The 288,358-nt window shown below is 41.2% G+C and overlaps 1 protein-coding gene and 1 long non-coding RNA gene across 2 annotated transcripts; both read left to right on the plus strand.

Annotated features, from left to right (window-relative positions):
- Positions 1-20,291: 20,291 nt before the first annotated feature.
- LOC142651718 (cadherin-9-like) lies at positions 20,292-186,603 on the plus strand. The gene is made up of 12 exons (XM_075826746.1): positions 20,292-20,574; positions 40,482-40,770; positions 56,440-56,734; positions 89,707-89,826; positions 100,342-100,509; positions 139,769-139,956; positions 142,842-143,095; positions 147,871-148,007; positions 148,929-149,050; positions 174,583-174,700; positions 174,794-175,045; positions 185,761-186,603. Exons 2-12 carry the CDS (start codon positions 40,546-40,548, stop codon positions 186,240-186,242), a joined length of 2,361 nt encoding a protein of 786 aa, XP_075682861.1. The 5' UTR covers positions 20,292-20,574; positions 40,482-40,545; the 3' UTR covers positions 186,243-186,603.
- Positions 183,894-185,395, plus strand: LOC142651719 (uncharacterized). The gene is made up of 2 exons (XR_012847701.1): positions 183,894-184,035; positions 184,067-185,395. It is a non-coding gene; the product is annotated as an uncharacterized LOC142651719 (long non-coding RNA).
- Positions 186,604-288,358: the final 101,755 nt, after the last annotated feature.

Here is a 288,358-nt window from a genome sequence, read left to right on the forward strand (position 1 = left end):
TTAACACTGCAGAAGTGGATGAGCTAAAATAAATCTCATCCACACGCTGCGTAAATACTGAGCGGAAGAAGTGCTCAGAAATTGACCTGTGGTGCAGAATTTTATTCCCCAGCATGTGAATCGTATTAGTGTAAATGCTGCTTATTTGTTGAACTCAATGGGGAGGTAAAACCCGAAACAAAGATCAGTTTGTTGGGGTGTGGATGTTCTTGCCGTCACAAACAGTGACTCAGTGACACAAACTCAGGATTTGGCAAACAATGCTCATATTTATTTTTAGCAAATACAAAACAAAGCAGGCACATTTGGGGTTGAATTGCAGCTGCCTTCATATCAAGCAGCAGCCCAATCCTCAGCTCATATGCTCTGAACTGAAACTGTCAGACCCGCCTCTGGGTGCACTTAAATACACAATATTCTATTTCCCAGAATTCTACAGGCTTAAAGGGACACACACATTTGTGTTTCAATTGCAAACACATACATATTATACATAAACCATATATTATACATATTCCATACTTCATGTCTCCTTTTAAAAAGAAAAGGAGCTTACAATCTCTATACACATAACCAAATCATACAAAAGAAAAATACATATACTTTGTGTGGCTGCAGCTCTGCCTCACCTGGCATCAATCAAGTGCCTCCTATATAAACCCACCACACTGTATATTCAGGTTTGATCACATGCAGGTAAGATGGAGGTAATGCTGTGTGTTATTGGGGGATGCTGAATCAGTTTGTCTGTAGAAATAATAGTGGACAGAGACAAAGGTTTGCTGGCCAGCAGGTGAGAGATACACAGACAAGCTAATTCACTATTCTCCCCTCAACACAGTTGAGGTTTTTTTGTGGCGGGGTTGCAGCAAGTCCGCCACAAAAAAAATGCAAATTAAAAAAAAAAAATCTTATACTTCCCCAGGATCCTGTGTTTCTTCCTCCAGACCGGCCTTGTAGGGTGACGTTTCATCCCATGTGGCCTCTGCAGTCAATCACAGGCTGTAGCTGTGTTCAAATGGGATAAAACATCACAGCAAGAGGCCGGCCTGCGGCGTACAGGGCGGATATGCTGCTCGCTTTTAAGCAGCATATCCACCCTGTGTGAACTCAGCCGTAGGGTGTGTTCACATCAGTGTCACCCTTCCATTCATGGGTTCCATTAGACCTTTCCGATCGGAAGAACCCATGAACGGAAAGCCAAACAAACTATAGCTTTCGTTGGTATTACCATTGATTTCAATGGTAATGCTTCGGTTGCAATTGGTTTCCGTTTGTTTCAGTTCCGTAAGGGTTTTTTTTAGCGGAAGCAGTAGCGTAGTCTACTACGCTATTGCTTCCGCTAAAAAACTGAAATCTTCCGAAACGGAAACAAATGGAAACCAAATGATAGGGTCATGTATAAAATACTGTTACTTAGTTTGGCCTAATATATAACAATAGATGTGCACAGAAGCTGATTGTTGTGTGTACCAGATGAGCTAATAGGATTTTTTGCAGCAGTTTTTCATAGTTTTTTTAACCAAGTACAGAAGTGGATAGAAAAGAGACATATGTACCATGTTGAGCTGCTGTTTTTCTGCCTTCAATTTATTTCAATGAGAGGTTCAAAAATAGAACCTGCGCCGAAGATATAGCCAGATACTTATTTATTCAGTGAACAGAAAATAAATCTGTCCTCAAAAAAAATCTCTGAATCCTCCTGACATCAGTGGGAGTGAAAATGCATCAAAATCAGCATAAATAGCTCAGTGTGAATTTATCCTAAGGGTATGTTCACACTGAGTTTTTTGCAGGCAGATTTAGACCTGCCTGTACTTTCTTTGCCGCGTTTTTAGTGGCATTTTATTGCGGCCTTTTTTCACCCACGGCCATTGAGCGCCGCGGGCAAGGAACGCTGCGAACAACACTTTCTCCACCTACCATTGACTTCAATGGGAGATCCGAGACGGAACCGCGGGAAGAAAGAGCATGTTCCTTTTTTCCCCGGGAGCAGTTTTCTCCACTCGCAGGGAAAAAAAGCCTCACGCTTCCTATTGAAATCAATGGGAGGCAATTTCAGATGTTTTTTGAGGCGATTTACGATGCGGTTTCCATGTCAAAAACAGTGCCAAAAAGCACTGTGTGAACTGGGCCAAAGGCTGGATTTGAACAAAACATTTTTGTGTTTTTCATGGAGTTTTTAATGGCATTTTAATGTCTCTTTTTGATGCATTTTTTAGTGCGGACAGATGTCACATTAACTGGTTCAGGACAGGGCTATTTTGAGCCTTCAGGACCAGACACCGTTAGCACGCGTTAGTTAAACAGCTCTAACTTTTTTATTTTTTGGTCTAGCGACGTGATTTTTGTGTTTTTTCCTTAGACAATGCAGGTTTCTTTTTTTTTTTTTTTCTTTATCATTTTTATACACATCCTTTTTGCCATTTTAGAATTTAAGCTTTTTTACATTTTAGCTATTTTTTTCTGGTAATATAGTTTAACCCTAAAATAGACCATTTATTTGTGATCGTCATTGTCTACTGTAAATCTTAATATATTACATGTCTATATTAGTGCAATTGGGTCAGGGCTAGCGTTACGATTTATGATTGGCGGGGGGAACGTTTTTTGGGGTGGGTATTTTCTGTGTATTATAAAAAAAATTAGCACTTTACTTTTATTTTTTTATTACTATGGTCTGTCCCTCAAAGGTCAGAAAAGACCTTTGGAGGACTTTTTTTTTTTTTTACTACTTTTACACCATGTTTTTAAATCAGCCCTCTAAGGGCACGGCCAGACGTGGCAGAATTGCTGTAGAATTCCGCTGCGGACAGTCCGCAGTGGAATTCTCCAGCGCCCGTTTTTTACAGTTGTTTTAATACAATTTTAGGCAAGTTAGTTCAAACGTTGTGGAAAACTCCGCTGCGGACCATAGGCTGTGGTGCAGAATTTTCCCTCCACAGCATGCACTGTCTGTTGCGGAGAAGAAGCGGAATTTCACTGCGGATTTCCGCCTTTGCAATGCAAAAACTAAAATCTGTGGCAAGTCCGCTGTCTTTTCGGCAACGTCTGAATTACCTGTCAAATATGCAAATGTTGGTGCAGATTCATTGCGTAATTGCCCCAAATCTGCACCAACAATTGCAGCGGAAAAACTCTGCCACGTCTGGCCATGCCCTAAGGGTATGTGCACACGCAAAATCAAAAACGTCTGAAAATACGGAGCTGTTTTCAGACGTTTTTAAGCAAACGCGTTTTTTGCGGTGTTTTTTTATGGCCGTTTTTGGTGCTGTTTTTCTATAGACTCAATAAAAAACGGCTCAAGTAGTGGCATTCACTTCTTTTTTTTCACGGGTGTTTTTTTACGTGGCTGTTTTTAAAAAGAACGGGCTGTCAGGACAGAACGCCGTTTTTCCCATTGAATTGGGCAGATGTTTTGAGGCTTTCTACTTCCGATTTTTCCGCCATTTTTTGTCTGTTTACGGCCCGAAAAACGGCCGAAAATAAGCCGTGTGAACATACCCTTATAGTGACTATTGTCACTAATAGGGCTGTGCTGGGTCTAGTAAGACCCAGAAGCAGCCTGCCACTAACGACATCCCGGTGATCATGTGACCAGTCACACGATCACCGGGACCAATAGGCTGTGCCACTGCCTCTATTCATATACAGAGGGCTCATTGAGCGCTGTGTGCAAGAGAACAGAGAAGGTAGAAGCAGTGAAAGCTGCTTCTATCCACTTCTATCCATTCCTCAATGACTGCCGAAGACTCGACATTTAGCTGCCCGATAGCTCGGGCATCAAGCTAAAACTCGCGTCGTAAATAGTTTATGGCGTGGGTTTTAAGGACCCCGACCGCCGGACGTAAATACACAGCCAGCAGTCGGGAACCAGTAAGGCTGGATTCACACGAGCATGTTCTGTCCGTGAAGGACGGACCATATTTTGGCCACAAGTCCCGGACAGAACACATTGCAGGGAGCCGGGCTCCTAGCATCATAGTTATGTACAACGCTAGGAATCCCTGCCTCTCCGTGGAACTACTGTCCCGTACTGAAAACATGATTACAGTACGGGACAGTTGTCCTGCAGCAAGGCAGGGACTCCTAGCGTGGTACATAACTATGATGCTAGGAGCCCGGCTCCCTGCAGTGTGTCTGGTCCAGGACTTGCGGCCGAAATACATTCCGTCCTTTACGGACCAAACATGCCTGTATGAATCCAGCCTTAATGTCTATAGTACAATATAAAGTTACATTTTAATAACACTAGCGTTATTAGAAGCATTTTAGGGTACGGCCACACGGAGCGGCCCTGATACGATCGCAACGTGGCCAACAACTGCGCTTGCACTATGTAGGAGCGGCTGTCAAATACCTCGTTAAGGGGAATTCTGGTTACATGCGCATGTGCACTGCCGCTCCATTCATTCTCTATGGTAGCACCGGAGAAAGCCGAGTGCCGTGTTCGGCTTTTTCCGGCACTGCCATAGAGAATGAATAGGAGGTAAGTTGTTGTAATTTGCAAAATTGTGCTGCCATAAAGGGTGTGTTAATTCATGGCTGTACAATTTTGCAGAAAAAAGGGACGATTTACCCGCGTTAACATACAGCCAGTAACAGGCTGTTTGACAGCAGCACCGAACATGGTGCCGGCGCGGTTTTTAGCCACGTTGTGACCGTGTCAGGGCCGATCCGTGTGGCCCTACCCTTAGGCCTTATTCACACGAACGTGTTAAACATCCGTGGGATGGCCGTTGAAACAGTGGACATCCAACGGACCTATGTAATTCAATGTGGCCGTTCACACAGCCGTTGTTTCAACGGACTGTGTGAAGGGTCCGTGGGAAAATAGGACATGTCCTATCTTTTCACGTATCACGCATCCCTCCATTGACTCATCTATGGGGGATTTTTTTACATCATCGCGTTCCACAGCGCTGAGCACGGATGCACCTCGGATGTGAAAAACTACAGTTTTTCACGTTCGAGATGCGCAGCGCTCGTGTGAATCAGGCCTTAAATGTGGTTTGAATTACCAGAAAAATTCTGAGTCAAGGAGGCCTTGATTAAAATGCCAAAAATGCCTGAAAAAAAGACCACACCCAGAGCATGCTGCGTTTAAAAAAAAAAAGGCCAAAAACCAAAACACAGTTGTGTGTAGTGCATTAGATATTTTACTATGGACTTCCAATGTAATATGTGGAAGCACTTAAAAGTGCATAAAAAACGCTGCAAAAAAATTATTTTAAAAACACCACAAAAACAAAACATGCAGCAAAACGCGCTGTGTGAAACCACCCTAAAAAACGTATGTTACATTGTAATAACACTGGCATTTTTAGGGCACATTCACACGTGGCGGAATTGCTGTTGGACAGTACGCCATGGAATCCTGCAGCAGCCGTTTTTTTACATTTGTTTCTATACATTTTCAGGAAACTTAGTTCAGACGTTGCAGAAAATAACACTGCGGAAATCCGGCTGCGGTGCAGAATTTTCACTCCGCAGCATGCTCATGACGTTATGGAGAAGCGGAATTTCACTGTGGGCTTATTTTTTGCAGGACGAGCTGTAGTTTTTAAAGCACCATTTTTTGGTACATACGATTATCACCTTTTATTTAATTGTTTTTAGCACTATGGTGACCAAAAAACAACGATTCTGGGGTTTTAAAAAAATATTATTTATGGCGTTCCCCGTATGAGTCAAATAATGCTTTTATACTTTTATGGACGCAGCGATACCAATTTATATATTAATTTTTTTACATTGTGATTGGGGAAAGATGGGAAAAGGTTATTTAAAGGTTTAATATTTTTTCACCCTTATGAAAATGTATCTAACTTTTTTACACATTTTATTAGTTCCCCTAGGGGACTTGAACCAGCGATCATTAGATTGCTGGTACAATATACTGCAATGCGTGGATGAGTTATGGAAACAGCATAACTCGCTGAGCTACGCTGTTTCCATAACTCCCATACTAGTGAATGGCAGTTACAGAAGCGGCGTAGCATGCTACGCTGTTTCCGTAACTACTATTCAGTTCAGACAAAAACTGCTACAAATGTGATTTTATGCATTTTTTGCTGTCATTTTTGGATTCCTATAAAAAAAACTATTGGGAACAACATCAGAAAAACACCATACACAGAGCATGATGCATTTTGAAAAAAAAATGCCACAGAACCCAGTAATGTTACAAAACCATAACAAATCCAAACTATTTGTTTGTAGATTTTTCAATATTTCACTATAGACTTTAAGGGCACGTTCAGACATGGCGGAATTGCTGTTGAATTCCGCTGCAGACATTTTTCCAATTATTCTCTATACCTTTTTAGGTAACTTAGTTGAGACGCTGCGGAAAATAAAGATTGCGGAATTTAGGCTGCAGTGCAGAATTTTCATTCCGCAGCAAGGCGGAGAAGCAGCAGATTTTCACTGCGGATTTCAGCCTTTGCAATGCAAAAGTTGAAATCTGCGGCAAGTCCACTGTGATATCCGCAACGTCTGAATCACCTGTCAGATATGCAAATGTTGCTGAATATTCGTTGCGTAATTGCCTCTAATCTGCAGCAACATTTGCAGCGGAAAAATTCCACCACGTCTGAACATGCCATAAAGCAACAAAGGCTCACGATGGTTTTAACCTAAAAATGCAGTGAAAAAAACAACATAAATGCCATGAAATTGCAGCAAAATAGCTCAATGTCAATCCTGGTTTATAACAGTTTACCTGCAATTCCTTTATAGAGAAAAACTAAAATAACCTAATTTGTGCTGAGAGGCCAACAGCTGATATTAAAAAAACGAATAAACATTTTTTTATACCCAGCCCCCATTGTTCAGAGATGATTAGCTATTCTGTAGCTAATCTTCTGACAAGCAATTGTAGGCCTCCACAAATCAGAAATGAGCCAGTTACCATTGCAATCCTTGCAACCGTATCTGACAGAACAACAATTGGAGCTGGACAGAGTTCATAGAGCGCTGACTGCTCAGAGGCCAGATAACAATCTCAAGGACCTCTTCATGAAACCCCATTATTTTCAGATGAAAGCTTAGTAATGAAAGCAGCTTTTTCATTTAAATTGTATATTGTCTTTAAAAATAGGAATCATACATTCTTGAGGTTTGCTGTGGAAGAAGAACATTTAACAAACGTCCAGACTGTCTTGAAGACTAAACAGACTACTTTGGAGACCCCAGAGTGTGAGGCACCCTTATCTCTTATTTAGAGTAGATGGAAGACCCTGCAATACTCTTGAGCTGCAACACAATGAAGTGACAGCTGAGAATAAATGTATACGTCAATCTTGGATTTACTACTTGAGATTTGTTCATATCTGTTAGAAGCAATTTACCTCTTGTTCTAGTGACTAAGTACTAAACCTGTTTTCTTCATCCTCCTTTCCTTCTCTTAAATTCCCATCCGGTTTTTCTTCTTTTATTGTGCCTATTCTATCCTATCTTCCAAGACATTTATTTTTTTTGGTGCAAGAACCTTAAACTGAACCTAGCAAAATTGTTCCAACAGGATAGTCATATTATAATATTTTTATTTGTGGCTATTTATATGCTAATCTAGGCTCCGAGACAAGGGTTACTTGCATGTATTTACATGTGGCAGTAGTCTATCTGGCAGTAGTAGACCTTAGTCCTTACATAATTTACAAAGCAACAAATCTATCAACCAAACTGTAAGGCCCCATGCACACGACCGTGTTTTTGCGTCCGCAATTCCCCCGCAAATCCACGGGAGAATTGCGGACCCATTCATTTCTATGGGCCCATACACATTATCCGTGTTTTCACGGGTCTCCGCATGTCCGCAAATCCGTGCCGCAGAAACTCAGGACATGTCTTATTACGGGCCGCAAATTCGATGCGGACATGCCAATAGAAGTCAATGGGCCCGTGGAAATTGCGGATACACCTCCGTGTGTCATCCGCAGTTTGCGGATTTGCGGAAATGTTGCTAGGCGACGACCGGGAATGAGTTCTGTCGTCATCCTGTTTTACCTAGGCTTTTTTTTTTCATCCGCATTTTGCGGATTACATACGGATGAACTGCGGATTACATACGGATGAACTGCGGATGACATTTCACGGAACACGGTCCTGGAATTTGCGGACCAGAAAAACACTACGGTCGTGTGCATGAGGCCTAAGTTTTAGTATATGTAACTGAAGACTGTTCTGTAGTAATGAACTATGAATAGCTAAATCATATATTTTACATGCATGTTTCTAAAAAATGTTCCTCAGCGCTGATAGAAGGAAAGAATGCTACATTTTTGAAGATTATACATTCGGTATGCTGGGGTCAAGAGGGTTAAACAGGCTCTTGTGAGTTATGGACACCTTTCCACTGCCTTTTTATTTGCACTGAAAACTTTCTAAATATTCTATATAAAAAAAATGTCCTACCATTTTGTAACTATTGTTCATAGCTGGTTGTCCAGCTGATTCTGCCATAAATCCGAGTACATGTAAAGGGGGTTGCAGGAAGCAGAAAGGACCAGGTGCCCTTTATCTAATCCTCCATTGTTCTTGTTTTTGTTCTCCCCTCTGTCCTTCTCTGTGTTACATGTTTCTATGTTGTCCGTTCCCATTCACTTGTTGTTCCTGTCTTTTTTTTCCTTCTGTCTGTTTTGTGTACTGCCTGATTCTCCACTTCATGGCCATGCTCGGTGACCTGTAACTAGTATGCAGGAAAAGGTTATTGAAACCATATGGGTGGGCAATGCATAATATGTAAGTTTCATAAGTTAAATTCATCCTTTGACTAGATGCAACTTGTCACGTAGGGTTCGTGGACCCACTGGGCGGGACCGTCTTGGCGGTAAGGTAGCTGGCCAACAGGACGCAGGTCAAAGTCTATAGTTCGTATAGGGTACCTGTGGCTGCTCGGACAGTAGCAAGGCAGGCATGGCAAGAACTTGGCAGCAGGTGGATGTCAGACGTGGAGAAGCAGGACAGGCGTGGAATACAGCACAGCACAGCACTAGATCAAGATACAACTATAGGATACAGGAACACTGGGAGCAGGAAACACTAGGGGGCCATATGCAAGACAGACTAGGAATACACAACAAAGCTCAGGCATAGAACTAGGGGGCTGGACCCCTCTTATAGTCCAGAGTACTCACGGGTCAATGTTCATGAACGAGGTCCGGTGCGCGCACTGCCCCTTTAAGAGCGGGCACAAGCGTGCGTGCGCACCCTACGGGATCCGACTGTGGTGAGTAGACGCGAGCAGGAGGCTGTGGCCAGCGCTTGCCGATTCGTGGCTGCGGCTGTCAGGGGAGAACGGAGCGGACAGCCCGCAGCCACGGATATTAAAGTATCCCCCCTCTTACGCCCCCTCTTCTTGGGACCAGAGCGAGAGAGAAACTTTTTCAGAAGAGCAGGAGCATTGAGGTTCTCCTCTGGCTCCCAAGACCTCTCTTCAGGACTAAATACCCTCCAATCCACCAAATAAAAGGTCTTTCCTTTCACTCTTTTGGAGTCTAGGATCTCTTGAACCTCAAAGGTGTCTGAAGGGCCGCTGGGGGCAACCACAGGGCTAGGAGTCTTGGTGTAGTGGTTCAGGACCACTGGCTTCAGGAGGGATACATGGAAGAAGTTGGGGATCTTGAGGGTAGGAGGCAGCCTGGCAATAATGGAGCTCAAACTGGAACCTGGCAAAGAACAGTGACAACCTGGCCTGACGAGGATTCAGCCGTTGGGCTGTCTGGAGGTAGGTGAGGTTCTTGTGGTCTGTAAAATTCAGGATGGGGTGAGCTGCGCCCTCTAGTAGATGTCTCCACTCCTCCATGGCCAATTTGATGGCCAGTAACTCCCGATCCCCAATTGAGTAGTTGCGCTGTGCGGAAGAGAAAAGCTTAGAGAAATATCCACATACCCTAGCCCTTGGAACCTCTTTGGAACAGGAGTGCACCAGCACCGACAGAGGAGGCGTCCACCTCCAACGAGAACTGTAGGGAAACGTCTGGATGATGGAGGATAGAGGCTGACGTGAAGGCACTCTTCAGGGTATTGAATGCGGACTCTGCCTCAGGGGTCCACACCTTGGCGTTCATGTTCTTCTTGGTGAGGTTAGAGATAGGAGATGTCAGTGAAGAGAAGTTTGGGATGAACTGTCTGTAAAAATTGGCGAATCCCAAAAAGCGCTGTATGGCCCTCAAGCCTTGAGGACGTGGCCATTCCAGGACGGACTTTACCTTTTCAGGATCCATCTTGAGACCTCTATTCGAGATGATGTAGCCCAGGAAGGGTAGCGTATCTCTCTCAAACACGCACTTCTCTAATTTGGCGTACAGATGATTCTCCCTTAACCGCAGCAAGGCTTGACGGACAAGTTTCTGATGAGTCATAGGATCTGGAGAAAAAAATCAAGATGTCATCAAGATAGACTACTACATAAACATAGAGGAGGTCACGGAAAATGTCATTAATAAACTCCTGGAAGACCGTGGGGGCATTACACAGGCCGATGGGCATTACTAGATATTCATAGTGTCCGTCTCGGGTGTTAAATGCCATCTTCCATTCATCACCCTGGTGAATCCGGATTAGGTTGTAAGCCCCCCGCAGGTCTAACTTGGAAAAAATTTTGGCCAGAGATAATATTATATAGTATTAGACTCAAATACTTTTGAATACCGGCCACAAAAAGAATGACATTTAAAAAAAAAACGTAGGTAGTAGCGATTTGAACTCCTTAAATGGGTTATTATTGCAGATTAGACCGTTATTATTAAAACAATGTGCCTTCAAGTTAACATTAGAGATGAGCAAATCGATACTACACAAATCGAATTCGGTCCCTGCAAAACTGCGGTTATCACTCCCTCTAGCACAGAAATTCATGAGTGGTATAGGTGGCTGATATTACTAATCTTGGCTTGATATTAAAGTGTTTGAAAGGAATTGGATACAGTCCTAGAAGACTTCAGAGAGTTAGACACAAGGTTTCAGGGCATCATGAGAACTTATGATTCGCAGGGAATTAATTTGGACCATATCGAATTGGATGACTGGTTTGATAGAATTGGAACCAAAACGAATTTTGACATTTCGTTAATCTCTAGCTACAATATTATTTATTTTGAGATTACTATTGTATTTAGAAAATATTGTAACTTGAGACCATAACTCTATGGAAAACTGGTAATTGTTTCCTATGCATTAAAAAGGCCACCCAAAATAAGAAGAACAATATCAGAAAGAGCTGCTGAAAGTTTCTGAATCACTTTCTATGAAGAGGACAGGAGCTTCTTCAGGGTCTGTGTACAGTAAAAATAAAATGGAACCACCCTCGTCTGGTGTTCAAATGAGCAGTTTATCATGGGACATGTAGAGAACAGTACATATCGCACTGTACTCTACTGCAGAGAGGTGATACTAGACAGCCAATCAGAAAAGATAATTTTATGTTGAAAATATTGTAACCTGATGCCATTGTAACTTGCGGGATCACTGTATTACATGCAGCTATTCAAATGAATGGCCATCCATTTAATACATTATCAGACTGGGTCAGAAAAGTGAGAGACGCTGCATGTACCGAATGGCGGGAATTTTTTAATTAAAATAGCAGGAGGGCCACACTGCAGTACAGTATAGTACAGTACAGTATACTTCTCAGTCCCCATCATGGCTCCACTCTCCTTCTCAGTTTCCAGCTAGGCTTTTTTTTGTCAGTCCCAAGCAACATTCTACTCTCCTTTTCAGTCGCCAGGATAAACCCCCTTCTTCTTGTCAGTCTCCAGAATGACTCCACCAGCTTGGTAGTCACCAGCATAGCTTCCCTGTCCTTTCTTTTTAAGACTCATCACATGACTGCCATGGCAAATAGTGGCCCATCATGAAGATGTCATCATACCCGCAGAGCCAATTGAAGTTATAAAGGTTTAGTTAAATAAGTTTTGAAAGAATTCTCACCGATTATACCCATAATTTTCTAAACAGTATTCTTTAAAACTGTAAACAACTTATTAGAAATATAATAAGAACAGTATTACATTTAATACAAAAATATCAAGTTAACATGTATTGTCAGTTTAAAATTTGAGATTTAGAATAGAAATAAAAGTCACCTGGTTAGTTATGATTTACTGTAAACCACATTTTGAAAACTAAATGAAGTGGATATATTTACTTGTTGCTATGTTTATGTTTTATGATGCACATTTGTATATGTACTGTGTGAATCCAAGCAGTACAATCCTTTTTTTCGCTAGTCTCATAAAAATGTGTAAAGAGTCAAATATTAAGACTTATCTTCAGCCGTATGTTAGTGCCCTTGAGCTATAATATTTTGATTCAGACACCTTACACAGTGAACATAGGATTCAAATTCCATTCACATAATCCAAAGAATTCATCTGCAGCAAAAAAGTCATACAGTTAAACCAAGCTAAATCCTGTTTGTCAAATGGAAAACAGGTGATATTGTGATAAGAGGTGAAAGAGTGTGATAAAATGTGGATACCTCGAAAGTACAAAGATAAAATATGTTCAACACTAAAATATTTATTTTCTTATATTTACCTCGAAAGTTTTGACAGTATGCAATATACATATTAAAAAGTTTCTGATTTTTAGTTTCCTTGCAACCTTAACCCCTTAATGACCAGCCTACTTTAAACCTTAATGACCAAGAGCTATAACTTTTTTATTTTTGTGTCGACATAGCTGTATAAGGTCTTGTTTTTTGCAGGACAAGTTGTATTTTATAATAGCACCATTTTGAGGTACATATTTTTTATTGATTAACTTTTATTAACTTTATTTGGGGGGTAATAGAAAAAAAACAGAAATTTTGCCACACTTTTTCGCATCTTAAATCTACGCCGTTTACCGTGTGGTAATAACCCTAACTTTATTCAGCGGGTTGTTACGATTGCAACGATACCAAATTTGTATAGTTTTTGTATGTTTTACTACTTTTACACAGTAAAACACTTTTTTTTCACATTTTTTTTTCAAAATTATTAGTTTTTGCGTCCCCATAAGAGCCATAACTTTTTTATTGTTCCGGTGATGCAGTTGTATGAGGGCTTTTTTTTTGCGGGATGACTTGCAGTTTTCATTGGTACAATTTTGGAGTAGATGCGACTTTTTGATCACTTTTTATCACATTTTTTTAAAGTCAGGATTCACTGAAAACAGCAGTTTTTTTTTATTTCATTTTTTACGGCCTTCACTGTGCGGGTTAAATAATGTAATAGATTTATAGTCGGGGTTGTTACGGACGCGGCGATATCAAATATGCGTAACTTTTTTACTTTATTTTGTTTTTTTAGTAGTAAAGCATTTTGTAAGGGGGAAAAAGTGGGTTTTTAATTTTTTTCTTTATTAAACTTTTTTTTAACTTTTTTACTAGTCCCACTAGGGGACTTTAATATGCGATTCCCCAATCTCTATTATAATACACTGCAATACTTTTGTATTGCAGTGTATTACTGCCTGTCCGTTTAAAACGGACAGGCATCTGCTAGGTCATGCCTCCGGCATGACCTAGCAGGCATTCTCTACAGGCAGACCTGAGGGCCTTTATTAGGCCCCCGGCTGCCATCAGAGACACAGACACTCGGCGATTTTATCGCCGGGTGTCGGTGGGAGAGAGAGGGAGCTCCCTCCCTCCAAAACCACTCAGATGCGGTGCACGCTAATGAGCACCACATCTGAAGGGTTAAACGGATAAGTTCGATACTTATATCGACCTCACCCGGTGGAGCAGGGACGCCCCCAGCCCTCAGCTACTTCTGGCAGCTGAGAGCAGGGAGATTTGACAGCTCCCTGCTCTGTTTATTTATCCTGATGCAGTGCTGTAAAAGTCCTATGCATCAGAATAAAGCCCGTTAGTGACTGATGTTCCCTGTTCCTGTTTCCCGTGCTGTGCCTTTAGTATCTAGTCGCGCCACGTCCTGTGTCATTTGCCACGTCCGAAGGAATCCGCCAGGTCCTGTGTCATCTGCCACATCCAGAGGAATCTGCCACGTCCTGTGTCATCTGCCATGTCCGGAGGAATCCGCCACGTTCTGTGTCATCTGCCACGTCCAGAGGAATCTGCCACGTCCTGTGTCATCTGCCATGTCCGGAGGAATCCGCCACGTTCTGTGTCATCTGCCACGTCCTGTGTCATCTGCCACGTCCAGAGGAATCTGCCACGTCTGGTGCAACCTGCGACACCTTTGTCATCTGCGACGTTTGGCGTTATCTGCTGCACCAATCTCCATCTGTGCCAGAGCTGCGGCCACCGTCTGGACTATCCAGGTACCCTTGTGCGAGATATTGTATTTCTGGGGTTTCCTGTTGTTTGGCCAGCTGCCTTCCGCTACGGCGGTACGGCCTAGTGGGTCCACTAACCCGCATCGTGACAGTACGCTCAGGCGATGGACCCCGCTGGTCAACCTGAGACTTTGATGACACAAGCCATGCTGGCCGAGATGGAGGATCTCCAGTCACGACAAGACCAACTCCTCCTGTCGGTGAACGCCATAGCTCATCGGCTGCTTGCTCCCACCATGGTTGTACCGCACTCGTTCCTGCGGTTCCTTCTGCTACACTTCCTGTCTGTACCGGTACCGATCCCCTGTGCTTCCTGCCGCTACCTCCACGCTATGACGGAGATCCGAGGTCCTGCAGGGGATTTTTGAATCAGTGCCTGATCCATTTCAGACTACATGCCAGATCCTTCTCTTCGGATGACGTCAGGATCGCCTTCTCCTTACTGGTAAAGACCTGGCATAGGCTAATCCTCTGTGGGAACATCAAGGACCAGAGACTCGGGACTTGCATTGCTTCTTACAGACCTTCCGCTCGATCTTTGAGGAACCTGGGAGAGTTTCTGCGGCTGCTGGATCCTTGCTGACCCTACACCAGGGAGACCTCTCCGTGGGCAAGTATGCCATTCAGTTCTGTATCCTGGCTGCTGAATTGACCTGGAACAGCGAGGCTTTGGTGGCCACATTCTGGCAGGGACTGTCTTCAGGGATCAAGGACGAGCTGGCTGCTCGCGATCTGCCACCTACCCTGGACGATCTTATCCTACTCGCCTCCTGGGTTGACATGAGGATCCGGGAACGTTCCCAAGAGGTTCTCTGGGAGAGAGAACTTCCTAGGCTGGATTCTACTTTTCAGCAATCTTCCTCAGTCGTCCCACCAGAGGATCCCATGCATAGTAACTTTGTGAAATTGTCTACCCAGGAGAAACAACGCAGACGCACTTCTGGACTTTGTTTGCATAGCGGCCTCGGAGGCCATATTGTACGTTTGTGTCCCCAGAGGCCAGAGAGCCAGAGGTTGGAGAGACAACCCTAAATGGAACGGTACCTAATAAAGCCTTCTGTTCCAAGCTGACTATTCCTGTGACACTAGTATCCGGCAAGAGGATGCATCAAGTTTCTGCCTACCTTGACTCTGGTTCTGCTGCTAAACTTTATCCAGAAAGAGCTTGTGGATCATCTTCAGTTGTCCACAGTTCCCCTAGAGACGTCTTTGGCTGTTGCCTCAGTTAATGGACTGCCTCTGCCGGACCCCATCGTTTCTAAAACCAAGCCGTTGAAGCTCCAGGTTGAGTCCTTCATTTTGAACTGATTTCTTTCCTTGTTTTGCCCAAGGCCATCAATCCTGTTCTGCTGGGCCGGCCTTGACTTCAACTACATGCCACAGTCCTGGACTGGAATTCTGGAGAGCTTCTCCAATAGGGCTCGAAGTGCCATGGTCATTGTCTGTTGCAGATCAATCCTGTCAAGCCTCCTCTGCCTCAGTCATTGGCAGGTCTGCCTCCCCAGTTTGCTCAGTATGCAGATGTTTTCAGCAAAAGGGAGGCTGAGACGCTGCCTCCACATCGGACTTATGACTGCCCCATTGAACTGGTTCCTAATGCCTCTTTCCCCCGTGGACGGATATATCCTCTCTCCTTGCCAGGATCTCTATCCATATCAGCCTATATCAAGGAGAATCTGGAGAGGGGTTTCATACGAAAGTCTTCTTCTTTGTTAAAAAGAAGGATGGATCCCTTCGACCCTGCATTGACTACCGTGGTCTCAACCAGATCACAGTCAAGAACAAGTACCCGTTGCCACTTATTTCTGAGCTGTTTGATCGCATACGAGGAGCAAAAAAAATTTCTAAGCTAGACCTGCGGGGGGGCTTACAATCTAGTCCGGATTCTCCGGGGTGATGAATGGAAGACGGCATTTAACACCCGGGACGGGCACCACGAATAACTAGTGATGCCCTTCGGACTGTGTAATGCTCTCGCAGTGTTTCAGGAGTTTGTTAACAATATCTTCCGAGATCTACTCTATGTCTGTGTTGTTGTTTATCTCGATGATATTTTGATTTTCTCCCCAGATCCGACAACTCATCGGAGGCATGTCCGTCAGGTTCTACTACGATTAAGGGAGAATCATTTATACGCCAAGCTGGAGAAGCGCGTCTTTGAGAGAAGTTCTCTGCCCTTCCTGGGCTACATCATCTCGGATCAAGGCCTCAAGATGGATCCTGAGAAAGTGAAAGCTGTCCTGGAGCGGCCACGTCCTCAAGGCTTAAGGGCCATACAGCGGTTCCTGGGATTCGCCAATTTCTACCGGCAGTTTATTCCTAACTTCTCTTCTCTGACAGCCCCCATCTCGACCCTTACCAAGAAGGGTGTGTACGCCAAAGTGTGGACTCCAGAGGCAAAGTCCGCATTTATTAGCCTCAAGATAGCATTCACTTCAGCCTCGATCCTCCATCATCCTGACGTATCTCGGCAGTTCTCTCTGGAAGTGGACGCTTCCTCTGTTGGTGCAGGTGCACTTCTGTCCCAGAGGAGCTCCAAAGGAAAGGCAGTAGTATGTGGCTACTACGCAAGACTTTTTTCTTCTGCTGAGCGCAATTACTCCATTGGAGATCGAGAGCTACTGGCCATCAAATTGGCCCTGGAGGAGACATTTTGTAGAGGGCACTGCTCACCCCATCCTGGTCTTCACCAACCACAAAAACCTTACCTACCTTCAGTCTGCACGACGACTGAATCCCCGTCAACCCAGGTGGTCGCTGTTGTTCACCCGTTTCCAGTTTGTGCTCCACTATCGTCCCGCGGACAAGAATGTGAGGGCCGATGCCCTGTCCAGATCGTTTGAGACGGAAGACACGGTGGAGTCCCTTCAGACTATCATAGACCCGTCCTGCATTGTCACTGCTAATCCTCTGCAGGTTAGAGGCATCCCTGATGGGAGGACTTTTGTTCGGTTGGCCGACAGGAGAAGAATTCTCCGCTGGGGACACAGTTCTAAACTGGCTGGATACGCTGGTGTCCATAAAACCCGAGACCTGATTGCTCGTCACTTCTGGTGGCCCACACTACCTAAAAATGTTCTGGACTTTGTCTCTTCTTGCACGGTGTGTGCCTCTAACAAAGTGACTCACTCCAAGCCTGCTGGCCTGCTTCAACCTCTGCCTGTACCCAATGCCCCTTGGCAGCACATTGCTATGGACTCTGTCACAGACCTTCCCCCCTCAGCAGGATGCAACACTGTCTGAGTGGTGGTGGACCGGTTCTCTAAGATGGCACATTTCATCCCGCTGACCGGCCTACCTTCTGCTCCTCATCTGGCGAGTCTCTTCATTCTACACATCTTTCGCTTGCATGGCTTGTCTTTTTACATTGTGTCAGATCGGGGTGTTCAGTTTACCTCAAGGTTCTGGAGAGCCCTCTGTAAACTCCTGGAGGTGAGTTTGGACTTTTCCTCAGCTTATCACCCCCAGTCCAATGGGCAAGTTGAAAGGATCAAGCAGATCATGGAGAATTATCTCCGCCACTTCATCTCTTCACAGCACGATAACTGGGTACAGCTTCTTCCATGCGCCGAGTTTTCATACAACAACCACACAAGTGAGTCCACCACTTCCACTCCATTTCAAATTGTGTACAGTCAACATTCTAGAGTCCCTCTTCCTGTGTCAACTTCATCTCTGGTACCCGCTGCTGACTCATATGGGGACTTCCTGCAAATCTGGCAACAGACCCGGTCCTCTATTTTGCTGGCAGTAGATCGCATGAAGCGAAAGGCAGATACTAGGAGTATCTTCCGGGGACTAAAGTCTGGCTGACCTCTCGGAACATTCGCTTGAGGGTGCCTTCATACAAGTTTGCTCCCAGGTTCCTTGGTCCTTTCGAGATCCTGCAACAAATCAACCCTGTCTCCTATAAGCTGTGGCTGCCTCCTACCCTCAGAATCCCCAACTCCTTTCATGTGTCCCTCCTGAAACCAGTGGTCCCGAACCGCTTCAGCAAGACTTCTAGTTCCACAGTTGCTCCCAGCGGTCCTTTTGATGTATTCGAGGTAAAGGAGATCCTGGACTGCAAAAGGGTAGGAGGAAGGACTTTCTATTTGGTGGACTGGAGAGGGTTTGGTCCTGAGGAGAGGTCCTGGGAGCCAGAAGAGAACCTCCGTGCTCCTGCTCTTATTAAAAAGTTCCTCTCTCGCTCTGGCCCCAAGAAGAGGGGGCATAAGAGGGGGGATACTGTAGCATCTATGGCCACGGGCCGTCGGCTTTACTCACCTCCCGACGCACGCAGCCATGGATCCGTGAGCGTTGGTCCCCATCTCCTTCCTAGGAGACGCCAGTGCTCACTTCTGCTCCGTTCTGCTGTGTCCCATAGGGTGCGCAAATAGGAAGTCGTCATCATCATCAACTGCCACGATTTCCTGGTCTATAAGAATGCCCCAGGCCTTCTAATCCTTGCCTGAGCGTTGTTACTTTTCCAAGTCTGTCTTGCAAATGGTCCCTTAGTGTTTCCCGTTCCAGTTGTTACCGGTGCCTTGTTCCCTGTTCCTGTTTCCAGGGCCTTGTTCCCTGTTCCTGTTTCCCGTGCTGTGCCTTTAGTATCTAGTTGTGCCACGTCCTCAGTCATCTGCCACGTCCGGAGGAATCTGCCACGTCCTGTGTCATCTGCCACGTCTGAAGGAATCCGCCACGTCCTGTGTCATCTGCCACGTCCAGAGGAATCTGCCATGTCCTGTGTCATCTGCCACGTCCGGAGGAATCCGCCACGTCCTGTGTCATCTGCCACGTCCGGAGGAATCCGCCACGTCCTGTGTCATCTGCCACGTCCGGAGGAATCCACCACGTATGTGCAACCTGTGACACCTGTGTCATCCGCCACGTTTGGCGTTATCTGCTGCACCCATCTCCTACTGTGCCAGAGCTGCGGCCACAGTCTCGACTATCCAGGAACCATTGTGCGGGACATTGTATTTCTGGGGTTTCCTGTATGGCGGCACGGCCTAGTGGGTCCACTAGCCCGCATCGTGACAGCCTTGACCTCAACCCCATGGAACACTTTTGGGATGAACTATAACGGAGTTTGCAAGCCAGGCCCTCTCATCTAACATCAGTGTCTAAAATCATAGGTGTTCTTCTGGGCAAAAAATCACGCAGACACACTCCAATTTATTGTAGAAAGCCTTTCCCTTAGCTGCAAAGGGGGGATTTACTCCATATTAATGCCTATGGATTTAGAATGGAATGTCATAAATGCACCTGTACGTGTAATGTGTAGGTATCCCAATACTTTTCCCATATCGTGTATATTATACTGTATATCACATATGCTTACGTATACAATTTTTAAATTGAGGTGCCATTGCCATAACTACATAATATATGCCTCAACTACGTAATATACTACATAAAGTAACAACACATAATAAACTAACATCTATCTTTTTTAAATATGATTTATCTTTTGGTAAATTTTAGACTCACTTTTGCCCACATTGACTTTAGTTTGGAGATGAGACAGTTAACTGCGGTTCAGCACATCTTAAATACTTATCAAAATTATAATTTTCTGATTGCAGTTAAATTAGCATATTTAATACTGGGTTTGTATCTCTTCTCCTTTTAAACAGATGGAATGTTTAATCTCTGCCAACAAATCTAAAAACAGCTTTGGCAATGCAGTCAGATAAGGTCTGAAAGATTTTAAATTGATCAAACTGGTCCCAAGTGATAATACATGCAGCATGCTAAGGTCTTTTTATGTAAATGTCTGTCAGCACTTCTTTCAGCATGAAGCTGGAATGTCATTTTTCTGGTGATAAAGAAGTTACAGAGATGTTTTTAACCTGCTATATTACCGCTGAAAGCAGATTAGATGGGGCTGATTTACGGTGGCTAGATCCAGTCTGTACAAAGTAGTCTTTAAGAAACCCCTCCTCTGTGCTCCAACCCACCCTATTCATTTGCAAATCATTCTGTGTGCAGTCAAGATTTCACTCATGCTATTTCTCCTCCTTCCCTAGCTCTCACCCTCCATGCAGAATTCTGCTTTTTTATCAGCAGCAGAATCTCCTCATATCTGAGCCTTGTTTATTAAGCACAAGCTTTGATAGGAAACCAATCAGACAGTCCATTTGACTGCAATCCCTCTCTTGTCAGAGTTAAAATAATACTGGAAGAAGCATTGTAGATAAGAGCAGATTTAGAAGAGAAGTTACTGTACAGCACAGTGGGGAATGTAATGACAGCGACCTGCCGGACATAGATTGATGTGCTTGATGTTTACTTTGAAGTAAGGTAAGTGCCTGACACACTGGTAGTTGTGCTCCAGTATTTGTATATGTCTGAATACAATATCTATATTCTCTTATGACTATTAACGTGCTATAAAATAATTTTAGAATTAATTTGCTATGTCAATTTTAAAAAAAAGAAAGAAAGAAAAAATACATTTGTTTTATTTTTTTATGTGCTATAATGCATACAATGAAGACGATAGACTGCAGAATATTTACGATTCGTACCTTAGACCCTGTTTAGAAGATACTTTATAGCAAATACTGTATTAAGGGGCAGTTTCCTTTAACTTGTACATAATCTTGGCATTATAAGGTATTGAACAGTGAATAACTGAGGAATGGTAGAAGACAGCAGTGCCTGACTAGGCAAAGTAGGGCTGCCCTTGTATGTAACTTATTTATTAGATGTTTTACTATGGTACCTTGACCTTCCCTTTGGTATTAATCAACACTAAACCTGCCACAAAGCAAAAACAAGTGAAATTGACGTTAAGAAATGAAATGATTCAGCAATTACATGATAAATTGTATTGTCTTGCCAGCTATATATAAGAGAATTGGAGTAATTGCATATTTCTTGTTACCTTCAAGGTCCTGAACATGAAATGATGAATACCAGCTGTAAAGAAATCAATATTTACTGAGATTGGAAGGAAATGTTGCACTTTATTTATTTATTTACTTAAAACAGAAAAAAAAATACCAGTGCATCAACTCACTTTTAAGTTGTTCCACTAGGGATAACCTAAGAAACCATATTTATTTCCATGCATTTATTTGTAGTTTGATTTTGAGGCTAAAGGTTAGAATGTATATAAAGCTCGTGTTTTTCACATTTATTTGTATGTATTTGTAAACAAAAGATGTATGAATTGATGCTTTGGTAGACTCCCTCTGTTCCTCATGAATGCGAACTGATCCACCAGTTTATATAAGTATTAGGATCCAAAAAGGCAAGATGCTATGTAATTAGGTAAGGTTAGTAGAACCAGGACCAAAATAGTGATTGACTAACTAATATAGATCACTTCTCCGATCACTATGAATCAGTTGCGCAAAAAAAATAATATAATTAACAGGTGGATATTTTACAGTTTTACATAGGACTGCAGGTAAACCTACTGCATTATTAAGTTATCACACTGCCTCAAAGATTTAAATTGTAAATTCAGCCCTGCTACATCTGCAATATTCTAAAACCTTAAATAAACTAAACACTGCATTCTATTGGGACATATCATTATATGGGGAAAAGTATGACTACATAAATATATTCATATAAAATCCAAGGCATCATAAGAATCTGTTTTCCCTTGCCTTGGATATGAATTAAATAATTTGATTGTGAGTAATAATTCTCACAATATCTACTGTTCTTGAACTCGGATAACACTTTTCCAAGTACAATAGTTAAATCAAGGCCAGTGAGAGATTTAAGCAGTTATATAAAGGTCTGATCTTGACTGAAATGACAGCTCATTATTAGGAAAAATGTATCCTACTCAAGGTTACATTTAAATCGCTATAGAAATCACGTCTTTTCCACTTATTTGTCATTCTATTGGCTACTAGTGAGAAAAGCTTGTATGTCTTTGCATTTTATTAATTGTTCGGAGAGAATTTTCAAGATAAACAATATTAGAAGTGTTACTTAGGACGTAAAGAGATTGTCTCTCCTCTCCCTTGACCTAACTTTAATCTCTATACAAGCTGTAGATAACCATCCGGAAAATCTCCTTTACAATGTATTCTAATAGTTGTCATGCAAGTTTATCTGCATAAGCTATGATTAGCCAGCGGATACTGATATTATCCACATTGTCAATATTCCTAGGAGTGTGTGGATCTTTACCTGGGAAAATATGGTATATTTCTGCTACCTTTTCTGTCATCGAATATCTTTCTTTTATAAATATATACTCAAGTATTTATTTTACATGCACAACAGGCTTTTAAATTCCTTATCCTAATTCAGTGAGATGTTTATTGCAAATGCTATATTTACCATTGTATTACCACTACTTCTATTACTATGACACTTGATAAATGAACGCCAGTGTCCACATGCTACAAATTTCAAGTATAAACAGTCTGTTACTGACCTTCAGAGGTCACCTGCCAATAGTCATAACTGCTAAGCCCCTTTGGATGTCACTCTCTGGGCCCATAAATGAAACCTTAGAAATTGAAAAGAGGTACATATACCTGAAGAGGTAGCCTATAGTATAGCTAATATTGTGAACAAGAAAGTATACATTTTACCAGATGCTGCCAGCAGGAGGCGACATCAGTGTCACTGCACCGTGCAAGAAAGTTCACAGTCCGTGCAGAAACATGGACCATGGTATCTGGGTGTGGTGTGGGATCACAGTTCACTGTAGAAGCTATGTGGGCACTGTATATACTAAATGGACATAGTTTTCATGATTTATGTGGATAACATATCAATAAATATGTGCTATGTATCAGGCCAATCCGTTGCACCAATTAAAAACTATTTATCTCAGCAAATTATGTCACTGTCCATGCAAAGTATTTATCATTTATTTGGGAAATGTAGGCTTTATATAGGCATTGTATGGTACCATGTGACCTCTGTATGTATTATTTAACCTGCCACTGTGGATTTCTGGGCAAAGTTTGTCACTCAGGGAAATATAGGATGCACTTATATATCAGGGAAACGTATGACACTGTTTGAACGCTCTATACACTATTTGTCTCGTAACATATGGCACGCCCAGGGCAATGTGTGTACTATTTATCTGGGCACTACATGCAGTATTTATCAGGGCACAATTAGACTGAATGTTCAGCAATATTAGGTCTTGTAATATTTTGCAGAATCTATATTTTTAACATTATTCCCCATCGATTGTGGTATTTATTTATTTACCTAGCTTTGTATATATTTTAACCCCTTCCTGACCAGACACATTTTCAAGTTTTAGCTTTGTGTCAATTTAATAGCAAATTGGTTAACAGACAATATATGGCATATATTCTATTGGTCTATTAGATATGGGAATAAAATATTTGTGTATTCACTTATTTTTATTATTCTGATTTAATTTATGAAATTATATTAACATTCTAAAAGGTAAAATTTAAATGAAACTTTGCAGTAAAAAAAACAGTTTTAATTTTCAAAAGAATAGGTACTAAACTGAACTACAGCATGGTCATGTTTTGGTCATCTTTGTTAACATTCTATTGCAAAAATCGCTCATGTTCCAGGTAGCGGCTCTGCTTGTTCAGCTATCTGGGATGCTGGACAGCTCCTTTTTAGTGTCCGCATCCAGTTTCACCCAATTCTGCTAATTAGCAATCCTGTTCCAGGTCATCTAGCCTTACCCTCTGACCTCTTATGTAAAGCTGGCACTGAAATTGACTTCTTGATTGCCAGATTATTGTGCTTACTGCCTTTAGTCTAGCTTATTGCTGTTTACTGCCTTATGCTACAAACTGTTACTGCTTAAATGTGTACTGAACTTGAAATTTCTTCTGACCATGTCTCTGCCTTACGCTACATACTGTTACCACTTATCTGTGTACCGAGCTTGGATAGCTTTTGACCACATCTCTGCCTTATGCTACAAATGGTTGCCTCTTATCTGTGTTCAAAACCTAGACTTGACAACTTTTACTTTCAGCCATTGGATTCAAAACTGCTTCTAGACCGTGACAATCTAAGGGTATGTGCACACGATGAGAGGCTTTTACGTCTCAAAAGACAGACTGTTTTCAGGAGAAAACAGCTGCCTCGTTTCAGACGTAAAAGCTCCTCCTCGTAATATGCGAGGCGTCTTTGACGTTTGTAATCTTGAGCTGCTCTTCATTGACTTCAATGAAGAACGGCTCAAATTACGTTGCAAAGAAGTGTCCTGCACTTCTTTGCTGAGGCAGTCATTTTACGCGTCGTCGTTTGACAGCTGTCAAACGACGACGCGTAAATGACAGGTCGTCTGCACAGTACGTCGGCAAACCCATTCAAATGAATGGGCAGATGTTTGCCGACGTATTGTAGCCCTATTTTCAGACGTAAAACGAGGCATAATACGCCTCAATTACGTCTGAAAATAGGTCGTGTGAACCCAGCCTCACTGTTAAATAGAAAGCCTTCATAAAGTTTATCAATCCTTCAAAATCCTGAAAATATATATTGAATTATACTAACATTGGAAAGTAAAATGTGTTTTTATTGGTCAAATAAAATGAAACAATGAAATGTCAATATGTTGAATAGGGTCTCAATTTACTTGGAAACATTACAATTTCCGCTATTCAGGGATGCAATGAATAAACACAATAACAAAACTGTAGGGGGGAAAGAAGGGATTCCACATTTATCAAGAACAACTAATCATTTTGCCCTGCTCATTAGGGTACTAGAAATTTGTGTATACATTTAAAAAAAATAATAATTCATAATTCCTCAAAAAACTGATATTCTTTGCAGATAAATTATTTCAATGGAACACTTAGGGTATGTGCACACGTAGTGACCAAAAACGTGTGAAAATCCAGAGCTGTTTTCAAGGGAAAACAGACCCTGCTTTTCAGAAGTTTTTTGACCAACTCGCATTTTTCACGGCGTTTTTCGCGCCGTTTTCGCAGCGTTTTTTACGTCCGTTTTTGGAGCTGTTTTCATTGGAGTCTATGAGAAAACAGCTCCAAAAACGTCCAAAGAAGTGTCCTGCACTTCTTTTGACGAGGCTGTATTTTTACGCGTCGTCGTTTGACAGCTGTCAAACGACGACGCGTAAATAACAGGTCGTCTGCACAGTACGTCGGCAAACCCATTCAAATGAATGGGCAGATGTTTGCCGACGTATTGTAGCCCTATTTTCAGACGTAAAACGAGGCATAATACGCCTCGTTTACGTCTGAAAATAGGTCGTGTGAACCCAGCCTTAGGGGAAGATTTAATAAGACTTGCTTTTCATATGCCAGTATTAATAGAAAGTGGGCTGGAGTAAAATGCATCTACTTTATTAAGAGGCACGCACATGCCTTTAATAAATTGGGTGAATCTCTGGCTGTTTGTGCAGTAAGAAAGAGAAATCTATGCCAGCTATGATCTAAAGTAGATTTCTGCTATAAGTTCCGCCAGTGTATGTCATAATTGTAGTGAATTTGACAGGGCGCCAGTGGCACAGCCCCTACTGCTAAGCCCCACAAAATTTTTGAAAAGCGTCAGAGGTGGAGTAAAAATGATACATTTTTGCGCAAAATCTGAGTTTTCAATGGCAGAAAACTGGCATAGAGTGCTTCATAAATTCCTTCTTAATTTTTAGTTCTTGTATTATTGGTGTCTGAAAATAACATATGTTTAGAAAAAAGCAACACATTCAATACATTTAGCTACCGAAAATAGAAATGATAAAATCAGAGATGAATATAATCTGAGAAAATATATTTTTAGATACAGTACTTGTCATACAATGTTGACAGTGATGATGGTTAAATCAAACTTCACTAAATTATTCAAATGTTATGCATGTATGATGGATGTACAAAACATTAGAGGCATCTGTTTTTATCCTGACGTTGATTAAGCAGATGTCTTAAGGCAGATGCTATCATCCACAATTATTTTTTCATCAGTTGTCCAATCCTAAATCCATTGACCTTAATGTAAGAAACAAAATGCTGTGCAATTCTGTCTGACTCTTTCTGAATTCTTGCATGTTAGCATAGTGGACTATAGATTTAACAGCTGATACAAAGAAATCCATTAGAGAAAGACATGTACTGTACAAATCTGATTTGTCTTAAATTACAGTAATGCAAAGTTTGGGGTTTTTTTCAGCATAGAATTTAATAGAATCTGTTGAATGATCGTCATGGTCAATTGTTTTTACAATACCATGCTACAAAAAAAGGCTAGTGTGGTGGTGCCGTGAAGTGTATACTTAGTGAGAGAGATTATCAGGGAGCTCAATAGTTTGAGCATAAGGTTCCTATACATAACTGTATTTTTTCCTGTATTTCTCTTTTTATTTTTCTTATTCCAAAAATATCCCTTAAATAAGGTTCGTACATACAATTAATGGGGTGTTTTTAATTTGCATATTTTTTTAAGTTTAAAAAAGTTGCAGCTTGATGTTGCATGTTACAAGAAAAATACATATTTTACACAATGCATAGTGAGTATAATTTTTGGAATTGCTACAACTACATATAGCATATCACAGTTTCAAAAGAGTGCACAATGCTCTGAGAGAAAAGAGAATTAACCAAAATCTCTAATATTTAACATGAAAAATGAACAAAAATATGTCAAACATCACAGGCAAAAAATGTCATGTGCAAAATTGGCCTACAGTTTTTGTTTTTTTTACTAGAGCGTTCCATGGACATTTCCAAGAAACATTTAGTCAAATAAAAAATATTTCCAAAATTGCAACAAAATTATTACCATTATTTTTAACTACTTTTTTTTCTTTTAAAAAAAATTATAGCCATATTATCAATACTAAATGTTCATTAGCATCTTTCTAATTGATAAGGAAAGGGCAGTGGTAGCGGTAGAAATAATTGATAGCTGTTCATTCAGACTGGACTACTCAATATTAGAGGTCCAAAACTGTGCAACTTTCTAATATTGAGGCCGGATTCACACTTAACAGCTCCGTGTGTCATCACCATATGGTGCGCGGCAGCCTGCTTTTCGCGCAGCCGCCATCATTATGACACCGTTTGTATGTTTGTAAACAGAAAAGCACGTGGTGCTTTTCTGTTTTCATTCATACTTTTTACTGCTGTTGCGCGAATCACGCGCGTCCCATGGAAGTGCTTCCGTGTGCTGCGCGTGATTTTCACGCACCCATTGACTTCAATGGGTGCGTGATGTGCAAAATACGCACAAAGAACGGACATGTCGTGTGTTTTACGCAACGGACTCACGCTGCGTAAAAATCACAAACTGTCTGCACGGCCCCATAGACTAATATAGGTCCGTGTGAGGCGCGTGAAAATCACGCGCATTGCACGGACGTATATCACGTTAGTCTGAATAAGCCCTAAGGGTATTTTCAGACAAAGCAGAATAATTTTTACCACAAATCCACAGTGTATTCCCAGTCTGCATGTGTAACAGCGGATTTCACCATTTGCATTGCAAACTGTAAATGCACGGTAAATTATGGCAATAAATCCATAACATATAGAGCTTGTTGCAGATTTGAAAATATGCAGCATGCCCTATGAACAGTTTTTTTTTCACCACATCTTAATGGGAATTTGTAAAACCTCATGCACCAGGATTGTACTTGTACTTTTCACTTTGTTGGATATTTTGTGAAAATCTGCAGCAAATCCACCTTGCCTGAATATACCCTTATGTGACATCACAAAACAGCACTGACACAATATTTGCAGTATGAATGCATTGTTTTTGAACCCAAAATCTTTCATTATTTTTATAAATGTATCAAATACCCTGTTACTTTATAATAAAGTCTTTAAGATTTTTCGTGAAAATAATCAATATTGCATTTTCTTTTCTCCTATTAACTTGCTGAACTCCTTCGTGAATTTATGAGCTTATTTTAGTATAGCATATAAGCAAAATCAACAGTCAATGTGAATTATGAAGCGCAGTAAATGACCATGCAGTTTTGTCAGCAAAATGATGCTACTTTATCGGATTTAATGGAGCAATATATTAATCTTACACTGTAATGGGATGCATAAGCTTCTGAGGCTGCAAATGTATTTTTATGAAATGCAAGTATTATTACAACTATTACTGCTGGCATTTTTTTTTTCAATCACAATATACAAAATGGCAGAAGAACATGAATTCATATTGAGATTTGTTCATTAAAATCCTATTTGCTTTTTGTATTCTATTTGCAGTTGCTATTTAAATGACCCATGTACAGACTGGTATCATACTGTATAATGCAATATTATGTTAAAGAGAAACTTTAACAAACACATAAAAACATTCAGCCCATATTTGGAAAAAATAATCTCTGCCATGTTTATTGTAGAAATTACTGTTTGCAGGCAGCAGGTCTGGGGAGTTAATGTCCCATGAGGCCTGGCCCTGGCATCACATATGGGAGATAACAGCTATCTGATACTACTGTTTTTTTGTTTTTTTTTTAAATTCTAAATTCAGGGTACAATAATACAGAGCCACCAGTGGGAGGTCAGGAAAGACTGCATTGTGTGCCCTATGCAGCAGTATTCATGTCCCAGACAGTGTGCAAACTACAGCAACTTCAGCGAGGGGCGGAGATTATTGGTTGGTAGTAGGAGGGGTGTAACTATTAGGCCTCATTTACACGAGCGTATTATACGCGCGTGCGACGCGCGTGCTTTTCACGCGTGTCGTACGCACCTATAATAGTCTATGGGGCTGTTTAGACGATGCGTGAATTTTGCGCTGCGTGAGTGCGTTGCGTAAAACTCACGACATGTTCTATATTCTTGCGTTTTTCACGCAACACGCACCCATTGACTTCAATGGGTGCGTGAAAACAATGCATGCCACACGGACGGTCCTGCGTTGCATGCGCGAAAATCACTCAAGAGCTGTCAAAAGGATGAATGTAAACAGAAAAGCACCACGTGCTTTTCTGGTTACAAACATCCAAACGGAGTGTCAAATTAGAGATGAGCGCACCGAACTTCACCGGGTTCGGCCGAACTCGTTTTGACCGAACCCGGCAAAAAATGTTCGGGTACGCGACGTCAGGAGACAGTCACTGCCCACGGTGCTCAAAGACTTAAACTGTTTCAGCACCATGGACAGTGACTTTCGATCACAATATACATATACGTGTAAAAAAAACCAGAAGTTCGGACTTACCGATAAGTCCCGGCTCCTTCCTCCAGTCCGACCTCCCGGGATGACAATTCAGGCCAAGTGACAGCTGCAGCCAATCACAGGCCAAGCACAGGCTGCAGCCAATCACAGGCTGCAGCGGTCTCATGGCCTGCCGCGTCATCCTGGGAGGTGGGGCCGGATGACAAGAGAGGGACGCGTCACCAAGGCAACGGCCGGGAGACCGGACTGGAGGAAGCAGGCAGTTCATGGTAAGTTTGAACGTCTTTTTTTATTCACAGGTTGGTGTATATTGTGATCGGCATTCACTGTCGAGGGTGCTGAAAGAGTTACTGCCGATCAGTTAGCTCTTTCAGCACCTTGGACAGTGACGGGCGTCGACTACCTCATCTCTATGATGGCGGCTGCGCGAAAATCACGCAGCCGCGCATCATACACGGATGACACACGGAGCTGTCAATTGCCTTTTGCGCACGCAAAACGCAGCGTTTTTTTGCGCGCGCAAAACGCACACGCTCGTGTAAATCCGGCCTTAGAGGTACAGAGGTTGCAGCTACATTTGGGCCCTGGAGTCTAAGGGTGCCTAAGATGTCCCTCTGCTCCATATGAGGATACTAGCACTATAGATGATGCATCATAGTTGGTGGGCCTTTGCTGATTCTCCATTGGGGCTTAGGCAATGTCAGACTGGGGTACATAGGGACAACCATAGAAATTGATTCTGAGAGTCCACTTTCCATCTATACCATAAAATACATGTTCAATCTTAGTTTTGAATTTTCATAGATATAACTCGAGTAGTTCTCGATGTATCTTGTAATGCTGCTTTTCTTTTATGTTGCCTAAATATTTAATAAATCAGTCAATCCCACAATATTACTTATTATGTGAGCAGAATATGATGGGTAGAATGTATACATTGGTCAAGGCTCTTATATAAGAACTTTCTGTTTACCTGTTAAATTATATGAATGAGATATAAGGGCAGCACAGACTGAAGGCAGCATGAAGAGGATAGGGACTTCCTGGACAGATGACAGTGATGCATATACAAAAGAAGGGGAAAATTCCTTTACCAAACATGTAGTGCCAAATATACTGTACAGAGGTATGCCAAAAATCCACATGACCTTTGCCAAAGGAGTGTATTTTTTGCATAAACCAGGCCGATCTGCATTGGCATACCTTTTCTTTCACTGTATGGAATAGTGTAGTATATCATGCTGAGGCATACTGTACAATAAAAAAAATATATATATATATATTTTTATTATGGTCTCATGGGCGATGTATGCCATGGTATGCTTATAGAGTGTCATAGATCGGAGACTTCCGTCCAGGTTTTACATTGGGAAATCCTGCCGATGTAAACCTCAGACAAAAAGCAGTGAAGTGTGAACTGAACCCTATAGCACTATATACTGTACACATAAATAGGGACATTTAACCAGGATTTTGTCAGAGTTGGAGTTTATCCGGCATGGATGCCATATGTACGTGCATGTGTAAGCAAAGATATACTTGAACACTCACGCACCAATAGTTACAGTCAGTGCCCTCATAATCATAAACAAAAATTATGCTGACATACAAATAAACAATGTTCCTATGTCAGGCACATAAATAGTGCCGCTATACTGTACATATAAATAGTATGGCTAACTGTACACGTAAATAGCACTGCTAAACTGTACACATAAATAATAATGCTTTACATTACAAAAATACCTTTTTTTCTATATTGGTGTGCCGGATACTCTTTTATATTTATGTTTGGGTTGGGCCCCTATCCGTGCAAAACCGCACCCTTCCACGTATCTGGTGCTATCTGAACCTTTACACACACACGTATCTACAAATTAAACACACATATACACACATTCCAGCAACATATTTACACAAATTACACACACATTTGCACGCATTATACACAGATTTGCACTCATTTCACACACATACAGTGAAGGAAATAAGTATTTGATCCCTTGCTGATTTTGTAAGTTTGCCCACTGTCAAAGACATGAACAGTCTAGAATTTTTAGGCTAGGTTAATTTTACCAGTGAGAGATAGATTATATATATAAAAAAAAAAAAAAAAATCACATTGTCAAAATTATATATATTTATTTGCATTGTGCACAGAGAAATAAGTATTTGATCCCTTTGGCAAACAAGACTTAATACTTGGTGGCAAAACCCTTGTTGGCACGCACAGCAGTCAGACATTTTTAGTAGTTGATGATGAGGTTTGCACACATGTTAGATGGAATTTTGGCCCACTCCCCTTTGCAGATCATCTGTAAATCATTAAGATTTTGAGGCTGTCGCTTGGCAACTCGGATCTTCAGCTCCCTCCATAAGTTTTCGATGGGATTAAGGTCTGGAGACTGGCTAGGCCACTCCATGACCTTAATGTGCTTCTTTTTGAGCCACTCCTCTGTTGTCTTGGCTGTATGTTTCGGGTAATTGTCGTGCTGGAAGACCCAGCCACGAGCCATTTTTAATGTCCTGGTGGAGGGAAGGAGGTTGTCACTCAGGATTTGACAGTACATAGCTCCATCCATTCTCCCATTGATGCGGTGAAGTAGTCCTGTGCCCTTAGCAGAGAAACACCCCCAAAACATAATGTTTCCATCTCCATGCTTGACAGTGGGGACGGTGTTCTTTGGGTCATAGGCAGCATTTCTCTTCCTCCAAAAACGGCGAGTTGAGTTAATGACAAAGAGCTCAATTTTAGTCTCATCTGACCACAGCACCTTCTCCCAATCGCTCTCAGAATCATCCAGATGTTCATTTGCAAACTTCAGACGGGCCTGTACATGTGCCTTCTTGAGCAGGGGGACCTTGCGGGCACTGCAGGATTTTAATCCATTACGGCGTAATGTGTTACCAATGGTTTTCTTAGTGACTGTGGTCCCAGCTGCCTTGAGATCATTAACAAGTTCCTCCCGTGTAGTTTTCGGCTGAGCTCTCACCTTCCTCAGGATCAAGGATACCCCACGAGGTGAGATTTTGCATGGAGCCCCAGATCGATGTCGATTGACAGTCATTTTGTATGTCTTCCATTTTCTTACTATTGCACCAACAGTTGTCTCCTTCTCACCCAGCGTCTTACTTATGGTTTTGTAGCCCATTCCAGCCTTGTGCAGGTCTATGATCTTGTCCCTGACATCCTTAGAAAGCTCTTTGGTCTTGCCCATGTTGTAGAGGTTAGAGTCAGACTGATTAATTGAGTCTGTGGACAGGAGTCTTTTATACAGGTGACCATTTAAGACAGCTGTCTTTAATGCAGGCACCAAGTTGATTTGGAGCGTGTAACTGGTCTGGAGGAGGCTGAACTCTTAATGGTTGGTAGGGGATCAAATACTTATTTCTCTGTGCACAATGCAAATAAATATATAGAATTTTGACAATGTGATTTTCTTATTTTTTTTTAATATAATCTATCTCTCACTGGTAAAATTAACCTAGCCTAAAAATTCTAGACTGTTCATGTCTTTGACAGTGGGCAAACTTACAAAATCAGCAAGGGATCAAATACTTATTTCCTCCACTGTATCTACACATTACACACAATAACATTACATACATATACATACACTTCACTTACCTCTGGACATCATGCAGATAGCACAGGAAAGCAGTAAAGGAGTCATAAGGACAATTAGAGGGGCTGAGCAGTGGACAGGACTGCTGCTAAACATGATATGTTGTGAAGTCATTCATTTACCAGTTATAGTGATTTTAAGGTCATCAAAACGGATGACAGGTTTCCTTTAACCCATTAGTGACTGTCCATTAGTGATTTTACGGTGGCCACTGTCACGTTGGGTTTGTGGACCCACTAGGTCGTAACGCGTTGGTGGTATGGCAGCTGGCCAACAGGGAGCAGGTCTAAGTCTACAGTTCGTATAGGGTACCCATGTAGGCTCAGACAGTAGCAAGGCAGGCTCGGCTGGAACGAGGCAGCAGGCAGACATCAGGCGTGGTGAAGCAGGTCAGGCGTGGTATACAGGATTGCACGACTTTGGCTCAGCACAGTACTCAACAAGGATAGTACGGAATGCAGGGAACAGGAACAGGAAAAGGAACACACTAGGAGGCCATCACATAGACAAACTTAGGAAACAACAATGCTCAGGCAATGAAGCAAGGGTCTGTACCCTTCTTATAGTTCAGGGACTCACGGGTTCAAAGTTCATAAAAGTCCAGTGCGCGCGCTGCCCCTTTAAGAGCGGGCACGAGCGTGCGCGTGCACCCTACGGGATCCAGCTGAGGTGAGTGGAAGCGAGCGCTGGCATCTCCTCAGGAGGAGGCTGGGGCCAGCACTTGCTGAATAGTGGCTGCAGCTGTCAGGGAGAGATTGAAGCTGACGGTCCACAGCCACGGATATGACAGTATCCGCCCTCTTATGCCCCCTCTTATTGGGACCAGAGCGAGAGAGAAACTTCTTCAAAGGAGTGGAAGCATTGAGGTTCTCCTCTGGCTCCCAGAACCTCTCTTCAGGACCAAACCTCCTCCAATTCACCAAATAAAAAGTCTTTCCTCTCACACTCTTGGTGTCCAAGATCTCCTTAACCTCAAAGGTGTCTGAAGGACTGCTGGAGGCGACCGCAGGGCTAGGAGTCTTGGTATAGCGGTTCAGAACCACCGGCTTCAGGAGAGAAACATGGAAGGAGTTGGGGATCTTGAGGGTAGGAGGCAGCCAAAGCTTGTAGGCAACAGGGTTGATATGCTGTAGGATCTCGAAGGGTCCGAGGAACCTGGGAGCAAATTTGTATGATGGTACCCTTAGTCGGATATTCCTAGAAGACAGCCAGACCTTCGTGCCAGGGAGGAATTGAGGAGACTCTCTTCTCCTTGTGTCAGCCTTCCGATTCATGCGGAAGGTTGATCCGTTTCATGGAAGATCGAGCCTGTTGCCAGATCTGCAGGAAGTCTCTAAAAGCGGAGTCAGCCGCTGGTACCTCGGAAGTATCGGGCACCAGGAGAGGAATTAGTGGGTGTTGGCCGTAGACAATGAAGAACGGTGTATTCCTTGTGGACTCGCTTGTGTGATTATTATATGAGAACTCAGCCCACGGAAGCAACTGCACCCAGTCATCATGCTACTTGGAGATGAAGTGGCGTAGGTAGTTCTCCAAGATCTGATTGATTCTCTCGACCTGGCCATTGGACTGAGGATGGTAGGCTGAGGAAAAGTCCAACTTCACATGAAGGGCCCTCTAGAACTTCAAGGTGAACTGAACCCCCCGATCAGACACAATATGCTGCGGCAAGCCATGCAGGTAGAAGATGTGTTGGAGGAACAGCTGAAAAGCAGAAGGAAGACCGGTCAGAGGAACGAAGTGGGCCATCTTAGAAAATCGATCCACCACCACCCAGACAGTACTGCATCCGGCAGAGAGAGGCAGGTTCGTAATAAAGTCCATAGCTATATGCAGCCAGGGAGCATTGGGCACGGGCAATGGCTGGAGCAGACCAGCAGGTCTGGAGTGAGCGACCTTGTTGGTTGCACATACAGAACAGGAAGAAAGAAAGTCCATAATGTCCTTGGGAAGCGTGGGCCACCAGAAATGATGAGCAATCAGATCCCGGGTCTTACGGACCCCCGCGTGACCTGCCAGTCTAGAGGAGTGTCCCCAGCGGAGGATTCTTCCACGATCAGCCAGGCGCACAAAAGTCCTCACTGGTGGAATGTCCCCAACTTGCAGGGGATTGACAGAGACAATGCAAGACGGATCGATAATGTTCTGTGGAATCTCCATGGTGTCTTCTGTCTCGAAAGACCTGTACAAGGCATCCGCACATTCTTGTCGTCCGGGCGATAATAGAGCTCAAACTGGAACCTGGTAAAGAACAGTGACCACCTGGCCTGACGAGGGTTCAGCCTTTGGGCCGTCTGGGGGTAGGTCAGATTCTTGTGGTCCGTAAAAATTAGGATCGGATGAGCTACGCCCTCTAGTAGATGTCTCCACTCCTCCAGAGCCAATTTGATGGCCAGTAACTCCCGATCCCCAATCGAGTAGTTGCGTTCTGCGGAAGAGGAGAGCTTAGAGAAATATACACATGCCATTGACTTGCCCTTGGAACCTCTCTGGAACAGGAGTGCACCAGCATCGACAGAGGATGCGTCCACCTCCAACGAGAACTTCAGAGAGACATCCGGATGATGGAGGATAGACGTGAAGGCACTCTTCAGGCTATTGAATGCGAACTCTGCCTCGGGAGTGCACACCTTGGCTTTCATGCCCTTCTTAGTGAGCTTAGAGATAGGAGAAGTCAGTGAGGAGAAATTTGGAATAAACTGTCTGTAAAAATTCAGCATAATGACCCGGTAATCCTGCCAATGACTGAGGTAGAGAAGCGAACGAATCTGCACCAGGCATCGGCTTTGACACTCAAGGTCCCACTGGAGAACCTCTCCAGAATTCCAGTCCAGAACTGGGGCATGTAGTCGGAGCCAAGGCAGGCCCAGCAACACAGGGTTAACGGCTTTGGATAGGACATAGAACAACAGAAGTTCGGACTGCAGAGCCCCTACTTGGAGCCTCAGCGGCATGGTTACAGCAATAACTGGGTCTGGCAGAGGTAGTCCATTTACTGAAGCAACTGTCAATGGGCTTTCCAGAGGGGTGGTGGGTAATTGAAGAAGGTCCACCAGGTCTCTACAGATTAAATTAGCAGCAGATCCAGAGTCCAGATACGCGGAGACCTATGGTCACAGGTATGGACAATTTAGATGGAAGTCCTTTCTTACTCAAGGTTTTCACTCCTAGCAACCCTAGGCTTTGGGGTCTTTGGGGACACAGGTGCACAAGATGGCCACCGAGGCCGCAATATAGACAGAGTCCTGCAGTGCGTCTGCGTTGTCTCTCCTGGGTGGATAACTTACATTGGTTCATCCTCACAGACTACTTAGGAGGATCGACATCTGAGTACCGTAGGGGTTGTTGCAAAGTAGGAACCAGACTAGAAAGGCCTCCCTCCCGACGAACCTCTCGGAGGCGTTCTCGGATCCGTATATCAATCCGGGCGACAGAAAGATGAGGTCATCCAGAGTAGACGGAAGATCTCGAGCGTCAAGTTCGTCCTTAATTTTAGGAGCCAATCCATGCCAGAATGCAGCCACCAGGGGCGCATTGTTTCATAACAGTTCTCCCGCCATGGTGCTGAAGTGGATGGCGTACTTACTCACGGAGGTGTCTCCTTGGCGTAAGTTAATCAAAGATGCCGCTGCAGATGAGACCCGGCCAGGCTCCTCAAACATCATGCGAAAAGTCCAGAGGAAGCCCTGGAAGTTACGGGTCTCTGGTCCTTGTCTCTCCCAGATAGGGTTCGCCCATGCAAGAGCCTTGCCAGTGAGGAGAGAGATAATGAACGTGACCCATCAGACGAAAATGACCTAGAATACAGGCTGAAGTGGATCTGGCACTGATTAAAAAATCCACGACAGGTACTTATGTCTCCATCATAGCAGTCAGTAAGTGGCAAAGTAAAACGCGGGTCAACACTGCCAGGAGGTGTAGTAGGAGGGACAGCAGCTTGTGCCTCCTGACGATGTGCAAGAATGTTCAACGCCAGGAGGAGTTGGTCCTGTCGAGACCGGAGGTCTAGCATATCCGCCCGCATGTATTGAGACGTCGTCATGGTCTTGAATCGACCAGCGGGGTCCATGGCCTGAGCATACTGACACGTGGGGTTTGTGGAGTCCCTAGGGCTTTGGTGGTATGGCAGCTGGCCAACAGGGAGCAGGACTAAGTCTATAGTTCGTATAGGGTACCTGTGGCAGCTCGGACAGTAGCAAGGCAGGCTCTGCTGGAACTAGGCATCAGGCAGACATCAGGCGTGGTGAAGCAGGATAGGCATGGTATACAGCACGGCACAACTTTGGCTCAGCACAGTACTCGACCAGGATAGTACGGAATGCAGGGAACAGGAACACACTAGAAGTAGAAGGCCGTCACATAGACAAACTTAGGAAACAACAACAACAACGTTCAGCCATAGAAGAAGGGCCTGAACCCTTCTTATAGTTCAGGGACTCACAGGTTCAAAGTTCATCTAAGTCTGGTGCACGCGATGCCCCTTTAAGAGCGTGTACGAGTATGCGCGCGCACCCTACGGGATACGGCTGAGGTGAGTGGAAGCGAGCGCTGGCTTCTCCTGAGGAGGAGGCTGGGGCTAGCACTTGCCGACTCGTGGCTGCGGTTGTCAGGGGGAGGTTGGAGCTGACGGCCCGCAGCCAAGGATATGACAACCACTAACGGGCTTTATTCAGATGCAATAGCCATTTTACAGCGCTGCATCGGAATAAACAAATAGAGAAAGGAGCCGTTAAATCTCCCTGTTCTCAGCTACCAGAGGTAGTTGAGAGCAGGGAGCAGCCATGCTCTAATGGGCGAGATCGATATCAGTAGATCTCGCCCGTTTAACCCCTCAGATGTGGCGCTTAATAGCGAGCACCGCATTTGAGTAGTTTTGGAGAGAAAGAGGGAGCTCCCTCTCTCACCCCACTAGTACCCTGCATAAGGACGCAGGGTATCAGTGTGTTCTAAGGCAGCTGGGGGCCTAATAAAGGCCCCCAGGTCTGCCACTGGTTATGCCTGCTAGGCCATGCCACTGGCATGGCCTAGCAGATGCCTGTCCATTTTACACAGACAGGCACTAATACACTGCAATACAAAAGTATTGCAGTGTGTTATAATAGCGATCGTATAATCACATAGTAAAGTCCCCTAGTGGAATTAGTAAAAAAGTAAAAAAAAAAAGTATCATTAAGTTAATAAAAACAATAAGTGAAAAAAAAATGAAAAACCCACTTTTTCCCCTTAAAAAATGCTTTATTAAAAATAAAATGTTATAGGTCTAGAAATATGAAGACACAAAAACAAATAATTTTGAAAAAAAAGTGTTTTTACTGTGTAAAAGTAGTAAAACATACAAAATCTATATGAATTTGGTATCGTTGCAATCATAACAACCCGCTGAATAAAGTTATTGTGTTATGTATACCAAAAAAAGTTAATAAAAGTTAATCAATAAGTTATTAACCCTAAAATAGTGCTATTAAAATATACAACTTCTCCCGTAAAAAAACAAGACCTTACACAGCTATGTCGACACAAAAATAAAAATTGTATTGCTCTTTGAATGAGATGATGGAAAAACTTAAAAAATAGTTTGGTCATTAAGGCCTAAAAAAGGCTGGTCACAAAGGGGTTAAAGGGAACCTGTCACGTTGAAAATGTAGTGAAATCATGATGTAGAGTAGGAGAAGCTGAGCAGATTGATATATTGTTTTGTAGCAAAGGATTCAGTATAACTTGTTATTTATTCATTCAAACCTCTCATCATTATGGGCTTAGGAGTCCAGTGGGTGGTCCTAAGCAGTGAATGACAGCCTTTCCTGTATGAGTGTGAATACAAAGATAGTGTTACGTTGGGTACGTGGACCCACTGGGCCGTACCGTCTTGACGGTATGGCAGCTGGCCAACAGGATGCATGTTACAGTCTATAGTTCATATAGTGTACCTGTGGCATCTCGGACAGTAGCGAGACATGCTCGGCTTGGACTAGACAGCAGGCAGACGTCAGGCGTGGTGTAGCAGGACAGGCATGGTATATAGCACAGCATGACTTCAGCTCAGCATGGCACTTATCCAGTATAGCACAGGATACAGGTACAGGAACAGGGAACACTGGGAACTGGGAAACACTAGGTGACCATTTGCTTAGACAAACTTTGCGTAAGACAATAGCGCTCAGGCATGGGAGGAAGGGGCTGAGCCCTTCTTATAGTCCAGGGTACTCATGGGCTAATTTTGACATTAACTTCAGGTGTGCGCGCGCTGGCCCTTTAAGAGCGGGCACGAGCACCCTACAGGACCCGGCCGAGGTAAGCAGAAGTGAGCGCTGGGGTATCCTGAGGAGGAGACAGGGGCCAGCGCTCGCAGACCCATGGCTGCGGCCGTTAGGAGGTGAGTGAGCCTGACGGCCCGCGGCCATGGACATGACAGATAGCTGTCAATCCCTGATTGTGACTGCCCCCCACTACACTCCTAAGCACAGAATTAAAATTATTTAAAATTAATAAATTATAAGTTATTCTGACATTTTTGCTACAAAACTATAGATCAGTCTCCACAGCTCCCCCTGCTCATGCTGTCCGTAGATTGGTCTGAATTTTCAATGAGACAGGTTTTCTTTAACACTGTGCATAAAATAATTAAATTGGTACTACTTCATTACTTTGTACAGATTAGGCCCTTCCTTTACAAATGATGACTAAGCCATTAGAAAATACAATGATGCTATAAGGAACTCATTGACATCTTTAAATAAGCTGAATTAATTTATGGGAGGTACAAGCCATATTTCACATGAAGTAATAAGGCGATATATCCCTCTGGAATCCACTTAAATGACACACAATACAAGACCATATAAATGTAGCACTAAGATAAATTCAGTGTTTCAACACCATATTTTCTATCAGTGGGCACAGGGAGGGGTAGACAGAATAAGGTCAAAATAAAATATTTTATCAGCTTCGATAATTTGTGGCAGAAAACAGACGTGTAAACCTACATCTTAAGAAGAATTCCAAACACACAGCCAAGTAATACTTGGAATTATTTAGAAATGAAATATAAATATTATAGGATAGGATAATTCACACAGAGCCACAATTCTATAGAAAACATGCTAACTAAACAACTGGGCTGTGTTCTCTACACACCCTGGACAATTCTAGGGTGTGTAGAGAAATGACCAATTGACAATGTATACTTGTATTTCCCAGAGTAATTACAGAGGAATAGCACAATGCAGAGTTTTTAGAAAAGTTGCTCCAGCGTAGTTGTTTTAAAGGGAATACAACTATTTACGAAACAGTTGATGCATACTGTACACACACAAAAAAAAATAAACACCTATACCACAAATCTTTTAGTTATGGATGGCATGCAAAATTTTTGGTGTGTGGGATTAATGGAATTGTAAGAATTAATTTCATTATTTATGAGTTGTTCCGTATAATGCAGAATACCATTACAATGATAATTTTTTTGCATATTCTTACTTTTACTTTTTATTTTTACAGGAGCCAATTCTTGAAAAAAGGGATATTTTTAAGAAAGGATTTAAAAGTGTTTTGCCTGCAAATCATGAAGACATGTTACAATTTATCTTTGATCATGTGTACAAATTTGATATTTATGGCACATACAACACCTTTGGATAAAACAGCTATGGAATATACTCAACGAAACAGTCGTAGCGTATCTCAAGATGGCATAAAAGTACTACAACGCAAAAAGAGAGGGTGGATGTGGAACCAATTTTTTTTACTTGAAGAATATACAGGTTCAGACACCCAGTATGTTGGTAAGGTAAGTGTTACAGGAGAATGCCTATTACAATATGTCTGCAGAATAATATTATTATTACTGAAACTATTACTGAAGATTATTGGAAAAAACATTCTCATATAACTGTATTAAGAAAATGTAACAAACAATCTGAAAATGGCTACTGAACAACATTTTTACAAATACCCAAAAACTGTTACTTTATACGCTTCCCTGGGGACCTTCATAGATATGAAAGAAATACAAATCGAGCAGCTGCCAAATTGACTGGCGTGTGCTAACTTACAGCATAATGCACAACAGCACTTTATGCTATTTGAATAGTGTGTCCGTTCTCATTTAAAGTCAATAAGCGGCACTCTAGGCAAAAGGGCGCGCTACAATACCACCGTAGCACCACGGTCAGGTTTGTCACTGCTATATCTTTACCAAAGACTTATATTACCAAAAAAAAAAAGAGAAAGCTGGAGATACATGGTTCACGGTTAACTCCACAGGGGCCCCACCACAGGCCTGTGTTCTATTAGGCTGGGTTCACACACCCTATTTACGGACGTAATTCGGGCGTTTTAACCTTGAATTACGTCCGAAAATACGGCTCCAATGCGCCGGCAAACATCTTCCCATTCATTTGAATGGGCTTTACGATGTACTGTGCCGACGGTCATTTTTTTTACGCGCCGCTGTCAAAAGACGGCGCGTAAAAAAGACGCCCACGTCAAAGAAGTGCTTGTCACTTCTTGGGACGTAATTGGAGCCGTTTTCCATTGGAACCATAGAAAAACAGCTCCAATTACGTCCGTAATGGACGCAGCGAAAAACGTCGGCAACATGCCATTACGCCTGAAATTCAGGAGCTGTTTTCTCCTGAAAACAGCTCCGTGATTTCAGGAGTAATGGACGCTGCCGTGTGAAGATACCCTTACACAGGTCTTCTTTTAGGATTATTTTCCCTCTTGGGATTCACACCCGTCTCCGCTTGGATTCTATCCTCAGCTTGGATTATGGGGTTTTAGTCTCTACTCTCTAGGCCCTGACTTCAAGAGCTCTATTCCTGTTTTGCCAGACCCTGCTTTCAAGAGTTCTGTACTAATGTGTCCATTAGGCAATCTTCCTATGGACTATAAGAAAACAATTCAGGTCTACTTCTCATGCACTCTGTCAACATGAGAGCAAGGCAGTTTTCTCTCTAGGGCCCTGAACTCTGAAGGGCTCCTACTACGCCACCCTTCGCACTGACAATTCGACCAGTTCAGTTCAGGAATGTACTATCAGGCCACACCTCAGGACTTCACGGCAATCAGCCCTCGCTGTAGTTAGTCAAGCGGCCCACTAAGTCACGAATACTTATAGATCTCTAAAAGAACCTAAAACAGCATTTCCCGGGTTTGAGCACAGTACCACTCATCTGTCCACTGGCTCCCAACACATGACAGCAGACTCCCCAGTGCTAACCAAGCTAGACTGACCGTAATCTTCAGATTTTTAAAGTATGTAATTTACATCTACTTAAATCTAATAGCTCTATCAAAAATTTGTGATAATATTGCAAAAACTAAACAATGTAAAAAACTTTTTCAATTTTTTTTAAAAACCTTGTGAAGAAAAATAAATGATTTTTTTTTAATTTCAGTAATAAAAAAAATATTCAAAATCAATGTTCCATGTTGAAGTAAAGTGTACATATCAAAAATCCAAATACCACACGTTTATTTAATTTGTTTCAGAAAAAGTTTCCTCTCTAAAGAGCCCTAACAGTTTATATTCTCCTCAGTTGGATGCCCTGTGGATTTCATTTGTTACATTCTCTGCATTTTGGTGTTATTTTTTTTTTTATTGGAAAAATAATTTCTTATAAATATTTCATAACTATGACTTAGGTAAGATTGCAATTCTTTTCAATGCAACTATATTCTTTTAGTTTTGCATTTTAAGTAGTTAGTTTTCCAAGTTATGCTTACTTTATTATCACTCACAGTTTTTATGCAGTCTATGGTGCAGTTTTTGGTTTAGTTTTTTGAGCCAAAGCCTGAAGTGGATCAAAAAGGAAGAAAAGGTATAAAGAATAGATTGACACATCTCTTTTTTGGGGCCACTCTTGTGATTAGCTTTACAAACAGAGCCAAAAACTGCACCAAAAACGGCATCAAACATTTGTGTATTGGGGTCATCTGAAGGCAATTGTCTATGCTGTGAAGATACGAGATGTGCAGCAACTGAAACTACGGATACTGGAAGCCTGTGCTAGCATTTCTTCTGTGGTGTTGCTATCAGTGTGTGAAGAGTGGGAGAAGAGGGTTGCATTGACAATCCAACACAATTGGCAGCCCTTTGAACACATTTTATAAGTGCTCAGAAACTTGTAAATAACTCATGAAAGAATAAAGTAACGTTAAAACCAAGAACACCATTGTTTTTCCTGTGAAATTCTCGATAAGTTTGATGTGTCACATGACCCTCTTCCCATTGAAAAAACTAAAGTTGGATACAAAATGGCCGACTTCAAAATGGCCACCATGGTCAACACCCAGCTTGAAAAGTTTCCCCCCTCCCATATACTAATGTGCCACAAACAGGAAGTTAATATCACCAACCATTCCCATTTTATTTAGGTGTATCCATATAAATGGCCCACCCTGTAGATATTCCACAATCAACTGTGAGTGGTATTATTGTAAAGTGGAAGCATTAAGTAGGCAAAGCAACTTAAAGTAACAGAGCAGGGTCGCTGAGTGATGAGGTGCAAAGTGTATAAATGATGCACGCATGCTACTGACTCAATAACTACAGACATCCAAACCTCCTCTGGAATTAACTTCAGCACAAAAACTGTGCAGCGGGCGTTTCATGAAGCCTTACATCACTAAGCACAATGCCAAGTGTCGGATGAAATTGTTTATAGCACGCCACCACAGGAGTGTGGAGCAGTGGATATGTGTTCTGTTGATTGACAAGTCAAGCTTCTCTATCTGGGAGTCTGATTGACCAGTCTGGTTTTGGCGAATGCCAGTAGAAAGATAACTGCCTGACTGCATTGTGCCAAATGTAAATTTTGGTGGAGGAGGCATAATACGATGGGGATGTTTTTAGGTGTTGGTCTAGGTCCGTTAGTTCTAGTGAAGGGAAATCTTAATGCTTGAACATACCAAGATATTTGGGACATTTGTATGCTTCCAAATTTGTGGAAACAGTTTGGAGAAGGCCCTTTTCTATTTTAGCATGACTGTGTCACAGTGCAAGCAAAGGTCCATAAAGGCATGGATGGGTGAGTTTGGTGTGGAAGAACTTGACTGGCCTGCACAGAGTCCTGACCTTAACCTCATTGAACACAGACAACTGTGTCACATAATGCGGGGCTTGAGGTGTGAATCCTTGTGGCTGGCGCTGGCTAGACTGGGGCATGGATTCTAAGGGACTTCTGGTATTCACCCTTAAAGGGGTTATCCGACTTGTGAATATTTTTGTGAAGCATGAATCTTTGTGAAACATGTGATCACTGCAGTGAATGAGAGGGCTTGGCTCAGCGGTCATGTGCTAAAATTCTGGCATCACAGATCAGTGATCGGAGTCAAAATGCCAGGAATAAGGCATGAATATATTCAGGGCCTGCTCCAGGTCTGTGTATGCCCTTGGGCAATAGGGTCTTGTGAGCCCCCTTTTATCCAAGAGAGGAATACTCGCACTTTAAATAAAGCTGTGCTTCCCCTCCCTCGTTGTCTGTGCCTGTGACTGTGCCTGTGTACTCCTTGTATGTTTCCCACATGTACCTGTGGTCCTGTACTGTCCCTGTTAGTCTACTTCATCCACTGCCACCGAAGTGAGAGAGCGCAGTGAATGGCGGAGAGTAGGGTGCCCATGTTGCCATGGCAACAGTGCTCTACGAGTGCCGTGTGCCATGGTATCGATGTCCTGACATGAAGGTACAGAGGAGAACTCCCCCTGATGTGCAGGGGAGGGGAAATCAGCAAACCATCGCTCACGGAAATCTTGGGACGCAGCAGTAAATGTGGTAAGGAGGGGGCCATTCAGTGTGTATGGACAGGGCTGCCATTAAAAATTCAACCAAATTGCCAGGGCTCTGTAGGACCTGCAAACATTAGTAGGCTGTATATTTCATCCCATTAGCAGACTTAAGACAAACAAAAACTTGACTTGCACTTAGGATAACCACAAAAAATCTGATATTCAAATTTCACCTTACAGGAGCTATGCTATAGTTCCTTGCACAGCCTGTTGCTGGAAGTACCACTTTTCAGAAAAAAACTGTGATCTCAGTATCCAACAATTAGGGTACATCCTACCATTATGAATTAATTTTGTGTGATGGAAAATTCCTTTAACTGTACCCGAAGAGTTTTTTTTTAAAATACTAATTTAATGGGCAATGCATAGTATTCAATTAGTAGTGGTAGTGAGTGGTAAAAATATTGCCACAATATAATATTCTTCCTGATTTTATCTCAGTTACCTTAAAATGCAAGGACAGTAAGTATTAATTTACACCTGTCCATATAGCAACATTAATGTGCACTGAAGCCTATGAATGCAGCTCGTTCATAGACTGCTGTAATGACAGGTGTAAATGAATACCCATTGTTCCTACAGATGTGATATCTGGGATATAAATCAGGGAGTAATTTTAACATGAAGGTTATTAAAAAGTGGTAGTGATTTTACTGTTTGGAAAACGAAAGCGTAATAGTTGTTTACATACTCCCAATGAAAGCTCCTCCTTTTTGTGGCTTCTCCTGCAGTTTCTTTCTCCCTCATTTTATACTCTCTCGGCACTTGAGGAGTGGCTATGTAACAGGCCCTGCGGAGTGCAGTGGGTCTCAGAATCTTCCCGGCTTTTACTGGTGTTGGCGCCGGCCCTACATACACAGTCGAGTCACATTATTATGACCACCAGCTAATATCCAGAGTAACAAACGTGTGCCGCACGGACAGCAGCTAGACGGGCTGGGAGTGACTCAATAAGGTGCTGGTAGGTTGTCTCAAGTATCTGGAGCCATACTGACTGCAATGAATCCCACATTTGCTGGAGAGTGCATGGGGGAGCATCCATAGAGCGAATCAAAACTATCAAGGGGTCCCACAGATGCTCAATTGGGTTCAAGTCTGGCAAGTTAGGGGGCCAGGAAAGTACTTGGAAGTCTTGGTAGTGCTCTCTGCCAACCACTGCCGCATAGTCTTCCTGGAAGATGCCATCTGCCCCAGGGGAAACAAACCCCTGATGCCCTGAACCCCTGATTGGTCAGCATCATACACTTCTTTACAACACCCACTTGGTCAAAAAGTCAAAACACGACCAGTTGTCTATTAAGAAAGTCATTAGCATAAATCTAAAACAGGTTATAACTCCGTCAAAATTGATTGTTTTTCTAAATAAAAACTGCTGTAATTTACACTTATAATGTGGTGACAGAGCCTCTTTAAATACGCTTTATCAAAACTCGCATTGGAACATGCATACAATTGGTGCTATTTTTTGCGACTTTTCTCTTCACTCCTTAACCCCTTCAGGACTGAGCCTGTTTTGGCCTTGTGGACGCAGCCAATTTTTTCAAATCTGACGTGTCACTTTATCTGGTAATAACTTGTGAATGCTTTTACCTATCCAAGCGATTCTGAGATTCTTTTCTCGTGACATATTGTACTGTATGTTAGTCGAAAAACTTGATCAATAAATTCAGTATTTGTTTGTGAAAATCACCAAACTTTAGAGAAAATTTGCAAAAATTTGCATTTTTCTAAATTTAAATGTATCTACTTGTAAGACAGATAGTAATACCACACACAATAGTTACTAATTAACATTTCCCATATGTCTACTTTATGTTTGCATCGTTTTTTGAACATTATTTTATTTTTCTAGGACGTTACAAGGCTTAGAACTTTAGCAGCAATTTCTCACATTTTCAAGAAAATTTCTAAAAACTATTTTCATAGGTACCAGTTCAGTTTTGAGGTGGCATTGAGGGCCATATATATTAGAAACCCCCATAAGTCACCCCATTTAAAAAACTGCACCCCTCAAAGTATTCAATACAGCATTTAGAAAGTTTCTTAACCCTTTAGGTGTTTCACAGGAATTAAAGCAATGTAGAGGGGAAATTTACTAATTTATTTTTTTTGTCGGAAAAAAAACATTGTAACACAAATGGCTTTACCAGAGAAACGCAACTCAATATTTAGTGCCCAGAACCTGCAGTTTTTAGAAATATCCCACTTGTGGCCCTAGTGTGGTAATAGACGGAAGCACAGACCTCAGGAGCAAAGGCGCGCCTAGAGAATTTTGGGGCCTCCTTTAAATTAGAATATATTTTAGGCCCCATGTCAGGTTTGAAGAAGTCTTGTAGTGCCAAAACAGTGGAAACACCCCCAAAAAGACACCATTTGGCAAACTACACCCCTCAAGGAATTTATCAAGGGGTATAGAGAACATTTTAACCCCACAGGTTTTTTGATGAAGTTAGTGGAATTAGTCCGCAAAAATGAAAATCTAGATTTTTTCCAATAAACTTACAAGGAATAAAGAAGAAAAAGCTAGAGATTTGTAAAGCAATTTCTCCTGATTACGGCAATACCCCATATGCGGTAATAAATGGCTGTTTGGACATATGGCAGGGCTCAGAATGGAAGGAGCGCTATTTAGCTTTTGGAGCTCAATTGACTCAATTGGTTTTAGGTTGTCAGGTCGCATTTGCAAAGCCCCAGAGGGACCAAAACAGTGGACACCGCCAAGAAGTGACCCCATTTGGGAAACTACAGCACTAAAAAGAATTTGTCTAGGGGTATAGTGAGCATTTTGATCCCATAGTTTTTTTGCTGAATTTAGTGTAATTAGGTCGTCAAAACTTCGAATGTTTTTTATTCTTTTTTTTACGCCGTTCACCGTGCGATATAAATGACATATTTAATTTATTCTGTGGGTCGATGCGATTACGGCGATACCATATGTATATAGGTTTTTTATGTTTTACGGTGTTTGCACGATAAAATCACGGTTTTAAAAAAAAATATTTTGTTTTGTGTCGCCATATATTCTAAGAGCCACAACTTTTTTATGTGTCTATCAGGAAAGCTGTGATGGCTTGTTTTTTGCGGAACAAACTGTAGGTTTTATTGGTACAATTTTTGGGTACATGCGACTTTTTGATCCCTAGTTATGCAATTACTTGGGAGCTGAAATGACTAAAAATTGTGACTGTGCAGGATAAATTACATTATATTTTTATAGTTCGGGCCGTTATGGACGCGGTGATACCAATTATGCATAGTTTATTTATTTTTGTCATTTTTTTCTAATAATAAAGGACTTTATAAGGGAAAAAGGGCGATTTTGGCAGGACCTAATCGCCTTCCATAGACAGCAAACCAGAAGCCTTTGTTAGGCTTCCGGTTGCCATAGCAATCGCCCCATGCAACAATCGGCCCCCGCAATCGCATAGCGGGGTGCCGATGTTGCTATAACAACTTAAATGCGGCAGTCGCTATTGAATGCCGCATTTAACGGATTAATCGATTCGGATCACCGCTGTGATCCGACCCAATGTTTTCCCCCAGTACTAAGGCTGCTAGTAGCAGCCTGTACTGGGAGATACCGGGCTGCGTGGATCGCCTGTGTGCTCTGCTAGGAGCACTTGTAGATTAACGGGCTGCAGGCACAAGGACCAGTGCTGCAGCCCGTTAATTTACGTGGGGTCGTCGGGAAGGGGTTAAATTTTAGATGTAGTTTAGGCCAAATTTATAAAGTGAAGAGAAATGGTCCGAAATTATGGTTATGCCTGCTCATAGCAGTTGTAGAAATATTTGATTTGTGTCGCCATATTCTAAGACGCATAACTTTTTATTTTTCGTCAATTGAGCGATGTGGGGTGGCTTGTTTTTTGTACCATTTTTAGGTACATGCAACTTTTTGATCACGTTTTATTCCATTTTTTGTGAGAGATGAGGTGACAAAAAAGTAACAATTCAGACGTAACATAAAGCTGAAACCCGCTGAATATGAAGTGGGCTCAGCCCATGAGCCCGCTCCATACTCCACCTTCCCGACTATGACGTAACACTACTAATGTTCGGAGGAGGTTAAAGTACGCAATTACTAGTAAATGTGGGCCAATGTATTTTTGCTGGTGGCTTATTTTTTGGCCCCGATGGTTTTCGTTCTAAAATCCAGAAGTGTGATCTTGGAGGTCATTTTCCACTCATAGTCCTCTTTTCTTTTTTTTTCTTTTTTTAAAGAAACTACACCAAAAACTGCAGCTGTCTGTGTTACCTCTGTTGCAGGTTTTTTTTAGCAGTGTTTTATGAAATTTTTATTGCACTACAAATACATGTGTGAAGAAGGCCTAAATGCTTTACAATTGCACCCAATAGGATATGCTGTACTTTTTTTTAAAAAAATGCAGCATTAAATAAAAACTGAAGATCCTGTTGACTTTATAGTACTATCAGGTCACTGGGATATATTACTGCAGCATAAAAACGCCACATGTGAATATTGAATATTTATTACAAAAACAAAATACTTGTGATGACAAGTTCCTCATTGTTATCTACAGCATAAAGTTTCTAAGCTAATATAACTGTACATAGAAATGGCACTTAAATATATATGCAAAAGGAATGTTCGTTTTTTATCGCAGTGCTTTAAATGTCAAACCAAATAATTAGGCCTTATTCACACGGACTTGTCCGTTTTTCGCGCGCAAAAACGCTGCGTTTTGCGCGCGAAAAACGGACAAGTCCGTGTGAATAAGGCCTAATTATTTGGTTATTCTGAAAAAGGTCCGTGTGGCATCAGCATATGGTGCGTGGCTGCGTGATTTTCGCGCAGCCGGCATCATTATAACACTCTGTATGTATGTTTACAAACAGAAAAGCACGTGGTGCTTTTCTGTTTTCATTCATTCTTTTTACTACTGTTGCGTGATTCACGCGCGGCATCCGGAAGTGCTTCCGTGTGCCGTGCGCGATTTGCACGCACCCATTGACTTCAATGGGTGCGTGCTGCTCGAAACACAGGCAAGTATAGGACATGTCGTGAGTTTTACGCAGCGCACATACGCTGCGTGAAATTCACTGACAGTCTGAATGGCCCCATTCACTAACATAGGTTCGTGCGACGCACGTGAAAATCACACGTATAGCATGGATGTATAACACGTTCGTGTGAATAAGGTCTTATAGTGAGATGTAACCAGTGTCATTTAGTAACAAAATGTCTGTGTGAAATATTGTGTGCTCCTAGCCGTCACGAGGACGCAAAACAGCAGGTTTTCAATAGATGATGTACTTAAGATAAGTGCCTTTTATTATTTTAGAAGTTATGAATAATACTTATGATTTCTAAGTCGTTTTTATTTTTTTGTATTTTGTATAAAACGGTGGCGGTTAAGCAATGTAGAATTGACTGGAGCAAAAATAAATGGCCATCGTATAACACTAAGTGAATAATTTATTTTACCACTGCCTATAAATATACAGTAGTCACCTATAACATGTTTAGGAGCATTTAAAACAGCGGGTGCAGAAGTTTGGAGTTTAGGGCGTGTTCAGAAATGCTTTTTTTTTTTGCAGTTCCTGTAAATAGGAAATGGGCAGTGCTTGAGGAGAATAAGTCAGGGAGCAGCTCTCCTTCCTACCAGTGCCAAACAACCTACAGCAAAAATGATACACATTTTAGATACACATAGAAGAGATGGATTATAGAGAGAAAAAGTTAAACTTAAAATTTTTTGTTAAATTGCTGTGCCTACCTGCATTTGTACATATACAAATTTTTATATAAGTATATTGTATTTGTACATTTATTTATTCATTTCTATTTTATATCCCATTGTACTGTGCCTTTAAAAGAAAAAAATACAGTATATCTAAACTTAGAATATAAAATATGCTTCACTTTATTTGTTTCTGACAGAAAAATATCTCTTGATACAAAAGATTTAATGTATTTTCTAAGGCAGGGCCTAATAGGTTGTCTGTCAGTGATAGGCTGGGTTCACACGAGCATGTTACGTCCGTAATGGATGGAACGTATTTCGGCCGCAAGTCCTGGACCGAACACACTGCAGGGAGCCGGGCTCCTAGCATCATAGTTATGTACGACGCTAGGAGTCCCTGCCTCGCTGCAGGACAACTGTCCCGTACTGTAATCATGTTTTCAGTACGGGACAGTAGTTCCACGGAGAGGCAGGGACTCCTAGCATCGTACATAACTATGATCCTAGGAGCCCAGCCCCCTGCAGTGTGTTCGGTCCGGGATTAGCGGCCGAAATACGTTCCGTCCATTACAGACATAATGTGCTCGTGTGAATCCAGCCTAACAGTGACATAGTTCATTCATTGCAATACAGAAGTATTTCAATGTATTATATTAGGGAATAAAAAAAATTATATTAATGTCCCCTACTTGGACTTAAAAAAATAAAAAAAATTGCTATACCAAAAAACACAAAAAGGGGTGCTCCATATGTATTAACTCATATCAGTAGTAATACTAGCAATAATTATTAGAAGAATAGATGATGATGATGATAATAATTCAACAAGAAAACCTCATGTATTTTAGGCTAGTAATCATTTCTAATGAAACATGCTAAAATGAATGTCTGATATTACTGTTGTACAGAATAATTTAGTATCTAAGCCCAACTGCCAAATATTGAACAGTCTAATGCCAAAAAGTCTTATTACATCATAAAGATCAATTACTAGAAACAGATTGCATTTGTAATGTAATATTTTAGCTCATATAACTCTCACCAAAAGTATTATTTATGAATAGGATTTCTGTTTACTTGAAGCTTGTATAAGACTAATACTGCAAAATAATAAATGCTTAATTTTACATAACTGCACAATAATGTTATGTTTTTAGATCGTCCATGATTATAGAGGGAGGAATTTAATTTTTGTGAAGTTACAACTACAAATTAGGAAAAAAAAATATTGGCTTTGGAATCATTTAGAATTTGTGAGTTTCCATGGATAACCTTGCTAAAAAAAACAACCTGTTTTTGGAAGAAAATTATTTTATAAAATGTTTAGTCTCGATAACGTTATAGTCACTTTCAGTTTGTTTAAGACTCAGACATTTTTGCCCTTAACCCCTAAGGCCTCGTTCACATCTGCGTTCGTGGCTATGTTAGGGGCCTCCATCGCAGATCTGGGCGAGATTACCGGAGACAATAGCGCGCTATTGTCTTTGGTAAAATCATGGACACCCCAATGGAAAGCCGATGGTACCCATTAAAGTCAATGTGTTCCATCGGTCGCCGACGGTGTCCGTTGTACAATGGAACCGTTGCTTCTGCTACTCCAATGTTCTGCTCCCCTGACAGAACACACTGACGCAGGTATGAACGAAGCCTAAAAGTCACATTTAAATTTGAAAAAAGATCCTGAAAATGTCACTTTTTTTTTAGTGTAGACATTTAATGTATGTCTAATGCAAATATAGTTTGCACCTAATGCATATTAATCTCTTAATGTTACTGATTTTAGCCTTAAATGATTGGGCGTAACCTTTTGTTTTTTCATCAATGTAGCTGAGGCCTTGTTTTTTTGCTGGAGATGTTGTAAACTTTTTAGGAAGCATTTTCAGGGAAAATGTATGTAGCAAAAAAAAAGGTTTCTGCCATAGTTTTGTTCCAGTCTTTTACTAATCACATTCATGCATATTGTTTTATGCGTTTCTAACTGGGTTATTATGGACATAGGAAAATTAAATGTATGTATACCATATGCTATACATAGAACATGAAAATATATAGGGTGAGTGTGTGTATATATATATATATATATATATATACAAAACTTTTTTTTACACATTTCATTAGTCCCCCTGTGGGACTTGAACCAGCGATCGTTAGATCGCTGATACAATACAATGCAATACTAATGTTTTGTAGTGTATAGTAATTTTTACAGGCTTCTGTTAAGATCTACAACAGGCCACATGCAGGGCTTAAGAGAGGCAGAGTGAAGGCAGTCCTGGGGGACTTCATTAAGCCCCTGGGCTGCCATGACAACCAATGGCGACCCTCGATCGCGTTATGGGGCCACCGATGAGCTGTCGGAAGGGGGCGCCCCCTCTCTATAATGCCTCAGATGCTGTGGTCACGATTGACCACAGCTTTTGAGGGGTTAAACGGACAGGAACATCACGATTGCTGTTCTTGGCCGTTAGTCCCGGGTGTCAGCTGTAAAACACAGCCGACAAACACAGCATTTGGGGCACGCTAAACCTGTGAGCATGCTCCATACTTCTCCCCCTGCACCATGAAGTGCCGGTACGTCATGGTGCATCAAAGGGTTAAAAAAAACACATTTTTTTTTAAACATAATCCACAAAAACGTACAATTTATTTCTTTATGTAAAAAATTATTTCAAGCATTAAACTGGTTGACGATTTATGACGAGTATGCTTGTCATGAGCGGCTGAACGCTGCCGCATTATGACAAGCATACTTGTCATTCTGATTGCACTGGCATAGCCCGTATGCTTGTGCGATCAGGAGCGGGACAATGGCTGTAATACACAGCCGCAGCCCCACTCTAATGGCGGAGATCAGAGAAACCTCTAATCTCTGTCGTTAACCTTTAAATGCTGTAATATGAAAGATTGAAGGAGTACCCCACTGTGACGCGATCAAGGAACATACCTTCTATGGGCTGTCTGACCTTATATCCTTTACTTAGTTATGTCCTAACTGCCTGTGTACTATCATATAGATATATATCAATACATGAAAGTAAAAAAATCTAAATTAAAAATCCCACTATGAGATTATAAAAAAAAAAGTGAAATTAGAAAAAGAAAAGTAATGTTAAATAAAAGAGTAAAAATAAATACACAAATGGACATTTTTTTCAATAAATAAACTATATTAAATATAAGTCCCAAAACATTTTTCTTGTTTGGCATTTTAACAATAATTTATAGGTTTACTGTTCCTTTAATGCATAACATGCTGTTCGTTGTTGCCTACTACTGTAGCTATCAAGATTGAACAGCAAGTAACTGTTTTTTCTACGATTCTGTGTGAAATGTTTCAGTTGATTCTATTTTTTTTAATAGTATCTTACAATTATCTCAGTGTGTGAATGTCTCCCCATTGAATTAACTGACGTTAATCTCTCATATCCTAATTTAAATTATTCTGTCATTTATAAAAATGTACTTTTCAAAAAGGATATTTGCTTTATGTCTTTGCCTGTCTTTGAGCAATACACTTTACTTTGACGAATGTACAATGAGAAAAATTGCCCCCCACTCTAGAAAACAAATGCTGTTAAGGAAAACCTGTTGTGTCCCCAAAAACATTAAAGAGCAGCTTAGGTTCATGCCCCAATGTTGCTGGGGGGGTGGAGATGGTCGAAACTAACAGGGATAATTGTGGGGGAACGGAGACCGGTAGAGAGATAAAAGAAAACTTTTCAGCACATGACAGGTCCTCTTTGTGTATAAACATTTTAGCTATTTTCCTTGTATGTAACTCAGTAATGCACAACATTTATGTACCATATATATATAAATATGTATATATATATATACATACATATATATATATATATATATATACAGTTGCAGTCAAAAGTTTGGACACATCTACTAAAAGAAGGGGTTTTATTTACATTTACATTATGTACACATTTTAGAATTATAGTAAAGTCACTGGAATGTAAAAGTAATACAAATGGAACTGTGCAGTGACTAAAAAAAGGTAATACAATTAGTGCTATCTTATATTTTTGATTAAAAGTAGCCACCCTTTGCCTTGAAAACAACTCGGCACACTTGAAGCATTCTCTAAACCAGCATCATTAGGGAGCCTCCAGGGATGCTTTTCCAACAGTCTTTAAGGAAGTCCAATGTATGCTGAACACTTGCTGCTTTTCCTTGACTCTCCGGTCTAACTCATCCCAAACCATTTATATTGGGTTTCGGTCTGGGGACTGTGAAGGCAAAATTATCTGGCACAGACCATAACTCTCCTTTTTTGTCATGGAGCTCCTACACTTCCTGGAGGTGTGTTTTAGGTCATAAATAGATACAAGTGCACATTAATTACAATAAATAAACTATATTAAATATAAGTTCCAAAACATAAAATAATATATACACATATTTGGTATCGTCATGATCGTAACAACCTACAACATAATCATGGTATGCTGTAAAATAAAATAAAAACTGCAGTGATGTGTATTTATGAAGCTGTAGAATAAGTACTGCATGGGTGTTTTGAGATGCCCTGATGTCAGCCTAGCTCCCGGGCCATTTAACCTTTTGATGGCCAAGTTCATAATTGACTACAGCATGATTAAGGGTGCCTCCCCCTATTGATCGGGACACTAGGATTCCTAGTCATGATATTACGGACTGGGGCACCCCTGTACAGTCAACCCTGAGGACCTAGAAAGGACCCCAGGGCAGTCTGTAGACTCAGCCTTTTCTTAGGGCACACTAATAAGTGTTCTCTTAACAACAGCATGTGCCATAACAGATGTATGCTAATGGTTAATAAGTTTAAAGTAAAGAAGTAAAATAATAGAGTATAAACAATAAAAATAATAAAAAAACATCAACCTAAAAATTACAATAAACATGATTATTTAATATTAAAAAAAAAATAAGCTTATGTTGCACAAAAACAAAAAATGCACACATATTAGATATCCTAACAACCTAGGTCATAACGTTAAGAATTGATGTAACAGATTATTTAGTGTGGCCCATGAATAGATGAACAGTATAAATTAAAAACAAAAAAACATAGAATAAAATAGCTTTTTCTGTATCTGCCTGCAAAAAAATTATATCAATTACAGACTGAGGCACATCCGTAGCCGTCCGTATTTACGGAAGCGCACATAGGTTTCTATGGTAGAGTCTGTGCCATAATTACGGACAAGAATAGGACAGGTTCTATAATTTTTTCAGCACGGAGACCCATCAGTAATAATACTGAAAGCTGTCCTCGGCCAATAGAAATGAATGGATCCGTAATTACGGATGAAATATACTGTCATGTGCATCGGGCCGAATGTATATGTACCCTCAAATTTCACCTAAAGAAAATATGATTCTTCCCACATAAAACAGGTCCTTACACATCCAGGTCAATGAAATAAACAGTTAAAACTGCCAGAAAGGCAAAAACGAAAAAATATACTGCGTTATTATAGGGGTATTCCAATCTCAGACATCTATGGTATGTCTTCATAATATGCTATAAATGTCTGATTGATGTGGGTCCCACCTCAGGGACCTGAACCTATCTTTAGAGCTCTAGAAATGGGCTCCCTGACCCACATCCTACATTCCGCCGGTGTGGCGGGGCTCTGACTACTGAGTGGCCAACTTTACTGGAAACAGCTGAGCGCTTTTGATACGCTGTTTTTGAAACTCCAATAGAAGTAACAGAGAAAGCATAGCACAGCAAGCTACACTGTTTCTGGAGCTCACATGTTCTGGAATCAGCGTAGATTGCTGTTCTAAGCTGTTTCCGTAACTTCCACTCACTTCTATGGGAGATCCGGAAACAGCATAGCAAAATAAACTCCTGTAGACATGACATAAATGTCCGATATGGAAATACTCCTTTAAGGCCCAAACAGGCTTGGTCATTAAGGGGTTAAACATTTATAATTATCCTTATTTTTTCTTTTTTCTTTAGTTGTATACAGATCAAGATAAAGGAGAAGGAAATTTAAAGTTTGTTTTATCGGGAGATGGAGCCGGCAGTGTTTTTATTATAGATGAAAATACAGGAGACATCAAAGCTGCAAAAAGATTGGACAGGGAAGAAAAGTCAACTTACGTTCTTCGAGCCAAAGCAATAGACAAAAGAACAGGAAGACAAGTCGAACCAGAATCTGAGTTTATAATTAAGATTCATGACATCAATGATAATGAACCAAAATTTAACCAAGATGTTTACACTGCAACTGTCCCTGAAATGTCAGAAGTTGGTAAGTAAAGTGATCATCTTATTTATTACACATTGCACTTGACATGTAGACTAATGAATAAAAATTCACAGGCTGATATATTAGCAACATCCCAATAGCAATAATTTATTGTTGGCTATAAGCCAAAAGTAATAGCGACATAGACAACATATACAGATGTAGCCATCTTTATCTTGACTTTGATAACTTGCTGTATCGTGACATCACACAACAAAAGCCATTGAAAAGCCATTGAAAAAGTCAAGTTAAAGTTGCTTGTCACTGTGTATTTAATGCCATAAGAGTCAAGATAAAGATGGCTTCATCTGTAAGTCAAAATGTTGCACATAGTAACATAGTCAGGGCGGTTTTGCGTGCGCAAAAGGCACTTAACAGCTCCGTGTGTAATGTTCATATGGTGCGCGGCTGCGTGCTTTTCACGCAGCCACCATCCTAATGACACTCCGTTTGGATGTTTGTAAACAGAAAAGCACGTGGTGCTTTTTTGTTTACATTAATTTTTTTACTGCTGTTGCGCGAATAACGCGCGTCCCACGGAAGTGCTTCCGTGTGGTGCGCGTGATTTTCACGCACCCATTGACTTTAATGGGTGCGTGATGCGCGAAAAACACAGAAATATAGAACCTGTTGTGAGTTTTACGCAGCGGACTCACGCTGCGCAAAAATCACGGACAGTCTGCACTGCCCCATAGACTTGCATAGGTTCGTGCGAACCGCGGGTTGCACAGACGCAAATCACGTTCGTGTAAATCCGCCCTCAGTTGGTTGGAATAGGGCTATATTCACACACCGTCAGTTTTTCATTGCTGTTTTGCATCAGTTTGTCTCCAAATTTTCATACATTTCCCGGCCTTATGACCATTTTTTGAAGGCCGTTTTCCACCCATTTTCATGGCCGTTAAAAAAAAAAAGGATGAAGTGCCACATTGCCCCTGCAGATAGTGCCACAGTGCCCACTGTAGACAGTGCCAGTGCTAACATAGATAGTGCCACAGTGACCACTGTAGATAGTGCCCACATATAAAGTGCCAGTGCCCACATAGAAAGTGCACCCCCTGTAAGTAGCGCAACACAAACCCTTTGTAGATCGCGCCACACAGTCCATTGTAATGTGAAATATTTTTCCCATGGGCATACATTTTAAAGTGTTCTGTAGTGTATGTTTATGCTACGGAAATACAATGTCAATCCACCACGTGTGAGTGCACCTTTAGTGAACAGAATTAATCTCATACTCCCCAGCAGCAATTTGCGAATGAAAGTAGCCGAAACAGCAGATTAGGCAAGACAGTGCTGGGACCCACATTGGTCTTACAGCCATGCATTTCATCCTCCTACACCTCCACAAGTACATCAGGTCTCTGGGATTGCACTTCATCTTCCACATCAATGTGTGCTGTTTTTGCCAGAAGAGCTTTGACTGCTGCTGGATTAGGTAAAAGTTCTAGGTAGGAATTACTGTCCCACAAAATGCCGTAGTCCTTTAGCCTTTCAAATTAAGTTAACTTAACAGTCATCTAGCTACGTTTTTGGCTACATCTAGCTACACATTCATCCTTTCCAGCAGTGCCTTATTTTGAGGCGGCATAATGAGAAAGAAATCCCATTCGCAGTGTCATTCCACGCCACCTTGTTAGAGATGGTAATTATCAGTTTGTCATTCATGATAAAAAAAGGGGAAAGTGAGGGTATGTGAAGGAGAGAGCATCACCAACAGACATGCTGAATGGGAAGGGAGTAGGGAGACTTAGGGCATGACCACACATGGCGGAATTCCTCCGCAACTGTCCGCATCAATGCCGCACCTAATCCGGGTTGCGGATTACGGCTGCGGATCTGCACAAAATGTGCAGAAAATTGATGCGGACTAGCTGCTGCGGACTGCGGGAAAAGTGCTTCCCTTCTCCCTATCAGTGCAGGATAGAGAGAAGGGACAGACTTTCCCTAGTGAAAGTAAAAGAAATTCATACTTACCGCCCGTTGTCTTGATGACGCGTCCCTCCTTCGGCATCCAGCCAGACCTCCCTGGATGACGCGCCAGTCCATGTGACCGCTGCAGCCTGTGCTTGGCCTGTGATTGGCTGCAGCCGTCACTTACACTGAAACGTCATCCTGGGAGGCCGGACTGGAGACAGAAACAGGGAGTTCTCGGTAAGTACGAACTTCATTTTTTTTTACAGATACATGTATATTGGGATCGGTAGTCACTGTCCCGGGTGCAGAAACAGTTACTGCCGATCGCTTAACTCTTTCAGCACCCTGGACAGTGACTATTTACTGACGTCTCCTAGCAACGCTCCCGTCATTACGGGAGCCCCATTGACTTCCTCAGTCTGGCTGTAGACCTAGAAATACATAGGTCCAGCCAGAATGAAGAAATGTCAAGTTAAAAAAGCAAGACGTATCCGCAGCACACATGACATGTGCATGACAGCTGCGGACTTCATTGCGGAACTTTGAATCTCCATTGAAGTCAATGGAGAAATTCCGCCATGAGTCCGCCACTGCTCCGCAACAGACAGAGCATGCTGCGGACACCAAATTCCGCTCCGCAGCCTATGCTCCGCAGCGGAATTGTACGCATCGTGTAAACGAACACTGCTAAATTAAAGTGAAAGTCAATGGAGAAACGGCTCCGCTGCGGATTAACGCTGCGGAGTGTCCGCAGCGGAATTTAAGTGAAATTCCGCCATGTGTGAACCCGCCCTTAGATTGCTGGGATTACATGATTGCGCTACTGTCATCCAGAAATCTGTCGTTCAGGGCCAATTATGCTTGCCTGCTTGTGAGGTGATAAGGACATCCAAGCCATTAAAGACTATATTGACTACAGGACAGTCATTTTTTTTTTACCCTCGCTCCAAAGGCAAAATAGTGGATATTTTTCCAGGTTCCAAGCTTATTTACTTTCAGACATCTCTCTACTCCAAATAGTGGATACTTACTGTGAACAGAGTCCAGGTAGACCACCAAGAGGATTTCTCGGATGATGAGGTCTCTGCTCTGGGCCCCCAACTGCATCATTGATCGTCTCTCATGCTCACTACTACAAAAAAGAGCAGCATCGATGTAGCAGCAGCACCAACTTCTAGCAAGAACTTTGAAATGATGGAGGCCTACTTCCATTAGCATCAGATACTGAGCCGGCAGGAGCAGGCCTTGAGTGCCCTGAAAATATTTGATGCTCAATTCATATTTTATTAGACGTTATGTGAAATCCAGGTTTAAACATTCAGAAGCTTGATATATTAGTACATACACTTTGTTACCACCTGATATATCAGTCCAATTGGATCTTTCTCAGTAGTATTTCTATAACATAATATATACAAGAATACAAAATATTAATATGATAAATAAGAAAAAAATATTATTAAGTAGTACATTAGATATCCCTAATTATTGGTTAATTACAATGATGCTAAAATGAACATCTGAGATGCAAATAATATAATCAATATAGTATCACTTGTCATGTTCCCCGCTTCCCGCCGGTTACTCACCACTGCCTAGCGTCCTCCTGTCCGACGAGGCTCCTCTCTGTCTGCCTCTGTGTCTGCCAACACACTCCGCTCTCTTTTGAAATTATCACCTGACTCTGCTATAAAGCTCTTCCTGCTAGTGTGTTACTAGTTCCTCACATTCTTTTCTTCTGAAATTCCTGTGTACCGACCTTTGCCAGTTTCTGATGATCCATGCCTGCTTCCTGCCCCTGCTCAGACCTATTGCAACATCTATCACGCTAAACCTCTGCCCCCTGCCCAGACCTATTGCTACGTTTACCACTCTGCCTCTTCCACCATCATTCGTCACCAAATGAGAATACTCCGGGGGTAGGAACCTGGGGTTCCCCCGCAGCAAAGTCCACATTCCTGTACAGCAGTTAAAGAGTGAATACTGGGGGTTCCCTTAGACTCCGCTCCATGGAGTAGCCCCAAGTCAAATCCTAACAATAATGGTTCACACCGCCCCCTGCTGACACTACTACACCCCAATACTAGGACTGTTGTTACTTCACTGTGAACCTCGTGGGGAATATTTAAAAAATAACCAGCATAAGAAATGAAGTTATTAAACCAGAATAGACTACATAAAGGTCATAATACAATGTGGATCAGAATGTGGCCGCAAGCTTGTGATGGATCTAAAGTTCGGGGTTGACTCGCTTATCCAAGCAGTGTTGTGTACCTCCTGTCCAGCGGGGGATCCTGATGTTGAAGTTATTACTGAGCGGAGCAAGCAGCAGAGCAGTGGTGGAGTGATATAGAGTGGAGCTGAAGCGGGTCAAGCAGCACACTGAGTAAATAAAGGCAAAGTATGGACCAAGGGAGAACTGGTCATGGCAGTGAGTGAAAGAAGGAGGAAAGTCAGCAAACCCCCAGAAAATAAAACGACTCATAAAGGCTATGCAAACTTTTGAATTTTTATTTTTTCATAAAAAGGTCAGTCAGTATGGTAGGTGCAACTTTATAAATAGTTTTAATTTAAAAATTATTTTTACTTTTTGAGATACAGCTGCTCTGTATTCTAAATCTGTCAGTCCCACAGACCTGACAGGTTCAGTATCAGAGGGACAGACATGCAGGAACAAACTGCAATTTATCACATCTAAATTATGAATTTAGATGTGATAGATTACAGGTGGATACTGCGTGTCAGAGACACGCAGGACCTGCTTTCACTGAACCCATCAGTCCCATGGACCTGAAGGGAGAAGGATTTAGCGAATGATAAAGCTGCTCTGTATAGAGAATACAGAGCAGTTTTATCTCAAAAAGTAAAAATAATTTTTAATAAAAACATATATATATATATATATATATATATATATATATACACAGTCCACTTGTAGATGAACACAGCACTCCATACAGCTATATATTAGACCATGTGCACGTTATCAGAGGATGAATCAGTTCCCCAATTGAAATACATAAAAACCATAGAACAGAATAATGGCACCAGGACTTCCAGATAGATGAAAAAAAGGTGGATTTATTCACCTCAAGTGAGCAGCGACGTTTCGATTAGTCACAGAACCTTTCTCAAGCATTACTTCGAATGAGTGGTGAGCACACTAATTTTTCTTGTATAGTTTTTAGAAATATCCCACATGTGGTTCTAGTGTCCTAATGGACCAAAACACTCAGAAGCAGAGGACTACCTAGAGGATTTTGGGGCCTGCTTTTTTTTAGATTATATTTTAGGTACCATGTCAGGTTTGAAGAGGTTTTGGGGTGCTAAAACAGTGGAAGCCGCCAAAAAGGGACCCCATTTTCGAAACTACACCCCTCAAGGAATTTATCTAAGGGTATAGTTAGCATTTTGACTCCACAGGTATTTTGCTATATCTATTGGCGTTAGTCTATGAAAATGAAAATCCTACTTTTTTTCTGAAAAAACAGAGAAATTTGTAATATTTACAAGAAATAGAGAAGAAAATGCACCCCAACATTTGTAAAGCATCTACTCCCGATTACGGAAATACCCCATATGTGGTAATAAACTGCTGTTTGGACCCACAGCAGAGCTCAGAAGGGATGGAGCCCCATTTGGAATTTGGAGTGCAGATTTTGCTGGATTGGTTTTCAGTGCCATGTCGTGTTTGCAATGCACTGGAGGTAACAAAACAGTGAAAACACCCCAAAAGTGACCCCATTTGGGAGCCTACACTCAAGGAATTTTCCTAGGCGTATAGTTAGCATTTTGACCCCACAGGTTTTTTTTTGCAGAATTTAGTGGAATTAGGCCGTGAAAATGAATATCAACATTTTTGTCCACTAAAATGTAGAATTTTTTCATTTTCACAAGGGATAAAGGTGAAAAAGCTGCTCAACATTTGTAATGCAATCTCTCCCAAGTATGACAATACCCCACATGTGGTCATAATTGTTTTTTTTATTAGAAATAAATTTTTCAGGACTGATCCTTTTTTTCTTTTCCATTTTAGTTATTCACTACCCGCCTTCCAAACGCCATATCTTTTTTAAAGTACCATATAATGTACTGGTAAACTGAAAATAAAATAATTTGCGGGGTGAATTTGGAAAAAGCTGTGATTCCTCCATTGTTTATTGGGTTTTGTTTTTACCGCTTTCACCGTGCGGTAAAAAAACCAACTTAACTTTATTCTGCAGGTCAGTACAATTACGGTGTTACCAAATTTATATTGTTTTTTTTATATTTTACTACTTTTACAAAGAAAAACTATTTGTTAAAAAAACAAAACATTTTTGTATCAACACATTCTGAGTGCCATAACCTTTTTATTTTTTTGTCAATTGAGCAGTGTCAAGGCTTATTTTTGGTGGGACGAGCTGTAGATTTTATTGGTATCATTTTTGGTACATACAACTTTTTGATCACTTCTTATTACATTTTATTTAGAGCTGAAGTGACCAAAAAAACTGTGATTTTGGCTTTTTAAATTCTTCATTTCTTACGGCGTTCATTATGCGCTATAAATTACAGTTTTACTTTACTCTGCGAGTCGGTACGATTACGGCGATATCATATGTATATCGTTTTTTTTTTTGTTTTGCAGCGTTTGCACAATAAAATCACTTGTTTATAAAATAATTTATTTTCTGTGTCACCATATTCTGAGAGCCATAACTTTTTTATTTTTCAGTCACAAAAGCTGTGTAAAGGCTTGCTTTGTGTGGTATGGGTTGTAGTTTTTATTGATACTATTTTGGGGTACAATGCAACTTTTTGATCACTTTTTATTCTATATTTTGGGAGGGGTTGTGACCAAAATATAGTGATTCTGGCATTGTTTTTAGTTTATTTTTTTCGGTATTCTTCGTGCGGGAAAATTAACATTATAGTTTTATAGTTTGGGTCGTTATGAACGCGGTGATACCAAATATGTTTACAGGTTTTTAATGTTTTCATTTTTTTCCTATAATAAAAGGCTTATTATAGGAAAAAAACAACTTTTATGTTTACACTTTTTTAAAACATTTTTATTAACTTCTTTCTTTACTTTTTACACGTTCTTTTTTTACCTGCAGCACTGATCTCTGCTAGAATACATTACACTACCTAGGTAGTGTAATGGATTCCAACTGTCAGTGTGACGTCACAGTCACACATAGGCTTCCATACATGGCAGACGCGGAGGCCGCTTCCTGGCCTCCAGATGCCATCAAAACCATCGGCAACCCCCACAATTGCATGGGGGTTGCCGATGTGCTTACAAGCCCCCTAAATGCAGCGATCGCAATTGATCATTTAAGGGGTAAATTGCCAAAATCAGCGGCGATGATACGGCAACAGTGAAATGTCAGCTGTCGTGGACAGCTAACCTCCTGGTTCCCGACAGTGTCACCAACAGTGTGCATCGGGAATGATGCAGTGACTTCCTGTCACTCTGACAGAAAGCCTATCTGTAGGTTGGTCCTGATAGGCTTCTGTACATGGCAGATACGGAGGCCATTGTTTGGCCTCAAGGTCGCCATGCTAACCATCGGCAAACCTCACGGTTTCATTGTGAGGTCTGCCGATGTGCTAGAAACGCCTAAAATGTGGCGATTGCCGCATTTAGGTGGTAAACTGCTGAAATCAGCAGCAATGAGCCACTGATCGGCAACAACAGTGGAGTGTCAGCTGTCGGGGACAGTGCGCTAAGACACTGGCCACCAGGGCGTACAGTTGCATCGTGGTGTGCCTAGGCGTTAAGGCCACGTTCAGACATGGCAGAATTGCTGTTAGATTCCGCTGCGGACAGTCCGCAGTGGAATTCTGCAACAGCCATTTTTTACATTTGTTCCTATACATTTTCAGGAAACTTAGTTCAGATGTTGCGGAAATTAACTGTGCAGAAATTAGGCTGCAGTGCAGAATTTCCCCTCCACAGAATTATGTTGAGGAGAAGCAGTGGAATTTCACTGCGGATTTCAGCCTTTGCAATGCAAAAACTCAAATCTGTGGCAAGTCCGCTGTGATATCTGCCACGTCTGAATTACCTGTCAAATATGCAAATGTTGGTGCAGATTCATTGCGTAATTGCGTAAATGCCCAGAATCTGCACTAACATTTGCAGCGTAAAAATTCTGCCACGTGGCCTTAAAAGTGATCATTGGATCACTTGCACAAAATACTGCAATACTTATGCAATGCAGTGTATAGTATTTTTTACCTGCTCCTATTAAACGACTGTCCAAGGCGTAAGAATAAGCAGCCGGAAAACTTCCGCGCCTAAGTGACCATCGGGGAGGTCGCTAGGGCGCTGTAAAGGATCTGCCAGGTACTACGTCTGTGTATACTCCCGGGATTAATCAGTCGACACCTGAGGCCAGACCTCTTAGACAGACACCGGCTCCCACCAACCAGGGTGGCAGGCTCAGGAGTGGGAGAGCCTATCGCGGCCTGGTCAGTCGGAGTTAGCTCCGCCCCCTGTCCATTTATACCTGCCGTGTTTTCTTCCTCAGTGCTTGTTATTCTTCTTGGATTCCTGGCCCCACTGCTGCCTTGCTCCAGCCTGCTTCTGCCGTGCTTCTGCCTTGCTTCAGTTCCGCTTATCCTGCTTCGCTTTGCCCCTGGCTTGCTTCCTGCTCCGTGCTCTCGTTGGTATACTCCACTACATCCTGATCCTGACTGACTCATTCACCGCTCCGTTTCCTCGCTGCGTTCCGTGGGCTACTGCCCCTTCCCTTGCGTGTTCCCTGTTTGTACTCCCTTGCACTTAGACAGCGTAGGGACCGCCGCCAAGTTGTACCCCGTCGCCTAGGGCGGGTCGTTGCAAGTAGGCAGGGACAGGGCGGTGGGTAGATTAGGGCTCACTTGTTCCCTTCACCTCCTTCCTGCCATTACAGGCGCACAGGTATTTTCTATATATATATGAAGCCTAATAAAATCTTGCTTCCCTTTCAGGTCTCTTTTGGTGGTAGGTCTGCCACCAGCAGTGCCTTCGTGGTCTTCTGCTAAAATTATGTCTGTGGAATTTGCTATGTTTCTAGCTATGCCATTGATTGATTGATTTGCCTAAACCTGTCCCGGTAGTGGGTATCGAATCCACTCCACTTGCTAATGGTTATTTTACACAGCATACCCCTGTATTTTAACTCATGGTTGGCTCCATGCATTTGGAGCAGTGTTCAGTGTTGGTGATGCAGGGATTATCGTCCGATTTGGTTTTAGGCCTTCCTTGGTTGCAGATGCATAATCCCACGTTTAACTGGAATACTGGGGATCTTACTAAATGGGGTAATGAATGCATGACTTCCTGTTTTTCTATTCATTTGGTTTCTCTCGCTGAGGAGGTGAACACTCTACCTGAGTTTATTCAGGACTTCGCTGATGTTTTTTCTAAAAAAGCCTCAGAAGAGTTATATCCAGGAAAGCCTGGCCAAGGGTTACATCCGCCCCTCTATTTCTCCGGTAGGTGCTGGCTTGTTCTTCGTAGGGAAGAAGGATGGTGGTCTTAGGCCATGCATCGATTACCGGAACTTGAATAAGGTCACTGTAAGGAACCAATATCCCCTTCCTTTGATTCCTGATCTCTTCAATCAGGTTCAGGGGGCCGAATGGTTCTCTAAGTTTGATCTTCGGGGGGCATATAACCTTATCCGAATCAGGGAAGGGGATGAGTGGAAGATTGCGTTTAACACACCCGAAGGTAATTTCGAATACCTCGTCATGCCCTTTGGGTTGTGTAATGCTCCCGCGGTCTTCCATAATTTCATAAATGAGGTTTTAAGAGACTACCTGGGGGTATTTATTGTAGTGTTCCTTGATGATATACTTGTGTTTTCCAAGGACTGGTCCTCCCACATTGAGCATGTCAGGAAGGTGCTCCAGGCCCTTAGGGAAAACAAACTCTTTGCTAAAACTGAAAAATGTGTATTTGGGGTGCAGGAGATACCATTTTTGGGTCAAATCCTCACTCCTATCGAATTCCGCATGGACCCTGCCAAGGTTCAGTCTGTGGCGGAATGGGTCCAACCTGCCTCCCTGAAGGCTTTAAAGTCCTTCTTGGGGTTCGCTAATTATTACAGGAGATTTATTGCTAACTTCTCAGTCATCGCTAAGCCTCTTACGGACCTTACTCGCAAGGGTGCTGATCTCCTCCACTGGCCTCCGGAGGCGGTTCAGGCTTTTGAGGTCCTTAAAGTGGTGTTTTGTCTCTGCTCCAGTGCTGATTCAGCCTAACCAAATGGAGCCATTCATCGTGGAGGTTGACGCCTCCGAGGTGGGAGTGGGTGCTGTCTTGTCCCAGGGTACTAGGTCTCTCACCCATCTCCGTCCCTGTGCCTACTTCTCCAGGAAGGTCTCGCCCACTGAGAGTAACTATGACGTTGGCAACCGCGAACTCTTAGCCATTAAATGGGCATTTGAAGAGTGGCGCCACGTCCTGGAGGGGGCTATGCACCAGGTAACGGTCGTAACCGACCACAAGAATCTGGTTTTCCTAGAATCTGCCCGGAGGCTAAACCCGAGACAAGCTCGATTGGCGTTGTTTTTTACTAGATTCAACTTTGTGGTCACCTATAGGGCCGGGTCTAAAAATATCAAAGCTGATGCACTGTCACGTAGCTTCATGGCCAGCCCTCTTCCTGAGGAGGATCCTGCTTGTGTTTTGCCCCAGGTATAATCATATCCTCTGTTTATTCTGACTTAGTCTGCGAAATTGCGGCTGATCAAGGTTCCCTCCAGTACCTGGTCCATTGGAGAGGATACAGGCCTGAGGAGAGGACTTGGGTACCCGCCCGGGATGTTCACGCCGGGTTATTGCTCAGGAAGTTCCATCTTCGGTTCCCCAACAAGCCAGGTCCACCTAGGAAGGGTCCAGTGGCCCCTCATAAAGTGGGGGGGGGGTACTGTAAAGGATTTGCCGGACACAGCTTATGTGTCGACGCCCATGGTTAATGAGCCTGCATCTGTGCCTAGCTCTGCTAGAATGACTCGTTCTCCTACCACTCAGGCTGAGAACCTATCACAGCCTGGCCAGACGGTTCTAGATCCTGCCCTTGGTCTATGTATACCTGCATTTGCTGCTTGTCCTGTGCCTGTGATTCTCTCTGGTTCCTGGCTCTGCTTTACCTGCTACCTACAATTGACCTGCTTCATATCCTGGCTTGATTGACACTATTCTTCTGCTTTTGTTACTACGTACTCTCCTGATTTGACTCGGCTCGTTCACTACTCCTGTTGCTCACGGTTTGCCGTGGACAACTGTCCCACTTCCCTCTCTTCTGTGTACCCTGTCTTGTGTTGTCTGGCATGCACATATTGAGTGTAGGGACCTAGGACGGGCCGTGCAAGTAGGCAGGGGCATGTGTTGCGGGTAGATTAGGGCTCACTTGTCCATCTCCCTATCCCGTCATTACAGGGACGGTTTACCTAGGATTAAAGATTAAATAATGCTACAGCTAAATAGAGATATTAGTGAGAAGGAGGTCCTACATGTTATTAAGAGGTTGAAAGTGGGAAAAGGCATCTGGGCTCTCAGCAGGATATTTTAAGAAACTTGGATCTCTTTTGTGCCGTTATATTAATAAAGTTTTTAACTATATCTTAAGGAGAACACGTAAAATAAAGAGTTTTTCGATTCTACTATTACAGTAATTCCAAAGGAATGGATCAGACAGCTGTCATAAATTAGAGACCTATATCTTTACTACATTTGAATCTAAAAATCTTCAGTGCAATTTTGGCAAAAAGGTTAAATATGATTCTAGGGAGTTCTGTAGGATAAAAACCAAGTGGAATTTGAACTTGAAAGCAGCTATTAAAAATGTAAAAATGTTGGCAGTTTTATTGTCTTTAAATATGGAGAAAGCTTTTGACATTGTTTGTAGACACTGTGGGGGAAATTTATTAAGACTGGCGTTTCATACGCCAATCTTAACCTAACACAACGCTGCAGTAAGATGCCCCTAATATATTAGGAGGCGCGTGCCAGAAATTCTAATCTAAACCATCTATGAGCAGGTGTAGATATACACTATAATTTATGCCAGTTTTTGGGCATAAATTACAGTAAATTTGTCAGGCTGCAGGTGGCCTCACCCCTTATGCTAAACTCTGCCCACTACTTTGAAGGTGCAGTAAGCGACGCAAACAGCATGAAAGTCAATATTTTTTGTGTGCAAGTTGAGACTTTTGTAAAGGCTTAGAACTAGTAATAAATTCCCCCTAATATGTTTTCCTTTTTAAAATAAATGGGGTTTAGAGGAGAATTTTATAAAGGCTCTAAAAATATTGTATTGAAAACCAGAAGTAGGGTTTATTAGTGGAAGCTAAGAATCTCAACAATAAATGTATTAACCTGTTAACGCTGAAGGACGGATATATCCGTCCTCTGCAGCTGCTAGTTCGCACAGGAGGACGGATATATCCGTCCTCTGATCACGTGGGTACTGCCAGTGTACCCACGCGATCAGCGGCAGGAGCACGGCTATTATACACAGCCTGGCTCCTGCTGCAACTGCCGGAATCGGAGCGACAGCGACATCTAATGCGTTTGACAGAGTGAGGGAGCTCCCTCTGTCACCACATCGGGCGCCCCTGCAAAGAAATCGCGGGGCGCCGTCGGGTTTCCACGGCAGCCGGGGGCCTAACAAAGGCCCCCAGGTCTGCCTTCAGCAAGTGCCACATATATGGTATCCCCACGATCGTCAGGACATGAACAGATTAATTAAACCTCCGGATGAACGGCGTCCAAAAAAAACGCAAAAGACAACAGCAAAATTCACTCTTTTCTCCCATTCCCCCATAAAAAATTAAATAAAATGTAATCTATAAGTCCAATGTACCCCAAAATAGTACTAATGAAAAGTGCACCATGGCCCGCAAAAATCAAGCACACATACGGCCATATTGACGGAAATATAAAAAGTTATGGCTCTTGGAATACGGCGATGCAAAAACAAGTAATTTTTTTTCTAAAAGGGTTTTTATTGTGCAAACGTAGGAAAACATATAAAACCTATACATATTTAATATCCCCGTAATCGTGCTGACCCATAGAATAAAGTTAACATGTTATTTACGCTGCATAGTAAACGGCGTAAATTTATAACGTGAAAATCAATGCTGGAATAGCTGCTTACTTTCAATTCTCTCCTAAAATAAAGTTAATAAAAGTTAATCTATATATTAAATGTATCTAAAAATGGTACAATTACAAAATACAACTCGTCCCGCAAATACGGCTATGTCGACGGAATAAAAAAAAGTTACGACTCTTGGAATGCGACCGTGAAAAAACAAAAAATAATCCTTGGTCATTAACACGCAAAATGGCCTGGTCATTAGGGGTTAAAAGAGGTACAAACAGGGTTGCCGTTCCACGGCAGTATTTGCCTTAGTAATGCAACCTTTAGCAATCAGGGTAGGTTATAAAGACTATAAAGCTAGTTATTTTTCAAATTATATATTTTTTTTTTAACCATGACAAGGCCTCTCATATTTTTGCAGCATTTGATACAAATGTTAGAACATTTTGGGTTAGTTTCATGCTGACACATTATTTTGTAAAATAGAAAAGATTAAAGGATATGTATACTTTTGAAGGCAATTTAAAAAAAAAAAATCAATGCTTTATTTGATTTTGAACAACTATTGAATTGTTTTTTTTTTAATTACTTTTTGAGATACTGTTTTTTATGTATCCTGTATACATAGAAGTTATGGCCTGCCATCAAAGACAAATCTGTCCGGTCAGCAGGACTAACAGCTTCGGTGAACGCAGGATCCAGCTGTAATCAATACTATCTGAGTTCATGAACGATGTGATCAGGAACAATATGAACGATAACAGCGTGATCCTGCATTTCAGAGACACAGGATCAGCGCCTACCTGAAGCCGTTAGTCCAGCTGACCTGACAGATTTTGCTTTGACAGCAAGATATAGCTACTATGTATACAGGATATATAGAAGCTCTCAAAAAACAATTCAAAAGTTGTTCAAAATCATATTAAACATTGATTTATTTAAAAAAAAAATAGCAATAAATTGCCTTCAAATGTGTACATAGTCTTTAAGCAACATTTGCTGGAGTTACATTTTTATTTTATAAAATGTGATCATATACCATACTTGCAAATTAATATTTGTAAAAAACTGGGAGAAACATATAAGTGGAACTATATTGAGAAAATAAGAAATTATTTAAATACTTGGAATAGCAATCGCTTAACAATGATGGGAGGAATTAACTATAAAACTGGCATTATATGATTTTTGGTGCCTGGTGAAGGTGAAGATGGTAGACATTAACAGTATGGGTGTAACTATAGCTGCAGCATCCACAGCTGCTGCTATGGGGCCCAGAGGTTAAGGAGGCCTAATCAGGTGCAAGAACGCTGTTCCTTTTTGTGGTGGAATAACAAGTTAGTGGCTTTCTGCTATCTTTCTGCTATCTAGCACTATTATGTATTCTCTGATATACTATGCTAATATCCATACCTTTAATTACTGCTGTTTATGTTGCTATTTCAGTTCCCTGTCACTAGGTGGAGGGGGCCAACCTAATTTAGGACAGGATTTCTAGAAAGGTGATGATTATTAACAACAAATATGTGGATATGTCTCTTCTAAATTGTGTAAATCATTATAGTGTGGCACAAATAGCTGAGTTAATAAGAATTGGGGCAGAATTGTATAGGCCATTATGGGTACAAATAAAGGAATACTTAAAGGGTTATTCCCAAGTTCCCTGTTTTTATATATATATATATATATATATATATATATATATTTTTTTTTTATTTTTTTTATTTTTTTTTTATTTTTTTAATGTTTTAGATATTAATAAATATAAATGTTTCCCTTATTCAATTTATTCTACTGCAAATATAATTCCTAGCAGCTTATATTTTCTATATCACTAGTTAATCTAGATTTGCTGAAATATGGGAGCGTCTCTATTGTAATTTTATCTTCTCCAGCAAGTGGCGCTGTAATAAACACAGCGCTGCTTGCTCTATATGCGCACTCCCGATGTTGCTATAATCAACCAGTCATAACAGCATCGGTCTCTCCCCAAAGGCCTCCATCGTGCGCTCATTCAGTATAAACAGCATAAACTAACTGAATAGACTTACTAAACATGCCTGAAGAAGTCAATGATAAATATCATGAGGAGCAGGGGGAAGATGAAGTAATGGTGAGAGAGGGCACAGGAGTAGGATGGGCGTGCTCACGAGTATGAAGCAAAGAGTCAAAAGGGTGAAGTGCACAGGTGCATAGGAATGACCATCACAACAAAATACATGAGATGGGGTTGCGAGGAGCGCATAACTTCTAATTGCTACACTACAGAAAACAGAAGTACTTTAGAAATATGATTATTTTTAGAATCAAAGTCCTTTGAGCATTAATGTATATCTTGGGAATAACCCTTTAAAGGGTAACTAAAGTTTCAAAAAAGTCACGTCAGAAGTTTTGATCGGTAAAAGGAAGCGGCAGAAGCACTTAGGTAAGTACTGAGTCGCTTTGGTTTCTGATCAGCTTTTCTCGTAAAATCCGAGCAATTGGTGTATGGGCTCAATAGAAACTCTATAAGACCTCGCTGGTCTCAGTGCTCCACGCCACCGATCAAAACTTCTGACATGTCACTATGACAAGTTTAGTTTACCCTTTAATAACACTGTATAAATGAGATGCACTCTTATGGAGTGATACTGTATAAGCCCAACAAATAGAATATTGAATGTAGCTCCTATAGTGAAACATTCTTTAAACACTTTCCGCTGCAGCCATTTTTTTTTGTAGCCGTAACTTTTTATTCCATGACCTAGCTGAATGAGGGCTTTTTTTATTTTTTGCTGGACAAGTTGTAATTTTGAATGGCACCATTTAATACACCATATAATGTACTGAGAAACGTTAAAAATTATTTTGTGTTGTGGAATGGAAACAAAAATTGCAATTCCTCCAATATTTTAGGTTTCGTTTTTACTGTATTCATCATGCGCTAAATATGACATTAACTTTATTGTGCGGGTCAATACGATTATTGCAATACCAAATTTATATAGTTTTTTTATGATTTACTACATTTACAAAATAAAAACTATTTAGTAAAAACAAAAATCTATTTTGTAAAGCCAGATTCTAAGACCCACAGCTGTTTAATTTTTCTGTGGATGTAGCTGTATGTGGACTTGATTTTTGTGGGTCAATCTGTAGATTTTATTAATAACATTCTGGGTTCCATGCAACTTTAAATCACCTTTTATTCAATTTTTTTGGAAGGTAAGGTGACAAAACACATAAATTCTGACTGGGTTTTCTTTTACAGCATTCACCGTGAGGCTGGGTTCACACGACCTATTTTCAGACGTAAACGAGGCGTATTATGCCTCGTTTTACGTCTGAAAATAGGGCTACAATACGTCGGCAAACATCTGCCCATTCATTTGAATGGGTTTGCCGACGTACTGTGCAGACGACCTGTCATTTACGCGTCGTCGTTTGACAGCTGTCAAATGACGACGCGTAAAATGACTGCCTCCGCAAAGAAGTGCAGTACACTTCTTTGCAACGTAATTTGAGCCGTTCTTCATTGAAGTCAATGAAGAGCAGCTCAAGATTACAGGCGTCAAAGACGCCTCGCAAAATGCGAGGAGGAGCTTTTACGTCTGAAACGACGCAGCTATTTTCTCCTGAAAACAGTCTGTCTTTTCAGACGTAAAAGCCACTTCTCGTGTGCACATACCCTGAGGGATATATAATGTTATATTGTTATCGTTTAGACTTTTACAGATGCTGCAATAAAAACATTTTTGTTTACATTATAACAGGAGAAAAATAGGAAAATAAATTCTTTACTATTAAAATTATTTATCAATATTCCTAAAAACGTTATTAATCTTATTTTTACGTTTATTTTTTTTGTCTCACTACGGGACTTTAACATGCAATCATTAGATAAAATTTTTTATCAATATTCCTAAAAATTTGATTAATCTTATTTTTAAATAAAAAATTATTTCTCACTATGGGACTTGAACATGCAATCATTAGATTGCTTGCACAATACACGGCTATACTTATGTATAGCCGTGTATTGTGTGTTTTGTAATCTCCTATTACGTCTCAAGACTTAATAGGAGTACTAAGATAGCAGACCCCATTTGGGCTCTTAGGTTGCGATGACAACCCATCGGCACCTCGCTATTGCGTTGCAGGTAGGCTGATAGGGTGACAGAGGGGGGCCCCCTTTGTAAAACGGCTTAGATGCTGCTGTCATTCACATGGAAGCTAAGCAGTCAAAACTCTGGGATGAGAGTTATCACTAATCCCTGCCATTAGAGTAAGGTGTCAGCTGTAATATATAGTTGATACACGCTCTGACATTAGTAAGGCATCTTCCTGTTTTTGTACATTTTGGTTGTGTATGGAACGTGAGCCCGATCCATACTCCCACCCTCCCGACTATGATATACACTTATGTCAAATGTCAGGAGGGGATTAAAGAATTGGGTGGAAGTTAGGAAAAAACATAAATTTCAAGAGTTAGGTATAGACATGGATAGTTTGTGGAGTGGAAATGAAACGTTTGCCTGAGAGTAAAATTGTTTCAAATTATGGTAAACTGGTTTAGGCCTTTAGTTATATAGACAAATGTATTTTAAATTATTGCAGGTATACCATTTTTTAAAGAGCTATATTAGAAAGAAGATATGCAAAGTATCAGGGTTAGAAATGATAAACTTAAATAATTTGTTATGGAGGGATATGGTATCAGTCATTGACTTTGATTTGAATAGGATAAAGAGGAGAGAGATCTATAAGTGGATTTGACAACAGAGAAATGGTAAAGTATGAGTGAAGAATTAAACAGGAGAAGCAGAGAGATGTCGCTAGAAGAGGCTACTGTAAAGGTTATATATATCAGGCCTATTTAACACTTAATAAGTATGTTTTAGCAGTTGTGGGGAAGGAGGTACTATGAGACATATTAGTCCTTCTCAATGAATTAGAATATCATCAAAAAGTTAATTTATTTCAGTAATTCAATTAAAAAAGTGAAACTCATATATTATATAGATTCATTACACACAGAATGATCTATTTCCAGCATTTTTTTCTTTTAATGTTGATGATTATGGCTAACAGTTAATGAAAACCCAAAATTTTGTGTCTCAGAAAATTTGAATATTATATAAGCCCAATTTCAAAAATGATATGAAATGTTGGCCTACTGAAAAGTATGTACAGTATATGCACTCAATACTTGGTCGGAGCTCCTTTTGCATGAATTACTGCATCAATGCGGCGTGGCATGAAGGCGATCAGCCTGTGGCACTGCTGAGGTGTTATGGATGCACAGGTTGCTTTGATAGCGGCCTTCAGCTCATCTGCATTGTTGGGTCTGGTGTCTCTCATCTTCCTCTTGATAATATAGGGTCTAGAGAATCTATGGGGTTTAGGTCAGGCGAGTTTGCTGGCCAATCAAGCACAGTGATACTGTGGTTATTAAACCAGGTATTGGTACTTTTGGCAGTGTGGGCAGGTGCCAAGTTTGTTTACATGAGGGAAGCATGAAGTGGTTTCATTAACAGTTAGCTATACTCATCAATATTAAAAGAAAAAAAAATCATGGAAATAGATCACTCTGTGTGTAATTAATCTATATAATATGTGAGTTTCACTTTTTGAATTGAATTACTGAAATAAATTAACTTTTTGATGACATTCTAATTCATGGAGAAGGACTAGTATGTGGTGGGAGTGTAAGATTGTAAAGACATTTACAGACGAATGTGCAACAAAAGGCTGCAGATGTGTTACTATTTGTTTATTTATGTAAAACATATATGTGGTTATAGATTTGACCAGTAGAATAGTTGCATTGCATCTTTGTATGGAAAACAAAACATTTGACATTTGTATCAATGGTGACCAAAACGTCATAGTCCGCAACTTCATAGCTGTAAATGCACAAACAGAATTGGCTCAGTTGTGGATGAAGTTAACAAATGTAAAGAAAAACTTACTGAAACAAAAGCCTAAATGCAAGTGTGATTCTCAGTCTCACCATATGTACATAGATGACACAATACATATGACTTTATCCCATATTCTGTAAAAAAAAAATAACATAAAGACACATAATGTATTTCATAGATTTATAAAAATGATGTCACATTTTCTATTCATACATTTTGGGGATAAAGACTCTAAGCGATATATCTAAAATTATTTTCTTTATTTTAGAAGAACTGACCTATTACCACCTTGACACAGTTGGGGTATATGTTCTATCACCTGACACCAAAGCTGTGCTACATTATGACCCATCTGAATAAAATGTTCCGGGACCAGTAATAAGCCATTACAACAAAGTATGGTGGACTTATGTTTAGCCACGCGGTCCTGTATATACTGGGTGGTCTCACCAACATACAAAAGGCGGCATGGACACTTCAACAATTAAAAAACAAATGCTAAGTTACACTTGAAAAAGTCCCTCGTCAGAAAGAATTTTCATGTATGTCAATGTGTTATAAAATTGCCTTTGATCATACTTGAGCATTATTCTCAATGTAGACAAGGGAATGAGCCATATCTGCGCGTTTTTAGGAACTGCTATCTTGAATTGAGCTAAAACTGCCTTCATCTGCCTTGACTAGTTAATCAAGAATTATATATGGCATTTTCTAGCATGTCAATGGGGGGATTTATATTCCCCTATATTTGGATAAGATTGGCCCAATGTTTGCATATAGCTTGTTGCATCTTAGGTAAAAAAGGATGTTATGTTGTAACACAGGCAAATGTTTAGGTTTAAAATCGCAGGGACTACTGGATTGCTGCATTAATATACATTCACTGTTTAAAAGATGCTATTGATATCCTCTCTGTGACTTTTGAGACATTTCTTTGCCAATCTAAATCCGAAATGATCTAGATCCAAAATGATCCTTTTCACTTGTTTAAACTCTGAACGTGGAGGAACGCATTTTAAGGGAGCTATCAGTTTTCTTCTTTACAACCTGTCCAGAAAACTAATTTCTGTGTAAGTCATATAGTGAAACACAACTTTAGATGTATGCTATTGAGAAATGTGAAAAATTCTAAGACCGAGGACTCAGCCCACCTCATATGCAAAAGATACTATTAATAAGTCAAATCAAAGATCATTTTTTTTCTTCTGAGGTAGCGCAATCCAGACTGCTGGTGCAGCATGAGAAAAGTCTTGGATACGGGAGTGGGAGGTTTGGATAATGGAGGATGATAATCTTAGAGCGATGGCAAAACATGGAGCATTGATAGGGTGGTAGACATAGTTAAGGGAGGGTATGTAAGGAGGTGCAGCACTGTGGAGGAGAGCTTTGTTGGTGAGAGAAGTAAGTTTACATTGTTTTCTAAAGTGAATGAGCAACCAGTGCAGTGACTGGCACAGGGTAGAGGCATTGGTGTAGTGGTTGATCAGAAAAATGATGCTGGATGCTGCATTCAGGATAGATTGGAGAGGGGAAGTTTAGAGAAAGAAGGACCGATTAGTAACAAGTTATAGTAGTCAAGGCATAAATGAAGCAGAACAACAATATGAGTTTTGGCTGTTTCCACAGTAAGAAAAGGGCGGATTCTGGAGTTGTCTTCAGTGTGAGCAGTAAACAGCGGTGCGGTCCCTTCAAATAGCCAATTGGCGTGAGTTCCTGGTGTCGGACCCGACCAATCAGATATTGATGGCCTATCCTTAGGACAGTTCATCAATTTTATGGGACTGGACAGCCCCTTTAAGTTGTTCAAGAGGTACAAATGTTTCAGCCTTGTCAAAAAACAATTCTTAGGTGTCAATAGAATATGGCACTTCTCTAGCATTCTGAGTTGTCCCAACAGTGTAATACACTTATCAAGATCCTATGAAACTACTCCCACTTTAATTGTTGGAGGTTTTAGGTGTGACGATTCATGGGGACTGACAGTATGATTTTGTAAATATCTCCCACAGTATCTCCTCCATTTTCACTGACACACTAGTGATATATATATATATATATATATATATATATATATATATATATATACATATACACAAAAAATGTCAACCGCACAGTCCAGGTCTCATAAAAATGAGGGTGCAAGCCCGCCAGGGATATGGCCACAGTCTCCCAAGGTATATATTTTTCAAAAAACAGGCAGCGCTCAAAAAGTTGTAGCAAAATTAGAAAAGGTGCTTTATTCCATCAATCCAATACAGCGCAACATTTCAGCTCTTCAATAGGGCCTTTTCTAATTTTGCTACAACTTTTAGAGTGCTGCCTGTTTTTTGAAATATATATATATATATTACTAACATGACAAAACATAGGCAGGCAAAGGCAGGGGGCTGAGTCCAGCGATGAAGAGGATAAAATGGAAACTAGTTCCAAGTTTACTAAATTTTCAATTAAAAAGGTCCAATAGGTTGGAGTCCTAGTGTGCAGACAGGAGTAAATAAAAAAACCGCCATGATTAAGGACGTGCTCAACGTCTGAAACGCGTAGGCCCCAAGACTGGACCATTATTTACTCCTGTCTGCACACTAGGACTCCAACCTATTGGACCTTTTTAATTGAAAATTTAGTAAACTTGGAACTAGTTTCCATTTTATCCTCTTCATCGCTGGACTCAGCCCCTTGCCTTTGCCTGCCTACACCCATCGTGTGCCGACACGAGAGCCCGTGCGATGACCACGACACATACATCAAGTGTCAGGTGAGCTGGAGGACTTCTTCCATATACTTTCTGTATGACAAAACATACCTTGTATTATCAAAATTGCTAAAGCTATATCCATTCAATGCATTGTAACATGTAACTAAAAAGAACAAAGTAAATGAAACACTTCAATGTTGGCTGGTGTTTAAACATTTACAATCATTTCCCACTATCTGCATGAATTCTTCTCACTATGACAACGGTTGAAAGATTAATTCCACAAATGCCCCAAAACAAAATGAATTATTACACAATGCGGGCATCCATTGTCACATTGATCTATGTTGCATATCTTATTATGTCAATGCAGTAAGTTGTGCTAAAAAAAAAAATGCCTAATGTAATTGCTTGAAGAAAATATGGATCATAAATTAATACAGCAGAAATAAATTAAACAATTCAATTTAACTAGAGATAGATTCTAAGCTGCTAAACATTATATTTTGTTATATGTCACATGAACATTTTACTGTTTTCTTTTACAATTAACTTTTCCTTGAGCAATCTTTGGTAAAGTTACAGTGCCTATAAACAACTTTTGAAATAATTTTCTATATTTGCTGTTATATTTGAAAATTTTGGAATTGGCTGCAAGGGCTGTAAAAGCATTTGTGAAATATGTGATAATATTATGCTTTAATTTATTAGATATATTACCTAGTAGTAAAAATAAAATAGTTTCATGCAAATATATTTCATGTTATATGTTTTTTCCTCATAGTCAATATTCCCCTTACCTTGAGTCTTTGTACTAAAGTCAGTCAAAACACATCCACACACAGATCAATGAGCTACAATTTGAAAATAGCTACAACCTGCAACAAAAAGGTGACAAAACTGCATTGTCTGAAATTTCTTATTTTATCCCTTGTTACATTGATGAACTGTCCTTGCTGAGCCAGCACCTCCCTTGACACATGCCGAATCAGTGTGTATTCTACCTGGGCAGTGAATTGCCAAATCGACCGGAGTACTACTGTTTGCAGCAGTGCCGACCCATATCTCTTTGTCATTGCTATTTTGTAGAGGTGTGCTCTTAACAAATGTCAGGAGATAATCTCCAACATTTGTTGACCCATGGGGCATCATACAGTTGCAATCTAGACCTGAGCTGCAGGGACTCCATGGTCTGCCATATGTAGCCACTTTCACAGTGCAGTGGTTTTTGCTGTTTTTTTATAAAACAAATGCATTAAAAATTGTGGTTCAAATGTTTTTTTTTATAGAAATAGTACAAAGCATTACAACAATATACAGATCCATGTCCAGTAATGAAGTAAAATATCATAATGGCCACAGCAATGATAAATGCTAAAAAACCAACATTTTAACAAACTAAAAACATAACGACCTAGTGGTGGGTAAAAAGCAGCACAATAGAAAGACATAGCACATTTGACAAAATACAGCAGTGCAAAGATATTTATAACATACATGAATTTCAGGTAACATGACATTATGACAAGTCCATATGATGTTTGCAGAGGAGAAGGCGAACAACTAGCCTATTTAAGCAAGTAATCCGGTCTGTTTCCATTAGTGGTAGCATAATGGAGTTCATATTGAAATTGTAAGAATACTCTATTGATAACATCCGAGAGGTTCAATTCTAATGCAGTTTTCCAAGCCTTGGTTATATAAAATTTGGCAGCAATATGTCCTACAGGCCACTTAAATTCACATGGGATCGCCTTCAAATGCAAATCTAATAAGGCCAATGATTTGGTAGGTTCTAAAACAGTACCCATTAGATCAGAAATATATTGAGAAGTTCTCTTCCAAAAAGGATAGACAGCTTTACATGTCCACCATAAGTGAAACACTGTACCCCCATATCCGGATTTCCTCAAACACAAAGGACGGAGGACATATGTTGCAATCTGACTGGAGTTAAGTTCTAGCAAAAATGTAATCTTCCTTATAGCCTCCAAATTATTCGCACATTTAGAAATTTTGGTCGAAATCGCGAAAGCATCCATACATTCTTCTAAAGTAACTGATCTACCCAAATCACTTTCCCATTGGGACATGTGCCATATCTCAATTTCACTGGAGATTCAGATAGTACCAAAGACAGGCCCTTCAGATTGCACAATGAAATGTCTATAAACCATTGAAAAGGGGATGGAATATCGGGCGCTTGCTCTGGTGGGTGCAATTGTATAAAATTGGCATAAATAATTAGCAAATACTTGTAGAAATCATGCAGTTCAGTGAATGAGCAGAGTTGCTCTCCCTCAAACATGTCAGCTACCTGTAAAATGCCCAGGGTGCTCGACCAATGAACAGTTTGGGAAGGAGATCAAAAAGTAGGTTATTGGGAGATTCACATATAAACGACCATAAATTGTGTACCTATTAACAGCCTTTACCCAAGAGGTGCACATTCGTTGTAGGCAGAGTGCAGCGGCGAAGAGATCCGCCTAGTTGCTACTATTAGAGGCAATTTTAACTGGTTGGCTACTTGTCCTGAGCAGTGGGTGCTTGCCGCATTAGGGGGAGCTTTCTCGTCCTGTGTGACACACAGTGTGCCGGGGTGATCAGGAGTGGGGCAATGGCTGTAACGGCTATAATACACAGCCGCAAGCCCGATCTAACGGCGGAGATAAGAGAAACCTCTTCTCTCCATCGTTAATCCCTTGAATGCCATGATCAAAGTTGACCGCGGCATTCAAAGTAAAAATGGGAACCCCTGTGACACGATCGAGGCTTATACCTTGTATGGCCAGACAGCCCAGGGCCCATTGACGGTTCCCAGGGCTGTCTGACCATATGTCCTGTTGTTAGGGCATACTGAGGTGTGCCCCAACAACTGCCTGTGTACAATCAGTACACATGCTAATGTACTGGCATATAGATATATGCCAGTACATTAAAATTAAAAATCAAAATGAAAAATCCCTCTATGGGATTAAAAAAAAAAGAAAAATTTATTTAAAAAAAAGTAATTCTAAATAATAAAAAAAAGAATATGTAAAACACAGAAATGCACAATTTTTAAAATGAATAAACTTTACAAAACATGAGATAATATACACATATTTGTTATCGCCACGCAACCTGCACAACAAATGTATACGGTAACACTTAGGCCGGATTTACATGAGCGTGTGCATTTTGTGCGCACAAAAAATGCGGCATTTTGCACGTGCAAAAGGTACTTAACAGCTGCGTGTGTCAGCCGCGTATGATGCGTGGCTGCGTGATTTTCGCGGAGCCGCCATCATTATGACACTCTGTTTGTATGTTTGTAAACAGAAAAGCACGTGCTGCTTTTCTGTTTTCATTCATAGTTTTTACTGCTGTTGCGTGGATCACGCGCGTCACACGGAAGTGCTTCCGTGTGCTGCGCGTGATTTTCACGCACTTATTGACTTCAATGGGTGCGTGATGGCGAACAACGCACAAATATAGGACATGTCGTGAGTTTTACGCATCGGACACACGCTGCGTGAAACTCACAGACAGTCTGCATGGCCCCATAGACTAACATAAGTCCATGCGAGGCGCGTGAAAATCACACGCGTTGCACGGACCTATTAAACGTTCGTCTGAACATGATGATCGGTGTATGGTGTAAAAGAAAAATTGTGACATCTGCAGCAGAACTACTGTTTTTCTGCCTTTTTGCCAAATAAAACTTTATGTAAATGAAACGATAATGTAAATGTACCAAAAAATAGCACCTACATAAAGTACAACTTGTCTTATAAAAAAGCAAAGTCTCACATAGCGACATCGAAAAAAAAAAAAAAGAAAGGAAATATAAGGGAAATATAAAAAAATTGTACTGTCCTCAAGGCAAAAATTGTCTGTGTCCTTAAGGGGTTGACTCATTAACCTCTTCACGCGCTGTGCCGCAACTGTACGTCCTGCAGAGGGCTTGCTTCCCCCATAAGGACGTACAGTTCCGGAGTAGTAACCGTTCGCCGCATTTAAGGGGTTTGAATCACATTGGCAGCCCCCACGAAGTGATTGTGGGGGCTGCCGAAGCTTGTCGAGGCAATCGGAGGCCAGACAATGACCTCCGGGTTGCCAGAGGAAAAGCCTCCGGATGGTCCTCCGAGGCTTCCTGTCAGTGTGACTGTCACGTCACAATGAGTTAGAATACATTACACTACGTAGGTAGTGTAATGTACTCTAGCAGCGATCAAAGCTGCAAGTCCAAATGTCCCCTAGTGGGACAAGTAAGAAAAGTAAAAAGAAGTAATCAAAATGTTTTTTAAAAAATTGTAAAAATAAAAGATATAAGTTCTATAAACAAAAAATGCTTTTTTTCCTATAAGACTTTCATTGTAGGAAAAAAATTAACACATATTTGGTATCACCACGTTCATAACAACCCCAGCTCTAAAACTATAATATACCATTATGTAACTCGCACGGTGTATGTAACTCGTAACTCACTTTAGCTCTAAAAAAAAAATGAAATACAACTTTTTGATCACTTTTTATGTATGAAAAAATGGTACCAATAAAAAATGACAGCTCATCCAGCAAAAAATAAGACCTCCCACCGATCAATCAACTGAAAAATAAAAAAGTTACGGCTCTCAGAATGTGGTGACACAAAACAATTTTTATGTTACCAATTAGATTTTTCATTGTAAAAGTATTATAATATAAAAAAAACTATATAACTTTGGTATCACCGTAATTGTATTGAGCCACAGAATAAAGTAAAGTTTTCGTTTTTACCGCACGGCGAAAGCTGTAAAAACGAAAACCACAAAAAGTGGAATCAGATTTTTTTCCTATATCAGCCCGCATATACAGTAATTTTCTTTCAGTTTCCCAGTACATTTTATGGCACTTTAAATGGTGTCAATATAAACTACAGCTCCTTCCTCATAAAATAAGCCCTCACACCACTCTATTGATAGAAAAATAAAAAAGTTATGGCTCCAAGAACGTGGGGAGTGAAACACGAAAATAAGAAAGCAAAAAATGGATCAGTCCTGAAAGGGTTAATTAATTTCCAATGAAAAAACTGTATGACCCCATGTGGGGTATTTCCGTACTCGGGAGAAATTGCTTTCCAAAAATTGGTTGTTTTTTTTCTCCTTTATCCCTTGTGAAAATGAGAAAATTCAACATTTTAGTGGAAACAAATTTTGATATTCATTTTTGCGGCCTAATTCTAATAAATTCTGCAAAAGACCCGTGGGGTCTAAATGCTCACTATACCCCTATAAAAATTCCTTGATGGGTGTTTCCAAAATGGGGTAACTTTGGGGGTTTCCACTGTTTTGGTCCCTCCAGGGCGTTGCAAACGCGACATGGCACCGAAAACCATTCTAGCATAATCTGTGCTCCAAAATCCAAATGGCGCTCCTTCCCTTCTGAGCCCTGCTGTGGGTCCAATCAGCAGTTTATTACCACATATATGGTATTGCCGTAATCGGGAGACATTATTCCTTGTAAATATTAAAAATTTCTGTGTTTTTCAGAAAAACAGTAGATTTTCATTTTTACAGACTAATTCCAATATATTTAGCGAAAAACCTGTGTGGTCAAAATCCGAACTATAACCCTAGCTAAATTCCTTGAGAGGTGTCGTTTCCAAAATGGGGTCACTTTTGGGGGATTTCCCCTGTTTTTGTCCCTCCAGGGCATTGCAAACACGAAATGGCAGGAGGTGTCGTTTCCAAAATGGGGTCACTTTTGGGGTGTTTCCACTGTTTTGGCACCACAAGACCTCTTCAAACCTGACAAGTTGCCTACAATATATTCTAAAAAAAGGAGGCCCAAAATCCACTGGGTGCTCCTTTGCTTCTGAGGCCTGTGTTTCAGTCCATTAGCGCACTAGGGCCACATGTGGGGTATTTCTAAAAACTGCAGAATCTGGGCAATAAAATATTGAGTTGCATTTCTCGGGTATAACCATCTGTGTTACTAAAAAAAATGTATTAGAAATTAATTTCTGCAAAAAAAATTTTCGGGTATATTTCACCTCTACTTTGCTTTAATTCGTGTGAAACGCCTAAAGGGTTAAAACACTTTGTGAATGCTGATTCGAATACCTTGAGGGGTGCAGTTTTCAAAATAGCGTGACTTCTGCTGATTTTCTAATATATAAGGCCCTCAAAGCCAATTCAGAACTGAACTGGTCCCTGAAAAAATGGCCTTTTGAAAAGTTCTTTAAAATATGAGAAATTGCTGCTAAAGTTCTAAGCCTTGTAACGTCCTAGAAAATTAAAAGAACGTTCAAAAAATGATGCAAAACATAAAGTAGACATATGGGAAATGTTAACTAGTAACTATTTTGCATGGTATTACTATCTTTTTTACAAGCAGATATGTTTCAATTTAAAAAAATGCACATTTTTGCAAATTTTTTCACAATTTTGGTGTTTTTCAGAAAAAAATACCAACATTATCAACCACATTTTTTCAATAACATAAAGTACAACATGTCACGAGAAAACAATCTCAGAATCGCTTGGATAGGTAAAAGTATTCCGATGTTATTACCACATGAACTAACCGTTTTGAAAAAACGGCTGTGTCCGAAGACCAAAACAGGCTGGGTCCTGAAGCGGGTTAAGGGGGGCAAAAGTGGCCTCAATTTGCTTCAATAATGCCTCTGAACAGGAGTACCAGCAAGTTTTGACACTGGGCAGAGTGGCCGCTACATAATAGTTAGATATATTTGGCACTCCCACCTCCCCAAGGGTATGAGTGGTTATTAAACCTTTAGATATACATGCTTTTGTTTCGCAGCCCATACAAATTTGAGCAGTAGGGATTGTATCTCAGAGAGACAAGTCTGGGTGTACTGCAATGGAATAGTTCTAAATATATATAGAATTTTCAGCATAAGCCACATCCTAACCAAATTGATATGCCCAATCCAGGAGAGTAAGGTGTCTAAAGCGTTCTGGATTTGCTGTTGTAACTGTTTGATAAGATCTGACATATTTGAGGACATTATTTGGTCAAGTGGTCAATTTTATGCCAAGACATGTAATACCATTGTCAGCCCAAGTAAACTGAACTAGCCTAGATATACTCTGTCTCAGGGTGGTATGGATGTTTATAGGAAGCATAGATGACTTAGTGGCGTTCACCTTATAATAAGAAACCCTGCTAAAATTCTCTGAAAGTAAGGACACCCAAAGTAAGGCCGTAACAAGGAAGACAAAACGAAAATCACATCATCCATGTACAGACCAATTCTATAGTCCACAGATCCTACTTGAAGGCCAGTTACAGCGTCATCCTGTCTAATTAGACAGGCCATTGGTTTAAATGTATTAAAAATTGAAACACAACCGCAACATAACCAGTATGTGTGAATACAGCCTAATCCTTTAGATTAAGGAAGCAGAAAATTCTGCACACTTATAAAGTACATATAATAAACTTTATTAAAAGAACATTAATCAAATAGAACCATAATAAAATAAATCAAATGAACAGGGTGCTAAATATGCCCTGTATACATAAATATAGCCCAAAGTAAAAGAAAAAGTAATACAGGATGCAATTACTACATTAGCATACCTATATGAGAAAACGAACACCAGCGTTTTACTATCCTTTTAGGACTGTTCTGTCTAACTCCCATTTGGTCTTATCACATCTTTAACCCCTTAGTGCCCAGCCTATTTTAGGCCCTAATGACCAAGCTAATTGTTTTAGTTTGTCTATAGACGCATTCAAACAGCTGTAACATTTTTATTTTTCGTCAATATAGCTGTATGATAACTTGTTTTTTGCAGGATTAGTTGTACTTTTTAATGGCATCATTTTGGGATACATATAATTTTTTTATTAACTTTTATTAATTTTTTGGGGGGGAATAGAAAAAAAGCCATTGTTCTATGTGTTTTAAATTCACACCGTGCACTGCGCAGCGTAAACAACACGTTACCTTTACATGTTAACTTTATTGTTTGGGTCATTACAGTCGCGCCTATACCATATATGTGTACTTTTTTTTACATTTTTACACTTACTAAATAAAACTACTTTTTATGAAAAAAAAATAGATTTGTTTGTTTTACTGTAATTTTTATTAATAATTTTTATTTCACATATATTACTTCTTCTTTTTTTGTCCCACTAGGGGACCTCACTGTACAATCTATTGATCGGTTATATGATGCTTTGGTATGCTTAGTATACCAGAGCATTATTGCCTGTCAGTGTAAAACTGACAGGCAATCTATTAGCACGTGCCTCCGGCATGTCTCTAATAGGCATATACCCAGGGCAGACCTGGGGGCCTTTATTAGGCTCCCTTTGCCATGGCACCCCATCGGAGGCCCGCGATTCCATTTGCGGCCCGCCGATGGGTGAGAGAGGGAGCTCAATCCCTCTGCAAATGATTTAAATGCAGCGGTCGCTATTGACCGCAGCATTTAATGGATTAAATGGCCGCAATCTATGTAAACTTTGATCGTTACCGTTGGCGCAGGAGCCTGGCTATCATCAGACAGCCGAGCCCCCACCCCAGCCTGCACGGGACACCCGTACAGGACTTAGACTGGGCCGCCATGAAAAGGCGACGGACTAGCGGACCAAAAAGGCGTATTGGTGGTCACTAGGGGTTAAAGGGCAGTGGGAGTTCTACTTGATACTGTCCTTATATACTCTGAAGGTATTTGGCTGTGCTGAGTTGAACTTCCTATTGACAGTAATGGAAAAAATTTGGACTCCCAAAAAATATTGTAAGGTGGATACAAGTTACAGTATATATATTAATCCCATAGCTAAAATACCTTATGAGGAAGCAATGTTATATCCCTTAACTATGGTACAAGACAAGGGCACCTTTTCTCTTCGTTATTTTTATTAGTTATTGACGTTTTGGCCATTAAAATTACACAAAATATTAAGATTAAAGGCAGCAAAGAAGAAAAAAAAATCTCATTATACAGTATGCGGACATTGTCTTATACATCATGTAATCAGATGAAACAAAATTCAGTTTTTTTTTAATGAATTGGACAGTTCTTATTCCTCTGTGGGTATATGTTTCAAAGATAATATGTTGTCTTCAAATTTTGGGGGAGCATTAAAGTTTTAAATCTATTTGGCTTTGTCTAACAAGAAGCATTATGAATTTTTATAAACAAAACTTATTAACTCTATTAAAGAAACTGCGAGATAAGATTACAACCGGGAAAAAACCTGCCATTAAGCTTGGTTGATAGAATAGTTTGAATAAAAATGATCTTGCTAATCTAGATGTTGAATGGCCTGTCCATTTATCTAATCTGGCTTAGTAAAAAACATTTAGAACCTTTGATAATATTCTCAACTATTGTATTTAGCTCGGAAAAAGGGTTTTCCTCAAACAGTGCTATTTGCAATTTGAAATTACTGACATGGGGCTTATCAATGCCTAAAAGAACACTATATTTTCTAACGGCACAACTGGATTATCTACAGTTTAGGGATGAAATAATTGTGAATACCTTTATTAAATCAACGTTAGGATGTGAAATATATGTCCAGGTTTTTGAACCGCTAGAGGAGTGCCTTTTTTTTAAAGACATGGTTTTGTAAAGTTAATCTTGGTGGATTTATTTAGTATAGTTTGGTGTGAACTAAAAAGGTTGTTTGCGATACAAGGTCGTTTTTCATTCTCTCAATTACGAAATAATTTGAACTTTGAACAACCTCTCCTCCTGGATGATGTTGAATTCTGGAAGAAGGAAAGTATTACTGGGGCATGCACTTATATGAAAATTATATTTTAAAAATGTTTGAAAAAGTACAGTACATTAAGAATAACACTTGTCAAATAAGCAATTTTATAGATATTTCAAAGTAACCAGGCAAAAATAATTTCTATGTTATTTAAAAGTGGTTGATATTTTAGTGGCTAATAAAATAAGAAAGAGGTTAATGTTGATGTTATATAAGTTATTATAATGGAAGTATTTCGAGATCGTTCACATTTCAGTTTGTCACGATGGGAGAAGGATATCGGTAAAAGTTCACAGGATGTGTGGAACGGGGTACATAAACTCTCACATAACATATGTAATCAAGAAGAAGCAAATTGGATTCCCCTTATTTGGAATTTGCAGAAATTAAGGAGATATTAGAATGTGGTTAATAGATTTAAGCTGCTGCTCTCCTGTTAGCAGAGATGAGCAAATCTTCTAAAATTTGCTCTTATGATTTGCCAAATCAGACTTTCAGGAAATATGTGTAAAATAATTTATATGCAGAGCAGGATTTCTTCCATCTTTGCAGAATGGTCCCCTCAACTTGCTGCAAAGCGATGTGTATGGCCTTGCTATTAAGAGATGGAAAATATTCCCCTATTTTGCTTATACAGTCAAAGTAGAAATGAATGACTATCCAGTGCTGAAAAACAGAGTAGTACCAAAAAGGTTGTGCCACCAACAACCTAGCCTGTTAAGCACTAAACTGAGACTGCAGGAGATGAATGTTTATGGGTAACAAAAAAAAGTCACCTTTTAGGGGGTATAGGGGAAAGACAGGGAATTGTATATGGCAGTCTGGAAAACTGGGATTTCTGGTACCTGTGCTTCTCTGAAGAATTTCCCCTCCACAGCATGCACATTATGTTGCGGAGAAGAAGCGGAATTTCACTGCGGATTTCAGCCTTTGCAATGCAAAAACTGAAATCTGTGGCAGGTCCGCTGTGATATCCGCAACGTCTGAATTACCTGTCAAATATGCAAATGTTGGTGCAGATTCGTTGCATAATTGCCCCAACATTTGCAGCGGAAAAATTACGCCACGTGTGAACATGGTCTTAATGCTGAAAAGAGTATCAGAATGGCATGGCGCTATATAGGAAGAGTATGTGACACTCCTAATTGACTATTCGGCTTTGCTACTCACCACAGACAAATCTAACATTGTTCTCCTTTTTTTTTTTTTTAAATGGAAATATTGCAGTTTTCACAATACACTGACACTTCCTGTTCTGTAGACGTATAATAAAACTGGAGGGAGACAACACACCATGCACCATTGACAGTAGTTGATTGGGACAATTCACCTGCTTCCCCTTCCTACAAAGAGACCTCTGCGCAGGTAACAGAGCACGGCCACAACTCTAAACTGCTGTTTACAGATCAGAGCAGCAGCCGTTTGTAAAAAGTACCTATCCAAAATTTTTGAGTGTAAAACTCAACCTTCAGATTAAGTTATTTGTTCTGTTCTGTGCCAACTATCTTATTTGATAAATGTAGTTAAATAATTTTTTGTCTTAACATGGACACTATTCATATCATGTCATAGCTTTCATTTGGTGCCTTTTTATTGCTGACTTTATAAATCCTTGTTATATTACAATTACACTATTCCATTTTTCAGGCACCTCAGTCATTCAGGTAACTGCCATAGATGCTGACGATCCATTATATGGAAATAGTGCTAGGATTGTATACAGTATTCTTCAAGGACAGCCATATTTCTCAATTGATCCAGATACAGGTCAGTACTTAAATATTTAAACATAATTATATTTTCTGTGTCTCAACTTAAGGACAACTTGTATCCCACACAGTGGAGGACATATATCAAAACTAGTGCAAAGGAAAAGTGGTGCAGTTGTCCATGGCAACCAATCAGATTCCACCTCTCATTTTTCAGAGGCCCTTTGGAACATGAATGCAGCAACCTGATTGGTTGCCATGGCCAACTTTTCCGTTTTGCTTTATATGTTTTTGTCTGTTACAAAGAAGACACTGCCCATACTTTTCATTTTATTTTCCATTAAATATAACTTATACTTATCTTGCTCTTCTTGCCTTTTCTCTTTCTTACAATGACCTTCTTATTTTTATCATCTCTAGTAGAGATGAGCGAACCGGGACAACCGAACCCGGTTTTGGTCCGAACATCAGGAAAAGTTCGGTTCGCAGCGAATCCGAACTTCACCGGGTTCGGCCGAACCCGTTTTGACCGAACCCGGTCAAAAATATTATACAAATCGGCAGCCACTTGTCTCTATCAATCACTGATAGTGAAAAGAGGCTGCTGATTAAAATAAAATAAAAAGCATTTCATACATACCCGGTCGTTGTCTTGGTGACGAGTCCCTCTTCTTCCTCCAGTCTGACCTTCTTTTCTGACACGGCAGCATGTGATTGGCTGCAGAGGCCTCTGCAGCCTGTGATTGGCTGCAGAGGCCTCAGCAGCCTGTGATTGGCTGCAGCGGTCACATGGGCTGTAACGTCATCCAGGAATGTCGGGCCGGATGTCGAGAGGGACGCGTCACCAAGGCAACGGCCAGGAGACCGGACTGGAGGAAGCAGAAAGTTCAATGAACGTCTTTTTTTTTTGACAGGTTACTCTATATTCTGATCGGAATTCACTGTCCAGGGTGCTGAAACAGTTACTGCCGATCAGTTAACTCTTTCAGCACCCTGGACAGTGACTATTTACTGACGTCGCCTAGCAACGCTGCCGTAATGACGGGTGCACACACGTAGTCACCCGTCATTACGGGGCCTCATGCACACGACCGTAAAAACACCCGTTATTACGGGTCGTAATTACGACCCGAAATAGCGGGCCCATAGACTTCTGTTAGCCACGGGTACCTTCCCGTTTTCTCACGGGAAGGTGCCCGTGCCGTTAAAAAGATAGAACATGTTCTATTTTTTTATTTTACGGGCCGTGCTCCTATACTTTATAATGAGAGCACGGCTCGGAAAAACGACCGGCTGCCCGTGGCCGGCCGTGCTCATCTCCTGAAATACTCTGTGCTGCCTTAAACTCTGTGGACAGGTCAGGATCCTGTTTCTTTTAAATGCTGCTGGGGAACCCGCTCGATCCACTATATAAGGCTGCACTACAGTGCAGCATTTAAAAGAAACAGGATCCTGACCTGTCAACAGAGTTTAAGGCAGCACAGGGTATTTCAGGAGATGAGCGTGCAGATTCAGTGCTGCTGTGAACTCTGCTCTTACCATTACGTAGCTCTCAGTCTGTTACCTCTCCTCCACTCCTGTCCTCAATAACACCTTCACATGATTGGTAAGTCACCACGTAATGGTAAGAGCAGAGTTCACAGCAGCACAGAGTATTTCAGGAGATGAACGTGCGGATCTTGTGCGGGGTGGTGACTTGCCAATCATGTGAAGGTGTTATTGAGGACAGGAGTGGAGGAGAGGTAACAGACTGAGCTATGTAATGGTAGAGCAGAGTTCACAGCAGCACAGAATCTGCACGCTCCTCTCCTGAAATACTCTGTGCTGCCTTAAACTCTGTGGACAGGTCAGGATCCTGTTTCTTTTAAACACAGCAGCATTTAAAAGAACAGGATCCTGACCTGTCCACAGAGTTTAAGGCAGCGCAGCACATAGTATTTCAGGAGAGGAGCGTGTGATTGGCTGCAGAGGCCGGTGCAGCCTGTGATTGGCTGCAGAGGCCAAGGCAGCCTGTGATTGGCTGCAGAGGCGGTCACGTGGGATGAAGCGTCATCCCTGGAGGCCGGTCTTCTGACGTCATCCTGACGTGCGTGACCGCCACTACAGCCTGTGATTGGCTGCAGCGGCGACATGGATGAAACATCATCGCTGGAGGCCGGACAGGAGGAATGTAAGTATGAACGTATTTTTTTATTTTTTTATTACATTAAAATTTTATTTTCCGTGCGCCGAGCATGGTACTGTCAAGGTTGCTGAAAGAGTTAGTGCAGCCCATTAACTCTTTCAGCACCCTGGACAGTACCATGCTCGGCGCACGGAAATTACAGGTTCGGTCCGAATCGAACTTTTTCGTGAAATTCGGCGAACTAGCCGAACCGAACTTTTCATAAATTCGCTCATCTCTAATCTCTAGCTTCATCAGCACCTCCTAATCCCACGTATCTGTATTGGAGTTTGTATGTCCTCCCCGTGTTTGTGTGGGTTTCCTCCAAGTTCTCTGGTTTCCTCCCACACTCCATAAAATCTTCTCATATGTTAATTGGTTTCCTATGAAATTGTCCCTAGTATGTCTGAGATAAAGAAACTAGGTTGCGAGCCCAGCGAGAGTTGGGGCTGATGTGAATGATGACACTCCCTAAGCAGCACTGCAGAATATGTTGGTGCTATACATATATATATATATATATATATATACATACATATATACACAGCATAAATAAAGATCTTCTTGAATATACATACATCTTCTTTCTCTTCCCTCACCTCCACCTTCTTTAGGCTATGTTCACATGGCATATGTTCAGGCTAAAAATTACGAGGCTGATTTCAAGAGAAAACGGCTTCTGAAATCCTGTCATTTTACAAGCATTTTTTAAGCGTATTTTGAGGCATCTTTTCTGAGTGGTTTTAGAAGTGTCAGTGGGAAATGGTAAAAATCAGCTTTTAAAATGCTTTAAGAAGTGACATGTAACTTCCTTTTTACGAAGCATATTCTTTTGAGGCATTTTGTAACTCAGCAGCATTAAAATTTGCCTCATATGAACTACACAGTGTGAACATGGTCTTAATCTTATCTGCCTTGACATAGCTGCCTTGTGGTAGAAAAACACATTTTCTACTCTCAATAAGATTCCTCCTACAGTATCATGACAATTTTATTTTACTTAATATGAGTACTTTCTCAATCAGCCACCATGTCCATTTACTATCTTTTACCTTACTACTACCAACAAACTTACTACCTTACTAAAGGTAATTTTATGCCGGCCAATATGGGCTATGAAGACAAACACTGATCAATGAGGCAGCTCGTTGATCTGTGCATGTTTGCTCCTTTCACAAGATGGAATGATTGGCTATGTATGGGGATGAGCGATCGTTACTACTGAATTTGCATAATTTCGGCAGTACGTTTTCCTGTTTACCCAGGGAGATGTGCTTCCGACAACGATAACATTTATTGTTCCATAATCCACTAATCAAAGCCCTGCTTACACAAGGCAATGCTCGGGAACGAGCGTTCATATGAAATGCTCGTTTGCCTGATCATTGGCCTGTATAAAAGGGCCTTTCCTCTATTCTAAGCTCCAGTCCAATAACTGTAAAGGTCTCCTTTCTTCTGTCTTTATCATCCCTATAGACTGTTTGCTTGATCTGCCTTAAGGCCCTTTTACACCAGCCAATTATCGGGCAAACGAGCATTCACATAAAACAGGGCAACGATAAACGAGCAGACGCTTGTTCTTCGGCTGATTGTGTCATTTTAAATGCTGAAGGTGGCAGTATTTCTCAAACAGCACAGTTTGTGAACTGTTCCCGTGCTGCTGTGGTGAAAGTGTATCGTGAATGGACAATATGCGCCATTGGGAATAACCGTCATGGAAACTGCAGAACACCACGTGCCATTGATCTGAGAGGTGAACATCGGCTACGAAGGTCCGCGAGGGCCAAATGACACGCTACAGTGGGGCAGCTCACCGTGTAAATCAACCAAGGTGCTAAAAAAGATACATTAAAAAAAAGGGTTCAATTTGCACTGCATTATCGGAATTGGACCACTGATGATTGGCAAAGGGTTGCCTTCTCCGATGGGTCCCATTTTCTGCTTCATCAGATGGATGTACGTTGGTGTATCAGGCGAGAAACATCTGAGAGCAAACACCCTGCAACCATTGCTGGAAAGAACACAGGCTGGTGGCGGCAGCTTTATGATCTGGGGATTTTTTTCATGGCATTTTCTGGGCCCAGTCATCCATGTGGAAGACACTCTGAATCGATTTGGGTATAAATACATCATTGCAGATCATGTCCACTCATACATGCTGTTTGTCTTCCCTGGGGCAGATGGAATTTTCCAGCAAGACAATGCGACATGTCACACGGCTAGAATTGTCCGACAGTGGTTTGAAGAGCACAACCAAGACTTCTAAGTACTTGCCTGGCTCCCTAATTCGCTAGACTTGAACCTAATTGAGCATCTGTGGGACCACCTTGATTGTCTTGTTCGCTCCATGGATGCTCCCCCACGCACCCTCCAGCAAATGTGGGATGCACTGCAGTTAGCATGGCTCCAGATACATGGAACATCCTACCAGCTCCTTATTGAGTCACTCCCAGCCCGTCTAGCTGCTGTCCGTGCTGCACACGGCGGTTACTCTGCATATTAGCTGGTGGTCACAATAATGTGACTCGACTGTGTATATTTTAATGTTGTTGCTTTTTTTGTTGACCATTCTTTCTGAGAATTGTTGACATTACTACTGGAGAAGGAAAGGGGGAAGCCAGTGGGTGACTTACTTCTGGATGTACAACAGCAATTGTTCCTTTTGTTCTACCTCTGGCACATGGGGTGGAACATGACATGACAGCAACTCCCAGTACACAGTGTATAATAGGGTGGTGTCTAGGATAGTGGTAAGGCAGCCATTTTACTCTTGAGGACTGAAAATAAAATAGGTGTCAGAACTAGTCATTTTTCATTTTTTATAACATTGTTTACAAAAGCTCTCTAGTCATATTGGATGCATTTATTTTTTATTTTTTTTGTGTTAACAATCTCCTTTGGTGGCCGCACGCTAGCAGTGCATGCATCGTCATTTGCATTCAAGGTTGTCTCTCTCATCAGTACATGAGGAGGGAGCCCTCAATAGCATCTGGGCCGATTGTCACTGGTCTGTCAATAACCACAGGATTTTTTTTCTCTGACATATCCAGTGGTTGATGAAGTAAACCATAGGCCCTGGGCTGTTTCCCAAACTTGGGCTCCCCTTCCCCACCGCCGCTCTGCCGTGTCTATAGTGAACAACACCTTTCTGTGTGAGCATTGACAAATGGGTGTTACGATTCCCATTGTCAATTTGCTGTGTCCCTACATACTGACAGTCTCCAACCATCACTGACAGTATCACCATGTGCAGCGACACATGCTCTTGCCCATGGGAATGGTAACACACATTTGTCTATTAGTCCCGGGTACACAAAGACTTTATGTGGAACGCAAGGATTTCCTACAACAGACATGTCAGGAGAGGTGAGAGATCCTCTTTAGACCCAGTGACTCACAAGTGACGTCTTCTCTAATGGGAGTCGTTCCCTTTTCTTCTCCATCTGACACAGACCATTATGGTGACTTCTCCTGATTACTGCAGAGTTTCGTCATGAAACATCTTTGCCCCTCGCTTCTGCAGCCATTTCCATTCTCTATAGAAAGACAAAAATTCAGACACTAAGACCCAGGCCCATACAGAGGTTGTCCGGGCACACATCGGTTTTTTATCCTGATGACCTATCCACGTGCCCGGACAACCCCTTATAAATTCGGACCCCAGACCAGATCCTAAAATACATACAGAACCAACACCTTCTACACTATTGCAGTCCCCCAGACCCCCCTAAACAAATACAGACTGCAGAACAAGCACCCTAAATAAATATAGACCCTAGACCAGACCCTCTATATACAGAGCTCAGACCAGACCCCTAAATACAGACCCCAGACCTGATTCCCTAAACTAATACAGACTCCAGACTAGACCACTAAATACAGACCTCAGACCACTTAAACTAATACAGACACCAGAGCAGACCCCCTAAATACAGACCCCAGAGCAGACTCCCTAAATACAGACCCCTTAAACACAGACGCCAGACCCCCTTAAACTTAAGCTGGCCATTTTTTTTTTAAACTGTATAACTCCTTTAAAACACATATCAACAAATATCATATGTCAGACTTATGCCTGTAAAATGTTCAACTTGTTCTGTGATCAAAAAATAAAAGTAATTGCTGATGCAATTTAGTAAGGTAAACATTTTTTTACATCTTTGGGTTTTCAAGACTAAAAATAGCTGGTTCCCAAGGGATTAATGGTAAAACACAGTTTTATTAATTATAATAATTAATTTAGTTGTCATTAGAAATTTATATATATATAGACATATCAATAAGTACCTAACATTTCCTAAAATTGTAAATGAATCATATTTAAATCAGGTTGTTCTTATTTAACCCCTTAGCGCACCTTGACGCAACTGTGACGTCATGGTTTGCACTGCATTAAGGCACCATGAAGTACAGTTACGTCATGGTGCTTTTCTGTCACCATGTCAAAACACTTGGTGACAGAACAGTGACATCGGCTGTCACAGACAGCCGATAGTCACTATGCATCATCAGGGGGAACAATCGTGGTGCGGCGCCGCCAGCGATCGCTGTGATTGGTCAGTCAGTAGTGACTGACCAATCACAGTATTGCATCATGGTTACCCAGCTAAAAGAGCCGGGTAGCCACGCTAGCCGATCGGCTGTTGGCAACAAGAGGCCTAACAATGGCCCGCTGTCTGCCAAGTAGGGCTGCCTATTAGGCCCCGCCCAGGGGTGGGGCTTAAAAGGCTTCCAACCGCAGATGAAAGATGGCGGCGGGCTCAGAAGCTGACAGAAGAAGCGGACAGAAGCTAGCTCCGCTCCCTGCCATTAACACCTTAGATGCCGCAATCAAAAGCGATCGCGGCATCTTAGTTGTTTCCAGTTGACCGGCATCGCTGTGATGTGGTCGCACGGATGCAGATCGATACTATGGGAACCGGAGGCCAACAATGGCTTCCTGGTCTCCCACGTACGGAAGACTATTAGGCCCCGCCTGGAGGCGAAGCCTAATAGGCTTGCTGTCAGTGAAAAGCTGACAGCTGTAATGCATTGCATTACGTGGGTAGTGCAATGTATTTGAATAAAGATGAGAGGTGCAGGTCTTTAAGTCCCCTAGTGGGACAAAAATCAAAGTTAAAAATTTAAAACTGCCTTTTTTCCTATAATAAGTCTTTTATTATAGGAAAAAAAATGAAAACTTTAAAAAAGTGCACATATTTGGGATCACCGCGTTCGTAACAACCCAAACTATAAAACCATAATGTTATTTTTCCCGCACGGTAAACACAGCAAAAAAATAAAAATAAAAAACAATGCCAGAATCGCTATTTTTTTTTGGTCAACATCCCTTCTAAAGTGCAGAATAAAAATTTAGCAAAAAGTCGCACGTATCTTAAAATAGTACCAATAAAAACGACATCCCATCCCGCAAAAAGCAAGTCCTTGCAACAGTCTTGTCAACGCAAAAATAAAAAAAAATTATGCCTCAGAATATGGGGACACAAAAAATAAATTATTTTCAAAAAAGGGATTTTGTTGTGCAAACCCTGTAAAACCTGAAAAAAACTATATACATATAATATCGCCGTAATAGTACCGACCCGCAAATAAAGTAAAATGTCATTTATAGCGCACGGTGAACACTGTAAAAAAAAAAAAAAAAAAACATTGTCAGAATTGCTGGTTTTGGTCACTTTGCTTGCCAAAAAAATGGAATAAAAACTGATCAAAAAATTGCGTGTACCCCAAAATGATACCAATGAAAACTACAGATTGTCCCGCAACAAAAGAGCCCTCACACAGCTCCGGTAGAGAAAAAATAAAAAAGTTCTGGCTCTCAGAATATGGGGACGAAAAATATGCAGAGTTTTCCAAAAGCGGATAAGATTGGGCACCATTTATCAGTGCATATTATTTATTTACCCTATTATTATACCCTCTTATTATGCCCTGATATACTCCGCACAGATTACATATGCCCCACATTATAAACTGAAATAGCAGCAAAACGGCAAACAGAACTACTACCAAGCAAAATCTGCGCTCCAAAAGCCAAATGTCCCTTCTGAACCCTGCAGCGTGCCCAAACAGCAGTTTACGTCCACTTATATGGATGGCATCGCCATACCCAGGAGAACTGGCTTAACAGTTTATGAGAAACTGGGCATAACATATTGTGCACTAAATTGGCATATCAGTGGTTGTAGTTTCCAATATGGGGGTCACTACTTGGGGGTTTGTTTTACTATTTGACTTCTGAGCCCTGCAATTGTGGGCCAATGCTGTGAAAATCACCAAAATAGACCTCAAATGTGCATGGTCCGCATGCTCATTTGTCCAGGCAAATGATAAATGCTTTGAGGGGTAAAGTTTCCAAAATTGGGTCACTTTATGGGCTTCCACTGTACTCTGGTACCTCAGGGGTTTTGCATATGCGACATGGTGGCCAAAAACCAATACAGCAAAATCTGCATGCCAAATAGCGCTCCTGCCATTCTGAGTCCTGTCGTGTGTCCAAACTGCAGTTTATGACCACATATGGGGTATTGCCGTAATCGGGAGAAATTGCTTTTCAAATGTTGGGGTGTTTTTTTTTCCAGTATCCCTTGTGAAAATGAAGACATTCTACAATATAGTGGAACAAAATGTCGATTTTCATTTTCACGGCTTAATTTCAATAAATTATGCAAAAGACCTGTGGGGCCTAAATGCTCACTATACCCCTAGATAGATTCCTTGAGGGGTGTAGTTTCCCAAATGGGGCCACTTTTGGGGGTTTCCACTGTTTTGGCCTCTCATGGGCTTTGCAAATTAAACATGGCACCTGAAAAACAATCAAACTAAATTTGAGCTACAAAAGCCAAATGGTGCTTCATCCCTTCTGAGCCCTGCCATGGGTCCAAACATCAGTTTATTACCACATATGGGGTATTGCCGTACTCAGAACAGTTTGCTTTACAAATGTTGTTGTTTTTTTCTCCTTTATCTATTGTGAAAATGGAAAAATCTGAGCTAAAACACGACATTTTATTAGAAAAAAATTTAGATTTTCATTTTTAGAGCCTAATTACACTAAATTCAGCAAAATACCTGTGGGGTCACAATGCCCACTATACCCCTTGATAAATTCCTTGAGGGGTGTAGTTTGTGAAATTGTGTATTTTTTGTGGTGTTTTCTTTGTTTTTGCCCCACAAGACCTCTTCAAACCTGACATGGTGCCTAAAATATATTCTAATAAAAATAAGGCCCCAAAATCCACTAGGTGCTGTGTTGCTTCGGAGGCCGGTGTTTCCATCCAGTAGCACGCTAGGGCCACATGTTGGATATTTCTAAAAACAACAGTATATTGGCAATAAATATTGAGTAGCGTTTCTCTGGTAAAAACCTTCTGTGTTACAGAAAAAATTGGATCAAAACTGATTTTCTTCAAAAAAAAAATGACATTTGTAAATTACACCTTTTATTTGATTTAATTCCTGTGAAATGCCTAAAGGGTTAAGAAACTTTCTAAATGCTGTTTTGAATGCTTTGAGGGGTTCATTTTTTAAAATGGGGTGATTTATAGGGGGTTTATAGTATATAAGGCCCTCAAAACCAGTTCAGAACGGAACCGGTCCCTAAAATAAGGTTTTTGAAATTGTCTTGGAAATATGACAAATTGCTGCTAAAGTTCTAAGCCTTGTAATGTCCTAGAAAAATAAAAGGACGTTCAAAAAACAATGCGAACATGAAGTAGATATATGGGAAATGTAAACTAGTAACTATTTTGTGTGGTATTGCTATCTGTCTTACAAGCAAATCCAAAAAATAAGCAGCAAATCCAAAAAATAAGCAGCAACTCCAAGATTCTAGTGAAAATCTTGAGAAAGGCTACAGTGGACGGAGCTGAAACGTCACACGGGCAATAAAGTACCCATTTTTTCACTTGAATCTTGGAGTTGCTGCTTATTTTTTGGATTTGTATGTACTTGGTCTGTTTCTTAGAGCTTGCACCCACACGCTGCCAGTGCTGCCTGACTCTGTATATACCTGTCTTACAAGCAGATACATTTAAATTTAAAAAAATTCAAGTTTTTGTAATTTTTCCACAAATGTTTGTGTTTTTCATAAATAAACACTGAATGAAAACGATCTCAGAATCGCTTGAAAAAAATAAAAGCATTTCAAAGTTATTACCACTTCAAGTGATACATGTCAGATTTGAAAAAAATGGTCTGGTCCTTAAGGCCAAAACAGGCTTAGACACTAAGGGGTTAAAAATAATCCCTGTTTAGCTTTTTTCTTTAATTTTTTTTTACTGTTTTTAATCTAACCTGAATACGATGTAATTGAATATGAATTTGCTGACAGTGCCTTCACATCTGCAATACATTCCATGTGAATTTGTTTTTAAATGATTTTTTCGCTTTCCTTTTTTTGTTTTGTAGGCATAATCAAAACTGCTCTACCAGATATGAGCAGAGAGAACAGGGAACATTACCAAGTGGTTATTCAGGCCAAAGATATGGGTGGCCAGATGGGAGGATTATCTGGGACCACCACGGTGAACATCACACTGACTGATGTCAATGACAATCCGCCTAGATTCCCACAGAGTAAGATGCATTTAATACTTGTGCTGTGTTTAAAACCCTGTTTAAATTTGGTAATTTAACAGATACCATCTGTGATGCTCTTTCATAAATACTGTGCCACTGCAGTGACTGCTTATAGCTTTATGCTAGATAAAGGAAAGCAGTAGCCTGTTTTAATAGGCATTTTTTGTTTCCCTTTATTACAAAATAGTAAAACAAAATTAAATCCATTCATTTTGTAATGAAAACCTCTACAATATTTTACTTAATGTTTGCAGGCTGAAAAAGGGGGTTATTAATATAATATTTTATTCATGAAGTTTCAAATCACGATTCAGTTCTTTTTAATGAAGAATACTCTATTATGTATGATTGACAGCCGTCTTTTTTAAAAGAAAAAATGTGGGGAGATATTGGAATTTCAATTCGTTTATATCATATTTAATTATAGTGAAAAAAAACATAAGTGCTTATTTTGTTTTTGTTTTTCATATTATTTTATAAGCTTGTTACGTACAGTACATGCGACTACTTTTCTAGATATAGGGTTGTATAATGCATTAAACTCACCTTTAATATAATTACAGATTCTATGGTGCGCTCCAAGGGCTTGTCCTCACGTAACGCATTTGTTGTGGAAAATGTATGCAATATTTACACATCAGCTAGCAGGCAATCCGCTATGGAAAATCCTCACCATTTTATAGATTTTTTTACTGAGGGAAAAATTGCGTATTTTTGCTACGTTTTTTTTTTTGGTGTGTTTTTTCCAAGGGCTGTGATGGTGATATTTATTCTTCCTGTGATGTAATTTCCATCCCCTGTAAGAAATTATGTAGCATTTCTGCAGCAAATTATTGTTCCTCATTTATTTCTATTGGGAAAAACACAGGATTTCAGTCCACTTTCCTCAGAAATAATTGACATGCTGCGGAATAAAAATGACGCACCACAGGTGAATATCTGGACGGAATTTTTCTGCATCGTGTGGTTGACATTTGTTGAATTAGGGCATGCCCACACGTGGCGGATTTCCTCCGCAACTGTTCGCATCAATGCCGCACAGAATCTGCGTTGCAGATTCTGCGGCGGATCTGCCCAAAATGTGCAGTAAATTGATGCGGACTAGCTGCTGCGGACTGCGGTAAAAGTGCTTCCCTTCTCTCTGTCAGTGCAGGATAGAGAGAAGGGACAGCACTTTCCCTAGTGAAAGTAAACGAATTTCATACTTACCGGCCGTTGTCTTGGTGACGCGTCCCTCTTTCGGCATCCAGCCCGACCTCCCTGGATGATGCGGCAGTCCATGTGACCGCTGCAGCCTGTGATTGGCTGCAGCCGTCACTTAGACTGAAACGTCATCCTGGGAAGCCGGACTGGAGACAGAAGCAGGGAGTTCTCGGTAAGTATAAACTTCTATTTTTTTTACAGGTTGCTGTATATTGGGATATTGGGATCGGTAGTCACTGTCCAGGGTGCAGAAACAGTTACTGCCAATCGCTTAACTCTTTCAGCACCCTGGACAGTGACTATTTACTGACGTCACCTAGCAACGCTCCCGTAATTACGGGAGCCCCATTGACTTCCTCAGTCTGGCTGTAGACCTAGAAATACATAGGTCCAGCCAGAATGAAGAAATGTCATGTCAAAAAAGCAAGACGCATCCGCAGCACACATAAGGGCGGGTTTACACATGGCGGAATTTCACTTAAATTCCGCTGCGGACACTCCGCAGCGTTAATCCGCAGCGGAGCCGTTTCTCCATTGACTTTCACTTTAATTTAGCAGTGTTCGTTTACACGATGCGTACAATTCCGCTGCGGAGCATAGGCTGCAGAGCGGAATTTGGTGTCCGCAGCATGCTCTGTCTGTTGCGGAGCAGTGGCGGACTCATGGCGGAATTTCTCCATTGACTTCAATGGAGATTCAAAGTTCCGCAATGAAGTCCGCAGCTGTCATGCACATGTCATGTGTGCTGCGGATGCGTCTTGCTTTTTTAACGTGACATTTCTTCATTCTGGCTGGACCTATGTATTTCTAGGTCTACAGCCAGACTGAGGAAGTCAATGGGGCTCCCGTAATGACGGGAGCGTTGCTAGGAGACGTCAGTAAATAGTCACTGTCCAGGGTGCTGAAAGAGTTAAGCGATCGGCAGTAACTGTTTCTGCACCCGGGACAGTGACTACCGATCCCAATATACATGTATCTGTAAAAAAAAATGAAGTTCGTACTTACCGAGAACTCCCTGTTTCTGTCTCCAGTCCGGCCTCCCAGGATGACGTTTCAGTGTAAGTGACGGCTGCAGCCAATCACAGGCCAAGCACAGGCTGCAGCGGTCACATGGACTGGCGCGTCATCCAGGGAGGTCGGGCTGGATGCCGAAGGAGGGACGCGTCATAAAGACAACGGGCGGTAAGTATGAATTTCTTTTACTTTCACTAGGGAAAGTGCTGTCCCTTCTCTCTATCCTGCACTGATAGGGAGAAGGGAAGCACTTTTCCCGCAGTCCGCAGCAGCTAGTCCGCATCAATTTTCTGCACATTTTGTGCAGATCCGCAGCCGTAATCCGCAACCCGGATTAGGTGCGGCATTGATGCGGACAGTTGCGGAGGAATTCCGCCATGTGTGGTCATGCCCTAACATGTGCATGACAGCTGCGGACTTCATTGCGGAATTTAGAATCTCCATTGAAGTCAATTGAGAACTTCCGCAATGAGTCCGCAACCAGTCCGCAACCAGTCCGCCACTGGTACGCAACATCCATTGTATTCTGCGGACACCAAATTCCGCTCCGCAGCCTATGCTCCGCAGCTGAATTTTCAGCCTCGTCTAAACGAAGCCTACTAAAAAGAAGTGGAAGGCAATGGAGAAACGGCTCCGCTGCGGATTAACGCTGCGGAGTGTCCGCAGCGGAATTCAAGAGCAATTCCGCCACGTGTGGCTTTGCCCTAACACCCACATTGCTGGTACTGTATTCCACTGTGCATTTTCCATCCGCAATTCCGGACGGAAAATACGCAGCAATTCTGTTACGTGTGGAGAACCCCTAAGTGAAGCAGACAAATATATCCGTTGCTTTCCGACTCAATAAAAAACACATAGGCCTTTTATCAAAAACATTTCAGAGGTGAATGTTTTTTGCAGTCCCCAGTCTGTGCAGCACCAGAGGGCCAATCTTCATTTTTTCATTTTCGTTTTTTCCTCCCCGCCTTCCAAAGCCAGAACTTTTACATTTTTCATCAACATAGCCGTATGAGGGCTTGTTTTTTGCGAGACAAGTTGTAGTTTTTCAGGACACCATTTATTGTACTGCATAATGTACTGGGAAGCTGAAAAAAAAAACATATTTGTGGGGTAAAATGAGCAAAAAACAGTGATTACACTAATGTTTTTGGTTTTATTTTTGCCGCCTTAATCAGGCAGTAAAAATGACATGTTCACTTTATTCTATGGGTTGATACAATTAAGGTGACACCAAATTGATGTTTTTTTTATGTTTTATCACTTTTAGAAAAAAATTATTTTGTGTCGCCATATTCTGAAAAACATAACTTTTTCATTTTTCCGTCAACTGAGTGATGTGAGAGCTTTTTTTTGCGAGGCAAGCTGTAGTTTTTACCGATACCATTTTGGGGTACATGCAAGTTTTTGATCACTCTTTATTCCTTTTTCTTGGAGAGCTATATATATATATATATATATATATATATATATATATATATATATATATATATATATATAGTAGTTCTTCTCAATGAATTAGAATATCATCAAAAAGTTAATTTATTTCAGTAATTCAATTCAAAAAGTGAAACTCTTATATTATATAGATTCATTACACACAGAGTAATCTATTTCCAGCATGTTTTTTCTTTTAATGTTGATGATTATGGCTAACAATTAATGATAACCCCAAATTTAGTCTCTCAGAAAATTAGAATATTATATAAGCCCAATTTCAAAAATTATTTTTAAAACCGAAATGTGGGCCTACTGAAAAGTATGTACAGTATGTGCACTCAATACTTGGTCGGAGCTCCTTTTGCATGAATTACTGCATCAATGCAGCGTGGCATGGAGGTGATCAGCCTGTGGCACTGCTGAGGTGTTATGGAAGCCCAGGTGGCTTTGATAGCGGCCTTCAACTCGTCTGCATTGTTGGGTCTGGTGTCTCTCATCTTCCTCCTGACAATATCCCATAGATTCTCTATGGGGTTAGGTCAGATGAGTTTGCTGGCCAATCAAGCACAGTGATGATGTGGTTATTAACCCCTTAATGACCGCCGATACGTCTTTTTACGGCGGTCATTAGTGGGCTTTATTCTAGAGCGCCGCCAAACTACGTCGCTGCTGTAGAATAAAGTAAACAGAGCAGGGAGCCGTGAAATCTCCCTGCTCTCAGCTGCCAGAAGCAGCTGAGGGCTGGGGGCGTCCCTGCTCTGCCGGGTGAGATCGATATTAGTATCGATCTCACCTGTTTAACCCTTCAGATGCGGTGCACAATAGCGAGCACCGCATCTGAATGGTTTTGCAGAGAGGGAGGGAGCTCCCTCTCATCTCACTGACACCCGGCGATAAAATCGCTGAGTGTCTGTGTCTTCTATGGCAGCCGGGGGTCTAATAAAGACCCCCAGGTCTGCCTGCAGCGAATGCCTGCTAGATCATGCCGCAGGCATGACCTAGCAGATGCCTGTCCGTTTTAAACGGACAGGCAGTAATACACTGCAATACAAAAGTATTGCAGTGTATTATAATAGCGATCGGAGGATAGTGAAGTCCCCTAGTGGGACTAGTAAAAAAGTAAAAAAAGTTTAATAAAGTTAATAAAAAAAAAAAGTGAAAAAAAAAAATGAAAAACCCAGCTTTTCCCCTTACAAAATGCTTTACTATTAAAAAAAACTACAATAAAGCAAAAAAGTTACACATATTTGGTATCGCCGCGTCCGTAACGACCCGACTATAAATCTATTACATTATTTAACCCGCACTGTGAACGCCGTAAAAAATAAAATAAAAAACAATTGAAAAATTGCTGTTTTCTGTTAATCCTGACTTTAAAAAAATGTGATAGAAAGTGATCAAAAAGTCGCATCTACTCTCAAATGGTACCAATAAAAACTGAAAGTCGTCCCGCAAAAAACAAGACCTTATACAGCTATGCCGACGCAAAAATAAAAAAGTTACAGCTCTTCGAATGTGACAATGGAAAAATCTAAAAAATGGCTTGGACATTAGGGCCCAGAATGCCAGCAGGAGGAAGGGGTTAAACCAGGTATTGATCATTTTGGCAGCATGTGCAGGTGCCAAGTCCTGCTGGAAAATGAAATCAGCATCTCCATAAATCTTGTCAGCAGAGGGAATCATGAAGTGCTCTAAAATTTCCTGGTAAACGGCTGCGCTGACTCTGGACTTGATATAACACAGTGGACCAACGCCAGCAGATGACGTGGCTCCCCAAACCACCACTGACTGTGGAAACTTCACACTGGACCGCAAGCAACTTGGATTGATGCCTCTCCACTCTTCCTCCAGACTCTGGGACTAGAGATGAGCGAACCGGGACAACCGAACCCGGTTTCGGTCCGAACTTCTGGAAAAGTTTGGTTCGCAGCGAATCCGAACTTCACCGGGTTCGGCCGAACACGTTTTGACCGAACCCGGCTACATTTTGGCGCCTGCCACATGTTACATCTAAAATGGAGGATTTCACAAGATCACCTGACATCAGGCTACCCCATAATGCCTTGCAAACAGCTCTCCCAGCCAATCAGGAGGCAGCATAGGGGCGGGCTCAAGCCTGCAATAAAAGTCTATGCACGGAGCTCAGCGGCCATTTTACAGACAGGAGCTGTAGGGATAGCATCTCTGTGCAGTAAGGGAAAGCTTTAGGAATCTAAAAGGCAGGAATCCAGAAATCGAAGGGGCTCATCCACTACTCACTACTCAGCCAGTGTGTGAATACGCTTTTATAAGGGGCTCATCCCCGTTGCATCCAACTTGCAATACAGGCAGCCTTTGTAGTAGTGGTAGTAGTAGTACTACAAGGCCCAGCATTCCCTGAGTGCACTGCAGCGAGGCTGATTGAAATTCTCATTCATTGCCATTTGCCAAGCCAGTGTCAGTGTGTGAATACGCTTTTAGAAGGGGCTCATCCCCGGCCGTTAACATAACAAACAATTCAACTTGCAATACAGGCAGCCTTTGTAGTAGTGGTAGTAGTAGTACTACAAGGCCCAGCATTCCCTGAGTGCACTGCAGCGAGGCTGATTGAAATTCTCATTCATTGCCATTTGCCAAGCCAGTGTCAGTGTGTGAATATGCTTTTAGAAGAGGCTCATCCCTGGCCGTTAACATAAATAACAATCCAACTTGCGATACAGGCAGCCTAGTAGTACTACAAGGCCCAGCATTCCCTGAGTGCACCGCGGCGAGGCTGATAGAAATTCTCATTCATTGCCATTTGCCAAGCCAGTGTCAGTGTGTGAATACGCTTTTAGAAGGGGCTCATCCCCGGCCGTTAACATAACAAACAATCCAACTAGCGATACAGGCAGCCTAGTAGTACTACAAGGCCCAGCATTCCCTGAGTGCACTGCAGCGAGGCTGATTGAAATTCTCATTCATTGCCATCTGCCAAGCCAGTGTCAGTGTGTGAATACGCTTTTAGAAGGGGCTCATCCCCGGCCGTTAACATAACAAACAATCCAACTTGCAATACAGGCAGCCTTTGTAGTAGTGGTAGTAGTAGTACTACAAGGCCCAGCATTCCCTGAGTGCACTGCAGCGAGGCTGATTGAAATTCTCATTCATTGCCATTTGCCAAGCCAGTGTCAGTGTGTGAATACGCTTTTAGAAGGGGCTCATTCCTGGCCGTTAACATAAATAACAATCCAACTTGCGATAAAGGCAGCCTAGTAGTACTACAACGCCCAGCATTCCCTGAGTGCACCGCGGCGAGGCTGATAGAAATTCTTATTCATTGCCATTTGCCAAGCCAGTGTCAGTGTGTGAATACGCTTTTAGAAGGGGCTCATCCCCGGCCGTTAACATAAATAACAATCCAACTTGCAATACAGGCAGCCTTTGTAGTAGTGGTAGTAGTAGTACTACAAGGCCCAGCATTCCCTGAGTGCACTGCAGCGAGGCTGATTGAAATTCTCATTCATTGCCATTTGCCAAGCCAGTGTCAGTGTGTGAATACGCTTTTAGAAGGGGCTCATCCCCGGCCGTTAACATAACAAAAAATCCAACTTGCAATACAGGCAGCCTTTGTAGTAGTGGTAGTAGTAGTACTACAAGGTCCAGCATTCCCTGACTGCACTGCAGCGAGGCTGATTTAAAAATTCTCATTCATTGCCATTTGCCAAGCCAGTGTCAGTGTGTGAATACGCTTTTAGAAGGGGCTCATCCCCAGCCGTTAACATAACAAACAATCCAACTTGCAATACAGTCAGCCTTTGTAGTAGTGGTAGTAGGAGTACTACAAGGCCCAGCATTCCCTGAGTGTACTTCAGCGAGGCTGATTGAAATTCTCATTCATTGCCATTTGCCAAGCCAGTGTCAGTGTGTGAATACGCTTTTAGAAGGGGCTCATCCCCGGCCGTTAACATAACAAACAATCCAACTTGCGATACAGGCAGCCTAGTAGTACTACAAAGCCCAGCATTCCCTGAGTGCACTGCAGCGAGGCTGATTGAAATTTTCATTCATTGCCATTTGCCAAGCCAGTGTCAGTGTGTGAATACGCTTTTAGAAGGGGCTCTGAAATGTCTGGGAAAAAAAAGGTTGTGAAAGGACGGGGTAGAGGAAAAAACACCCATGCCGTCTCCTCTTCCAGTCCAAATGTTGGATCTGTTGGTGCCAGACCCAGTACCAGCATTTGTGGCACAAGACAAGTGCCCAGTTCCACTAGCAGCTGCCATGTGCCTGCTGGTAGTAGTATCAGCAAGCCAGACTTGTCCATCTCCTCCGGTGTGCGGGTTAATTCAGACAATACGGCCATTGTGGACTGGTTTTCTGGCTTGCGGTCATCTCAGCAGGAAGACTCTGACGATCTGGCTTCAAGCCAGGTTTCGTTGGATTCCAGATCCTCTACAGTTCCTTGGCACGGTGACAGTAGTAATATAGGTATTTCTAGCGTTTCCATTCCATCATCTATGTCTTCGCTCCCCCTTCCTAGCGGGAAGCCATCTTTCCTGAGAGTCCTAAGAGACATCTCCTCGGGTGCGAAGGAAGATACTGAACAACATAGTGATGATGATGATGATGATGATTTGTTTTCCGCGAGTCAGCTAACGGAGTGTGTTGCGGCGGTGGTGGAGGTGGAAGCGGTGACCGAGACGCATAGCTGCGGTAGTGGGGGTGTTGGTGGTGGTAGCCGTGGTGGCAGACGCAGTAATGAGGGGGGGCATGGAGCCCGCCATGATGTCACATCACATTCACAACACAGTGACAGAAGTGGCGGGGATGATGAGGAAGGCTATGATGATGATTTTGTTTTAGACAGGACGTGGGAACCAGGTGACGAGGTGATGACGGCGTCAGAGGAGGAGGGTAGTAGTGGCGGCACTGGACGTGGTAAACAGCCAAGCCGAGGTAGGGGCAGAAGTCAATCTGCAAAACGGTGCAGCGGTAGGGTCAGCTCAGGAGCCGGTGACGGCGACACAGATGCTGGTGTATGCTCCCGAAAAAAGCCTGCCAGACAAGGGGCAAGCTTGGGTGGCTGTGGTGGTGGTGGTGGACGTGGTACTACCTCTTTACGGTACTCTGCCGTGTGGCAATTTTTCTGTACCTTCCCGGAGGACGAAAACATGGCACAGTGCCGTATTTGCAAGCAGAAAATAAGGAGTGGGCAGGGCAGCAATGTAGGAACTACCGCTCTACGTAAACACATGGAGCGGCATCACAAGGCCATGTGGGACAATCGACATGCCCCACCATCATCATGTACATCTAATGAAGACCCCTCTTCCGCTGCTGCTGCTGCTCCGAGTCCCTGTCATCTAAGTAGTAGCCAGGCCTTATCCACCATGTCGTTGTCATCATCATCATCACTGTCATCTAGTGCTCCTCCTACGTCCCGTCAGTTATCCATTACGGAATCGTTGTCCAATAAGCAACAATATATACCCAGTCATCCACTTGTCGTGCGGCTTAATTCACACCTGGCTAAGTTGTTGGTGGTGCAGTCGCTGCCGTACCACCTGGTCGACTCCGCCGGCTTCAAGCAATTGATGGCGTGCGCTCAGCCTAAGTGGCGAATACCTAGCCGACATTACTTCTCCAAAACAGCTGTCCCTGCCTTGCACAAGCATGTGGAGGAAAAGGTGTGCCAGTCCTTGCAATTATCCGTGTGCAGCAGGGTACATGCCACCGTCGACACGTGGAGCAGCAACTATGGGCAGGGACAGTACATGTCTTTCACGGCCCACTGGGTCAATATTTTGCAGTCCGATGCACCACAGCAGCAATGCCAGGCATTACCACCTCCACGCTTGTATCTTTCTGGTTCAACTCCGGACACCAGGCGCCTACCATTCTCCTCCTCCTACTCCTCCTCCTCCTCCTTGCCTTTCTCCTTGGAGGTCTTCCCGTCCCCGACAGGACACAGCGTATCTTCCACTCCTCCTCCCTCCTCTTTTCATAGGTGCAAGGTGAAGCGCCACAACGCTGTCTTACACCTGCTGAGCCTGGCCGAGAAAAGCCACACAGGGCATGAGCTGCTGCTGTGCATCAAGGAGGAAATAGCACGCTGGCTGTCTCCTCTGAAACTCACACTGGGCAATGTTGTCTCTGATAACGGCAAGAACGTTGTGGCTGCACTGCGTCTAGGTCACCTGACACACGCTCCTTGCATGGCACATGTGATCAATCTGGTCATAACACGCTTCTTAAAGTCATATGTTGGTTTGAAGGGTGTGCTGGCCATGTCCAGGAGGGTTTGCGTTCGCTTTAGACGTTCGTATACATTTAAGCACGCCCTCTTGGACTAGCAGTGTCAAAACAATCTCCCAGAACACAGCTTGATTTGCGACGTTCCAACACGCTGGAATTCCACCCTGCACATGTTGGACCGTCTGTACGAACAGCGGAAAGCCGTGAATGATTTCCTGATGCAGCAGACGGGCAGCGTTTGGAGCCAGTGTAATTTCGAGCTCAGGCACTGGCAGCTGGTTAGAGACGCATGTCGCGTTTTGAGGCCCTTTGAAGAGGCCACACGATTTGTGAGCCGTGACGCTAGCGGAATGAACGATGTTATGCCACTGATATTCATTATGGAGCAAACGCTCACAGCGATGATTCAGCAAAGGATGGAGGAAGGATCACATCTGGCTATGGATGTTGAGGAGGAGGAGGATGAGGATGAGGAAACAGGACCTGAAGAGGAGCTGGATATGGAGATGGAATCACAGGAAGGGATAGGGGACGAGGCAGCCGCACAACATGACAGTGATGGTGGGGATGACGAGTCTGACGACGACCTTGATGATGGACAACCATGGCAGTATGGGGTGGAGATGGAACCAACCGGGCCCTCTGAAACGCTGGCCAGGATGGCGAGCTGTATGCTTCGTTACTTGCGCGCTGACTGTCGTATTGTTAGCATGAAGCAAAGAGATGAGTACTGGATAGCCACACTTTTAGACCCTCGGTATAAAGCCACAATGGGGGAGTTTTTTGCGCCTTCCAAGAGGGCCAGCTTGTCACGGCTTTCAAACCGCAAACACCTGCTGCAAGCATGTCTGACCGGGGGGCCACTCTCCGCTCCCCACTGTCTCATCGTTCCACCGCCTCTGCCAGAGCTACCTCTGCAATAGGCGGCAGCAGCAGTAGCAGCAGCCAATTCAGTTTGGAAACTATCATGACAAAATTTTTACATCCAATACCCCGACCTGACACACATCGTAGTCACCAAAGGGATGTTCACCATCACCAGGTGCAGCACCTAAACAACCAGGTTCACTCGTACCTGGACTGTGCCCTTTCTCCGTCAGAAATGCTGATCCCAGACCCCATGGACTTCTGGGTCAGCAGATTGGATCATTGGCAAGAACTTGCCCAGTTTGCCATGAGTGTACTGTCTTGTCCACCCTCCAGTGTAGTGTCAGAGAGGGTATTCAGCGCGGCAGGGGGCTTCGTCACCCCTAAGCGAACAAGATTTTCCGCCAACAGCTTGGAAAATCTCACGTTTCTGAAAAGGAATCAAGCGTGGATCGGTGAGGATTTTAAAACCCCTGTGCCTGATGCCACTGATTAGATCTGACATTGCTGCTGCTGCTGCCGCTGCCGCCTGCTACTGCCACCTGCTACTACGGGATTCTGTCCTGTCCACTCTTTTTTTAATGTGCCGCTGTTGGTGCTGCTACTACATCTAACACCAATCCACCCCAGTGCCGTCTGCTACAAGCAGGCCTGCCCCACCAGAGGGCTTTGTCCTGTGACTGTCCAGTCTCTTTTTTTAATGTGCTGCTGCTACTACTACTACTACCACCACCCTTACTGTCTGTTGGCTACCTCTACTACCACGATCCACCAATACACCTCGACTGGCGTCTGCTACAAGCAGGCCTGAGGCCTGCCCCACCACAGGGCTTTGTCCTCCTGTGACTGTCCAGTCTCTTTTTTTAATGTGCTGCTACTACTACTACTACTACTACTACTATCACCCTTGCTGTCTGTGTTGGCTACCTCTACTACCACCAATACACCTCCACTGCCGCCCGTCTGCGACAAGCAGGCCTGCCCCACCAGAGGGCTTTGTCCTGTGACTGTCCAGTCTCTTTTTTTAATGTGCTGCTACTACTACTACTACCACCCTTGCTGTCTGTGTTGGCTACCTCTACTACCACCAATACACCTACACTGCCGCCCGTCTGCTACAAGCAGGCCTGCCCCACCAGAGGGCTTTGTCCTGTGACTGTCCAGTCTCTTTTTTTAATATGCTGCTACTACTACTACTACTACTACTACCACCCTTGCTGTCTGTGTTGGCTACCTCTACTACCAACCAAAACACCTCCACTGCCGCCCGTCTGCTACAGGCAGGCCTGCCCCACCAGAGGGCTTTGTCCTGTGACTGTCCAGTCTCTTTTTTTAATGTGCTGCTGCTACTACTACTACTACCACCACCCTTGCTGTCTGTTGGCTACCTCTACTACCACGATCCACCAATACACCTCCACTGCCGTCTGCTACAAGCAGGCCTGAGGCCTGCCCCACCACAGGGCTTTGTCCTCCTGTGACTGTCCAGTCTCTTTTTTTAATGTGCTGCTACTACTACTACTACCACCCTTGCTGTCTGTGTTGGCTACCTCTACTACCACCAATACACCTACACTGCCGCCCGTCTGCTACAAGCAGGCCTGCCCCACCAGAGGGCTTTGTCCTATGACTGTCCAGTCTCTTTTTTTAATATGCTGCTACTACTACTACTACTACTACTACTACTACCACCCTTGCTGTCTGTGTTGGCTACCTCTACTACCACCAATACACCTACACTGCCGCCCGTCTGCTACAAGCAGGCCTGCCCCACCAGAGGGCTTTGTCCTATGACTGTCCAGTCTCTTTTTTTAATATGCTGCTACTACTACTACTACTACTACTACTACTACCACCCTTGCTGTCTGTGTTGGCTACCTCTACTACCAACCAAAACACCTCCACTGCCGCCCGTCTGCTACAGGCAGGCCTGCCCCACCAGAGGGCTTTGTCCTGTGACTGTCCAGTCTCTTTTTTTAATGTGCTGCTACTACTACTACTACCACCACCCTTGCTGTCTGTTGGCTACCTCTACTACCACGATCCACCAATACACCTCCACTGCCATCTGCCACAAGCAGGCCTGAGGCCTGCCCCACCACAGGGCTTTGTCCTCCTGTGACTGTCCAGTCTCTTTTTTTAATGTGCTGCTACTACTACTACTACCACCCTTGCTGTCTGTGTTGGCTACCTCTACTACCACCAATACACCTACACTGCCGTCTGCTACAAGCAGGCCTGAGGCCTGCCCCACCACAGGGCTTTGTCCTCCTGTGACTGTCCAGTCTCTTTTTTTAATGTGCTGCTACTACTACTACTACTACTACTACTACCCTTGCTGTCTGTGCTGGCTACCTTTACTACCACCAATACACTTACACTGCCGCCCGTCTGCTATAAGCAGGCCTGCCCCACCAGAGGGCTTTGTCCTGTGACTGTCCAGTCTCTTTTTTTAATGTGCTGCTACTACTACTACTACTACCACCCTTGCTGTCTGTGTTGGCTACCTCTACTACCACCAATACACCTCCACTGCCGTCTGCTACAAGCAGGCCTGAGGCCTGCCCCACCACAGGGCTTTGTCCTCCTGTGACTGTCCAGTCTTTTTTTTTAATGTGCTGCTACTACTACTACTACCACCCTTGCTGTCTGTGTTGGCTACCTCTACTACCACCAATACACCTACACTGCCGCCCGTCTGCTACAAGCAGGCCTGCCCCACCACAGGGCTTTGTCCTCCTGTGACTGTCCAGTCTTTTTTTTTAATGTGCTGCTACTACTACTACTACCACCCTTGCTGTCTGTGTTGGCTACCTCTACTACCACCAATACACCTACACTGCCGCCCGTCTGCTACAAGCAGGCCTGCCCCACCACAGGGCTTTGTCCTGTGACTGTCCAGTGTCTTTTAATGTGCTGCTACTGCTCACCCTTGCCAATAAAAAGGGTCAATTGTTGGAGGGCTTGTGAAAAGCCATTGCTTGTTGCTTTTACATCCATGTATGGAAGAACCCCGGCAGGCATCTGCCACCATAAAGGGTCAATTTTTGGAGGGCTTGTGAATAGCCATTGCTTGTTGCTTTTACATCCATGTATGGAAGAACCCCGGCAGGCATCTGCCACCATAAAGGATCAATTTTTGGAGGGCTTGTGAAAAGCCATTGCTTGTTGCTTTTACATCAATGTATGGAAGAACCCCGGCAGGCATCTGCCACCATAAAGGGTCAATTTTTGGAGGGCTTGTGAAAAGCCATTGCTTGTTGCTTTTACATCCATGTATGGAAGAACCCCGGCAGGCATCTGCCACCATAAAGGGTCAATTTTTGGAGGGCTTGTGAAAAGCCATTGCTTGTTGCTTTTACATCCATGTATGGAAGAACCCCGGCAGGCATCTGCCACCATAAAGGGTCAATTTTTGGAGGGCTTGTGAAAAGCCATTGCTTGTTGCTTTTACATCAATATATGGAAGAACCCCGGCAGGCATCTGCCACCATAAAGGGTCAATTTTTGGAGGGCTTGTGAAAAGCCATTGCTTGTTGCTTTTACATCCATGTATGGAAGAACCCCGGCAGGCATCTGCCACCATAAAGGGTCAATTTTTGGAGGGCTTGTGAAAAGCCATTGCTTGTTGCTTTTACATCCATGTATGGAAGAACCCCGGCAGGCATCTGCCAATAAAAAGGGTCAATTTTTGGAGGGCTTGTCAAAAGCCATTGCTTCTTCTTTTACCACCTTATATGTATGAACCCTGGCAGGCATCTGCCGCCAAAAATGGTTAATTTGTGTACCTTTTTTAAAAATGCATTAAGCATACAACATGCACAAGTGCAGTGGTTTCTGTTAGTTATCACCGTGTCCCATCCGTTTTCCTATAGCCATACATGTTGGCGTAACTTTGACACTAACTTTGCCTTAAAGACAGCTCAAAAGTACTTGGATACACTCATGGGTGACCTAAGAGTGTTATACAGGGCTTCTAGGGCTTTTAAACAGTGTTATACACCATTTTTAGGGGCTTTCTTGTATTGCAGGTTCGGTCAGAACTAGTTCGGTCCGAATCGAACTTTTTCACGAAATTCGGCGAACTTGCCGAACCAAACTTTTCATAAGTTCGCTCATCTCTATCTGGGACCTTGATTTCCAAATGAAATGCAAAATTGACTTTCATCTGAAAAGAGGACTTTGGGCCACTGAGAAACAGACCAGTCCTTTTTCTCCTTAGCCCAGGTTAGACGCTTCTGACACTGTCTCAAAGAATACAACAGTTTTATCCATGTCCTGGATAAGTCTGTGTGTGGTGGCTCTTGAAGCACTGACTCCAGCCACAGTCCACTCCTTGTGAATTTCCCCCAGATTTCTTGAATGGCCTTTTTTTGACAATCCTTTCAAGGCTGCGGTTATCCCTGTTGCTTGTGCACCTTTTTGTACCACACTTTTTCCTTCCCCTCAACTTTCCATTAATATGCTTGGATACAGCACTCTGTGAACAGCAGCTTCTTTAACAATGTCCTTTTGTGGCTTACCCTCCTTGTGGAGGGTGTAAATGACTGTCTTCTGGACAACTGTCAAGTCAGCAGTCTTCCCCACGATTCTGTGGCCTACTGAACCAGACTGTTGGACCATGTAAAAGCTTAGGAAATCTTTGCAGGTGTTTTGTGTTGATTAGCTTGATTAGAGTGTGACACCATGAGTCTACAATCTTCAACTTTTACCCAATAATCACATTTTCTGAGACTAAATATTGGGTTTTCATTAACTGTTAGCCATAATCATCAACATTAAAAGATAAAATGCTGGAAATAGATCACTCTGTTTGTAATTAATCTATATAATATATGAGTTTCGCTTTTTGAATTGAATTACTGAAATAAAATAACTTTTTGATGATATTTTAATTCATTGAGAAGGACTAGTATATATATATATATATATATATATATGTATGTATATATATATATATATATACTAGTCCTTCTCAATGAATTAAAATAGCATCAATATATATATTTAAAAACTGTTTTTATTGATTTTTCTCCAAAAATTACATACAAAAATATGTCATTCAAAATGATAACATGTTGTACAGAAAATTCACATCCATCAGGAATCACATTTGGATTTTCATCATTGCAGGAAATGAGTGTGATAACATATCTTGAGCAGTGTAAATTCCATTAAGAATGTGGAACATATATTGATTTACATATCTTCTGATCAACAAGAAGGGAGAGAAAGGGGAGGTACGGTAGGGGGGGGGGGGTAGGAAGGTGGACTGGTGTTGTTGAATTTAGCTAACATAGATGTTATTTATGATATTGATGAAGGCAAAGTATACTAATCCCATTGTGTATGATATAGAAACTACTTTCCTACAATTACTCTTACCTAGTTCAAATTGAAGTTGCCCGGTCTTTCCATGGTCCCCATATTTTAAGATACTTCTTTCTAGTTAGCAGTTCCCAATGTGCCAGTTCCTCTAATCTTTCTAATTCTGATACCTTGTTCACCCAATGACTCAACTGTGGGGGTTCTGTTGATCTCCAGCAACTTGGTATTAATAGCTTAGCTGCTGTGAGCAACAAGGTTGGAAGACAATGCTTCTTGGGGGTAAAACTAGGTGTCGGTTTCCACAATAGGATTAACTCAGGTGTTAAGTGTAAGTTTGTAGAGCAAATGTTATTAATTTTCTGTTCTATTTGCTGCCAAAAAGGCACAATAAGGGGGCATGTCCACCATATGTGTAAATAAGTACCTCTTGAGGTGTTACATCTCCAACACCGGTCCGTAACTTCTTGATCAATAGCATGTAGGACCACAGGCGTCTTATACCACCTAGTTAACAGTTTGTAGGAGCTTTCCTGTATTCTAGTACACCTAGAGAAACCTAATGCGTTAGACAGTATGAATCTAATTTCAGGTTCGGTCAATGATATGTGGAGGTCCGTCGACCACTTTTCCATATAGCTTGGTATCGGTGGGCAGATCAGTGAGATCAGATTATTATATGAGGTAGATAGTATCTTACGCTGGGGTATAGAGCTCATGAGCATCTTATCTAACCAATTCTGAGGAGATGTTTGGATGGGTAGGGAGTTAAGCATAGCCGTGCAACATTTCATAAAAGTGTGTTTAAAGAGGAAATCACGAGACTTTATTCCTAATTTATCAAATACCGTGGGGACACTTCTCTGCGGAGTATCAGTCATCAGGACGGAAACTTTCATGTGGTGTGGTATGTCCCACGGATCTGGTATTAGTGTAGAATCCCGATGTACATAGCAAGGCACTAAACGTAAAGGCATATGTGGTGAAGGCATCCCGAGCAAGTTCAATCTATTATGTGTGTCTTGCCACACTAGGATGGTTCCCTTTAAAAGAATGCTAGAGTATTGGTCAAGGTGTGAACTTTTGGCGAGACTCCACAGGGCCCTCTGTTCCCAGCTAAGCATAAGAGTATTCTCTACTTCCGTATAAAGAGAAGTCTGAGAGGGATGTTGCAGGTCAACCCATCTATTCAAGTGATTAGCAATATAATATGTGTGTATGTCGGACAGTCCCATACCTCCCATTTTAACCGAGTTAATCAGTTGTGTGTGCCTCTGTCTTGGTCTGTTCTTGTTCTATAGAAAATTCGAGAATATACGCTTTAGGGAGAGGAAGAATGATTTTGGTAGCCACAGTGGTAACGTCTGAATCAGCTATAAAATTTTTGGGACTATAAAAGTCTTTAGGAAATTTTTACGCCCCATCCATGACATAAACGGGAACTTCAAGGAATCTAGTTGACGTTTAATAGCCGCTACTAGAGGTATGTAGTTGAGGGTATACAATTGTGATGGGCAATTAGAAATGGTAATGCCTAGGTACGAGATTGATGTAGAAATCCATTGAAACTGAGATGTTCCCGTCACCGCGGCAACTACCTGTTGAGGTACAGAGACATTAAGGATCTCAGATTTACTATAGTTAATTTTAAAATTAGATATTGCACCAAATTCCGTAAAAGCTTGTGTTATGTTCCGAAGGGAGACAGACGGCTTAGTCACCAACAGTAGCAGATCGTCCGCAAAGGCAGCCGTTTTATGCGTGAATTGACCTATCTTCAGGCCAGCTATATTGTCATCTTGGCGGATCCTTTGTATCAAGGTCTCCATCACCATCACAAACAGTGTAGGTGATAGAGGGCATCCCTGCCTAGTACCATTTGAAATTTGAAAGGAATCCGACAATATGCCATTTACTATGACTTTAGCACTCGGATTATGATAGAGTGTCAATATAGCTTGTATGAATTCAACAGGGTTCCCAAATTTTGACAAGGTAGCTACCATATATTGCCAGCTCACCCTGTCAAAAGCCTTTTCGGCATCTGTGCTAAGTAGTGCCATTGGGGTGTGTGTCGAGCGAGCGTGTTGAACTAACCTAACTACTCTTGTAGTATTATCCTTACCCTGACGCCCTCCCACAAATCCCGTTTGTTCTTAGCCAATGAGTTTGGGCAGAAGCTTCCCCAATCTAGTCGCCAAAGCCTTTGCCCACCATTTCAGATCCGTGTTTAGTAAAGATATAGGTCTATAGCTACCACATAGTGCTGGATCCTTCCCGTCCTTTGGGAGGACTGTGATGTGAGCTTCCAACGATTGGCGAGTCAATTTAGCTCCCCCCATCAATGAGTTACACATAGATGTGAAATGGGGCAACAGAATACCGCTAAATGTCTTATAGTACTGAATCGTATAACCATCTGGGCCAGGACTTTTCCCGGATGGTATTGTTTTAAGAATTTTATGAAGTTCTTCTGTGGTAAAGGGTGCAGTAAGCGCTAGTTGATCTTCCTGTGTGAGTTGAGGTAAGCTAAGTTTATCTAGAAACTTTCTAGTGCTATCCCCCAGGTTACCCTGCGGACTATCCCCACCTTTAAGATTATATAGGCCATGGTAGAAATTAGTAAAGGCCTGTGCTATGTCCTTCGATTCAGTAGCTCTAACACCTGAAGAAGTCAGGATCTCAGAGATAAAAGATTTCTCATGTTGTTGTTTAAGCAGTGCAGCCATGATTCTGTTGCCCCTTTCCCCATGCGCATAGTGTTTAAATTTGGTATAGTGAAATGTTTTAGCAGCTTTTATATTCAAGGCATTTTTAACCTCTTCCCTTAACTCCCCAAGCTCAACCTGGGCTGCGGCTGCTTTCGTACGTTTGTGAATAGTCTCAAGCGTAGATATTCTCGAGAACAGATCGTTCAGTATTGCTGACCGTTGTTTTTTGATATGTGAGCATAGCGATATCAGTTCTCCTCGTATTACTACTTTATGCGCTTCCCATCTAATAACATCCGATAAATCCGGAGAGGAATTTATATCAAAATATTTCTGAATATTATCCTGTATCGCAGAGGAATGTTGGGGGTCACTCAAAATCGTATTGTTCAACCTCCACAGTCTGTCTCCCCTCGGAACACTATTTAGCTTCATAGATACAAACACCGGTGCATGATCAGAAAGGAGAAGGTTTCCTATTCCTGCCGACAGAACCATCGGGAGGAGACTATCCGACAACAGAACATAGTCTAATCTAGTATATACATTATGTGCTGCAGAGTAATAAGAGAAATCCTTTGTGGTGGGATATAGAAGTCTCCACGCATCAGTGACCTGTAGGTCTCTAAGTACCCTGTGGAGTCTCGATCCAGCTCGATGGGACATTTTAACCTTGCCAGTGGAATCTATAATGGGATTAAGTGGGATGTTAAAGTCCCCGCCTATAATTCTAGCACCTTCCGCAAACAACTTAAAATTCTCTAAGGTCTGAATAATCCACGATATCTGATCCGTATTGGGTGCGTATAAGTTGGCTATAGAGAACAAATCTGTACCAATGTGAGCTTTTATAAAAAGATATCGACCGTCAGGGTCTTTCTGCATTGACAGTAATTTAAAAGGTAAGTTTTTCCGTATCAAAATACTCACTCCTCTGCTAGCAGTAGAGTAGGTGCTATGAAAGGCATTTGAGAAGATAGCCCTAGATAGTTCCATAGTTTTATTATGCTTGTGATGTGTTTCCTGGAGAAGGGCTATATCAGTATTATCTTTTTTCAATTGTTGGGCAATCTGGTATCGTTTACGTGGAGTATTCAGACCTCGTACATTATACGATGTTATCTTAATATCAGACATGGTGAAAGATAGTATACATCAGCATATATGTCATAACAGTATTCAGAACACCAGTAGGAGGGGGGGGGGGTTGTAATACAGGGAAGAGTGAGATTAAAGTAAAGGTATGTACTGCCCCAATGTATAGAGCATGTACCCGGGGAGGGGGGGGAGTTAACTGTTAACAACAGTTGTGTAGTTGGCATAACCCGCATGCCAGCCAAAACCCAAGTAAGAACAGTGCAAAACAATAAGAAGCGATAGGATAGAATCGCCCACAATAGCAACAATAAAGTCACTTCAAAGTATACTCTATTTCTTGATCTTCTCCAGCTACAGTGACTAGCTCCTACTCACGAATCCAATTCGAAAGGAGAGGTGACGTCCGTCAATCAGAATGCTGGAGCCGTGTGGAGAACAGTCCCCGCAATATTGGCAGTACCTTTCAATTTTCCATCGCTCCAGATCTTAGCGCCGGCTTTTTATTCTTAGGCGATTTCAGTTTCCCCACCACTTTCCACGGCATGGGTTCCAGCAATGGAGGTAATTTCAGCTCCGGAGGTACCATCATCCACGGCGAGATTTCCATAGGCGGTATACCCAGGGTTTCCCATGCATGGGTCAGGTCCTCGTGTTTCCTGATGGTGATTTGGCGGCCATCTTTTTGTATCGCCAGGCCAAACGGATATAGCCAGCGAAAAGGCGTCTTGGAGGCGCGTAGCGCATCAAGGAGAGGTCGGAAAACTTTCCGTTTTTGTAGTGTGGAGGATGCTATATCTTGATAGAGGTATATTGTTGTTCCTTCAAATTCAATAGTACCTTTCATCCTTGCAGCCTTTAGAATCTCCGCTGTATCAGTGTAGCTCAGCAGACCACATATAATGTCGCGGGGGGATCATTAGAGCGAGGTTTTGGGCGGAGTGCTCTATGGACACGTTCTATCCGAACTGTATCATGGCTGTTTACTCCTAGAACTGAAGAGAATATGTCATGAGCAAGTTTGCCCAAAGTCTCATGTGCGTATGACTCAGGTACTCCCCGCAGCCTGATATTCTTCCTCCGACTCCTATTTTCTTGGTCTTCTGTCCGCATAAACATCTCATTCAATTGATCTTGTTGTGAATGTAGAATGTCCCGCACTTTGTCATGATAAACTCTCATGTCTGTCTGTGCCGCTTCAAGCGTCTCCACCCGTGATCCTATCTGACGTAAATCAGTGCTTATCTCTGACAGTTCTTTAGTAAGAGGAGTCAAGGCTTTGTATAAGATCCTCTTCATAAACCCCCGTGACACTGGTGCTAAATCATTAGTGTCTCCCGACTCAGATTGCTCACCTCCACTCTCCTCATCTGAATCGTCATCTCGGCACTGTGGAGCAGCATGCACGGCGGCCATCTTAGATTTCCGGGCCGGAGATTCTTCATGCCTTTTATGGAGAAATTTCTCCATGTCTGCTTGTGCTTTCCCCGGTTTGGGTGTGCCAGTGTGATCTTTAAGTTTCTCCTTTGCCGGTTTAACCATTTTCCAACGATGTGGGTCGATATAGCTCGGGTTTTGGCTGGTATCAGTGAGGAGCTCTGGTCTCAAGCTGCCATCACACAGCACGGCTACGCTCCGCCCCCAGCATCAATATATATAGGGTTAAACAATACTGAATTGCGATGGTTCAGACTTTTACGGACGCGGCAATACCAGTTATGTTAACTTTTTTTTAACATTGCTTTAGGGAAAGATGGGAAAAATAGTTTTTTTTTACTTTTAATATTTTTTTTTGGACCATTAAAAAACTTTATTTAACTGTTTTTATTAGCCCCCCTATGGGACTTGAACCAGCAATAGTCGGATCGCTTGCAATACTAATGTATTGCAGTATATCACTATACTGACAGTCTCCTTTGAAGCCCAGCCGGAGGCAGGGTTTCAAAGGAATACAAAGATGGCAGACCTGAGGGCCCTGATTCTAACGATTAAAATGCATCGGTCGCGATTGACAGCAGCATTTAAGGGGTTAAATTGTCGGAATCAAAGTGATCTGAGTATTACACAGTGAGTATTACACAGCCGTCACCCGATAAGCATGGAGCGTGCTCAGCGCGTGAACACCATCCATACTTCACCTTAATGGCTGCAACATACATGTACGTGGCATGTCGTTCAGGTGTTAAAAACAATTAGTTCAACTCATTGGAAGGCATGTGATTTAAGAGTGGCTTCCACATGGTTCTAACTCTACACTTGTATTGTCCTTTCAAGTTGTTGAAATTTTATTTTGAACAAATATGTTCTTCAAAAGGTGCACAATTTGATTACAATTTAGTTAGAGATATACATAAAAAAAGACTTTAGAAAGCAACTGAAAACTTTGCCTTGTGGAAACTGGTAGTAAGGCCTCATGCACACGACCATAAGGGTTTTACTGTCCGCAAATACGGATCCGCAAATACGGATGCACATCCGTATCCGTCCAGAATAGCGGAAATGCCCATAGACATCTAACAGAGCCTATGGCTTACCAGAGTAAATGCTGGGGCAGAGAGACAATAGCTCTCTGGCCTGCCATAGTGAGCAGCACTCACACAGAGGCCCGCAACTGGTGGGTCCCGTTTCCTTTAGGAAAATACGTAATTGAGGCAAACAGAGTTTTATTAGAGCAATAAACACCACCACAACAACAACGCTAAAACATTTAACAAAAACACGGGAACATATATAAATATACAAAATAATAATAATAAATAATAAAAATAGCTCACAGTCCAGGATGTGATATTAAACCCAAACGATCTTTCTTATTTCAAGATGCTGTTTGCATTTGTGCTTAAACCCTTAACCACCGGCGTATAGTGTTTTTACGTCGGCCGTTCAGGGTATTTCTTCTGAAGCGCCGCCTTTTCACGCCGGCACTTCAGAAGAACTTTCCCTGCATCATGCGGGGATCTCCTGAAGCCGGTGCTGTTGCTAACAGGCTCGGACTTCAGGTCAATGATCGGAGACCACTAGCAGTGTTCTCCGATCATATTTAACCCCTCAGATGCGGCGCTCAATAGCAAGCACCGCATCTGAGTGATTTTAGAGGGAGGGGGATGCCGATGGGTTCTATGGCAGCCTGGGGGCCTAACAAAGGCCCCCAGGTCTGCCTTTAGTGATTGCCTGTTCGGCTATGCCAGAGGCATGACCTAGCAGGTGCCTGTCAGTTTTACACTGACCGGCAATAATACCCTGCAATACCGAAGTATTGCAGTGTATTATAATAGCGATCAAAAGTTTGCACAGTAAAATCCCCCAGTGGGACTAAAAATAAAGTTTAAAAAAAGTTAAATAAAGTTTGAAATAAATAAATAAATGTCCCTAGTAAAAAAAAAAAAAACCCCTGCTTACACAATACTTTATTATGAAAAAAAGTAAAAAGTTACTCATATTTGGTATTGCCGCATCCGTAACAAACCCAACTATAAAAATATTACATTATTTAACCCGAACGGTGAACACCGTAAAAAATATAATAAAATTAATTTAAAAAGCCCTCATACAGCTGCATCGGTCAAAATATAAAAAAGTTCTGACTTTTAAAATATGGCGACACAAAAGCAAATCATTTTGAAAAAAATTGGTTTTTAAGCCTCATGCACATGACAGTAAAAACTCCCGTTATTACGGGACACTGGAACCGTATTTACGGGCACGGGTCCGTAAATACTGGTGCAAAACGGGTCGAATACGTGTGACACCGGACCCGTATTTATGCCAGTATTCACGGGTGGGAAAAAATACGGTCATGTGCATGAGGCCTTACTGTGTAAAAGTAGGAATACATAAAAAAATCCATATAAATTTGGTATCGCCGCAATCGTAACGACCCGTTGAATAAAGTTATTATGTTATTTATACCACATGGTAAACAGCGTAAAATTAAGATGCCAAAAAAATGGCAATATTTCTGTTTTTCTTCCAGTACCCCACTTAAAAAGTTAAACAATAAATAATATGTACCCCAAAATGGTGCTATTATAAAATACAACTTGTCCCACAAAAAAAAAGATCCTTATACAGCTATGTTGACACAAAAATAAAAAAGTTATAGATCTTTGAATGCGACGATGGAAAAATTACAAAATTGCTCGGTTATTAAGGTTTAAAATACCTTCGGTATTAAGGGGTTAAAGGGGTTATACCAGAATTGACAATTGAATAGAGCGTCGGTCCAGCATGCGCGCTTTTGCTCTATTCAAAGTCTTGGGAATGATGGAAACAGCTGAGTACAACACTCGGCTGTATACATCAGCCTCATAAACATTTAATAGAGCAGCGTGTGCATGCTCGACCACTGCTCCATTCAAGATTCTCCTCTGTCGTATTTGGTTGAGGTCAAAGCAGTAAAGGTCCCCAGTAACGGCGGGCCGGTTCCTTCTTTTTTTAGCTGGGCTCCTGAAGGGAGTACCAGTGGTAATGCCCTGATGATGTTCCTTGCTATATGCACAATTTAACAGGTCGCTGTATGACACTTTTTAATTGAATGCTGTATGTTTGATTTATAAAAAACATCATATGCACTATTTATTTATTTATTTGGATGTAGTATGTGCTACTTATCTGGGCACTGTTAAGGCTTTCCTGGATTGTTTTTACATATATTACCAATTAGTTTATGTTTCTCTATTGAGACATAGTTAATAGAGGTTAATTACGTTTTTTCTCAGTTTCACATACAAAGCATGTGTATGCTTTTTACCATTTTAAAACAATTTATGACTCACTGTAAATGTATTCTCTGACACATCAGAGCCAAAAAACAGGTCTGCTTTTGTCACGACACATCTACATAAAAGCAAACAAGAGGCAGAAGGCCTGTCATCCTCCATTTTCGCAATGTGATACTGGGCCTGCAGGCCTGCGCTTATCAACATCATCACAAAGTCATATACTAGCAAACTTCACCCCCCCAAAAAAAAAAAAAAAATACTTAAATGCAATTTCAATGTTCCTAAGACAATTTCAAAGATTTTTGCTAAGAACTTCATATAGCATCATCATCAAAATAAAATGTGCTATATTTTGTCACCATTGAGTCTTTGGGCTGGCCTATCTTTAAGAGTAATTAGTTCAGCTTTCCCTTAAGTATAATTTCATCCTTCTATATGTACATCTGAGGCTATTTCACTGCTAAATGAATAAGTACATTTGGTTAAGTTTGCTGTATTTTGGCATTAAGCCTCCTTCACATTTTGGTTTTGATTGGAACAGTGCTTGAAGGAAACCTGTTATATTGAACATGTTATCCTATCTGCAGGCAGCATGTTATAACAGCCAGAACCGAACAGAGTGATATATTCTTTTGTGCAAAAATATATTGTTTTAAATCCCAGCTCACTTTGATTTCTTAAGGCTGAGTTCACACGGAGAGGATACGCTGTGTAAAAGCACGCAGCATATCCATGTTGAGCGACACAGGAAATTCCTGGCAAAAAACCGCACCAAAAACTTTGGTGCCGTTTTTCGCCCGGAATGTCCCATGCGGAAAACTGCAGCACTTAGCTGGCCTGCTAGCAGGTCGGCCTCCTGGGATGACAATTCTTCCCAGGAGACCGCTGCAGCCAATCATGGTCACATGGGATGAAGCATCAATGCATCAATGTTCTAGACATTGGTGGGGGTCTCCGTGCTCGGACCCCCACAAATACAAACTTCTGACATGTCACTATGACATGTCAGAAGTTTGTCGAACATTTAGCTAGACTTTAAAGTCCAAGGCGATTTTCATTTTCTTTTCACTACCAGCCTTCCGGGAACCGTAACTTTTTTATTTTTATGTCAATGGAGCAATGTGTGAAGACTTATTTTCTATGACATTTTTTTTAGAGCTAAGTTGACCAAAAATCAGTGATTTGGGTGTTTAATTTTGTTTTTCATTCACCGTGCAGGTTAAATAATGCTATATTATAATAGTTCAGACTTTTACAGATGAGGCAATAAAATGTAACTTTATTTTTTTACATTACTGTAATGGCAGGAAGGAGGTGAAGGGAACAAGTGAGCCCTAATCTACCCACTGCCCTGTCCCTGCCTACTTGCAACGACCCGCCCTAGGCGACGGGGTACAACTTGGCGGCGGTCCCTACGCTGTCTAAGTGCAAGGGAGTACAAACAGGGAACACGCAAGGGAAGGGGCAGTAGCCCACGGAACGCCGCGAGGAAAAGGAGCGGTGAATGAGTCAGTCAGGATCAGGATGTAGTGGAGTATACAAACGAGAGCACGGAGCAGGAAGCAAGCCAGGGGCAAAGCGAAGCAGGATAAGCGGAACTGAAGCAAGGCAGAAGCACGGCAGAAGCAGGCTGGAGCAAGGCAGCAGTGGGGCCAGGAATCCAAGAAGAATAACAAGCACTGAGGAAGAGAACACGGCAGGTATAAATTGACAGGGGGCGGAGCTAACTCCGACTGACCAGGCCGCGATAGGCTCTCCCACTCCTGAGCCTGCCACCCTGGTTGGTGGGAGCCGGTGTCAGTCTAAGAGGTCTGGCCTCAGGTGTCGACTGATTAATCCCGGGAGTATACACAGACGTAGTACCTGGCAGATCCTTTACAATTACTTTACAAGAAAAATGGGAAAATGTTTTTTTAACTTTTAATATGTTTTTATTTTTTTATACACTACTAAAAACTTTATTTAAAGAGGCTCTGTCACCAGATTATAAGTGCCCTATCTCCTTAATAATCTGATTGGCGCTGTAATGTAGATAACAGCAGTGGTTTTTATTTTGAAAAACGATCATTTTTCAGCAGGTGGTGAACAATTTTAGATTTATGCTAATTCGTTTCTTAAAGACCAACTGGGCGTGTTTTTACTTTTTACCAACTGGGCGTTGTACAGAGGAGTGTCTGACACTGACCAATCAGTGACCAATCAGCCTCATACACTTCTCATTGTTCCAGCCCAGCATGATCCACAGCACAGTGTGATTGTGCATTGAAAGAAGCTGGGCTGGAACAATGAGAAGTATATGAAGCTGATTGGTCACTGATTGGTCAGCCTCATACACTTCTTTACAACACCCACTTGGTCAAAAGTAAAAACACGCCCAGTTGGTCTTTAAGAAAATAATTAGCATAAATCTAAAATTGCTCATAACTTCCTCAAAAATGATAATTTTTCAAAATAAAAACCACTGTTGTTATCTACATTACAGCGCCGATCAGACTATGTAGGAGATAGGGCACTTATAATCTGGTAACTATTTGTAAAAAAAAATGTATTAGTCCCCCCTTTTTCATTAGTCCTGTGAGTATTTTAGTGCTCTTATATTTAATTATACGGGACAGTGTTAAATGCTCTTCTGTAAATTATCCAATGATTGTTAGTTGCGTATCATAGATAGCAGTAACTTTTTCAGCAATTTGTGCTAGAGAAGCTCTTCTATGGGATAGGACCAGATGGGCAAGCCTTTGCTCGCCACTCGCCTCTACGAGACTTAGGCGCCTATGACCCTCGGTTCACTGGCTGTCCTTTCTTGAGCCACTTTTGTTAGGTACTATGCACTGTATACCGGGAACAACCCACAGGACCTGCCATTTTGGAAATGGTCTGACCCAGTTTTCTGGCTATCACAATTTGGCACTTATCAAAGTCAGATCTTTACCCTTGCAATTTTTTTCTACTTCCAACACATCAACTTCAAGAACTGACTGTTGACTTTCTGCCTAAAATATTTCACTCCTTGACCAGTGCCATTGTAACGAGATAATCAATGTTAGGGGTTTTAATGTTATGGCTGATTAATGTATAAAAATCAGCATGGCAGGGGGGGCGTGGCATGGACTGCTAACCGTATGGCCGCATAGCTTCTGAGCTCTGGCATATCGGAGCTAAATTGCTACATTAAAGCTACTGCCAGCGACAATACCTATATCCATTATGAGGGGAACGCTCATAGCAGAGATGGGCAGGAAGAAGAATCAAAAATCTGCGTCTGATAGACCCTTAGAACACTTATTTTTCTCAGACGGCAGTAACAAAGATAGTGCCGCCGACTCTACGCTCCTGGCCGCTCACGGGCAGGAACGGACCTCTCCTTCTACACAGAGGACAGATGGGACTTCGAGGATTTGCAGACAAGACAATTCTCCCTGAACGGAGAATAGAGTTCACCCTCTTCAACGGCCTCTGACAATCTGGACGGTGTACCTCTGCCTCCATGTGAGGAGTGTACCTCACCTCCTCCGCTTAGGCTGACACTCATTGCTGACCCAGTATCTCCTGCTTCCACTCCCAGCAGGTTGCAATACCCTATCTCCAGCCCTGTGAAACAGAAGCAGAGACTGTCAGATAATGAGGATTCCGCAGGTAAAGGCTCCTGTTCTTCTATAACTCCTGCTCCCCTAGAGATTCCAGACACATTTTCTAAATTCTAAACATCTGACAAAATGGTGTCTGACACAACACTGAAAGCTATGCTTCTTGCTCTAAGGGGTTCACTTCATGGGGTCTTTACCAAAATTATATTGCCTTTTTCTCCAACGGCTATAACAAACTTGGGGAAAAGAATCTCCCACGTGGAAGACAGAATGGACTCTTTCGCATCTGCTCACAACGCAGTGGTTTATTCGCACAACTCTTTGGAAGAAAAGTTCTCTATGTTACAGGCTAAAATGGTGGATTATGAAGACAGGAACCAGAGAAATAACATCAAATTTAGAGGCATTCTGGATAACATCCCAAATTCAGATCTGAAGACTTACCTTCAGCAATTTATCAAACGTATGCGCCCATCCTGCACTGAATACGAACACAGCATTGACCGGGCTCAAAGGGTTCCTAAACCCAAGAACATACCAGACTCAGTTCCTGGAGACATCCTTGCTCTTTCCCCTTTTTTTACCAACAAAGATTGCCTCATGGAAAAAGCGAGGAAAGTTCAACCACTCCCGTCTCTGTATGCCAATATTAAACTATATGCTGATTTATCTGCAGTGACACTCCTAGCTAGGAGAGATTTTGCAGTAATTACAATTACACCCTGGAAATACTCCATTGTTTATAGATGGTGCTTCCCCACCAAGCTACTGATGAACCGTGCATGTGCCATTCATGTTCTCGCGTCTCTGGAGGAGGGGGTCGCCCTGCTGGAAAAATGGAACATTCAAGCTACACATGCAACTTCTTCACCTATGTCCAGACCTCCCTTGCGCCCCCTGGACAGAGACTGGACTGTAGCCAATGGCACCTGAACCTTCACCATTCTTCTATCTACTACACACGAGTGAGTATCGATTGCCATGTACAGGCCTTCATTGGAACTCTAGATACTTCTCATTTCCCCGAACAATTGGTTCAATTTTGATACCAGAGCACTATAGTGCTTTATTGTTTATGTTTTGGTTTCCGTTTATAACTGTTATTTTTTTTTCATTAACTCACTGTACTTACCATACTTTATGATGCTTCCATGTCAACCACACCTCGGCCAGGATTAGATGGCATCCACAGTTTTCCTCAGCCCTTTTCTCCTCTCAGTATAAGTCCTACGCAGAATGTAAGCTTTTGTTGACATATCCATGAATGTACTGGTACTTAATAGTCCCTTTTAAAAGGTCCACTATGTGGAGGGAATGGTCTCACCAGCAGTCTGACATAGCCTGCATACAAGAGACTCATATCTCAAACTAAAAAAATAAACAATTGAAACAGAGATTTTCCAATCACTAAAATTCTCTGACTATGTCTGGCGGGCCAATTCATATATTATTTCACATGATTTACATTCCCAAGAAATACAATCCGCACTCTCTGATTATTTCAAATTTAATGACACCCCGGGAATAAATGAGTTCACACTCTGGAACGCTCACAAAGCCTATGTCAGAGGGACTTTTATCCAACTAGGTAGCAGGCTTGAGAAGCATAGAGAAAAAGCTACCCGGGAAACATTAGATAAAATCCAGAAGTTAGAGCTACAGAACAAACTTCCTTCCAAATCTCGACAGACTTGGCCAACTCTTGACTCCATTTGAGGAATTTATTGCTCCAAAAACTCGACAAAACTTTAAAACAGTTGAAGACCCATTTCTACTCCCAAGATATGAAGTCCAGGCTCAAATCTATGACACAAAAATCTAGAATACCACATATTAACCCCTTAAGGACGCAGCCTAGTTTTGGCCTTAAGGCTCAGAGCCCATTTTTCAAATCTGACATATTTCACTTTATGTGGTAATAACGTCGGAATGCTTAAACGTATCCAAGCGATTCTGAGATTGTTATCTCGTGACACATTGGGCTTCATGTTCGTGGTAAAATTTGGTCGATATATTCAATGTTTATTGGTGAAAAATTGCAAAATTTAGAGAAAATTTATAAAAAATTGCATTTTTCAGAATTTAAATGCATCTGCTTGTAAAACAGACGGTTATACCACCCAAAATAGTTACTAGTTCACATTTCCCATATGTCTACTTTAGATTGGCATCGTTTTTTGAAGATTGTTTTATTTTTCTTGGACGTTACAAGGCTTAGAACATAAACAGCAATTTCTCATATTTTTAAGAAAATTTCAAAAGCCTTTTTTTTAAGGTACCTCTTGAGTTCTGAAGTGGCTTTGTGGGGCCTATGTATTAGAAACCCTGATAAAACACCCCATTTTAAAAACTAGACCCCTCAAAGTATTCAAAACAGCATTTAGAACGTTTTTTTAACCCTTCAGGCATTTCACAGGAATTAAAGCAAAGTGGAGGTGAAATTTGCAAATTTCATTTTTCTTGCTGAATTTCAATTTTATTCATTTTTTTCCGGTAACACAGAAGGTTTTACCAGAGAAACACTACTAAATATGTATTGTCCAGATTCTTCAGTTTTTAGAAATGTCCCACATGTGGCCCTACTGCGCTCGTGGACTAAAACACAAGCCCTAGAAGCAAAGAAGCACCTAGTGCATTTTGAGGCCTCTTTTTTATTAGAATATATTTTAGGCAGCATGCCAGGTTTGAAGAGGTGTTGAGGTGCCAAAACAATAGGAATCCCCCAATAGTGACCCCATTTTGGAAACTACACCCCTCAAGGAATTCATTTAGGGTTGTTGTTACTATTTTGACCGCACAGTTTTTTCACAGCACGTATTTGAATTGGGCTGTGAAATGAAAAAAATGACATTTTTTCCAATAAAATGTCATTTGTGATCAAAATTTCTTATTTTCACAGGGAACAAAATACCCCATTTTGTTGCCCAATTTGTCCTTAGTGTGGCAATACCCCATTTGTGGTGATAAACTGCCGTTTGGGCCCATGGGAGGGCTCAGAAGGAAAGGAGCGCTATATGTTTGTTGGAGTCCAGATTTTGTTGGATTGGTTTTCGGGTGCCATGTCGCATTTGCAGAGCCTCAGAGGTATCAAAGCAATGGAAACCCACCAAAAGTGACCCCATTTTGGAAACTACACCCCTCAAGGAATTCATTTATGGTTGTTGTTAGCATTTTGACCACACAGTTTTTTCACAGCACCTATTTCAATTGGACTGTGACATAAAAAAAATGAAATTTTTTCCAATAAGATGTAATTTTTTACCAAAATTTCTTATTTTCACAGGGAACAAAATACTCAATTTTGTTGCCCAATTTCTCCTGAGTGCATCAATACCCCATTTGTGGCAATAAACTGCCGTTTGGGCCCATGGGAGGCCTCAGAAGGGAAGGAGCGCTGTGTGTTCTTTGGAGTACAGATTTTGCTGGTTTGGTTTTCGGGTACCATGTCGCATTTGCAGAGCCCCAGAGGTATCAAAGCAATGGAAACCCACCAGAAGTGACCCCATTTTGGAAACTACACCCCTCAAGGAATTCATTTATGGGTAATGTGACCATTTAGACTCCATAGTTTCTTCACAGAACTTATTTGAATTGGGCTGGGAATTAAAAAAATATATATTTTTTCCAATAATATGTCATTTTAGCTCAAAAATTCTTATTTTCACAAGAAACAAAATACCCCATTCTGTTGCGCAATTTGTTCTGAGTGCCGCAATACCCCATTTGTTGTGATAAACTGCCGTTTGGGCCCATGGGAGGCCTCAGAAGAAAAGGACCACCATTTGGCCTACTGGGGATTTTCTAGTGCGAAGTCATGTATGCAGAAGCCCCTGAGGTACCAGTACAGTTGAAACCCGCAAGAAGTGACCCCGTTTTAAAAACTACACCCTTGAGGCATTCATCTAGAGGTGTAGTGAGCATTTTGACGGAGACCTACACCCCATAAACTGTAATGTGGGTTCTCCCGGGTATGGCAATACCCTACATGTGGCTGTTATCAGCTGCCTGGACACACAGCAGGGCTCAGAGGGGAAAGACGAGGGGGTATAAGCTGTGCGGAGTGCATCAGGGTAAGTAAAATTGGGGTAAATTATAAACCAAGGGATGTATGATAAATTTTAAAACACTCTTTCATACAGAGCTCTGGTTATTCGGGACACGTATCACATTGATATATTGTGTCCTCCCTTACCCCCTCTTATAGCAGACTTTGCACCTCTTTTGACTTTTTCCCTTCTTGCCAGTTTGGGGAACTTCTCCTGGAAAGTGTTGCCCTGGTACGATGCGTGTGGCCTCGCTTCCAGAAGTACTGGGTGCCCCCCCTTCTTGGTCCCTAAAGATTAGGTTCTTGATAATCGCCTCTTGAAATTCCAGGAAAGTTCCCGTCTGGCCTGCACATCGACGTAGCACGTACGCATTGTACAAAGCCATCTGTATGATGTGCACGGTCAGCTTCTTATACCACACCGCATGGCGCTGTAGGACTTCAGGATTTGATCTTACAAGTCCATCCCTCCCATGTACCTATTGTAGTCCAGGATGCAGTCTGGTTTGGGGGTGGCCTTTCCTTCATATATCCTAAACCTGTAGGTATACCCTGATGCACTCTCACAGCTTATACATCTTCACGCCATACCTTGCCCTCTTACCCGGCAGGTACTCGCGGAATTGAACCCTCCCTTTAAAATGTACCAGGGACTCATCAATAGAAATACACTTCTCGGGCGTGTATGCTTGGGAAAACCGGGCACTGGAACGGTCTAATAGGGGTCTCCGTTTATACAAACGGTCTAAACTGGGGTCATCTCGGGGTGGGCACGGCTCATTATCAGTATAATGTAAGAATTGAAGTATTGCCTCATTTATTTATTTTTTTAGGTTCCAGTTCAGTTCTGAAGTTGCTTTGAGGGGCCCATATATTAGAAACCCCTATCAAACACCCCATTTTAGAAACTAGACCCCTCAAAGTATTCACAACAGCATTTAGAAAGTTTATGAACCCCTTAGGTGTTTCACAAAAATTTAGAGCAAAGTAGAGGTGAAATTTACATATTTTTTTTTGTCAGAAAATCCTCTTTATACCATTTTTTTTATAACACAAAAGGATTTATCAGTGAAACGCAAATTAATACGTATTGCCCAGATTCTGCCGTTTTTAGAAATATCCCACATGTGGCCCTAGTGCGGTAATGGACTGAAGCCCCTTACTCCGAAGCAAAGGAGCACCTAGAGGATTTTGAGGCCTCTTTTTTATTAGGCACCATGTCCGGTTTGAAGAGGTCTTGTGGTGCCAAAACATTGGGAACCCCCCAAAAGTGACCCCAATTTGGAAACTAGACCCCTTGAGGAATTCATTGTAGTTTTCTTGGGGTGCATGCGGCTTTTTGATCAGTTTTTATTCTATTTTTAGGTGGCGTGGTGACTAAAAAACAGCAATTCTACTATTGTTTTTTTATTCTTTTTTTTTTTACAGCGTTCACCATGCGCTATAAATAAAATATTCACTTTATTCTGCGGGGCGATACGATTACGGCGATACCAGATGTTTATAGTTTTTTTTTTATGTCTTATGGCGTTTGCACAATAAAATACGTTTTGTAAACAATCATTCACTTTTTGTGTTACCTTATTCTAAGAGCCAGAACTTTTTTATTTTTCAATCAATAAAGCCATGCGAGGACTTATTTTTTGCGTAACGAACTGTAGTTTTGATCAGTACCATTTTTAGGTACATGCGACTTTTTGATCTCTTTTTATTCCATTTTTTGGGAGGTGAAGTGACCAAAGAATTGTGATTGTGGTACGGTTTATTATTATTTTATTTTACGGCGTTCACCGTGCGGGTTAAATAATGAAATAATTTTGTAGTTCAGGCCGTTACGGACGCGGCGATACCAATCATGTATAGTTTATTTGTTTGTTTATATATTTTTATTAATAATAAAGGACTGATAAGGGAAAAGGGGGGATTTTTACTTTTATTACTTTTAAATCTTTTATTTTCTTATTTTTACACATCTTTTTTTAACTTTTTTTTTACTTTATTACTTTGTCCCACTAGGGGACATGAGGGCAGGAGGCCCTGATCGCTATTCTACATGCGTAGTGCAGTGTATTAGAACTGTCAGCTACTCACTGACAGCAAGCATAGTGGGTCCTGACGTTGTCAGGACCCACTAGGCTTCCGTCTATGGCATAGCCGGAAGCTATTGTTTGGTGTCCGGTTGCCATAGTCACCATCGCCAGCCGCTATCGCGTAGCAGGCCGGCGATGGCAGCTTAACCCCTAAAAAGCCGCGATCTCTATATAACGCGGCTTTTAAGGGGTTAATCAGCGGGGACACAGCGATCGGTCCCCGCTGTAGGAGCTGTGACAGCTGCTGAACAAGACAGCAGCGTCACAGCTCCTGTATGTGTCGGGAGGACGGCCGAAACGGCCGTTACTCCCGAGACGTACTATTACGTCATGGAGCGCGAACGATGCAGCTGTCATGACGTAATAGTACGTCAAGGAGCGGGAAGGGCTTAAGCACACATTCACCCAAAAAAACAATTGTACACCACGGGATATTGCAAATGCCTTTAAGGATTACTGGAAATCTCTCTACAATCTGAAGAACGAGAGTAATACACCCCAACCTACCTTACCTGATATAGAGTCATTTCTAGCTAAGATTCAACTACCTAAAATCACCCCAGACCAGCTCTCCTAGTTGAATATGCCGATCACCCGGGATGAAATTGGCAAAGTTATCACTTCGCTGACCTTTCACAAATCACTGGGCCCTGACTGGCTTTCGAACTTCTACTATAATACTCTAATAGACCATATGCTATCAATGTATAACATGGTAATGTCTACTTGAGCTTTTCCCAAGGGAATGCTGACTGCCCTTATTGTTACATTGCCAAAACCAGGGAAGTCAGCTTTTACCACATCCAATTTTCATCCTATCTCTCTTCTTAATGGAGATATAAAAAACCTACGCTAAAATATTGGCCAATAGACTTATGTCAATTATTCCTTCACGACCAGACAGGTTTCACACTGGGCAGAGAGAAAAAAGCAAAAAACACGGCACCACATAGTGCAGGTTACCCAGGTGGATGATAGTAGAGAAGACCAATAAACTACTAACCTGGTGAAGGATGAAAGAAGGCTCTGAATGATGTGTGGGCTGCTGCCAAGACTCGATGCCGGTGATCCTTCAGGAGACCGCAGTGAATAGTGATATAGGTGAAGAAAAAAGTAGAGTCTTCAGGACACTGCACACGGGATACATGCAAACCCGTGAACAGTAGTAAATCGCGTATGCAGTTAACCCCTTAGTGATCAGCCCATTTTAGGCCCTAATGACCAAGCTATTTTATTCATTTTTCTATAGTCGCATTCAAAGAGCTATAACTTTTTTATTTTTTCGTCTAAATAGCTGTATGAGGACTTGTTTTTTGCGGGATTAGTTGTACTTTTTAATAGCACCATTTTTGGGTACATATAATTTTTTTATTAACTTTTATTAACTTGTTTTGGGGGGATTATAAAAAAAAACTACAATTCTGCCATTGTTCTATGCGTTTTTAAATTGACGCCGTACACTGTGCGACATTAATAACATGTTACCTTTATTCTATGGGTCGGTACAATTACAGCGATACCACATATGTAGAGGTTTTTTATGTTTTACGACTTTTGCACAATAAAAACCCTTTTGAACTAAAATTATTTGTTTTTGCATCATTGCTTTCCAAGAGCCGTAACTTTTTTATTTTTCCATCAATGTAGTAATTTTTTTGGCTTGTTTTCTGCGGGACGAGACGTAGTTTTGATTGGTACTGTTTTGGGGTGCATGGCACTTATTGATTCATTTTTATTATGACTTTTTTGGGGGGCAATGGAAAAAAATTGCAATTTTGCCATTGTTTTTTGCGTTTTTGTTTTTTTACAGTGTTCACCTTGCGGTTTAAATTACATATTAACTTTATTAATGGAGTCATTACGGTCGTGGCGATACCATATATGTGTACTTTTACTTTTTTTTTACACTTTTACTAAATAAAACCACTTTTTATGTAAAAAAATGGTTTTATTTATTTTTTTACTGTCATTTTTATTATTAATCTTTATTTCACATTTATTATTTATTTCACTAGTCCCACTAGGGGACTTTACTATGTGATCTTTAGATCGCTGCTATAATGCTTTGGTATACTTCGTATACCAGAGCATTATTGCCTGTCAGTGTAAATCTGACAGGCAATCTGTTAGGACGTGTCTCCGGCGCGTCCTAACAGGCATATGTCCAGGGCAGACCTGGGGGCTTTTATCAAGCCCCCGGCTGCCATGATAACCCATTGGAGACCCGCGATTGCATTTTTTTTATATTTTTTATTTTGTCCATCAAACCCCTGGCAGAAATGCTCCGTATTAACCCTGATATTTCAGGACTTCGGGTGAGTGATACTATGCATAAAGTGGCACTATTTGCAAATTACATTCTGCTGGCCTGCACAAATCCTTTCATGTCCCTCTAAGCGATCTTTGACTTATTGGACCACTATCGTCGAGTCTCATATTACAAACTAAATAGGGACAAGTCCCAAATCCTTCCTGTTCATGTCCCTTCCCTTTTGCTTCATCTTCTGAAACAAAGATATCTGCTTGATTGGCGCAGTGAGGAAATTTCTTACTTAGTTATCAAATTGACCTCGCCCTCGTCCGAAGCATAGAAGAAAAATCTTCCGCCTTTGCAGAATGCGCTACGTGAAGTTATCTTACAATACTTCAAATATATTATATCCTGTTAGGTAGAGTGGCTGCATACAAGATGTTACTTCTTCCAAAACTACTATACCTCTTTAGAATCCTCCCAATCCTTATACCAGCTTCCTTTTTCTCCCAAGCCCATAAGATGCTTGTGTCCTTTATATGGAGAAACAAACGTCCACGTATCGTGACCTCAATTCTAATTAAACACAAAAAAGCAGATGGCATAGGGGTACCCAACATTAGGAACTATTACAAAGCTTGTATACTGGACCAATTGTCCCATTGGTGGCGGCATAATAGAAACAAGCAATAGGTCAACATTGAGTCGCATATGTGTGGGAACACATCTTTAGGGCATGCCCCCACGTGGCGGATTTCCTCCGCAACTGTCCGCATCAATGCCGCACAGAATCTGCGTTGCAGATTCTGCGGCGGATCTGCCCAAAATGTGCAGTAAATTGATGCGGACTAGCTGCTGCGGACTGCGGGAAAAGTGCATCCCTTCTCTCTATCAGTGCAGGATAGAGAGAAGGGCCAGCACTTTCCCTAGTGAAAGTAAACAAATTTCATACTTACCGGCCGTTGTCTTGGTGACGCGTCCCTCTTTCGGCATCCAGCCCGACCTCCCTGGATGACGCGGCAGTCCATGTGACCGCTGCAGCCTGTGATTGGCTGCAGCCGTCACTTACACTGAAACGTCATCCTGGGAAGCCTGACTAGAGACAGAAGCAGGGAGTTCTCGGTAAGTATGAACTTCTATTTTTTTGACAGGTTGCTGTATATTGGGATCGGTAGTCACTGTCCAGGGAGCAGAAATAGTTACTGCCGATCGCTTAACTCTTTCAGCACCCTGGACAGTGACTATTTACTGACGTCTCCTAGCAACGCTCCCGTAATTACGGGAGCCCCATTGACTTCCTCAGTCTGGCTGTAGACCTAGAAATACATAGGTCCAGCCAGAATGAAGAAATGTCATGTCAAAAATGCAAGACGCATCCGCAGCACATATAACATTTTCATGACAGCTGCGGACTTCATTGCAGAATTTAGAATCTCCATTGAAGTCAATGGAGAAATTCCGCCATGAGTCCGCAACCAGTCCGCCACTGGTCCGCAACAGACAGAGAATGCTGCGGACACCAAATTCCGCTCCGCAGCCTATGCTCCGCAGCGGAATTTTACGCATCGTCTAAACGAACACTTCTAAATAGAAGTGGAAGTCAATGGAGAAACGGCTCCGCTGCGGATTAATGCTGCGGAGTGTCCGCAGCGGAATTCAAGTGAAATTCCGCCACGTGTGAACCCAGCCTTACAGTCTACTCTTCTTATTGCACTTTGGCAACGCAAGAATAACCCCACTTACCTATCCTTGATTGGTGTGTCTTGCAAGGAATGGCTTTATCTTATGTCTGCGACTACACATAGTTATCATATCCCCCCCCCCAAATACATACCTCTCACCTTTCTGGAAGATCAGATTCCTTCACTGGATCTTTCTGCTTGGCGAGCTAAGGACATATTGTCAGCACAGGACTTATATGATAGTTATAACACTCTCCACTTTCAACACCTCACAAGTCATTTCCGGCTTCCTAATGTGGAATTTTATACATTTTTGAAAGTAGGGGTTTCCTTACTTGCCCCTCCCTCGAATTGTATTTCTAAAGATATTTTGCTCCACCTCACCTCCTCAACTTCGAAATGTAAGGGTATCTCCTTTTACTACAATGTAATGGATGAAAAGAAAAGTTTGTTTAAAACTGCCTTATTGCTTAAATGGGAAAACAATTTAAAAATGGCTTTTTCCATAAACCAATGGCATGTGTTCTGTTGTATATACAGTATACAGTTTTTAGTGTGAATACATCCTTAGGCTATGTTCACACAGAGTATTTTGACGAGTTTTTTGACGTGGAAAACTCGCAAAACTCAGCAAAAACGGCCCGAAAATGCCTCCCATTGATTTCAATGGGAGGCGTCGGCGTCTTTTTCCCGCGAGCAGTAAAACTGCCTTTCGGAAAAAGGAAGCGACATGCCCTATCTTCGGGCGTTTCCGCCTCTGACCTCCCATTGACTTCAATGGGAGGCAGAGAATCCGTATTTTGCGGTGTTTTATGCCCGCGGCGCTCAATGACCGCGGGCGAAAAAAGCAACGAAAATCGGCGTGCAGGGAGAGGAAAATGTGCCTCAAACTTCCAAATGGAAATTTGAGGCAGATATTCCTCCTGCAAAATACTCCGTGTGAACATAGCCTTGGTGTCCTCATATTTTGTGTTTAAGCACTCTCCTAATAGCAGATTTTGTTTATGTATTACAGGTATCTATCAATTTGTGGCATTGGAGTCTGCAGCTATAGGAACAGAGATTGGCAAAATAAAAGCTGTTGATGCAGATGTGGGTAAAAATGCAGAGATAAAATATACTATCCCTGATGGAGATGCCAAAGATTTTTTTGAAATCATCACAGACCAACATACCCAGGATGGAATCATAATGGTTAAAAAGGTTATTATATTTTATAACTATTTAAATTTTTTATAATGTTTTTAAAGTAATGTATGTACAGAAAGTTATCCAACAACTTGAAATATAAGGACTTACTGAATGTATTACAGCTCTGTACAACCTCTGAATTTTTCTCTTTTGGATTCCATATGAATCTGACAAGTATTTTTTATATCCTCCATCAGATGCCTTATTGCCTCATTATAGAGCTATTAAAAGAATGTATCCAAAAATATAGTGCCATATGGAGCCACATGGACTCACAGGTGTCACAGTATTGCCACCTTGCCTATGGTTTTATCGTATGCATGAGACGTGACTCTGGATAAACATAACATGGTGCAAAATGTTATACAGCTAGACCTCTTTCACTTTGCTAGTGTTGAAATCTGTGGTGAACGAGTAAAGAATGGTTTACAAGGACAGATTTCTTCCCATAACAATTGTCGATCGCCACACCCATTTAAAGACTCTTTTACATGGGACAATGAAAACTGTAAGGGGCAAAAAATAGATTAAATGATTGTTCATCCCCATGCAATTTGCATTTTGTTGGCAGCATATCCCCTGTTTTAGGGATATCTGCTGCCGACAACGATGATTTTAAAGGCTCCATAATATTTGTGATCAACAAACAATCAAGCTTTTGCTCGATTGTAGGCTGATTGCTAACACAGACCACTGATAGGGAAAGAGTGTTCTTGCAAACACTGAGCCTTAAAGGGAACCTGTCACTAGGTTTGGAGCCACGTAACCGCCAGCATGCCGTTATGCAGCTGGGGTTTTAGTATACCAAACCTACCCATGACCAAAACGGACGTTCTGGGGATAATAACTTACAACTTTCTGAGAGGGCAATATCTGGTGGCATCCGGCTCAAGCGCAGGACCATATACCTCGCTTTACTGCACATGTGCAGTGTACTGGCCTCTGCTTCATGTGTGCAATGTGCATGTGCTCGGTGTGGCTCCCAGGCTCATCTCGGTAAATTGTAAGTTATCTTACTAACTATTTCCAAAACATCAGTTTTTGACGTGGGTAGCTTTGGAACACTAAACCCCAGCTGCATAATGACATGTTGGCGGTTTAGTGGCTCCTAGTGACAGGTTCCCTTTAAGTATGAGTGAGGAGGCAAGTGGACAGCGTAGCTGTGACTGAGCTGGCAGCTCCCCTGCATCTATGTTAGGCTGGATTCACACGAGCATGTTGGGTCCATAAAGGACGGAACGTATTTCGGCCGCAAGTCCCGGACCGAACACACTGCAGGGAGCTGGGCTCCTAGCATCATAGTTATGTATGACGCTAGGAGTCCCTGCCTCGCTGCAGGACAACTGTCCCGTACTGTAATAATGTTTTCAGTACGGGACAGTCGTTCCACGGAGAGGCAGGGACTCCTAGAGTCGTACATAACTATGATGCTAGGAGCCCGGCTCCCTGCAGTGTGTTAGGTCTGGGACTTGCAGCCGAAATACGTTCCGTCCTTTACGGACCGAACATGCTCGTGTGAATCCAGCCTTATTGTTTCTGATTTTAACATTTTTGTTGGGCTTTCTAAAGTTTGTCTACTATTACTGTTTCAACTTTATTTCCTGTACTGTATTTCTTCTTTTTGAATGTTTTGCTACGAGCCACCTTCTTTTTTTTGTTATATGATGAAAGATAGGAGTTAAAAAAACATTATTATTCGCTATTTCATGTCAGGATCACATGGAGCTTTATTTAACCTTTTTACACTATAAAAAGATGACTGCACAGCAAGAAATTTAGGAGCTGAAGGGATCTGCCAACTGAGTTTATGATCCTTTTATGTTAAGTTTTGAGATACAGTTTTTGTGCCTATAAAATTTTGGATCAGTATCTCATTTTGTTTTTATTTAACACAACTACAGGGTAAATACAGACTATGTCCATTTAGAAAGCCTGTTTCTGCTATGCATTTACTATATGTTATTATATGTAAAGAATATCAATGCAAGGTCATGCACATTGCCTATAAAACATCATATATAGTACGTCACTGCTCAACACTACTTAGGAAGAGTAATGTTAAATTTGCTGTCAGTGGAAGCACCATATAATCTCTCCCCACACGGAGTAGTTGCAATAGTAAATGGCAAACGATGTTATGCTAGGATCTTTTAGTTCATATAGGCAGCAGGCTCATTGCAAGTAGTTCCTCTCAGTAGGGCAGACACTCCAACGCACTATTCCCCCAGAAGAACCTGAAACAGGTGAAACCCAGGGTAGAGCAATTACTTGGCATGCAGCTCTTAAATTATTTTGTTCCTCTCAGCAGGACAAACGGTCAAGCACAAACAATTTGCTTGGAAATTTGGTGCACAGATTCTAATTATCGCATTGCAATACTTCGAGAAAATAAAAGAGGTGGTTTGTTATACTCCTAAACGTATACAACATCAAATTAAAAGCAACACGCAAAGTAATCTCCCGACCCTGGGTTTCGCCTGTTTTGGCTTCTTACTGGGCAGATTGCACTAGGGCATTTGCCCCAGTTAGAGGAATAACGTGCAATGAGCCTGTTGCCTGTACGATCTACAGATCCCAGCATAACATTGTTTGTCATTAATTTACTATTTCAACTACTCCAATTGGGTAGAGATTGGATGGTGTTTCCACTTACAGCAAAATTGTCATTACTCTTCCTAAGCAATATTAAACGGTAAAGTAATTTATATGTTGCTTTATGTTCATAAGAAGCAAATTCTGGCTTCTATATTTTCAACTGCTCCACTGTTGTGACCTTATAGTGATGCATTGTTTTGATCTTTAATAATAAATGCAATATTCTTTATCAGATCATATTATTATTGTTGTATTATTATTTCCACATGTTCTAATTTTTGTTCATTTAAACATTCCTACAGCCTCTGGATTTTGAAAGTCAAAGATTACATACATTTCAAGTGGAAGCTACTAATATAAATGAAGATCCGAGATTTACTCAGCTTTCCTCATTTAAAGATACAGCTATTGTGAAAGTACTGCTGCAAGATATTGATGAGGCTCCTATTTTTAGTAAACCTTTCTATGTGTTTGAAGTGAATGAAGACACCAAAGAAGGCAGCATAATTGGTCATGTAACTGCTCAGGATCCTGACTTGGCAAAGAGCTCTGTAAAGTGAGTCTGATTAGGTTAGAAATGTAAAAAGGCCACATATGCTTATAAACAATTACACTTTGCAGGAGGTCATTCCAATTGAGATAATGCAAATGCTAATCATGCTTTACAAAAAGCATCTGAAATATACTGAAGCCCCACAATTGTATTTGTACACTGTTAGGGTATGTGCACACGCTAGCTGGCTTTTACGGCTGAAATGACAGACTGTTTTCAGAAGAAAACAGCTGCCTCGTTTCAGCCGTAAAAGCTCCTCCTCGCATTATGCGAGGCGTCTGTGACGCCTGTAATCTTGAGCTGCTCTTCATTGAGTTCAATGAAGAACGGCTCAAATGACGTTGCAAAGAAGTGCCCTGCACTTCTTTGCCGAGGCAGTCAATTTACGCATCGTCGTTTAGCAGCTGTCAAACGACGACGCGTAAATGACAGGTCGTCGGCACAATACGTAGGCAAACCCATTCAAATGAATGGGCAGATGTTTGCTGACGTATTGTAGCCCTATTTTCAGACGTAAATCGAGGCATAATACGCCTCGTTTACGTCTGAAAATAGGTCGTGTGAACCCAGCCTTAGGGTATGTTCACACGAGGGCGTCCGTAACGGCTGAAATTACGGGGATGTTTCAGCCTGAAAACATCCCCGTAATTTCAGCCGTAACGGCATGTGCAGGCGCTTGAACACCGCGTCAATTACGGACGTAATTGGCGCTGCTATTCATTGGAGTCAATGAATAACGGCTCCAATTACGGCCAAAGAAGTGACAGGTCACTTCTTTGACGCGGGCGTCTATTTACGCGCCGTCATTTGACAGCGGCGCGTAAATTACGCCTCGTGTGAACAGACAAACGTCTGCCCATTGCTTTCAATGGGCAGATGTTTGTCAACGCTATTGAGGCGCTATTTTCAGACGTAATTCGGGGCAAAAACGCCCGAATTACGTCCGTAAATAGGCCGTGTGAACATACCCTTAAAGTGAGCATAGAAGAAAGGAGATGCCTCAGTCTTTTCTTTATTTCATTTATTTTCTTCCTTTTGTGTTTAGCTAAAAAGTCTAACCCAGAAACTGCACAAAAAAAAAACCTCATACAGCTGCATCGGCAGAAAAATAAAAAAGTTATGGCTCTTCAAATATGGAGACACAAAAACAAATAATTTAGAAAAAACTGTGTTTTTGCTGTGTAAAATTAGTAAAACATAAGAAAACTATATAAATTTGGTATTGTCACAATCATAACGACCCGCTGAATAAAGTTATTTTGTTATTTATACCTCACGGTAAACTGCATAAATTAAGGACGCAAAAAATTAGTGGCGAAATTGCTATTTTTTTCTATTACCTCGCATAAAAAGTTAATAAAAGTGAATCAATAAATTATATGTACCCCAAAATGGTGCTATTAAAAAAATACAACTTGTCCCGTGAAAAACAAGTCCTTACACAGCTATGTCAACACAAACGAGTTTTTGGTGTCAGCGGCGTTTTGTTTTTCAAAATGCAGCATGCTCTGGGTTTTCTGTTTTTTTCTGCTTTTTTTTTTCATAGGCTTCTCTGTAGGACTTCAAAAACACCAGAAAAAAAACCATGTAAAAAAATTACACTAAATAAAAAATGCCACTAAAACCGCATGTTTTTTACCTCCTTTAATCCCAGGGGTAAAACTAATTGCCCTTAATATTTTATGGCAATGGACTTACCTTGTAATTTTTTTCTCTAGGATAGTGTGTGGGAAGAGCAAAGGTTTTTGTTCAGTAGGTCTCGTTGATATAACAATTTAAAATGTTAAATTTTCTGTAACATTTTCAATAAACCTTTCTTTAATTTACATTAAAAAAACACATGTATGTATGTTAAAAACCCATAACAAAATGCATGTTATATTTTAACCCCTTAAGGGAACAGCCTGTTTTACCTAATGGACCAGCCCATGTGTCACTTTATGTGATTATAACTTTTTCAAGCGATTCTGACATTGTTTTATCATGACACAGTGTACTTTAAGTTAGTGGTAAAATTTGGTTGATACATTCAGTGTTACCAAATACCAAAATGTAGAGAAAATTTGCAAAAATTTGCATTTTTCTCAATTTGAATGTATCTACTTGTAAAACAGATAGTAATACTAGTTACTAGTTAACATTTCCCATATGTCTACTTTATGTTGGCATTGTTTTTTGAACATTCTTTTATTTTTCCAGGACGTTATAAGGCTTACAACTTTAGCAGCAATTAATCACATTTTCAAGAAAATTTAAAAAGGCTATTTTTTCAGGGACCAGTTCAGTTCAGAAGCGGCTTATATATTAAAAACTGCACCCCTCAAAGTATTCGGAAAAGCATTTAGAAAGTTTCTTAACCCTTTTGGTGTTTCACAGGAATTAAAGAAATGTAGAGATGAAATTTACAAATGATTTGCAGAAAATCTGTTTTAATTCATATTTTTCTGTAACACAGAAGTTTTTCCCAGAGAAACGCAAATCAATATTTATTGTCCAGATTCTGCCGTTTTTAGAAAAATCCCACATGTGGCCCTACTGGACTGAAGCACCGGCCTAAGAAGTAAAGGAGCACCTCATGTTTTTTTGGGGTTTCCATTTTATTAGAATATATTTTACGTGCCATGTCAGGTTTGAAGAGGTCTTGTGGTGCCAAAACAGTGGAAACCCCCCCCCCCAAAAAAAAGACACCATTTGGCAATCTACTTCCCTCAAGGAATTTATCAAGGGATATAGTGAGCATTTTAACCCAGCAGGTTTTTTTGCTGAATTTAGTGGAATTAGGATGTAAAAATGAAAATCTAATTTTTTTTCCAATAAAATGTAGAAATCTTCAATATTTACAAGGCATAAAGGAGAAAAAACACCCCATACTTTGAAAAGCAATATCTCCCGATACGGCAATACCCCATATGTGGTCATAAACTGCTGTTTGGACACGCGGCAGAGCTCCGAATGGAAGGAGCGCCCTATTGGCTTTTGGAGCTCAAGTTTTGCTGGAATTGTTTTCAATGCCATGTCACATTTACAAAGCCCCTGAGGGACCAAATGAGTAGAAACTACTCAAAAGTTACCCCATTTGGCAAACTACACCCCTGAAGGAATTTAATAAGGGATACAGTGAGCATTTTGACACCACAGGTGATAAAAAAATAGATTCTGGCATGGTTTTTATTTTTATTTTTTTAGCGGTGTTCACCGTGCAGGAAAAATAACATTAAAGTTTTGTAATTTGGGTCGTAACCGACACGGTAATACCAAATTTGTATACCTTTTTTAACGTGTTTGTTTTTTTCCTATAATAATAATAAAAAGCTCATTATAGGAAAAAATGTTTGTTTAAATTAACTTGAACATTATATTTTTTCACTTTTATTCAACTTTATTTTTTATCCAACTAGGGGACTTGAGTGCCTGCACCTCTGATCTTTACTCTAATGCATTGCACTACCCACATAGGGAAATGCATTAGAGCTGTCAGTAATTCACTGACAGCAAGCCTATTAAGTTAAGTCTCTTCTCTGGGCGGGTCCTAATGGGCTATCGTACGTGGCAGACCAGGAAGCCATTTATCGCGGCATCAAAGGGGTTAATGGCAGGGATCAGAGCTAGCTCCATTCCCTGCCATTACAGCATGGTGTTAGCTGTAACATACAGCTGACACCGGCGGCTGATGTCGCAGGCTCAGCTTCTGAGCCTGCGCCATCTTTCTTTTGCGACTGGAAGCCTTTTAGGCCCTGCCTCCAGGCAGTACCGGCAGGCTTCCATACTTGGCAAACAGGAGGCCATTTTTAGGCCTCCGGTCTGCCAGAACAGCCATTCATTGTATTGAAGGGTTTCGATCTGTTAGGAAACACCATAGCTGCAGCGCTCGCTTTTGAGCGCTGCATCTAAGGGGTTAATCGGCCAGATCAGAGGCTAGCTCCGGTGCTGGCCATGCAACAGGGTGTCAGGTGTAATAAGCTTCTGAGCCCGCATCAGCAACACAGCGTATCAGTACGTTGTGTTTTGTTAAGTCCTTAACAACAACAACATATTATTACGTTGGATGTCGTTAAGGTGTTAAAAATGCTATTTTTTTTATGCAGTTTAAAATGCCAGACCCAAACCCTAAGTGAAGGAGGCCTTATGACTGAAAAAAAAACCCTCCCAAAACTTCTAAATGAGTGGGGCCACTATCACATAGTGCATCTTGTCTAATCTGGTTCAGAGGCACATTAATTTAAACAGAACAGGCTTAAATCTGGTGACAGATTCTCTTTGTAGGTTTAAAACATAACTATTTTCAGCTAGTTTAGGGAGCTAATTTTAAGCACGTACTATGCGTATAAGCATGTCCCAGTCTTATTGGTGGAGAGATACCACATGGTTCCAATGACAGCTTCTTTAGAAGTTTAGGGAGGTTGTCCAAGGTCATAGACTGTGCAGATCTGCTACAGATTTTGCATTTTTTTTAAGCCAAACCCAGAATTGGGTCAAGGAGAGGAGTATGCTGTGCTATTGTTTTCTATAAAATCACAGACACCCAAACGGAGACGGAACTCATTAAAGTAAATTGGTTCTGTCGGGCACAGATGGTGTCCATCATATAATGGATCCGGCGTTTCCATTATTTTCGTTGTCATAGCGGAATAACAGAAACACTGATCAGGTGTGACCAGGACCTAAAACAAGAAGAATAACTAACACCTTTTTGTTTGAAAATATAATCTTACAATTTCAAAACTGCCTATTTTTTTCTTTTATTGTATTAATAAATGTAACTTTATTTTTACATACAGATATAGTATTGATCGTAACACAGACTTCGAGAGAACTTTCAATATATACTCAGGAAATGGTTCTTTAACTTTAGCCAAAACTCTTGACCGGGAAATGACACCATGGCAAAATATCACATTAGTGGCAACTGAAACAAGTGAGTTGATTTTCAAGGCTTGCAGGTGTAAATATATTTTTCTTGTGTTTTACAAACTTTGTTGGCGTTAAATCCTATTGTGGAAATCATACTTTAGGCTTTTCTATGTAATTATACTCATTGTACTGAACATTTTGTACTGTATGTTTTACGGAAAGATTTTATATTATGTTAATGTATTTTAAAACTCATATTCCACAGGTACTGTATAATTTAGTTTCGAATATAAATGATGTACAGTTAATAATTAATTATTTACTTTAGGCAAGACAATAGGCACTTTTTGTCTTATTGAATGTTTAGCATACCAAGCAAGAGCTCAACAGCTTACCAGTTCATAAATGTTTCTTTCCAGATCTATTTTTGTAGTGATAAAGGATAATAATTTTTAAATAAAATTAATTTGATATTAAACATTTAAAATATCTCAAAAAATAAAATACAAAAACTCTAATTTCTGCATTTTTCAAGCCTGCAATAAAAAGTTTGCTGTTTTAAGCATTCAGTACTAATTCATTTGAAACCCCCCAATTAGGGCACGTTCAGAAGTGGCAGAAGTGCTGTGGAAATCTGTAGCAGATTTTTTTTCTCTTTATTTTCTATGGCTTTTTAGGTAACTTGCATACGTTGCGGAAAAAGTCTTTCTAATCATTATTATTATTATTAATAATATTATATATTTATTTTTTTCTCAAAATTTGTATTCATTATTTATTAGAACTATTTCAATAAAGTTTAAGATACCATGTAGGAGTTATTCATACGGACAGGTTCTGCCGTGATTGTTACCAATTTTTTATAACCGCAGTGTTTTTTTTTTAATAGATGCCACAAAACCTCCCCGTGTAAATCCACCCTTAATTTTTTATCAGTCTAATTATTTCTAAAAATAATCTATTTTTTATTTTATTTTTTTTAAAGAAAATCCCAAGCTCAGCAGATATGCACAAGCTTACATTAAGATATTGGACATCAATGATCATGAACCAGAATTTGCAGAACGTTATGAGACTTTTGTTTGTGAAAATGCAAAAGCTGGTCAAGTGAGTAAAAACAAATACATTTTAAAAATATATATTTCAGTGAATAATGTGTTTATGATTTAGCTTGGGAATATGGCAAGAAATTAGAAAATAGCTATAGATAGGTTTCACGCACAGCGTTTTAAAGTGTAGAAAATGACACAACAAATGCTCCTTTAGGCCACTTTTACACAGCAGCATTTAGGTCAATATTTTGTACCAGAATTTGTACGCCAAAACTAGTAGTGTGCCCAAAACACTAAAGAAGGGCAAATCTTTCCAAAAGGCCTCATGCACACGACCGTAGTTCTCATCCATAATTACGGAACCGTAATTACGGATGAAATTGCGGACCTATTCATTTCTATTGGCCACAGACACTTTTCCGTAGATTTACAGATGTGTGTCCGTGCCATAGAAATTAACCTCAAAATATAGAACATGTCCTATTCTTGTCCGTAATTGCGGCACAGAATTGCCCATAGAAGTCTATGGGTGCTTCCGCAATTGCGAATGTGTATCCGTATCTATCGGATCAGTATTTTCGAACAGTAAAACCCTTAGGGTATGTTCACACGGCCTATTTTCGGTCGTTTTTTTGGGCCGTAAATTGCCGAAAAACGACTGAAAAATCTGAAGCAGAACGCCTCCAAACATCTGTACATTGATTTCAATGGGAAAAACGGCATTCTGTTCCGACGGGCCATTTTTTTACACGGCCGTTTTGAAAAACGGCCACGTAAAATAACGGCCGTGAAAAAGAAGTGCAGGTCACTTCTTGGGCCGTTTTTGGAGCCGTTTTTCATTGACTCTATGGAAAACAGCTCCAAAAACGGCCGTAAAAAACGCTGCAAAAAATAGCCGCGAAAATCGCGAGTGGCTTAAAAAACTTCTGAAAATCAGGAGCTGTTTTCCCTTGAAATCAGCTCCATATTTTCAGACGTTTTTTATTCAGCGTGTGAACATACCATCACTGTCGTGTGCATGAGGCCAAAGACTTTTCTCTGTGTACAGATGTAGCAATCTTTAACTTGACTATTGACGCATTAAATACACAGTGGCGAGAAACTTTCACTTGAATTTTTCAATGGCTTTTTAATAACTTTTATTGTGTGATATCACGCTGCAGCAAATTATTCGAGTCAACTTTGCTACATCTGTAGGTTCCACTCCTGGTTTTGGCTAACAAATACTGATTCAAAATACTGACCAAAATACTGCTTTGGGAAATGACTTTAAGGGTATGTGCACACGGTAGCAGGCTTTTACGTCTGAAAAGACAGACTGTTTTCAGGAGAAAACAGCTGCCTCGTTTCAGACGTAAATGCTCCTCCTCGCATTTTGCGAGGCTTCTCTGACAGCTGTAAATTTTGAGCTGTGCTTCATTGAGTTCAATGAAGAACGGCTCAAATTACATCTGAAAGAAGTGTCCTGCACTTCTTTTGACGAGGCTGTATTTTTACGCGTCGTCGTTTGACAGTTGTCAAACGACGACGCGTAAATGACAGGTTGTCTGCACAGTACGTCGGCAAACCCATTCAAATGAATGGGCAGATGTTTGCCGACGTATTGTAGCCCTATTTTCAGACGTAAAACGAGGCATAATACGCCTCGTTTACGCCTGAAAATAGGTCGTGTGAACCCAGCCTAAGGCTTATTCACACTTCCGTATGAAAAGTACAGATCGAGTACAGAGAAGCAATACAGAACATTTCTTTTCACAATATGTTTCATTTTTATTCCCGTATAGTATCAGTATTTATTGCGTATTTTGTTATAAGTTGTCAGCCTATTGTCCGTTTTTGTTCCGTTTTCTATTAAAGGTTTAATTAATTTTTTGCTGTTATTGTAATATTGCTGAACTACGGATGTAAAAGATGGTAAAAATATGCACGTGATCTGTTCAAAAATAAAAAGATTATTTTTAAATTTAATCCATTTATTACAATAGGCAAAAAATAGTAATACAGATCCGATGGAACATGCTGCATATTGAAAATAGCGCATCTAAAAAAACTGAAAATGTGAATATAACCAATAAATTATATTGGCACAGATGTTCAATGAAAGAAAAACGGAATTAATACGGATCAAAAACATGGAAATGTGAATAAGCCTCTAGGCTGTTTTCACATAAGCGTATTTTTCATCAGTATTACATCCGTTTTTTCAAAGGGGCTGTCTTACGTAATTAAAATATCCCACTAGAAGACAGCCCACCAGTATTACAGACTGAAATAATACTGATGAAACACTACTGCTAACTGATGTAATGTCATCTGCCATACGGCCATATTGTGTATCCATATTACAAATGTTTTACAATACGTTTGTGTGAAAGAGGGCTTACAATGTTTATTGTGTGCAATTCAAGACAGTAGTATAAATCCACATATGTATTTGAGCATCAGTATGAAAGATAGGAAGAGAAAAAAAAGCTAATCTATATATAGATTGTAAATTCAAGCAAATTCAAATGCGAAAGATGTTGGTATTCTCAGTTTCCCACTTGCATAACTTTAACCTTAGTTATTAATCTTAAAGAAAAGGTATGAAGGGGCAGGAATAGCTGCAGAGGATTATCAGAGCAGAAAAATCAATTTTGATATTTTTGGAAATTATTTTTACAATATATTGCAAGATAAGAAAGAAAAAAGCATGATCAGCTCACCAGATTCCTAAATAGGTGGTTTTACAGCAGTCCACTGGAGAAAAAAGAAGAGGAAGCTTAAGAATGCAGGGGTTCCAGCACTTAGCATATGGAAAAATAATGTCCATCTTAAGGGCATGACCAGACGTGGCGGAATTGCTCTGGAATTCCACTGCGGACAGTCCGCAGCGGAAATCCGCAGCGTACACGTTTCTCCATTGCCTTCCACAGCTTTTTGGTAGGGTTCGTTTACACGTTGCGGACAATTCCGCAGCGGAGCATAGACTGCGGTGCGGAATTTGGTGTCCGCAGCATACACTGGCTGTTGCGGACGTGTAGCTGACTCATTGCGGAATTTCTCCATTGACTTCACTGGAGAGTCAAAATTCTGCAATGAAGTCCGCAGATGTTATGTGTGCTACGGAGCGTATTGGTTTTACTAACATGACATTTCTTCATTCTGGCTGGACCTATGTATTTCTAGGTCTACAGCCAGACTGAGGAAGTCAATGGAGCTCCCGTAATTACGGGAGCGCTGCTAGGCGACGTCAGTAAATAGTCACTGACCAGGGTGCTGAAAGAGTTAAACGATCGGCAGTAACTGTTTCAGCACCCTGGACAGTGACTTCCGATCACAATATACATCAACTTGTAAAAAAAAATAGAAGTTCATACTTACCGAGAACTCCCTGCTTCTTCCTCCAGTCCGGCCTCCCAGGATGACCTTTCAGTCCAAGTGACGGCTGCAGCCAATCATAGGCTGCAGCGGTCACGTGGACTGCCGCGTCATCCAGGGAGGTCGGGCTGGATGGCGAAAGAGGGACACGTCACCAAGACAACGGTCGGGTAAGTATGAATTTATTTTTACTTTTACTAGGGAAAGGGCTGTCCCTTCTCTCTATCCTGCACTGATAGAGGGAAGGGAAGCCCTCTTCCCCTCAATATGCAATGGCTAGTCCGCATCAATTTAATGCCCATTTTAGGCAAAGCCGCAACAGAATCTGCAACGCAGATTCTGTGCGGCATTGATTCGGACAGTGGCGGTAGAACTCTGCCACGTCTGGGCATGCCCTTATTAGAACGCATTCTAAAATCAGCAAAATAGTTTAAATATTTACCCAACTGACGTGTTTTGGACATCAAGCGTCCTTAGTCATAGTCCATGTGTTGCAATATACAGTGAAGGAAATAAGTATTTGATCCCTTGCTGATTTTGTATGTTTGCCCACTGTCAAAGACATGAACAGTCTAGAATTTTTAGGCTAGGTTAATTTTACCAGTGAGAGATATATTATATAAAAAAAAAAAAAAGAAAATCACATTGTCAAAATTATATATATTTATTTGCATTGTGCACAGAGAAATAAGTATTTGATCCCTTTGGCAAACAAGACTTAATACTTGGTGGCAAAACCCTTGTTGGCAAGCACAGCAGTCAGATGTTTTTTGTAGTTGATAATGAGGTTTGCACACATGTTAGATGGAATTTTGGCCCACTCCTCTTTGCAGATCATCTGTAAATCATTAAGATTTCGAGGCTGTCGCTTGGCAACTCGGATCTTCAGCTCCCTCCATACATTTTCAATGGGATTAAGGTCTGGAGACTGGCTAGGCCACTCCATGACCTTAATGTGCTTCTTTTTGAGCCACTCCTTTGTTGCCTTGGCTGTATGTTTCGGGTCATTGTCGTGCTGGAAGACCCAGCCACGAGCCATTTTTAATGTCCTAGTGGTGGGAAGGAGGTTGTCACTCAGGATTTGACGGTACATGGCTCCATCCATTCTCCCATTGATGCGGTGAAGTAGTCCTGTGCCCTTATCAGAGAAACACCCCCAAAACATAATGTTTCCACCTCCATGCTTGACAGTGGGGACGGTGTTCTTTGGGTCATAGGCAGCATTTCACTTCCTCCAAACACGGCGAGTTGAGTTAATGCCAAAGAGCTCAATTTTAGTCTCATCTGACCACAGCACCTTCTCCCAATCACTCTCAGAATCATCCAGATGTTCATTTGCAAACTTCAGATGGGCCTGTACATGTGCCTTCTTGAGCAGGGGGACCTTGCGAGCACTGCAGGATTTTAATCCATTACGGCGTAACATGTTACCAATGGTTTTCTTGGTGACTGTGGTCCCAGATGCCTTGAGATCATTAACAAGTTCCCCCATGTAGTTTTCGGCTTAGCTCTCACCTTCCTCAGGATCAAGGATACCCCACGAGGTGAGATTTTGCATGGAGCCCCAGATCAATGTCGATTGACATTCATTTTGTATGTCTTCCATTTTCTTACTATTGCACCAACAGTTGTCTCCTTCTCACCCAGCGTCTTACTTATGGTTTTGTAGCCCATTCCAGCCTTGTGCAGGTCTATGATCTTGTCCTTGACATCCTTAGAAAGCTCTTTGGTCTTGCCCATGTTGTAGCGGTTAGAGTCAGACTGATTCATTGAGTCTGTGGACAGGAGTCTTTTATACAGGTGACTAGAGATGAGCGAACTTATCAAAAGTTCGGTTCGGCTAGTTCGCCGAATTTCACAAAAAAGTTTGATTCGGACCGAACTAGTTCGGACCGAACCTGTCACTTCCGTGCGCCGAGCATGCTACTGTCCAGGGTGCTGATAGAGTTAATGGGCTGCACTAACTCTTTCAGCAACCTTGACAGTACATGCTCGGCGCGCGGAAAATACAATTTTAATGTAATAAAAAAATTAAAATAATACGTTCGTACTTACTTTCCTCCTGTCCGGCCTCCAGCGATGACGTTTCATCCCTTTCGCCGCTGCAGCCAATCACAGGCTGTAGTGGCGGTCACGCACGTCAGGATGACGTCAGAAGGCCGGCCTCCAGGGATGACGCTTCATCCCACGTGACCGCCTCTGCAGCCAATCACAGGCTGCAGCGGCGACATGGATGAAACGTCATCGCTGGAGGCCGGACAGGAGGAAAGTAAGTATGAACGTATTATTTATTTTTTTTGGCATGTATGTATGTTGGCATGTATGTTGTCATGTATGTATGCATGTATGTTGGAATGTATGTATATATGTGCATGTTTGTATGTATATTTGCATGTATATATACAGTGGAGGAAATAAGTATTTGATCCCTTGCTGATTTTGTAAGTTTGCCCACTGTCAAAGACATGAACAGTCTAGAATTTTTAGGCTAGGTTAATTTTACCAGTGAGAGACAGATTATATAAAAAAAAAAAAAGAAAATCACATTGTCAAAATTATATATATTTATTTGCATTGTGCACAGAGAAATAAGTATTTGATCCCCTACCAACCATTAAGAGTTCAGCCTCCTCCAGACCAGTTACACGCTCCAAATCAACTTGGTGCCTGCATTAAAGACAGCTGTCTTAAATGGTCACCTGTATAAAAGACTCCTGTCCACAGACTCAATGAATCAGTCTCACTCTAACCTCTACAACATGGGCAAGACCAAAGAGCTTTCTAAGGATGTCAGGGACAAGATCATAGACCTGCACAAGGCTGGAATGGGCTACAAAACCATAAGTAAGACGCTGGGTGAGAAGGAGACAACTGTTGGTGCAATAGTAAGAAAATGGAAGACATACAAAATGACTGTCAATCGACATCGATCTGGTGCTCCATGCAAAATCTCACCTCGTGGGGTATCCTTGATCCTGAGGAAGGTGAGAGCTCAGCCGAAAACTACACGGGGGAACTTGTTAATGATCTCAAGGCAGCTGGGACCACAGTCACCAAGAAAACCATTGGTAACACATTACGCCGTAATGGATTAAAATCCTGCAGTGCCCGCAAGGTCCCCCTGCTCAAGAAGGCACATGTACAGGCCCGTCTGAAGTTTTCAAATGAACATCTGGATGATTCTGAGATTGATTGGGAGAAGGTGCTGTGGTCAGATGAGACTCAAATTGAGCTCTTTGGCATTAACTCAACTTGCCGTCTTTGGAGGAAGAGAAATGCTGCCTATGACCCAAAGAACACCGTCCCCACTGTCAAGCATGGAGGTGGAAACATTATGTTTTGGGGGTGTTTCTCTGCTAAGGGCACAGGACTACTTCACCGCATCAATGGGAGAATGGATGGAGCCATGTACCGTCAAATCCTGAGTGACAACTTCCTTCCCTCCACCAGGACATTAAAAATGGCTCTTGGCTGGGTCTTCCAGCATGACAATGACCCGAAACATACAGCCAAGGCAACAAAGAAGTGGCTTAAAAAGAAGCACATTAAGGTCATGGAGTGGCCTAGCCAGTCTCCAGACCTTAATCCGATCGAAAACTTTTGCAGGGAGCTGAAGATCCGAGTTGCCAAGCGACAGCCTCAAAATCTTAATGATTTACAGATGATCTGCAAAGAGGAGTTGGCCAAAATTCCATCTAACATGTGTGCAAACCTCATCATCAACTAATAAAAATGTCTGACTGCTGTGCTTGCCAACAAGGGTTTTGCCACCAAATATTAAGTCTTGTTTGCCAAAGGGATCAAATACTTATTTCTCTGTGCACAATGCAAATAAATATATATAATTTTGACAATGTGTTTTGTTTTTTTTGTTTTTTTTAATATAATCTATCTCTCACTGGTAAAATTAACCTAGCCTAAAAATTCTAGACTGTTCATGTCTTTGACAGTGGGCAAACTTACAAAATCAGCAAGGGATCAAATACTTATTTCCTTCACTGTATGTGTGTGTGTATGTATGTTTGCATGTGTGTATGTTTGCATGTATGTATGTTTGCATGTATGTATGTTTGCATGTATGTATTTTTGCATGTATGTATGCATGTATGTGCATGTATGTATGCATGTATGTGCATGTATGTTTGCATGTATGTTGGCATGTATGTATATATGTGCATGTGTGTATGTATATTTTCATGTATATATTTGCATGTATGTATGTATGTTTGCTTGTATGTATGTTTGCATGAATGTATGTTTGTATGTATGTATGTTTGCATGTATGTATGTTTTCATGTATGTATGTATGTTGTCATGTATGTATGTATATATGTGCATGTATGTTTGCATGTATGTTGGCATGTATGTATATATGTGCATGTTTGTATGTATATTTGCATGTATATATTTGCATGTATGTATGTATGTATATATGTATGTTTGCATGTGTGTATGTTTGCATGTATGTATGTTTGCATGCATGTATGTTGTCATGTATGTTGTCATGTATGTATGTATATATGTGCATGTATGTATGTTTGCATGTTTTTATTTTTGCAAGTATGTTTGCATGTATGTTTATATATATGTGCATGTATGTAATTAGGTTTGCATGTATTTATGTGTGCATGTATATTTGTGCATGCTTGTATATATGTATGTATGTATGTATGTATGTATGTATCTTTGCATGTTTGTTTGTATGTAAGTTTTCATGTGTGTGTATGCATGTATGTATGTATGTATGATAGTTTGCATGTATGTATGTATGTATATATGTATGTATATTTGCATGTATATATGTGCATGCTTGTATGTATGTTTGTATATATGTATGTATGTATGTTTGCATGTATGTTTGTTTGTATATATGTCTGTATGGCCATGTATGATACTGTCTGCTGGCGCCCTGTATCTAAGTCAACTTCGCGGCAGGCTTCTATACATAGTATAACAGTCAGTATCACACATTAAACTGAATCTAAGCCTACGACATGTTTTATTTCATTTTTTTTTTTTTACAGGTTTGGTGTTTGGACTACGTCGGTTTCGAGGACTACTTAGATGACAGTTTTTTTTTCTACAATAAAATGGTTAATTAAGGTTGTGTTGGGGGTGCTTTATTTCAATAAAATATTTTATCTATATCTTTGTCTTTTTCTTTTCAAATTTTATTACTACCACTTTAGTAATGGCCGCTGTCTGAGTGACAACATCCATTACTAAGGCGAGGCTTAGTGTTAGCCGGTGCAGAGGCTATCACTAACCACCATTATTACCCCGGTACCCACCTCCACCAGGGGTGCCGGGAAGAGCCAGGTACGATCCAGTACCCGACCATCTGTTGTGATGGTAGGGCTCTGGGGCGGCCGCAGGCTGGTATTATGAGGCTGGGAAGGGCCAAAAACAGTGAACCTTCCCACCCTTGTAATGCTAGGCTGCTGCTGCTGTGTTGTATCTGGCTGGTTATAAAAGTGGGGGGGACCCCACGTCTTTTTTTTTTTAATTATTATTTTTTTTCTTAAAAAAGACATGGGGTTCCACCCAATTTATCATAACCAGCCACATACAACACAGTGTTATTAGCCTGGGAATGGACAAAACCAGTGGCCCTTCCCACTTATGTAATGCCAGACTGCTGCGGCCTTGTATATGGCTGGTTATTAAAAATGTGGGGGACCCGTCTATTGTTAAATTTGTTAAATTAAAAAAAACAAACAATGTGGGGGTCCCCCACATTTTTATAACCAGCCCGATACAACACAGCAGCAGCAGCAGCCTAGCATTACAAGGGTGGGAAGGTCCACTGTTTTTTACCCTTCCCAGCCTCATAATACCAGCCTACGGCCGCCCCAGTACCCGACCATCACAACAGATGGTCGGGTACTGGATCGTACCAAGCTCTTACCGGCACCCCTGGTGGTGGTGGGTACCGGGGTAATAATGGGTGGTTAGTGCTAGCCTCTGCACCGGCTAACACTAAGTACCGCCTTAATAATGGATGCTGTCAATCAGCCAACTGCCATTATCTAGGCACTAATAAAGTTTAAAAAAAAACACAAAGACAATTCTTTTTTATTGAAATAAGAAATCCCCAACAAAACCCTCGTTAACCATTTTATTAAAATTTGAAAAAACGTAGATCTACGCAGTAGTCCAACGAATCGAAGATGTAGTCCAATCGGTACATCAAAATCTGCAACAACATAAATAAACAGTTATCAATGTGAACAATACCAATACTTCTACTCACCTACACACATATATACACGCACACACAAACAACCATACACAAACACACACATATATACACAAACACAACAAGATATACACACACACACACACACACACACAGACACACATAAACAGACAAACACACACACACACACACATACACAAACTCACACATATACAAACAAAAACACACATATCCAAACACACACATATACACGAACACACTCATATACACAAACACACACACACACACACACACACACACACACATACACAAACACATATACACAGTTATACACAAACACAACAAGATATACACAAACACAGACACATATACACACACATATACACGAACTAACACATATACACAAACACATATACAAACAAAAACACACATACCCAAACACACAGATATACACAAACACATACATATACACAAATACACACATATACACAAACACACCCATATATACACAAACACACACACATAAACACACACCCATATACACACATATACACAAACACACACATATACACAAACATATACACAAACACATATACACAAACACACCCATATATACACAAACACACATAAACACACACATATACACAAACACACATATAAAAACAAAAACAGACAAAGACACATACCCAAACACACATATATACACAAACACACACATACACAAACACTGTTTCTTTTAAATGCTGCTGGGGAACCCGCTCGATCCACTATATAGGGATGCGCTACAGTTCAGTATTTAAAAGAAACAGGATCCTGACCTGTCCATAGAGTTTAAGGCAGCACAGAATATTTCAGAAAATGAGCGTGCAGATTCAGTGCTGCTGTGAACTCTGCTCTTACCATTACGTAGCTCTCAGTCTGTTACCTCTCCTCCACTCCTGTCCTCAAGAACACCTTCACATGATTGGGAAGTCACCACGTAATGGTAAGAGCAGAGTTCACAGCAGCACAGAGTATTTCAGGAGATGAGCGTGCGGATCTTGTGCGCGGTGGTGACTTGCCAATCATGTGAAGGTGTTATTGAGGACAGGAGTGGAGGAGAGGTAACAGACTGAGATACGTAATGGTAAGAGCAGAGTTCACAGCAGCACAGAGTATTTCAGGAGAGGAGCGTGCAGATTCTGTGCTGCTGTGAACTCTGCTCTTACTATTATGTAGCTCTCAGTCTGTTACCTCTCCTCCACTCCTGTCCTCAATAACACCTTCTCATGATTGGCAAGTCACCACGTAATGGTAAGACCAGAGTTCACAGCAGCACAGAGTATTTCAGGAGATGAGCGTGCGGATCTTGTGCGGGGTGGTGACTTGCCAATCATGTGAAGGTGTTATTGAAGACAGTGAAGTTCGGATTCGCTGCGAACCGAACTTTTCCGGAAGTTCGGACCGAAACCGGGTTCGGTTGTCCCGGTTCGCTCATCTCTACAGGTGACCATGTAAGACAGCTGTCTTTAATGCAGGCACCAAGTCGATTTGGAGCGTGTAACTGGTCTGGAGGAGGCTGAACTCTTAATAGTTGGTAGGGGATCAAATACTTATTTCTCTGTGCACAATGCAAATAAATATATATAATTTTGACAATGTGATTTTCTTTTTTTTTTTTAAATATAATCTATCTCTCACTGGTAAAATTAACCTAGCCTAAAAATTCTAGACTGTTCATGTCTTTGACAGTGGGCAAACTTACAAAATCAGCAAGGGATCAAATACTTATTTCCTTCACTGTATGTATTAGGCCTCATGCACATGGCAGAGTTGTTTGCAGGATACTATACAGCGGCTGTACAGTGGCACATGAAATCTCCTGTGGCTCTATATAATGGAATCACAGTGACTCTGTGTGCCCCATAAGGTGCCAAGTTTGGCGCTATATGTCAGAGATATTGCTTCTCTCTCTATAACTTGCTACCTTAAGGGTATGTTCACACGTACACTTCTCTCCATTCATGTCCATTTGTATTCACTGCGAGATCACTCTGTGCCATCACATACACCCACATTAACTTTACTGAAGTGTCTTGAGAGTGAATAGACATTGCCTCCAGCCAGGACGTGATGTCTATTCACACTTCCGACACTTAGGTAAAGCTTTCGGAGGACTTACTCACGCAGCACAGCATGATCTCGCGAGATCACATTGTGCTGTCATTCACAATGTGATCTCGCGAGATCACGCTGTGCTGTGATTAAGTCCCACACAAAATTTACCGAAGTCCTGGCTGGAGACAATGTCTATTCACTCTCAAGACACTTCAGTAAAGTTAATGTGTGAGTAAGTGACAGCACATTGTGATCTCTCGTGATCACGCTGTGCTGAGTACAAATGGACATGAATGGAGAGAAGTGTATGACGCTGATTGGTCAGCGTCATACACTTCTCTTTACAATGCCCACTTGGTCAAAAGGTAAAAAACGCCCAGTTGTCTATTAAAAAACTAATTAGCATAAATCTAAAATAGCTCAAAACTTGCTAAAAAATAAAAACCACTGTTGTTATCTACATTACAGCGCCAATCAGATTATGAAGGAGATAGGGCACCTATAATCTGGTGACAGAGCCTCTTTAACCGGTTCAGGTCCGGGTTATTTTGATCCTTCAGGACCAGACACCATTTAGCCCTTTTTAGCACTCAGTAGTTAAACGGCTATAACTTTTTTATTTTTTGGGCTAGTAACGTGATTTTTGCGTTGTTTTTTCCATAGACAATGCAGGTTTCTTTTTTTATCATTTTATACACATCATTTTTGGTATTTTAGAATTTTTAGGCTTAAAGTTTGAAAATAAAAGTAAAAAAATAAGCTTTTTTATATTTTAGCTATTTTTTTCTGGTAATAACATAGTTTTACCCTAAAATAGACCTTTAAAGGAACAGTGTCACCACAAAACATTTTTTTATATCAGTTTGATGTTAGTGTTTTATTAAAAACTTTGTATTTATTTGTGTGTTTGTGTGTTACTTTTTTTTATTTTTACACTTTTTCTTCCCTATGGGGGCTGCCATTTTTTTTTCCATTTCTGTATGTGTCGATTAACGACACATACAGACATGGAATACGGCAGCTCCAGTCCCATAGGGACTGCGAACGGGGCCCGTTCCATCCACTATGGTGTACGTCGTCTGTGTGGGAACGGCGCATGCGCCGCTCCCACACAGTCCAATTTGAAATGCGTGCCGTCCGGCGCCATTTTCCTGTGGACCGGAAGTCGCGGCCAGACAGTAAGATTACTACTTCCGGTCGCGGCTTCCGGACTTGTGCACATGGAGCAGCGGCAGCAGATGGAGCGGACGGTCCGGAGGGAGCGGCGGCGACTGGAGCAGGTAAGTGATTTCTATGTATGTTCGTGTTTTACTGTGTGTTTACTAGTGTATGTTAACCTACTACACTGTGTGTTAGCTCAAAAAATGGCGACACACAGTGTAGGAGGTTAGACCGTTCAATCCCCTCGTTTCTCCCGGCACTAGCCAGGATAAAGGAGGGGGGGATTCTGAGAGCTCACTAGAGCGAGGGATTTTTTCCCAATTTTGCAGCATAAAGCAATGTGGTTGCTTTACCACATGCAATGCTGCAATTTTGGCAATTGCTCCATCTAGTGACCAGCAATGGGAAATATTATAAATTAGAATCCAATTTAATCCAATTTATAATATTTCCTGACTCGTGAAAAAAATAAAAAAAAATAGAACAATGTTTAATCACCCACACACTAATTGTTTAACTAACAAAAAAAAACATTTTTTGCTAACAACACATTCCCTTTAATTTGTGATTGTCATTGTCTACAGTAATTTTTTATATATTACAAGTCTATTTTATAGTAATTGGCTCAAGGCTAGCGCTATGAAAATGATTGGTGGGGTGAACATTTTTTTGGGGGTGGGTATTTTATGTGTATTTATTATTATTTTTTTTACACTTTTTTATTTTTGTTTTTTTATTACTATGGTCAGAAAAGACCTTTGAGGGACTTTATTTTTTTTTCTTCTTTTACACCATCTTTTTCCACTGTAACTGGGACTGCACAGTAGCCCCAGTTACAGGGGAAATCAGCCCTCTTATAGTGACTATTGTCACTAATAGGGATGTGCTGGGTCTAGCAAGACCCAGCAGCAGTCTGCCACTAATGGCACCCGGCGATCATGTGACCAGTCACATGATCACCTGGAACAATAGAGGCCGCAGCGCTGCCGATGCCTCTGTTCATATACACAGCGTTCATAGAGTGCTGTGTAAAAGAGATCAGAGAAAAAAGAAGCAGCGAAAGCTGCTTCTATCTTCTAATCAGGGTCCCCGGCAGTTACTGATTGACGGAGACCTAACATTCAGCTGCATGAACGCTCAGGCAGCAAGCTAAAATCCGCGCCGTAAATAGTCTATGGCGCAGGTTTTAAGGACCCTTACCGCTGGCCGTAAATACACAGCCAGTGGTCGGGAGCCAGTTAAAACAGCTCCATATTTTCAGACATTTTTGATTTTGCGTGTTCACATACCCGAAAACATCCAACTATCTTTCACCATCCAAACTTTCAAAATAATCCTGAAAACCCACCTCTTTATAAAAGCTTACAGTTTGCAATAACCCTATTTTCACTACACAAATATATAAGCGTTTTTTAGCCTCACCGACTATGTCTTACTCTCATAAATAGCCCTTGTGGGCAGGGCCCTTTCTCTTTCTCTAACAGTCTTTTACTCTGAAGCACATGTTTATTGTACTTGCTTGTTTTTATTGTATTTTCATGTTATGTATTTTAACCCCTCTGTATTTTATATGTACAACGCCCATTGAGGTACATTAGGACTACATAAGAGTCTATGTGTCCCATTATGACTTCGTACAACTTGGAGTTTGTGCGGAGCTCTAACACAGAGCAAAAGGAATTACACTGAGAGTCCAGTCATCTTTCATTCTACACCGTGTTCTAAACTATTATGCACATTGGATTTAAGTGTCATAAACATTTAATTATTAGTTTTTCAATTAAACTCATGGATGGTATTGTGTCTTAGGGTATGTTCACACACTGAGCCAAAAACGTCTGAAAATACGGAGCTGTTTTCAAGGGAAAACAGCACCTGATTTTCAGAAGTTTTTTGAGCAACTCACGTTTTTCGTGGCGTTTTTGGCGGCGTTTTCGTGCCGTTTTTTCTGCCGTTTTTGGAGCTGTTTTCAATAGAGTCTATGAGAAAACGGCTCCAAAAACGTCCCAAGAAGTGTCCTGCACTTCTTTTGACGAGGCTGTAATTTTACGCGTCGTCTTTTGACAGGTTGTCTGCACAGTACGTTGGCAAACCCATTCAAATGAATGGGCAGATGTTTGCCGACGTATTGTAGCTCTATTTTCAGACGTAAAACGAGGCATAATACGCCTCGTTTACGTCTGAAAATAGGTAGTGTGAACCCAGACTCAGGGCTCTTTGGATCATTGTAATCAATCTCAGACACCTGTGATAATTAGTTTGCCAGGTGTGCCCAATCAAAGGAAAACTATTTAAGAAGGACATTCCACATTATTAAGCAGGCCACAGGTTTCAAGCATGAATCAAGTGCTTCCGTGTGCCGAGCGCGATTTGCACGCACCCATTGACTTCAATGGGTGCGTGCAGCTCGAAACACGGCCAAATATAGGACATGTCATGAGTTTCACGCAGCGCACATACGCTGCGTGAAATTCACTGACAGTCTGAACGGCCCCATTCATTAACATAGGTCCGTGCGACGCGCGTGAAAATCACGCGCGTAGCACGGACGTATTACACCGTGTTCCAAATTATTATGCACATCGAATTTAAGTGTCATAAACATTTAATTATTAGTTTTTCAATTAAACTCATGGATGGTATTGTGTCTTAGGGCTCTTTGGATCATTGTAATCAATCTCAGACACCTGTGATAATTAGTTTGCCAGGTGTGTCCAATCAAAGGAAAACTACTTAAGAAGGACGTTCCACATTATTAAGCAGGCCACAGGTTTCAAGCAATATGGGAAAGAGAAAGGATCTCTCTGCTGCCGAAAAGCGTGAAATAGTGCAATACCTTGGACAAGGTATGAAAACATTGGATATTTCAAGAAAACTTGAGCGTGATCATCGTACTGTGAAAAGATTTGTGGCTGATTCAGAGAACAGACGGGTTAGTTCAGATAAAGGCATAATGAGGAAGATTTCTGCCAGACAAATTAATAGGATTAGGAGAGCAGCTGCTAAAATGCCATTGCAAAGCAGCAAACAGGTATTTGAAGCCGCTGGTGCCTCTGGAGTCCCGCGAACCTCAAGGTGTAGGATCCTCCAGAGGTTTGCAAGTGTGCATAAAGCTATTATTCGGCCACCCCTAAACAATGCTCACAAGCAGAAACGGTTGCAGTGGGCTCAGAAATACATGAAGACTAATTTTCAAACCGTGTTGTTTACTGATGAGTGCCGTGCAACCCTGGATGGTCCAGATGGATGGAGTAGTGGATGGTTGGTGAATGGCCACCATGTCCCAACAAGGCTGCGACGTCAGCAAGGAGGTGGCGGAGTCATGTTTTGGGCTGGAATCATGAGGAGAGAGCTGGTAGGCCCCTTTAGGGTCCCTGACAGTGTGAAAATGAACTTTGCAAAGTACGTACAGTTTATGACTGACCACTATCTTCCGTGGTACAAAAAGAAGAACCGTGTCTTCCGTAGCAAAATTATCTTCATGCATGACAATGCACCATCTCATGCTGCAAAGAATACCTCTGCGTCATTGGCTGCTATGGGCATAAAAGGAGAGAAACTCATGGTGTAGCCCCCATGTTCCCCTGACCTCAACCCTATTGAGAACCTTTGGAGCATCCTCAAGCAAAATATCTATGAGGGTGGGAGGCAGTTCACATCAAAACAGAAACTCTGGGAGGCTATTCTGACATCCTGCAAAGATATTCAAGCAGAAACTGTCCAAATACTCACAAATACAATGGATGCAAGAATTGTGAAGGTGATATCAAAGAAGGGGTCCTATGTTAACATGTATGTTAAGTGTTACGTTTTTTTTTTTATTGAAAGAGCTTTTGATTTCAGTAAATATGACCTCCTGATGCTGCAAATTCAACAAATTACCATTTTAGTTTTCTTTACAACCTTTAAAATCTTTTGATCTCTGTTGTGCATAATAATTTGAAACAGTGCATTTTGAGTTTTTTACTTCTAAAAAAAAATCTGTTATCATTAGGAAATTTGTTCAAGAAAATGTGCATTATACTCCAATGGTTGATGGCTTGAAGATTATACTGACTGTCATTTGCATAGACTATTTAGGAAAATCGGCAAAAAATAACATTTGCATAATAATTTGGAACACAGTGTATATACTCTAGTTAGGCATCATACATAAATATTTTTGACATATGCTGCACCACAGATCACCATGGATTCCTGTGGCTCTGTAGTACTGGTATAAATACATTGATAAATCTGCCCCACAGTTTCTATTTATAAGGTCATGTATACTTCTGCAACGTTTTTTTGTACAACTTTTTTTTATAATAAACGAGTATTTTAGTTAAGGCTATTATGTAGTATAGTACAATTCCTTGGTGTTTCCTTGTCTATTCTTTTATGCAAATTGTTTATTTTTTTTGTAAGTTATTTTTTTGTTTATCTTTGCAATGCAAGTCAGAATTTGTTGGAATTATAGTTTTAATAGCTTTCATGAGTTTTACATATATGCATTCTATAATATTTTTGGAATTCTATAGCTCTTGATTTGGCACACCCCAATATTTTTCTTCTATCCTTACCTCACATCTCGCATTTATATTGATAATGATATTTATAATAAAAAACTAAATATTAATAACAATAGATAGATTGATAAATAGATAGATAGATAGACTACAGAGAGAGAGAGAGAGAGAGAGAGAGAGAGAGTTAGATACATAATAGAGGAATACATCTGCATTAAATCACATGTGTATTTCCGCGGCAGAATTCCAAATTATACACTCAGATGTCTTCTGCGGATAAACTGCAGTTGTGCAGCAGATCCACAAGAGGTCTAGTCCTCAGCTTATCCATGCGGAATTCACCGAAGTAACTAGCATGCTACCTGTTCCCGCAGCGGGTTTTTTTCTGCAGTATAGACAAAAATCATTGCAGAAATATTCTGTATCGCTTTAACTGGGTTGCAGATTGACAATGGATTTGATGCATATTTTGATGGGGAATTCACACAGAAATCCCTGTCAAATACGAGATATGTGAACTGAGCTTTTATCTAGAATCTATTGATTATTTTCCAGCATGAATCAGAGTTAAATATTCTTCTCAATAGAATAATGTAATTGTTTTTTGGAGCTTTTTTTTTCAATCAGGAGAAAGCATATAGCTTAATTGGAGTGGTATTCTGTTTGATAAGCGATTTATTGTCAGAGACAAAAAGTAGTATTTGTGAAAAATCAGTCTACATTTGCATTTTAGATAAAAAAAAATTATAAACACATACACATATTTATAGAAAACCAACATGTTAAGCTGTTCATATATTAGTTAGAACTTCTGAATGTTTCTGAGTGAATGTCCCTTATTGCAAAAATGCTAATGAAATAACGGACTTTGTTGGGTAACATGGTTTTCTTACAAGAGCACTATAAATCATGTAAAATATTGATTCTTGATTCAGCCACACTGATTAATTAGTCCCCTGCCATAGCACCTGTATGCCAGGTTGTGCCCACCACACCTCTACTTCCTCCTTTGAACTTGTCAAATTATCAGTCAACAATCAGAGCGTGAGTTAAGAATTTAACCACAATTGAAAGCAGCATAGGAGAATGAAGAAACAATGGAAGGTTAAATAAGTTGACCATCAACAGTAATATATATTCTAAGTCTAAAAGATGTGAAAATGATATAAAAAAAAATACTACCTTTAGGATACATTCACATGTGGCAGATTTGTTAAAAAATTTATGTGACTCTCCCATACATCTGAATGTATGGCATGGATGTATAGAACAGATTTAGAACAGTTGAGAAATTTCCACAACAAATCTGGCTTGTGTGAACATACAATTGTGGTTTAGATTTTATATTATTTTATTTTTATTTGGTTTTGAAAAGTGGTATTTGTCAGTTGGATGATGTAAGTGATTATTGTAAAGAATCAATTTTTTTATTAACACTTTTTTACTGTACTGGCGGCTGCCATGTTTTATTTAATCTGTGTATGTGTCTCTTCGCGACACATACACAGATTAAATATGGCAGCTACAGGGAATAGGACATAGGTACGGGAGCCGTTCCTATGTCCTGTGCTACAACCGTCTAACTCTGTACTACGCATGCTCTGTGGCATTCGCAGTTCAAAACGACCCAGTATAGAAGCTGGTTTGTAGGGGGAAAGCCGGCACCGTTTTGGTGAAGACCGGCCGCACTGCAGGTAAGGTGTGTGTGTGTGTGTGTGTGTGTGCGTGCGTGCGTGGAGGGGGTATTTTGTATGTTTGGGGGAGTTTGTGTGAGTGGGTTTGTGTGTGGTTCAGTTGCATGTTTGGGGGGTTTGTGTGTGTGTGTGTGGGGGGGGGGCGCTCGTGCACCGCTGATTATTTTTAGTCGCCTATCAGCTGTTTTGAAGAAACATCGGCAAGCACCGCTGATCCGTCGTTCCTTGCTTCTATGGCGAAATGCTCTATAGCGGCAGTTCACAGTATTACAGCCTTCTCCTATTCACTTGAATGGGAGAAGGCTGTAATACTGTGAACAGCCGCTACATGGCGATTCACAGTAGGAGCAAGGAATGAAGTAGCAGCAGCGTACTAGTGCCGTTAATCCTTCAAAGCCGCCGATCAGCTGTTTTAAAGGAGCAGCGGCTCTGCTCCTTAATTTCTTACTTCTACTGTGAATTGCCCTCTAGCAGCGGGTCACAGTATTACAGCCTTCTCCCATTCAAGTGAATAGGAAAAAGCTGTACTACTGTGAACCACCGCTATAGGGCGACTTAAGTATGAACAAGGAATGAAGGAGTAGTGGCGTATAAGCGCCGCTGATCCTTTTAAACAGCTAATCGGTGGCTTTGAAGCATCAGCAGTGCTCATACGCTGCTGCTCCTTCATTCCTGGTTCCTACTGTGAATCGCCGTGTAACTACATGGCGATTCACAGTAGAAGCAAGGAATGAAGAAGTATATTATTAACTTATTTTTTTTGTTTTGCATGTTCCACTGGACCGTTTGGACTACATTGTAGATTAGTTGGACTACTTCTATAATCTTCGTTTTTTTTCTTTCTTTTTTTTTAACTAAAATAGTGAAAGAGGGTTGTGTTGGGGAGTTTTTACTTCAATAAAAAAATATTTTCTTATGTCTGTGTTTTTTAATACTTTATTACCATCTTAGTAATGGCAGTTGTTTGTTTGACGACATCCATTATTAAGGCGGGGCTTAGTGTAAGCCAGTAAAAAAGCTAGCACTAACCCCCATTATTACCCCGGTACCCACCACCACCAGGGTTATCAGAAAGGCCGGGTGCGATCCAGTACCCGACCATCTGTAGTGATGGTCGGACAATGGGGCGGCCACAGGCTCGTATTATTAAGTTGGGAAGGACCAAAAACAGTGGCTCTTCCAACCCTGGTAATTCTAGGCTGCAGAGCTGTTTTATTGTATTTGGCTGGCTATGAAAATGGGGGGACAGACCACACGTCGTTTTTTTGTTTCTTTTTAAATGAAGAAATAATTGACTAAAACGACGTGGGTACAATTTTCATAACCAGCCAAATACAATAAAACAGCCTCGGCCTAGAATCACCAGGGTGGAAAGGGCCACTGTTTTTGGTCCTTCCCAGCCTGGTAATGCCAGCCTGCAGCCGCACGAGTGTCCGCCCCAGTGTCACTACAGATGGTCCGGTACTGGATTGTAGTCGGCTAATCCCAGTGCCCTGTTGGTGGTGGGTACTGGGGTAATAATTCGGGGGTTCGTATTAGATATTTTACTGGCTAACACTAAGTCCTGCCTTAGTAATGGACATTGTCAAAAAGACAACTGCCATTACTAAGGTGGTAATAAACTATTAAAAAACAGACATATAACTACCTGTTCACACACAGCTTTCTGGCGCTAATTTTGATCGGAAAAAAAGCGGCGCTTCCTTTCTTGCGACTTGCGCCTCTGACCTTCAATTGAAATCTTTTCCGAGCGTTTTTCGTGGCATTTCTGTCCTAAGGTTCTTGCATTAGCTGCGAAAACTGCTGCAAAATCTGCGGAAAACAAGTGCAGGCAGTTTCAAATCTGCTGCAAAAAAACTCTGTGTGAACAGGGCCTAAGGGTGTATTCACAAAGGGCATTTTTGGCGCGTTTTTCCCGTGCGGCCAAAAACCACATTGGAAAACGCATGTGTTTTTACCACAATGTCTTCAATACGTTTTTCAGCTGCGTGGCGAAAATGTGGCAAAACTGCACTGTGTGAATACACCCTAAGAAAATATTTTTTATTCAAATAGAAACCCACCACACAACCCTTGTTAATCTTTTTTTTTTTTTTTTTTTTAAACGTAGATCATCGAAGTAGTCCAGCGTACCTACGACGTAGTCCAAACGGTAAAGCAGAACCTGAAAAACAAAAAAATAACGTTAGTAATATAAAAAATAAAAATCTTCCCCACAGACTTCTGTCTTCTCCCTGCACCGCAATATAAACTACAGGCCAATGAAAAAGAATTCCCTTAGGGCATGTTCACAAGCCGCTCCAAAAAAAAAACGACAAGACACTTGTGTAAAAAAAACACATTGTATGTACTAACGGCTCACTTTCCCATTGATGGAAATGGAAGCTTAATCTAGTTTTTTTTTACGCGTCTTTCAAGGGGTGTTTTTTACACGTTTTCTGCACGCTTTCTGCACGTTTTTTGGCTTGAAAGTATTACTCCCATTGACTATAGGAACATTTGGCGCACTTTACGTGCCAAAGAATTGACTAGACGCTTTTTTTCCGCAATGCATTTTTTAAAACGCTCACGTAAAAGAGCATAAAATATGTACTAACGATGCGCTTTCCCATTGATGTAAATAGGCTTAATCAAGCGTTTGACGTGTTTTTCGGCGCGTAAAATGTGCCAAAAACTGGGTCAAGTACACGCCGTGTGAACCTGTCAACTGAAAAGTCATCCCTCTTAAGTTTTATCATTCTTAGACTTTTGGTGTGTCCTAGTGCTCTGCCAGTGACCATTGTAAAAACACTCCCAAAATGGGAGCTGGACAATGCTTGACAATTTGGGGACACCTTTTCCTGGCTTGTAGCCAAAAATAGGGAGGGGGTGAGTCTCCCTCACACATTTACAGCAGCTGTAAGTCAGGTTGCTTTGCCTGGTTCAACTTGCTGTAATTCTGGGAAGTGCTCCCTCTGATGGCCAACATAGGAAAACATTTGAAATTATTATTTCATTTTTAATACTTCCCACCTTGTGGAAGAAAAAAAAATACAGTAAAAAATGTTTTTAAAATATAATAAAAATAAGTAACTTACTAAAAATTTGTAATTCGTGAAACATTCCCTTTAAAATTTCAGAGGTCGTTCCCCTGCTTTAGGCTGGGTTCACACGACCATGTTACGTCTGTAATGTACGGAACGTATTTCGGCCGGAAGACCCGGACCGAACACACTGCAGGGGGCCGGGCTCCTAGCATCATAGTGATGTACGATGCTAGGAGTCCCTGCCTCGCTGCAGGACAACTGTCCCGTACTGTAATCATGATTACAGTACGGGACAGTAGTTCCACGCAGAGGCAGGGACTCCTAGCATCGTACATCACTATGATGCTAGGAGCCCGGCCCCCTGCAGTGTGTTCGGTCCGGGTCTTCCGGCCGAAATATGTTCCGTACATTACGGACGTAACATGGTCGTGTGAACCCAGCCTTAGGGTATGTTCACACGGCCAAATTTCAGACGTATACGAGGCGTATTATGCCTCGTTTTACGTATGAAAATATGGCTACAATACGTCGGCAAACATCTGCCCATTCATTTGAATGGGTTTGCCGACGTACTGTGCAGACGACCTGTTATTTACGTGTCGTCGTTTGACAGCTGTCAAACGACGACTCGTAAAAATACAGCCTCGTCAAAAGAAGTGCAGGACACTTCTTTCAGACGTTTTTGGAGCTGTTTTCTCATAGACTCCAATGAAAACAGCTCCAAAAACGAGTTGGTAAAAAAATGAGTTGGTAAAAATGCGAGTTGGTAAAAAACGTCTGAAAAGCAGGGTCTGTTTTCCCTTGAAAACAGCTCTGGATTTTCAGACGTTTTGGTTGACTACGTGTGAACATACCCTTAGAGAGGAGCACAAGCTCCTTGTCAGCCAGGGCCAGAGATTTCTCACCATTTTGCCTGTTACAATTTGCTAAAATGTTAACAGACTGTGCCTCTTAATTGGAGAACTGTTTGCATCCTTGTAGCCATTGAGTGAAAGCTCCGGCCTAATAAGGAGACTGTTGTGTTCATATTAACCTAGGTTCTTGTCATCATTTCTAACTAAAAACTTCTTGCTTGGCTTACACCTCCATACAACTATGAGGTTGTTTAGAGCTGTAATACGTCGCTGCTATTAAGTAGAAATAAATATATGTCAACATGATATGTGTAACCAACATAGCCAGATAATTACTGGAACGTGAGTAATATAATCAATATAACCATCTCACAAAGTCTCTGCAGTATTGAATAACCATGGGGCTAATCTGCATGCAAATCCACTGGCACATCCACTGCAGAAATTCAACTATCAGACTCAAATTTCTGCCAAGGATTCCTTAAAAAATCCACGTATATATAGCAAATCCTGAACATATGCCAGCTCCCACCAAAAAAAAAAAAAAAAAAATGCGACCAATTCAGCTTCTATATTAATTGTTCTCTTTCAGGTAAGCTATTCCCTAGCAGGCATTATCACTTGACAGCCATGGGAACTTTTGTTTGGCCCCAGGCTGTCCATATAAAACCATCAGAATTGGATATCACAATGCAAGGCCGGATTCACACGAGCGTGTGCGTTTTGCGCACGCAAAAAACGCTGTGCTTTGCGTGCGCAAAAGGCACTTAAAAGCTCCGTGTGTCAGCCCCGTATGATGCGTGGCTGCGTGATTTTTGCGCAGCCGCCATCATTATGACACTCCGTTTGGATGTTTGTAAACAGAAAAGCACGTGGTGCTTTTCTGTTTACATTCATAGTTTTACTGCTGTTGCGCGAATCACACGCGTCCCACGGAAGTGCTTCCGTGTGGTGAGTGTGATTTTCTCGCACCCATTGACTTCAATGGGTGCATGATGCGCGAAATACGCACAAAGAACGGACATGTCGTGAGTTTTACGCAGCGGACTCATGCTGCGCAAAAATCACTGACAGTCTGCACTGCTCCATAGACTAATATAGGTCCGTGCGAAGCACGTGAAAATCACGCGCGTTGCACGGACGTATATCACGTTCGTCTGAATGAGCCCCAAGGGTTAGCGGGCAAATGAAACAAGGAGCCCCCTTCCGGCAGCCATACTCATTTCCATTTATTTCCTACTTCTTGGTAAAATCCATTCAATAGTTACCAAGTAGGGCAGATGGAAGACAATATGACAGCAGGATTATTTGTAGTCTGTTACTATGGAAACATACTAGTCCTTCTCAATGAATTACAATATCATCAAAAAGTTAATTTATTTCAGTAATTCAATTCTAAAAGTGAAACTCATATATTATATAGATTCATTACACACAGAGTGATCTATTTCCAGCATTTTTTTCTTTTAGTGTTGATGATTATGGCTAACAGTTAATGAAAACCCACAATTTAATCTCTCAGAAAACTAGAATATTAAATAAACGTAATTTCAAAAATTATTTTTAATACCAAAATGTTGGCCTACTGAAAAGTATGTACAGTATATGCTCTCAATACTTGGTCGGGGCTCCTTTTGCATGAATTACTGCATCAATGTGGCGTGGCATGGAGGCGATAAGCCTGTGATACTGCTGAGGTGTTATGGAAGCCCAGGTTGCTTTGATAGCGGCCTTCAGCTCGTCTGCATTGTTGGGTCTGGTGTCTCTCATCTTCCTCTTGACAATACCCCATAGATTCTCTATGGGGTTTAGGTCAGGCAAGTTTTCTGGCCAATCAAGCACAGTGATACTGTGGTTATTAAACGAGGTATTGGTACTTTTGGCAGTGTGGGCAGGTGCAAAGTCATGTTGGAAAATGAAGCGTAGCATGAAGTGCTCTAAAATTTCCTGGTAGACGGCTGCGTTGACTCTGGACTTGATAGAACACAGTGGACCAACACCAGCAGATGACATGGCTCCCCAAACCACCACTGACTGTGGAAACTTCACAGTATTCTAGATCACTCTGTGTGTAATGAATCTATAGAATATATGAGTCTCACTTTTTAAATTGAATTACTGAAATAAATTTACTTTTTGATGATATTCTAATTCATTGAGAAGGACTAGTATAAAGTAGGTCTGAAGAGGAGCTGTAGGCACAGAACTGTAAGATATTTTTTTTTAACCAGGACTGGTTAGATTGCTTTATATGCTTTGGAGCAATAAAAAACATAGTTAAAAAGATGTACATAAACTTTAAAAAAGTGTAATTAAATGTAAATCTGAAACCACTGGATATTGAGACTGGTAGTTTGTAGTATATATATATATATATATATATATATATATATATATATATATATATATATATATATATATATATATATAATCAGCACAATTCCATTAAATAGCACAACAAATAACAAAGCTGTACAATATATTCATATTCTGAATGGAATTATATAAATTGTCATCTCATTTTTCTATAGAATGTTTCAGAGAGTAATGCTTTTCTATTGTTGATGTAGTTGTTCTAACACTCAAAATGCAACTCAAGCATATTCTCTTTATACTCCACATAAGTACTATAAATTTGAAAGTGGTATTTGGCAAGTCCACTCTAAAGTGTGTGTGTTTTTTTTACAGCTTATTCAAACTATAAGTGCTGTGGATAAAGATGAACCTCCTCGAGGACACACATTTTTCTTTGAGATGGTACCAGAATTTTCTATAAATCCAAATTTTACAGTCGTAGACAATAAAGGTATAGTACTTGAAATATATTTCTATATATTTTCACTGTGTTCATCATTCTTGTTCACGAATCTCAACTATTGTATCTTGTTTTTAATTCCAGACAACACAGCAAGTATTTTGACAAAAAGAAAAATATATAATCGTTATAAAATGAGTACATATACATTGCCAATAATTATTTTTGACAATGACTATCCAGTTCAGAGCAGTACTGAAACATTGACTATACAGGTATGTGCCTGTGACAATAAAGGAAATGTACAGACATGCAGTGCTGAAGCTTTCTTACTTCCAGCTGGACTGAGCACTGGTGCATTAGTTGCAATTTTACTTTGCATCATCATACTTCTCAGTAAGTGATTTTTTTTGTGCTAAGAAATTCATTATATATTTGCCCTTGTGAAAATTAGATGATGTGCTGTATCATTGATTTGTAAAAATGTGTCTAATTTATCTATATAATATTTTTTTACCATATTATCTTAACCCCAATGGCTTTCTCTAGTTTTTTTGCACCCTGAGAGTGAAGTGTTAGGCTCACATAGTACAGTGGATATAAAAAGTCTACACACCCCATTTAAAATGCCAGGTTTTTGTCAGGTTACAGTGCAAGATGAATCATTTCAGAAAGTTTTCCACCTTTAATGTCACCTATAATCTGTACAATTGTATTGAAAAACAAACTGAAATATTTTATGGTGGAAAAATAAAAATAAAGTACAAAAATAATGTGGTTGCATAAATATGCACACCCTGAAACTAATACTTTGTTCAATTACCCTTTGACTTTTTGACAGCATTCAGTCTGTTTGGGTAGAAGCCTATCAGCATGACACATATTGACTTGGCAATTGTTGCCCACTCTTCCTTGCAAAAGCGCTCCAAATCTGTCAGATTGCAAGGGCATCTCCTGTCTTCAGCTCACCTCACAGATTTTTAATGGGATTCAGGTCTGGGCTTTGGCTGGACGAAGGTATGCTTTCGGTCGTTGTCATGCTGAAAGGTGAAATGTGTCTTCATTTTCAGCTTTTTAGCAGAGGCCTGCAGGTTTTGTGCCAATATAGACTGTATTTGGAACTGTTCATAATTCCCTCCATCTTGGCTAAAGCCCCAGTTCCAGCTGCAGAAGAACAGATCCAAAGCATAATTCTGCCTCCACCATGCTTCACTGTGGGGATGGTGTTCTTTTGGTGATGTGCAGTGTTGGCTTTGCGACAAAAAACATACCTTTTAGAATTATGGTCAAATAGTTCAACCTTGGTCTCATCAGACAATAAAACGTTTACCCACATGCTTTTGGCAGACTTGATGTAGGACTTTGCAAAACAATTCCGGGCTTGGATGTTTTCCTTTGTTAGAATTGGCTTCCGTCTTGCCACCCTTCCCCATAGCCCAAACATATGAAGAATATAGCAGATTGTTGTCACATGCACTACATAGCCAGTACCTGCCAGAAAGTACTGCAGCTCCTTTAATGTTGCTGTAGGCTTCTTGGTAGCCTGCCAGACTATTTTTCATCTTGTCTTTTCATCAAGTTTTGAGAGACATCCAGTTCTTGGTAATGTCACTGTTGTGCCAATTGTAATCCACTTCTTCACTTCCATGGTATATCTAATGGCTTGGAAATTCTTTGGTACCCTTCTCCTGACTGATGCTTTTTAACAATCAGATCCCTTTGATGTGTTGTTAGCTCTTTACGGACCATGGCGTTTGCTGCCACATGCAACAAAGAAAATGTCAGGAAAATTCTAATAGAACAGCTGAACGTTTTTATGGGGTTACTCATAATCATGTTAAATAATGGCAGCTGTGTACTGACTACTATTTAACATGCGTTTAAATGTGATTGGCTAATTGTGACCACAACTGTGTAATGGCAGGAAGGAGGTGAAGGGAAAGTGAGCCCTAATCTACCCACCGCCCTGTCCCTGCCTACTTGCAACCACCCGCCCTAGGCGACGGGGTACAACTGGGCGGCGGTCCCTATGCTGTCTAAGTGCACGGGAGAACAAACCGGGAACACGCAAGGGAAAGGGCAGTAGCCACGGAACGCCGCGAGGAAACGGAGCGGTGAATGAGTAGTCAGGACCAGGATGAAGTGGAGTATACCAAAGTGAGCACGGAGAAGGAAGCAAGCCAGGGGCAAAGCAAAGCAGGTTAAGCGGAACTGCAGCAAGGCAGAAGCACGGCAGAAGCAGGCTGGAGCAAGCAGCAGTGAGGCCAGGAATCCAGAAGAATTACAAGCACTGAGGAAGAGAACACGGCAGGTAATAAAGGACAGGGGGCGGAGCTAACTCCGACTGACCAGGCCGCGATAGGCTCTCCCACTCCTGAGCCTGCCACCCTGGTTGGTGGGAGATGGTGTCAGTCGAACAGGTCTGGCCTCAGGTGTGGATTGATTAATCCCAGGAGTATACCTAGACGTAGTACCTGGCAGATCCCTAACAGTACTCCCCCTTTTATGAGGGGCCACCGGACCCTTACTAAGAGGACCCGGTTTAGTAGGGAAGAGAAGGTGGAACCTCCTGATCAATACCCCAGCGTGAACATCACGGGCAGGTACCCAAGTCCTCTCCTCCGGCCTGTATCCTCTCCAATGGACCAGGTACTGGAGGGAGCCCTGGACCATCCTACTGTCCATAATCTTGGCCACCTCGAATTCCACCCCCTCAGGGGTGAGAACGGGAACAGGAGGTTTCCTCGAGGGGGACCAGGACGGGGAGCAGCGTTTAAGGAGGGAGGCATGGAAGACGTCATGTATGCGAAAGGATGGGGGCAGCTCCAGACGGAAGGATACAGGGTTGAGGACTTCAATGATCTTATAAGGTCCAATAAATAGGGGAGCAAACTTCCTGGACGGGACCTTAAGGCGCATGTTCCTGGACGACAACCAGACCAAATCCCCGACGACAAACCGGGGGTTAGCAGAACGTCTACTATCCGCCTGAATCTTTTGTGCGCTCTGGGACGCCTCTAGGTTCTTCTGAACCTGGGCCCAGACAGTGCACAGTTCCCGATGAACATCCTCTACCTCAGGATTATTGGAACAACCAGGGGAAACGGAGGAGAACCTTGGGTTAAACCCGAAATTACATAAAAACGGGGAGACCCCTGACGAGTTACTGACCCGGTTATTCAGGGAAAATTCAGCAAGGGGAAGGAATGAGACCCAATCGAATTGACAGTCAGAGATGAAACACCTTAAATATTGTTCCAGGGATTGGTTAGTCCTTTCCGTTTGGCCATTAGTTTCGGGATGGAAGACGGAGGAGAAGGACAGATCAATCTCCAACTTTTAACAAAAAGCTCTCCAAAATAAGGAAACAAATTGTACCCCTCTGTCAGAAACGATATTGACTGGGGCCCCATGGAGACGCAGGATGTGTTTCACAAACAAAGAAGCTAACGTCTTGGCGTTAGGTAGCTTCTTAAGGGGCACAAAGTGGCACATCTTGCTGAAGCGGTCTACTACCACCCACACCACCGACTTGCCCTCAGATGGAGGCAAATCGGTGATAAAATCCATAGATATATGGGTCCAAGGTCTCTGGGGAATGGGCAAGGAACGTAGTAGGCCCACAGGTCGGGACCTAGGGGTTTTGGACCTAGCGCAAACCTCACAAGCGGCGACGTAAGCCCTAACGTCTTTAGGCAACCCAGGCCACCAATAGTTTCTGGTAATGAGGTGTTTGGTGCCCAAGATGCCAGGATGACCAGATAGAGCGGAGTCATGGTTTTCCCTGAGTACCCTTAGCCGGTATTGCAGGGGAACAAACAGTTTGTCCCCAGGAACGTTCCCGGGAGCTGCACCCTGATCAGCCGCGATATCAGAAGCTAAATCAGAATCCGTGGCAGAAACGATTATGCCAGGGGGTAAAATACAAGCAGGATCCTTCTCGGAAGGAGGATTGGCCATGAAACTACGTGACAGAGCATCAGCCTTAATATTCTTGGACCCAGCCCTATAGGTAACCAAGAAATTAAATCTGGTAAAGAATAGTGCCCACCGAGCTTGTCTAGGATTAAGCCTCCGTGCCGATTCTAGGAAAACCAGAGTCTTGTGATCCGTAAGGACCGTTACCTGGTGTCTGGCCCCCTCCAGGAAGTGCCGCCACTCTTCAAAAGCCCATTTAATGGCAAGAAGTTCGCGGTTGCCAATATCATAGTTACTCTCCGTGGGCGAAAACTTCCTAGAGAAGTAAGCACAGGGGCGGAGATGGGTGAGGGAGCTGGTACCCTGGGACAAGACGGCCCCCTCTCCCACCTCGGATGCGTCAACCTCCACAATAAATGGCTCCTCTTGGTTGGGCTGAATCAGCACGGGGGCCGAGATAAAGCACTTCTTGAGGGTCTCAAAGGCCTGGACGGCCTCAGGGGGCCAATGGAGGACATCAGCACCCTTGCGAGTAAGGTCCGTAAGAGGCTTAGCGACGACCGAGAAGTTGGCAATAAATCTCCTGTAATAGTTGGTGAACCCTAAAAAACACTGTAACGCCTTAAGGGAGGCAGGTTGGACCCATTCCGCCACAGCCTGAACCTTGGCAGGGTCCATGCGGAATTCATGAGGAGTGAGGATTTGCCCTAAAAATGGTATCTCCTGTACCCCAAAGACACATTTTTCAGTCTTAGCAAACAGATTATTCTCCCGAAGGACCTGGAGCACCTTCCTGACATGCTCCACGTGGGAGGACCAGTCCTTGGAAAACACCAGTATGTCATCAAGGTACACAACAAGAAAATTACCCAGGTAATCTCTCAGGATTTCATTAATAAAATTCTGGAAGACAGCAGGGGCATTACACAACCCAAAGGGCATGACCAGGTATTCGAAATGACCCTCGGGTGTGTTGAACGCAGTTTTCCACTCATCCCCCTCTTTGATGCGGATAAGGTTATATGCCCCCCGTAGATCGAACTTAGAAAACCATTGGGCTCCCTGAACCTGATTAAAAAGATCCGGAATCAAAGGAAGTGGGTACTGGTTCCTTACGGTGACCTTATTCAGGTTACGATAATCAATGCACGGCCTAAGACCACCATCCTTCTTCCCCATGAAGAAGAAGCCAGCACCTACAGGAGAAGTCGAGGGGCGAATGAAACCCTTGGCCAGGCATTCTTGGATATACACCCTCATAGCTTCACGTTCAGGACATGAAAGATTAAATATCCTACCCTTAGGAAGCTTGGCACCAGGCACCAAATCGATGGCGCAATCGTAATCTCTATGGGGGGGCAACACCTCGGAGGCCTCCTTAGAAAACACATCGGCGAAGTCCTGAACAAACTCAGGAAGCGTGTTTACCTCCTCCCGGGGAGAAATAGAGTTAACAGAAAGACATGACATAAGACATTCATTACCCCATTTGGTTAGCTCCCCAGTATTCCAATCAAACATGGGATTATGCAACTGCAACCAGGGAAGACCTAATACCAGATCAGACGATAATCCCTGCATCACCAGTACAGAGCACTGCTCCAAATGCATGGAGCCAACCAGGAGTTCAAAAACAGGAGTATGCTGAGTAAAATAACCATTAGCAAGGGGAGTTGAGTCGATACCTACTACAGGGATAGGATAAGGTAAATCAATAAAAGGCATCTTTAGAGACATAGCAAATTCCACAGACATGATATTAGCAGATGAGCCTGAATCCACGAAAGCACTGCCCGTGGCAGACCGGCCAGCAAACGAGACCTGAAAGGGAAGCAAAATTTTATTGCGTTTCACATTAACGGGAAATACCTGTGCGCCCAAGTGACCTCCCCGATGATCACTTAGGCGCGGAAGTTTTCCGGCTTCTTATTCTTGCGCCTGGGACAGGTGTTCAGTAGATGCTTGTCGTCCCCACAGTAGAAGCAGAGACCATTCATTCTGCGAAACTCCCTACGTTGTCGAGGGGACATGGAGGCCCCGAGTTGCATAGGTACCTCCGAGTCCTCCGTGGAGGGGCGAGGAGACGGGACCTCGGGGGGGATCGCAGAAAAGTCAGAGGGGAGCACATTGAAGCGTTCAAGCTGACGTTCCCTGAGACGTCGGTCAAGTCGTACTGCTAGGGCCATAACCTGGTCAAGGGAGTCAGAAGAGGGGTAGCTAACCAGCAGATCCTTCAGGGCGTCAGATAATCCTAACCTAAACTGGCACCTTAGGGCCGGATCGTTCCACCGAGAAGCTACGCACCACTTTCTAAAATCAGAACAGTATTCCTCAACCGGTCTCCTACCCTGACGTAAGGTCACCAGCTGACTCTCGGCTAAAGCAGTCCTGTCAGTCTCGTCGCAAATGAGTCCGAGGGCAGAGAAAAAACGATCAACAGAGGAAAGTTCAGGGGCGTCAGGAGCCAAGGAGAAGGCCCACTCTTGGGGACCTTCCTGGAGTCGGGATATGATGATACCCACCTGCTGGTTCTCGGAACCTGAGGAGTGGGGTTTTAGGCGGAAATACAGTCTGCAACTCTCCCGGAAGGAGAGAAACGTCTTACGGTCCCCTGAGAACCGGTCAGGTAACTTGAGGTCGGGTTCTAGAGGTGAGGTGAGGGGTACTACTAAGGCAGCGTCACCCTGGTTGACCCTCTGGGCCAGGGCCTGGACCTGTAGGGAGAGGCCCTGCATCTGCTGGGTCAGGGTCTCAAGGGGGTCCATGATAGCGTCAGCGTAGGAGAAATGGTAGACTAGGTAGTGGCTTGTAATTATGTAATGGCAGGAAGGAGGTGAAGGGAAAGTGAGCCCTAATCTACCCACCGCCCTGTCCCTGCCTACTTGCAACGACCCGCCCTAGGCGACGGGGTACAACTGGGCGGCGGTCCCTATGCTGTCTAAGTGCACGGGAGAACAAACCGGGAACACGCAAGGGAAGGGGCAGTAGCCACGGAACGCCGCGAGGAAACGGAGCGGTGAATGAGTAGTCAGGACCAGGATGAAGTGGAGTATACCAAAGTGAGCACGGAGAAGGAAGCAAGCCAGGGGCAAAGCAAAGCAGGTTAAGCGGAACTGCAGCAAGGCAGAAGCACGGCAGAAGCAGGCTGGAGCAAGCAGCAGTGAGGCCAGGAATCCAGAAGAATTACAAGCACTGAGGAAGAGAACACGGCAGGTAATAAAGGACAGGGGGCGGAGCTAACTCCGACTGACCAGGCCGCGATAGGCTCTCCCACTCCTGAGCCTGCCACCCTGGTTGGTGGGAGATGGTGTCAGTCGAAAAGGTCTGGCCTCAGGTGTGGATTGATTAATCCCAGGAGTATACCTAGACGTAGTACCTGGCAAATCCCTAACAAACTGCAACCATATTATTGTAGTTTTGTTATTTTCCCCCTCTAAATGATTTCAGTTTATTTTTCAATGGAATTGTACAGATTATGGGTCACATTAAGGCCGGGTTCACACGAGCGTGTGCGTTTTGCGCTCGCAAAAGGTCCGCAAAAGCTCCGTGTGTCATCAGCATATGATGCGTGGCTGCGTGATTTTCGCATAGCCGGCATCATTATGACATTCTGTTTTTATGTTTGTAAACAGAAAAGCACGTGGTGCTTTTCTGTTTTCATTCATTCATTTTACTACTGTTGCATGAATCACGAGCGGCACCCAGAAGTGTTCCGTGTGCCGAGCGCGATTTGCACGCACACATTGACTTCAATGGGTGCGTGCAGCTCGAAACACGGCCAAATATAGGACATGTCATGAGTTTCACGCAGCGCACATATGCTGCGTGAAATTCACTGACAGTCTGAATGGCCCCATTCATTAACATAGGTCCGTGCGACGCGCGTGTAGCACGGACGTATTACACCGTGTTCCAAATTATTATGCACATCGGATTTAAGTGTCATAAACATTTAATTATTAGTTTTTCAATTAAACTCATGGATGGTATTGTGTCTTAGGGCTCTTTGGATCATTGTAATCAATCTCAGACACCTGTGATAATTAGTTTGCCAGGTGTGTCCAATCAAAGGAAAACTACTTAAGAAGGACGTTCCACATTATTAAGCAGGCCACAGGTTTCAAGCAATATGGGAAAGAGAAAGGATCTCTCTGCTGCCGAAAAGCGTGAAATAGTGCAATACCTTGGACAAGGTATGAAAACATTGGATATTTCAAGAAAACTTGAGCGTGATCATCGTACAGTGAAAAGATTTGTGGCTGATTCATAACACAGACGGGTTCGTTCAGATAAAGGCATAATGAGGAAGATTTCTGCCAGACAAATTAATAGGATTAGGAGAGCAGCTGCTACTATGCCATTGCAAAGCAGCAAACAGGTATTTGAAGCCGCTGGTGCCGCTGGAGTCCCGCGAACCTAAAGGTGTAGGATCCTGCAGAGGTTTGCAAGTGTGCATAAAGCTATTATTCGGCCACCCCTAAACAATGCTCACAAGCAGAAACGGTTGCAGTGGGCTCAGAAATACATGAAGACTAATTTTCAAACCGTGTTGTTTACTGATGAGTGCCGTGCAACCCTGGATGGTCCAGATGGATGGAGTAGTGGATGGTTGGTGAATGGCCACCAAGTCCCAACAAGGCTGCGACGTCAGCAAGGAGGTGGTGGAGTCATGTTTTGGGCTGGAATCTCGGGGAGAGAGCTGGTAGGCCCCTTTAGGGTCATTGACGGTGTCAAAATGACCTCTGCAAAGTACGTAGAGTTTATGACTGACCACTTTCTTCCGTGGTACAAAAAGAAGAACCGTGCCTTCCGTAGCAAAATTATCTTCATGCATGACAATGCACCATCTCATGCTGCAAAGAATACCTCTGTGTCATTGGCTGCTATGGGCATAAAAGGAGAGAAACTCATGGTGTGGCCCCATGTTCCCCTGACCTCAACCCTATTGAGAACCTTTGGAGCATCCTCAAGCAAAATATGTATGAGGGTGGGAGGCAGTTCACATCAAAACAGAAGCTCTGGGAGGCTATTCTGACATCCTGCAAAGATATTCAAGCAGAAACTGTCCAAATACTCACAAATTCAATGGATGCAATAATTGTATAGGTGATATCAAAGAAGGGGTCCTATGTTAACATGTAACTTGGCCTGTTAAGTTTTTTTGATTGAAAGAGCTTTTGATTTCTGTAAATATGACCTCCTGATGCTGCAAATTCAACAAATTACCATTTTAGTTCTCTTTACAACCTTTAAAATGTTTTGATCTCTGTCGTGCATAATAATGTGAAACAGTGCATTTTGAGTTTTTTACTTCGAAAAAAAAATCTGTTATCATTAGGAGATTTGTTCAATAAAATTTGCATTATACTCCAACGGTTGATGGCTTGAAGATTATACTGACTATCATTTGCATTGACTATTTAGGAAAATCTGCGAAACATAACATTTGCATAATAATTTGGAATGCGGTGTATACGTTCGTCTGAATAAGCCCTCAAGGTGGAAAAAGTTTCAAAATTATTAATCTTGTACTGATTTTTTGACAAGACAAAAACCTCACATTTTAACAGGTGTGTGTAGACTTCTTATATTCACTGTATATGTGGAATTTAGGACATACAAATGTGTTTGTTTTTTATTATTACTATTATTATTATTAGTTGTTATTTTTATTATTTTTTGTTGAAGAAAGCGGCTAATTAGAAATAGTTGAATAGATGCAACACTGTGCTTTAGCAAATATAAGATTAAATAATTGGGGCATTAATTTATTAACCCCGGTCTCTTTCTGCTAGATAGATGCAATAAAAACCCATCCATAAAATTTGTGAATTTATCAGATATCAATGATTTATAAGAGCCAAGTTGACTTTTTTTTTGCTGTCAGTCATTGCTTTTGGTCAAAATTTCAGGTCGGACCGTAACAGAAACAACATAATTAAAGTGATGCTATTGGTCTTAGCTGCATGCATGATCAAGCTCTGATTTTCTAACTGGATCACTGAGGATCATTTCAGTTTACTCACAGAATTAGTCAATGTTTTTATTGCTTCTGTTGTGTAATCAAGGTTCAGACATTATTTATACACCATCCGGCAAGATACCCACACGGCATTTTGATGGAGTTGTAATACATTTTTTTATAGCTAAAACCAGTAGTGTATCCTAAGGGTACATTCAGAAATTGCGTGTATAAAAAAATGCAGTGCTTTTTCTACATTTCATGTCCGTGTGCCGTCAGTGTTCTTTGCGTATTGGCATCAGTATATCTTGTGTGTGGTATGCGTTTTTCACGTCCGTGCAAGCACTTCTTTTTTTTTTATTTCTCTGCATTTCTTTAGTAACTGATGTGTGAAACACAGACAGCACACTGATGTCGTCCGTGTGCTGTGCATTGGTTTTTAACGTACCAATATACTAGGTGCGCAAAAACGCAACACTATAGGACATGCAGTGAGTTTCACGCAACTGACACTCGCTGTGTGAAAACTCACGCATGTCTGAATAGCCCCATTGAAGTGAATGGGTCCATGTGCTGTGAGTTATGTCATCGCACAACACATGGACGAGGCACAGCCTCGTCTGAATGAGCCCTAAAGGGAGGAATAGTAAAAAAGGAAAGACTAATAATTCTCAATTTTGTATTCACTCCTTGTTTTGGATAAAAAAAGACTGCACCAAATTGACCAATGTGAATCTGTCCTACTTGGGATATGCATACGATAATGCAATTTAGTGTTGATCTATTTAAGCACTGAAAGAGTAATATTAGCTGTCATAATTTTTCCAGAATTTCTAGATATGGAAATAAAAGCAGGTGTAAACAAAGCCATGTGTTGTACATTTAATGAAATGTGTAGTCCACATTTGAATTTATTTTACACAAGCAGTACTAGATAGACCGACAGATAGATAGATAGATAGATAGATAGATAGATAGATAGATAGATAGATAGATAGATAGATAGATAGATAGATAGATAGATAGATAGATAGATAGATAGATAGATAGATAGATAGATTCAAAATATGTCTAATGGAAAATATTAAAGACACAAGCTAAAAAAAATTTAACATCTAGCTCAAAAACGTGCCATAATAATTTCTAATTATTTATTCAATAAATAAACTCTAAAATCCTAAACATACTTTAAAGTTAAAATATTAAATATTTTTACCAATTTTCTTTTCAGCATTAGTAGTCCTTTTTGCAGCTCTAAAGAGACACAGAAAAAAAGAACCATTAATAGTTTCAAAGGATGATGTGCGAGATAATGTTGTGACCTATAATGATGAAGGAGGAGGTGAAGAGGATACGCAAGCTTTTGATATTGGGGCACTAAGAAATCCAGACGCTAGAGAGGAAAATAAACTTAGAAGAGATATCATCCCTGACACTATATTTCATATACAAAGAACAGCTCCACTGTGGGAAAATGTTGATGTTCAAGATTTTATTCAACGGAGACTAAATGAGAATGATACAGATACAACCGCTCCTCCATATGACTCACTTGCAACCTATGCTTATGAAGGTAATGATTCCGTTGCTGAATCACTCAGCTCTTTGGACTCCCTTGTGGTTGATGAGAATCATGATTATCAATATCTCAATGAATGGGGGCCTCGATTTAAAAAACTTGCTGATATGTATGGTGGGGATGAAAGTGACTGATAAAACGTGTACTATAATTGTTTTCCAATAATGATGAACTAAGTAGACTTCTAAAGATTACATCCCACACCATTACTTATTGTAGATATACTTTAATATATTTCCCTCCCATGGATACAGAAGGAATAACAAGCTGATATTGATGCTTAATCAAAGGGAGAGTGCATAAAAGAATATACTGGAATACTGTTTAGTGCCTTTATTGACTATTCAGTTTTTTAGCCTCAGCTCTCACACAATGTAAAATAAATGCTAGGTAGGCTTATAATTTTAAATAAACCAAAAAAAAAAATAAGCATTATAATTATTTAAAGAATGTTTAGAATGTTATTTATTTGATTGGAATGTCTGTGATTTTATGTTCGCTCTATTTTTTATAAATGCAAAGCTATATTTTTGTACTGTTTTTGAAATAAATATAATTGTAATAACAGTGTTTACTACATTATAATAAAAAATGCTACATTTAAAAATGTCAATTTAGGCAAATATTTTTGGATATATACATGTACACTGAATAAACTAATATGATTTAAAATAAGAAAGCATCAAAATAATGTGCTTGATATTAGTTTAGACTAGTTTCTTAACATGTAAAGGACACAACCAAAAGTTATGTATTTAAATTTGTAAAAGCACAGATTTAAAAATGTAAAAAAAAAAGTCACAATACAGTTGAGTAAAAATTGCATGTGTAGCTACTTCACAGAGGTACTTGGAGAAAGGAAGCCTGCTGATTATGGTGACTATAATGGTGTAATAAACTCTGTTGTAATAAAGCTGTGGACCACTGTTAACATCTTAAAGGGGTTACCTCATGAATCATTTTCATGCCCATGGATCATTTTCATACCAAAAGTCCTGAAATGCAGTTAAGGCTGGGTTCACACGACCTATTTTCAGACGTAAACGAGGCGTATTATGCCTCGTTTTACGCCTGAAAATAGGGCTACAATACGTCGGCAAACATCTGCCCATTCATTTGAATGGGTTTGCCGACGTACTGTGCAGACGACTTGTCATTTACGCGTCGTCGTTTGACAGCTGTCAAACGACGACGCGTAAATTGACTGCCTCGGCAAAGAAGTGCAGGGCACTTCTTTGAAACGTAATTTGAGCCGTTCTTCATTGAAGTCAATGAAGAGCAGCTCAAGATTTATGAGCGTCACAGACGCCTTGCATGATGCGAGGAGGAGCTTTTACGTCTCAAACAAGGCAGCTGTTTTCTCCTGAAAACAGTCTGTCTTTTCAGACGTAAAAGACACTTATCATGTGCACATACCCTTATAGTTGTTTTAAAGTATTTTACAGCATTTCTAGCATAAAAAATGTCTTTTCATAATTTTTTTGCTTCCTTGATGCTGCTGGTAATCTGTGCTGCTGGGGGAAGGGCTGTGAGCAGTCAGTCTTTTTCTTGTATTTTTGTATTTATGCAAATGAGGCTTGCAAAAGTCCAAGTGGGTGTGTTTAAAAGTAAAAGTCCAAGTGGGTGTGTATTATGTGCAGAATCAACTGTAGCCTCTGGTGCCGATGTGGCCGTCACGATGCAGGACCTGTGAGTGACGTCACAGATCTGCACTGTCAGAAACTGGGCGTTCTGAAGAGAAGAGGATGTTACTTCTCTTCAGAGCGCCCAGCTAGTGAAAGTATTAAAAACGCCCCGATGTACGCACATAATACACACCCACTTGGACTTTTACTTTTAAACACACCCACTTGGACTTTTGCAAGCCTCATTTGCATAACTACAAAAATGGTCATAACTTGGCCAAAAATGCTCGTTTTTTAAAAATAAAAACGTTACTGTAATCTACATTGCAGCGCCTATCTGCTGCAATAGCAGATAGGGGTTGCAAAATCTGGTGACAGAGCCTCTTTAATAATGTTACAATTAAAAAAAAAAATATTTAAAAGGCATTGTACAGCTGAAATATTTGCTAAACTGGATCTAAGAAGAGCATATAATCTTGTTTGAATCTGTCCTGGGGAAGACTGATTCTAAGCTTCATGGGCATTTTGGCATGAAAAAGACTGAAGAACTTCTTTCTCGTTCCTTTAGGTTGCTAAGCTTTAACCCCTAGGCGCACCAGGACGCAACTGTACGTCCCTGCGGCCAGTGTCTTAAGGCACAGGGACGTACAGTTACTGCGAAGTTCCTGGTTCCTGGTGCACCGGGAACCGGGAGGCGAGCTGTCCCTGACTCTCCACTGTATGCCGATCAGCGGTTTATTTCCGCTGATTCCGGCAATTAACCCCTTGATTGCAGTGATCGATTGCAATAACCGCATTCAGTGGTTTCTAGCTCATCGGCAGACGTCACAATGAAATCGTGAGGTTTGCAGATGGCTAGCATGGCGATCGGAGGCCAAGTAAAGGCCTCCGTGTCTGCCATGTACGGAAGCCTATCGGGATCAGCCTCCTGATAGACTTCCTGTCAGTGATAGGACGTCACTGCCGTTCGCGATGCACAATGTTGATGACAGTGTCTGTGATAGTGTCGGCGATAGTGTGCATCGAGAACCGGGAGGTCAGCTGTCCCTGACAGCCGACACTCCACTAGTTGCCGATCAGCGGCTCATTGCCGCTGATTTTGGCAATTAACCCATTACATGCGGGGCTTGATTGCGATCTCCGCATGTAGGGGGTTTGTAGCACATCAGCAGCCCCCATGCAATTGTGGGGGCTGCTGATGCTTGTGATGGCACCCGGGGGCCACACAACGGCCCCCGGGTCGGCCATGTATGCAAGCCTATGAGGATCAACGTCTGCTGATCCTCGTAGACTAACTGTCAGAGTGACTGTGACGTCACACTGACAGTTGGAATACGTTACACTACCTAGGTAGTGTAATGTATTCTAGCAGCGATCAGAGCTGCAGGTAAAAAAAGAAAGTGTAAAAAGTAAAAGAAAAGTTAATAAACAAAAAATAAAGTGTAAAAAGTAAAGAAAAAATAAAAAAAAAAGTTAATAAAAATGTTTTACAAAAGTGTACAAATAAAAGATTATTTTTTCCTATACTAAGTCTCTTATTATAGGGAAAAAATGAAACCGTTAAAAAACAGTACACATATTTGGTATCACCGCGTTTGTAACAACCCAATCTATAAAAGTATAATAGTATTTTTACTGCACGGTGAACGCCACAAAAAAAATAAACTAAAACCAATGTCAGAATCACTATTTTTTGGTCACCACCCCTCCCAAAATATAGAATAAAAAGTGATCAAAAAGTCGCATGTACCCGAAAATAGTACCAATAAAAACTACAACCTGTCCCGCAAAAAACAAGCCCTTACACCGCTTTTTTGAGTGAAAAATAAAAAAGTTACGGCTCTCAGAATATGGTGACACAGAAAATAAATTATTTTATAAAGAAGTGATTTTATTGTGCAAACGCTGCAAAACATAAAAAAAACTATATACATATGGTATTGCCGTAATCGTATCGACCCGCAGAATAAAGTAAAATTGTCATTTATAGAGCATTATGAACGCCGTAAGAAATAAAGAATTTAAAACGCCAAAATCACTGTTTTTGGCCACCAAAGCTCTACATATAATGTAATAAAAAGTGATCAAAAATTTGCATCTATCAAAAAATGATACCAATAAAAACTACAGCTCGTCCTGCCAAAAATAAGCCCTCACACCGCTCAATTCATGGAAAAATAAAAAAGTTACGGCGTTTGGAAGGCGGGGAGTGAAAAACTAAAATGGAAAAGCAAAAAAGGATCAGTCCTTCAAAGGTTAATTAATTTCTATTAAAAAAATTAATTATTACCACAGGTGGGGTATTGTCGTACTCGGGAGAGTTGCGTTACAAATTTAGAGCGACTTTTTCTCCTTTATCCCTTGGGAAAATGAAAAAATTCAACATTTTAGTGGACAATAATGTTTATATTCATTTTCACGACCTAATTCTACTAAATTCTGCAAAAGACCTGTGTGGTATAAATGCTTACTATACCCCTATAAAAATTCCTTGAGGGGTCTAGTTTCCAAAATAGGGTCACTTTTGGGGTGTTTCCACTGTTTTGTTCCCTCCAGGGCGTTGCAATCGTGACATGGCACTAAAAACCAATCTAGCAAAATCTGTGCTCCAAAATCCAAATGTCGCTCCCTCCCTTCTGAACGCTGCCGTGGGTCCAAACAGCAATTTATTACCACATATGGGGTATTTCCGTAATCGGGAGAAGATGCTTTACAAATGTTGGGGTGAATTTTCTTCTTTACTCCTTGTAAATATTAAACATGTCTATGTTATTTCAGAAAAAAAGTAGATTTTCATTTTCACAGACTAACTCCAATAAATATAGCAAAATACCTGTGGGGTCAAATTGCTAACTATACCCCTAGATAAATTCCTTGAGGGGTCTAGTTTCCAAAATGGGGTCACTTTTGGCGAGTTTCCACTGTTTTGGCACCACAAGACCTCTTCAAACTCGACATGGTGCCTAAAATATAATCTAAAAATAAGCAGGCCCCAAAATCCACTAGGTGCTCCTTTGCTTCTGAGGCCGGTGTTTCGGTCCATTACCGCACTAGGGCCACATGTGGGATATTCCTAAAAACTGCAGGACCTGGGCAATAAATATTGAGTTGTATTTCTCTGGTAAAAGCTTCTGTGTTATACAATTTTCTTTATTACAAATGAATTTCGGCAAAAAAAAGAGAAATTTGTAAATTTCCCCTGTACTTTGCTTTATTTCCTGTGAAACGCCTAAAGGGTTCAAATACTTTCTGAATGCTCTTTTGAATACTTTGAGGGGTGACGTTTTTAAAATGGGGTGTTTTATTGGTGTTTTATTATAATATATAAGGCCCTCAAAACAAGTTCAGAACTGAACTGGTCCCTGTAAAAATAGCCTTTTGAAATTTTCTTGAAAATGTGAGAAATTGCTGCTAAAGTTCTAAGCCTTGTAACGTCCTAGAAAAATAAAAGGATGTTCAAAAAACAATGCAAATATAAAGTAGACATATGGGAAATGGTAACTAGTGACTATTTTGTGTGGTATTACTATCGGTTTTACAAGCAGATACATTTAAATTTAGAAAAATGCACATTTTTGCAAATTTTCTCTAAATTTTGGTGTTTTTCACAAATAAATATTGAATTTATCGACCAAATTTTTCCACTATCATAAAGTACAATATGTCACGAAAAAACATTCTCAGAATCGATTGGATAGGTAAAAGCATTCTAGAGTTATTACCACATAAAGTGACACATGTCAGATTTGAAAAAATTGGCTGTGCCACAAGGCCAAAACAGGCTGCGTCCTAAAGGGGTTAAGAAGGATGTTCAAAAATATGTTTCTTCATTTGTAGTTTGTGCTCAAAATAAAACTCTGCTTTTCTCCTTTAGGTTTGCTACATCCACTCCTTGTTCCATCTCGCCTTTAGGGCTCAGTTTCTATGGATTTTGTGGTTGACCTACCTCTTTACAAAGAAATTGGGTCCATCCTTGTTGTCATAGATCATTTCACAAAGATTGCCCAATCAAAGGAATACCTTCCATGGTACAAACTGTTGAATTAATAAGCATTTAAATGACATGGCATTCCAGAAAATGTGGTCTCTATTCGGGGGGTACAGTTCACTTCTAAATTCTGGAAAAGCTTTTGGTCTGATCTTGGGATTAGAGTAAATTTGCCCTCTGCCTTTCATCCCTAATCAAATGGACAAACTGAAAGAACTAATACAACTTTTAAACAGCACATTTGATGCTTCCTAGCTTATCTTCAGGATACTTACCCACAGCTAAGTTTGTATAAAATAAGTCTGAGCATAGTTCAAAAGAATACTTCCTTCTATGCTAATGCAGGCCTTTACCCAGTCTTCATTTCTGATTATACCAATTTCAAAAAATTGTTGAGAGTTTGCACGATGCCCAAATCAATTTAAATAGGCTGCTGATAAATACCGGAAAGCAACTCCGTTTTTTTTATGTAGGGGACAAAAAAAATGAAAGCTGAAAATACCTTCTCCAACATTGGGCCAGAAATATATTGGGCCATTTCAAATCTTTGTTTAAATGAATAATGTCACTTTTTGTTTAACCGGTTAAGGACTAGGCTGTCTTACATCTAAATGACCAGAGAAAATTTTGCGATCACGTGCACACTATATTTTACATAGAAATGCATGTGATCACTGTGATTGCCTCTCACAGCGATCACATGTTCAGGGACCAAAAGATTGGCCCCTGATACATTGCCCAGTGCCTAGGGATGTTAGCAACAGTGCACGTGCACACTCTCTGAAGTGCCGCCGTAATTAGTCTATACGGCGGACCAGAGACCTTGACCGCTGCCCGTAAAAACACAGCCAGCGGTCGGGAACCTGTTAAAACTTCCTGAGACTATGAAGGTGCATCCTCTTTTTCATTGCTTTATTTTTAAGCCATTTGCCTCCTCCATAAAGATTAAATGTGCATAGTGAGCAAAAATATATTGTTAAAAAAAATCTAGGACTTCAGAATCGATCGGAATAAGCTGCAGTACTTGATCTAGTGAAAGGTGTATGGAGAATTCTTAGGAACCAGAAGATAATGTTCATGCTTCTAGGTTTACAAAATAATTTAATCAGAGATATCCTTACAAGTCAGCCTCTACGACATCCATAGGAAGAAGGTGAGTACTGTTGGGATTTGGTTCCCGAGGCTCCTGTGTCCCAGTCAGTGGCTCTTCTTTGTTAGCCATTTGAAATGTTGGGCAGCTCCACTACTGAATCTATTGTTTAGGTTCTCTTGATTCCTGCCTCTCTGTATTGCTTGTCTTGATTGCTTGATTGGTCTCACCCAGGGCCGGCCCTTGGGGTGTGCAACGTGTCATCGCACAGGGTGCATCACTTCAGCAGGTGGAATGGACTGCTGCACTGGCTCCTTTCCCTTGCTTGTGTTTCTGAAGCGGTAGTTACGTGAAGAGCAAAGAAGTAGCGCTCGGCAGAAAGGGAGCTGCACAGTCGCTGGGCCTGGGCACTCCTTCTCTGCTCTTGACGTATTTACCGCTGTAGCAGCCATAGCGGCTGCTACGGGGACCACGGAATAAGGCAGCCCGTGCTGCCTGCCGGCACTGGCACCTCTGCTATGGCTGCTACAGCGGTAGCAATGCCACATTCAATAGTATCTGCATCCTTAGGACACAGATACTATTGAACACTATTGCAGAGCAGGGAGGTATCTCCCTTGTCTGCCATTTACTAGGCTATGGGCCACTTACAGGCCATTTACTAGGCTACAGGATCCTTGTGCAGGCCAACATGATCATGCCACTGGATTATGCCTACACAACGATCCCGTCGGCGTTGTAAAGCAGCCCTGTTCGTTGTGGGAACGGGACTTAAGTGAGTATAAAGTTTTTGTTTTGTTTGTTAAGGGGGTGCTGTCTACAAGCGGGTGGTAGGGGCTGTATGGCACTTTCACAAGGGGCAGGTGGAGGGATATATGTCACTGTCTACAAAGGGGAAGGTGGGGGGCTGTATGGCACTTTATACAAGGGGGAGGTGGGGGCTCCATGGCACTATCTACAAGGGGAGTTTGGGGGCTCTGTCTACAAGGGGGAGGTGGGGCTGTATGGCACTATCTACAAGGGGGAGGTGGGGTGCTGTGTGGCACTACAGGGGGCTATATGGCAGAATCTATAGGGGGCTGTAAGGCACAATCTACAAGGGGCACTATCTATAATGGGGGGGCTATGTGTGGCACCCAGGGGAGGAGAGGGGGACATTATACTGTGGGGGCCACTAATGGGGCATTATACTGTGATGGGGACACTCATGGGACATTACACCATGTATGGGCACAATAGGGGACAATATACTCTGTGTGGCACTTAGGGGGCATTATATTGTGTGGTCACACTTAGAGGACAAAATACTATGTCCTTAAAGGGGTTATAATATATTATTAAATATTCTTATTTTTGTACTGTATTGGGGCAGCTATGGGAGCATTATACTGTATGGGGGGCACTAAAGGGGCATTATGCTGTGTGGGGGGCACTAAAGGGACATCATATTAGGTGGGGCACTTAGGGGACATTATACTGTGTGGGGACACTAAAGGGGGCATTATACTGTGTGATGGCATTACAAAGGGCATTATACTGTGTGGGACACTAAAAAGGGCATTATACTGTGGGGAGGCATTATACTTTTTTATGTGGCATTGTTTTTATCAAGGGGTGGAGGGCCGAAAGAAAATTTTGCACGGGCTGCCATCTATCCTAAGGCCAGTCATGGTCCCACCCTTTTGGTTTACAATAAAAGTCTGGCCCCTGCACTTCCCCCTTGCCAGACTATTGAGTTTCCTGTCTGTAGTCTGGTTACTTTGAATCTTACTCTAAAAACTGTTGTAGCTTATATGTGTACCAAACTTGGATTGTTTCCTGACCACATCACTGCCTCACGCTATAACCTGTTGCCATGTATCTGTGTACCAAACTTCAACAGTTACTTGAATTGTCTTGCTATTTTCACTCTCCTACCAGATCATTTCAGCCACAGGACTCCGAATCTGCTACAGATCTTGACAAAAGCTGCCACTGCTGGGGATTTAGAATGTTGAATGAAGCCTTTCTTTAAATTTGTATCTAAGAATTTTCGAGGTACCTTTAATTATGCTTCAGAAAGAGAATAAATTCGGCCAAAGGGTATAGTTGCTCCTGGAGGTAATTCAATGAGACAATCATAAGGGCGATGAGGAAGTAGTTGATCAGCAGTGTTTTTCTTGTAGATATCATGAAAATATGCTGGTACTGAGGTGGTGACTTATCATAACCCTAATGAGAAATCTCAGAGACTTGAGCTTGTTCAGTAACAGAAAGGTTTGTATGGCCATTGTCCTTGCAGTACTCAGAAGGTACATTAATTGACCTTGATTTCCAGTTGATAGAAGGGTTGTGGGTTGAAAAACAGGAAATTCTTAGTATAACTGGAAACTTAGAAGGAGATGAAATGAGATGAAAACTAAAATTCTCAAAACTATCAGGTTCAAAGCAAGTTCAATTGTCTCATTAGTTAAGGTGACCACAGGATTGGTCTTAGGTTGGATGGCGCCCTGTGCGGGACTCCCTATTGCTGCCCTCCACAAATAAAAAATTTAACCACATATATAGACACGCACATACTGGAACATATATACTGTACATACATAAAGGCACATATTTAGACATACAGACAAATATATATACAAACATACACATAGGTAAATATATAGACACACACACACACATAAATACACACACAAATTAGGCATTTATACACACACACACACACACACACACACACACACACACACAGAAACACACACATCTAGGAGACACTTATACACTGTGTGCACAATTATAAGGGTATGTTCACACGGCCGCGTCCGTAACGGCCGAAATTACGGGGCTGTGTCCAGGAGAAAACAGCCCCGTCATTTCAGCCGTAACGGCATGTGCAGGCGCTTGAACGCCGCGTCCATTACGGACGTAATTGGCGCTGCTTTTCATTGGAGTCAATGAATAACGGCTCCAATTACGCCTCAAGAAGTGACAGGTCACTTCTTTGAGGCGGGCGTCTATTTACGTGCCGTCTTTTGACAGCGGCGCGTAAATATACGCCTCGTCTGAACAGACAAACGTCAGCCCATTGCTTTCAATGGGCAGATGTTTGTCAACGCTTTCAAGCCGTAATTTCGGACGTAATTCGGGGGTTAAAACGCCCGAATTACGTCCGTAAATAGGTCGTGTGAACATACCCTAAGGCAAGTTGTATTTTTGAGAATTAATTTTATTATAGTGTGCATAATTATTCGGCAACTATTAGTGTCCAGAATTATAATGTAACTAAATTAAAAAGGAAAATTTTTCCATCTCACTTGTTTATTTTCATCTGTTAACCCCTTCTCACACCTTGACGTAACTGCACGTCAAGATAAGCAGTAACTTCACGCACCTTGACGTGCAGTTATGTCTGTACATTCACAGTTAACCACCGTGCAGCGCTACACCGCAGCGGCGGTTAACTGTGCAGGGTGTCTGCCCTGTTGTCGATCAGTGGTTCATCGCCACTGATTTTGGCAGTTAGCCCCTTAGATGCGGCGGTCGATTGCCAGAGGCTGGTCCTCATAGGTTTCCTATCAGAGTGACTGTCACATCACAATGACAGTTAGAACACATTACACTACATAGGTAGTGTAATGTATTAGAACAACGATCAGAGCTGCAAGTCTTCAAGTCCCCTAGTGGGACAAGTAAAAAAAAGTATAAATAAGTTAATAAAAATGTTTTTATAAAAGTTTAAAAATAAGAGTTATAAGTTACATAAACAAAAACGGCTTTTTTTCTATAATAAGTCTTTTAAACAAGAACACGTTAAAAAAAAGTACACATATTTGATATCACCATGTTTGTAATGACCCAAACTATAAAACTATAATGTTATTTTTCCTGCACGGTGAACATCGCAAAAAAATTAAGTAAAAAAACCATGCCAGAATCACTATTTTTTGGTCATCAACCCTGCAAAAATATACATTAAAAAGTACTTAAAAAGTCGCATATACCCCAAAATAGTACAAATAAAAACTACACCCCGTCCCGCTAAAACAAGTCCTTACACAGCTTTGACTGAAAAATAAAAAAGTTATAGCGCTCACAATATGGTGCCACAAAAAATAAATAATTTTATAAAAAAAGGGATTTTATTGTGCAAACACTGCAAAACATAAAAAAAAACTATATACATATGTATCACCGTAATCATATTGACCCGCAGAATAAAGTAAAATTGTCATTTATAGCCCACGGTGGACGCCATAAAAAGAAAGAATACGAATGCTGGGGTGTTTTTTCTCCTTTATACCTTGTAAAAATTAAAAATGTCAACTTTTTTCAGAAAAAAAGTAGATTTTCATATTCACATTTAATTCAAATACATTTAGCCAAAAAACTGTGGAGTCAAAATTCTAACTATACCCCTAGATAAAATCATTGAGAGTGTAGTTTCCAAAATGTTGTAAATTTTGGGGGTTTTCACTGTTTTGGCATCACAAGATCTCTTCAAACCCGACATGGTGCCTGAAATATACATATATATATATATATATATATATATATATATATATATATATATATATATATATATAAAAAACAAAGGTGCCTCAAAATCCACTAGGTGCTCTTTTGGTTCTAATGGCCGGTGTTTCAGTCCAGTAGCGCACTAGGGCCACATGTGGGATACTTCTAAAAACTGCACAATCTGGGCAATAAATTGACTTGCATTTCTCGTGTAAAACCTTCTGTATTATAGAAAAAAAAAGTGTATTAAAAAAGAATTTGGGCAACAAAAAAAATGAAATTTATACATTTCACCTCTACTTTGCTTTAATTCATGAGAAACACCTAAAGGGTTAAAACACTTTCTGAATGCTGTTTTGGATACTTTGAGGGGTTCAGTTTTTAAAATGAAGTGATTTATGGGGACTTGCTAATATGTAAGGCCCTCAAAGCCACTTCAGTTCTGAACTGGTCCCTGAAAAAATTGCCTTTTCAAATTTTCTTAAAAATATGAGAAACTGCAGCTAAAGTTCTAAGCCTTGTAACGTCCTAGAAAAATAAAAGAATGTTCAAAAAATTATGCAAACATAAAGCAGACATATGGGATATATAAGTAGGAACTATTTTGTATGTTATCACTCTCTGACTTACAAGAAAATTCAGAAAAATTCCAATTTCTGCAAATTTTCTCAAAATTTTGGTGTTTTTATACATAAATATTGAATTTATAGAGCAAATTTTTTTTACAAACATAAAGTACAATATGTTACGAGAAAACAATCTCAGAATCACTTGGATAGGTAAAAGCATTCCCAAGTTATTACTACATAAGTGTCATTATTCTTTCATATTTAAGGACTTTACTGGCTTGCCATGCAGTGGAGTACTTTGATACATGTGATAGAGCATTGTCCTGCATAAAAATCATAGTTTTCTTGAAAGATGCAGACTTTTTCCTGTACCACCTTGATGAAAGTGTCTTCTAAAAACGAGCAGTAGGTTTGGGAGTTGATTTTTAGACAATCTTCAACACAAAAAGGTCCAACTAGCTTATCTTTAAGGGTATGTTCACACGAGGTCATTACGTCTGTAATTGACGGACGTATTTCGGCCGCAAGTACCGGACCGAACACAGTGCAGGGAGCCGGGCTCCTAGCATCATAGTTATGTACAACGCTAGGAGTCCCTGCTTCGCTGCCGGACAACTGTCCCGTACTGTAATCATATTTTCAGAACGAGACAGTTGTCCGGCAGCGAGTCAGGGACTCCTAGCATCGTACATAACTATGATGCAAGGAGCCCGGCTCCCTGCACTGTGTTCGGTCCGGTACTTGCGGCCGAAATACGTCCGTCAATTACGGACGTAATGACCTCGTGTGAACATACCCTAATAATGCCAGCCCATAGCAGTAACCCGCCTCCACCTTGCTGGTGTCTGAGTTGAAGTGGAGCTCTGTGCCCGTTACTGATCCAGCCACGGGCCAATCCATCTGGTCCGTCAAGAGTCACTCATCTCATCAGTCCATAAAACCTTTGAAAAATCTATCTTCAGATATTTCTTGGCCCAGTCTTGACGTTTCAGCTTATGTGTCTTGTTCAGTGGTGGTCGGGTTTCCGGCTTCCTTACCTTGGCCATGTCTCTGAGCACTGAACACCTTGTAATTCTGGGCACACCAGGAAGGTTGCAGTTCTGGAATATGACAGTACTGGAGGATAATGGGTTCCTGGTTTTGTTGCGACCCTATTGACTATAAGCAACAAAATGTTTCATGGTCCTGTGATCACGCCCCAATATCTTAGCAATTATAATAGTGCTGCATCCCTCTGAATGAATTGTAACCCCTTCCCGACATCTGCAGTATATATACGGTACACGCCGGGTGTGGGAATATGGAGCGGGCTAACGGGCTGAGACCGCTCCATAGAGCGAGTGTGTCGGCTGTGTGTTACAGCCGAAACTTCCGAGTAACGAGCGGGATCCCGTTCGAGCGCGATCCCACTTGTTTAACCCATTAAATGCCACTTTCAATAGCGATCATGGCATTTAAATTACTAAAAACAGGGGGGTGACCCCTGTAACGTCCCAACGGCCCACCCGTGGTGAGATCGGGGGGAGCCATTGGTTGGCACCGCTGCCTAGGGCCTGACGAAATCCCCTAGGTCTGCCATCTTTGTACTCCTATGAAGCCCCGCCTCCGGCAGGGCTTCATAGGAGACTGTCAGAATCACGATATACTGCAATACATTAGTATTGCAGTATATTGTGCAAGCGATCTAATGATCGCTGGTTAAAGTCCCCTAAGGGGACAAGTAAAAAACAGTAAAATAAAGTTTTTTTTAACAAATAAAAAGAAAGAAAAAAATTAAAAGCTAAAAAAAAAAACCTTTTCTCATTTTCCCTCAAGCACAATGTAAAAAAAATAAAAACCTAACATAACTGGTATCGACGCGTCCATAAAAGTCTGAACTATTACAATATATCATTATTTAGTCCGCACGGTGAACGTCGTAAAAAAAAACCAATGAAAAACATCAGAATTGCTGTTTTTTGTTCCCTTCTTCTCCCACAAAAAATGAAATAAAAAGTGATCAAAAAGTCTCATGTACCCCAAAATGGTACCAATATAAACTGTAGCTTGCCCCGCAAAAAAATAAGCACTCACACGGCTAAATCTACAGAAAAATAAAAACTTTATGGCTCTCAGAATGTGGCGACAAAACTCTAATTTTATTTTTAACAATCAATTTTTTCCTTGTAAAAGTAGTAAAACATAAAGAAAACTATACATATGGTATCACTGTAATCGTATTGACATGTAGAATGAAGTTAACATGCCGTTTTTACCGTAAGGTGAATGCCGTAAAAACAAAACCACCCAAAAGGTTGAGGAATCTCTGTTTTTTTCCTATTCCACCCCACATATATTATTTTTCTAGTTTCTCACTACATTATATGGTACAAAAAATGGTGCTGTGGAAATCTACAACTCGTCCCGCAAAAAATAAGCCCTCATAAGACAATATTGATGGAAAACTAAAAGAGTTATGGCTTTTGGAAGGTGAGGAGGAACAAACTAAAGTGAAAATCTGAAAAATGGGAAGGGGTTAAAAAATGTTGACTTTTCAGAGTCAGTTAAATCTATTTTGGGGCCCATTTTGCCAGAAGAAAACAAGCTGCCTAATAATTCTGCACACCTTGATGAGGGTCTTGATCTCCTTAGGCCACACCCTCCCTCATTACACAAATACACATCACCTGATATGCTTCATCCAATAAGCAGTCAAGTTTGTTTGGATGTCACGTTGGGTGCGTGAACCCACTAGGCCGTACCACATTAACGGTATGGCAGCTGGCCATTGGGACAAAGGTCAAAGTCTATAGTTCGTATAGCTGTATCTGTGGTAGCTTCAGACATAAGCAAGACAGGCTCGGATGGGACTAGGCAGCAGGCGGACACCAGGCGTGGTGTAGCAGGACAGGTGTAGTACTCAGCGCAGCATGACTCCAACTCAATATGGCACTTGGACCAGGATAACACGGGATACAGGTTACAGGTAGCAGGAACGGTAAACACTGGGAACTGGAAGACACTTAGGAGACCATTTGCAGACACAGCAGAGCGAAGCGGAAGTGAGCACTGGCGTCTCCTGAGTAGGAGACGGGGACCAGTGCTCACTAAGCCATGGCTGCGGCCGTCAGGAGGTAAGCAAACCTGGTGGCCTGCGGCCATGGGCATGACATTGGATTTGGAAAATATGAATAAAAATGATGATATGGTCAAAATACTCACTTGCCTAATAATTGTGCACACAGTGTGTATGTATATATTATATATATACACACACACACACACACACACACACACACACGCAGGCACATATATGAACACAGAAAGATATATAGACATACAGGGAAAAAAATAAATTATATATATATATATATATATATATATATATATATATATATACAGTGAAGGAAATAAGTATTTGATCCCTTGCTGATTTTGTAAGTTTGCCCACTGTCAAAGACATGAACAGTCTAGGTTAATTTTACCAGTGAGAGATAGATTATATTTAAAAAAAAACTGAAAATCACATTGTCAAAATGATATATATTTATTTGCATTGTGCACAGGGAAATAAGTATTTGATCCCTTTGGCGAACAAGACTTAATACTTGGTGGCAAAACCCTTGTTTGCAAGCACAGCAGTCAGACATTTTTAGTAGTTGATGATGAGGTACATGGCTCCATCCATTCTCCCATTGATGCGGTGAAGTAGTCCTGTGCCCTTAGCAGAGAAACACCCCCAAAACATAATGTTTCCACCTCCATGCTTGACAGTGGGGACGGTGTTCTTTGGGTCATAGGCAGCATTTCTCTTCCTCCAAACACGGCGAGTTGAGTTAATGCCAAAGAGCTCAATTTTAGTCTCACCTGACCACAGCACCTTCTCCCAATCACTCTCAGAATCATCCAGATGTTCATTTGCAAACTTCAGACGGGCCTGTACATGTGCCTTCTTGAGCAGGGGGACCTTGCGGGCACTGCAGGATTTTAATCCATTACGGCGTAATGTGTGAGCTCTCACCTTCCTCAGGATCAAGGATACCCCACGAGGTGAGATTTTGCATGGAGCCCCAGATCGATGTTGATTGACAGTCATTTTGTATGTCTTCCATTTTCTTACTATTGCACCAACAGTTGTCTCCTTCTCACCCAGCGTCTTACTTGTGGTTTTGTAGCCCATTCCTGCCTTGTGCAGGTCTATGATCTTGTCCCTGACATCCTTAGAAAGCTCTTTGGTCTTGCCCATGTTGTAGAGGTCAGACTGATTAATTGAGTCTGTGGACAGGAGTCTTTTATACAGGTGACCATTTAAGACAGCTGTCTTTAATGCAGGCACCAAGTTGATTTGGAGAGTGTAACTGGTCTGGAGGAGGCTGAACTCTTAATGGTAGGTAGGGGATCAAATACTTATTTATCTGTGCCCAATGCAAATAAATATATATAATTTTGACTATGTGATTTTCTTTTTTTTATTTTTTTATATATATATATAATCTATCTCTCACTGGTAAAATTAACCTAGCCTAAAGACTGTTCATGACTTTGACAGTGGGCAAACTTACAAAATCAGCAAGAGATCAAATACTTATTTCCTTCACTGTATATATATATATATATATATATATATATATATATATATACACACACGCACACGCACACACACACACACACACACACACACACACACACACACACACACACACAGGCACTCATATACACAGTACAGATAATGTAGCAGATATTACCTGCAGTCCTACGTAATACCACAGATAACACACAGTGATAACTCTCTGAGTACAGATAATGTATAAAGGTAACCTGCAGTCCTATAAAACACCACAGATAACACACTGATAAATCTCTGAGTACAGATAATGTAGTAGATGTCACCTGCAGTCCTATATAACACCACATATAAGGCATAGTGATAAGTCTCTGTGTGCAGATAATTTAGTGGATGTTACCTGCAGTCCTATGTAACACCACAAATAACACACAGTGATGCCTATACCCACAGAGGCACACACACACACAAACACACACACACACACAAACACACACACAGCTTCTTCCTCCTCTCTTGCTGCCCCTGCTTCCTCCATGTGTGTTATGAGGAGCAGAGGATATAGAGATCAATTGGCCTGCCCAGTGGCACCCCTTACATGCAGGGAGGCTGCAGCGCCCTGTTCACTCACACAGGTCACACACCCCTAAAGGCCCTAGGTGACCATTTCTTGTGTATAGTTGCATCCCCACTCTCCTCCACGGCAGATTTCAGGGAAAAGAAGGATTGGTCTGTTGAATTTCAACATGCCCGATCCTTTTGTTTGTATGGAAATAAACTGCTGCCAGAGGTGTTTGGCAGCGGCTTTCTTTCTTCTTCTCATTGAAAACACAATCACGCTCGGCCAAGCCAAGCAAGCATGTGTATTGGGAAGTCATTAGGAATAGATGTCGGCTGAACGATTGTTTGTCTGACAACTATTTAAAGTGTATGGCAAGCCTTACAGGCAACTATAACCAGTATTGGAATGACAAAAGCAGCTCTTATGTTGAATTGGACCAGACGGCTAGCCTCCACCACTCACACATATCAATGAGCCCTGGGTGCAGTTTACCCTGTAGCCGGTTCACCAGTCGTCCTTCCTTAGACCATTTTTTGTAAATTCGAACCACTGAACTGTCATCTAGCCATCACAACTGGGCTCTTGTAAAAGTTGCTCAGATTGTTATGCATACCCGTTTTTCCTCCTTCGAAGAAATGAACTTCAAGAACTGACTGTTCACTTGCTGCCTAATATATTCCACCAATATACAGGTGCCATTGTAATGGGATAATCAATGTTATTCACTTTACCTGTAAGTGGTTTTAATTTTATGGCTGAATGGTGTAAATCTTTGGCTATGGGGATATTCTATACATGTCCCTTTCAGTCAGAGAACATATTTAGGTTAAAAAGGACCTGTTACTAGGTCATATAAGTTGAACTGTTTAACTGACCTGAATAGCACTGTCTCCGTGATTCTAGCACTGTTTTTTATTTTCCTAAATCCCTCAGCTTCAGAGATATGGTTCACTGTTAAGTTGACTCCCTCTATCCTAATTTGCTGTAGTTAACCAATTGGGCGTGAACTACCTTCAAGCTGCCTCGTGCTGATTTATCAACATTAAAGGCAGGGAAGCTAGCTCCACCCCATTCGCTAACTTTAAAAAATTAGAATATAGGGAGCCAACACAACAGTGGGCCATATCTCTGGTATGGGGACTTCATGAAAAAAAAAAGAGCTGAAATTAGGAAGACGCGCGCTATTCAGGTCAGCTAATCAGTTCAACTTATATGATCTAGTGACAGGGTCTCTTTAAGCGTTTTTAATAATAAAAACCCTTTTAGTCAATTCAGTCAAAATTGTAATTGGCAAGTATATGTAACCCAGGCATACCCTGAGATTGAGAGGTTTTTGATCGATTCTACACATATTGAATTTGGTCCGAATTTCCCAAAAGTTTCGGATTTGGCAAAATCCAAATATTTTGGAGTTCACGGTGCACAAATCACGGCCAACAGATTTTTGGCTATGAAACGACATACCAGTAATCAGCTGGGCGGTGCTTGAGGGCTGAAGAGTCACAGCTCTTTATACGCCAATTTTTACTTGCTTGCCACCAGTGCTGTCATATGTCATCAGGGCTCGATAGCCCCGAAATACCGCACATGGGCTTTTGACTGCTACACTCCGGGCATGCGCAGTGAAGCGAAGTGTGCCCTGCAAGACAAAACAAGCTGCCGAATCCAAAGGCAACGTCCCACAGGATCTGGTGCAGGCGCAGTGAGTGAATAAAGCAGAGGACGTACACCTTCCTTTATTGCACATGCCCGGAGTATATTATTTAACGGCACATGCGCAGGATTTTGGACCAATGATCTGAATTCAAATTAAAAAATAGGGTTAGCAAGCAAGGGAAAATGGGTGTGTAAAGAGTGGTCATGTCGTGTCTCCTCAGCCCTCAAGCACCGGCCAGATGGCTACTGGTATGACTTTTATATATAGCGAGCGCATATTATTCAGCGAACATATTAAAATGGCAAATTTTAATAGCGCCATGACAATAATGATTTTTTAAAAACCCTACAGATTTGTAGTGAATTTATTTGGACCGAATCGAATCGGACAGCCAATTCAATCAAATCGGAGCTGAAATGAATTTCAGGTAGCTTGCTCATCTTTAGTTTTTTGTTCTCTTTCTCAGCAGGTAACTGACCACACATGAGTGTGAGTGGCATTGTTTACTTTATTTAATTAAGTTCAGGTCTGATCACCACAAATTTCTGTTATTTTTAGTACCTCTTCTTACTGAATTAGACTGAATTCTTCCTGCCATAAAATCAGCGACAAATTGTGAATAATACACATTGTTTTTTTTTCCCTTGTTGGCTTTATCTAGAGCATAATGGTAGTTTTCCACTTGTGGAATATCAGTTTCAAATATGTGTGTGATCAGTGTGTGTCCCTGGCATAAACACTGTAATAGCTATGTCTAATGAAAAGTGATCTTATTTGCAAAGCTGTATGAATGGTTAATTTGAATACCTTATTTTATGCCAAATATGGGATTGGATCTGTTAGAAGAAAGCAGGGAACCTAGAACCAAGACATGTAAACACTTCCAAGCAGCACAGTAGCAACTAGCAAACAATATTCTGGGACACTTCCCCAAAATTTTTTGGGGTTGGTATCTTATTCCAGATATGCTATCAAGAATGATTTGCAACTATGTAATGGTATGCAATATCATATGAAGCTTCTGGACAGCAATTTTCTACTTGAACTTACAGTCTAAAAGTCCTCTTACACAGTTTGACGATGGCCGTGTAAACGAGCGCTGATCATAAGGAGCTATGTATGGGGATGAGCGCTCGTTGCTACCATACATTTCTATCATGTCGGCAGCATGTCTCCCTGTTTACACAACGATAATATTTTTGACTGCAAAAATGATACAGTCAGCCGATGAACGAGCATTTGCTCATTCATTGGCTGATCACTGCCCTGTTTACACAGGGCAATTATCGGGAACGAGCATTCTGTGAATGCTCGCTAGCCCAAAAATTGGCTCATGTAAAAGGGTCTGAAGTCTCATACATCTATGCACCCTGACCTTGCATTATACATCAAAAATATTGACAAGGTACCTAATTTTGGTAGAATAGTCCTAAGTTACATACTATATGCGTCAATAAAAGTACTTTCAAAGAGCTTGACAAATTTAAAGATTCTGTCCATAAAAGACACCATCCAAGATCTGCAGCTGTCATAAACAGTAGAACAATTAGTGGCACAGTTACCTGACTTACATTTACAATAGATGGTAGCTATCATTATCCTTCTACCATTGGTTTTGTAACACATTTTGTCTTTTCTATTATTGTTTATCATTTGTATAATTGTGGGATACAAACCCCATGTGATGTGACCTTTATGACTAAGGCTTCGTTCAAATCTGCATCGGGCTTCCGTTCATGGGTTCAGTTAGACCTTTTCATCAGGGGAACCCATGAAAGGGAACGGAATGGCAACTATAGCTTTATATTTTCATTACAATTGATTTCAATGGTAATGCTTCCGTTGCAAATGGATGATTTCCATTTGTCTCCGTTCCGTAAGGTTTCCGTTTTTTCGGCCGAAACAACAGCGCAATCTACTACGCTATTGATTCCGCCAAAAAATGGAAACCTTACGGAACAGAGACAAATGGAAACCATTAGGAACAGAAGCATTACCATTGAAATCAAAAGTAACGCAAACGGAAAGCTATGGTTTCCATTTAGTTTCTGTTCATGGGTTCCCCTGATGGAAAGATCTTACGGAACCCATGAACATGAACGGAACCCCGATGCAGATGCGAACAAAGCCTAACTCCAGCATGGTGTGTTCTGAGAATCTGTGCCTTACTCTGGTTTTCAGTCATTCAATATCTTAACTGAAAACAGGATGCCTACTAGATAATTTTTGTCAACACTTATAGTAAAAATAGAAAATAATAGTAAAAATAGAAAATAATAATTAATTTAGTTTAATCTACCTAAAGCTGTTGGATTCTGGAAAATAGTTTTCAGTCTTTTCATTAGGGAAGATTAATGTTGCATTCATATAGATATGTTAATTACATTATTTATATTTTTAAATATAGAACCATGTGCATTTTGCAATAGAAATTATTTAATATACACTACCGTTCAAAAGTTTGGGGTCACCCAGACAATTTTGTGTTTTCCATGAAAACTCACACTTATATTTATCAAATGAGTTGCAAAATGACTAGAAAATATAGTCAAGACATTGACAAGATTAGAAATAATGATTTTTATTTCAAATAATAATTTTCTCCTTCAAACTTTGCTTTCGTCAAAGAATGCTCCATTTGCAGCAATTACAGCATTGCAGACCTTTGGTATTCTAGCTGTTAATTTGCTGAGGTAATCGTGAGAAATTTCACCCCATGCTTCCAGAAGCCCCTCCAACAAGTTGGATTGGCTTGATGGGCACTTCTTGCGTACCATACGGTCAAGCTGCTCACACAACAGCTCTATGGGGTTCAGATCTGGTGACTGTGCTGGCCACTCCATTACAGATAGAATACCAGCTGTCTGCTTCTTCCCTAAATAGTTCTTGCATAATTTGGAGGTGTGCTTTGGGTCCTGTTGTAGGATGAAATTGGCTCCAATCAAGTGCTGTCCACAGGGTATGGCATGGCGTTGCAAAATTGAGTGATAGCCTTCCTTATTCAAAATCCCTTTTACCTTGTACAAATCTCCCACTTTACCAGCACCAAAGCAACCCCAGACCATCACATTACCTCCACCATGCTTGACAGATGGCGTCAGGCACTCTTCCAGCATCTTTTCAGTTGTTCTGCATCTCACAAATGTTCTTCTGTGTGATCCAAACACCTCATACTTCGATTCGTCTGTCTATAACACTTTTTTCCAATCTTCCTCTGTCCAATGTCTGTGTGCTTTTGCCCATATTAATCTTTTCCTTTTATTAGCCAGTCTCAGATATGGCTTTTTCCTTGCCCCTCTGCCCTGAAGGCCAGCATCCCGGAGTCGCCTCTTCACTGTAGATGTTGACACTGGCGTTTTGCGGGTACTATTCAATGAAGCTGCCAGTTGAGGACCTGTGAGGCGTCTATTTCTCAAACTAGAGACTCTAATGTACTTGTCTTGTTGCTCAGTTGTGCAGCGGGGCCTCCCACTTCTCTTCCTACTCTGGTTAGAGCCTGTTTGTGCTGTCCTCTGAAGGCAGTAGTACACACCGTTGTAGGAAATCTTCAGTTTCTTGGCAATTGCTCGCATGAAATAGCCTTCATTTCTAAGAACAAGAATAGACTGTCGAGTTTCACATGAAAGCTCTCTTTTTCTAGCCATTTTGAGAGTTTAATCGAACCCACAAATGTAATGCTCCAGATTCTCAACTAGCTGAAAGGAAGGTCAGTTTTATAGCTCCTCTAAACAGCAAAACTGTTTACAGCGGTGCTAACATAATTGCACAAGGGTTTTCAAGTGTTTTCTAATCATCCATTAACCTTCTAACACAGTTAGCAAACACAATGTACCATGAGAACACTGGAGTGATGGTTGCTGGAAATGGGCCTCTATACACCTATGTAGATATTGCATTAAAAAACAGACGTTTGCAGCTAGAATAGTAATTTAGCACATTAACAATGTATAGAGTGTATTTCTGATTAATTTAATGTTATCTTCATTGAAAAACCTGTGCTTTTCTTTCAAAAATAAGGAAATTTCTAAGTGACCCTAAGCTTTTGAACGGTAGTGTATCTTGGAGACATTTTGTCTATAGTGGCATTTAACACTGTATAGTAAATGCATAGAAGTAAATAAAGTGTTACCTTTCTAAAGAGATCTTTTAGCATGTGCCTATTCGATTTGGTTTGTATTCAGAGCATTGTAAGGTGTAACCGGTACACACCTTTGGAAAGTAACTGGTGCTCAAAATCCTATTATGTTGTGCTGTGTAATGCCTACTCTTATGTGCAGTATACTAGAATTTTATTATACATATTGGCTTTTTAATGCTAAATATGATGCTTTGCACTGTATTGTTTTAAAAAGGTGCTGTGTCATGCAGTGCCCTACCCTGTTACGTGTAATTCAATGCCTGCTGTAGTACTATCTCTAGATAACTGTTTGATAATATATATGTGCTTGCAATAGAAAATAAGAGGTTGTTGCTGGTATTATGTAGCTGAAACCACATGGAGTAGGAGTCAGGCATGTGAACGTGCGGACACGCACTCCCTTGCTGGGGATATGGGACAGACAGACCTACTTCAGCGGCTGCTGCAGCATCCGAGTGCAGAAGATACTGCCTGCTAGGAAGACAGATGTCCCAGCTGAGAAGGAGGAGTCTCCACATACAAAAGTCATAAGAACAGCTGAGTCCATGCAGATATGAAGGTGGGTAGAGGTAAGGGGACCTCTGACAATCAAGGTTAGATGCCGCCAGGTCAAGGAGGATTAAAAAAGAGGTTGACGCCCTAGCCGGTGCATTAACCCCTGGGAGCCACTTAATTCGGACGGGTGAGTATAGCGAGAAGTTTTCCTGCTAGTGTGAGAGTATATTGAAGCTGCAGGAGAGACCCCGGACTAACAAGCATCATAGGCATAAGAAAGGCCTGCAGCATACCATTGCATCAGGGTGAAGTTGGGAATGTGGAGACTGTAGATAGGTTTGGTCTGTGAATGGTCTTGATGTACATTATGCAACTAAGAATTTAACCTAATTTGAATGACCTCCAAGAGTTATATGCCTTTATAGTAGGAGACCAAACCCTATGATTACAAACTCTGTGAATATGTTTATTGAGGCAACCGGCATGCTTAATTATGTTTAAAACTGCGTTTTTAAGTAAAGTTTTCCATTTTGTTGCATTGGAACTCTCTGTGTTTGCTTGCCATTATTTTGCACCATTCCACACCTGTACTGTCTTCCCTATTAATTGTACTTGATTTCAGGTAGTCTATTATTCTTCTCTTTATGTAGGGAATTAGCGGCCAGAAAAAGAGAATAAGGTTCTCTTTTGGGTGAACTAGACTTTAGATTTACTGCCTGATTAGAACGATTAAAAAGAAATTTTAATAATAGAGTATTAAAATATGGCTCATGTAGCCCAATAAGACATATGTTCAGGCTCAGACAAAGTGGTCAGGGATAGGAGATGGTCTATTGAACTTCCCACGTGTAGACCAAAATCTCCTCTTGTAGTATAAAGCCCTGACACCCACTTGCTGAAAAATGATTGTTCCAGCCCACCGGGCTCACAGCATGTGGTCAAAGAGAAAGACTCTGAAAACAGTCCTGTTAACAGACCGCTACTAGGAGACTCTAAGACCACCTGCTGAAAAAAATATTTCAACCCTACGCGTTTCAGTGTCACTAATGGATGTGACAAATCATCAGGGATTGTTAAATTGATTAAATGCCGGTTAAGCACGATTTCTGTGCTAACATTGTTTCTCCCGGCACGTGCACGACTCTAATGCAAATGGCTGCACACGAGCCGGCGAGACTGGGAGCATATGAAGGGCAAGAGCCCTCCCCCTGCACTGACGAGGCTGCCGACTCACCACCAATCACAGACAGACACGTCACACCAGTGACGTATCCGGACTGTGGCGAGCCTCCTTACAGCCTGACCAATCAGGATGAAGTGTGACGACACGGCGTCCCTCGTAACCCTGGAGACCTAAAGCGGATACACATACAGACTCGGGACAAGCATGGATCAGGTAGATATACTCAGGGATATAATAAATACGAGTCACAATAGGATGATCCACAGATCATCCTCCATTACTTGTCGGATAGACCTTATAGTGGTGTGAATACCGGCCATTAGTATACAATTAAAACCCTAATTAACAATATCAATTGTAAATAAGGTTGAGGCTATTAGAAGAATAAGTTCTTTAATGGAACACGTAGACCATTCAAGAAACTCATCAAGGCCCTATAGTAGTGTGAATACCGGTCACTAGTATAAAATACTAAACCTTAATCTACAAAATCGATTGTAAATAGATACGGTTTATGCTATTAGAAGAAATAAAGTTCTTTATTGGAACATGTAGACCACTCAAAAACGCATATGACACGCATCTATGCCGCATCTCTCCCAAGGGTGGTAAAAGTTGCAATTCGATGCTCAGAGAAAACATGCATAGGAGATCTGCTCATTTAAACCCGCGGGACTCATGGTCTGCATGCGATAGATCCACTGCGCTTCTTTTTGTAGGATCTTTTTGTCATGGTCACCACCTCTCGCCAATGGTTTAACATGTTCAATCCCTTGAAATTTTTAGGATGTACATCTCTACTGGTCAAGACTAGAGATGAGCGAACCGGGACAACCGAACCCGGTTTCGGTCCGAACTTCCGGAAAAGTTCGGTTCGCAGCGAATCCGAACTTCACCGGGTTCGGCCGAACCCGTTTTGACCGAACCCGGTCAAAAATATTATACAAATCGGCAGCCACTTATCTCTATCAATCACTGATAGAGAAAAGAGGCTGCTGATTAAAAATAAAATAAAAAGCTTTCATACGTACCTGGTCGTTGTCTTGGTGACGAGTCCCTCTTCTTCCTCCAGTCCGACCTTCTTTTCTGCCCAGCAGCCTGTGATTGGCTGCAGAGGCCTCTGCAGCCTGTGATTGGCTGCAGAGGCCTCTGCAGCCTGTGATTGGCTGCAGAGGCCTCTGCAGCCCGTGATTGGCTGCAGCGCTCACATGGGCTGCATCGTCATCAAGGAATGTCGGGCCGGATGTCGCGAGGGACGCGTCACCAAGGCAATGGCAAGGAGACCGGACTGGAGGAAGCAGGGAGTTCCCGGTAAGTATGAACGTCTTTTTTTTTTTTACAGGTACTCTATATTGGGATCGGTAGTCACTGTCCAGGGTGCTGAAACAGTTACTGCCGATCAGTTAACTCTTTCAGCACTCTGGAGAGTGACTATTTACTAACGTCGCCTAGCAACGCTGCCGTAATGACGGGTGCACACATGTAGCCACCCGTCATTACGGGGCCTCATGCACACGACCGTAAAAACACCTGTTATTACGGGTCGTAATTACGACCCGAAATAGCGGGCCCATAGACTTCTGTTAGCCACAGAAACCTTCCCGTTTTCTCACGGGAAGGTGCCCGTGCCGTTAAAAAGATAGAACATGTTCTATTTTTTTCTTTTACGGGCCGTGCTCGTAATTACGACTCGTAATTACGAGCACGGCCAGCCACGGGCAGCCGGCCTATTTTGCGAGCCGTGCTGTCATTATAAGGGTATGTTCACACGACAGCGTCCGTTACGGCTGAAATTGCGGAGATGTTTCCGCCTGAAAACATCCCCGTAATTTCAGCCGTTACGGCATGTGCAGGCGCATGGACGCAGCGTTCAAGCGCCTGCACATGCCGTTACGGCTGAAATTACGGGGATGTTTTCAGGCGGAAACATCCCTGTAATTTCAGCCGTTACGGACGCTGTCGTGTGAACATACCCTAATTATAGCAGCACGGCCCGTAAAATAGAAAAATAGAACATGTTCTATTTTTTTAACGGCACGGGCACCTTCCCGTGAGAAAACGGGAAGGTACCCGTGGGTAACAGAAGTCTATGAGCCCGTTATTGCGGGTCGTAATTACGACCCGCAATAACGGGTGTTTTTACGGTCGTGTGCATAATGGGAGCACGGCTTGGAAAAAACCACCGGCTGCCTGTGGCCGGCCGTGCTCATCTCCTGAAATACTCTGTGCTGCCTTAAACTCTTTGGACAGGTCAGGATCCTGTTTCTTTTAAATGCTGCTAGGGAACCCGCTCGATCCACTATATAAGGCTGCGCTACAGTGCAGCATTTAAAAGAAACAGGATCCTGACCTGTCCACAGAGTTTAAGGCAGCACAGAGTATTTCAGGAGATGAGCGTGCAGATTCAGTGCTGCTGTGAACTCTGCTCTTACCATTACGTAGCTCTCAGTCTGTTACCTCTCCTCCACTACTGTCCTCAAAAACACCTTCATGATTGGCAAGTCACCACGTAACGGTAAGAGCAGAGTTCACAGCAGCACAGAGTATTTCAGGAGACGAGCGTGCGGATCTTGTGCGGGGTGGTGACTTGCCAATCATGTGAAGGTGTTCTTGAGGACAGGAGTGGAGGAGAGGTAACAGACTGAGAGCTACGTAATGGTAAGAGCAGAGTTCACAGCAGCACTGAATCTGCACGCTCATCTCCTGAAATACTCTGTTCTGCCTTAAACTCTATGGACAGGTCAGGATCCTGTTTCTTTTAAATGCTGCACTGTAGTGCAGCCTTATATAGTGGATCGAGCGGGTTCCCCAGCAGCATTTAAAAGAAACAGTGTGTGTGTTTGGGTATGTGTCTTTGTCTGTTTTTGTTTTTATATGTGTGTTTGTGTATATGTGTGTTTATGTGTGTTTGTGTTGTCGCTGCAGAATTTACATTGTCCATTAACGTTGGACATTATCTGCATTTGTCTATGAGTTTCAAATTAATGAATGCCCTCTCAATGGTGGATCTGAGAGAGGCCGGCCGGCTGGAGAGAGACCATGACACGCAGCGTCAGTGTTCAAAACAGTCTCTGCCCACAGGGGGCGGATCCATCTTTATTTATAAGAAAATGAGAGTAGGTGGTAAATTCATACTTGCAAAGCATGAGCATTCTGAGGGTATGTTCACACGGCCAAATTTCAGACGTATACGAGGCGTATTATGCCTCGTTTTACGTCTGAAAATACGGCTCCAATACGTCGGCAAACATCTGCCCATTCATTTGAATGGGTTTGCCGACGTACTGTGCAGACGACCTGTTATTTACGCGTCGTCGTTTGACAGCTGTCAAACGACGACTCGTAAAAATACAGCCTCGTCAAAAGAAGTGCAGGACACTTCTTTCAGACGTTTTTGGAGCTGTTTTCTCATAGACTCCAATGAAAACAGCTCCAAAAACGAGTTGGTAAAAAAATGAGTTGGTAAAAATGCGAGTTGGTAAAAAAACGTCTGAAAAGCAGGGTCTGTTTTCCCTTGAAAACAGCTCTGGATTTTCAGACGTTTTGGTTGACTACGTGTGAACATACCCTTAATATGGTAATATCCCAAAACTCCACATGTATCTTTAGCCATAAGAAATACAATGTCAGCACGTTTTCTCACGTTGCCTTTGTAACAGCTGAAATGCAAAGCCATAAACTAAACGACTTGAAATAGAATAGCCATCCCCCCATGTAGGCTCTTGTTTCAGCAGGTCTTTGAGCTTTAGTGACAACTCAACTGTCCATTTAAAGCAATATATGTTCACACATATAAAGATAATTAAAATATCTTTGACAGTGTATATATGGGTGTGTTTGTGTATATGTGTTTGTGTATATGTGTGTGTGTATATATGGGTGTATGTGTATATGTTTGTGTGTGTGTTTTTGTATATGTGTGTGTTTGTGTATGTGTGTGTTTATGAGTGTGTTTGTGTATATATGGGTGTGTTTGTGTATATGTGTGTGTATATATGGGTGTATTTGTGTATATGTTTGTGTGTAGATGTTTGTGTGTGTGTGTTTTTGTATATGTGTGTGTTTGTGTATATGTGTGTATATGGGTGTGTGTTTATGTGTGTGTGTTTGTGTATATATGGGTGTGTGTTTATGTGTGTGTGTTTGTGTATATATGGGTGTGTTTGTTTATATGTGTGTATTTGTGTATATGTGTTTGTGTATATGTGTGTGTTTGTGTATGTTTGTTTGTTTGTGTGTGCGTGTATATATGTGAGTAGAAGTATTGGTATTGTTCACATTGATAACTGTTTTTTTATGTTGTTGCAGATTTTGATGTACCGATTGGACTACATCTTCGATTCGTTGGACTACTGCGTAGATCTACGTTTTTTCAAATTTTAATAAAATGGTTAACGAGGGTTTTGTTGGGGATGTCTTATTTCAATAAAAAAGAATTGTCTTTGTGTTTTTTTGTAAACTTTATTAGTGCCTAGATAATGGCAGTTGGCTGATTGACAGCGTCCATTATTAAGGCGGTACTTAGTGTTAGCCGGTGCAGAGGCTAGCACTAACCACCCATTATTACCCCAGTACCCACCACCACCAGGGGTGCCGGGAAGAGCTTGGTACGATCCAGTACCCGACCATCTGTTGTGATGGTCGGGTACTGGGGCGGCCGTAGGCTGGTATTATGAGGCTGGGAAGGGCCAAAAACAGTGGACCTTCCCACCCTTGTAATGCTAGGCTGCTGCTGCTGTGTTGTATCGGGCTGGTTATAAAAATGGGGGGGAACCCCACGTCGTTTTTTTTTTTAAATTTAACAAATTTAACAATAGACTTTGGGTCCCCCACATTTTTAATAACCAGCCATATACAAGGCCGCAGCAGTCTGGCATTACATGGGTGGGAAGGGCCACTAGTTTTGTCCATTCCCAGGCTAATAACACTGTGTTGTTTGTGGCTGGTTATGATAAATTGGGTGGAACCGCATGTCTTTTTAAAAATAAATAAATAATTATAAAAAATGACGTGGGGTCCCCCCCACTTTTATAACCAGCCAGATACAACACAGCAGCAGCAGCCTAGCATTACAAGGGTGGGAAGGTCCACTGTTTTTGGCCCTTCCCAGCCTCATAATACCAGCCTGCGGCCGCCCCAGAGCCCGACCATCACAACAGATGGTTGGGTACTGGATCGTACCTGGCTCTTCCCGGCACCACTGGTGGTGGTGGGTACCGGGGTAATAATGGTGGTTAGTGTTAGCCTCTGCACCGGCTAACACTAAGCCTCGCCTTAGTAATGGATGTTGTCACTCAGACAGCGGCCATTACTAAAGTGGTAGTAATAAAATTTGAAAAGAAAAAGACAAAGATATAGATAAAATATTTTATTGAAATAAAGCACCCCCAACACAACCCTCATTAACCATTTTATTGTAGAAAAAAAAAACGTCATCTAAGTAGTCCTCGAAACCGACATAGTCCAAACACCAAACCTGTAAAAAAATAATAATAATGAAATAAAACATGTCGTAGGCTTAGATTCAGTTTAATGTGTGATACTGACTGTTATACCATGTATAGAAGCCTGCCGCAAAGTTGACTTAGATACAGGGCGGCAGCAGACAGTATCATACATGGCCATACAGACATATATACAAACAAACATACATGCAAACATACATACATATATACAAACATACATACATATATACAAACATACAAGCATGCACATATATACATGCAAACATACACACATATATACATACATACATGCAAACTATCATACATACATGCATACACACACATGAAAACATACATACATACAAACAAACATGCAAAGATACATACATACATATATACAAGCATGCACAAATATACATGCAAACATAATTACATACATGCACATATATAAACATACATGCAAAAATAAAAACATGCAAACATACATACATACATGACAACATACATACATGCAAACATACATACATACAAACATACATACATACATGCAAATATATACATGCAAATATACATACAAACATGCACATATATACATACATGCCAACATACATGCAAACATACATGCACATATATACATACATACATGACACCATACATACATACATACATACATACATTCATACATGCAAACATACATAAATGCAAACATACATGCATACATGCAAATATATACATGCAAATATACATACAAACATGCACATATATACATACATGCCAACATACATGCACATATATACATACATGACAACATACATACATACATACATACATACAAACATACATAAATGCAAACATACATACATACATTCATGCAAACATACATACAAATATATACATGCAAATATACATACACACATGCACATATATACATATATGCCAACATACATACATGCAAACTTACACACATGCAAACATACATACATACATACATACATACATACATGCAAATATATACATGCAAATATACACATGCAAATATACATACAAACATGAACATATATACATACATGCAAACATACATGCACATATATACATACATACATGACAACATACATACATACATACATACATACATACATACATACATGACAACATACATACATGACAACATACATACATGCAAACATACATTCATGCATGTATGTCTGCATACATACATGCAAACATACATACATGCAAACATACATACAAACATACATTCATGCAAACATACATACATGCAAACATACATACATGCAAATATATACATGCAAACATACATGCACATATATACATACATACATACATGACAACATACATACATGCCCAAAAAAAATAATACGTTCATACTTACTTTCCTCCTGTCCGGCCTCCAGCGATGACGTTTCATCCATGTCGTTGCTGCAGCCTGTGATTGGCTGCAGAGGCGGTCACGTGGGATGAAGCGTCATCCTGACGTGCGTGACCGCCACTACAGCCTGTGATTGGCTGCAGCGGCGAAAGGGATGAAACGTCATCGCTGGAGGCCGGACAGGAGAAAAGTAAATACGAACATATTATTTTTATTTTTTTATTACATTAAAATTTTATTTTCCGCGCGCCGAGCATGTACTGTCAAGGTTGCTGAAAGAGTTAGTGCAGCCCATTAACTCTATCAGCACCCTGGACAGTAGCATGCTCGGCGCACGGAAGTGACAGGTTCGGTCCGAACTAGTTCGGTCCGAATCTAACTTTTTTGTGAAATTCGGCGAACTAGCCGAACCGAACTTTTGAAAAGTTCGCTCATCTCTAGTGAAGACGATTGGGTAGACCTTCTGCCATGAGCAGAATTTGCCAATAACAAACACTTCCATGAATCTTCTTCCATGTCACCCTTTTTTATTATCTATAGGAAAAATCCTCTTCTTCTCACATTCCCTGCTATACCGTCTCCTGAGGTCCCAGCAGTAGAACCACTCCTTTGGAATATTTCCCCTATGTGATCTCAAGTCAAGAGAAATCTTCAAAATAACTCCTCTAGGTACAAGACCAACGTAAATCAGAAGATGCAAAATGTCACTTAATGGGAGCCAGGAGAAAAAAGTCTGGCGTTCTACCCGATTCCTTTGATTCAGAGTACCCAGCGTGAAATTTGCCCTACGATACATTGGGCCATATAGAATTTCCCAGATTGTCAAGCCTGTGGCCTATCAGTTGGACCTGCCACCTTGTCAACAAATTTATAAAAGTATTAATACCTCCCTGATGAAGCCCATGGGCATTAACAGATTCTCTTCATCTCAAGGGCTACCCAGCCCAGTCACTGAGGAACAGCCAGAAGGATATAAAGTTGATGAAATTCTGAACTACAAGGGACTCTTTACTTTCCTGTCAACTAGAAGGGTTATGGCCCTAAAGAGCATACTTGAGATAAAGAATTTGATCTTCGTTCTACTCAACTCCTTAGAACTTTTCACAGAAAATTCCTCTGGCAAGGCTATAGTAGGGCACTGATGGCAGACCTGGAAGCTTTCAATAGGCCTTGGGCTGCCATTACAACCGACTAGAACCCCACAATCTCTTTATGGGGGGGAGCGAGCGGGGGACAGAGGGAGACCCCTCACTCTGTCTTACTGCTCAGACGCCGCAGTCATTATTGACGGCGGCATCTGTAGGGTTAAACATCTAGGATCGGAATTATCTCCGATCCTGGCCGTTTCAGGCAGGTGTTAGCTGAGGCTATGTCATCTTATGGAAGCGCACATCCAACATAACTGTATTTTGGATGTTGCTAAGGAGTTAACAGTCTGCCTAATGCCATTATGGGTTTATATATACCCCAATATCTAATATGTCAGTGGTGCTACATTCTGCTCTATTTGCAGCTAACAATCATAATTTCAGAATTATTTGTAAGAGGGGCTGTAATATGCTTTTGTACTATAATCTAGATAAAGTCTATCCCCTGGGACATCCCTAGATTTAATACCATCATAATTTTCCTTACAACACTTTTTCTCTGAGATAAGTTGATATAACCTGTGCAGACAGCACCATCCTGATGATGTGGTCTTCTGCTGTGAAAAAAAATAAATATTGTCAGTATCATCCATCTGTACCAGTTGGGCTTCATGTTACTCAAGTCCACCCTCAGAGAATATCCGCAGAGATAAAGTTATATCCCAAAGTTGAATACCATAGTACCGGCCTTAAAGGGCAAGTGCGTGCACATGTAAAACATCATTAATTAGCCCATGATCACCCTGGACTATAAGAAGAGCCCTGCCCCTTTGCTCTTTGCCTGAGCGTTGTTAGTATTCCTTTGTTGGTCTTGCAAATGGTCCCTTTGTGTTATCCTGTTCCCGTTGTTACCGTGCCCTGCTACCTGTACCCTGTATCCCGTGTTGTAGTTGTTCCTGTGCCTGCTATAGTGTTGAATTTGAGTTCTGCCACGTCTGCTGTGTTACACCACGTCTGGTGTCATCTGTCTCGTCTGCATCACCTGCCGTCAAGATCCCATCTGTGCCTAGCCGTTGCTACTGTCTGTACTATCACAGGTACCCTTGTGCTTGGACTATACATATTGACTTGGTACACTGTAGTTTGGCCAGCTGCAATCCTGCTATGGCGGTGTGGCCCAGTGGGTCCACACACCCACAGATCGTGACAGTATCAACTGGTCTAAATTAGTGGTTATGCCTTTAGGGGAAGCGGGGATACCAGGAATAGTCTCGTTTCACTAGCTGTTAACAATCAATTGATTAAATTTTATATTTTCCATCAAAGTTTTTTCTCTCCAATACATTTGCACAGAATGGGCAGATTGTCACATTCATGTTGTTATAGATGCTATATTGACCAAGTGGATTTTATTCACCTTATTTTGAATGTACCTACATCCAGTCTATTTGGGCTGAGGTTGTTGCTCTCTTAGTGGAGCTGATTCCAATGCCCATTAAATTGACCTGTCAGATTTGTATTTGTGGGCTACTATATGAGAACAGTGTGATGGGGCCACCATCATACTCAAACTTTCCTATGATAAACCATGTATATGGCCTGTAAGGGCATTAAATTATAGTGGATGGAACAAATTCGAACATTCCTTTCCCAAAGGTATCTTTGGTAAATTATACTACACAAGAATACAGTTTTCAAGAATAGGAAGTGTCCGCAGAAATTATTATGAAATGTATGGTGTTTGTCTCCACTTCACTCAAATGCTGCAATTTCCACTTCATTTACTCATGTCACAAGGAGACTGATGAGATGTACATGTTTATGGAGTTCGTTAAAACTCTCTGGAACTTTATATTTGACCTTTCCAATGTCCTACGAACATCTTATGGTGCTAATTACCCTTATTGTTTACATGTGCTGTCCTTTGTACTTTACCAACAGAAGGTTGTTTACACTAGGAAAAAAAACTATGAGTGATCAAATCTGTTTATTAGCGTCCTTTACTTGAAGATTGCACACTACCCCCTATTCAATATGGGTCAGAGTAGGAGGAGACTTGCATTACTGCAGTCCTTTACTTCATGCTAATTTAGAGAGGAAGAAAAATAAATAGATGTCTAGATAACGAATAGTAAACTACAGCTAAAATAACATGAATAGCATGACAGCATTGGCTGGATTATATTGATAAGCACAATTTGGGGAAATGTAGTGCGGCTGGTCTCTAGAGTAAACTGAATTCCTTTTAACTCACATATTGAGGACCATACATTAAATGCTTCCCATTATGTCATCTATTTAGACTAACATCTGGCTTGTTGATATTAATGTTGTTCTTATTGCTGTATTCATTGCTCATATCTATTTTTTCCTCACATTTACCTACTTGATTTATGTTGATATATCAATTTCATCTTCATATTTATCAACGAGCCCAGATTTTAATGTGGCTCAGATGTTTGAAATTCTAAATCCAGTTTAGCCATCCATGAATATTAACAAAAATTTAAACTTATGAATATGGTGCACACATCTTTAGCACATCCCATAATCATTAATATATTTCATATATTATACTATGGAAGATATTATTTTACAGATAAGAGTCAATCATTAATTTCCAAGAAGAGCATGCCAGATTTGAGAAGTTCAATAATATATTCACATATTAATTTATGACAAAGGGAAACACATTAGATAATGATAAAATATTCACTAGTTTTCAATTTTGAATTGTGTCATTGATGCCAGTGATAATTAAGGAGATTTGGAATAAACCATTAATAGATATTGCTTTTTTATGGAGCCAGATAGAAGCTTTTCTATGTCATATATTCATATAAAGAATATTTATGGCCTTTAGATAATGCTAATGGATAGTAAGAGTTCGGAAATTTCTGGTAAATGCAGCCATACTGTGTCCTGGCTTTCATACTAATTGTTGCAGAATGGTGAGCATAATAGATTTAACTTCTATGCCTTATATCATTTAAGCACATTTTGCAATTAATTTAATTGACATAACTTTGAGGTGCATTTTTTATTGTCTGCATCATCTTTTAGCTTGTGATATTCATTAACAGACAAATTAGACAATTGTCTCTTAATGTTCAAAATGTATATCCATTGACATTTAGTTCAGTCTCTTTTATTGCTCCTAAAACAAACAGGACAACACTTTTATTGCATTTCAAATCGCGATATATAAACAGATTAGAATAGTCACTAAATGACCAAAATGCTAATACAGAAATGGAGCATGTGTAGCTATAATGTGGTATCAATCAATGCTAAATACTCCCCAAAATACCCAATTGCCATTTGTTTGTCAAAAATACAGATGTAGCGATCCTTAACTTGACTTTTATCACATTAAATACACAGTGGCAGAATACTTCAACTTGACTTTTTCAATAGCTTTTCAATGACTAAGTGAGAAGTTATTACGCTACAGCAAGATATCAAGATAAAGATTGCTAGATTTCTAAAACCTGTGGAGTCTTAACTAATAGCAACATTTCTATAAAAAAATACATAAATCACATGCCCTTCTGTGATCTTTTTATATTTTTCTTATAAATAACTATATGATCTTTATTTTCAGGTTTCCAGATGCTTAGAGAATGCAATATGTGTTAAAGAGAATCTTTCACCTGCCTATACATGTGCCGCTGAGTGCAGCATGTAATGAGCAGGGTTTCACAAACACTGTCTCACTTTATTTTTTTTCCTATCTACCTCCGTTATTTACATATCGGTGCCATTATATTTGGCCCCCGATATGTAAATAACCCCCTGAACTGTCAATGGGGCGTTTCTATCTAACTAAATGGCAAGGGGGCGTGATGTCTTTACTCTGACATTGTTCTATCAGCTATGGACAGTGTCAGGGCGACTTGCACTGTGTTCCCTCCCGCGAGAACACACACAGACTGGTGGTTCTGCAGAGAGCGCTCTCTCTGTCTGTGTGTGTTCTCGCGGGAGGGCACTTTGAGGGCAACTTTGGCCACGACACAATGGCTAAAAATTGTTTTGTCCTGTAGCCTACGTCGCAAATAAAATTACTGTGACCACATTCACTTTCATTATTTGCCATGTAGGCTACGAAACATTGTGATCTTCGGCCGTGCGACTCATGTCACGGCCAAAGTCGCCGTCTAGCCCCAGCCTGAAACTATACTATATAGCAATATATATTAGATAGATAGATAGACAGACAGACAGATAGATAGATAATAGATAGATAGATACACAGATAGATAAATACACAGATAGATGATACACAGATAGATAGAACACACAAGAAAATGGCGAAAGCACGCTGCGAACACTAATGCCACTTAACCCGTTAGTGACCGCCAATACGCCTTTTAACGGCGGCCACTAACGGGCTTTATTCTGATGCATATGCCTTTTTACGGCACTGCATCAGGATGAGTAAACAGAGCAGGGAGCCGTCAAATCTCCCTGCTCTCATCTGCCAGAGGCAGCTGAGGGCTGGGACTGTCCCTGCTCTGCCGTGTGAGATCGATATAAGTATCGATCTCACATGTTTAACCCCTCAGATGCGGTGCGCAATAGCGAGCACCGCATCTGAGTGGTTTTGGAGAGAGGGACGGAGCTCCCTCTCTCTCCCACCGACACCCGGCGATAAGATCGCCGAGTGTCTGTGTCTTCTATGGCAGCCGGGGGCCTAATAGAGGCCCCCAGGTCTGCCTGTCATGAATGCCTGCTAGATCATGCCTCTGGCATGACCTAGCAGATGCCTGCCCATTTTAAACGGACAGGCAGTAATACACTGCAATACAGAAGTATTGCAGTGTATTATAATAGCGATCGCAGAATCGCATATTATAGTCCCCTAGTGGGACTAGTAAAAAAGTAAAAAAAAAGTCTAATAAAGTTAATTAAAAAAAAATGTGAAAAAAAATGAAAAACCCACCTTTTCCCCTTACAAACTCCTTTACTATTAAAAAATCAAAATACATTTAAAAAGTTACGCATATTTGGTATTGCCGCGTCCGTAACGACCCCGACTATAAATCTATTACATTATTTAACCCGCACGGTGAACGCCGTAAAAAATGTAATAAAAAACTATGGAAAAATTGCTGTTTTCTGTGAATCCTGACTTTAAAAAAATGTTATAAAAAGTGATCAAAAAGTCGCATCTACTCCAAAATGGTACCAATAAAAACGACAAGTCTTCCCGCAAAAAAAAAGCCCTCATACAACTGCATCGGCGGAACAATAAAAACGTTACGGCTCTTCAAACATGGAGACACAAAAACAAATAATTTAGAAAAAAAAGCGTTTTTATTGTGTAAAAGTAGTAAAACATACAAAAACTATACAAATTTGGTATTGTTGCAATCGTAACAACGCGCTGAATAAAGTTATTGTGTTATTTATATCACACGGTAAACGGCGTAGATTTAAGACACGAAAAAGCGTGGCAAAATTTCAGGTTTTTTTCTATCCCCCCCCAAAAAAAAGTTTATAAAAGTTAATCAACAAATAATATGTCCCCCAAAATGGTGCTATTAAAAAACACAACTTGTCCCGCAAAAAACAAGACCTTATACAGCTATGTCGACGCAAAAATGAAAGAGTTATAGCTCTTGGAATGCGACGATGGAAAAACGTAAAAAATGGCTTGGTCATTAAGGTCTAAAATAGGCTGGTCATTAAGGGGTTAAGACAGTAAATATAAATACGGTAAATATGCATTACTGCTAAATCTACTTACAATAGGGAGGTTCTTGGCGCACATTTTGTTAAAAATGTGTGAGCCCGCCTGTCACGACAAGGCGATCTCTATGAGGTGGGAACCTATGCTGCACATACACCCAGAACTGCAAACTAATTGTTGTTTATGTGATTCATATATGTGGGGTTGGTGACTGCCTCCATTTTTTGTTCTTGCACTCCTCCCATTCTGCCCTGGGTGATTTTAATTAGTTTAATGCTGGTTCCTACCATCCCCAGATATATATGTAGGCTTAGTCCCAGTTCTGGGTGTATGTGCAGTGTAGGTCCCCACCTATAGAGGACGCCTTGTCGTGGCAGGGGGGCCCACACTTTTTGACCAAAATGTGCACCAAGAACCTCCCTATTGTAAGTAGATTTAGCAGTAACGCATATTTATTTATATTTAGTGGCTTAGGTGGCATTAGTGTTCGCAGTGTGCTGTCACCATTTTCTTGTGTGCTGTATAAATTTGCAGTCACAGGCGTTCTTGCACCTGTATACACATTTTGATTCATTTTGTTGGAATGTGCTGTTCACATTTTTGTGTTTAGATAGATAGATAGGTGATTATAATATGTTTATATATCTATCTAAATTGTGATTATTATTTGTTTGTGTTATACAAATAAAGATTATTATTATTTCTACCTATCTCTTTATCTATATCTTTCATATCATATATATTGATGTATTGTACAGTTGTAGGTTCGGGCTACACGGCGACTTTGTCCGCGACACTAGTCACATGCACAAAGATCGCTTTGGAAAATTTGCTCTCCAAAAGCCAGTTTGCGCGCCAGCATCATTATAAGCTCCACCTTGCGCTCAGCGTGTATGAAATGCCAACATATTTGATATAGTTGAAGTCAGCAGAAGTTGCCAAATATGTATTCAGATGTGTTTATCCAGTGACATGCACCAGGTGTCAGAAAATGTCACCTGAACTCACATATTTGGAAAAAAATGCCAGTTTGAATTTTTTCCATCAAAGTCAATGAATTGTCTGGAAAAAAATAGAGGGCTAAAATCTTTTATATGTCGCTAAACGAATACCTTGGAGTATGTAATTTCCTAAAATTAGTCATTTTGGGATATTTTGGCATTTCACAACATCTGTAATGGTCATATGTGTCAGCAAACCAGCTTTCTCTCCAAAAGCCAATTTGCGCACCATTCGTTGTAAGCGCCGCCTTGTGCCCAAAGTGTAAGAAATGTGCACACAATTGGCATCGCTGAAGTCAGCAGAAATTGAAAAATATGTATGCAGGTGTGTTTACCCAGTGGCATGGACCAGATGTCAAAAAACATCACCTAAAATCACATATTCACATATTTTTTTTATTTATTTCCCTTTTTTCCCATTACATTTTTTAAAAAGTTAAATACTGTATATATATTTTACACAATATGGAAGCCCAATATGGTCTGAAAAAAACAAGGCCAAATGCATGTAGGTTAGAAGAGTAATAGAAGAACAATTTCCTTTTAAATTGGCTCATGGCTAAAACATGAAAATGGGCCTGGTTAGGAAGGGGGGTAAAGCCTTCTGTCAGGAAGTGGTTAAACTATGGGAGAGGGGAAAGGATGTCGAGGTCCACTATATTGCAAGTTTATTCATCTTGATCAAGAAATTACTCATGTGGTAACCAGTGTCATACCTCTTTCATTATATGGAGCTTTACTTTAACCCTTGAAACAGTTCACATTAAGTGGAAATTAAAATTGTGAAAGGGTATGAGAGTCCATTATATATATATATATATATATATATATAGATAGATATAAATATGTATTCATATATATATATATATATAAATATGTATTCATATATATATATATATAAATAACAAAGAAACTGTAATATATTGTTTTTTTGAGAAATGCAGTATTTTATTTTTTTAGGCCCTATGCACACGACCGTAAAATCTCCTGTAATTACGGTCCGTAATTACGGGTACATTCGTTCCTATGACCGACGGACACTTTCCCATATACTTACGGGAAGGTGTCCGTGCCGTCAAAATTTTCTGAAAAAAATAGGACATGTCCTATTATTTTATTTTACGGACCGCGCTCCCATACTTTATAATAGTGGATAGTTTGAAAGTAATGACACCATTACATGGCTTCCTTAATCTCGAACCATTAAAATAGGCACAATATTAGTTGGATATGGAACTTCACATGTTAAACCCCATCCACCATACATCAAGATGACAAGGAATTATGTTCTCCCCTTGGCAAAGCCAAAACATTTCTCAAAAACAGCATGAAGAGTGAACCGGGCATCACAAAGCCCGGAAGCATGCAGCATATACTATATGTCTCTATAGACTCTCCTAAATGGGACCTAGGCGGTACCTCTTCAATTCCTACTGGCAGAATATGTCAATGCAAGGGGACCACATCTTCTCAAACTTGGACATTGCCCCTCTTTTCATTTATATTCCTTTTTTATAAGTTTAAAAGCTAATTGATTTAATTAATGAACTCCTGCTTAGCAGGGCTGTTTTCATCTATCCAATGTTGGGCTATCAGTTTACGGGCCATATATAACATTTTAGCCACCGCCAGGTTACCGAGCTCCATAGTCGCAAGATCCTCTACATATCCCAGCACACAAAAAAGAGGTGTCATTTCAATTGTAACCTGATAAACCCTATCAAGAATGGCCACCTCCCCACACCAAAAAAAAACCTTCTAATTCAGGGCAAGACCAAAGCATATGAAGCATACCGGCGGAATCAGTTTCACAACATGGACAGGTCACATCCAGTCAGACACCTTTATCGCAAAGAAGTCCAGGGGTTTTATAAACTCTGTGTAAGAGATATAAATGTGAGAGTCTGTGAGCCACAGTCAAAGATAATTGTGTTACTGTGTCCAAAATTTCCTGCCAGTGATTATCTTTTAATGGTCCCAACTCTGCCTCCCAACGTTCCTTACTTCTGACTGGATGCCTGGAGAGGACCAGGTCCAAAAGAGCCCTATATTGTCTAGACAAAATATGAGGTTTTGGTATTTTCTATGGCTTGCACTATTTTGTTAGAGGCCACGACACATCCAGTACCACCAGTATAATCTGCCTGGAAGGAATGGTGTTATTGTAAGTATTTATAAAAATTTGAGGAGGGGAGAGCATATGTCATCTGGAGCTGTGCAATTGTGCATAGAACTCCATCGTCCACTATCGGAGTCAACATAGTAAGGCCTCCATGCTGCCAAGCACCCATGCCCTCCAGCTTATGCAGATTAATTAACCAAGAGGTACTCCATGCTAAGGGTTTGATTGACATTGCAAAAAGCAGTGGCGATAGAGGGAAACTCTGTCGTGTGCCACTGTTCAACGCAAAAGGTTCCATCAAACAGCCATTCACTCTAACTCTGGCAGTAGGACTATCATACAACAGTTTTACCCAAGAAATAAATCAATACTCCAACCCAAATCTCGCTTACACCTCTCAAAGATATACCCACTCTACACTATTAAATGCCATGGCAGCGTCCAAGGAACAAATTACTCTATCTCCTGTATTATCAACCAATGATATATTGTTATTAATGAAGTGTGTGAAAATACAGAAGAAATATTTATGTAGAATAGAAAACATCCGCCATGAAAGATTTTAATTTGTTTGAGCATCATGGGCAATTTATGTAAGCTAAAAAATAAATATGTTGTGTACATCGGTTGAATAAACTTTTATATACTATATTGCAGTGGTTCTGAAACTTTCTGAGGCTGGGACCCACTTTTTGGCTGAGACTTTTCTTAGGGACCCCCACTACCGTACTTAGCCCCATTTCGTCTGATGTATGTCAACATTATTCGTAGCTAGATGCTGTTACTTAACTCCATTAGAAAAATAAGTCCCTGCAACATTGAAAACAACGATAATTGTGTGGGTCAGGGAGGGGGCGGGCTCAAGGTATTGTGCTGAAGTGCGTCGTTGAGGCCCGACTATGGCCGCTGATGGTGGGTCATGTGACCTAACCTGTCCACCAGTGGAAATCAGAGGCGTAGCTCAGGGTTTAGCAGAGGGAGGTGAAACACATCTGAGTGGACTACAACCCAGTGGGACCCCCACACAGTATAATGACCCATTAGTAACCTCCACACAGTATAATGCTCCTATAGCTGCCCCCACACAGTACAATGCTCCTTTAGTGCCTCCCCAGACAGTATAATGCACCTAAAACTGCCCCTACACAGTGTAATGCCCCTATAGTGCCTCCCTACACATTATAGTGCCCCAATGCTGCCCCCACAGTATAATTCCCCTATAGTGCCTCACTACACAGTATAATGCCTCTACAGGGCCTCCCTACACAGTATAATACCCCTAAAACTACCCCCCACAAAGTATAATAATCCCATAGCTGCCCCCACACAGTGTAATGACCCCATAGCTGCCCCCACACACTATACTGCCTCCATAGCTGCCCCCACACATAATAGTGCCCCCATAGCTGCCCCCACACATTATAATGACCCGATAGCTGTCCCCACACAGTATAATGCTCCATAGCTACCCCCAAACAGTATAATGACCCTATAGCTGTCCCCACACAGAATAATGCCCCTATAGTGCCTCCCCATGCAGTAAAATGTCCATATAGCTGCCCACACAGGATAATGTCCCTATAGCTGCCCCACACAGTATGGTAAACGCTGCTATACTGTATGCTTTACAACTGTATTATACTATTGGGGTTGTTTTTTTAAACAAAAAGTCAAGGATTGCATTCATTCTTTTAGAAGGTTATTGTAAACAGAACACTTTGTTTGTCTGGTATAGTAATGGTGTTTATCATTTTTTTAGCACAAACTCATACTTTAATTTATCTTCCCCATCCGTTTTTATAGTGTTGCTTACCAAGGGGGTTGAAGTAAATGCACAGTACAGTGAAAAGCAACTGAGAAATTTATAGCTTTAATGCTTGGCTTTTTAATATGCATTGGTGGAAAATAGATCTATAAAATTTCATGTAGCATTAACCAGTACACTGGTACCAAGTAGACTGAACATTTTTTATGTGTACAATAAAGGAAGGGAAAAATTAGCTTTATCTTTATATGATCACATTTTGTTTAGGAAAAGCTGATGCGTTCACATTTTCATGGTATAGTCTAGACATTGCATATAGTGCACACAATATACAGTGTAAATATATATATATATATATATATATATATATATATATATATATATATATATATATATATATATATATATATATATATATACATATATGTTGAAGTGCTTGTATAATGTGCTTAGGATATATATACTTGGGAGCAACAGCAGTGGCTAAATGCCATTAAGGAGAATTAATCATAGCAGCATAGAAGAAATGCTGCAAATTGTTTTTTTAGATATAAACCCTACCCTAGTGCTACTACTTATAACAGTTGCCACACCGCAAAACTAACCCTGTTGGCTAGACAGTGCTATACAGCCCCCCTGTAGACAGTGCTTTACAGCCCCCCTGTAGACAATGCTATATAGCCCCCCTGTAAACGGTGCTATACAGCACCCCCTGTAGACAGTGCTATTCAGCCCCCTCCTGTAGACACTGCTATATAGCCCCCCTGTAGAAACTGCTTTACAGCCCCCCCTGTGGACAGTGCTATACAGCCTCCTCAGTAGACAGTGCTATACAGTCCCCCCCCGTAGTCAGTATTATATAGCCCCCTGTAGACAGATCTATACAGCCTCCCCTTGTAGATAGTGCCATGCAGCCCCCTGTAAATATCACCATAAATGACCCCCAAACAAATAAAACAAACAACTTTCTACTTACCTAGGCCCTGTTCCCGCGACGAACGTAGCTGCTCCTCAACGCCGACAGGATCCTTGCGTAGGCTGGCGTGATCCAGTGAAGTCATCACGCCGGCCTGCACAGGTATCCCTGCGCCTGATTGGCTGCAGGAGTTACCACCATTCTCTGCCATAGTGTTCAATAGTATCTGCGTCCTAAGGACGCAGATACTATTGAATGTGGTGTCGCTACCGGCATAATGTGGGCCCCATAGCAGCCGTTATGGCTGCTACAGTGGTAGTTATGCCACTGTAATCCATAATAACAGATCCTATGGAGTAGTTAATGCTACTGCAATGCCCATACTAATTTACCAAACATAGTGCCCCTATGATACAACACATTTGTCTCCTCTATGATCCCGCACTTTTCTCTACTCCTCTAATATAAACTTACATGCAGCCAATTAGCAACCGCTTAAACATATCTGTCTTTTCCTGACATTATTTCTGTGGTTAGAAATTAACGATGATTGATATCTCTATCAAATATGTGGCATGACAGGGCAGTGACAGGCAGGGGCATAACCATTCAGTGCTAAGTCTCGTCCCCAGTCACGTGTTGCAGTTTCACCATTTCAGACCTCTATCCTTCAGATCAGACCCCAAACCTTCAGATCAGACCCCACCAAATCAACTCCCCAAGATAAAAAAAAGTCTTTACTTACCTCTCTTTACTCTTGTCCGCAGGGGGATCGCCCAGATTGCTACTTAAGCCATAGACTGTGCTGCAGCGCACACAAAATTCTGACGTCGGGCAGCGTCAGGACATTGTAGTATGCACCGCAGCACACAATGTCCAGGAATGTCCAGCATTAGGACGTTGTGTGCTGCATCACATATAACGTCCGGATGCTGCACGATGTCAGGACTTTGTACATGGTGCAGCACAGACCAGGCCGTGTGTTTTTGCAGTGATTTTGCTATGTTTTTCTAATATATGTTTTAAAACTAGCGAATATTTTCCTGCGACCAAGATGCAACAACAATGGCTTACCCTAGATAAAATAATAATGCATTGTCAGAAGTCATTGGACTATGTCAGAGGGTGTAGGGACATGCTCAGCTGACAATGTATTCATACATTTCTAAGATAAATAACAGAGGAATAGCACAATGCAGAGTTCTAAGCAAAGATGCTAGTGTCAAACACATTAGGTAAGAACTAAGTTAATAGTAACACCCAGTTGTCAATTAAATTTATTGACATTTTAATGCTAGTAAATGCTGTTTAGATGAGACCTTCACCAATCTAGGTGCCCATGAGTAAATTTGGCACCTACATGTCTAATTGATGAGCCATAAGGTAAAATAGAGGGAAACCTCTTGCTCCATTCTTTAAACAGTGCTGTGAAAAAGCATTCGCCATTTTTCTAATTTCCTCTTTTATTGCATACTCTTCACACTTTCAGATTTTCAAAGTAAATTAAAAAAACAACCTTAGTAAATAAAAATAAAGTACTTGAATAAAAAAATATTCACATTAAAAATCATTTTTTCCTTGTAAGAAATCTTTAGGCTGTGTTCACTTAGTATTTTGCAGGCAGAAAAAATCAGCCTCAAAATTCCTTCATTGATTTCAATGGGGGGTCAGAGGCGGAACCGCGGCAGGAAAGGACATGCAGTTTTTTTTTCCACCACCCAAGTAAAAAACGCCTCCGAATTCCATTAAAATTAATTGGAGATGGATTTGGCCTTTTTTTGCACTGATTACGATGCGGTTTCCACCTCATAATCAGCGCCAAAAAAACCCTCTGTGTGTACTGGACAAAATGAGCCACAACTGCAACTAAGCACTTCCAGAATCCGGAGATTAGTTTTTCACATTAGTTTGGATGGATTTTGGAAAACTATTTGTAAAATTGCTTTAATACAGCCACATTGGACGTCATTTAACCCCTAGGTGCAACAGGACACAACTGTATGTAAGTTTCTTTGCGCACCAGGACATACAGTTACTGTGTGGTTCCTGGTGCACACTGTCGGTGACCATGTGCATCGGGAACTGGGAAGTCAGCTGTCTCCGAAAGCTGACACTCCACTCTTGCCGGCCAACAGTCCATCGCCACTGATTTCGGAAATTAACCCCTTAAATATGGCGATCGATTTCATCTCTGCATTTAGGGGGTTTGTAGCGTATCTGCAGCCTCCACAATGCGATCGTGGGGGTTGCCGATGGTTGTCATTGCAACCGGAGGCCAGACAATTGCCTCCGGGTCTGCCATGTATGAAAGCCTATGAGGACCAGACGCAGGCTGGTCCTGATAGGTTTCCTGTCAGATTGACTGTCAGCGTCCCAATGACAGTTATAATACATTAAAAAGAACCTAGAAAGCACAAAAGCACAAGGGACATGACACCCCAATAGAATATATAAATATATCAATACCACGTATTTTAAAAAGTAGAAATCTTTCTTAATAAACAATAACACATGGTATCACAGAAATATAAATAGCTATATTTAAATAAAGCATGTCATACACGGAGAGCAGCATCAGTGAGATATAGATGTCAACATACCATGAGGCACACAGAGACAACCCATCTCAAAGCAGCCATCCCATACCTGTCACACCATATGTACAAAAAATATACAGCAATATGGCAATAGCCCAAAAGGCAAATATATGCAGGACTACTGGGTATGTCTAATGGATTCTGACTGGTGAAAAATATGTGTTGCAAAGATACACTACAGCAATATTAATGCATATGCAAGGAAGCTAATATATGCATCACCATGGGTATAAATACAGAGACATACCTAGAGACATGGTGGAGGCAAGGGACGTGGAGAGATGTGGCACAAAAAAACGCCTTGACGCGCATTTCATCTGAGACCGCCTCCTGACGAAGCCGGTCTCAGGCTCAAAAAAAGAGTGTCAGAACACCTGGCCGACAAAAGAAATCCCAATAAAATGACTCAGGAGCGGCAAAGCATTTCATAGAGTTTCACAAACGTGACACTAGTACATTGAAGGTCTGTGGTCTAGAAAGAGTACACAATCCCAAAAGAGGTGAGGATTGGAGGAAGCTCGTCCTCAATAGGGAAGCACTATGGATATTAAAGCTGGATACGCGCTTTCCTAAAGGAATGAACTATAGAAATGACCTTATGTACATTTTCTCCCTTATTAAAAATAAAAGAACCATACTGTCATTTGTAAAAATAACAACAATTTAAAAAGGGAATCAAAGATAACCGACAAAACGTCCACAATATGAAGTATCGTTTAAAAGCTAAAATACGATTGCACAATTTTGATTTTCCCCCTTTTTTCAAAGATTTTTTGACCCATTATACAATACAACATTTTTCATTTCTGCAAATATATACTTGTGGGAGATAAGGAAAACATGAATTTCCTTAATATCTTTTCCCTTCTAAGTAATATGTTGCTTTTTTCGCACTTGCACATAGGTTTTACAACATAGGAGCTGTTTTTCAGCACCACGGAACAGTCTCACATTTTTCATTGTGCTGTCCTTCAGCACCACGGACTAGGTAACATCAATAATAAATTACCTTTTGACATCTGCTTCACAAATATCGCTAAATATATATATTTGGTGGGTCATTAACCAGGATTATGTGGAATTTGTTTATTATAGTATCTTTCAATATATTAACAAGTGTTTTCACATACAGAAGAACTGGGAATTTACAACATATCCTATATGGCCTTTATTCTTCTGGCGTAACGTCATGGAGCTGGTACACCTGAGTCAGTCTAGAAGTAATCATGAAAAATGTTTCTCAAGCTACGTTTTAACTATTGTTAAAATGTTGTAATTTAATGAATGAGTAATTTATCTTTATAGCAACTAGGGATTTCATAATATCAAATGAATAATAATATACGCACATATGAAATGTTATATCGATGTTATCACAAAATCCAGTAAACCTGTGAAACAGTTAATGTTTAACCCAACCCACAGGATATCACTTGACCTGGGATATAGTGTGTAAATATGTGAACCTAATAATTGTCTTACTAAGCTATGATTAAGAACCCCAGAGGTTAGAAACGCGTAAGCGTGGTCCCGGGATTTTCATTTTAAGCGTTCTGTTTTTAAAATGACCAAATAAAGCCAAGTTTTTTTTACCAGAGTGCTGGATACACATTTTTTTGTCCTCTCCTATTGCCTTGTATACCTGCTGTCAACTCAGGGTTCCTTTTGGAGTATTTACGAGCACCTGCAATACCCAAGACGTGGATTCTTTCAACGCCGGAATTAACGCAGTGGAAACGCGATAAGCGAACCTTTGTAATAATTTTTTCTATTTTTCCACTATTAGAATATACCAATATTTAAATCCCATGTTGAACGCCGTAAAAAATAAAGAATTTAAAACACCAAAATCAGTGTTTTTTGATCACCTTAGCTCTAAAAGAAAATTTAATAAAAAGTGATCAAAAAGTTGTATGTACCAAAAAATTGTACCAATAAAAACTACAACTCTTCCTGCAAAAAATAAGCCCTCACAGCGCTCAATCAACCAAAACATAAAAATGTTATGGCTTTTTTTTTAAACAAATAGTTTTCCTTGGTAAAAGTAGTGAAAGATAAAAAACCTATATAAATTTGGTATCACTGTAATCATAGTAAGATGTTGAATAAAGTTAAGTTGTTGTTTTTAGTGCACGGTGAAAGCCATAAAAACGTAACCCAAATAACAATGGGGGAAACACAGTTTTTTCCAATTTCAGCTCGAAAAAGAATTGTTTATTCAGTTTCTCAGTACATTATATGGTACTCTTAATGGACACTACAATTCCTGCCACAAAATATAAACCCTCACACCACTCTATTGACTGAAAATTAAAAAAAGTTATTGCTCTTGGAAGGCGGGAGTGAAAAATATATATTAAAAAGCAAAAAATGGAGCAGTTCTGAAGGGGTTAATTAATTTCTAATGAAAAAAAAAACAACATTTATGACCCCATGTGGGGTATTGCCGTACTCGGGTGCTTTTTCTCCTTTATCCCTTCTAAAAATGGAAAAAAATAACATTTTGGTGGAAAAAAGTTTGATTTTCATTTTCACGGCCTAATTATAATGAATACTTTAAAAGACCTGTGTGATTTAACTGCTCACTATACTTCTATATAGAATCCTTAAGGATGGAGTCATTTTTGGGGGGTTTCCACTGTTTTCGTCCCTCAGGGGCTTCACAAATGTGACATGACGCTGCAAACCATTACAGCAAAAATTTAGCTCCAAAAGCCAAATAGCGCTCCTTCCTTTCTAAGCCCTGCAGTGGATCCAAACAGCAGTTTAGTGCCAAATATAAGGTATTACCGTAATCTGGAGAAATTGCTTTACAAATGCTGGGGTTCTTTTTCTCCTTTATGCCTTGTAAAATTGAACATTTCTACATTTTATTGGAAAAAAATATTCATTTTCACGGCCAATTCCACAAAATTTTGCGAAAAACCTGTGGGGTCAAAATGCTAACTATACCCCTAGAAAAATTCCTTGAGGAGTGTAGTTTCCAAAATGGGGTCACTTTTGAGGGGTTTCCACTGTTTTAATCCCTCCAAGGTGTTGCAAAAGCGACATGGCACTGAAAACCATTCCAGCAAAATCTGCACTCTAAAATCCAAATGGCGCTGCTTCCCTTCTAAGCCCTGCCGTGGGTCCAAACAGCAGTTTATTACCACATATGGGGTATTGCTGTAATTGGGAGAAATTTCTTTACAAATGTTGTGGTGCTTTTTTTCCTTTATTCCTTGTAAAAATTAAAAATTTCTAGATTTTCATTTTTACATACTAATTCCAATAAATTTAGCAAAAAACCTTTGAGGTCAAAATGCTAAGTATGTGCCTAGATAAATTCCTTCGCCTAAATAAATTCTATATGCCTGGATACATTTCCTAGATTAATTTCGGCCAAAAAAATGCTTTGCTTTAATTCCTTTGAAACACCTAAAGGGTTAAGAAACTTTCTGAATGCTGTTTTGAATACATTGAGGGGTGCAGTTTTTAAAAGTGGGGTGATATACGGGACTTTCTAATTTATAAGGCAATCAAAGCCACTTCAGAACTGAACTGGTCCTGAAAAAATAGCCTTTTGAAATTCTCTTGAAAATGTGAGAAATTGATGCTAAATTTCTAAGCCTTGTAACGTTCTAGAAAAATAAAAGGACATTCAAAAAATGATGCAAACATAAAGTAGACATATGGGAAATGTTAACTATTATTTATTTTGTGTGGTATTACTATCTGTTTACAAATAGATACATTAAAATTTAGAAAAATGCTAATTTTTGCAAATTCTCTCTAAATTTTGTTGTTTTTCACAAATAAATATTGGATTTATGGACCACATTTTTTCACTAACAAAAAGTACAATATGTCATGAGAAAACAATCTCAGAATCGCTTATTACGACATAAAGTAACACGTCAGATTTTAAAAAATCGGCTGTGCCACAAGGCCAAAACGTCCTCAAGGGGTTTAAGCGTACCTCCACTTTCAGTGAAAAACAACTATAGTGCACTATAATCGTTTTACCAAATCACTTTTTTTTTTTTTAGCTATCTCACTTTTAGCAGTAGCACAGACTGTGTAAACTTTTCAGTGAGAGACATAACGTCCTGCTCGTCTCCATGGTTCCCATATTTAGAATGTAATTTGATCCTACAGCTTCTGTGACCGTTTTGGATACGGGAGTCATGGAGACGAGATGGACGCTCTGTTTCCCACTGAAGAGTTGTGAGTAGCCGGCAGAATGGATTATAGACAGCCCGTGCTGCTGCTATAAGCAAGATAGCTAACACAAGTGATTTAGAAAAAGAATTATAGTGCACACTCCTGAAATATAATAATTTTTCACTGAAAGTAAAGGCATACTTTAAGCATGAACTGCCTGATTAGAAGTCCTGTTATGGCAACTATATGGGTTTAAAATCAGAACTTTGACTGGGCCACTCCAAATTAGCAATTTGTTTCTTTTGAGCCTTTCAGAGGGGGACATATGCTCTTTGGATTGCCGGACATTCTTTTTTAGGATGTTCAGGTTGAAAGCAGGATTCATGTTTTTGTCATTGCTTAGGCCCTAAAGCAACAAAACTCCCCACACCATCACACTTTATGTCAGAAATAACTTAATGCCAGTTTTACGTGAGTGTAATACTGGCGCATTTGTGCCCCTATGTTATGGCCAGAAATCCTGGCCCGACCACAGATCTGATGACCCAACTGACAGCATCATAGAGGGCTAAATATAGTTAAATGGTTAAATGAGTAACCAAGGGCCAATTCTTTTTTTTATACAGATAGTTGGTGTTGGTTATTTTGTTTCCCAAATAATAGATTAAATGATTACTTAAAAATACTGTATTTTGTGTTTGCTCTGGTCGCACATCATTTGTAAGGTTACAGAAAGGGAAAATGGTAAAAAAGGGTAGGCAACAAAATAAAAGGGGAAGGGAAAAAACATGGCATGCATTACCTGAGAGCAGCATTGCAGTATATATTTGCATAAAAAGGGCAACAACAGCATCTGTCCTGGCATCTATTGCTTTATAGGTCCAGAGAAAATGTAAAGAAAACATAATAAAATAAATTGTGGTCTCACTGTCAGAAACTTAAAGCAGTCAACTTAAATACAGTCACTGTAGAGAATAGACCATCGCAAAAGCCAATAGGTCATATACTATAAGGAGTGTTTTCCCTAACAATCCGTCTCTTACACTATGTCTAAAAATGGAGGTCATATAATACAGTATACATGAGGACACAGATCGGGGATAGCCTGGAAGAAAGTCTTTGTGATCAGATGTATCGGGAGGCATATAACTGTTCCGAACTACAAGTTTGAGTACCATTTTTTTGTGATAGCTAGCTGGGCTGCAAGAATAATAACTCATATGATTCTTGTGGATCCAGAAGGGAGCTGATCTGCACTCAGGAAGCAAAATGCCAGAGCTGGATCTAGTTGTGTCACTGTGTGGATATAAGTGAAGATTGCAGACCAGTAAGGACGGATGACTGAACAGAACCACCACATATGGAAACATGTCCCATTAGGCCATATCCCCTCCAGTAGATATCTGTACTGGAGCTGTCCATTTTGACACATTTTCCTAAGGCTAAGTACCATCAGAGGAAAGTTTTGTTACTGAACACCCAATGTTCCTCTATATTTTTTTTGGTCCAACAAGGGTGTGACTCGAGTCTTCCATGAGGTATTGTCTATTAAGGTCTTTTTCCCACAATAATATGGAGAGATTTAGTGTCGGAGGCTTGGAGAAATGCAACATAAGAGGTACAAATGCCCCTTTTGACCATAAGGATAAAGAGAAGGATATATAGGCCACCTTCAGAAAAGCAGGAGCAAGGACATCTACACACAACAGTACTTTGCAAAGTCTTAAAAATTAATACAAGTCAGTTTAAAGAACCTAGTATTGGTTTTTTTTTAATCTGAAAAGTTAATCAATGCACCTAGTCTCCTGATATCCAAAAGCTGTGAATGTATTCAGAATATAGTAGGATACAAATCTGAAGAGGAGAGCTAACATTAGAACCTTGGGAGAGCAATCTAAAGAATTCAAAGAGGTAAGATAGCACCAGGTCATGACAGTAACTAGATTACTAGCGAGTTTCGGCAAGGGATGTTGGGATGGTCTAGCTAACAAACCAAGAAGTGAGATCAAGTTAGCTCTTAGAAGGATGGATTCTGTGGAAGTCCATGGTTTGTGTATATAGTGCGCAAACCAGTATCTAGCCTGATTCAAAGCCGCAGTATAGCAATAGTGTATTATGCTAAGGGCGCCCCATGCCACCAATGACATAAGGCCTGGCAAGTATGGAGAATTTAAGTGCAGCTTAGGACCCGTTCAAAATATTTCTGTTAAGGAGAGATTGAAGTTTAGAGCAGGATTACAATAGTGAGGGTAAGGTAAAGTAAGGATGAGTAATTTCTAACAAATGTTTGAGAACGTGGGCTGCTTAGGGAAATACCAAAATATGGAATAAAATTTTAATTTCAGACAAAGGAATTGTTGAACATTTTCCCAAAATCTGTTAAGAGAAGTTCGTAGTGTAGTATTTAGATTTTCTTAATGCTAGTACCACATCATGGGCATAGAAACTGATATTATGTTCCTACTGTCCCACTGCAATGTCTAGTATTTCCAGGGTCGTTCTGACCAGCTCCGACAAGGGTTTCATAATTAAACCCTAAAGAAAGTGGACTAGTTTGGGCCTTAAAGGAGTTGTGCGAGAATCACTATCCACAGGATAGGTGATAATTGTCTGATCATTGGGGGCCTTACCACTGGGACCCCCACAAATTGCTCAACCGCTGTGAGGAAGACTTTTAATGGAGCAGCTGTCGAGCCTGTGCACTGCCCCTCTATTCAAAGTCTATGGGAAGGATGGAAACAGCCGAGTACAGCACTCAGCTTTTTCCATCAGTCCCATAGACATTAAATGGAGTGGCGGGCACATGCTCCATTCAAGCTCTACCTCACTGCGAGGACAGCAGTGAGGAGGAGTGGGGGGTTCTGGATCATTATTGTCTCAATCAATCCCAGTGGTGGAGCCCCCAGCAAACAGACAATTATCACCTATGCTGTGGATAGGTGATAATTGTGAATTCTGGGAAACCTCTTTAGTGTCGCATTGATATTTTTCCAACTATTTTATCTATGCATCTCAAAACAAGCCATATCTTGTATTTATTTTTTGTCAATGTTGCTGTATGAGGGCTTGCTTTTTGTGGGATGTATTGACGTTTTTAAATGACACCAGTATGAGGTACAATAAATGTATTATATTACTTTTATAATTTTTTTGTTGGCAAAAAACAGCAATCCCACCATTGTTTTGATATTTTGTTTTTATAGTTCACCTTGCAGTATAAGTTACACGGTAACTTTATTGTGCGGGTCATTATGATTAGGCAATACCACATTTATATGTATTTTTTTAAATGTTTTTCTACTTTTGCACAATATTTGTTTCTGTGCTGCTGCATTCAAAGACCCTTAACATTTTTATTTTTCCATTGTTGGAGCTTCATGAGGGCTTGTTTTCTTTGCGTGACGAGTTGAACTTTTCATTGATACAATTTTTGGGTACATATGACTTTTGATCAGTTTTTATTCAGTTTTTTAGAAGTGGGATGAACAAAAAAATTGGCAATTTTGGGATTGTTTTAAAGGGCTTTGTTAGGGAATAAGGAGTTTTCTGCTTTCTTTCTTGGTATTTTTATTTGTAATTTTCAAAAACCTTTGAAAATGCAAAGCTAAATTTTAATACGAGGGCATCAAGGTATCATCAATGAATTCAATCAAATGTTTTCATTACATCCAGAGCAAGCAGAAAAGGTGTCCAACCAAGCTAAAGAAACCAAATGAGGTTCAGAAATATCCTAATACCATCGGGTGCTTGTCTAAGCAGGACAAAGTTAACCTAGGCAGATCAGGTCTAGTAGGATTATAAGTAGAGTTTTAGAGAGCACATTAGCATACATTTTCATGTCTGAGTTCGACAGAGAGATGGGACAGAAATTAGCTGCAGTAACCAGGTCCTGGTAAAAAAATATCTCAGCAACAGTGATGGGGAAGAAATGGAGGATGCTTGCTCTGGGGACATGCGGGGCATGTAAAGTTTATCAATAAATGAAGATATTTCCTCAGTAAGGGGTTGATGGTGGCTGTTCTCATATTTAAGGTCATAGAGGGAGGCATAACAAGAGGCAAATTAGTCTGCTATTTTTTGTGGGTGTATTTTTCCTTTCATCCCACTGCTTTTCAAATGCTAAGTTAATAACGCACCTAACCAAATTGTATGAGCATAAAACCTTTTGATTACAAATTATCTAATGTGCAGTGGTACTAGAGATTAGAAAGTTAAGCTGCTGTTCCCTTGCACAAGATTTTAAAAACGCCTCTCAAATGCTTTATACACATTTAAGACAATAAAAATGTTAGGGGCAGAATGTAGATTAACCATTTCAGGACCAAGGGTCATCGATACCTCAATGACCAGCCCCATTTTTTCAAATCTGACATGGGTCATTTTATGTGGTAATAACTCTGGAATGCTTTTGCCTATCCAAGCGATTCAGAGATTGTTTTCTCGTGACATATTGTACTTTATGTTAGTGGAAAAATTTGGTGAATAAATTCATAGCTTATTTGTGAAAAACACCAAAATTTTCAAAAATTTGCAAAAATTATAATTTTTCTAATTTTAAATGTAATCTACTTGTAAAACAGATAGTAATACCACACAAAATTGTTGCTAATTAACATCCCCCATATGTCTACTTTATATTTGCATTTTTTTTAACATTATTTTATTTTTCTAGGACGTTACAAGGCTTAGAACTTTAGTAGCAATTTCTCGCATTTTCTAGAAAATTTCAAAAGGCTATTTTGTTAAGGACCATTTCAGTTTTGAAGTGGCTTTGAGGGCCTTATGTACTAGATAGACCCCATAAATCACCCAATTTTAAAAACTGCACCCCTCAAAGTATTCAAAACAGCATTCAGAAAGTTTATTAACCCTTTAGGTGCTTCACAGGAATTAAAGCAAAGTAAAGGTGAAATTTACAAATTTAATTTATTTTGCTGAAATTCATGTGTAATACATTTTTTTCTGTAACACAGAAGGTTTCACCCAAGAAATGCAACTCAATATTTATTGCCCAGATTCTTCAGTTTAAAGAAATATCCGACATGTGGCTCTAGTGTGTTACCGGACTGATACGCAGGCCTCAGAAGCGAAGGAGCACCTATAGGATTTTGGGGTCTCTTTTTTTTTAGAATATATTTTAGGCACCATGTCAGGTTTGAAGAGGTCTTGTGGTGCCAAAACAGTGGAATCTCCCCAAAAGTGGTTTTGGAAACTACACACCTCAAGGAATTTATCTAGGGGTATAGTTAGCATCTTGACCCGACAGGTCTTTTGCTTTATTTATTGGAATATGTCTGTGAAAATGAAAATCTGCTTTTTTTCTGAAAAAATATAAAAAAATTAAATTTTTACAAAGAATAAATAATAAAAAGCCCCCCAAAACTTGTAAAGCTATTTCTCACAATTACGGAAATAACCCATATGTGGTAATAAACTGCTGTTTGGACCCACGGCAGAGCTCAGAAGGGAAGCGCCACTTGGCTTTTGGAGCACAGATTTTGCTTGGTAATAGCTCTGTTTGGGGTTTTGCTGGTATTTCAGTTTCTAATGTGGGGGTATATGTAATCTGTGCGGAGTACATCAGGGCATAATAAGAGGGTATAATAATGCGGTAAATAAATAATAATTCATAGATATGTGGCCGGTGTCGCACTGATAAATGGTGCCCAATCTTATCCGCTTTTGAACACTCTGCACAATTTCTGGCACTATATTCTGAGCGGCAGAACTTTTTTTAAATTTTTTATCCACCGGAGCCATGCGAGGGCTTATTTGTTATGTTACAATCTGTAGTTTTCATTGGTACCATTTTAGGGTACATATATTTTTTGATCACTTTTTATTTGATTTTTTTTTGGCACGCAAAGTGACAAAAAAAAAACATACATTTTGACAATCTTTTTTGTCCTTTTTTTTTTACAGTAAATCACTGTGCGCTATAAATGACATTTGACTTTATTCTGCGGGTCGGTACGATTACGGTGATACCATATGTATATAGTTATTTTTATGTTTTGTGGCGTTTGCGCAATATAATCACTTTTTTATAAAATTAGTTATTTTCTGTGTCACCATATTCTGAGAGCCATAATTTTTTTATTTTTCAGTCAAAAAGGCTATGTAAGGGCTTGTTTTTTGCGGGACGGGTTGTAGTTTTTATTGGTATTATTTTGGGGTACATGCAAATTTTTGATCACTTTTTATTCTATATTTTGTGAGGGGTCATGACCAAAAAAATTGTGATGCTAGTATTGTTTTTTAATAATTTTTTGCAATGTTCACCGTGCGGGAAAAATAATATTATAGTTATATAGTTGGGGTCGTTACGAACGCGGTGATATCAAATATGTGTACTTTTTTAACGTCTTATTTTTTTTCCTATAATAAAATACTTATTATAGGAAAAAAAGCATTACATGTTTTTGTAACGTATAACTTATTTTTACACTTTTATAAAACATATTTTATTACTTTTTTTTTTTTACTTGTTCTACTTGAAGACCTGCAGCACTGATGGCTGCTATAACACATTACACTACCTAGGTAGTGTAACGTGTTATAAATTGTCAGTGTGACGCTGACAGTCACACTGACAGGAAGTCTATGAGGACCAGCTGCAATGCAACTGACGGCAACACCCGCAATCGGTCCTCGGGAAAGTTTGTTGTAGCAACAAACTTTCCCTGCGATCACATGATCGGGACCTGAACCAATCAGATGCCGGTCATGTCTCCGGGACCAGAGGCAGGGGATAACAGTGCGATCCGGGTGTCAGCACTACCCGTATCACGCTTTTAACACCCACTGTGAATTCACGTCGGCGCTGCACAGAGCCCAGCAAGCGCCGACGTGAATTCACTGTGGGCGGTCAGGAAGCGGTTAATACCGGTGATCATATTCTCTATAGCCGAACCAATCGGTTCGGCTGTCAAAGAACAGATTGCTGAGGAGCCGCAGACACTGACATAGCCGGCGTCCGAGCGCTTTTTACAGCGCTATGCCGGCTGGAACAGAAATCTGTACATAAACGTCCTGGCAGAACGGGGTATGTGTGCGAAAAGGACGTCTATGTACAGATTGTCGGCATGAAAGGGTTAATATCAAAACATGCCTCAAGTTGAGTTTCAAGCAAAAGTTTATATTTTGGATAAGATAGGATATATATGTTACATAGTTAGTACGGCTGAAAAAAGACACATGTCCATCAAGTTCAACCAAGGGACGGGAAAAGGGAAGGAAAAATTTCTACACATAGGAGCTAATACTTTTTTTTTCTAGGAAATTATCTAACCCTTTTTTAAAGCCATCTACTGTCCCTGCTGTGACCAGCTCCTGCGGTAGGCTATTCCATAAATTCACAGTTCTCACAGTAAAGAAGGCTTGTCGCCTCTGCAGGTTGAACCTTTTTTTCTCCAGACGGAGGGAGTGCCCCCTTGTTTTTTGAGGGGGTTTTACAAGGAACAGGATTTCACCATATTTTTTGTATGTGCCATTAATATATTTATATAAGTTAATCATGTCCCCCCCTTAGTCGTCTTTTTTCAAGGCTAAATAGGTTTAATTCTTTTAATCTTTCCTCATAACTTAAATTCTCCATGCCCCTAATTAGCTTTGTTGCTCTTCTTTGTATTTTTTCCAACTCCAGGGCATCCTTTCTATGAACTGGAGCCCAGAACTGAACTGCATATTCTAGATGAGGCCTCACTAATGCTTTGTAAAGTGGCAATATCACATCCCTGTCCCGTGAGTCCATGCCTCTTTTAATACACGACAATATTCTGCTGGCCCTTGAAGCAGCTGATTGACACTGCATGCTGTTATTTAGTTTATGATTTACAAGTACACCCAGATCCTTCTCACCAAGTGAATCCGCCAGTGTAGCTCCCCCTAGGACATATGATGCATGCAGGTTGTTGGTACCCAGATGCATAACTTTACATTTATCTACATTAAACTTAATCTGCCAAGTGGACGCCCAAACACTTAGTTTGTTTAAATCCGCTTGCAATTCATGAACATCTTCTATAGACAACTATATTACATAGCTTGGTGTCATCTGCAAAAATAGAAATAGTGCTATTAATCCCATCCTCTATATCATTAATAAATAAGTTGAATAATAGTGGTCCCAGCACTGAACCCTGGGGTACACTACTTATTACCGGGGACCATTCAGAGTAGGAATCATTGACCACAACTCTCTGGATACGGTCCTTGAGCCAATTCTCAATCCAATTACAAACTATATTTTCTAAACCTATAGTCCTTAATTTACCCATTAGGCGTCTATGGGGGACAGTGTCAAATGCCTTTGCAAAGTCCAAAAACACTAAATCCACAGCTGCCCCTCTGTCTAGGCTTCTGCTTACCTCGTCATAATAACAGATTAGGTTAGTTTGACAACTTCTGTCCTTAGTAAAACCATGCTGGCTGTCACTTCTAATACTATTTTTTGTCACATAATCCTGTATATAGTCCCTCAATAGCCCCTCAAACATTTTCCCCACGATGGATGTTAAGCTTACTGGTCTATAATTACCCGGGGAAGACCTAGAGCCCTTTTTGAGAATAGACACCACATTTGCGCTGCGCCAGTCCCTTGGCACTATACCAGTCACTAGAGATTCTCTGAATATTATGAAAAGGGGGACAGAAATAACTGAACTAAGCTCTTTAAGAATTCTAGGGTGTAACCCATCTGGTCCCGGGGCCTTGTGCACATTTATTTTATTTAATTTAGCGGACCATATCTACATTCATCCAATTCAGTATATCAACTGATATATTAACAGCACTGGCACCGGCTACATCAGCTGCCCTTTCTTCAGTTGTATATACAGAGCTAAAGAACCCATTTAGTAACTCTGCCTTCTCTTGATCCCCTAAGACCAACTCCCCATTACCATTATCTAGGGGTCCTACATGTTCAGACCTTGGCTTTTTAGCATTTATATACTTGAAGAATTTTTGGGGATTTGTTTTACTATCCTTGGCCACCTGCCTTTCATTTTGTATTTTTGCTAATTTTATTACCTTTTTACAGATTTTATTAAGCTCTTTATATTTTACAAAGGCTGCAGATGTACCCTCAGATTTGTATTTTTTAAATGCCCTTTTTTTGTCATGTATTGCCCCTTTCACAGAAGGTGTAAGCCATGTGGGATTTAATTTGAGTCGTTTATACTTGTTACCTATAGGAATAAATTTTGCACTATAATAACTCAAAGTAGATTTGAAAATCTCCCATTTATCATTTGTCCCATTATATGACATTAGTTCTTCCCAGTCTATATCCTGAATTGCAGCCCTCATCCTGGGGAATTTGGCTTTCTTAAAATTAAATGTTTTTGCCCTCCCAGCCTGCGTTTGTTTTTTACAGTATAGGTAAAATGTAACTATATTATGATCACTGTTACCGAGATTTTCACGAACATTGACATTCCCAACAAGATCTGCATTATTAGAAATGACCAGATCCAACAGAGCTTCACCTCTAGTCGGGTCTTCAACAAACTGGCCCATAAAATTTTCCTGCAACAGGTTGAGGAAATGTCTCCCCTTTGCAGTTGAAGCTGAACCATGACACCAATTAATATCCCGGAAATTAAAATCTCCCATTATCACTACAGTACCCGCCTGTGCAGCCCGCTCCATCTGTTTATATAGCTGACCTTCCATCTCCTCAGTTATATTGGGGGGTCTATAGATTACACCAAAAGTAATTTTTTCAGTGTTTACCTCCCTTTCTAGTTCCCCCCACAAGGTTTCAACCTCCTCACAGTATTCACCCACTATTGTCTCTTTCACTTTCGCCTTCATATCATTTCTCACATACAGACATACACCACCACCTTTCCTATTTGTCCTGTCTTTCCGAAACAGTGTAAAACCCTGTAGATTTACAGCCCAGTCATGTGAAGAAGAGTCCAGCCATGTTTCAGCAACACCAACTATATCTATATTTTCTTCCAGTACCAAGGCCTCCAGCTCCCCCATTTTGCTTGCTAGACTGTTAAGTTTTCCTAATTAAAGGTGGGATAATGGTATGGCCAGACAATCTTATGGTGCCTCGGTTCTCATAACATTCTGCAAACCCTGACATTCCAGAAAATAACATATCTATTCTGGAGTAAGATAAGTAGTGGTGTGAAAGAAATGCACAGTCTTGATCGGAACCATGGTGGCACCGCCAGGGGTCATGCAATTCCATTTTGAATCCAAGCCTAGAGATAAAAGAGCAGTTGAGAAATGGGCCTAGCACAGTATTGAAGTCACTTCTCTAGTTCTTTCAGAACATAAGAAAATAATCTATATTGCCTTTTATGTCGGAAATAAACATTCACAAACGTGAAAGGTACATTATAAATAGCACATGCAATTTTAATAAAACAACCCAGTGGGTCTGAGAATGTTTTAGGAAGGGAAAAGGTGACAGTCTTATAGCTGTAAGCACACCCGTGTTCTTATTATCACTGACCGACATAAGAATTATATGGGGAAATTTATGGAAAAAGCATTTTGTAAGCTTATCTTCTATAAAACGTTTCTTGTGTGAAGTATAGGTCACTATGCAAATCAAGGATGTTTTGCTTAAATGGGCTGTTAAAACCCTTTACAATAAGGGAGACAATAGAGATTGGCATGGATCGTCTGTCCGCCACCACGGTTAAGCAAATTATGGAAGGGGGCAAAAACATAAGTGGTAGATGGCATGAGGAGGAAAGGTAAGACAGTACGGAATGACAAAAATGAAGTTTTATTAAAGGAAAAAAATATAAACAAACATAAAAGCTGTCAAGGAATCACTGCTTGAGCAATTCCCAGAGTGCAAGTTTATGGAATTGCTATACGAGCAATTCCCCAAAGACAGCTGGAGACTGTCTGGATCAAGCGTGCAAGTAAATCAGCTACATCAAGTCCGTCACAACTCTGGTCAGCAGAGTGTAAGGCTACTCTATGGTCTTCACCATAGCCCACCGCAAAGCAGGTTGGATTTGGCTGCATAGAACCCAGGTTGCTATTACAGAATACAGTGTTAGACAGGAGGTGCAATGCAGGCAATATCAGAACGGATAACCAGACAAGCCAAAGGGGTAATCAGCAAGCAGAGTTCACAACTAGGAGATTTAAAGTCCAAATCACAAAATAGAAAAGTACAAGGACTTGCAGAAGTCAAAACCAGCCGAGAGCAGAATGTCCAAACCAGTGAGCAGAGGGAAAATCCAAAGACAAAGCCGAGGTCCAGTTCAAAGAGTCCAAACAGTCAAGGAGATACAGGGTGTAGTCAGGAGCTTGATCAGACACATGCAAATACAAAAAATCACAAGCGACAATGAGAAAACTGAACAGATTAAAATACTCCACTCTTGGCCCTGATAGGTGCAGACTGAGAAATAGGAGTGGCTCTGCAACTCAAACTGTGGCCACTCAGAAGCTTGACTAATAGTCATGACAACCTAAAAGTGACAGACGTTTCCTAACAAAAGCAGTATTTACTGGGTATAGAATGCACCAATGATTCTGAAAGCAATGACATTCCAAAAAGTACCTGAAGTGGCATGCTTAAATGTGGGAGAAAGGAGATGCATTTATAAATATCGACTCTTACCCACAATCGTTCATTTCTGGAGAATGCGGGCAGGAGATCGGGTGCAGGAAGGTGATGCAACTGTGGTTATAGCGATGTTCCACCTTTTCCATAGGCAAAGACCATCTTACACAATGAAAACAGTGTAGGCAGCACTGTTACGGCTGTAAGAAGCTCAGATGAGAAGCCTCTTTAAATGGCACAAATTTCTGGTGGAGATGCAGAATTATTGGAGAGTGGTCCAGATACATAGTAACTGTTTCATAAAGACGTGACGACACAACATACCGTTCTTTCTGCCCTCTTCCAAGAGGCTGTCTTTGGTCTGGAGGTAGTGGATGCGCGGCAAGACATCTCACAAGCATTTTCTGGGGAAGTTCTTACCTTGGGAATTGTGTGAGCTCTCTCAATGGAGAAACACAAAGCAGAGAAATATGGTGGCAGAGTTTTGAATAGTTAAATCAGGCGCTCAGGCAGTTCAGGTGGGGAAACGTTTTTTTAGGAATGCCTCTGAATTTAATATTATTCCTCCGTGATCTGCCCTCAAGATCGACAACTGTATGGCGTGGACAGTTAACTTCTTTCTTAAGAGCAAAGTGTGTCTATCATTTTGCAGGGCTGCCCCCACTCTGCCTCTGTTAAGCCCTGCCATTACTAACGTAATGCAGTATATTGTCATTTTTACAGGCATCTGGTAAGCTTTACAGGCATCTGTTAAGCCCTGCCACACTAATGATCCCTGGAATTGAACCCTGGTTCAAGTCCCCTAGGGGGACTAATAAAGTGTGTAAAAAAAAGTGGAAAAAAGTTTTTAGTAGTGAAAAAATATATATTAAAAGTTCAAAATATCCCCTTTCAAAAAACACCCCTTTTCCCATCTAAAGCAATGTAAAAAATAAAAAAAGTAAACAAAATTTGTATCGCTGCGTAAAAGTCTGAACTATTACAATATAGCGTTATTTAATGAGCACCGTGAATGCCGTAAAAAATAAAAAATGTAAAAGGCCAAAATCGCTGTTTTTTGGTCAACTTTCAAACAAAATTAATAAAAAGTGATCAAAAAGTTCTACATACCAAAAAATGGTACCGATAAAAACTACAGCTAGTCCCGCAAAAAATAAGCCCTCACACCGCTCAATTGGTGAAAGTTGAAAAAATTAAAAAGTTATGGCTCTCAGAATGTGGCGACACAAAACATGTTTTGTTTTTTTAACAGAAAGTTTATTATCAATTAAAGCAGTAAAATATAAAAAAAACCTATATAAACTTGGTATCACCGTAATCGTATTGAACCACAGAATAAAGATAAGTTGCCATTTTTCTGCACGGTAAAAGGCGTAAAAGCAAACCCAAAAAACAACTGAGGAATCACAGTTTTTTTCCAACTTCAGCCAGCAAATAATTTTTTTTCAGTTTCCCAGTACATTATATGGAACTATAAATGGTACCATTAAAAACTACAACTCCTCCCACAAAACATGAGCCCTCACATCACTCTATTGACAAAAAAATAAAAAAGTTATGGTTCTTGGAATGCGGGGAGTGAAAAACGAAAATAAAAAAATGGATTTGTCCCGAAGGGGTTAAGTTATACTTGAGGAGAAGTGGAGGGGTTCTCTAGATTCTGGGGAGTCAGGAATAGAAGACCGGCAGCATGATTAATAAGGGTGTGGAACCTCCTGTGACCCAGTCGTGGGAGAGTTGTATGTGGAAGTGCTTCTCATCTTGAGAACGGCCCGCTCCAGGCCTGAAGACACGTAAGTCTCAGCGGGCCTGCTTATTTCCACCGATCCTTACCATGATGGCTGGGGAAAGCCAGAAAGCACTTTAGCAGAGTGAGTAGTGGTCAGTTACTGTGAGCCGTTTTTAAGCCCGTTCAGCGGCAGGAGTCATTCAGCTCAGCAGCCAGGATCCACCCCCCCCCCAGGGTATGCATCACTATATGAGTATATTTTAAGAATGAAATTAACCTTTTAGGGTATGTGCACACACACTAATTACGGACGTAATTCGGGCGTTTTTGCCCCGAATTACGTCCGAAAATAGCGCCTCAATAGCGTTGACAAACATCTGCCCATTGAAAGCAATGGGCAGACGTTTGTCTGTTCACACGAGGCGTATATTTACGCGCCGCTGTCAAATGACGGCGCGTAAATAGACGCCCGCGTCAAAGAAGTGACCTGTCACTTCTTTGGCCGTAATTGGAGCCGTTATTCATTGACTCCAATGAATAGCAGCGCCAATTACGTCCGTAATGGACGCGGCGTTCAAGCGCCTGCACATGCCGTTATGGCTGAAATTACGGGGATGTTTTCAGGCGGAAACATCCCCGTAATTTCAGCCGTTACAGACGCTGTCGTGTGAACATACCCTTACCGTTGCTAATCTGCCTATTAACATCGGACAAGGGTTATTTAAAAATGGCACCTACTCAGCCGCCGGGTCTTTGTAGTGTTACACATCAGGGACCAAGCGGCAATGCTTGCGAACAGAGACATCTCTGATTGCAAGCATTTAAACCCTCGGATGCCAGGTTCAGATGTGACCACCAGCATCTGAGAGCTTTTTTACATTCATTTTCATTCCTGTGGCAGGTCTCAATAGCAATGCACTGATTTTTCTATAGACTACAATACTATGATGTTGCAGTCTATAGCATAAGCGATCTAATGATCGCAGGCTCAAGCCCCCTAGGAGGGCTAAAATGAGCAATAAAAGTGTAAAAATGTTTTTACAAATATAAAATACATATATATAAAAATTCAAATCACCTCCCCTTTCCCTAGATCACATATAAAAAGAAATAAACAAATATAAACATAAACACATTAAATATCCCCACGTCCAAAAATACCCGTACTATAAAAATCTAAAACGGTTTATCCAATACGGTGAATGCCGTATCGGGAAAAAGGATCAAAATGGCCGAATCACAGAGTTTTTTTGCTGCTTCAACCACCCAAAAAAGTGGAATAAAAAGTTATTGAAATGCCAGACATTCCCCAAAATGGTATCAATAAAAATGATAAATATACTACATCTTTCTCCATACAAAAAGATGCCTCACACAGTTCTATACACAAAAATAGAAAAAAGTTACGGGGGTAACAATATGGCGATGCAATTTTTTTTTATTTCTTTCATTTTTTTAAAGGTACTAAAACATAACAAAAACAATATAAATTTGGTATTGCCGTGATAGTAATGACCCGCAGAATAAAGGTAATGTGTCATTTTCACATTTAACTCCCAATCTGATCAGAACAGCACTGCTCTTTATTATGGCTAGCACAGGCTTCAGCTATGGCCTAGTAGTGTTTGTCACAGCACCATTGAGGTACATGAATCCTTGCATGCTTATAGAGCTCCATGACAAAAGCTGATTTTTTTTGTTTGTTTTTGACTGTAATTACTTTTTAAGTGTGGGATACTTTGTGACAGATACATTGATACAACCCGTCTCTAAGGCCAACAGTAAGTAATAGTGCTAAAAAAAATGTCCCAGACTATTGATGTTGACATGGTGGGAAGATCTTCTCCCTATCCCCTCATATGTTGAAACTAAGCAGCCAGGTAATAGAGCCATGGGTTGGGGATAGCCAAGCCACCATACTCTTTACGGCATGGTAAAGTAAGCAATTTTATCCTCAAAAGACAATATTTTTCGTTTTTTTTTTTTTATAAATATCATTAATTTTATGAAAGGTTTTTATCTAAATTGCGACTTTTTTGTGTTATACGAATAAAGATTATGATTATTTCTATCTACCTATTTCTTTATCTATATCTTTCATATCATATATATAGATGTATTGTACAGTTGTGGGTTGGGGCTACACAGCGACTATGGCTGTGACACTGGTCACATGCACAGAGATCACTATAAAAACAGCTTTGGAGAATTTCCTCTCCAAAAGTCAGTTTGCGCACCACTCATTGTAAGCTCCAACTTGCGCCCAGCATGTAAGATATGCACACACATATTTGGTATCGCTGAAGTCAGCAGAAGTTAAAAAAATATGTATTCAGGTGTGTTTACCCAGTGGTATGCACCAGATGTCAGAAAACACACCTAAAATTACATATTCACATTATTTTATTTTTTTACTTCCCGTTTTTCCTTTTACATTTTTAAAAAGTTAAATATATCACTTATTTTTTTACACAATATGTAAGCCCAAAATGTTCTGAGAAAAACAAGACCAAATACTTGTAGGTTGGAAGAGTAATAGAACAACAATTTGCTTTTAAATTGGCACATAGTTAAAATTCTCCTATTTTCTGCGCGGATTGCACACTAAAAATTCAATACAAATTACAATATAACTCATGTGAATGGGGTTTATCTTTTTTTTAAGTATGGAACAGCATAGTAGACTATGCTACTCCATCCTGACAGATCCCGCAAAAAAAATGTATCACACTCCTGACAAGACTATATGGACAGTAATATCACTTGCTTCCCAATGCCGGTGTCCCCATGCAGAGCATCACAATCGCTCTGCCCTTGGACTTTGGCCGTGGGAAAGTTCCTGACCTTACTGTCCAAATATGGACATCAGGAACAGCACTGGGCAGAGCGCTAGTAGAAGTTCTGCCCGGGGACTCCAGCCCTGGGAAAGCTAAATGTCCATTTATAAACAATGACTTCAGGAGTTTCCCCAAGGCCATTCCCCGGGCGACATTTTGGCTGAATTGAACAAAATCCAGGGCATTAACTGATCATATGCCTGACCCATGGTTTTGTTTACTGTCATTGTTATCAGTTCCAAAATCAGTTAACGCGCATAACGTACAAATTTGAGCGCACCATTTTCCGTTGCCCAACCCTCGGTAATGGAGGTGGGCCCAGACTCCTTGGTTGTGTGGGGCCCAGAAATTCCTGATGGAGGCCCTGGCTGTGAATCCAGAACTGGGGTGAGATATAAAACTTACTAGAAGCTGTCCCCTGCCTGCCGGACCGCTCTCTCCGACCTTCTTTACAGCAATCTGCTCACCGCTGCTGCTGCTGCTCTGCTGCTAGGTCCTCTTCTGTGCGCATGCTGACATCTATGTCTTAAAGTCCAGCACGTGCAAAATCCTCTTCTTCTCTAGCCAACAGTGAGTCTCTGCTATTATTTTAGGACCCTTTCCCCTTCACTCAGTGCTTGAGCATGAAGGGTTATGACTTAAAGCTTATGCAGCCAGACCATGGCGCATAATTAGCAGGAGCACAGAAGATCTGTGACTGCTTTCATCGCAGGCTTAGCTCTGTCTTCCTTCCTTCCTAATGCTACTAGGAGAAAATGCCTCCATGCTTTCATATTGACATGCAATTCTGCATGCTTCTATTAGTTCTCTCAAAAATTCATAGGGAAACTCTGTGTGCCTCCGAATAAAATCAGAGAGACGCAGAGGTCCACTATGGGTCCGTAGTTTATGGGTGCCATATTACAGATCTATACAACACAGATCCGCAACATGGCTGTCTACAGTATATGAGGCCTCTATTGTAAAGTCAGTAGACGGGCTGTCTTAAAATCCCAAATTTCAAATGTTCAGGTACTTTAAACAAATAGTTAGGGTTAGTCAAATTTAATTATAATTTATATACAAGGGCAAAATGACTATACCAAAAAGTACTATAACATGTTAGTATAGATTGCAAAACAACTGGGAAGAAAATATAGCAGGACTACTTTATTGTTTATGTGGACAAACCCAGTTTGTTTTTTTCTCATGAATATTTGCACCTGCCATTCACTGCTGCCACCTACCTTTCTATAGCGCAATGTACAACTGTGAATGAAAAATAATCAAGGTGACTGATAAGGTTTTATATTAAAAAAATAGCTGCTGTCAACATTTTAGCTACAATACGAATGAAAAATGCATTTAAAAAGTGAACAAGACAGCTCTGAAAATGTCAATAATTTGTGTCTCTTTATACGTTGTGCTCTAGTTCAATCTTCTATTCTGAATAAAAAAAATATTGCTGTAACAATAAAAATAATTAAGAAAACGACTTCAAGACATATTCAACTGAGTCAGGTTTAAGTGCCCAGATACTACATTAACCCCTTAACGCACCATGACGTAACTGTACGTCATGGTGAGCAGTAAGTTCGCGCACCTTGACGTACAGTTACGTCAGTGCTTTGACAGTTAACCGCCGCGCGGCGCTACACCGCAGCGGTGGTTAACTGTGCAGGGTGTCAGCCCTGCTCTCCCCGTTGCCGATCAGCGGCCTGTCGCCGCTGATATCGGCAGTTAACCCCTTAATTGCGGCGCTCGATTTTGAACGCCACAATTAAGATCTTTAGCGCCGATCGGCAGCCCCCATGTGAAATCACGGGGGCTGGCGATGGTACCCATGGCAACCGGACGCCAGACAATGGCTTCCGGGTTGCCATGTACAGAAGCCTATGAGGACCACCCCGAGGGTGGTCGTCGTAGGCTTCCTGTCAGTGTGACAGTCACGTCACAATGACAGTTGAAATGCATTACACTACGTGTGCAGTGTAATGTATTCCAGCAGCGATCAGAGCTGCAAGTCTAAGTGTCCCCTAGTGGGACAAGTGAAAAAAGTAAAAAAAAGAATAAAAATGTTTTAAAAAAAGTGTAAAAATAAAAGTTATAAGTGATATAAACAAGAACTGCTTTTTTTCCTATAATAAGTCTTTCATTATAGGAAAAAAAATGAACACGTAAAAAAAAAGTACACATATTTGGTATCACCGCGTTCGTAACGACCCCAACTATAAAACTATAATATTATTTTTCCCGCACAGTGAACGCCGCAAAAAAAATAAACGAAAAACAATGCCAGAATCACTATTTTTTGGTCACCACCCCTCACAAAATATGTAATAAAAAGTGATCAAAAAGTCGCATGTACGCCAAAATAGTACCCATACAAACTACAACCCGTCCCGCAAAAAACAAGCCCTTACACAGCTTTTTTGACTGAAAAATAAAAAAGTTATGGCTCTCAGAATACGGTGACAGAAAATACATTATTTTCTAAATAAGTTATTTTATTGCTCAAACGCTGCAAAACATAAAAAAACGTATATACAAATGGTATCGCCGTAATCGTACCGACCCGCAGAATAAAGTATAATAGTCATTTATAGCCCAGGGTAGACGCCGTCAAAAATAAATAAAAATCATTGTCAGAATTTGATGGTTTTTGGTCACCTGGCTTGCCGAAAAATTGAATAAAAAGTGATCAACAAAATCGCATGTACCCCAAAATGGTACCAATGAAAATTACAGATTGTCCCGCAACAAATAAGCCCTCACATGGCTCCGGTGGTGAAAAAATAAAAAAAGTTCCGGCTCCCAGATTATGGCGATGCAAAATGTGCAGAGTGTTCCAAAAGTGGATAAGATCGGGCACCATTTATCAGTGCGACACTGGCCACATATCTGTGGATTATTATTTATTTACCCCATTATTATACCCTCTTATTATGCCCCTGATGTACTCTGCCCAGCCTACATGTGCCCCAACATTATAAACTGAAATACCAGCAAAACGCCAGAGCTACTACCAAGCAAAATATGCACTCCAAAAGCCAAATGGCGTCCCTCCCTTCTGAGCCCTACAGCGTGCCCAAACAGCCGTTTATGTCCACCGATATGGCATCGTACCAAAAAATGGTACCAATAAAAACGACAGCTCGTCCCGCAAAAAATAAGCCCCCACACCGCTCTATTGACAGAAAAATAAAAAAGTAGTGACTCTTGAAAGCGGGGAGGAAAAACGAAAAAGCAAAACATGAATCAGTTCGTAAAGGGTTAATTACTTTCTAATGAAAAAACATTTATGACCACATGTGGGGTATTGCCGTACTCGGGAGAAATTGCTTTACAAACGTTGGGGTGCATTTTCTCGTTTATCCTTTGTGAAATTGAAAAAATTCAACATTTTAGTGGAAATAATGTTGATATTAATTTTCACGGCCTAATTCTAATAAATTCTGCAAAAGACGTGTGGGGCCTAAATGCTCACTATACCCCTAGATAGATTCCTTAAGTGGTGTAGTTTCCCAAATGGGGTTACTTTTGGGGGGCTTCCACTGTTTCGGTCTCTCAGGGGCTTTGCCAATTCGACATGACACCCAAAAACATTCCAGCTAAATTTGAGCTCCAAAAGCCAAATAGCGCTCCTTCCCTTCTAAGCCCCGGTGTGGGTCCAAACAGTAGTTTATTACCACATATGGGGTATTTACGTAATCAGGAGAAATTGTTTTACAAATGTTGGGGCGCTTTTTCTCCTTTATTCCTTGTAAAAATTAAAAATGGCTACCTTTTTTCAGAAAAAAAGTAGATTTTCATTTTCACATACTAATTCAAATAAATTTTGCAAAAAAACTGTGGGTTCAAAATGCTAACTATACCCATAGATAAATTCCTTGAGGGGTATAGTTTCCAAAATGGGGTCACTATTGGGGTGTTTCCACGGTTTTCTTCCCTCCAGTGCATTGCAAACGCGAGACGGCACTGAAAACTATTCCAGCAAAATCAGAAATCCAAATGGTGCTCCTTCTCTTCTGAGGCCTGCTGTGGGTCCAAACAGCAATTTATTACCACATATGGGGTATTGCTATAATCGGAAGACATTGCTTTACATATGTTGGGGTGTTTTTTCTACTTTATTCCTTGTAAAAATTTAAAATTTCCTAATTTTTTCACAAAAAAAGTAGATTTTCACCTTCACATACTAATTCAAATAAATTTAGCAAAAAAACTGTGGGTTCAAAATGCTAACTATACCCATAGATAAATTCCTTGAGGGGTATAGTTTCCAAAATGGGGTCACTTTTGGGGTGTTTCCACTGTTTTGGCAGCACAAGACCTCCTCACACCTGACATGGTACCTAAAATATATTCTAATAAAATAGAGGCCCAAAATCCACTAGGTGCTCCTTTGCTTCTGAGGCCTGTGTTTCAGTCCATGACCGCGCTAGGGCCACATGTGGGGTATTTCTAAAAACTGCAGAATCTGGGCAATAAATATTGAGTTGCATTTCTTGGGTAAAACCTTCTGTGGTACAGAAATGTTTTATTACAAATGAATTTTTGAAGAAAAAAAATGAAATTTGTAAATTTCACCTCTACTTTGCTTTAATTCCTGTGAAACGCCTAAAGGGCTAAAATACTTTGTGAATGCTGTTTTGAATACTTTGATGGGTGCAGTTTTCAAAATGGGGTGATTTATGGTGACTTTCTAATATATAAGGCCCTCAAAGCCATTTCAGAACTGAACTGGTCCCTGAAAAAATAGCCTTTTGAAATTTTCTTGAAAATATGAGAAATTGCTGCTAAAGTTCTAAGCGTTGTAACGTCCTAGAAAAATAAAAGAATGTTCAAAAAATGACGCAAACATAAAGTAGACATATGGGGGATGTTAACTAGTATGTATTTTGTGTGGTATTACTATCTGTTTTACAAGTAAATACATTAAAATTTAGAAAAATGCTAATTTTTGCTAATTTTCTCTAAATCTTGGCGTTTCTTACAAATAAATATTGAATTTAATGACAAAATGTTTTCAGTATCATAAAGTACAACATGTCACGAGAAAACAATTCCAGAATCGCTTGGATAGGTAAAAGCATTCTGGAGTTATTACCACATAAAGTGACACATGTCAGATTTGCAAAAATGGGGCTGGTCCTGAAGGCCAAAACAGGCTTAGACACTAAGGGGTTAATAATGATCTTAAAGGCGTTGTCCAGGATTAGAAAAACATGGCAGCTTTCTTTCAGAAACAGTGCCAGGCCTGTCCATGTGTTCTTTTTGGTATTACACCTCAGCTCCATTGAAGTGTATGGGACTGAGCGGAAATACCACACACAACTTGTGAACAGGTGTGGCACAATTTCTGGAAGAAAGTAGCCATGTTTTTCTAATCCTGGACAACCCCTTTTTAACACTGAGGGTATGTGCACACACACTAATTACGTCCGTAATTGACGGACGTATTTCGGCCGCAAGTAGTGGACCGAACACACTGCAGGGAGCCGGGCTCCTAGCATCATACTTATGTACGATGCTAGGAGTCCCTGCCTCTCCGTGGAACTACTGTCCCGTACTGAAAACATGATTACAGTACGGGACAGTTGTCCTGCAGCGAGGCAGGGACTCCTAGCATCGTACATAAGTATGATTCTAGGAGCCCGGCTCCCTGCACTGTGTTCGGTCCGGGACTTGCGGCCGAAATATGTCCGTCAATTACGGACGTAATTAGTGTGTGTGCACATACCCTTATAGTTGAAGTCATTGAATATGTAGGCAATAAAGGAACACTTAAGTCCTTTTATATTGCAAAGGGATATAATAGCCTTAATCAGTAAGACTCTTATTTATAAATAGCATCTATAGAACTGTTTTCCTCTGAGAATTAAGAGAACATCTTATTCCCTTTGAATCTTTCTTCAGCATTAAGGATTTAAACGCTAAAGTTAATCAAACATATAGCATGAAAGAAACAAACAATATGCACCTTCAAAAGACATTTACCTTATCTCGATATGCTAAAATTGGCAAATAAATTAGTAATCTGTTAAAACTAATAGGTGTCTTCCAGCAATAATTGACTAGTAATGCACAATTAAATTGATGTTTAAGGCATCCTCTTCTAGAAATAAGCAAATACGCTCACCACAGTAGAGATTTTTGGTAAATTGTGAGTATTTCATGCGATCACAAAAATAGGACTTAAATAGAGCCGGCAGCACATCTCAAGTCGCTTGTAAGATCATGTGTGACTCTTTGTTTTGGCACATTTTTTAGTATGGAAAGAGATCTATGTTTGGCTCAGCCAGTAAGCTAGTTAGCGTGCTACAACTACAAGTAAACAAAATACAGTTAGGTTTAATTTACATAACATTTTTCCATACAGTTGCCAGTTTATGCCTGGAACCAAAAGAAAAGTATAGAGATGTAAACTGTACAGCATTTGTTAACCTCTATGGAGAAAACATATGCCAAAAGTATGTAATTTTGGCATATGTCTGACAGGTATGTGTTTAGCCCGGGAAAAAAGAGGATAAGGATGAAAGGAAGGGGAAATCGTAGAACTATTTCCCCCTAATAATAAAAAGGAGGACACAAAACTACAATTAGGAATCAGACATTCTGCCCTCAAAGTTAAAAATGTCATTACTGTTCCGAAGTGGTGATCAGGCTGGATCAACATTGAAAAAAAGATTCTATACACTTATGCAAGAATTAATGTTATTTCTCTTGAAGCCATCTATGCACTGTATGTAAATATGCTTCTTTGCGTCATCAGTCCTGGTTTTTTGTCCGCCTCCATCCCGCCTGTGTCCTTATGATTGATAGCCACTTTCTTCCACATTCCCATCTCAAATGCCACATCTGCACAATAGATGATTCTGCGCAACCAGGTTCAGCTTCAAAACACCACTGTGCCTGGACTGGCGTCTCTAGTACGCAACTTCAGCAAATAGCGGATCTGTGTAGAGAAGCAGGTTTGCAGATGGTGCATGCGCAGGTTTTCTTTCACAGCATCCAAAAGAGGAATGTGTCAATCATCTAGATGTAGGGGCAGTTGCTGGCCGAATTCATGAATATGTAGAACTCAGTGGCGTAACTACCGCGGTAGCAGCAGTAGCGGCTGCTACGGGGCCCGGGGCTTGAGGGGGCCCGGTGGCGCCGCTAGCAGCCGTTATGGCTACTACAGCGGTAGCGTCGCTACTGTGGGGCCCGCGACGCCGAGCCTTACACAGGCCATCTCATGCCTGTAGGTGTCGCTAGCACCGGAGGGGGCCCCAGTGCTAGCGGCAGCCAAATACATGAATGGCCGGGCATGTTCCGTGCCTGACCATCCAGTGCCTTACAATGACACTGATTGGCTAGCGGCGCGATGACATCATCGCGCCGCTTCCATGCTTGGAAGGTGCTGATTGGCGGGGCAAGTCATTCTGCCCCGCCAATCAGCGTCATTGGAGGACGCTCGTTCAACTCCTGCAGACATGCTCAGAAGAGAGCATGTCTGCATCGCCAGTGAACAGCGTGGGAACCGGAGAATGTGAGTATGTCAAGTTTTTGTTTTTTTTCCCCTCATAAAAATGTGAATGGCATTATCTATGGGGGGGGGGGGGTCATCTTTATGTGGGCTATTATATATAGGGGGTCTATATGTGGGGCAGTAGCTACAGGGGGGGTCTATATGTGGGGGTGTGGGCCATTATATACAGGGGGCTCTATATGTGGGCCATTATATACAGGGGGGTCTATATGTGGGGGTGTGGGCCACTATATACAGGGGGCTCTATATGTGGGCCATTATATACAGGGGGGTCTATATGTGGGGGTGTGGGCCACTATATACAGGGGGCTCTATATGTGGGCCATTATATACAGGGGGCTCTATATGTGGGCCACTATATACAGGGGGGTCCATATGTGGGCCACTATATACAGGGGGGTCTATATGTGGGCCACTATATACAGGGGGGTCTATATGTGGGACACTATATACAGGGGTGGGTTACCTGTGGGGCACTAGCAACAGGGTGGCTATATGTAGTGCACAGTCTACAGGGGTGGGCTATATGTGGGACACTATATACAGGGGGAGCTATATGTGAGACACTATATACAGAGGTGGGCTATACGTGGAGCACTAACTATAGGGGAAGCTATATGTAGGGCAGCACGGTGGCTCAGTGGTTAGCACTATTGCCTTGCAGCTCTGGAGTCCATATGTGGGCACTATCTACAGGGGCTTCTATGTAGGTCACTATCTACAGGGGACATGTTGTGTGTTTGTGACAGTTATATTTAGATGTGTTGAGAATTTTAACTTCGTTTTATAGGTGCAGAAATGTTTTAAAACTGAGAAGCTGAAGACATCTAAACGGAAAACTGCAGAAATGGGTCATGGCCGGGAGAAATCCATCATAGATGTCTGAACCGGAGGGAGAAGAAAAGAACTAGAATCTGAGACGTCACCGGTGAGTCACTTAATGTAAATGTTTATTCTGCCTCTAATCAGTATTGTAGTCACTGTATGATCTGCAGCGAGATGATGGTGATAGGATTTTTTTTGTGAAACCGCATCTCCCAGCATATCCTTACCATTGTTCCGGCCATGCTGGGAGCTGTAGTTTTACGCCGTACAAACTTATACGCAGTGGCGTAACTACCGCTATAGCAGCCGTAGCGACTTCTACAGGGCCTGCAGCATGAGGGGGCCCGTGCCACCCGCCGGCACGGCCCCCTCCCATGGCCGCAGGCTCCGCTAGCAGCCGCTATGGCTGCTACAGCGCGACGCCACTGAAGGGGTTGTTCCTACATAAGACATGTATCCCCTATCCACAGGATAGGGGATACATGTGTGATCGCTGGCAGCGATGAGGAGAACGGGGGACCGAAAGTCCCCCCTAAGTTCTCCATGACAAACCTCGGACTTCCGGGGTCTGTGTCGGCAGCTCCGTAGAAATGAATGGAGCGCCGGTCGCGCTTGTGCGCATGCGTGACCAGCGCTCCTTTCATTTTTATTGAACTGCGCAGACGCCGGAAGTCCGAGGTTAGTCATGGAGAACTTCGGGGGACTTTCGGTCCCCCGTTCTCCTTATCGCTGCCAGTGATCACACATGTATCCCCTATCCTGTGGATAGGGGATGCATGTCTTTTGTAGGACAAACTATAGGACGTTTTTTTTTGGGGGGGGGGGGCTATATAGCGTTATCTACAGGGGGGGCTGTATGGCGTTATCTACAGGGGGGCTGTATGGCGTTATCTACAGGGGGGCTGTATGGCGTTATCTACAGGGGGGCTGTATGGCGTTATCTACAGAGGGAGTCTGTATGGCGTTATCTACAGGGGGGCTGTATGGCGTTATCTGCAGGGGCTGTGTATGGTGCTATCTATAGGGGGGCGCTGTGTGGTGGAATCTATAGGGAGGCACTATCTACAAGGGGGGGGGGGTTGTGTGATACCCAGCAGAGGGGGGGGCCCCAGTCAAAAGTTTGCTATGGGGCCCAGTCTTTCCTAGTTACGCCCCTGGTAGAACTCCTTCTATGCCTGGAATGCCCCGTGGACTCCTTGCTGCTGATTAATATGCAACACAAGAAAAGTTTGAGAACAATTATTAAAGGTATTGGTGATGCTTCGACAACACTGTAAATAGGCAACCACTAAGTTTTTAATTTACTTTACATGACTGATAGCACAGTTTTGGTGTGAAAATGGATGTGACAGGTTCCCTTTAACCCCTTCCTGCACCTTGGCTTAAATGCACGTCCAGGTGAGCAGTAACTTCGCGCACCTAGGCACGCCGTTACGTCCGCGCTTTAACAGTTAACCGCCGCACAGCACTACAGCATAGCGGCGGTTAACTGTGCAGGGTGTCTGCCCTGCTGTCCGTGTTACCGATCAGCGGCCCATCACTGCTGATTTTGTCAATTAACCCCTTAAATGCAGTGGTCGATTGCGATCGCCGCATTTGAGAGGTTTAGAGCAGATCGGCAGCCCCCACATGCATTTGCGGGTGCTGGCGATCGTTGTCACGGCAACCGGAGGCCAGTCAATGACCTCTGTGCTGCCATGTACGGAAGCCTATGAGGACCATGTATGGAAGCCTATGAGGCTGGTCCTCATAGGCTTCCTTTCAGAGTGACTGTCACGTCACAATGACAGAAAGAATACATTACACTACGTAGGTAGTTAATAATAAAAACTACAGCTCGTCCTGCAAAAAGTAAACCCTCACCCCACTCTATTGATGGAAAAAAAAAAAAAGTTATGGCTCATGGAATGCGGGGAGGGAAAAACTAAAAAGAAAAAGCAAAAAATGGATCAGTCTGGAAAGGGTTAATTACTTTCTAATGAAAAAAACATTTATGACCACATGTGGGGTATAGCCATACTCGGGAGAAATAGCTTTACACATGTTGGGATGCTTTTTCCTCCTTTATCCTTTGTGAAATTGAAAAACATCAACATTTTAGTGGATATAATCTTGACATTCATTTTCACGGCCTAATTCTAATAAATTCTGGATTAAAGTAGACATATGAGAGACGTAAACTAGTAGCAGAAAAAAAATGCTTGCGGGAAACAAAAGCGATATACCCTACCACGGGGAAGGGATGCACCAAGAACTAGGTCGATAGGACAGTCATAGACCCGGTGTGGGGGCAGCAACTCTGCCTCTTTCTTGCTGAAGACATCCGAGAATTCAGAATAATGACCAGGCAATCCTGCCAAGGACTGAGGCAGAGGAGGCTGAGCCGAACTAATCTGTACCAGGCAGCGGCTGAGACACTCGGGACCCAACTGAACCTCTCCAGAATTCCAGTCCAGGACTGGGGCATTTAGTTGGAGCCAGGGCAGACCCAGCAGCACAGGATTGATAGCTTTAGCCAGGATGAAGAACAAAAGGACCTCAGAATGGAGGGCTCCCACTTGGAGCCTCAGTGGCTTGGTCACAGCTACAATTGGGTCTGGCAGAGGTAGTCTATTCACAGATGCAACCATCAACGGCCTCTCCAGAGGGATTGTGGGCAATTGGAGAAGATCCACAAGGTCTCTATGAATGAAATTTGCACGGATCCAGAGTCCAGATACACAGAGACCCGATGCGTTTTCTCACCGGACACTATGGTCACGGGGATGGACAATTTAGACAAAAGTCCTTCTTTACACAGGGTTGTCTCTCCCACCAACCCCAGGCTCTGGGGCTTTTGGGACACAGACCCACAAGATGGCCTCCGGGGCCGCAATATAGACAGAGTCCCGGGGTGCGTATGCATTGTCTCTCCTGGGTAGACAGCTTAAACTGGTCCGTCCTCACAGACTCCATAGGAGGATCAGCATCTGAGGACAGCAGGGGTTGCTGCAAAGTAGGAACCGGACTAGGGAGTCCTCCCTCCTGACGAGCTTCTTGGAACCATTCTCGGATTCTTATATCAATCCGGGTGGCCAGAAGGATGAGGGCATCCAGGGTAGATGGTAGATCTCGTGCGGCCAGCTTGTCCTTAATCCTAGGAGACAGTCCCTGCCAGAAGGGCCTCAATGTTCCACAACAGTTCTCCCGCCAGGGTGCGGAAGTGGATGGCGTACTCGCCCACGGAGGTGTCTCCCTGGCGTAGTTTCAGCAAGGAGGCGGCAGCAGACGAGACTCATCCAGGCTCCTCAAACACCATGCAAAATGTCCATAGGAACCCCTGGAAGTCACAGGTCTCTGGTCCTTGTCTCTCCCAGATAGGGTTCACCCATGGAAGGGCCCTGCCAGTGAGGAGAGAGACGATGAACGTGACCCTTGCTCCATCAGACGAGAATGCCCTTGCATACAGGCTAAAGTGGATCTGGCACTGGTTCAAAAATCCACGGCAGATCCTCACGTCTCCATCATAGCGGCAAAGAAAATCGGGGATCAGCACTGCCAGGGGGTGTAGTCGGAGGATCAGTTCTACCAGGAGGTGTAGCAGGAGGAACGGCAGCTTGCACCGCCAGCCGACATGCAATAATGTTCAATGCCTGGAGGAGTTGGTCCTGTCGAGACTGGAGGTCTAGCATATACGCCCGCATCTCCTGTGATGTCGTCATGGTCTTGGATTGACCAGCGGGGTCCATGGCCTGAGCCTACTGTCACGTTGGGTATGTGGACCCACCGGGCCATACATCCTTGATGGTATGGCAGCTGGCCAACAGGACACAGGTCACAGTCTATAGTTCATATAGTGTACCTGTGGTAGCTCAGACAGTAGCAAGACAGGTTAGGCTGGGACTAGTCAGCAGGCAGGCGCCAGGCATGGCGTAACAGGACAGGCATGGTACACAGCACAGCGCGACTTCAGCTCAACACAGCACTTGACCAGGGTAGATTGGGATACAGGTTACAGTTAGCAGGAACGGGGAACACTGGGAACTGGAAAACACTAGGATACCATTTGAATAGACATACTAGGATAATGACAACAAGGCTCAGGCAAGATGGGAAGAGGCAGAGCCCTTCTTGTAGTCCAGGGTGCTCAGGAAACAATCAGCTCAATCTCACACCAGTGTGCGCTCCAAGGCTGACTGAGCTCGCGAGCGCACCCTGGTGGTCACTATGGAACAGGACGGCCGCATGTGCAGACATCCCTGGAGAGAAGGGCGGCAACCGGATGGAAGGAGTTTGTGGTCAGCGACCACAGACGTTACGCCTACATCAGTTACTCTTTCTTCTTTAGTATACACAGAGCTAAAGAAGCCATTTAGTATCTCTGCCTCCTCTTGATCCCCAGTGACCAACTCTGCATTTGCATTATCATGGTCTGACCTTGTTTTTTTGTCATATAAAAGATACTTTTTGGGGATTTATTTAGCTTTTTCTTAGACACAGATTTTAATTTTGGGTTTTTTAGCCAACTTTACGACCTTTTTACAGATTTTATTTATATTGAATGTTCAGAAGCTAAAGAGCTTAGCCATGTGTGGTTAAACTTTAGTATTTTAGACTTTTTACTTATAAGAATACATTTTGCAGTATAATTACCAAAGGTTTATTTAAAGCACTCTCATTTAGTGTCTGTATTTCTATTTGACAATTGTTGTTCCTCGTCTATTTTCTGAAGTGAAGCCTTCAAAATGGGGAAACTGACCACTTTAAAATTTTGTTTTTTCTCTCCTAGCCTCTATGGGATGTCTACTGTTTCTACCTTTACATAGTCTATCCTGGGACTGCCCAAGTATACTGGAGAGAGAAAATAATAATTATAATAACATTAATAATAATATATATTATTATTATTTAATAATTGTGTAATGTGTCAAGGCAGTTGGTGAGAGAAACTTATCAGAACGCAAATTGCAATTGCGCATTCAGCAGCAGGTTGCTCACAGCTTTTCTTCCTGCCTACGTCAAGTCTACATCTGATTATGATTGCAACATCTGGACCCTCTGCAGTTCTTCTGAACCAAGCTTATGGTTTGGTAGAAGTGAACTTATAGATGTTATGGTCATACAATGAACACAGAAGGTAGTAATATTATTGCCTCGTGAAACTTTAGAGAAATATTAAAATCTGTCTTCCATATAAATGCATGATTGTAGCGTAATTCACAATAAAAATTATAAAAACACACTTGTCCTTGAGAGAAAACATAAATATATTAAATTTACTTCAACATAAATTTAGCCTGCAAGTGTAGCATAAATCACTCTTTTGTTGGTATACCTCAAACTTAATTTCAATTAATTTGGAGAGCAAGTTGATATTCTGCCAAAATATATCAAAGTTGCTTCACTAATTCTTTTGTAATTAAAATGCCAAACAGTTTGCCCAAGAGTAAAAATAACCTTAATGAAATCTTTAACTTTAATTGACTGAACTGTTCTTTAAAAAAAATTAAAACAAATTAAAACAAATGATAGAGATAGATAGATAGATAGATAGATAGATAGATAGATAGATAGATAGATAGATAGATAGATAGATAGATAGATAGATAGATAGATAGATAACATTTCTTCTTGACCTTGTGGAAATTATTATTTATTTATTAATATATTTGTTGAATTTCAAGCACATTGGGGGCACTTATTCAAATGAGAGTAAGGCTGTCTTCACATCACCGTCTGTGTCCTCTAAAGGGTTCCGTTGGAGGTTTCCATCGGGTTATACCCTCAGCGGAAAGGTAAACGGAAACCTCAGCTTCCGTTTCCCTCACCATTGAACTCAATGGTGACTCAAACCTAGCTAATGGTTTCCATCTGTCACCGTTGTGACAGGGTTCTGTCGTTTTGACGGAATTAATAGCGCAGTCGACTCCCTCTCTCTCCCAACGACACCCGGCGATACAATCACCGAGTGTCTGTGTCTCCAATGGCAGCCGGGGGCCTAATAAAGGCCCCCAGGTCTGCCTGGAGCGAATGCCTGCTAGATCATGCCGGAGGCATGACCTAGCAGATGCCTGTCCGTGTTAAACGGACAGGCAGTAATACACTGCAATACAAAAGTATTGCAGTGTATTATAAATGCGATCGCAGAATCGCATATTATAGTCCCCTAATGGGACTAGTAAAAAAGTGAAAAAAAAGTTTAATAAAGTTAATTGAAAAAAAAAAATTTAAAAAAAATTAAAAACCCAGCTTTTCCCCTTACAAAATGCTTTACTATTAAAAAAACAAAATAAAGTTAAAAAGTTACACATATTTGGTATCGCCGCATCCGTAACGACCACGACTATAAATCTATTACATTATTTAACCCGCACGGTGAACGCCGTAAAAAATGTAATAAAAAACTATGGAAAAATTGCTGTTTTCTGTGAATACTGACTTTCAAAAAATGTGATAAAAAGTGATCAAAAAGTCACATCTACTCCAAAATGGTACCAATAAAAACTACAAGTCTTCCCGCAAAAAAAAAAGTCCTCATACAACTGCATCGGCGAAAAAATAAAAACGTTACAGCTCTTCAAATATGGAGACACAAAAACAAATAATTTTGAAAAAAAAGTGTTTTTACTGTGTAAAAGTAGTAAAACATACAAAAACTATACAAATTTGGTATCGTTGCAATCATAGCAACCCGCTTAATAAAGTTATTGTGTTATTTATATCACACGGTAAACGGCGTAGATTTAAGACGCAAAAAAGTGTGGCGAAATTTCAGTTTTTTTTCTATTTCCCCCCAAATAAAAGTTAATAAAAGTTAATCAATAAATAATATGTCCCCCAAAATGGTGCTATTAAAAAATACAAATTGTCCCGCAAAAAACAAGACCTTATATAGCAATGTCGACGCAAAAATAAAAAGGTTATAGCTCTTGGAATGCGACGATGGAAAAACGTAAAAAATGGCTTGGTCATTAAGGTTTAAAATAGGCTGGTCATTAAGGGGTTAATAATATTTGGGAGTACCCTATTATGCTTAGTTGCTATAATTTTTACATATTTTTAAGGTCATTGATAAAAATAAAAATAAGATGAAAGTTATGTGGCAAATCTGAAAAATATTATAGCGTTCAACATATTTTGGGAAAATTTCTGATATGCTACAATTAAAGGCTTTGGTTATGAGGCATAGTAATTTTTTGAGAAAAGAGTTAATTGTATAGGGGAAATTAGATTTGCCTTACCTCTTTCTCCCCTTACATACTTTACATACTAGAATAAGCATCTGGACACCAGCCCACTTCTGATCTCTAACTCTTTTGCGTTAGCAGCTAAATTACTAAATAATAAACAAAGTCTTTATGAGATAATATCAGGGTCTGCTACTTTGATTTAAATAAGTTTATAAGATATATTTTGAAGATAAAAATGTAGCAGATTCTTTCTACAAGCAAACCTTAAACAGAACCATTATTGACCCTCCTAAGGTATCCAAAGCCATTAAAATATCCACATATTGTGTAGTCTTTTTACATAGTGGTAATAAAGTAAGGTTTAGGAGACTTGATAGTGGTGGAGCCATCAATTTTTGGCAACTTTGATAAGTTAAAATCATCTTACATATTTAAAAAGGTTTGTTTCATTCTGTCATATAGCTTGATAAGTTGGTGACTGTTTGATGTAATATAGTATACACATTTACTCAGGTACATCAATGATTTAGGACTAATACAGCTAACCATAATCAAAAATCAACCTAGGAAGTCAGATAAAGTGCAAATTATAGTCATCACTCTTAAAAGGGGCTACTTAACCCCCTTTACATTAACCCTTTCCCGTGACAGCCATTTTTTTTGGATGTTTGTTTTAATTTTTTCCTCCCCTCCTTCCAAAAGTCATAACTTTTTTTTATTTTTCCATCTATAAAGCCATATGTGAGCTTGTGTTTTTTTAGGAAGAGTTTTAGTTTTTCATGCCACCATTTTTTGTACCATATAATGTAGCGGGAAACTGGAAACAATTTCTTTGTGGGGTGGAACAGGAAGAAAACAGTGATTCCTCAAACTTTTGAGGGGTTTCGTTGTTATAGGTTTCACCATACGGTAAAAATGGCATGTTAACTTTATTCTTCCGCTCAATATGATTACGGCAATACCACATTTATATAGTTTTTTTTATGTTTTACTATTTTTACAAGGAAGAAACTAATTTTTACAAATAAATTTTTTGTTTTGTCACCACATTCTGAGAGCCATATCTTTTTTATTTTTCCATTGATTGAGTGGTATGATGGCTTATTCTAATGCAGGGTGAGCTGTCATTTCCATTGATACCCTTTGCTGCTACATGAGACTTTTTAATCACTTTTTATATAATTTTTCACTAGAATAGGGGTCCTGAGTCACCAGTTCCTCTATACTGCATGACCACAACGAGAAGGAGCTTGAATGGAGCGAAGATCAAGCAGGCGCCCTGCTTGTGATTGTGTACAAACGGAGGAAATTCAAGACCATAATTACCCATCCCAGGAGTGGTCGACCAACAAAGATCACGTCAAGAGCAAGGCGTATAATAGTCCGCATGGTCACAAGGTAACATCTAAGCCAGTAAAGGCCTTTCACACATTAGCAATGTTCTTGAGTCCACCATCGGGAAGACACTGAGCAACAATGGTGTGCATGGACGGATTGCAGGAAGAAAGCCGCTGTTCTCCAAAAAGGACATTGCTGCCCATCTGCAGTTTGCTAAAGAACACATGGGCAAGCCAGAAGGCTATTGGAACAATGTTTTGTGGATGAATGATACCAAAATAAAGCTTTTTGGTTTAAATGAGAAGTGTTATGTTTGGAGAAAGGAAAAAACTGCATATCAGCATAAAAACCTCATAACATCTGTAAAACACGGTGGTGGTAGTTTCATGGTTTTGGCCTGTTTTGCTGCATCTGGGCCAGGACAGCTTGCCATCATTGATGGAACAATTAATTCTGAATTATAGCAGCAGATTCTAAAGGAAAATGTCAAGACATCTGTCCGTGAGATGAAACTTAAGAGAACATGTGTCACGTAGTGTACGTGGACCCACTGGGCTGTACATCCTCGACGGTATGGCACCTGGCCAACAGGACCCAGGAGGAAGTCTTTAGTTCTATAGGTGCACCTGTGGTAACTCTCAGAGAGTAGCAGACAGACTCAGACGGACTATAGGAACCAGGCAGGCACCAGGCTTGGTGTAGCGGAGCAGGCGTAGACTCAGTGCAGTTCAACTCCAATACCACACAACACTTTAGACCAGGATAACACGGGATACAGGTTACAGGTAGCAGGAATGGGGAACACTGGGAACTGGAAGACACTTCGGAGACCATTTGCATAGATGAACATAGGATAATGACAACAAGGCTCAGGCAAGGCAGGAAGGGGCTGGACCCCTCTTATAGACCAGGGTGCTCATGGGCTAATGTTGACTTTAACTCAGGTGCGCGTTCTGGCCCTTTAAGAGCGGGCACGAGCGTGTGCACGCACCCTACGGGACCCGGCCGAGGTAAGCGGAAGTGAGGACTGGCGTCTCCTGAGGAGGAGACTGGGGCCAGCGCTCGCAGATCCATGGATGCGGCCGTCAGGAGGTGAGTGAGCCTGACGGCCCGCGGCCATGGGCATGACATGGTTAATGCAGCAAGACAACGAACCTAAGCACACAAGTCGTTCTACCAAAGAATGGGAAAAGAAGAATAACTTTAACGTTTTGGAATGGCCAAGTCAAAGCCCTGACCTTAATCCAATAGAAATGTTGTGGAAGGACCTGAAGCGAGTAGCTCATGAGAGTAAACCCACCAACATAACAGAGTTGAAGCTGTTTTATTTGGAGGAATGGACAAAAATTCCTCCAAGCTGATGTGCAGGACTAATCAACAATTACCAGAAACGTTTAGATGCAGTTATTGGTTATTGCTGCACAAGGGGGTAACCCCAGATACTGAAAACACATACTTTTACCACTCACAGAAATGTGATATTGGATCATTTTCCTCAACAAATAAATGAACAATATTTGTTTGATTTGGTTCTTTTTTCTACTTTTAGTGCAAAGCTGGTGTAGTTTTAGGTCAAATTTATGCAGAAATATAGAAAATTCTGAAGGATTTACAAACTTTAAAGCACCACTGTATACCACTGCTTGCATGGTGAGAAGAGAAGAGCATAGAAATACTTTTTTAAGAATATGGGCTGGAAGTAAAGATCTAAGGGAATTACCCCAGTATATGTTTCTTCTATTTGTAAACATTTTTGTGGACATAAAGGGGGTTTATGTGATTTAAATGCAAACTAATATGTCCCTTTCTAAATAAGCTGCATATACAACAATATGGTTTGTATATTATATCATGCACTGACCTGTGTACTGTAGTGGTTAATTATACAAGACATTATTAATACATTAACCGCAGATTGCGCTTTCAAGACTTTTTTTTTCCACACTTGTAAGTAAAATATAAACATTTGTAACAACAATAGAAATATCAGATAATATAATGTTTGCAGAGGATAGGATAATATGATATGTGGACATTCTATGATTGTATATTATTTAAATTCTATTAATCTGCTTAGTGTAAAATTAGGGTCTCATGCAAACCGACAAAACAAATAAATGATTTTAGAATACCTAAACTAATGAATAATTAAATACATGGAAAGCTCATTATTGCCAGTGTCATTTTTAAAGTTGGTATGTTTAAAAGAACTATTATGATCAAGTGAATATATTTTTCTCCCCATTATTAGATAAACACATCACAATAAATTTACATACTATGTTTTAATAGACTAGCAATGAGGCATTATAATTTCAAAAATATAATTAAAACTTTATGGAGGTTATTTAAATACTAAAATATTCAATTTCACATGAGTATAATTTAAACCCGAAAGAAAATTGGCTTTTTGGAAGGTACTGTTTTTTATTTTCTAAGAAATAAATCAATGTGTTGAGTTTTTGTTCCAACCAACAAAACAGCACAATAGCAAAATGCAATCATATTTAATCATCTTCATTTTACAGGGATATTAAAATAAAATCAAATACATTTACAGTACAATAAAAGACAAGATGTGAAAGCAAAAAAACAAGTATCTATCAAAGTCTTTTCTAGCGTTCCATTGAAAGGTGCTGGTATCTTTTAGAAAATTAAAACACTTTGTATGGTTTTCGTTAATTTATTTTATTATTTATCCCCTGATACTTATATAGCACCAACAATCTCCACAGCGCTTTACAGAGATTGTTGTCACTTATATCATACAAGGGCCAATTCATAAAGTGTACCATAGTAAATTTGTCATACAGAAAGGGAGAACATATAAACTCCAGCAGATGTTGCTTTAGATTTAAAACTAGGACCACTCTGCTGCAAGGCAACAATGCAAACTACAAATGATTGAATCAATTCTATACAAATCAAGATTGTTACACATTTCCAAAAAGAGTCGGCCTGCTTGCCCATTATGTATTGCAGACAGCCTCTCTCTAGGACAGCCAATCATAAAGGGGTATGGGTGTAAGCCACTGATGACTCTGTGGATGACAGTTATATGAGCCATAGTCACTAAAAACATTCCAATCAAGAAATATTGCTTTTTTGTGGGGATACAGATAGGTGAAACAGAACATTGGATAGAGAGTGAGAAATAGTAAAACCAGATAGTGGATTAGTGTCAGTGAGTGTGTTTCATACTGAGAAGAGAATAGATCAATAGATTTACAATAAATTGATATAGAGAGAGAGATATTAGAGAAAGATAGGGGTCAGTCAGTGTGTTAGGCAGGAACACATCAGGCAGCCATTGCTGTGAGTGAGTGCTGCTGCAACTATACAATTCTTAAATTAAGTTGTGAATCATCAATCTTCATCACATGATTCACAAATCTTCTTCAATAATATTATTCCTGTTGCCGATAGCGTGCTACTGCCTTCTGAAACAGGCATTGCATATATCTCATAGTGCCACATATTGTTCTGCATCAAGCATTTATTCAGTGCCGTTATACGTCAGTCTGCACCCAAGTGAAATTTTATTTTTAAATAGATTTTGAATTGAAATCCTTGTGACAATAGAATGACGCTGCCTGCTGATACACATGTCACGGATGTGAAAGCACTCATTTGTTTTGCATATGTCTAATTGCTTGTAGTGCCATTAAAATTTTACATTGACGTGTGTTTTTAAACAGACTGTTTGTTACCATCCATTTATCCATAGCAATAAATGCTATTGTCATTTTGACATTACTAATGCTGTCTTGGCATAACACAGCTTAAAAAAGGGTGGATAGACCTGAGAATTTAATGCACGACTTTTCAGGGCAATTGGGCACTTTCGATTTGCAATGAATGTAGTCAGACCAAAACTAATTCCGGGAAATTTGCTCATTCCTGGTGCTAACCACTGAGCCACTATGCTGATGGTGTTTTGTGTGAAATTTAATTCTTATGGATAATTACAGCATTGACGAACAAGGGCAACGTCATCTTAAACACAGCTCATTGAAATAATTTGCCTGTGTGGCAAACCCAGACTTTGCATCCAGCCCAGACAAACACATATATTTTTAAATTAAGATGAAATCACCACAATAATACATTACCCATGCATTTTTGTCATGGAATCCTACTATACCACTGTATGCCTCCGATTTTATATGGATGTATACAGAGGTTATTTTGTCGCATTCCTTATGAATTCATCAGAAAAAAAACTTATGTCATGATCCATCCGATGCCATATTATGGAGCTATACTTCTAGGGAAAAAAAAATCAACCACAACAACAAAATCTCTACTAGAAAACCTAAAGTTGTGATCTGATTAGTTGCTATGTACAACATCTTTACATTTGTTTGCTGTGGTTTTTCTTTATGAGGCCCACAGTTTGCAAATGATGCAAATAATAGTTTCAGAAAATTACAGAAAATAATGGCAGGACCATACAATGTGTATAAAGCAGGGCTGTGTTGGGGGCACTATTACTGTAGTGATGTCACTAATTGAGCAATATTACTGTATTAACAAATGAAGGCACTTATTGTTGTTTAGGGCACAAAGGGAGGATGTGCAATTATTGTGTGGAGCTCTGTTACCATCTGGGCACTATCTGCTTGGCTTTATTTTTTTAGGGTAACTATAGTTATGGGGCACTTGGGGCAGCAGCACGTATAGTATTAGGGGAAGCAGCAGGATACTACTGTCACGTAGCGGGTTAGTGGACCAACTAGGCTGTACCGCCGTAGCGGGGAGGCAGCTGGACAAACAACAGGAAACCCCAGCAATACAATATCCCGCACAAGGGTACTTGGATAGTCCAGACAATGGCCCCAGCTCTGGCACTGATGGAGATGGGTGCAGCAGATAACGCCAAATGTGGCGGATGACACAGGTGCCGCAGGTTGCGCCAGACTTGGCGGATTCCTCTGGACACGGCAGATGACACAGGACGTGGCGGATTCCTCTGGACGTGGCAGATGACACAGGATGTGGCACGACTCGATACTAAAGGCACAGCACGGGAAACAGGAACAGGTAACAAGGCACGGGTAACAACTGGAACGGGAAACACTAAGGGACCAACGCTCAGGCAAGAATCAGAAGGCCTGGGGCCTTCTTATAGACCAGGAAATCGTGGCAGTTGATGATGATGATGACGATTTCCTTTGTGCGTGCGCTGGCCCTTTAAGGCCGGGCACGAGCGTGCACGCGCACCCTACGGGACACAGCAGACCGGAGCGGAAGTGAGCGCTGGCGTTTCCTAGGAAGGAGATGGGGACCAGCGCTCACGGATCCATGGCTGCGGGCGTCGAGAGGTGAGTAAACCCGACGGACAGCGGCCATGGACGCTACAGTATCCCCCCTCTTACGCCCCCTCCTCTTGGGGAGGAATATCTTAATAAGCGCAGGGGCACTGAGGATCTCTTCTGGCTCCCAGGACCTCTCCTCAGGACCAAACCCTCTTGCAGTCCAGGATCTCCCTCACCTCGAATATATCAGAAGAACCGCTGGGAGCAACTGTCGAACTAGAAGTCTTGCTGTAGCGGTTCAGGACCACTGGCTTCAGGAGGGACACATGAAAGGAGTTGGGGATTCTGAGGGTAGGAGGCAGCCGCAGCTTATAGGAGATAGGGTTTATCTGTTCCAGAATCTCGAAAGGACCAAGGAGCCTGGGAGCAAACTTGTATGAGGGTACCTTCAAGCAAATGTTCCGAGAGGACAGCAAGACTTTAGTCCCCAGAAGATCTGCTTTTCGCTTCATGCGATCGACTGCCAGTAAAATAGAGGACCGGGTCTGTTGCCAGATTTGCAAAAAGTCCCCATAAGTCAGCAGCGGGTACTTGAGATGTGGTCGACACTGGGAGAGGGACTCTAGGATGTTGACTGTACACAATGTGAAATGGAGTGGAAGTGGTGGATTCACTTGTGTGGTTGTTGTATGAGAACTCGGCCCATGGAAGAAGCTGTACCCAGTTATCGTGCTGTGAAGAGATGAAGTGGCGGAGATAATTCTCCATGATCTGGTTTATCCTCTCAACTTGCCCATTGTACTGGGGGTGATAAACTGAGGAAAAGTCCAATCTCACATCCAGGAGTTTACAGAGGGCTCTCCAGAACTTTGAAGTAAACTGAACCCCCCGGTCGGACACAATGTGTAGAGGCAAGCCATGCAAGCAAAAGATGTGTAGAATGAAGAGACTCGCCAGTCGAGGAGCAGAAGGTAGGCCGGTCAGTGAGATAAAATGTGCCATCTTAGAGAACCGGTCCACCACCACCCAGACGGTGTTGCATCCTGCTGAGGGTTGAAGGTCTGTGACAAAGTCCATCGCAATGTGCTGCCAGGGGGCATTGGGTACAGGCAGAGGTTGAAGCAGGCCGGCAGGCTTGAAGTGAGTCACTTTGTTAGAGGCACACACCGTGCAAGAAGAGACAAAGTCCAGAACATCTTTAGGTAGCGTAGGCCACCAGAAGTGACGAGGAATCAGGTCTCGGGTTTTACGGACACCAGCGTGCCCAGCCAGTTTAGAACTTTGTTCCCAGCGGAGAATTCTTCTCCTGTCTGCCAACCGAACAAAAGTCCTCCCAGGAGGGATGCCTCTAACCTGCAGAGGATTAGCAGTGACAATGCAGGACGGGTCTATGATAGTCTGAAGGGACTCCACCGTGTCTTCCGTCTCAAACGATCTGGACAGGGCATTGGCCCTCACATCTTGTCTACGGGATGGTAGTGGAGCACAAACTGGAAACGGGTGAAGAACAGCGACCACCTGGCTTGACAGGGATTCAGTCGTTGTGCAGACTGAAGGTAGGTAAGGTTTTTGTGGTAGGTGAAGACCAGGATGGAGTGAGAAGCGCACTCTAGAAGATGTCTCCACTCCTCCAGAGCCAATTTGATGGCCAGCAGCTCCCGATCTCCAATAGAGTTTTTGCGCACAGCAGAATAAAAAAGTCTTGAGTAGTAGCCACATACTACTGCCTTTCCTTTGAAGCTCCTCTGGAACAGAAGTGCACCTGCACCAACAGAGGAAGCGTCCACTTCCAGTGAGAATTGCCAAGATACGTCAGGATGATGGAGGATCGAAGCTGTAGTGAAGACTTTCTTGAGGCTAATAAATGCGGACTCTGCCTCTGGAGTCCACACCTTGGCATTCACACCCTTCTTGGTAAGGGTAGAGATTGGAGCCATCAGAGAAGAGAAGTTAGGAATAAACTGCCGGTAGAAATTGGTGAATCCCAGGAACTGCTGTATGGCCCTTAAGCCTTGAGGACATGACCACTCCAGGACAGCTTTCACTTTCTCAGGATCCATCTTGAGGCCTTGATCCGAGATTATGTAGCCCAGGAAGGGCAGAGAACTCTTCTCAAAGACGCTCTTCTCCAGCTTGGCGTATAAATGATTCTCCCTTAATCATAGTAGAACCTGACGGACATGCCTCCGATGAGTCGTCGGATATGTGGAGAAAATCAAAATATCATCGAGATAAACAACAACACAGACATAGAGGAGATCTCGGAGGATATCATTAACGAACTCTTGAAACACTCCGGGAGCAGTACACAGTCCGAAGGGCATCAATAACTATTCGTAGTGCCCGTCCCGGGTGTTAAATGCCGTCTTCCATTCATCACCCCGGCGAATCCGGACTAGATCCGGACCCCCCGCAGGTCTAGCTTAGAAATTTTTTTGGCTCCTTGTATGCGATCAAACAGCTCAGATATAAGTGGCAACGGGTATTTGTTGTTGACTGTGATCTAGTTGAGACCACGGTAGTCAATGCAGGGTCGAAGGGATTCATCCTTCTTTTTAACAAAGAAGAATCCAGCCCTGGCTGGGGAGGAAGATTTTCGTATGAAACCCCTGTCCAGATTCTCCTTGATATAGGCCGACATTGATAAAGACTCAGGCAAGGAGAGAGGATATACTCGACCACGTGGGAGAGAGGCATTAGGAACCAGTTCAATGGGGCAGTCATAAGTCCGATGTGGAGGCAGCATATCAGCCTCCCTTTTGCTGAAAACATCTGCATACTGAGCAAACTGGGGAGACAGTCCCTTCAATGACTGAGGCAGAGGAGGCTTGACAGGACGGATCTGCAACAGACAACGACCATGGCACTTGAAGCCCCATTGGAGAACCTCTCTAGAATTCCAGTCCATGAAGCCAAGGCAGGCCCAGTAGAACAGGATTGATGGCCTTGGGCAAAACAAGGAGAGAAATTAGTTCAAAATGAAGGACTCCAACCTGGAGCTTCAACGGCTTGGTTTTAGAAATGATTGGATCAGGAAGAGGCAGTCCATTAACGGAGGCAACAGCCAAAGACGTCTCTAGGGGGACTGTGGGCAACTGAAGATGATCCATAAGCTCTCTCTGGATGAAGTCTGCAGCAGAACCGGAGTCAAGATATCCAGAAACTTGATGCGTCCTCTCGCCGGATACTAGGGTCAAAGGAATAGTCAGCTTGGAACAGAATGATTTATTTGGTACCGTTCCATCTAGGGTTGTCTCTCCAATCAGTCCTAGGCAATGGGGTCTCTCTGGCCTCTGGGGACACAAGCGCACAATATGGCCTCCAAGGCCGCAATACAGACAAAGTCCAGAAGTGCGTCTCCTAGGTAGACAATTTGACATAGTTACTCTGCATAGGATCCTCTGGTGGGACGACTGAGGAGGATTGCTGGAAAGTAGAATCCAGCACAGGACGTGGCACGACTCTATAATAAAGGCACAGCACGGGAAACAGGAAAAGGTAACAAGGCACGGGTAACAACTGGAACGGGAAACACTAAGGGACCATTTGCAAGACAGACTGGGAAAACGAACAACGCTCTGGCAAGTATCAGAAGGCCTGGGGTCTACTTATAGACCAGGAAATTGTGGCAGTTGATGATGATGATGATGATTTCCTTTGTGTGGGACACAGCAGACCGGAGCAGGTGAGCACTGGCGTCTCCTAGGAAGGAGGATACTGCCTTGAGTGAGCATGCAAATTAATCCGCAACCTCAAATCCGCCACAACTCTGATCAACAGGGTCTAAGGGTACTCTATGGTTTTTGCCAGAGCCAACCGCAAGGCATGATGTTTTTTTCTGCATAGAACCCAGGTTGTTTTAGCAGAGTTCAGTGTTGGATAAGAGGTGCAACACAAGCAAACCTGAACAGGACAACCAGACAGTCATGTGTAAAGAGAAAATCCATATCAGGAAGCAAGTGGATATCAGGTACAGCAGAGGTCAAAACCAGCCGGGAGCAGATATTCCAAATCAGTAAACAGGGGGTTATCCAGAGACAAGCCGAAGCAGTTTCCAAGAAGTCAGAGGTATAGGGTATTGTCAGAAGCTTGATCAAAACACCTGAAGACAAGTAATTCACAAGCAAAGAACAAGTGGAGGAAGCCAGCCTTACCTCTAATAGGGAGAAAGACAGAGAAGAGAGATAGGCTCAAAGTAAAACCAGAACCGCCCAGATGCTAGACCAGTAGTCAAGGCGATCTTAAAGGAACAGACCTTTCCTAACACCGGGAGGGTGTTGGAAAAGCAAGAAGCTAAAACATATCTGGGCAGCAAACTTTGCAGAGATGAGACATGGCTGGGAGAAGTTATCATAAATTACTTCAATCAGAGAGGACGTCAACTGTGAATCACTGGATTTAACTCTACCTTATTGACTTATATGTTCTTATATGGTCTGCATCATATGAGCACCTGTATAAAATTGGTATCTACCATCATATGGTCACTGTATAGTGGAAAGATTGGTCTTTGTAAAGTGTTTTTTATTCAGTAGTAGTGTGGTAGTTTTATTCACTTACTATGTGGTGGTAATGTGTGGAGGTATTATTTGGCCCTTCTATGGTGGTATTCTATGGGAACTTTTTGACTGTATCATTTGGAGGTTGTGTACAGTGTAGCAGTGGATGTGGCTGCTTTTCTCCCCAAATACTGGCAGCCACATACAGATGTAACCATCTTTATCTTGACTTTTAACACATAAAATTCACAGTGGCAAGATCCTTTATCTTGACTTTTTCAATTACTTTTCAATGGCTCTTGTTGTGTGATATCACGATGCAGCAAGTTATCAGACTCAAGATAAAGATGGCTACATTCGTACTATGTTCAACAGAGTCTGCTATACTGTACACAACCTGCCTGTCCTAGCACTTGCTGACTACTATTACTAGTGTTAAGAAGTGTTTTCACCGAGCACAGTGGCGCTAAGACAGACATGTCAGGTTATACAGTACTGCACATTATGCTAATCAGAGCAGTGGCGGACACAGACTGCAAAAGGCCCCTGTGCAGATAATGTGCCAGGGCCCCCCCCCCCCCACCCCGCAAACTTCTCATGGCCGACGGTCCGCTTTCAGCTGCATCGCTGGGTCTCCTAAGTGACCCAACAATGCAGCACTAGCAGCCGGGGCGTCACTAAGGCTGGGTTCACACACACACTATTTACGGACGTAATTTGGGCGTTTTAGCATTGAATTACATCCGAAAATGCGGCTCAAAAGCGTCGGAAAACATCTGCCCATTCATTTGAATGGGTCTTACGATGTTCTGTGCCGATGGTCATTTTTTTTTACGCGCCGCTGTCGAAAGGCGGCGCGTAAAAAACTGCCTGTCACTTCTTCAGATGTAAATGGAGCCGTTTTCCATGGACTCCATGGAAAACCAGCTTCAATTACTTCCGTAGTGGACGCAGCAAAAGACGCCTGCACATGCCATTACGGCTGAAATTACGGTGCTGTTTTCTCCTGAAAACAGCACAGTAATTTCAGCCGTAACAGACGCTGCCGTGTGAACATACCCTCAGGGCTTAAAATGTCCGGGAAATAGCCCCAATACATATGTGTCCGCCCCAAAAAAAAGTGTGTGTATAGGAGACAGCATAGCATATCTATAGCACTACGACCCTATAAACTATGGATAGGATTAGATACAGTGGCTGAGCAGACAGTATCACACATGATAGGATTAGATACAGTGGCTCAGAAGGCAGTATCACACATGATAGGATTAGATACACAGCTCAGCAGACAGTATCACACATGATAGGATTAGATACAGTGGCCCAGCAGACAGTATCACACATGATAGGATTAGATACAGTGGCTCAGCAGACAGTACCACACATGATAGGATTAGATACAGTGGCTCAGCAGACAGTACCACACATGATAGGATTAGATACAGTGGCTCAGCAGACAGTATCACACATGATAGGATTAGATACAGTGGCTCAGCAGACAGTACCACACATTATAGGATTAGATACAGTGGCTCAGCAGACAGTATCACACATGATAGGATTAGATACAGTGGCTCAGCAGACAGTATCACACATGATCGGATTAGATATAGGGCCCAGCACAGTATCATACATGATTGGATTAGATACACAGCTCAGCAGACTGTATCACACATGATAGGATTAGATACAGGGCCCAGCTCGCTGACATTGCGGCTCCAGCGCTGGACCCAGGAAAGGTAAGAATAATAATTTTGCTTCTTTATGTGTTACTGATTATTTTTGTGTGTTTGTGTTTTTTTTACAGGTTCGGTTGTTGGACTTCGGATACGAGGACTTCAATGACGGCGTTTTTTTTATTCTCAATAAAATGGTTAATGAGGGTTGTGTTTTTATTTCAATAAAAAAAATTTCTATGTGCTTGTATCTTTTTAAACTTTATTATCACCGCCTTAGTAATGGCCGCTGGCTGATTGACAACCTCCATTACTAAGGCGAGGCTTAATGTTAGCCGGTGCAGAGTCTACACTAACCCCCATTATTACCCCGGTACCCACCGCCACCAGGGGTACTGGGAAGAGCCGGGTACAAACCAGTACCCGACCAGCTGTAGTGACGGGCAGGCACCGGGGTGGCCGCAGGCTGGTAGTATTAGGCTGGGGAAGGCCAAAAACAGTGGCCCTTCCCACCCTTGTAATGCTGCCTGAAGCTGCTGTGTTGTATCTGGCTGGTTATGAAAATTGGGGGGGACCCGACATCGTTCTTTCCAATTATTTTTTAAATGACGTGGCGTCCCCCCCATTTTCATAACCAGCCAGATACAATAAAGCAGCAGCAGCCTAGCATCACCAGGGTAGGAAGGGCCACTGTATCTGGCCTTTCCCCTCCTGATAATACCAGCCTGCGGCCACCCCAGTGGCCGACCATCACTACAGATGGTCAGGTACTGGATCGTACCCGGCTCTTCCCAGCACCCCTGGTGGCGGTGGGTACCGGGGTAATAAAGGGGGTTAGTGTTAGCCTCTGCACCGGCTAACACTAAGCCCTGCCTTAGCAATGGATGCTGTCAATCAGCCGGCGGCCATTACTAAGGCGGTAGTAATATAGTTTAAAAAAAACCACAAAGACATAGAAAAAATATTTTATTGAAATAAAAAAAAAAAACACAACCCTCATTAACCATTTTATTAATAAAAAAAAAAGCTGTCATCGAAGTAGTCCTGGAATCCGCCGTAGTCCAACGACCGAACCTGTAAGAAAACACACAAAAAATGATTAGTAACACATGTGTTAGGGTATGTGCACACACACTAATTACGTCCGGAATTGACGGACGTATTTCGGCCGCAAGTACCGGACCGAACACACTGCAGGGAGCCGGGCTCCTAGCATCATAGTTATGTACGACGCTAGGAGTCCCTGCCTCGCTGCCGGACAACTGTCCGGTACTGAAAACATGATTACAGTACAGGACAGTTGTCCCACAGCGAGGCAGGGACTCCTAGCGTCGTACATAAGTACGACGCTAGGAGCCCGGCTCCCTGCAGTGTGTTCGGTCCGGTACTTGCGGCCGAAATACATCCGTCACTTACGGACGTAATTAGTGTCTGTGCACATACCCTAAGGCTTAGATACAGGGCCCATGTGTGATACTGTCTGTGGGACCCTGTATCTAAGCCTACCACAAGGTAGGCTTAGATACAGGGTCCAGCAGACAGTAATCTTATACAGTATAAGATTACTGTGTGCTGGGGCCCTGTATCTAAACCTACAGTGTGGTAGGCTTAGATACAGGGCCCAGCAGACAGGATCACGCATGGGCCATGTATCTAAGCCTACCATGTGATTGGCTTAGATACAGGGCCCAGCAGACAGGATCACACAATCTGTGATCCTGTCTCATGGGCCCCCTAAGCCTGCTACATCGTAGGCTTCGGGGTTGTGCAGTCCCTAAACATTGATGGCCTATCCTCAGGATAGGCCATCAATAGCTGATGTGTCGCCCGGGACCCGCAAATCAGCTGTTTTGAAGGGGCCGCAGCACTCGTACGAGAGCTGCTTCCCCTTCATTTCACTACTCGCCCACACTGTGAATCGCCGAAACCGATTCACAGTGTGACCGGAATGAAGTGACAGGAATGAAGGGGAGCAGCTCTCGTACGAGTGCTGCGGCCCCTTCAAAACAGCTGATTGGCGGGTCCCAGGAGTCGGACCCCGCCAGTCAGGGCTATCTTACCTTCCTCTTCGGCCGCGGCGGGAGTTCTGTCGTCTCGATGCTGTGCGCGGCGCATAGCGCTGTGACGTCATGTGCTGCGCACAGCGCCTGACGTCAGGACCTCCGCTGCGATCCGGAACCAGGAAGGTAAGTAAAGTATGTTACTATAGTAACAGGGGCCCGCGGCCCGAGTTACTATAGTAACTTTTTATTGATGTGGTGCGGGGGGCCGTGGGCCCCCCTGGCTTCGGGGCCCGGTCGCAATTGCGACCGCTGCGACCCCTATAGCTACGCCAGTGGTCCACGGGCCTCTGTCTCAGTCCTCAGCATCGCGCAGCTGAGAACTGAGTCGGCCAGCAGAGGAACGGGCCCCCTTCCCACGCGGGGCCCTTGTGCAGCTGCACCGGCTGCACATGCGGTATGTCCGCCCCTGAATCAGAGGACCTGTTTGGGAGATTAGGAACACTTCTCCCAGAGAACAGAGTCACATCCTCTACTTAGCCTGCTGTCAGGGGCGTAACTAGGAAACACTAAGCCTCATATCAAACTTTTGACATGGCCTCCTCCCATCCCCTGGGTGCCACACACAGCCCCCCTTGAAGATAGCGCCCCACTTAGACTCTGCCATACAGTGCCCGCTGTTGATTCTGCCATACAGCCTCCCATAGATAGTGCCATACAGCCCCCTGTAGATAGTGCCATACAGCCTCCCCATTGATTGTTCTGTACAATCGCCCTGTAGATTCTGCCATACAGCCCCCTTGTAGACAGTGCTATACAGCCCCGACTGTAGATAGTGTCACACCCCCACTTGTAGATAATGCAACACATCCGCCCTTGTAGATAGTGCCCTCTCCCCCTTGTAGACAGTGCCATGCAGCCCCCCTTGTATATAGTGTCCCCACCTCCCCCTTGTAAATAGCGCCATACAGCCCCCACCTACCCCATGTAGACAGTGCCCCCACCTCCTTCGTGTAGACAGTGCCATACAGCCCCCCACCTCCCTTTTGCACACATGTCCCCGCTCCCTTCCTTGTAGACAGTGCCCCCAAACAAATCAAAAATAAAACAATTATACTCACCTAGGCCCCGTTCCCACGATGAACGGAGCTGCTTCCCAATGCTGATGGGATCCTTGGGTTGGCCGGCATGATCCAGTGATGTCATCATGCCGGCCTGCGCAGGTATCCTATCCCTGCACCTGATAGGCTGCAGTCCTGTAACCTAGTAAATGGCAGAGCAGGTAGATAGTGTTCAATAGCATCTGTGACAAAAGGATGCAGATACTATTGAATGTAGTGTCGCAACCGCTGTAGGAGCCATAGCGGCTGCTAGCGGTGTCACCGGGCATGAGGGGGCCGTGCCGGACCCCCTCATACCGTGGACCATGTAGCACCCGCTATGGTAGCTACGACGGTAGATAAGCCGCTACCTGCTGTTATAGGAGCTATGAGATTGGGGGATGTGCAGTGTGCACAACACTCCAAGTCTGGCCAACCCTTTGCAATACATTTTTTTACCTCCACTCATACTTAAGAAAATCTTATGTACGCACCTGATATAAACTATAAGTTGTTTTTTTTAATTTGTTTTTTTAATTATAATATAAATCAATTGCAGACAGATCCAAATGTATGGACACATGTTTGCCTACATTTGTATAGTAGAAGTTTGGATTGATCTGAAGAAAAATGGGTAAAATAACTATTACTTAAAAAAATATATATACATTAGATACCAGCTGTATACAAAATATACAGTTTTATTGAAAGATGTGTTTGACAGATTTCCCCCAAAAAAATAAAATAGTGTATAATTGTTATAAAGTTGCATCACTTTTTTGCAGTATACTTAGCAAAAAAATGAAGATTTATATGTCTAACAAGGGGAAACATAGGATGTAAACTCAGCCTAGGGTATACACTTCTTTGCCCAGATGACCAGGATAAGGTGTATATTTACACTCATTTTTAATGTACTTCTGCCATTATAAACAGCAAAAAAAAAATAAATATTTGGAAGGAAGGTTCACACCTAAATCCACCAGTGTTATAATGTTATATCAAAAGACTTTAACTGTTTTTCATTTTATTATATTATTATTATTCTGTTTTTGAGCCCTCCAACTTTATGATGCAAATGTAGAAGACAGTCTTACTACAAATCAAATATTATTATTTTTTTTATATACACCTCAATAATTAGCAAACATAATATAATATTTTTGTGTAGTTATTTAATTTAGGGTATTTATTAGTGTCTATAATGCTATAAATGTAATTGTGATTGAATAAAGAAATTACTAGATCAAGTGGGAGATATGACAGGTACATTTTAGAAATTCAAGAATTTATACTAATTTCTATTACTTACAATCTGAATTAATACTTTATGACAGTTCCATTACTTGAATTTTCTGCTGACTATAACATTTCTAGAACATTTGATGATTGGAAAATGTAATTTGTAGCTATATTTCGGTAAAATAATAATTATTCTGGGCCATCACATGCAAAGTCAAGAGGAATTTTACTACACGCATAACTGTTTTTCCATAAACAATGTGAATGTCATCTTTTACACAAAAAGCAGGTGGCATCTTTTTAATGAAATACTACACAAGTTATGATGTTTTAATATTTATAATACGGGTATGTACAAAGTTATTTCATATTTTTACCAGAGCTTATTTAGGGACCTCTCTAATTTTGCCTAATTATTTGGTTATTTGTTTCCATTATTTGTCATTTTATTTGTTTTTTACTTCCTCAATTGTAATGTGCTATAGAATATGTAGCTATATAAAAATTATTATTATTTACCCCATGTATTAAAAAAACAGGATATTTAATTTTTAGTCAAGTAGATACTGTACATATCAAGTAGTAAATATTGAAATAATTCTGATAATCTTTTCTCTCCATCTTAAAATTTGTTTTTCAGATTCAGCAAATAAAGCTTATATGTGGTATAATAAAAAGTGATGCCATATTATAGCATACTTTGTGTATTAATACTTCAAAGTTTCCAAAATCTTTCCTCACAATCCTGGAATAGGAAAATATTTTATTTATTTCAGAGAAAGAATATCTGTTAGAGATGCTATAAAGTATATTAGCCATGCACCTGTGCATGCATTTTAATCTTCGGAATGTAACAATAAGGCCAAATTCAGATGTGGCGGAATTGCTGTTGAGCTCCGCTGTGGATAGTCCGCAGTGGAATTCTGCAGTAGCCGTTTTTTACATTTGTTTCTATACATTTTTAGGAAACTTAGTTCAGACGTTACGGAAAATAACTGTGCGGAAATTACACTGCGGATTTCAGCCTTTGCAATGCAAATACTGAAATCTTTGGCAAGTCCGCTGTGATATATGCAACGTCTGAATTACCTGTCAAATATGCAAATGTTGGTGCAGATTTGTTGCGTAATAGCCCCGAATCTGCACCAACGTCTGAACGTGGCCTGAAGGTTTCCATTCAATGACTATAAGGCTGGGTTCACACACCCTATTTACGGACGTAATTCGGGCATTTTAACCTCGAATTACGTCCGAAAATACGGCTCCAAAGCGCCGGCAAACATCTGCCCATTCATTTGAATGGGTTTTATGATGTACTGTGCCGACGGTCATTTTTTTACGCGCCACTGTCAAAAGACGGCGCGTAAAAAAGACGCCCGCGTCAAAGAAGTGCATGTCACTTCTTGGGACGTAATTGGAGCCATTTTCCATTGACTCCATAGAAAAACAGCTCCAATTACGTCCGTAGTGGACGCAGCGACAAACGCCTGCACATGCCATTAAGTCTGAAATTCAGGAGCTGTTTTCTCCTGAAAACAGCTCCGTAATTTCAGGCGTATCGGACGTGCACATGTGTACATACCCTAAGTCACAAATTGAAACCAGAAACCCCCTTTAATCATCATCATCATCATCATCATCATCATTATCCTTTCATTCCTGGATTCCTAAAAGGGTAACACAGCAAACATCCTGGCACATAAACTATCTTATCAATAATAATAAAAATAATAATAATAATAATAATAATAATAATAGGTATACCATACAAAAATACAATACAAAATACCATACAAAAAATATAAATTCATTAAAATTGCCAATGAAATACCTGAAAATGTAAACAACATATAAATAACTAGCCAGTGTATAAAAATAAGAAATAAGTGTACACAATAAGTTTAAAAATAGAATATTTGATAATATTTGTAGAAATATTTGTAGAATATATGATTATATGTGTTACATCACCATCATACAGAATATGTTTAGCATCATAATTTACATGCAGTACCAGTAGAAACAATGCATTCCTACACCTACGGTAATAAGAAGATAATTTGTAGAAATATTTGTAGAATATTTGATTATCTGTGTTACATCACCATCATACAGAATATGTTTAGCATCATAATTTACATGCAGTACCAGTAGAAACAATGCATTCCTACACCTACGGTAATAAGAAGATGATTAGAAAGAGGACGAAAGTTTGCCAATTCAATAACATAAAATTATTCTGTTTCCGTGCCAGTGGAAAAAATAAAATAAAACAATAAATCAGAAGAAAATACAGCACTGAGAATTCCTAACACCCTTAACCTAAATAATACTACTTAATTATTTGCAATGTTACTAATTAAATACAAACAATTAAATGTAAATACATAAAACTCTGTATTGTTATATATGTTACATGAGTTCAAAGTGAGGACATTTAGTATTGAACCTCTATTAATTCTCTTCACATAGTAGAAGTAATGATGTCAGAATTCCAAATTAGGCTGGGTTCACACAGAGTTTATTGGAGGCGGAAAATGTGGCTCAAATTTTCGTGGTGGCGTTTTTCGCTGCGTTTTTCGCCCACGGCCATTGAGCGCTGCGGGCAAAAAAAATGCCTGGAAGTACGCTTTCTCTGCCTCCCATTGATGTCAACGGGAGGTCAGAGACGTAAACGCCCGAAAATAGGCCATGTCGCTTCTTTTTCCCACGAGACGTTTTTTCAGTTTTTTTTATGCGTTTTCCTACGCGGTTTCTGTGTCAAAAAACCTGTTAGAAAACTCTGTGTGAACTGGCCCATAAATTGACTGAGTAGATAACAACTTATTTATATGAAACAAAAAAGTTCAAAACCGTTTCAATTATCATGATGTAAACAATCAAGCTGTTAGATTATTTATTATATTAAATTATTATTATATGTTGCTACATGTATGCTGCTCTGTGTATAACTATCCTTCTACCATTAACCAGTTAAAGTACAAGCTGCCATTATTGGCACTGCATGCTCC

The sequence above is a fragment of the Rhinoderma darwinii genome, chromosome 5, assembly GCF_050947455.1.
Source record: "Rhinoderma darwinii isolate aRhiDar2 chromosome 5, aRhiDar2.hap1, whole genome shotgun sequence".
NCBI classification, from domain to species: domain Eukaryota; kingdom Metazoa; phylum Chordata; class Amphibia; order Anura; family Rhinodermatidae; genus Rhinoderma; species Rhinoderma darwinii.

Bases quoted from the DNA above. Each gene is read 5' to 3' on its own strand.
- LOC142651718 (XM_075826746.1), top strand. From the start codon at position 40,546: ATGAAGACATGTTACAATTTATCTTTGATCATGTGTACAAATTTGATA. The intron at 143,096-147,870 runs GTGAGTCTGATT...TTTTACATACAG, and splicing joins TTGGCAAAGAGCTCTGTAAA to ATATAGTATTGATCGTAACA. The intron at 175,046-185,760 runs GTAAGTGATTTT...TTTTCTTTTCAG, and splicing joins TTGCATCATCATACTTCTCA to CATTAGTAGTCCTTTTTGCA.